Source organism: Suricata suricatta, chromosome 4 (assembly GCF_006229205.1).
Source record: "Suricata suricatta isolate VVHF042 chromosome 4, meerkat_22Aug2017_6uvM2_HiC, whole genome shotgun sequence".
Lineage (NCBI taxonomy): Eukaryota > Metazoa > Chordata > Mammalia > Carnivora > Herpestidae > Suricata > Suricata suricatta.
Genome location: NC_043703.1, coordinates 117,647,296 through 117,853,970, shown reverse-complemented (window position 1 = coordinate 117,853,970; position 206,675 = coordinate 117,647,296). Strand labels below are relative to the sequence as shown.

Sequence of the window (206,675 nt, the reverse complement as noted above, 5' to 3'; positions counted from 1 at the left end):
CTCTTTCCTGCTTTGTCAAAAATTAATTGGCCGTACATTTGTGGGCCCAGTTCTGGGTTCTCTATTCTATTCCATTGGTGTATGTGTCTGTTTTTGTGCCAATACCATACTGTCTTGATGATGATAGCTTTGTAGTAGAAACTAAAGTCTGGGATTGAGATGCCGCCCATTTTGGTTTTCTTCTTCAATATGACTTTGGCTATTTAGGGTTTTTTGTGGTTCCATACGAATTTGAGGATAGCTTGTTCTAGCTTTGAGAAGAATGCTGGTGCAATTTTGATGGGGATTGCATTGAATGTGTAGATTGCTTTGGGTAGTAATGACATTTTCACAATATTTATTCTTCTGATCCATGAGCATGGAATGCTTTTCCATTTCCTGGTGTCTTCCTCAATCTCTTTCATAAGTTTTCTATAGTTTTCATCATATAGGTCTTTTACATCCTTGGTTAGGTTTACTCCTAGGTATTTGATGGTTTTATGTGCAATTGTGAATGGGATCAGTTTCTTGATTTCTCTTTCCACTGCTTCACTATTGGTGTATAGGAATGCAACTGATTTCTGTACATTGATTTTGTATCCTACAGTTTACTGAATTCATGGATCAGTTCTAGAAGGCTTCTGGTGGAGTTGATTGGGTTTTCCATGTAGAGTATCATGTCATCTGTGAAAAGTTAGTTTGACTTCTTTGCCAATTCTGATGCCTTTTATTTCCTTTTGTTGTCTGCTTGCTGATGCTAGGACTTCCAGCACTATGTTAAATAACAGTGGTGAGAGTGGACACCCCTGTCGTGTTCTTGATCTCAGGGGGAAAATGTTTTTCTACATTAAGGATGATATTATCTATGGGTTTTTCATAAACTGCTTTTATAATGTTTAGGTAAGTTCCTTCTATTCCAACTTTCTCAAGAGTTTTTATTAAGAAAGGGTGCTGTATTTTGTCAAATAATTTTTCTGTATCTATCAACAAGATCATATGGTTTTATCCTTTCTTTTGTTAATGTGATGGATCACATTGATGGATTTGTGACTATTGAACCAGCCCTATAACCCAGGAATTAATCCCACTTGATCATGATGGATAATTTTTTTTATATGCTGTTGAATTTGATTTGCCAGTATCTTGTTGAGTATTTTTGCATCTGTATTTATTTAGGATATTGGTCTGTAGTTCTCTTTTTTTGCTGGGTCTCTGTCTGGTCTGGGTATCAAGGTGATGCTGGCTTCATAGAATGAGTTTGGAAGTTTTCCTTCTATTTCCATTTTTTTGGATTAGCTTGAGAAGAATGGATATTAGCTCTGCTTTAAATGTCTGGTAGAATTCCCCTGGGAATCCATCTGGCCTTGGGCTCTTATTCACTGGGAGATTTTTGATAACGGAGTCGATTTCTTCACTGGCTATCGGTCTGCTGGAGTCCAGCTCCTGCAGGTCCAGGGTTCCCGGGAAGGATGACAGTGTAGGCCAAAGAGAGAGTGAGAGAGCCTTGCCTTTCATTCTGATCACCAGACAGGCACCCCTGCCCATCTGGCAGGCATCTCCACCTTGTCTGGTTCTCAAGCTTTATTTATGGCAAAAGGTACAAGGACCAGAAAGAACAGTAAATATTTTCTCATAGATAAGTTTTACAATTTTAGCTACAGGCATTCATGGTGTCATAGGTATTTTCACAATATCTCAGGTCTAGCCTCAAGGAAGTGACCTTTAACCAAGAGGCAAACAGCATTGTTTAGTAAAGGTCAGTTTTGATGAGTAAGGGTCTTTAGGGTATTTATAACTCTAAGAGAAAATTCGCAGAAAAACAAGTTCTTGGGAGATATAATGCTTGCTCTCATAGTCCCAAAGATGATTGATGCATTTTATTGCAGTAGTGACTATCACAAAGGCATTCAGGCCCAGAAGGTATTCAGTTATCAGTTAATTGCTTAGGAAAAAATTATGTGTTGCTTTAGGGTGTATCTAGTTTACTTATCTTCTCCCTGACCAGGTGCAATCACGCCTCAGGGACAGGGCAGGGGGACACGCAGCTCCTGACACTAATCAGCAAAGCATTTTAAGGTTTGGTGACCAAGCAGAAATGAAAGTTTCAAGAGGGTAGGTTTTGGGAGCTATCTGGGGGCAAGAGACCGTGCAAACTTGCCATACCCTCACCAGGAATTTTCACTCTACCGGTGAGTTCAGATAGCTCCCAACATCAGTCTATTCATGCTTTCTATCTCTTCCTGTTTGAATTTTGGTAGAGCATGTGCATTTAGAAATTTGTCCAATTCTTCTAGGTTGTCCAGTTTGTTGGTATATACTTTTTCATAGTAATCTGATGATTGCTTGTATTTCTACGGGATTGGTTGTAATAGATCTTTTTTCATTCATGATTTTGTCTATCTGGGTGCTCTCTCTTTTCTTTCTGAGGAGCCTGGCTAGAGGTTTATCAATTTTGTTTATTTTTTCAAAGAACCAACTCTTGGTTTTATTAATCTGCTTGACTGTTTTTTTTTTTTTTTTGATTATATATTGTTTATTTCTGCCCTGATCTTTATTATTTCTTTTCTTCTTCTGGTGCTCTTGTTGCACCCCTTCTAGTTCCAGTAGATGCTCTGTTAGATTTTGAATTTGTGCTTTTTCTAGTTTGTTGAGATTGGCCTGGATTGCAATATACTTTCCTCTTAGGATTGCCTTTGCGCTGTCCCAGAGATTTTGGATTGTTGTATTTTCGTTTTCATTTGTTTCCATATATTTTTAAATTTTGTCTCTAATTGCCTGATTAGCCCCATCATTCTTTAGTAGGCATATTTTTGGAGGTTTTCCAGACTTTTTCCTGTGGTTCATTTCAAGTTTCATAGCATTGTGGTCTGAAAGTGTGCATGGTATGATCCCTATTTGTTTATACCTATGTACCGCTGCTTTATGCCCCAGTATGTGATCTATCTTGGAGAATGTGCCATGTGCACTCAAAAGGGAAGGTGAATTTCCTAACTTCAGGATGCAGAGTTCTAAATATATCTATCAATTCCATCGGTTCCAATGTGTCGTTCAGGTCCATTGTTTCTTTAGTGATTTTCTGTCTGGTTGATCTATCCCTTGCTGTCAGTGGAGTATTAAAGTCCCCTGCAATTAGCACATTCTTATCAATAAGATTGTTTCTGTTTGTGATTAATTGTTTTATGTATTTGGGTGCTCCCGAATTTGGCACATAGATGTTTATAATTGTTAGCTCTTCCTGATGGAGAGACCCTGTAATTATTATATAATGTCGTTCTTCATCTCTTGTTACTGCCTTGACTCTAAAGTCCAGTTTGTCTGATATAAGTATGGCTATTCCAGCTTTCTTTTGGCTTCCAGTCATATGATAGATATTTCTCCATCCCTTTACTTTCAATCTGAAGGTATCTTCAGGTCTAAAATGAGTCTCTTGTAGACAGCAAATAGATCGATTTTTGTTTTTATCATTCTGCTACCCTGTGTCATTTGGTTGGAGCATTCAGTCCATTTACATTCATTATTGAAAAAGGTGGCTTTAGATTCATTGTGTTCTCCCTAGAGCTCATGTTTATAGTGGTGTCTCTAGCACCTTGTATTCTTTGCAACATTTCCCTCATAGAGTCCCTCTTAGGATTTCTTGTAAGGCTGGTTTGGTGGTCATGAATTCTCTCAATTTTTGTCTATTTGGGAACACTTTTATCTCTCCTATTTCAAATGACAGCCTTGCTGGCTAAAGGATTCTTGGCTGCATGTTTTTTCTGTTCATCACACTGAAGATTTCCGGCCATTCTTTCCTGGCCTGCCAAGTTTCATTAGATAGGTCTGTAACCACTCTGATAGCTTTCCCTTTCTACGTTAGGGCCCTTTTATCCCTGGTTGCTTTCAGAACTCTGTCTTTATCTTTATATTTTGATAGTTTCACTATGATATGTTGTACCAAAGTTCAATTCAAATTATGTTTTAAGGGGGTTCTTTGTGCCTCTTGAATTTGAATGTCTATTTCTTTCCCCAGATTTGGGAAATCTCAGTTATAATTTGGTCTAGTATCCCTTCAGGACTTTCTCTCTTCCTTCCTCTTCAGGAATTCCTATGATACAAATGTTGTTCCATTTGATTGTATCACTCAGGTCTCAAATTCTCCTTTCTTGCTCCTGGATCAATTTCTCTCTCTTTTTTTCAGCTTCCTCTTTTGCTATATCTAATTCACCTATTTTTCCCTCTGCCTCTTCAATCCTTGAGATGGCTGCCTCCATTTTATTATTCACCTCATTTACAGCGTTTTTTAACTCATCACACCTATTTTCAAAGTTCCTAGTCATTGTCTCAGTTGCTTCTCTGATGCTTTTTCAACCCCAGCGATTAATTTTATGACAAGATTTTTAAATTCTTGTTCATTGATGTTGTTTAGGTCTGTGTTGAGCAGTTCTGTGGCTGTGACTTCTTCCTGGAGGTTCTTCAGGGGAGAGTTCCTTCGTTTTGTAATTTTTGCTAGTTTTCTGTCTCTTGTCAGTTTTAAAAAGCTTGTTGTGCACTGTGCACCTATTAATATTGCTTTGTTAAAGGAGGCTTATTGACTGTCCTGGGCCTATCATTTCAGCAAATATTCTTTTAATGGTGTCTCTCAGTTTCTCTTGTTGTGCCTTTGATTATTTTATTTCCCTATTCAGCGATATTTGGGACTCACCGTCATGCATACTTTGGCTTGTTTCTTGGGGTAGCCCTGAAAAGGAAAACAGATAGACAAACACAGAGGAAACAGAAGCACACAAATGCACAGACAAATAAAACAAACAAACAAATAAAAAGGGGGGAAAGGAAGGAAAGAAAATGGAGAAGAATGAGAAGAAAAGAAGAAGAAAAAAAATAAAGTGGGGACAGAGACAACAAAGGACAATGAATGGTCTAAAAGTGTATAACCAGTAGAGGGGAGAGATAAGGATGAGATACAGGAGAATACAGATACCTGTATGGAAAGAAAGAAAAAAAAAAAAGAGGGAGAAAGGAGAAAGGAAAATAAGAAGTAAAAATTAAAAAAAATTTTTTAAGTAAAAATGGTAATAATAATAATAAATAAGTACAAAGCAAAAAAAGAAAAAGAAAAGCAGCAGCTCCCCCTCGGGGATAGGTGTGGTTTGGTGTAGTAGGTCTCAGGGGCTGCTCTCGGAGGCCCTGCAGTGGTGGTTGCAAAGGATGAATGGCGGAGCCCTAAGCTCCGCTGGAACTAAGCACTGCAGGCCACTCTAATGAGTCCGATCTCCGTGTGCCGCAGCTGTGCCAAGCTGTATTTTCCAGGCCTGCCTCGTTTCAAAATCCTAGTCCATGCACTTTTATGCTGCCACAGATGAGATGTACTTGCTCTGGTGGCTGGCTTTTTAGCTGGGATCTCGTAGCGGGAGGGAGCAGTTTTTCTTGGTGCTGGCAGGGATTTGTGCTGCCGCTGCCAGAGGCAAGTCGTGCTGCAGGAGGCGAAGTGCATGCCCTCACCGACACCAACGCCAACTCCCCGCCCCCAGCCGGGATTGTGATTGCATAGGGGGAAGGATCAATTTCTCTTAGCACCGGCTGAGATTCGAGCTGCTGATGCCTGAGGTGCTGGGCACTGCTGGAAATGAGCTGCATGCTCCTGTAGCTGAAGCGCCTGCCCCCACCTCTGCTGCCATCAAATCCCTGCCAGGATCACGTAGGGGTGGGGGCTATTTTTTCCCTGTTGGTGCCTGGGATTCAGATTTGCGTGGCCAATGCTGGAGGCGAGATGCGCTGTGGAAATGAGGTGTGTGCTCCTGCATCCACAGCCAAGGCTGAAGGGTGCACCCCCAAGGCTGCCCCCGTGGCTGCTGACTCCCTGCCAGGATGGCGCAGGGGTGGGGGCTGCTTTTTCCCTTGTGCCACCCGGGTTCGGGATTTGGGCTGCCCAGCAGTTATATATGGAGTGAAAGTTTTTCTCTCTGTGTGTTCTTTATCTCTTCCCTAGAGACAGTACTATCAGCATGTTCAGTTTCTCTTTCTCTTCCCTTTCTCTCTCAGGGGCTCTGTGCACTTTCTCAGTGTTGGGCTGGGGCTCCCACCTCCCCTGCCCCTCTCAGGCTGCCCCATTTTCCAATCTCCCCAGTTCGCACTCACTCACTCAGGCATATTTGAGGTTGTCTTCTTTCTGGAGTCTGTATTTTCTCCTTCCACTCTTGCAGATGAGAGTAATATCCTTCTCAGTTCAATAGATGGGGCAGACGAAGTTTACAGAGCTCCCTTCCTCTCTGCCATCTTCTTTTCTTGTGATTTATTTCTAGCTTCATACTGTTGTGGTTGTAAAAGATACATGGTATGATTTAAATCTTAAATTTACTGAGGCTTGTTTTATAGCCTAATATGTGATCTATATAGAGAATGTTCCATGTGCTCTTGAAAAGAATGTTTATTCTGTTGTTTTTGGATGGCGTTCTCTTTACATATTCATTATGTCCATCTGATCCAATATGTCATTCAAAAACATTGTTTTCTCATTGATTTTCTGTTTGGATGACCTATCCATTGATGTAAGTAAGGTGTTAAAGTCCCCTACTATTTATTTATTACCACCAAGTTTCTCTATGTTTATAAATATTTTCTGTACCTATATACTCTACTGTTGGGTGCATAGATATTTACAATTGTTATATCCTCCTGTTTATCATTATTCAACTCTTTGTCTCCTATCTTTGTTTTCAGGTCAGTCTCGTCTGAGGTAAGTATTGTCACTCCATCTTTGTTTTTAGATATTTTGTTTGTTTTTGTGTTTGGGGATTTTTGGCTTTCATTTGCACAGTGAATGTTTTTCCATCCTTTCACTTTCAGTCGGTATGCGTCTTTACGTCTGAGGAGAGTCTCTTACAGGCAGCATATCGACGGGTCTCTTTTTTTTTTAATCATTCCTCCACCCTATGTCTGTTGGTTGGAACATTTAGTTTCACTACATTTAATTATTGATAGGTATGTACTTATTGTCATTTTTAATATTTGTTTTCTGGTTTATAGTTCTTTGTTCTACTTTCTTCTTCTCTTCCTCTCTTTCTTTGTGGTTACTGAGTATTTATAGTGTTTTGTTTGGCTTCCTTTCTCTTTATTTTTTGTGTATTTATCATAGGATTTGGGTTTGTGGTTACCATAAAGTTCATATATAGCATCCTAAGTAAATAGCGCAGTTCATATTGTCATTTAATTTCACATACACTCTTAAAAAAAAAACAGAAAAGGACCTTCTTATTTCCCCCTTATTTTATCTTTGTATTCCCTTCTCCATATTTTGTGTATATGTTGTTATATTTTGCATCTTTTTATTCATATTTTTCTTTTTTAATTTATTTTTTTAACATTTATTTGTTGAGAGAGAGAGAGACAGGGCATGAGTGGAGGAGGGGCAGAGAGAGTCACAGATTCTGAAGCAGGCTCCAGGCTCTGAAGTGTCAGCACAGGGCCTGAGGAGGGACTCATACTCACCAACCAGGAGCTGAGCTGAAGTCAGACACTTAACCAACTGAGCCACCCAGCTGCCCCTCATATTTTTCTTATGTCTAATTATGTCCATTTCATTTCTACTTAAAGAAGTCCCTTTAACATTTCTTGTAATGCTGGTTTAGTGGTGAGAAACTCTTTTACCCTTTGGGAAATTCTATCTCTCCTTCAAATCTTGTCAAGTAGAGTACCCTTGGTTATAGGGTTTTTTTTTTTTTTTTGTCCTTTCAGCATTTAACTGTAGCCAAATAAGCTAATCACTATTTTAAACTGTGGTGTTTTACTGAAAGAATAAAATCATCATCATCATCATCATCATCATCATCAGAATATTTAAAATTTAAAAGGGGGGAAAGGAAGAGAAAAAAAGAGAACAAAACCAAAAAAATAAATAAACAAAAGAAGACAAAATTGTAAACAGGAATAACTAAAAACAAAAAGCTCACACAACCCCGGCTTGCTTTCTGTGGCCCAGCACAGGCTTGCGGCCTTTGAGCTCACATAGGCCAAGCTTACCATGCACTACCCGCTGCTCTAGGATGCACACTCTAGAATTTTAAGGTGAAAGAGGGGAGAAAGCTCCTGCAGTGCCATGGCCCTTTTAAACTGTGGCTTTTTTTTCTCCATGCCCTAAGACAAATGGAGCTGGTGCAGGCATCAGGGCCCTGGGCTTGCTGAAGTCGCAAGCTCCCTGTGACCACGGAACCCAAGAGTTAGGGCATCAGGGCCCACTAATTATGGCATCTGAACAGGCCCCTTAAGGCATCCATACCCGCTCTGGTCTGGGCTCAAAATGGGGAGGGGAGAGAATTCCCATAGTTCCTTGGTTCTTTTAAAACGCAGCTTTTTTTTTTTTTTTTCCTGTGTCTGAGTGAGGCTGGAGGTGGCCTGTGCCCAGAGACCATGAGCCCTTTGGGGTGCCAAGCTTTCTGTGACAATCTGTCCCACCAGTTACAGTGTCAGATCACACTAGTCACGGCGTTGGAAGCTGCCCGTTATGGCAGCCAGACCCACTCGGGTCTGGACTTTTGAGGTAGGGAGGGGATGGGGAGCGCTCCCACAGTTCTTTGGCCCCTTTTAATGTGCAGCTTTTTCTCCGTGCCTTGGCATGTGGAGGGCTGGCGTGGACCTGCTGATCCTCTGCTCATTTAAGTCGCTAGCTCCCCGTCACAACGGGAACTGCCCGTTATGGTGACCCTGCTCTGGCCAGGCTGTTAAAGTAGGATTGGGAACATAAATTGTGCCATTTTCCCACCCCTCGGACCTGCACAGCTTTCTCCTCCACCGCTTGGCAGAGTTCTAGTGTTGTCTTTTTTATATGCTAACTTCTCTTGAAGACAGTCACATTTTTTCCTGTGTCCCAGGACGGAAGCTCTTCCAGGTTCTTCAGTACTATCCCTCCCCGCTGCTGCTTGTAGGGTCAGAGGTGGGGTTTCCCTTTCTTACCGTGTCTAGGTCTTGTCCTTCTCTGTCTTTGGTTGTTCAGTAACTGTTAGGTCAGCCTTCAGTTCTTTTCAGGAGGAAGTATCCTATTTATAGGTGTAGATTTGGTGTGCTCTGTGGAGAAGGTGAGTTCAAAGCCTTCCTAAGTCACCATCTTGAACTGGAATCTAAAAGGATGTGTTAATAAGCACCCAAAAAAGACTTCCTGGAAATTTCTGGAAGTAATTGGAGGAGCGTTTGCAGGGGCCAATGGTTCTTTTAATAGTGGATGGGGCCAAGAACCATTGTAATCAGGTTTGTTGTAGTTAATACAATCCCACATTTAAGTATGGCTTCTGTAAATGGAGGTTATATTTTGGAAGATTTAGTCCTAGGTTATAGATGAATTCTGAAATAATGTCCAGCAGCATAATAAGATAATCATTTTCCAGAAAATATAGTCAGGAGGGCATCTGCATCATGACTGCCTAACCACTGGCAGAGTCATGCCTCAAAACATGTGCCAATTCCCAACAGCTAGGCCAGTCCTAGCCAAGAAAGAGAACAGTTGTTGAAGTTGGTTAATTTCCTGGGGACAAACATTGTATATTGATTTAGATTGAAGACTTCATGACTATATATAGCCAACATAGAATGGGAAATTCACAAATTTGCATGAATTGCTTTAGGAAGAGAAGTATCAAATGAAGAGAAGTCCTAGAAGCTATGGGTAAGCCAGCATCAACTGAAACCAAATTTGCTACTTTTTTTCTTAAGTGGAGAGAGACTCATGATAGCAATTAAGTTTGGATTGATCCACATCCCCTGTCCAGCCTCATTTCTCTGGGCAGAATCCCTTGGGAGGAGCCTCTGTCAAAGGCAAGAGGGAAAGCAGTAAAAATTCAGGGAAGAAGCAAACGGTACACCAAATATGCATGTTTGGGGACTCTGTGATGCCTAATTTATGCAGAAAGAGATTTTATCTATAGTATGCTACTGAAATGGTGCCCTACTGGCAGGTCCCTGACACAGGAAAGAAAAGAAAAATTATAGAAAGTCTGTGTTTTCTGGACTAGAGGGCATACATAAGCTCAAAATTACTAGAGCCTTTGTTGTGACTATTTAAAAAAAAAGTCATGGACATTTAACACTGCCTCAAATGCAGGCAAAACCACCTACCAATTGGAATTATGTCAGAAGTGCTGATCACCAAAAAAGAAAGAAAAAAAAAACCCACCAGTGAATAAAGCCCTGAAATTGGAGACTGGCCAAGGTAGGCCTATTTGGAACCTGTGACAACAGAGACTAAACAGTGACTTGCTGTTGTGGACACTCAGATTGTATTAATGTCTTGAGGTCTCTTTAGACCCTGGCTGTCACTGTTTATTAGTAAAAGCAAATGAGTAGATGGAAAAGCCTAAAGACACAGAAGTTCTGCTACAGGGCTTTAGTGGTAGAAGTTAAAGTGAACCTGGCCCAGCAATTTGAGGTCATTGGGATTGTTAATCCTTTTAGGGAATAAAAGTGACAGGGCCCCATCCCTATTAGGATTAGCCACCACCCCCCCAACACCACACACCCACACCCACACCCACCCACACACCCACACCCACACCCACCCACACACCCACCCCCCCACACACACACACACACACACACACACACACACACACACACTAACATTGTTCTACTACTGGAGCAGGGAGGAAGATGAGCACATTTTATCTGCTCTGGTGGTCAGAACAAAATTGAAAAAAAAAACTGGGGAGCATTTCAGAAAAGTAACATAAGTGGATTTCTTTTAAAAACTTTTTTACATTATAGGGAAAAGTTATATAAAATGCCTTAAACATAAATGAATGATATATTTAATAATTATGAGTGAAGACTCACATAACCTCCACCCAGGACAAGATATACAACATTGTCGGCACTCAGAAGTCTCCTCTATGTTTCTTCTTATATCCCCTAAAAATAACTACTCTTTACCATTTTTTGATAATTGCTTCCTTTTTGGTTTCTTTATAGTGTTACCACTTAAGAATGCATCCTTAAAATTATAATTTACTTTTGTTTGTTTTTGAAATGTACATGGGTGGAGTTTACTATGTAAAGTTTTCTATATCTTCCTTTCTTTCCATTCAGTGTTATTTCATAAGCTTCACTCATATTTTTGTGTGTGCCTTCATTCATTCTATTCATTCCATTCATTCACTGTGTATCATTCCATTGTATGCCCACAGTACAATTTGTCTATATATTTTACTGTTGTACACTTAGGTAGTTATAGTACAGGACAAATGTAAACAATGCTACTATTAAAATTCTTGTATGTGTACAAGAGTGGTACTCAGCTGCTTGTCTTTCTCTGGTATATATATCAAGAGGTAGAATTTCTAGGTTACATGGTTAGTATATGTATTACTTAGAGCTTTCCAGAGAAATAGAACCAGTAGGATGTTTATACACATATATTAATATCTATCTATCTATCTATCTATCTATCTATCTATCTATCTATCTATCTATCTTTCTATCTACCTATCTACCTATCTACCTATTGAAAGGGGGGCACTTGTTGGGAGAAGCACTGGGTGTTATATGGAAACCAATTTGACAATAAACTACTATTAAAAAAAGAGAAAGTTTGCATATTGCAAAAAAAAAAAAAAAAAGAAAGAAAGAAAGAAAGATTTTAAAGGACCGGCTCACATGATTATGGAGATTGGAAAGTCCAAACTCTGCAGGTGTGCCAGCAGGCTAGAGACCTAGGAAACGTCTGATGTTGCAGTTCAAGTCCAAAAACCCTCAGCTGCATAATTCCCTCTTGCTTGGGGGCAATCTGTCTTTTATTCTACTCAGGCCTTCAACTGATTAGATGAGCCCTACCCACATTATGGAGGTCAATCTGCTTTACTCAGAGTCCACTGATTGAAATGTAAATTTCATTTAAAAACACCCTCACAGAAACATCTGTAATAATGTGTGACCTCATATCTGGGCACCATGGCCCAACCAAATTGACACACAAAATTAATCATCATAGTATATATTCTAACTTTTTAAAGTAGTAATAAACTATTTTTCCAAAGTGGCTATACTAACACAGGATTATTAGTGAGCCTTCAGCTTCTTTAGTTAGGAAAGAGTTGATATTGAAAAGCAGCCCATGTTTTTTTCCCCTCCAGACTCTCTCTCTCTCTCTCTCTCTCTCTCTCTCTCTCTCTCTCTCTCACACACACACACACACACACACACACACACACACAACCACAAAAGAAACAAAAGCTAGGTTGAAAGAAGGCCTTGCCTCCTCCTGATTTTCAGGTGGCTAATGTAACTTACAAGTCTTTTCAGTAGCCATCAAGCCAGGTTTCCACTATAAACTATGACAGGCTGGAGTGACGTCTGAGGGCTTCTGCCTGTGTTTCCCATCAGTGATGATGCTAGTTGCCCAGTCAGAAACTTGGGTTTTATCCCTGGCTCCTCTGCCTGTTTAGAGCTAAATAGCCATCAATTCCTGTTGACTCTACCTCCTATGACTCTCTCATACATATCTGCATCACTCTATCCTCTCTGAAACTACTCCAAGCAATCTCTTGCCTGGACTGCTGAAACAATGTCTTAACTGAATCCCTGTCTCAGGTCTTACCCACTCCAATCTATTCTGGACTCCATGGAGCCAGAATGATTTTCTAATAAGTATCTATGAAATTATCACTCCCCTGCTTACAACACTTTGACATAAGATAAAGTCCTTCCTCAATGTGGTTTACAAGGCTTTGCATGATGGCAGCCCCTACCTGGTTTTCCTTTACTTTCTTCTACTTCCTTAATCTCATATTGCCCTCACAAAGATTCAACCACAGAACACTTCTGTCACTTCCCTAAATGATTCACTTTCTTTCCAGCCTCCAGGCTTTCAGACAGGTAATCCCCTATGCCTGGAATACTCCTCACATCCCATCCCGTTCATCTGGCTTAACTCCTTCTAATCCTTCAAGTTCTCAGCTAAGCAGAGACAATACTCTGTACTCAAGTCCAATTCCATATTCCTTCTTCTGGAACATACAGAAGTACACTTCTCAGCCCTAGTGATTAATGTTAGGTGAAGCCATATTACCAGCTTTAACCAATGAAATATGATCAGAAGTGATACATGTCATGTTCATTGTGAGGCAGTTGCAAGTTTCTGCCTTGTCCTCGTGTTCTTGGCTTCACATATCCTGGAAAACTGACAGCCTCCTATTGAGAAGGCAGAGCTGTAAATTGAAGAAGTGGGATCTCTGAGTGGTCATAAGGAAGAGAGCCACCCAAGCTCACCACAGGCCTTGTGAGCAAAAAACCAGGAAGCATTTTGTTAACCCACTAGGTTTTGAGAATGTCTGTTGCCATTGCATGGTCTAGTATCCTCTGGCTAATACAGAAAATGGTATTAATAGTTGGGTGCTACACATAAAAACATAATATATGTCACATTGGTTTAGCAGATGGATGGCAGAGGTAAGAAAATCAACATTCAAGACTAGGAAGTGTTAATTCATGTTATAAAGAGGAAAATACTTGGGAAAAGTTTTTATGTGATTAATGGAGTTTTGGTTCTCATAGAAACCATTGACTTAATTTTTAAAATTTTTTAAATGTTTATTTATTTTTGAGAGAGTGAGAGAAACAAAGTAGGCAGAGAGAGTGTGAGAAACTGAATCCAGGCTCAGAGCTGTCAGCACAGAGCCCCACATGAGGCTCAAATTCACAGGTCATGACCTGAGCGAAAGTTGGATGCTTAACCAACTGAGTCACCCAAGTGCCCCCTCATGGAAAACATTGAAAGGAAGAAACATAGTAATACATGTTGAATATTATTCATGTTGAATATTTGGCAGTGTTTGACAGTGAATTACAAGAGGAAGTGAAATCAGGAAAGGATTAAGCACAAATGAAAGGGAATAAATAGCACAAAACTTCATGGCCTGGAAGAACTGGAAAAGCCGATTTCTTATATAGCCCAAACAGGAATAGATGGTGTAAGGAAAGTCTTGGAGTGGCAAAGACCCATTACAATTCAGTCTTGTCAGAGATCAGATTAACTGTGAAGCCTCTCCATACAAATTCAAAAGAGTCTCTATTAAGAGAGTTTGGAGTATAATAAAGCAAAGAAAAAGAGCAGATATATCTTATAAAGTACTGCAGGATAGGTATGGATATAAGGAACTGATCAGAATCAAATAGATATATTTTGGAAAAAGCTGAACTGTTTAAGAAACCAGTAATCAAGGGGTGCCTGAATGGTTCAGTCTTTTCAACATCTGACTCATGGTTTCAGCTCAGGTCATAATTTCACAGTATGCAGACTGTGCACTGACAGTGTGGAGCCTGTTTAGGATTCCCTCTCTCCCTCTCTCTCTACCCCTTCCTCCCCTTAACATAAATAAATAAACTTAAAAAAATCAACAATTAAAAAAAAGAAAGAAATTGTGGTTGTTCAAGACACTTGAATGCCATCTCACAGGAGGAACAACAGTGCAGTATGCAAGGAAGATGGCCACAATTCAGATGTGGCCATAAAGGAAGATGGAAAAGGGAGAAAGCTCCAAGGAGGCAGGAACTAGGAGCCACAGGCTACAGTGAACTCGGGTGTAGAACCAGGGCCCCGTCAAGGAATCCTCCTTACCTCCAGGTCAGAGTTTCTCAGCCTTGTCACTATTGACCTTTGGGCCAGGTAGGTTTCTGTTGTTGGTTATGCATTTTAGGATGTTAACAGCATCCCTGACCTCTACCCACTAAATGCCAATAGTGTCTCTTCCTCAGTTGTGACAAACAAAAATGTCTCTGAACATTGCCAAATGTCCTCTGTTGCAAAATTGCTCCTGGTTGGAACCACTGTCCTGGGTTGGAGGAACTTCATAAGATCTGTCAAGCAGGATTTTAGACTTGCCATTGACTAGTGATGACTGTGTGTTCCATATTTTCTCCTTCCCAAATGAAAATGTTATGACTGTAGTTTCACCTACCCAATTTTATAATTGCATATTGAGTGTAGGGTGAAAACACAGATATTTGTCTATTGTAAGTTCATATGTCTCCAGACCAAGGGAATCCACATTCATACCTGATTTATCCAGAGATCCTGGACTCTTGAGTTTGGTGCTCTGACTGGACGGGATACTGAATTAACACTCTTGGGGAGTATATTCTGTGTGTGGAAGGAAAAATGGAATGAATATATGATGACCAGCAGGACCAACTGTGGCAGAGACAATACTATGCATTCAAAAATTCTACTTTACATTTCTTCTTCCTGGGCACATGGTAACTACCTTAGAGCTCGGTGCAACCATGTGACTAGCTTTGACCTAGAAAATGCTCTTTGCAAAAGCAAGAAATAAAATTTTATTGGGTAAAGCCACTAGGACATGGGGGCTGTTTGTTACTGTAGCATGGCCTAGCTAGCTCAGATGTCAGTCTCCTTGTGATGCTGCCATGACTCCCCATCCATGAGGCAGGTCCCCTTTTTATATGCTCTATGCTTCTTCTAACATGGCACTTATCATGCTATATTGTCTTTGCCATTTATTTGCCCCCTTGTTGAAGACAGGCATCATTCTTACCTTATTTCCCATATGTATCATAGAGCGCGGCACTCAAATATTTGTGGAGTGAACCAAAGATGATTACTAATCATAGATGAGGTTGAAATTCATTGAACAGATTATAGAGCCAGCTACTATATATGTTCATAGTCCATGGAAATAGTAGGAGAGAAAAAGCCTTGCTTGGAATAAACACTTAATATCTTCAAAGGCTGTGGAAGATGAGATATTTCATTATGCTGTCTGTTAATCTCAGTAATCTTCATACCAGAACATGGAGACAAGCAGGAAATAAAGTAACTCTCAAATCACTTTTATCCCAAGCACTGTTCTAGAAAATTCCATGAACAGGCTTCAGACAGATTTAACTTTGATGACCTTTCCGTTTCTGAAATGTGAAGGAGAGATTAAAACAAAGTGCTTAGAGCAGTAGCAAGACAATTTTCTCCACAAGAATGTCGTATGAGGTGTGTTCAAGTCAACCTGCACACCATAAAACTAAATGACTCAAGCATTCAAGGGAAGATCTATTGACAATTAATGATCCAAGGAATCATATTAAGAACTGATGTTTAACTGGATCATTACCAAAACCCACAGACCATGGGCTTTCTCATTGTGGTTGTGAGAAAGGAAAAACAGTTGGATGTATGTAGAATACCATGCTCTTAATTATATGATTCATATCAATGATTACACAGCACCCTGTGGTACAAGATGTACTGGGTTATTTGATAAGAAGCAAGCAGTCGCTGTGTTACTATTTCAAAGTAGATATCCCAGATGCATATGGGTCTTGAAGATAAGGACAAAAATAGCCTACATTTTCCTGTAAAGCTTTTATCCATTTAAGTAGGTATCTGAAGAATTCCAGAGCCCCTCTCAATTAATTTTAATGCTTAATGAAGAAGGTGGTAGATGAAACTAACTACTTGAAGACACACAGAAAGGCATTAGACAGACAAAAGTCCCAAATCACCTGGCTGAAATTTCTTTGAAATTATACTTGACCAATGCCAGTTTTATCTAGTCTTTATGAAATATATTAAGTATAACAGTAGTCCAGGTAAGAGTGAGAACTGTCCCAGAAAAGATTTCCACTATTACCTTCTGTCTACATCCTAACTACTATTGATAGTTAAGGCCTCTGTAAAGTTCTATGAGAGAACTAAAGGGCTCTGTGGAAGTTTCACGCTAAGGAACCTTGTGAGGCAATATTTCAATATTACAAATTTCTTTTTAAGTTTGAGACAGGCATCAGGTCCAAGCAGGATCAATAGTTAGGAAATTAAGTCAGAAATGTTTTCCCTTTGTTGGAGGCTAGTAGGAAGAGGAATCTGAGACCTTTTTATGCTTTGCTTAGCTCAGGCTCCAGTGGACGTATTAGCTGATTCTTACAGGCCTCTCCTTTTTATTTTTTTTAACTACTGCCAGTAACACTATATTAGGAAGATGAATAAAATGCCCGTGGTTTTGCAGGCAGGCTTCTGTCAACATGATTTGACACCTCGTCTACAGGATAGAATTTTGACTCTAAAGTGGGGGATCAATTCTCTTCATCGATATTCACTGACAACAATACCCCTTACCTACGTGCTTACTGGTGCCAGCTTGTCACCTCAGATAGAATCCAAAAGTCATCAGGGTGGGAGCAGATCAGGACCCTAAAACTTTAAGCTTCTCTGGGTCCTCTCCCATGAGACACAGGGACTGGCAATAAATTGGAGCAGTTACTCAGCTGGTGTGCACTATTAAGGTTAATAACAATGGTGATGGGATGGAATATATAGGGACTTTCTGTATATGCGGATCATTTTTTAAGTAAAAGACCTAAAATGTCTCTAGAACATAAAGTCTATTACTTTTAAAAAGCTGAAATGCTGCCATACTTGTTAAATAGGCACTGCCCATTGCCTAGTAGCTGCCTCCCTCTCCGCCCATCACCTTGACCCCTCTCCCTCAAGGCTTTTGCCTTTCCTTAAGCAGTGAATAAGAGGCTGATGAACTGAGCAGAGGTGTTAGTAGTTTCATGGGGTTGACAAGACAAAAAATGGGGGGTTGGGCAAAATGGGTGAAGGGGAGTGGGTGATACAGGCTTTCCAATTATAAAATGTTGAAATCACATAAAGATTAGAGTCAATGATGTTGCAATAGAGATATGTGGGGACAGATGGCACCTCTACTTGTGGCAAACACAGCATAGTCTACAAAATTGTTGAATCACTGTGTTGTACACCTGAAACTAATGTAACCTTGCGTGTCAATTATACTCTAAAAATTAAAAAATAAAGGAATACCCACACAAATGGAATTCAGTGCACACAAAGAAGGAAAGACCCTTGTAAATGTCCAAGGATTCTGTGTGGACTCCCAAAAAACATTACTCTAGGAGTGCTGATGAACTGAGAATAGACCAGACCTCACAAAGACCGAACTGTCACTTTCAATCAGCTCAAGTCCTGATTGGATTAAAGTCATTCTAACCACATGCCAGGAGCAGAAGTAACTCCTCTGTGGGGGAATATAACATTATCCAATGCCTAAAATTAGCTCTATAATTTTTCAGACACCTTTTCTGTCATACAATGAAAATAATTAAGCATGCAAAAAAAACAAGAACTGACCAAAAATCAAGAGAAAAATAGGCAGTATAAACAAACCCCCAGGATATCAAAATATTATCATTATCAAACATGGACATTAAAGATATTATAATAATGTGTGTAAGATATTAAATAACAAGGCAAAATTTTCAGTGGGAACTGAAAACCATGAAAGAAATAAATGAAGACTGGGCAACTAAAATATAAAATATACTCTGCAAATACTGACCAAAATAAAGGCAAAGCAATACCAATATCAGACAATGTAGATTCAAAGGAAGGAAATGTTCATGGAGATAAAGAGGTATATTTCATAATGACAAAAGGGTGAAGTTAACATAAATATATACGTATCTATCTTAAATTTGTATGCACCTAATAATATAGCCATGTCAAAATATATGAAGCAAAATCTGACAGAATTAAAAATGTCTTTATTCCTTTCAGTTATTGTATACATAGAAATTCCAGAGGAATCTAAATTAAACCCTAAGAATTAGTGAATGAATTTATCAGAGTTATAAATATAAGATAAAAATACAAAGATCAATTGTATATCCATATACAGCAGCATTTAGAAAGTAAAATTTGAAAAATTATCAGTTACAGCATCAGAATGATCAAACATCTAGCAATATAGCCAATGAGAGATGTATAAGATCTCCCTACTGGAAATTATAAAACTTTGAGAAACATTAAGAAGATCTAAATAAGTAGAGATATACTATATTCTTGGCTTAGAATGCTCAATTTCATAAAGATGTAAATCCTTCCCAAATTAATCTAGAGATTCAAAATAATCCCAACTTAAATTGCAGCAGAGCTGTGTTTTTTGGTAAAAACTGATAAATTTCAAAGTTTGTGTACAAATGCAATGGGCTAAGAATAGCCAAGGCAACTTTGAAGAAAAGAATATTTGAGAACTTATACTGCTAGATTACAAGACAGCTTATTATAGATCTAAGTAATGCTGGAGCAAGGATATTCAAAAGGCCAATTGAACAAAATAGAGAGTCCAAAAATAGGCCTTCATATACAGAATTACTTGATTTATGGCAGAGGTGCCATTGAAGACAATGAGAAGGAACATTCTTTTAGATAAACTGTTCTAGGACAATTGAATATCAATGAAGATGAAAATGAATCTTAACCCTCTAGTTCATACCATTCATATTAATCAATTCCAAGTCGCTTATAGATCTAGACATAAAAGTTAAAGTAATCAAGTTAATGGAAGATAACATAAGAACATCTTTATGATCTTGCGGTAAGCAAAGATTTCTTAAAGCACAAAAAGCATTGACAAAAAAAGGGGGGAAGGTGATAAGTTGGGATACATTAATTTTGGGAATTTCTGGACATTAAAAGACAAGGGCAAACTACAGAACATCTGCAATACATATAACTGACAAAGGACTTATTTCACATAAGGAGCTCTTACAAATCAGTGAGAGAAGCTAATTTTTTAAAAAATTGAGCAACCAGAATGGACACTTTGCAAAAACTGTATGAAAAGGTACTCCACCACATTCTTTCTTTCATGAGTAAAACACAAACTAAAACCACAGTGGGTTACCCATCATGCATAACCCACTCGTCAGAATGGCAGAGATTAAGAAGACTGACAATATCATTTATTTGCAAGGACGTGGAGCAGCTAGAAAACTCATGTGTGTTGCTGTGGGAGTGCAGTTGTCACAAACAACTATGTGTTTGCAAACACCTACTAAAGCTGAGCATATGCAAACTTGTGACCCAGTAATTGGATTCCTAGGCATATTGCCAACAAAAATGCATGAACATGTGCTTATAAAATAGTGACGTTGTTCTTATTGTCAGAAACAAAAACTAATCAAGTGTCCATCAACAGTAAATAAATAAACTAATATTTTCAAACAATGGAATGTTATATGGCAATAAAAACGAACCCCTGTTACAAACAACATTCATGAATCTCATAGTTGTAACATGGGTGAAAGAAGCTAGACAGGCATAATTCCATTAATTTAAAATTCAAAAACATGCAAATTGAATCCACTGTTTTAGAAGCTAAGATAGTAGTTCCCCTTGGAGATGACTGAGAGAGGGTATAAAGGGGTATCTGTCATTCTGGTAATAGAATATTTTTCTCCCTAAGTTGTGTATACACAGATATGTTTACTTTCTGTGATTTATTGAGTTCTGCACTTATGATGTGTGTCCTTTTCTGAATAGATACATACTTCAATAGAATTTTATTTAAAAGATAAATAATGATACACATTTTCATTTCAAATATTAGATGGTCTTTAACTTTTCTCCTAACAGAACAGAAATGCTTAAATAGTTAGAACAACTTAACAGATCTGAAAATATTCTCCAGTAATAGAAAACAGTGATTTTCTTTTTTTCTTTAAGAAATGAGAGGCATACACAGCCCCATGAAAATTTTGTGTCTGTAAAATCATAGTAGTCTGTAAAAGATGCCAAGGCATTTTTAGCATTTATTTTAAAGTAAAAAATATACATATATGCTGAAGCTAAACGTCTAGTGTGAAGGCTACAGTCTTAAAAATGCAAAAGTCTACCTATGAACTCTTTCTGAAGAACTCACTACAGAATGAGCTTCTTTCAACCTAAAGATCAATGTAGAAATTTCAGCAAAAGGACTGATAGTGACCATTGAATGTATTTCATTATAGATCTAAAATCAAAACAAAAAGCGAAGATACCTGTGAGAGAATAATGAGTAAATGTTAAATATTTTGTCAAAGTAGAAATAACATAACTTTCCAAAATGGGAGAAGGCAAAAAATAAAAAGGGGAAAGCATTAACAGATTAAGCCATATGACATTGCTGATAATCAGCCATATTTGACCTACAAAGACAACAGGTTAGTACGGCCCCATTGAATAAGAAAGGCTCATAGATCACTACCTGGGTAATAGATGTTAGACTTATAATGTCATTTAAAGCTGATAAACCATATAATAGAAGCTTATATGAACCCAAAGAGGCTAAGAGCATTATAAAAGGTACTAGTATAAAGGTAGGTACTGGAAAAACACACACTAAAATCTTCCTAAGAACACAATCATTTTTTAAAGCAAACAGATCATAAACATATACATTTGCTTATAAATGTAAAAAATACTTGTACTCAGGAATATAACATAAAATAATATAAAGGATTAAGACCAAACACATCAGTCATATCATTAAATATGAATGGGTTTAACTCACTTAAAAGAAAATGATTTTTACACTGGCTCATGAAAAGAACTCAAAATCTATGCTATGTGCTGCAATATCTAGAGAGGCACAAATAAAACAAAGTGATCCAGAAAGCTAAAGCTAAAGGCATTGGTAAAAGGAGTGACGATATGTAAAGCACGGAGAACAGTTGCTCCTGGTCCATAGTAAACAGTGTTTAAGAACCAGCTAACTTCGGGCGCCTAACTGGCTCAGTTGGTTCAAGCTTCCGACTTCAGCTCAGGGCATGATCTCATGCTCATGAGGTTAAGCCCCATGTCTGGCTCTGTGCTGACAGCTAGCTCAGAGCCTGGAGCCTGTCTTCAGATTCCATATCTCCCTCTCTCTCTCTGGCCCTCCCCTGCTCACGCTGTCTCAAAAATAAGTAAAAAACATTAAAAAAAAAAAAAAAAGAACTAGCTACCCTCTTCTTGCTCCCCCTGCTTCCTGTTATTATTATCAATGTTTATTGTTGTTTTGTGTTGGGAAGATTCACAGTTTGATGCATCCTAATCTGTTGCTACCTCCCTGCCTCATACCACCTACCTAAATTCAACCATTGTCAAGCAATTCAATCCAACCTAATACATGTGTATCGATCATGCAGTGTATGGAAGGGACTCCTAGCACATGAATAGTTGAATAACGTGGTTCTTGCTCTCAGAGAACTAACAATCTAATTTCCAAGAGATATAATGCACACCAGTTTGTCTTCTAAAAGGATGGCTGAGGACAGGAGCCAGTGACTAATGGTAGAAACTCACGCACACTGTGGAGGAGGATGGGATGCAGCCGCATCAGTGGCTTCAGGAGACCAGAGTTGATGGGGACCTGAAAGCAGCTCTCCTCCCTTTTCCAGCTGATTCTAATGTCCTCTCCAATCAGGCACATGATTTCAACCCTTAAGGACAGCTGGACAGAAGTGAGCCTTGGGGCTCTCTGGGGGTTGAGCTAAGAGAGTAGTTCAACTGGGCAGGCTAGGCTTTGCTGGGAGATCAGCATCAGAACCTGGAGAAAGAAAAACAGAAGAGCCTGGATGCTCAAATCTGAGAATGGGGGCAGGAATAATTTTTAAAACATTCAGAGGATGGATCTAGGAGACTTAGAATGACAACAATGATAGTCTCAAAGGAGAAAAAAGGACTTATGGAGAAGCAATAACTTTTTTTAAAAAATGCTAGCTGAACATTTCCTTGAGACGAAAAAAGAACTCATCTAGTTGCATGCTGTTAAAGTAAAAGGCCAACATATTTATAAAACTTGCTTGAAGAGAAGACTGACCCACGGTACTTTGTAAAAACACAAATTGCTGAGTCCCAACCCAGAGCCACAAAATGAGAATTTTCTGGGGAACAAGATAATGTTTACTAACAAGCAACTCAAGAGATTCTTATCATTAAGAAATCTGGAAAACAATGGACCTATTTTCAGTTCCTCATACTTTAATGTGCATACAAAATAACCTAAGGTCTTACAAAAATGCAGATCCTAGTTTAGTAGTTCTGTGCTGGCCCAAGAACTTACAGACTAGTTCCTGGGTAGTTCAGGGACCAGGACTACTTATTTCTTGCAGTAGTTAGAGATGAGATGCTTCCCAATCCACTTTTTGATGCATAACGCTAATATCTAAAAGAAAAAGGAAAAAAAAATCTCTACATCAAAACTAGAAAAATAGATATAAAAATGTTAAGTAAATCATTAGCAGGTTGAATTCAGCAATATATCAAAGAAATAATATAGCCTCAGACCAAGCAGAGTTTACACCAGGAATGCTAGTGTGAGTCCATGTTTAGTCAGTGTTGGGGAATTTATTCATTTAACCCATTATGTCAACAAATTAGTGAAAAAAAATTATACCATCATAGCAAGAGATCCTGAAAAAGACATTTAAAATAAAAGAATTTACAAGATATTCCTATTTAAACTTCCAGGAAAAATAAAGAAGAAGGAAACTAAACATAAAAAACAATTTAGCAAATTTTACAACAAACTTCCAGGAAAAACAAAGTAGAAGGAAACTAAACATAAAAAACTATTTAGCAAATTTTACAACACTTATTCTAAATGGTTAAAATTCAAAGTCATCTTAAATTAAATTTAGAAACTATACAGAAATATCTGCTATCATCAATTTTAATTTAACATTGTTCTAAAAGGTAAAGAAAATTCAGTGAGACAAGAATATGCTAATGATGTGACTAAAAATGTAAGGAACTCAAATAAAAAGCACTAGAATAAATAAGAAATTTAGTAAAATGACTAGGATACCTACATACACACAAATACATATACACAGAAGTCAATGGGTTTTCTATGATCTAGGATAAAAAAGGAAAAAGTATTTAAAATAGAAACAAAATCTACAGAATATATGAAAAGAAATTTAACCAAAAGATTGGATCTATTTTAACCAAATATACTATCTTTTTGAAAGGCATAAATAGGACTTGAATAAGTGGAAGGACATACCATGTTCTTGGATTTAAAAAATTAATGTAAAAATGTCAGTTTTGTCAAAATTGGATAAATTCCAGACAATTCCAATCAGAATAGTGATGCAGTTTGTTTTGTTTAATTTTTAAATTGAACTTAAAATACTAAAACTTAAATGTGATGTTCCAAATGGATTTTAAGCATGAAATGAGCATCCAGATGAACCTGCCTTACCAGATATCAGAATATTTTATTCAGGATAAGCTAGATCATGGTGGGTAACAAATTAATCCCAAACCCTAGTGCCTTAATTCAAGAAAATGTATTTCCTACTCATGCTACATGTCCAAAATGACTGGGCAGTGAACTGGGTTATACCGTCACTTGGGAATGCAAGGTAAACAAGACTCCTCTTCTTGTGGCTGCATCATTTAAGACTTGGCAGAAGAGAATACATGGAGAATTCTCTTTCTCTGACTGACTGACTCTCTCTCTCTCTCTCTCTCTCTCTCTCTCTCTCTCTCTCTCATGCTTCAGCCTAGAAGTGACATACATCATTTCCACTCACAATCTATTGGCTAAATTAGTTTTGTCTTCTGGTTTAGGGGTGCCTGGAGGACCAGGCAGTGCAAGATGCGGTTCATATAAACACTGACATTGTAGGTTTTGACAAAACCAAAGTGAACTAGCAGATTCCTCCCCCTCGGCCTCCCACCCTCTCCCCGTGAATGGATCCGACTTTAGCCCGGCATAAATCGCTACAATAAATTTCTAAGCCTTAAAAGCGCTTCCTGCCAAATACTTTGCTTGCTCGAAGGTGAGGCGCGCAACCCGGTAGGACTACTGCGTAAACGCCGCTCCCGGGAGAGTGCAGGCTTGCGCCATCCGGAGCCTCTACGCGGAGCAAGGCTACCCATCCCCAGCCGCGTCGCACAGTTGAATGCCCCGCAGGAAAAGGGGGGGAAGGAACGAGGGGAGACGGAGGGGTAGATAACCCCCAGAAAGCCTCGGAAGATTCTATTCCCCGCGGAACCGTGTCTCCTAGGCACTCTGGCTGGACCGCGCTCCGAACCTCATGCTATCTCTGCTTCTTCAAATGATTCGCACTTACTGAAGACCGTTTCCCATCTCTTCCCAGAGCTTGACTCCAGCTCTGTCTTTTGTAATGGCCTTGGACTGACAGATGAAGCCTTGAAGCCCACCGGGGGCAGGGTGGAAGTGGGGAGAGAGGGAAGAGAGACATGCCCTCCAGTCCCTTAGCAAACCTGAGGGGGATAGGGAAAGGAGGCCCCGACGCCACCGGGTTCGGCACTGGCCGGCAGGCCGGGGAGGCGCTGAGACAGAGGCTGCTAGGTCTCTGGGCCATGAACGCGAGGCCGCAGTGGGTGCTGGCAGAGAGCCCAGAGAGGCGCATCTTGGACGACACACTGCTTATAGGTGGCTCCTGGGCTCACTAAGCTTGGCAGGGAGCCCAGCCCAGCCCTGGCTGCCTGCGCTGGGGCTCATCTGTAGAGCTCAGCTGGAGCTCTTCATGGACCGAGGGGCCAAGCCACCAGAGAGCCGAGGGAAGGTGTCCCCAAAGCTTAGAGTCCATCACTGCTTCCCCAAGGGAAGCGGTCTACCCAGAGAAAGGAACTAGGTATTTGGGGATATTTCCTAAACACCTTCTAAGAAAAGTTGTTTTCCGGACACCTGCTACTGGGCATTGTTGCCTCTTCCTTCTAGGTAGCCGACAGAGAGAGCCCGTGGAGCACTCGGGCTGGAGAGGCCCGGAGCGCAGCGCTGGCACGTCGCCATCCCACTTGCCCGACTCCCACAGCCACAGGCAGGCGCCTCTGCAGAGCTGTCGCAGCGCTCCGGGCTGCTCTCCCTGGAAGTTGTTTGTCCGTCACTACAGCTCGTTCGCAAATCCTTCTTTTCTGTAGTTCGAGCTGCAGACTCCGTTTGGCGCAATTACTCCGAGGCTACCTAGCGCCCCCTCGCGGAGCGCGTTTCCCCCACCCCGGGCTTAGGGACTCCCACAGCAGGTAACAGCAGAAGGCGTGGTGGCTGCGTTGGTGGAGTGAGACAGTTGCCAACAGCTGGTTCAGCTGCTGCGCTGCGCACCAGGACTGGCGAGTACGCCCCCCAGGTACTGCCCCTTCCCGGTGACGTCTCTGCAGAGGGTTATAAAAACCTTGCACGCAGCCTGCCGAGGTTCTGCTAACTCCCGAGCCGATCAGGACCCGAGCCAAAGAGGCGCCTGCGAAGCTGCGGACCGCGGCGGCGGCAGCGGCGGCAGCAGCAGCAGCAGCAGCGCAGCGAAAGCAAAGGAAAAATCTTCAGCCAGATACCGGGCCCCAGAATTCTGGCTATAGACTCAGAACTTTTACAGGTCGCTTTGTGACGAACGCCCCTTTTGCCCCCATTCCTGCAGAACCGGGCTTGCATTTCCACCTGCACGCAGGGGGAATAGGAGTTGCAAATAGCAGCAGGTGCAGAAAGGCGAGGGTCTCCGGCTTCCTGGAACTGTGACCCGTGGGATTTCTTTCCTTTTCCTAGTCCCACGCAGGAGAGACGCTGTCTCCGGATTCCTGAACTCAAATGCTTCCTGAAGCTTGAAAGTGGGGGAATTCAGAGCTACGAGGAGCAGACAGCGTATCGAGAAGCGTTTATCTTCTGAGCGCCAACCCTTCTGCTTGCAAGAGTTCTGCCCAGAAAGAGCTTGCAAGCCCGCCTGTCTTGGTTAAGCAGGACCCTGACCCCGGGCGTCAGCCTCAGGGCCTGCTGCAAAGGCAGAGTGTGTGCAAAGAGGAGGGCTTAACCGCCTAGCAGAGGAATGGATAACGTCCTCCAGGTTGACTCAGACCTCTTCCCAAACATCTCCACCAACACCTCGGAGCCCAACCAGTTCGTGCAGCCGGCCTGGCAAATTGTCCTTTGGGCAGCTGCCTATACGGTCATCGTGGTGACCTCCGTCGTGGGCAATGTGGTGGTGATGTGGATCATCCTGGCCCACAAGCGAATGAGGACGGTGACGAACTATTTCCTGGTGAACCTGGCTTTCGCAGAGGCATCCATGGCTGCGTTCAACACGGTGGTGAACTTCACCTATGCTGTCCACAACGAATGGTACTACGGCCTGTTCTACTGCAAGTTCCACAACTTCTTCCCCATCGCTGCTGTCTTCGCCAGCATCTACTCCATGACGGCTGTGGCCTTCGATAGGTGAGCTTGCTCTTTTTGGAAAAGTGAGAAATTGCCCATACCATGGCATTGCTGTGAGCTTCCGGGTTGCACTGCGCCTGCTTCACACTAGAGATTGGTCTCCTGGACCCTGGGGTTATTACTGACAGCTAGTTGAATCAGTTGTTGATCTGATCTGAGACGATCATTTTCTTTTCTATTTTCTCTTTCCTTTTGTCCTCCTTTTCACTCATTGCGAGTCTCCCTTTCTTCACACATCTCCTTTTTCCTTCATTTAATCCTATTTTCTTCACCCCTTCTGCACCCATCTCCTTCATAGGTTCCTTTCAACCACTGTTTTGCTTCTTTCTGTATATTCTTCCTCTAATTTACCCTGAAAGCCTGAAGGGTCTACCCTGCGTTGGCCAAGGGACTGGACCTTGGCTGGGGCTTTGTAAATCCCTGCAAGCCTACTATTCTGCTGGGCAGCCTCTTAGTGCCTTCCAGTTTTAAGTGTGCCTAGGTAAAATTTCTCATTTTTCACTTTTTCCTGGAGATTCAGGGACTTTCTGCTCCCACCTCAACTCTCCAATATTATTTCTATGGGAAAAGCATTTCATTAGAATCATAAAATACTCAGGATTCTAATAGAGCACCATCTATGCTGCTTGGAGCTCTCATACAGCCAGGAGACACAGCTAGACTGTTCATCAGGAACTCCATGAACAGTGAGCCAGGGAGCTTACCCAGGAGTTTTTCTAAACTTCTTGTCATGTAAGATCAATGTTTTTAACCTGTCTGTAATCACAGAGAAACGTGATTGGCAAAGGCATTGAAAGCTCTTTGTTTCCTGCACCCAACTAGGGTTTCAGAAGCTGATTGAAAAGGAAAATGTTGGCATTTTCAAACACTAGGGCCAGCGTTCTGGAACGAATGGTTCCTCAGGTGGCAGGATGGAAACTCGATTAATGGAGCACATCTTCCTCTGTATTGACATTTTTGTGGGTGTTATGGGTCTTTAATGTGTATATCTATGTGTGTGCAAATATTCAATGCTTACCTGGGATGGGGAAGTATGTTTAAAACACCTGCCACTATGATTTTAAAATGGGTTCTTTCGATGACCTTACTGAGATCAATGAATTATTAGAAACCCAAAGAAGAACCCAGGAGACAAATCCCCTGTCCCAAAAAATTCCCAAACCACTAAATTATTTTAGCATGAATATTGTTTAGGATTTGCAATGGATTTGAGGTCTTTTTCAACTTCTGTAGTCAATGAACACTTGAAAATCAGAGAAATGTGAGAAATCAGCCTTGGGGGTGGTGTTCAAATGCTGGTTTCCAAGTTCCATGTACATCTCCCTTGTGTAGCTCCATGTGTTTGGTACGTTGTGTGGAAGACACGTTGTGGTGAATCAATTTATATTTTAAATGTAGAAGGTAAACCAATTACTCAAAGTGGCAGTGACATGAGTTCTTTTGTAAATTTATCTTTTATGCTACTTTAGTATTCAGATATTGTTTGTTGAAAGTGAAGTATGCCCATAAATCTTTCTGCGCTGACTTGCCCCTTTACTGCCCAGCAGACCCCTCAAATTTAGAAAACCCATTGCATGACATATGAATGAATATAGGTGCAGTGAAACCTGGTGTGATTTCATTCAGCCTTGATGAACTTTAAGTTAGAGGAAAAGTTGGTATTTTAAATACATTTGGGCCTTGTGTGAGCTCCAGGGAGACCTGTAGGTCAGTGTGGTCCTGAGCCTTCAGTAGCTGATGGAGCATCAGCAGACAGCTCTCTTGCTTCGGCTTACCCAGAAATGACCTGTTCCACAGCTGTGTTCTTTCCCCCTTGAACGTAGAAGGCTAGGGGAAGAAGTCAGGGTCAAAGTCACATTGGATCGGGTAGGGAGACAGATTTTAGCTGCCTTGACCCTGGCATCTCAGGTTCCATAGCTCTTTAGAGACAAACCATAGACAGGACCCTGCCCCTGCATGCCAGGTGCTTAGTGAGGTCAGAGGAAGCCTGGTGACTGAGCTGAGGAAAATGACAGGAGCAAGAAATGCCTCCAAATCTCTAATGTTCAGATACAGCCCAGGGAGATTATCCACATCATGCTCAAGGTTAGAATTCAAGGTAGAGCCTGGGATTAGGCTGCAGGGCTCTGTCCCCAAGTCCTCCAAGTGCTCATTCTAATTTTCCTTGCTCAACCTCATGAGCACAGTGAAGGTAGGTCCCCGGCATGCATGGTCATTCATTCTCTCCCAAGAATGTTTTAGAAAGGAAAGGGGCTGTAAGCTGTCAGCATATTATCTCTTTCTCTGCCAAGGCAGTGCAAACTTTAAGGACATGTTTAATTATCTTTTTGTACGTTCCTTGAGTTTTTAACAGATAATCTGAGTCAAGTCTTAAAAAAACAAAAGCAATAGAGTTTTCCATATTATGGAATTAAACGTTTTCATTGCAAAAACTCAGGAAATATGAAGAATACAGACACAAAAATACAAATCAACCATTACATCACCATGCAAAACTAATACCTATTAACATTTTAATTTCTCTTTTATGACTATTACACTACATAATTGAGGTCAGATTCTGTATAATTTTGCAGCTTACTTTTTTCCATTGATAGTAATGGAAAACATTAATAACATTTCCCCATATTATTAAAAAATCTTCAGTAACATAATCTTAATGGCTTCATATTATTCCAACATATGAATGTGCGATTATCCATCCTCCTACTGTGGGGTATTTAGGTGATTTCTGAATATTCGCTTTATGGTTAATGCACTAATAAAGATTTCCATATGATAATTTTGTTTTACTTTCTTGATTGTTTTCTTAGAATAGATTCTCAGAAGTGGAATTACTGGGTTAAATGAAATGAGTTAAGGGTGGGGGGGGGAAGCCTTTTCTCCTAATTTTAAGGGATTATAAACTCTAAGGAAAGCAAGGAACAGGTCTGTTCCGTCTTGTTTACTTTATCTCCTCAGGACAAGGCAGAGTCCTGTGCACTGAACAGTCACTACACATTTGTTAAGTAAGCGAATGAATGAACAAAATAATATATCTTCCCAAAAGAACATTTAGAAAATACATAAAATTGTAAAGAAAATATAAAAATTATCTACCATCCCACTACTAACAATAGAACCTGTTAAAATTCTGGAATGCTAAATTATTCTGGCTTTTTCTACCTGTGTTATTTATGCCACACACAGTTACTCCCATTTTTAAGGATACATTTTGGATCATAATAAAAATAGTTTCTATAGTTGCTTTTTGCTTCATTCCTTAACATCATTTCATGTGAATTTTCCATGTCATGAAATAGTGTGCAAAATAGGATTTTTAATCTATTAAGAATTGATGCATTATCTTGAATGGCTATAATCATTAATTTTACCATTCCCTTATTTTAAGATATAAATTGTTTCCATTTTTAATGATTATAAGTATCCTAGACATATATCTTTGAGAGAATTCCTTGTTCTCCCCTTGATATGGAATTGCTGGTTCAAACTGGCTTGGTAAACACTGCCAAATTTCCTTCTAGAATGAAAATATATATACAGGGGGGGAAACCCTTTAGCTATAGATTGTAGTGTTAATTTAATTATTTTCTGATATATTTCCATAGAGTGGGGAATGAGACAGAGAGGGAGAGAGAGATGAAGGGAGGAAGGGAAGAAGGAGAGGGAGAGAGAGAGAGAGAGAGAGAGAGAAAGAAAGTTTTCTTTTGAAGAAGGAATACTTATTTATTGAAGGCAATGACTAGAATAAAAGAGTTGTAGAGACAAATATACCTAAATAAGACCAGATCTAATGCTAATTAAACTCCAAAACACATCAGGGATTTTACTTTTTGAAACTATAATTTCTCCCACTTAAAATGAAATTTAAAAATTTTTCCCTATTACTGACTTATTTCACTTAGCATAATACACTCTAGTTCTATCCACGTTGTTGCAAATGGTGCGATTTCATTCTTTTTGATCACCAACTACTATTCCATTGTATATAAATATACCACATCTTTTTTATCCATGGATATTTGGGCTCTTTCCATAATTTGACTATTGTTGACAGTTGCCTGAATTTAAATAAAAATTAAAAAAAATTCCCTATTAGAAAAATTAAAAGGAGTGTGTGATGTTTCATAAAATGAGAAGTTGGAGGACACTAAGAAGTGACACCATCGTTTTGCAGAGACCCATGATGGTTGTCGGTTCTAGTACTGCAGAGGAGTATTAAGAAGGGAGGAGGGATGCCAGTTCCTAAGCCCCACAGGAAGGACTATAGAGGCCAAAGGCAACACACAGCAACAGAAAGCTCAGCAAAGCACTGGGCTGGTAACACTGCTTCTCTACCTGGAAGGGGCAGGTGTAATTTCAGCAAGTTGAAAGGAAAAGGTTGGTCACTCTTCAGAATAGTTCTGGATGTTGTGTTTGAGTGAAAGGAAACATCTAAATTATGATGGTCTCTGGACAATATGAAATATGACCAGGACCAAAAATACAGTTGCCCAGATAGGGGTAATGATTGAAGGCAAAAGAAGGCATGAACACTCTGACAGAGTAAAAGAGGAACTAAAGGCAAAGACATGCATAAATAACAAAAACTTGTGATGGTTCTGTGGTGTCTGTCCCAGTTCTCCAGTCATGCTCATCTACATATTAAAAAAAAAAAACAAACCTGCTTCCCAGTTCTCTACCAGACCTGTAGTCTGTCCTTGAACCCTCCCTTGTTGGCTAGACTTGGATCCCATTGTATATCTCAGGTCAATTCTTCACTGCCTAGAGGTCAGACATAGATTTTAGAATCCTTTGCACTAATTTAGATAAACCTTACAATCCATTTGCCTTCAACCCATAACGAAGCACCTCTATGTTACTGAGAATTGTCATTCACTAGAAGTTTATCCATCATAACTGACCTTGTCTCTTCAAATCCAGAACCTCAAATATCTGAGTTGACATGGATCAGAGTTGAGCTTGTTAACATTTTGGATGGGTCAATTAGGCTGAAGGATCTTTCCTGGATAAATTCAATGCCCACCTACTCTCTGGACCTGCCCCGCTGCACTGTCACATTCTGTCCCTACTCCTGCAAGCTCTCAATATGCTAAATGGTCAACAACCTTGTTTGTTTTTTTTTAATGGCAGAAATATAGGTTTAACTGAAAGAAAATGAAGAGTAATTCTTAATGTAAATGCATGTAGTAGGACCACAAGACTTTATTACTAATATTGATGTTGAGTTAGCAAATGGTAAATGAGGATCCTGAGGTAGAAACACAGTTAAATTTGGACAAAGATCTTCAGTCCATTGATGGATAATGACACCAGGTAAGGTGATGTTTCCTAACTCAAGGTCTCATGTCCTCCCTCAAAGGCCTTATATTACATATTGAGGCAAACAGAACTGATTTGGAGATAGCTACAATATAAAGTGTTAGAATATGTTTTATATAATTGTACAGACAAATTCAATATGAGAGAAGAGGAAGAACATTATGTCCAGCAGTGATGATTAAGGAAGACTTCAGAAAGTGGCAATTGACTTGCACCTTGAAGATTAGATCAAATTTTTTACAGAGGATGATAAAGAAAGGTGACCTTCCAGGTAAAAAAAACTGTTTGGCAAAAGTATGGAGGCAAAAAGTTGCAAAATGTTTGTGAGAATGACTGCCTGACTCAATTGAAGTGAGTTCACAAGTAAATCAGGGAACAAATGGAGAGGTTAGTAGGAAGAAGATGAATACAATTTTTGTTGGATTTGATGTGAAAATGTAACAAGTATTTGGAAATGTCCAACAAGCAACTTGAGATATGGGATTATGAGAAGCCAGGGATGAAAATGTAGATTTAGGACTTTTCCAAACAGATGGCTTATTGGAGTTTGAAACTAGAGAACATCTCTTTTATCTATACACATTTCTAGAGAAGAGGCCAAGAGGCCAAAGATTTGTGAGAATGTCCTATCAAGTGGGGGGGGGGGGGGGTGGTGGTGGTGGTGGAAGAAGTAGAGGGGTAGTGGAGAAATCAGGCTATGTGGAGTGACAAAGGTTAAGAGAGGTGACTTATAGTTGGTTCTGTTCATCAGTGTCATTAGAATCCAAGGCTGATGAGGACACTGGACTTGGTAATTAAAGAGCATTGGTAACTATGAAAGTAGTATCAGCAGAATATGATAAGAAGGAATAAATTAAATAAAATTAGATGGCAATGAGGGGAATGGTCTCTTCCTCAACCATCCATCCATCCATCCATCCATCCAATCAACCATTACTGAGCACCTACCATATGCCAAATTCTGAGGCAGTAAAACTTGGGTTTTGCCCGTGTGCTCTCAGTCTTTGGGGATGAGAAAGTCATGAACACCATTATAACCCAATGTAATTAATACCATGCTGAGGGAGCTTGGAGACAGAGGGAAGAACTGCCTTTGGGAATATGCAAAAGACTTACTGGTAAAATAAAGAAAAGGCAGAGAACGAAGGAGTGGAAGAAGGAGCAGAGGAAGAGAAATGAACTAAGTACAGAGAAAACAATGTGGAGTTTGTATTTTTTAAATTAATTTCAAGAACACTTGACTGGGAATTATAATGACTTGTAAGTGTTTGTCACTTGGACACTAGAAAAGAGATTTTTTGTTAATAAAATTGATGATACTTCATGTTTCCATGCTCTCCAACCCATTGTCTCATCTAATCCTCAATAGCAATGGAGATTCTCTTTCTGCCTTGGAAAGACTATTAGAAACAATTTCTTTTAGTAGCGTCCTCCCACTCTACTCCCTATTGGCTTGGAGACCCATGCAATTTGCATGCCTGTGCCTTAGACGTCTGCCTACATACTCCCACTCAAGGTGGCTTTTGGATGCTATATCATCTAAAGAAAGCTGTTATTGAAGGCTGAAAAGTGATATAAAGGTACAACTGTGCCAGAGAGGATGTTAGAGACTCTTTTGATAATTTTCTACTCAAACAAAAATTCAACCCCACAACCTTCTAGACAGGGCCATTATGAGAATATCAAATTCTGCTGAAATATTTTACTCAATCTGTCTCATTTGTTAAACACATCCCACTTTGATTCATTATAAAATTATTCCTTCTGTTGAACTGAAATTTGCTTCTGATTATGGGCTACTGCTATTAAATATAATGCCTATTCTATGTGGCAGCCTTTTAGATATATCCCTCCTGAAGCTTTTCCATCCCTGGTTAACTGCCCTCTCTCCATCCTCCTTTGTCTCTACTGGCTTCTCCCATTTGTTGATGGGCCTCTTAACTGAGAGGTTAACTAATACTGAGAACTGTGCACTACTCCATTAACATTACTCTGTCTGGCTTCACTTGCTATAGGGCTGGCATCCTACCTGGTTACTTTGTCCTCTTAGACTTAGCACAAGTACCTCCTGCACTATGCCTTCAAGTCTCAATGAGGTATCCTTCCGACCTATTCCCATGTTATTTATACACTTGTCTGTAACATGTTGGTCTCTCCCATACCTCCCTCCCTGCTAGATTACAAGCATCATGAAAACAGGGACACTTTATACCTGTTCCCAGCAGCTATCCCATTGCCCGATACAGAGTAGGTATTCATCACAATGTGTGAATAGTGGTTGACTTGACTATTCTATATACATCAGCCAAAATCTGAAAACCAGACCAAATGCATCAGGAAGACCTCAAACACACCTATGATGCTATGCCTTGAAGAAAAATAAAAATTGGGCCAAATGTATGCCTACAATAAAGTTTTGCTACACTATAGAACGCTTGGTTTAGAACACCTGTTTGAAGCTATTCTAGAATAACTAAGTGTTCTAATTCACACTTGCCTCTTACACACTTCACTTGAATGGGCCCCCCTGGATACCTAACCCATACCCTGTCCCCAGTAGACATTGTACCCCAAAAGAACACTTCTAATCAGGGAAGGTGTTTATCATTTCTATCTTACCTCCAGTCTATCGAGGAATACTGGAAACTCAATTATTTTATGGACACTTCTGCGGTCCAACTGTTGTTAACCTCTTAGCTTTTTCTCCAGCACCCCTACTAGCAACAGGAAGTGTACTTTCTTCTTTACCTGCCCTTCCTGAGTCAGGACAAGCAGAAGCCTAACCTCCACTTAGCATTCCAAGTCCTATATCCACAGCAGTTGTCTGAACAGCTAGTCCATACTATATTAAATACCACAGACACAGGAAAATTCCAGTAGAGAGCCTGAGAAAGTCATAGACCTGGAGGACAGGCTGAGGAACTAGCTTATATTTCCCAAACTTCTTCTCTTGCTACCTTGAGAAACTATTATTCCAGCTCAATGGGAGGGGAGATATGAGGCTCTCCAGGAAGAAGAGATGCTCTAACAATGTCCTTAAGACATAAATCTCAGCTTGAATACTAATGAAACATATAAAGCTCTAGGAATTTTATCTAAGCAGCCCTGATCCGGATGCCTTGCTCCTCTCTTTTATAATTCTTTACTTGATCTACTTTCCAATTCAGCTTTATCACTATATTTAATATTTGGGACACTCTACGTAGTGCCTTACATGTGTTTTGTATAAGAATGTCCTTTAATAACATTACATATAACCTTCGATAATGCAGTTTAGTGTAAGAAAGAGCACAGGCTGTGGTCCCAGCAGCGCTTCTACCATTTACTAGCTATGTAATGTAGGCAAGACACTTAACTCTCTGGGCCTCAGTTTCCCATCTGATAAAAGGGATATAATAAAAGTTACCTTGTAGAGTATTGTTGCAGGGAAAGAGGGGGAAAGGGAAAGTATGGAAATGTATGGGAAGTTCCTGATTCATTGTCTGAAATGCAGGAAGAGCTCAGTTAATGGTTATATTGTGATCTATAATAAAGCCTGACACACCATTGGACCCATCTACACACCATTTCCTATCTCATCTCCTCTTGAATTCCTTCTACATCAGGGATAACAGCAACCAGGTGAAACATGTATATCCCTGACTAAATTATAGTTTAAAATCCTCCTAATTGGGACAGCAAATCTCTTGCCAAATGCTATCCATCATCCTTCCCACCTATGGAGATACACACTCTACCAGAAGCCTACCATGTGGATACTGTATATCACAGTCCAGAAAAACTAAATGATTTTCATTTATACTATCTCTAAAACCACACATTCACTTCCTACATTGTGTATGTCACAAAGTCACTACCCTCACATGGAGCATCATTTGAGAGTGTAATGACTTGAGAGAAAAATATCTGAGCATCATAGCAAAAAATGTGTAAGGGAGAAATAACTGAGGATAATAGTAAAAAAAAAAACCCTCTTACAGCTGCATGTGTTTTAGTTGATATTCAATTTGTTAAAATTGTGTTTCTTTTGCCTTTGAATACATCTTATAAATCTTGGAGGTTTTGTTATAAATCTAGTTAAAGTGTTAAACATTCATTTTCCTTTGTATTTTAACTAATATGCAGTTAGTTCTTAAACAAGAGATGGAGTACTTCCTCCTAAATATTTTAACATTTTCAAACTAAATCAAATGAAGTTACATATTTCAAATTAGTCACAAATGTTTGCAAACTTAAAAATCAAATAATCTTAAGAATGTAAACTGCACTTATAAAGTTGATTATTAAATTCTTTTAAATATTTCAAATATAATACACAAATTTAATATATCTGGTTTTCTTAAAACTTCAAATTCCTAACAAGATGACTTATAACTAGGAGAAACAAAATCTTTCTCAGGACTCACATAGTTCTGGTAAATCAAATAAATCAAAACTTCTAAATTCAGCATATTAAATTCTCTTAAAGCATTTCAACCTCTTAAGAATTGAACTTACAAGTTCAATAAATGAGGTTCTTATGAACCTCTAAATATTGACTACAAAATTAATTAGTTAAATCCTCCTAGGTATTTCAATTAAAATTACAAATCTGGTGAGTCAAATTCTCTAATATATCAGATTCTTATTTCCAGCATATTAAAAACAAATCACACACAACTAACATATGCTGATCAGTAAATTCACTACTACATGCACACTTCTTATATAGAAACACCATTTCTTCATCGTCAATTTGATTTTACAAAAATGCCTTTCCCAGTTACAAAGTTACACACCCAGCAGTGGCAGACGCCTCTTCTCCGTAAAGGGGCCTCAACAGTTGCGCTGGAGATCAGCATACAGGTGTGTCTTTCAGGAGCCCAAAGTCCTGAGCCCTTCTTATGGTGGAGCTCTGCCTTCTCAGGGTGCACAGGACCCACCCATACCTTACCACTGCAATCCAAGAGTCCATTGTGCCCTTCATTTCCTTTGCTTCCTTCAAGTGTCGCCCTTTTCCAATTTTCATATTAACATTTTATCTTCGGAATACATAGAATCATGCAGAACTTCATTCCACTCCAAATTCGCATTCAGTCACTTTACTACCTGAGTAGAATTAGCTGCATTCCCTACCCTCTTATGTTTTTACCTTCTTAATAGACCTCCATTCATTCCAGACTGGCTCATTGCCATGGATAAAGTGACCAAAAAATCACCATCTGTCCTGGGTCTTTCAGTTTTTCTTTTGAAACTCTGAGGTCATGAAAAATATGTGCCAGAATTCTTCTGGGTGTATCCTGTTTCTTCATATGAATCATCAAAAACCGTAAGGCACCTGGGTAGCTCTGTTGGTTAAGTGTCCAACTTCGGCTCAGGTCATAATCTCACAGTTCGTGAGTTCGAACCCTGTGTTGTGCTCTGTGCTGACAACTAGGAGCCTGGAGCCTGCTTCAGATTCTGTGTCTCCCTCTCTTTCTGCTCCTTCCCCACTTGCATTCTGTCTCTCTCCATCTCTCAAAGATAAATTTTAAAACAATGTTAAAAACTTAAAAAAAGAGTATACCTAGGTTAACAAAAAAAAAGGAAGAGCAGTGCCTATGAGTTTTGACGAACTCAGGCTGTCAGCATGTTTCAGATCTGTGCCCAGAGACATTGTGTTCATCCCATATAGAAGGTCAACATCCATTCCTCTTGGCAGGAAGTCTTTGGTGGTAAGGCCCTTCCTTCCTGGGGCCTGGAAGGGAATTGGCACCCTTAAATCTTCCAACTGGATCATAAGATGTTCTTTCTTCACATGGGTTTTCCCTCTAAGGACAGACTCTCATGACTTTTTTATAGCTCTGGAAGTGCTGAGTTCCTTTCCCTTCTCTTCCTTCTTAGTGTCCTAGATTGCAGATCGTAAAAAATAAGTGGTGCTCTGTTCTTATAGCTTAACTCAGTGCCCTAAGCCATATATGGACTAACAAGCATCCACCGTCATAAATCACACTCCTGCCTGGGCTTGTGCAGGAAGGGTGAACAGTCGTGCTAGCCAGCCCTCTGCTCTGTCACAGAGTATAATTGAGACACTAATTCTGAAAAGTCTCATGTGCACATTTAGTGGCATTTGGGGATATTAGGAGCATAAGCTTAAATACTCACCTTATATGATTTATTAATTAATTTTATTTTACTGTGGAGAAATGTCCTCTTGAATGATTAATATGCTCTCATAAGAGGATTTTTTTGACTCTGGAAATGTTTAAACCAAACAAAACCCCACAGATGGCTGAAATACTCTCCCAAATAGTCCCAGGGTATAGGGAGGGCTTAAAAATGCCTGAATTTATGTGGGAACTAAAAGGGAAGAAGCCCTGAGGGTAAAATGCAAATAGTTAGCTCAACAATTTAACTGAGCTCTTCTAAGGAACTTTGACAACAACCTACAAACCCTGTGTCCAAATCCTTAAGACCAGCTCCTTTCGCTTTCCAAATGGAATGATGAAGGCGTCTGGAAGTTAATATGTTAAAAACTCAACTAGAATATGAGCCATATCACAGACACTGGGGGTTTTCAGTGGCCCAATTAAGGTACTGCCAAATTAAAACTAGGCAAAATGCAAGGAAGGCAAAGATACCACCCTCTTCCCTTTCTGGCCCTCTCCTTCAATAATGCTCTAAGTCCACATGAAGACACTTCCCGATCCTGCCTCACAAATGCACGGTTCCGAATTACTGCTCTGTTCTCTTCATAGCCCAATCCAGTTTAGTAAATTGAGTTGAATCAAGGGAAGAGTAGCCAGTTAAAATCATACTAAAGTGGGAATGGCTTCTACCTTCTGAGTCCCATATGTATTTTAAAATGGGACTGTGTTCGTTCTAATTACGTACGCCTTTCCAGCTACCTCCTCATGAGCAGGAAAGAGTATAAAGAACTAAGACAAATAGTCTTGAGGACTGAGTCATATGTGCAAGGAGTGCTGGAATCTAGTACTTCAGGGTGTCCAGAGTTTGGCTTTTACAACATGGCCCCATGTGTCTACCAAGGAGACTGCTGGGAAGCACAAGGAGTTGTTGTCAAGAGCCCAGATTGCTGCTGAAGGGCCTTCTCCTGCCACAATTGGAACTGTCTCAGTCCTGCGATCCCTGTGAACTCTGCATTTGTGTTTAGGAGGTGAAACAAGGGTGAATTTGCTTCTGTTCTTCATACTTCTTTGCAAGTCACTAATTCTCTTTGATAAATATGTAGTATCTCTACAGCTTAGATATTGTCATCATAAGGGACTCTGGGTCATGGTCCCAGCCAGTCCTAAGGGTCTGATAGGTTGGGGTTAAGGGCAGCAGGGCAGTGAAGTCCTGTTTAGTTGGCCAAGATGATTCTTTACCTCTCCAGCATCTTCAGTGGATTTGTGTGATTTATAATCCTGGGGTAGCACCAGGTTTCCAAAAGCTGATCTTTCTGCTAGCATCTGTCTGGACCTACTCTTAATCTAAAGCTAGCATCCCTTTTTCTTTGTCTTTCCTCTCTCCCTTTCTCTCTACATCTAGATTTAAAAAAAATCCCTTGCTTTTATCCCCTCAACTCCTCTTCAACTGTCTGAAAACTGCATGACTTCAATAAATGTCACTGCCTGAAAATGGAGGTGGAGCAGAAAAGACAAAAGCCATTGTGCATAAAACAACCGAAGAGTAGATTTACACAGTAATATTAAAAATGCAAAGTACTGGGGTACCTGAGTGGCTCAGTCAGTTAAGTGTCCGATTTTGGCTCGGGTCATGATCTCATGGTTTGTGGGTTTGAGCCCCATGTCGGGCTCTTGGCTGACAGCTTGGAGCCTGGAGCCTGCTTCTGATTCTGTGTTTCCCTCTCTTTGCCCCTCCCCCACTCATTCTCTCTCTCTCTCTCTCTCTCTCTCTCTCTCTCTCTCTCTCTCTCTCTGTCTCTCAAAAATAAACATAAAAAATAAAAAATGCAAATTACTATGATTCTGATTAAGCAAATGAGTCCAGAAGAGTCCTGAATATATTCTTTAAAGCTATTTATTTAGGTTTAAGCTTAAGCCACTTTAAAAAAATGGAATGAATTTGACTTATAACACCGTGTAAAGTTAAGGTATACTTATGCTTTTTAAAAAATTTTTTTTCAATGTTTACTTTTGAGAGACAGATAGAGACAAAGCATGAACAAGGGAAGGGCAGAGAGAGAGGGAGACACAGAATCTGAAGCTGACTCCAGGCTCTGAGCAGTCAGCCCAGAGCCCGACAAGGGGCTCAGACTTATGAACAGTGAGATCATGACCTAAGCCAATGTCAGACACTTAACTGACGGAGCCACCCAGGCACCCCACTTATGCTACCTTTTAAAGAAAAATAACTTACTGTTGAATATTGTCTGTAAATTCCCTTTTGATAACATTTAATATATATATTTCTAACACTGTAAACTATTATGTATTCACTAAGGAGAATTAGCACCTTACAGAAAATATAGCAAAAGCAAAATCAATCCTCATCTCACTACTGTCAATTCTTAGAAATTATTTCAGTAAGGATTTTTTTCCCCTATGCATAGAATATTTTACATAATTATACTCTTATGGCATATTTTAAATTATTTTAACATAATAAAGAACATTTCATGTAATTAAATGTTCTTCTAAAAGACCATGCTTCATGGTTACAAAGTATCATAATTTAAATAATAAATAATCCTGAGGCTTTGTACTTGTTTCTAGCTTTTGCTACAATACATAATTTGTGTGATCAATATGTTCTAGCTATGCTCGTACATGTGCATGACTATGAGGATAAATTCTTAGAAGAAAAGTTTGCTCAGAGCGCTGGACATTTAAGCTTTTTAAAAAAAAATTTTTTTTTACTGTTTTTATTTATTTTAGAGAGAGAGAGAGAGACAGCATGAGCAGGGAAGTGTCAGAGAGAGAGGGAGACACAGAATCTGAAGACAGGCTCCAGGCTCTGAGCTAGCTGTCAGCACAGAGCCTGGTGCGGGGCTTGAACCCACAAACCATGAGATTATGACCAGAGCCGAAGTCAGACACTTAACCGACTGAGCCACCCAGGTGCCCCTGGACACTTAAGCTTTGACTTCATTCTGCTTACTTACTTCAGAAAGCTTTAGCAATTTAATAGCCTGAATCAGAATATACATACCATTACATAAAAGTGCTTCTTCGTGTTCCTAGCAATTTCAGAAATATCTCTTCCAATTGAAAAGATTTAAAATGTTATTTATGTTTGCATTTCTTACTAGTGAGGTTGAATATTTTTGTATTTTGTATATTTTGTTATGCTTTTTTTATGAATGACCTATTCATAAAATAGTAAAATTGGAAATTTTAAAATCTAAATCTAAATGGACCTTGGAAATTTTAAAATCTAAATCTTTATTCTTAAGTTATATATTGAATTGCACGAACTGTGTTAAGGATACAACCTTCCTTTAATTGCCTAATTTCCTAGTTTTCAGCTGTTGTAGAACTCTTAGACTAGACAGTATTCGGTTGTATGCTTTGTTCTATTAGAATACTGCTAGATTTGCTTGCTAATATTTTATTTATATGTTTTTTACCCTTTATTTGTTTGAGATAGAGGTAGCATGAGTGTGAGTGGGGAGAGAAACAGAGAAAGTGGGAGAGAGAGAGAATCCAAAGCTGACAGCACAGAGCCCTGCATGGGGCTTGATGTCACAAACTGTGAGATCATGACCTGAACCAAAATCAAGAGGCAGACACTTAATCAACTGCCTCCCAGGTGTCCCTTATTTATATTTTCGAATCTTTGCTGTAAAGTGCAACTGTCATTTCAGTTTTTTGCAAGTTTTCGTTTCAGGGATATAAGGAAATAAGCATTTTCTGAAATTTGTTATGTTTTCTGAAATAAAAGAACTTGGTGGCATAAAGTCTTCCTGGAAGATATTGTTTCTGACTCTTTCTCTGTATAGCCATCGCACAGTAGTGCAGGGCGTTCCCCGGGCCCTCCATGTGAAGCAAAGAAAAAAGAAAGAATGCAATAGGTTATTAATTCAGAAAACCAGTCTACACAGTAGTTCACAGATTTTCCCCTCTTAGGTTAGGAGTCCCGCCAGCCAATGAGATAATAGCAGGGAAAGAACGCTAGCCACGCACACACTTTCTGTCAGGAGGATCAATGCAAAGGCAGCCCCAGAAAGCAGGAAAGAGCCCAGCAGTGGAGCTCCGTAGCTATGGCAAGAGGTTGCGCCTCAATGCTCATCTTTTTTCTGACACAACACATAGGGTCCCAAGAGAGGCACATCCTTGTGGGTAGACACAGATTTTACTAAATCCAGAAAAACATACAGATAAGCCAAATGGAGCAGCACAGACTTTCTTAGGTTGGGTATGCATTTTATAAGATTTTTAACAAGGCCGTGATTAATAAAATGGCTTATTTAAGGACCTCAATAATTAGCATTTAGCATATTAGAGGGAGAAATAAAAATTGCAATTTAAAAGAATTAAGTTTTGGGGCGCCTGGGTGGCTCAGTCGGTTGAGTGTCTGACTTCAGCTCAGGTCACAATCTCACAGTTCATGGGTTCGAGCCCTGCATCCAGCTCTGTGCTGACAGCTCAGAGCCTGGAGCCTGCTTCAGATTCTGTGTCTTCCTCTCTCTCTGACCCTCCCCTGCTCGCGCTGTCTCTCTCTGTCTCTCAAAAATAAATAAAAATCATTAAAAAAAAGTTTTTAAAAAAAGAATTAAGTTTTATCTTTAAAATATCCAGTTTAATGTTTTCCAGATTCTCCATTCCTATAAACAATATGAATAAGGCAAACAAGGAGATACTATCAAAGAAGTATAAGTAAATCTTATTTTGGGGCTTAAAAATAATTATATACACAGTTTATTATTTCTAACATATTATTATTAATGTAAATTGGTTGGGGGCACATTTCATTTCATCACGTAACAAACATAACAAAACAAGCATTGTTATGTTCCATTAACACTGAACTCTCTCATGCTGTATAGATGTAGATGTAAATATTTATAGAGAGCCAGTACCACACATACTTATTTTTAAGGTTTATATTTATTTTTTTATTTTTTTAATTAATTTTTTATTTATTTCTTATACAGAGAGAGACAGAGCATGAGAGGGGGAGGGGCAGAGAGAGGAGGAGACACAGAACCGGAAGCAGGCTCCAGGCTCTGAGCTAGCTGTCAGCATAGAGCCTGATGCGGGGCTTGAACCCACGAACGTGAGATCTGACCTGAGCTGAAGTTGGAGGTTTAACCGACTGAGCCACCCAGGCGCCCCAAGGTTTTTATTTAAATTCCAGTTAGTTAACATACACGTAATACTATTTTAGGTTACAATATAGTGACTCAGCACTTCCCTACACCAGAGCTCATCACAAGTGCACTCCTTAATCCCCATCCCCTATTTCACCCATCCCCCCGCCCACCTCCCTTCCGGTAACCATCAGGTTGTTCCCTATAGTTAAGAGTCTATTTCTAGGTTTGCCTCTATCTCTCATTCTACCGCCCCCCTTTGCTTATTTGTTTTGTTTCTTAAATTCCACCTATGAGTGAAATATGTTGTCTTTCTCTGGTTGACTTATTTTGCTTAGCACAATACTCTCAAAACAAAAAGCTTCTGCACAGCTAAGGAAGCAATCACCAAAACTAAAAGGCAACCGAGGTAATGGGAAAAGATGTTTCCAAGTAACATATCTGATAAAAGGTTAGTTTCCAAAATATATAAATAACTTGTAAAACTCAATACCTAAAAAACATAATCCAATTAAAAATTGAACAGAAGACATGTCTATTCATTTTTCCAAAAAAGAAATACAGAGGACCAAAGACACATGAAAAGATGTTCAACATCACTGGTTATCAGAGAAAGGCAAATCAAAACTACAATATGAGATATCACCTCACACAGAATGGCTAAAATCAACAGCACAAGAAACAACAGGAGTTGGCGAGGATGTGGAGAAAGGGGAACCTTCTTTCATTGTTGGTCAGAATGCAATCTGATGCAGCTACTCTAGAAACAGCATAGAGCTTCCTCGGGAAGTTAAAAATTGAACTATCTTACAATCCAACGATTGCACCTCTAGTTATTCACCCAAAGAACACAAAAAGAGTAAATCAAAGGGATATATACACCCCAGTGTTTATAGCAGCATTATCTATAATAGCCAAATTACAGAAACAGCCCAAGTCTCCATCGACTGATGAATGAAGAAGATATGATCTATATCTTCATCTCTATTTATATTCACATCTATCTATATTGGAGCATTATACTCACCCATAAAAAAGCCTGCCATTTGCAATGACATGGATGGAGCTAAAGAGTATTATGCTAAGGGAAATACTACACATACTTTGGCTCCAGGGATACAGTGTCAGCAAGAATCAAACCTGATCTGTGATCTCAAACAGATCTTAATATGACATTAATCCACTGATTATTCAAATCAGCGTGCAATTACAAACTGTCCTAATAGCTATTAAAGAATATTAATGTTATGAGAGGAGGAAGAGCCAAGGTGGCAGAATAGCATGGAAGTTTTTTTGTGTCTTTCGTCCATGAAATACAGCCAGATCAACACTAAACCATCCTACACCTAGAAAACTGATTTGAGGATTAACACAACAATCCGCACACCCTGAACCACAGAAGTCAGCAGGTACATGGCGTACAGAGGTAAATGGGGGAGAGAGAAGCCACGGAGGGCAGGGAGCTGTTTCTGCTTGTGGAGAGAGGATAGAGACAGGGCAAGTGTAAGGGAAATGCACCCCCCAACAAAAGCAGTTGGAGAGAAAGTGGAAAAGTGGAAACAGCTGCAGGGACTGAACTAAAAGGGGAGAAAGGAGAAAGGAGAGGGTTTAAACTCCATTAAGACTCTATAAACAGGAGGAGGGCAGAGTCTGCAACTCTGTAGCTCCATACCTGGCAATGCTCTGGTGAGAAGGGAGGACCCTCACGAGCAGAGTGAAGTCCAGGGGTCCTTGGGCCACAGGGAGAGGCAGTTCCCCTGCTGGGAGGACTCCCCACAGGCAAGGGTCCCAGCTGATCCTGGAAAACAACCACATTCGCTGGTGCTGGAAGAAGGTTGTTAAGGGTGAAGCCTGGTGTCAGATGTGTGTTCTGATTTTCCATAATCCCTGAAACGCTGCTGCTACAGGACCACATGAACTTTTTCTGGGGCGGGCTGGCACCCAGCTGCAGTCTCTGGGCTTTGGTAGCAGCTCGGTCTCACGAACGATCCGGAGTGCAGCCAGCAGCCGGCCATTGCTCGGTGAGACCCTCCCGCAGAGGGGCAGAACGCGTCAAAGCCACACTCCCTTGGAAGTAAGGGGTCAGGAAACATAGCCACATCTGAGATAAAACTCAGGAGGTAGGTGCCACCTGGAAACCTGATGGCTTGGTCACAGAGTAAAACCAAGAAGTGGATGGAAACTGGAGACAAAGGACAGGTGTGTGATTGCTGATGGGGGAGAACAGATTTCCAATACTAGAGACTGAGGAGCTGGGTGATGCCATTTTCACCCCTCCCGCGCATGCACATACAGACCTACAAGCACCACAATAATCCAGCCCAGTAAGCTAAATCACGCCATCTACTGGAGAACCGAGCCATTACACTAAGCAGCACCCAACTGGGCCAACCTCCCTCTTCAGCAACACAAGTCTCTCCCGTTGCTTAATTTATGGACTATTAAGTGCTTCATAGGTTGACTTCTAGGGGGAAACGATGTAATTTCAATGTATTTCAGTCTGTTTGCTGGTCCATTTATTTATTCAATTTTCTTTTGTGTTGCTTTTTCTGGAATACAGAAAAAGAATTGTTTTTATTTCAATTTTTATGGAAAATATTTTAATTTTTTTGTATTATATTTTTTACTTTTTGTTAATTTTTCAAATTCTATTTTACTTCCATCATCTCATTCTATTTCACTCTGTTCATTTTTCAAAATTTCAAACATTCCTCCCCCCTTTTTTCTTAAATCTATCAAGCCCCGTTCAACACCCAAACCAAAACACACCTAGGATCTATCATCATTTATTTGATTTGTGTGTGTGTTGTTATTAATTTTTTATTTTAAATTTTTTACCTCATTAATTTCTTTTCTTCCTTTAAAATGTTGAAATAAAGGAATTCACCCCAAAAGAAAGAGCAGAAAGAAACAAAAGCCGGGGACTTAATCTAAACAGATACAAGCAAGATGTCTGAACCAGAATCTGAATCACAAAATACATATATATTAGTTGGGGGTGAAAATAGATTAGAATTCCTTTCTGTGGAGATAAAATAAGTAAAGGCTAGTCAAGATCAAATAAAAAGTGCTATAACTGAGCTGTAATCACAAATGGATGACATGGCACAATCTTAAGAAGAATAATGAAACAGAAGAAAAGAAGGTGACTAAACCAAAAGAGCATGATTTTAGAATTAGAGAAATCAGTGACTCATTAAAAAAGGAACATCAGACTCACAGGGATCTCAGAAAGTTAAGTAAGCAAATCATAGCAGAAAACTTTCCTAAGTTTCTCTTTTCCTGGGGATAGACACAGACATCAAAATCCAGGAAGCACAGAGGACTCCATTTAGATTCAACAAAAACCAACCAACAATAAGGCCTATCATAGTCAAATTCACAAAATAGGCAAGGAAAGAATCATGAAAGCAGCAAGGGGAAAAAAAAGTCCTTAACCTATAAGGGAAGACAGATCAGGCCTGCAAAAGACCTATCCACAGAAACTTGGCAGGCCAGAAAGGAGTGGCAGGATATATTCAATGTGCTAATTAGAAAAAGGAGATGCAGCCAAGAATTCTTTATCCACCAAGGCTGTCATTCAAAATAGGAGAGATTAAACATTTCCTGGACAAACAAAAATTAAAGGAGTTTGTGGCCACTAAACCAGCCTAGAAGAAATTTTAAGAGGGACTCTCTGAGGGGAAAAAAGATAAATAAATAAATAAATAAATAAATATCCAAAGCAATAAAGACTAGAAAGGACCAGAAAACACCACCAGACATTCCAACTCTACTAGAAACATAATGGCCTTAAATTTATGTCTTTCAGTACTGACTCTAAATGTCCATGAACTAAATGCTCCAATAAAAGACACAGGATAACAGAATGAATAGGAAAACAAGATCCATCTATATGCTGTTTACAAGAGACCCATTTTAGACCTAAAGACACCTTCAGGTTGAAAGTAAAGGGATAGAGAACCATCGATCATGTTAATGGTTAACAAAAGAAAGCCAGAGTAGCCATACTTATATCAGACAATCTAGGCTTTAAAATAAAGACTGTAACAAGAGACCTGCTTCAGAGTCTATCTCCCTCTCTTTCTCTCCCCCTCCCCTGTCCATGCACTATCACTCTCTTTCTCAAATATAAATAAACATTAAAAAAATTTAAAGGGGCACCTGGGTGGCTCAGTTGGTTGAGCATCCAACTTTGGCTCAGGTAATGATCTCATGGCTTGTGAGTTCAAGCCCCAAGTCAGGCTCTGTGCTGACAGCTCAGAGCCTGGAGCCTGCTTCAGATTCTGTCTCCATCTTTTTCTCTCTGCCCCTCCCCTGTTCATGCACAGTCTCTCTCTCTCTCTCTCAAATATGAATCAACATTTATAAAAAAGACTGTAACAAGAAATGAAGAAGGGCATTATATCAAAATTAAGGGCTCTATTCACCAAGAGGACCTAACAATTAAACATTAATGTTCCAAATGTAGGAGCTCACAAATACATAAATCAATTAATCACAAACATAAGAAACACATTGATAATAATATCATAATAGTAGGGGACTTCTACACCCCACTTACAGCAATGGCCAGATGATCTAAACAGAAAATCAACAAGGAAACAATGGCTTTGAATGACACACTGGACCAGATGGACTTAACAGATATATTCAGAACATTTCCTCCAAAAGCAATGGAATATACATTCTTCTCCAGTGTACATGGAACATTCTCCAGAATATATCTCATACTGGAACACAAATCAGCCCTCAACAAGTACCAAAAGATCAAGCTCATACCTTGCATATATTCAGACCACAATGCTGTGAAACTCGAAATCAACCACAAGAAAAATATTGGAAAGGTAATAAATACTTGAAGACTAAAGAACATCCTACTAAAGAATGAATGGGCTAACCAGGAAGTTACAGAGGAAATTAAAAAGTACATGGAAGCCAATGAAAATGATACCACCACAGCCAAAAACCTCAGGGATGCTGCAAAGGCGGTCATAAGAGGAAAGTATATAGCAATCCAGGCCTTCCCAAAGAAGGAAGAAAGGTCTCAGATACACAACCTAACCTTACAGCTTAAAGAATTGGAAAAAGAACAGCAAATAAACCCAGAACTGGCAGAAGGCAGGAAATAATAAAGATTAGAGAATAAATCATTGCTATTGAAATAAGCAAGCAAACAAACAAAACCAGTAAAACATATCAACGAATCCAAAAGCTGTTTCTTTGAAAGAATTAACAAAATTGAAAAACCTCTAGGCAGTTTGATGAAAAAGAAGAAGTAAAGGACCCAAATAAATAAAATCAAGACTGAAAGAAGAGAGATCACAACCAACACAGCAGAAATACAAACAATAATAAGAGAATATTACAAGCAATTATATGCCAATAAAATGGGCAATCTGGAAGAAATGGACAAATTCCTAGAAACATATAAATTACCAAAACTGAAACAGGAAAAAATAAAAAATTTGAACATGCCCATAACCATTCCAGGGGAATCCTACCAAATATTTAAGGAAGAGTTAGCACATATTCTCTTGAAGCTGTTCCAAAAACTACAAATGGGAGAAAAATTCCAAACTCTTTCTAAGAAGTCAGTATTACCTTGATTCCAAAACCAGACAAAGAACCCACTAAAAAGGGGAACTATAGACCTATATCCCTGATGAACATGGATGAAAAAAATCCTCAACAAGATATTAGCAAGCTGGATCCAACAATATATTAAAAGAATTATTCACCACGACCAAGTGGGATTTATACCTGGGATGCAGGGCTTTTTCAATATCTGCAAAACAATAAGTGTGATACATCACATCAATAAAAGAAAGGACAAGAACCACATGATCCTCTCAATAGATGCAGAGAAATGATTTGACAAAATACAGCATCCTTTCTTGATAAAAACCCTCAAGAAAGTAGGAATAGAAGGATCATACCTCGAGATTCTAAAAGCCATATATGAAAGGCCCAATGCTAATAAGCATCCTCAATACAGAAAGACGGAGAGCTTTCCTCACTAAGGTCAGGAAAAAGACAGGGATGTCCCCTTTCACCACTGTTATTTAACATAGTATTCAAAGTCTTAGCCTCATCAATCGGACAACATAAAGTAATAAAAGGCATCCAAGTCAGCCAGGAGGAGGTCAAATGTTCACCCGTCACAGATGACACGATACTCTATATGAAAAACCCAAAAGGTTCCACCAAAAAACTTCTAGAACTGATCCATGAATTCAGCAAAGTCACAGGATATAAAATCAATAAATGGAAATCGGTCGCATTCCTAGACACCAACAATGAAGCAACAGGAAGAGAAATCAAGGAATTAATCCCATTTACAATTTCATCAAAAATACCTAGGAATAAATCTAAACAAAGAGGTGAAAAATTTATACACTGAAAACTACAGCAAGCTTATGAAAGGAATTGAAGAAGACACAAAGAAATGGAAAAATATTCTATGCTCTGGGATACGAAGAACACATACTGTTAAAATGTCAATACTACACAAAGCAATCTATACAGTCATTGCAATACCTATCAAAATAACACAAGCATTCTTCACAGAGGGAGAACAAACAATCCTAAAATTTGTATGGAACCAGAAAAGACCCCAAATAGCCAAAGCAATCTTGAAAAAGAAAACCAAAGCAGGAGGCATCACAATCCCAGACTTCAAGCTGTATTACAAAGCTATAATCATCAAGACATAATGGTGCTGACTCAAAAACAGACACTCAGATCAATGGAACAGAATAGAGAACCCAGAAATGGACCCACAAATATATGGCCAACTAATCTTTGACAAAGCAGCAGGAAAGAATATCCAATGTAATAATGACAATCTCTTCAGCTCGTGGTGCTGGAAAAACTGGACTGCGACATGCAGAAAAATGAACCTGGACCACTTTCTTAGGCCATACACAAAAATAAACTCAAAATGGATGAAAGACCTAATATAAGACAGGAAGCCATCAACATTCTTGAGGAGAAAGCAGGTAAAAACTTTTTTGACCTTGGCTGCAGGAACTTCTTACTCAACACATCTCCAGAAGCAAAGGAAACAAAAATATCATCAAAAATGAACTATTGGGACCTCATCAAAATAAAAACCTCTGCACAGTGAAGAAAATAATCAGCAAAACTAAAAGGCAACTGAAGGAATGGGAAAAGATATTTGCAAATGATATATCAGATGAAGGGTTAGTATTCAAAATCTGTAAAAGAACTTATCAAACTCAACATCCAAAAAACAAATAATCCAGTGAAGAAATGGGCCAAAGATATGAATAGACATTTCTCCAAAGAAGACCTCCAGATGGCCAACAGACACATGAAAAAATGCTCAACATCACTCATCATCAGGGAAATGCAAATCAAAATCACAATGAGAGGCCCCAGTCAGAACGGCTAACATTAATAACTCAGTCAACAACAGATGTTGGCAAGGATGTGGAGAAAGAGGATCTCTTTTGCACTGCTGGTCGGAATGCAAACTGGTGCAGCCACTCTGGAAAACAGTATGGAGGTTCCTCCAAAAATTAAAAATAGAACTACCCTATGACCCAGCAATTATACTACTAGATGTTTATCTGAGAGACACAGGTTTGCTGTTTTGAAGGGACACATGCACCCCAATGTTTACAGCAGCACTATCAACAATAGCCAAAGTATGGAAAGAGCCCAAATGTTCATCAGTGGATGAACAGATAAAGAAGATGTTGCGCCTACAGCCATACCACCCTGAACACGCCTGATCTCGTCCAAAGAAGATGTGGCATATATATACAACGGAGTATTACTCGGTAATCAAAAAGAGTGAAATCTTGCCACTTGCAACTACATGGATGGAACTAGAGGGTATTATGCTAAGTGAAATTAGTCAGAGAAAGACAAATATCATAGGACTTCACTCATATGCAGACTTTAAGATACAAAACAGATGAACATAAGGGAAGGGAAGCAAAAATAATATAAAAACAAGGAGGGGGACAAAACAGAAGAAATTCTTAAATACGGAAAACAAACAGAGGGTTGTGGGAGGGGGGATGGGCTAAATGGGTAAGTGGCATTAAGGATACTACTCAAATGTTAGTTGCACATATGCTAACTAGGATGTAAATTTAAAAAATAAATAAGAAATTTTTAAAAAGAATATTAATGTTATATATGAAAGTATATAAAAGTTCACTTAGTCTGAATGTTTTGGGGCTGAGATCTAAAGGATAAATAGGAATTAGGAAGAACATAATGGCAGACACTGGGTTGGTTACACAAAAGCCATTACAGCCCCCTTCTCATTTCACATCGTCTACTAGAGATATTGTCAATGTCACAGTGTTTCTTGCAGGGAGCATTGACCATATGACAAAGTTTTTGGCCAGTGGGGTGCAAGAAAGTCTCCAGATTGAACTTCTCTGCTTGAATTAAAAGGCAATGTTTACATGGAAAAACACTTTTTTTTAAAACTCTTTGCTTTTCCCCCTTCTTCCTCTCTAGAACAGGGGCAAGAGACCAGTTAGCAGCACATTTTACCTATGAGAGCAACTCTTACACACTAAGAATTGTAGTTCAGAAAGAGATAAAGAGGGGCGCCTGGGTGGCTCAGTTGGTTAAGCATCTGACTTCAGCTCAGGTCATGATCTCATAGTTTGTGGGTTCGAGCCCCGCGTCAGGCTCTATGCTGACAGCTCAGAGCCTGGAGCCTGCTTCCGATTCTGTGTTTCCCTCTCCTGCTGCCCCTCCCCTGCTTTTGCGCACTCTCTCTTTCTCTCTTTCAAAAATAAATAAACATTAAAAATTAAAAAAATAAAAAGAAGAAAGTTATAAAGAGCCTGGAGCCCTGAGCATATCATTGACCCACATACCAGCTCTAAACTAACTTATCAGGCTTTGGCCTTCTTGTTATGAAAAACAATGAAACCTCTATTTCTTTAAGCCCATGATAACCCGAGGGAGGTTGTGTGGAGGGGAAAGTTTAGAAATGTTAACTGCATTTATGAAGACGCTGGGCAGGAGGAAGTATATATAATGTATTAGAAAAACCAATGCTTTCCATTTACACTTTCCATTTTTCATATTACAGATTTATTCATGGATAAAATTAAAAGAAAATGGAAGAAACATAAAATTGTAATTCATGAGCACTACAGTAATTTATTACCACCAAACTGTTAATGGAGTCTCAGGAATAAAAGAAGCTCACTGCAGGCTGTGGGGCAGACAAAATAGGCAGAGTTGTTGGAGATGTCACTATGAGTCTACCCTTTACTTCCTACTCAGCAGAGTAAGTGAGTGGGTGACATGAACATGGGGATAATGTTGCATCCATTTCTGTTTACTTTCCATAATCTCAATATTTGATATTATATGAGGAATTATAAAATTGACTATTCAGTCAGTTAAGAAATAATGGGCTGGAGTATGTTTGTCTTTGTTGTTATTCATAATTTTTTCCCTTTTTGAATTTGGTCAGGTTATATTTATTTCCTTTTTATTTTTAAAAATTATTTCCTAGGTATTTTTCTAAGGAATTTGGGAAAGAAGTATTTCAAAGTGATCCCTCAACCTTTTATACAATTATAAACCCATGTTTATTTTTGAGTTTGATAAAGTGAATGGCAGTATGAAGGATCTTCTAGAGTGGGACCAAAACAAAAACTATTGGTAGGGATATCAAATAGGAAGTTATTATAATATTGAGGTAAAATATTACTAGAACTATGGGACTGGAGAACTCAGATTCCAGGTATTTTAGGGTGGCATTGTAAAATGTTGCAGGCTATTCAATGTTTGGAAGGGAGTAAGAGTTGGCAATGAAGGACAGGAAGGAATTGAGCCTTCTCTTGGTTTACTACCTCGGGAGAACAGATGGATGGATCGTCAAATCAGGAACACAGAGGGGAAAGCGGATTAGGAAAGAGTGTCTACATACCAACTCTAGAACATCTATCTACATATCCACTGCAAACATTTAATAGCTATTTATTGAGTCCCTGTTGTATCAGCTATCTGTTGTCACAGTAGTAGTGTGTAACAACCAACCATGTAATCTCAGGGGTATAAAGCTATAAGCAACTGCCTAGTTAATTAGTCTGCAACATTCAGTTGGTTTGGCCTAGGCTTGTCTGAATTTTAGCTGGGTTCATTCACATGTCTGGGGCCAGTGAGCTGCCAACTGATTAAGCTGGCCTCAGCAGAGATGATGGGTGGCTCAGCTCTGCTCCATGTGTCATTCATCCTTCCTCACACTAGCCAAGATATGTCTTCATGGCAATGGTGAAAATTCAAAAGATAAACAGATGCAAGCGCTTTTTCCAGTCTATTTTTGTGTCACATCTACTAAGCCCCACCGGGCAAAACAAGCCCTCAAAATTGACCAGATTCATGTTTAGGGAACCAGATTCCATCTGTTTAGGGCAAGAATATAGCAAGAAATAAATGATTGATACCATTAGTGCAATTAATCTGCATGTGAACTGTGTGCCAGATACTGTTCTAGACTCTGGAGATACAACAGAGAACAACAACAAAAGACGTTATTCTCTAGTTAGAGATATATACAATAAACAAACTAAAAAATATGTAATTTTGAATACTATTAAGTGCTAAAATGAAAAGGGTAAGAAGATGGAGAGTGGTGATAAGTAGTATGGTATGATGAACTTGAAAGTGGACTTTCTAGGTACAAGGACAGCTAGACTAAAAAAGCCCTGAGGCAAGAATGGGCTTGTCAATAAAACCTGGATGAGATTGGATGGGAGTGAGTCAGGGAGAAAGGCCAATGAAATTAGATGAGAAGGCCATGTAGATCACACGTATTAGTCAGGGTAGGCTATGATGAGCTGCAGTAACAAGCAAACCCCCATCCCCAAATTGCAACGGCTTAATACACAGTTTATTTATCACTGACTCTAAGTTGACTATGGGATCAATGTCTTTCCTGGGAAGCTCCCTGAAAACATTACTTGGTCACAGGCTGTTTCCATCTTGTGGCTCAGCCATCACAACCTAAGCATCTCAGTTGCTACATGAAAGGGAGAAAGGTGAGAGCCACATGGGAGCTTTAACCTGCCCCAGTCCAGAGGTGACACGGGTCACTTCTCAAAATCCATTAGCAATAACTAGTCATATGGTCAGATCCAACTGCATGGGCTCAGGAAAATGTGGGAGAGCAAATGAATGTTCAGTGAGTATTAAAAGTTTCTGTCACAGCAAGATAAGTTTGTTTTTCATTCTGTGTGATGATAAGTCATTAGAATATAACAAGCAGGGAAGGATCATGATCTTATCTGTACTTTTAAAAGATCATCTGGCAGTTATTTGGAGAATAGACAGTAGAGAGGCAAATGTGGAAGAAGGGTGACTAGTTAGGACCTCTCCTATGGTGACCCCAGGAGGAGGAGGATGGTGACTTAACCTAGGGTTAATTACAGGGATGATCAGATTTGGGACATGTTTTGAAAGTAGAACAAATGATTCACTAGTGGAGTAGATGTGGGATAAAAGAGAAAAGCAATTGAGAATCACTTCTGGGCTTAAGACTAAGCAACTTGGAAAATGGTGATTCCATTTACTAAGATGGATTAAGAATGGAGAAGAAATAAGTTCAGAAGAAGAAATCAGGAGTGACTTTAGCCCTGCGAAGTTTGAAAAGGTAGTAGACAGACTATTACAGTGGAAATATTGAGTGAACTGGCAGTTGATTTTTTACTTTATTTTATTTTCTTTTTAACTATGGTATAATTGACATATTATATTAGTTTCAGGTGTATAACACAATGATTTAATATTTTTATATATTGCAAAATGATCACCATAATAAATCGTTATATCTCTTACCACTCATGGTTAAAAAACAATGTTTTTCTTGTGAGAACTTTTAAGATCTACTCTCTTAATAACTTTCAAACATGCAATACAGTGTTATTAACTATAGTCACCATCCTGTACATTACATTCCTGTGCTTTATTAATTTTATAGCTGGAAGTCTGTACCTTTTGATTCCCTTCACTCATTTTGCCTATCCCTCATACCCTACCTCTGGCAGCCACCAATCTGTTCTATGTATCTCTGAGTTTGGATATCAGTTTTGCTTTTGTTTTTGTTCCACATATAAGTGAGAATATATGGTATTGGTCTTTCTCTGTCTGACTTGTTTCACCTAGTATAATGCCCTTGAGGTCTGTTCATGTTGTCACAAATGGCAATATTTCATTCTTTTTTATTGTTGAATAATGTGTGTGTGTGTGTGTGTGTGTGTGTGTGTGTGTGTGTGTGTGTTCTATATCCATTCATTCACTGATGGACACTTAGGTTGTTTCCATATCTTGACTATTCTAGATAATCCTGCAATTAACATGGAGGTACATGTATCTTTCCAAATTAGTGTGTTCATTTTCTTTGTATAAACACCCAGAAGAAGCTGGATCATATGTAGTTCTATTTTTAATTTTTTTGAGGTACCTCTGCACTGTTTTCCATTGTGGCTTACATTTCCACCAAAAGTGCAGGGGGGTTTCTTTTTCTCCACATCCTCACCAACATTTGTTTTATATTGTCTTTTTGATAATAGCCATTCTAATAAATGCAAGGTGATATCTCATGATGCTTTTGATTTGCATTTTCCCAATGATTAGTGATGTTGAGCATCTTTTCATTTACCTGTTGGCCACCTGTATGTCTTCTTTAGACTGACAGTTGATCTTTAAATATGGACTTCAGAAAGAGAGGTAAGGGCTGGCATACAAATGTGGGAGTCATTTGCCTATCCTTAGGGGCTTTATACAAACACCTAGTGGAAAGAGTGACAGAGAAGATTGCCACTGATTGAGCCCTACTGAACTCCAAATTTAGAAGTACAAGAAAGAAGAGTAGGAAATAGCAAATGTGACCAAGAAGCAATAGCCAATGAGTTAGGAGAACTAGTAAGTAAGATATTCTGGAAGCTAAATAAGAAAGCTTTTCAGGAAGGAAAAAGTACCTCCAATGTCATAAATTGCTGAGAGGTTAAGCAAAATGAGGGTCAAGGATTTGACATGATATCAGCATTGACCTTGACAAAAGCAGCTTTAGTAAAGTGGTGGAGATTAACTAGGATAGGCTGACAGAAGACTGTGAGGGGAAAATAGAGTTATAAATTGGAGACGAGGAAAAGCTTCATAGGCAGAAGGGACGTAAGTTTAAGGAAGGATTTTTTAAGGGGAAAGAAATTACAGCAAATTTGTGACACTCATGAGTGGAGAACAAAGGAGCAAAGTTTTTGAGTGTGCAAATAGGGATGTGTCCAGGTTTGGCCTTCAAAAGAAGGTGAGACCATATACAGTGGCCAGAAGAATAATGGACCTATGGGTAGAGGAAAAACTAGGCTGGTAGATCTGATGATAAAATCACATAGCTCATTTTTATTTCTTCTATGTTCCCCAGAAAATAAAAATCAAGGTCATCGGCTGACAGTGAGAAGGAGGAAGTGTTAGGGGTAGAGAAAAGGGGAGAAGCTCTGAAATAGCATTGTTGCAGGGTTGAAGAGTGAACTGACTATAAAATACTTTATGACTGTTGAGCAATATGGAAGGACCACTTGAGATTTGTAAATTGACAGAAAGTTTGAAGATCAGTCAACATAATTTATGTTTTTCTATAATGTAGGCTTAGAGGTTATTAACATTAGGTTTTGTCATATGGATGAAATGAAAAGAGGGAGGAAAGTGAAGACAGGGAATATGCAAGGAGGGACCACAGGGGTGAACCATGGGTCCTAGCTAAAGTAATAGAGAAGCAGGGATATGAGGGGTGATAAATAATAAAAATGGTAAGATCAAGCAACTGGATATCCTAATGAGCACTAACAATTGTTGGACTTGGAGTATGAGAGGTCATGAACTGAAAAAACAGGAGGTGATTGAGAATAAGAGGTTTGAAGTAGAAATTTTGGAAATTATGTAGTCACTGGTGATGATGAAGTCCAGGTAATGATTCACCATGAGAGTGGAAGGTTGGAGGCAAGTGGAGGAAAACAACAGGAAGTGAAGAAGTCAAGGAAGTGAGTCAGGGAGTTGCATTGATCATGTTTGTGTATATCACAGTCACCAAAATGAAGACAGGGACATTGATGGGAACATGGTGCGCTAAAATCTCCTGTGAATGAAGGTGAATGAGCAGTAGATGAGTCAGGGAGTGGCTACAACAAATGTAGTCCATTATCATGTATCAAAGATGCATGGAGCTTAAAAGATGAAGGACTAATGGTCTGGAAGTGGAGTGATGACAGTGTGTACATCTGTCCCTGGTCTGGCTCTGTGGCACATGGACTCTGGAGGAAGCACAACCCACTACTACAGTAGTAGAAGTGATATCCTGAAACAGCCAAGTTGCAGGTAGCAAAAGGTGAAGGGAACCTTTGAAGAAGAGGTTAGGATTTTATTGATGACTATGTGTTTCTTGGGGATGGTAAGGTGGGAGGGTGCATTGGACTAGGAAAATGTTTTGAGCTGTATTGGAGGTAAGAGCCAGGGTGGTAGCACTCGACTAGAGAAGCTCAGACCTCTGATGGTGGTCAGACACACAGAAGTAGGCAGCGAAGGGATTGGTCATGGCATCATTATGAGGAAGGCCCATAGTGTTCCTAATTAGAGCTACCGCCTTGGTACTGGACATGAGACATCTTGTAGTGGGCTCTTGAAAGTGTAGGGGCTTCCTTTAGAGATTTTTCCTAGAAATTTCATGTTCTTGGGAGGAGAGTGTTCACCAGAACTATAGAACATGTCATGGGGGGCTTGTTTGATATCCTTAGCAAGAATAGGTCCAGTCGGGTTCTGAAGATTGAAGGGAGTAAAATCCAATGCATAGATGATAGCACTGGCCTGCAGAAAAGAGGCTTCTTCATATGAGAGGGGCAGCAAAATCTGACACGTGCACATCAGAATCAATGCTCTACTTTTTTACAAGAAATATTTTGTAATGTTCCCTTTATAATATAGAAATAAAATTTGTGATATTATAATCTATCTATACACACATTTTCAAGGAAAAAAATCAATATAATATCCTATGTATATTAAAAAAGAGAAATAAGAAAAGAGGCAGTTTATAATAAATTAATATGTATTTCAATATGGAAATGCTCAGGCAAATAATATGAGGATACAAGATGAGTATGCTAGTGTACATCTTTATTTCAAAAAAAGAAAATTGGACAGCAACAGACGCACGCAGATGCAGCAGTGGGTTTCTTTTTTTATTTTTGTTTGTTTATTTGTTTGTTTTGGCAATTCAAATACTGTGAGCCACACTTCTGTCAGTGTCACAATATTTGAAATGGGAAAGGAGGGTCAATTCTTGGTAATGAACAAAGCAAAAGACAATCTTCTCTTATTTATATGTCAGTTCCCTAGAAAATTCAGGATATTTTTTTAAGTTGAAAAATACTCTTTATGTTATAGGCACAATAAAAGTCCCCCAAAGAAATCTACACCCTAATCCCCAGAACCTGTGAATACGTCACCTTACATGGCACCAGGGATTTTGCAGGTGTGATTAAGTTAAGGATCTTGAGGTCAGGAGTTTGTCTGGGGCAATGTGGTTGTAGTTAGAAGAGTCTTACAAAGAAAATGAGGGGCAGAACAGTCAAGGTTGAGAGAGAAGCCATGGTCCTCGTTTGGAAACTGGAGGAACAGGCCATGAGGTAAGGAATGCAGGCAGCGTCCAGAGGCTGGACAAGACAAGAGAATGAAGCCTCCCGTGGCGTCCCCAGGAGAAACAGCCCTGCTGACATCTTGATTTTAGCATCGTAAAACCCACTTCAGACATCTGATCTCTGGAACTATAAAATAATCAATTTGTATCGCTTTAAGTAATAGGAAATTGATTTACTTTATATAAAACTCAAAGCTAGGTTCTGGCTTTGGGTAATTATAAGTAGGATTTTTACCTGCATGACTGTCTGGAGAGGCGGTCAATAATCATTGGCGTGTGGGACAGGACTCCTCTGTGCAGGACCATACCGCCCACTACAGGACAGCCAGCACTCCTGGAGCCCACATCTAAATGTCAGAAGCATCCTGGGGCCGTTGGGGCAACCAGAACAAACACTCAGTTTGCAAAGGAAAGCACCCATTATCCAGAACAAGGAAAGCTGGGCATTCATATCTGAGGATGTCTTTGAACTAGAAATGCAGTTTCAAAGACACTTTCATGGACTTTTAGTTACTTGGCACACAGTCACCTCAAAGTAGACACTGTTTCAGAGGAAAGGTCAATAAACTATCAGGATTCTTATCATCAATAAAGACTCCTTAATGATTTCTTAAAAGCCTGAGTCCCTCCTCCTCCCCTGCCCTTGAAATGGTCTGAGAACAAAACTTGCACTGGATAATAGAAGCCATCCCAATCCAGGACCTTCTAGTTTCCCAGGGAAGTGTCTTTAATGGAATCGCTAACCATTTATAAAGATTCACAAGTAGGGAGAATCAATTCAGTTTAAATGGAAAAAGGAGTCATTCTTCTTTCAGTCTCCATTGCTATGGATTATGGAGGACAAAAAGGAATCTTCTTTTATACATTACATCTTCTTCCCTCAGCAGCCATCTTTTATCTGCAAATGTGATGCATACTTAGCAACTGTTTTCAGAAGAAAAATGTTAGGAAACAATACATGATAGACCTCTGTGTTACGTGGATGTAATAGCATCGATGCCACTGAAGGGTCCATTGGGGGATTCTCAGCATAACTTGGGAAGAAAGGAACACAGAATTCAGAGCGGGTGATGCACATGGTGGGAGGCAAGACATGGAGGTCTCTGGGTTGGTAGTGTAGCGCGGGAGTGGGTGAGGAGTCGAGAGTGATTGCCTTGTTCCTGAGCCCCTGAGCCGTAGTGCTGTAATTAGCCCTCACCAGAGAGACTAGGCCCCAGCACATTGTTTAGCACATCAGGCATCTGTCCTGCTGCAAGGTCACATGGCTCCAAAGAATGGAGCAGGTGAAGACAGCTCATTACAGAACTGTTCTTTGCATAAGAGCAGGCAGGTCTAATTTCTGCCTTTCTCTCTACTTAAGAAAGTAGCTTGATCATTAGCAAGTCAGAGGATGTTCCTTTTGGTGAGGGAGAAGTATGATGAATATTCCTTCAAATTAAAAGAGTAGATAATTATTGTATAATTAGACAAGACTTCACTTTATGATTTGCTCTGTGCTCACCCCTATGTGAAGGTTAGAAAAATAGTTGTTTTCTGCTGGCTTTGCCTGGCTCGCTATGGAGAAGTCAGCTGCTAAATGGACCTCCAAGTCATCCCCATCCCTCCTTCATTTTTCACACTCCTTGACTTTAACCAAATCAGAAGCCAACTTCCTAAGTGAAAAGCGGCCTTTACTTATTATTCATGATTTAATAAATAACCCAAAGAGAGCAGTAAAACAACTCAGAACAATAAAGCGTAGTAGATAACAACAAAAGCAAAAATAAACAAGTGGAACTATATCATACTAACAAGCTTTTGTACCAAAAGGAAACCATCAACAAAATAAAAAGACAAGCTCCTGGATGGGAGAAAATACTTGCAAACCATATAATACGAGCTAATATCCAAAATGTATTTTTAAAACTCATGTAACTCAATAGCAAAAACAAAAACAATCTGATTTAAAAATGGACAGAAAATCTAAAGACATTCAGATGGCCAACAGGCACATGAAAAGATGCTCAACATCACTGTCAAGGAAATACAAATCAAAGCCACCGTGAGATGTCACCTCCCACCAGTCAGAAGGACTAGTATCAAAAAGATAAGAAATAACAAGTGTTGACAAGGATGTGGAAAAAAAGAAAACTTCATGCACTGTTGGTGAGAATGTAAATTGGAACAGACAGTATGCAAAACAGTATGGAGGTTCCTCAAAAATTTTTAAATGGAATTACAGGGGCACCTGGGTGGCTCAGTCGATTAAGCGTCCGGCTTCGGCTCAGGTCATGATCTCACGGTTTGTGGGCTCAAGCCCCGCGTCGGGCTCTGTGCTGACAGCTAGCTCAGAGCCTGGAGCCTGCTTCCGGTTCTGTGTCTCCCCCTCTCTGACCCTCCCCTGCTTGTGTTGTCTCTCTCTGTCTCTCAAAAATAAATAAAAAACAGGAAAAAAAAATGGAACTACATATGATCTAGCAATTCCACTTTATCTGAAGAAAATAAAAACACTAATTAGAAAAGATATGAGCACCCTTATGTTCATTGTAGCACTGCTACAATAGATAAGATATGGACCTAAGTGTCCGTCAACTGATGAATGGGTGAAGAAAATGTAGAATAAATACACAATGGAGTATTATTGAGTCCTTAAAAAAGGAATGAAATATTGCCATTTGCAACAATGTGGATGGACTTTGAGAGCATTAGGCTAAGTGAAATAAGTCAGCCAGGGAAAGGCAAATACCATATGATCTCTCTTATATGTAAAAGCTAAAAACAAAAGCTCATGGGTACAGAGAATAGATTATTGGTTGTCAGAGGCTGGGGATAGCGGATAGGAGAAATGGGTGAACTCTTTGATATTTTTTTTAGTTTAATTATTTAATTTTTTAAAATGTGCTGATTGATTAAAGGCAGATTTCATTTGCCAGATTTCTTTTTATCAAGATATTTTGAGAAAGCAAAAAATGGAAGAGGGACCTTATTGAAATGGGCTCTACATCAGACCTGAAGGTATAGAACCAGACTTTTTTTTCACCCAAGCAGAGCTATCTTTTAGATGTGGCTAGTTCATTGATTGCTAATGCTTTAAAAATAAGCTCAAATAAGACCCAAGGTCTTTATTACAGCAAGATATATGCCCTTGTGCATTTCACTGATTTGGTGATCTTAAAATATAAAATAAAATTTTATAAAATAATAAAATAAAAAGTAGAAGTATGGTGGAGGTACAATGGGACAGACTCCAGAATCACTCATTATCAACATTATCAACAGATATTTGGTGACTGCAACTTCAATAACTCCTGAGAAGGCTTCTTCAGACTCTGTGCTGACAATATAATACTCAGTTAAGTAGACAAAATTACAGAAATCTGCAATAGCATTAGATACCTAGGGTAATAGCTGAGCATATGCCAGTGTATGAGGGCAGAGTTCACTGGATTTTGAAGATGGTTCTAAAAGGATACCAGGAAGAGGAAGAGGAAGACAAGTTCAGCAGAGTATTATTTTAGTGAAGAGAAGTGAATCACATTCTGTTATGTTTCTACTGAAATGCTTAAGACTAGGATCTAGGTAGGCTGCGGAAGATGTCATTGAAGTAAAGCCATTGTAAATAGTTGACTAAATAATTAGAGAAATGTAAGTTAGAGAGTATTTTACTTCACACCTATATATATTTTTTCCTGGTTACAAAGGAGAGCTATTTTAGAAAATCTGGAAAATAGATAACCAAGGAGAAGTCTCATAATTACAGCACCCAGGAATAACCATGCTACTCCATGTACATTCATCATTGGAACTCGGCTGTAATTCTTACAATTTTAGAATCTGCTTTTTACTTTAACTAAATAAATTCTTAACCAATATGACTTTTAAATCCGATCACAAAGTAGCTCATTTGTATTAGTTTTCTTTTGTTACAGTAATAAATTACCACAACCCTAATGGCTTGAAACAATACAAAGGTATTCTCTTTTTTTTGTTTGTTTTTTATTTTTTTTATTTTTATTTATTATTATTTTTTTAATTTAAAATTTTTTTTTACTTTATAAAGTTTCATATTTTTTAACATATGCAATTATTTTCCATCATTTACAATACAGTAGTTGCAATGACACTCCAAACAAAGGTATTCTCTTACAGTTCTGAAGGTTAGAAATGGGAGATGGCCTAAAAATCGAGGCATTGGCAGGGCTCTGTTCTTTTCTGGCACTCTAGCGAAGAATGTGTTTCCTTGCCTTTTCCAGCTTCTACAAGTCAACTGTATTCCTTGGCTTATTGCCCTTCCTCCATTTTCATAGTCAGTATCACCGAGTCTCTCGGACTATCCCATTGTCTTGCCTCCTAGGGACCACAACTAAGAAAGACTTTGTTTTAAGAGCCCATACGATTAAGTTGGGCCCATCTGATAATCCAGGATAATCTTTCCCATTTTAAGGTCCTTAATTTAATCACATCTGCAAAGTCCCTTTATCATGTAAGATAATGTATTCATTCACAGGCTCTTGCATTATAACTTGGACATTTTAGGGGCAGAGAGAACATTTTTCTGCCTGCTACGCTATTTATGGTCATAATTCATTAAGCCAATTCCTTTTTGTTGGACATCGGTTTCAAGCTTTTTAACAATAATAAATAACAGCTATTCTTCCACATAAGTCTGGGCAAACTGTGTATTTCCATAGGGCAAATTTCTAAAATTGGAATTTTAAGTCAAAGGTTATTTTTCCAAATGCCAAAACTCTTGACATGCTGTTGAATTTACTTTTAAAAAGTCTAACCTCATCTCTCTCCAGTGTCATAGTGTCATAGGAAATGCCTGATTTTGCACTTTGGCATTTGGAGACTATGTAAGTAAACTTTAATATTTGACAAATTGATGAGTGATAAATGGTACCACATTATTGTAGCAACTGCATTTCTTCACTTACTAATAAACCTAGCCTTTTTTTCATATTTCTGTGGGCCATTTGTATTTCTTACATTTTGAAACTAGCCTAATTAATTCATTTGCCCATTTTTATATTGGGGCTTACTTGCTTATTTCTTAAATTGGTGTCTAAAAGTTGTCTCTATGTTAATGATATTAACCCTTTTTAATAAAAGATGCAAATATATTTCAACTTTGGTATTTACTTCTTAATATCTTTAAGAATATTTTTTGACATTCAGAAGTATTACATAATCTATTAACCATTTTTTTTGTCACTGGTTTTAAGTAGTCACTAGTTTAAAGTTTAGAAAGTTCTTTATCACTCCTAAATTAGGTATTATTCATATTTCCTTTCAGTTTTTTTTATAGTTTATTGTCAAGTTGATTTCCATAAAACACACAGTGCTCTTCCCTGCACTGCCCTCCTCCATGCCCATCACGCCCCTTCCCTTTTCCCCCTCCCCATCCTTTTGGTCTTTTTAAGGGATGAGTTAATGGAATATTTTTTTAATAGACAAATATTTTACTTTTAACATTTATTCATTTTTGAGAGAGAGAGATAGAGTGCGAGTGGGGGAGGGGCACAGAGAGAAGGAGACACAGAATCCAAAGTAAGCTCCAGGTTCTGAGCTGTCAGCACAGAGCCCAATGCGGGGCTCGAACCCACGAGCAGTGAGATCATGATCTGACCTGAAGTCAGATGTTTAACCAACTGAGCCACTCAGGCACCCCTGGAATATTTTTTTTCAAATAATTTATCAATTATGCTAGAAGGATTTATTTTTCCATAAATGTATAATGTCTTGAGTATTTTATACTAAATTCTTATATGTAGTAGAATCTGTTTCTAGGCAGTTTGTTATAGTTATTTGACCTATGTCTTAATCCTTGTGTTGACACTACTGTTTTAATTAGTAGGATTTAATTTTAATATCTGATTGGGCAGGAAGATGCCTCCCACTACCAACTACCCTATACAGGCCATGCTCCTCTCTGTTTCTGATTTGCTGCACTTTTTTTGCCAGTTTATTCTCCCAGATGAACTTTAGAATCATTATGTCATGGTCCAAGAAAAATCTCACCATAAGTTTTGTTAGAATTGTATTAAAATATAAAATGATTGACAGTTAATTCATTCCCTCAACATTATAAGCCTTCCACTTACCTGTTTTCCATTTACCTCTGTTAAGTGTTCAATGTATTCATTATACAAACGTCCTGCACATGTTAATTGGATTGTTCCTATAGTTTATCTTTTTGTTGCTTGCTACTGTGGAAAAAATATTTTTATCATGTATATTCTTATTTATTAGTGTGAATATATGAAACGATGTTATTTCATATCTATTTTGTAACTAGCTACCTTCCTGCATTACCTCAACTCAAACTACCACAAACAAAATGCACATTTTGTTATAAGAACGCTAAGGCATCTCATATAACCCCAAAGGCAGGACTGCAGCTTCATCTCAGAATGAACTAAAACTGGGCTTTCCTGTCTCTTGGCTCTGGGCCTCTTTGTATGCCTCTTCCATCTTTCATTCTGCCTCCCAGCAAATAGCATACCTCAACTGGAACCAAATAAAAGAGTATATAACCTCCAAAAGCATTCAAATGTTACATTTTGCAACTGCAACCACCCATAATCTCTAGCTCACTGGCTTGCTGTGGTCTTATTCCCTCACTTTTGCTTTGCCTCTTCCAAAATGCCTTGCAAAGAGACTATCAGTCAAATCGGTTGCAGTTTCTACTCCTGGAAGAGTCAGTGATGCCCCAGAGGCCAAAGGCCAATGACAGCATATGTTGGGGCAGGGGAAGGTGCTGGTTACTTGGCCAACAGTCAAGTAAGTGTTCATTGCGATCCTTTTGAATTTTCAAGTTATATAATAATGTAATTTGCTAAATTGCTTAAAGCACCTATAATATTAAACTATAGTTGCAATAGTGGGCATCTGAACCAAAATAAAAATACCTTTATAACTTTGTTATTCTATATTTTGCTGTATCAGTATCCAGCCTGATACTGAACTAGCACTAATCCTGCTCAGAGATTTCATGGCTCTTCCTGTTATAGTAGCTGTGTTGAATTGGAAGGGTGGATGCACTGGAACAGCAGGAACGCTGGATGAACTGCATAAGCACGGATATTCATCTTACTATCTTCCAAAGGGACTTGTCAGAAGCTAGACTAGGGTTCAGATTCCCTAGATTCCCATAAGGAGAACTATGAAGAAAATGTCTCAGCATAAATTGGCCATTAGTCCCCTTTCTTGCCCTTTATGAATAAAAGATCATGAAAGGGTAAGGGGAACAAGGATCTATCTGCTCACTACAAACCCTATAGATTCTCTATAGATAGAGAATCAAGGAATGATTCCACTCCTGAAGCCAAAAGCACACTGTATACCCTGTATGTTAGCTAACTTGACAATAAATTGTATTTTTTTAAAAAGTGAGCACCCTGAGTGTCACCCAGACATAAATAGTGCACACACAAGAATATGCTAAAATATAATCATATTGACCTTCAATTATAGGAAACTAACTCCTCAACCAAGAAAGTCATGAAATGTAATTAAATACGTCTGAGATAAAACAGAGCTCAAACAAACCTACTCCTTTGATATAGCCTTCACTTCTAGCTGAAGTTCTCCTTTCTACTGGTATGTTTTATTGTTCTCATCCCACAGCTTTCTTCCCTAAAATAAGGGAACTAAATACTGTAGACTTTCATATGATGGCACTCGCTTTCTTTTGGTATTATTTGGAAATCTAGGATCATTGGTCATTGACTTGAATTAGTTAAGGTATGTTATAGTGTGTTCTACCATATTTAAAAATTCTGTCAGTTTTTTTAAAAGACATATTTATGTGGGGTCATGAAAACATTCAATATTTTGAGATGCCTTTGACCATATCTGATTAAACTTTTTATAGCATGACAGTCTTCTGAATTTGTAGGTGTCACAAAAGAATAATATTTTATTCTAAAAGGCACTTTCAAAACATTCTTTGGCTCATGTCCTGCAAATAGATTTCCAATATGCTCCTAAGTGATATTAATGAGAAGATTTCCAACATTCCTTTTTTTTTTTTAAGGATAGTCTATACTTATTAGAGTTTTGGTTGGGCTTCTCTGCCTCAGGTTTTTTTTTAAGAAATGCTTTCTTTTTTTTAATGTCTTATTTTTTTTTAATTTTTTTAATGTTTTATTTATTTTTGATACAGAGAGAGACGGAGCATGAGAGGGGGAGAGGCAGAGAGAGAAGGAGACACAGAACCAGAAGCAGGCTCCAGGCTCTGAGCTAGCTATCAGCACGGAGCCTGACGCAGGGCCCGAACCCACGAACATGAGATCTGACCTGAGCCGAAGTCGGAGGCTTAACCGACTGAGCCACCCAGGCGCCCCTGTATTTATTTTTGAGAGAGAGAGAGAGAGAGAGAAAGAGACAACATAAGCAGGGGAGGGTCAGAGAGAGAGGGAGATACAGAAACCAAAGACAGGCTCCAGGTTCTGAGCTGTCAGCACAGAGCCCGACAAGGAGCTCAAACCCACCAAACGTGAGATCATGACCTGAGCCAAGTTGGATGCCCAACCCAGGTTGCCCCCCTCTGCTTCAGTTTTGATAAATTCATCAAATATTCACTCTGGATTAGCAATTACCTGATTCACCCACTTGCTCTTGACCCAATACTGCCAATGTTTTTCTCTACAGCTGATGAGGAGACATAACTCAATTCCATAAGCTGAATTTATACACAGAGTGTCCATTATTTTATTTGAAACTATTCCCAGTTAATAGTGTTTTAAGGAAGCCTATATAGTAGTTTATATGCTGCTGATCGTTTAGGTTCATTTTCTTTTAGTAAAAGCGTTTTATACATAAACTCTTCTTGTCCTAATGCAATGCTTCTGTTTCTCATGATTTTTTTGTTGTTGGCCCTTTATTGTTTTCTGTTTGTTTGTTTGTTTGTTTGTTTGTTTGTTTTTTACCCCCCACCTTTAGTCTATGGACTAAATTTTCTTTAACTTTGTTTTCTCTAGTGATCTGAAACTTTTGTGCGCTGTTATTTTTCTAGTGGTTAGTTTTATATTTTTTTAAAAAATTCTTGAAACTATTTTATTGATGTCAATGCCAGAACCAAAACTGTATTTAATGGCAAGATTTTAGCATGCATTTTTAATGTCCTTTTGTCTTTATCCTGCTCTCTTGGTTTTTGTTGTTGTTGCTGTTGTTATTATTATATGGAATTTTTTCTGGGTTCAAGACATGTTACTGAGGACCTCAGTAGGGGTGAGGCTCAAACGGCTGGGAGGACAGTGAGATCCAATGTCTTCAGCATGGTTGGGATCTCTCCAGCCCTGCCATAGGAGCCAAAAGCTATATGTGGAATTTTAATTCCTATTTTCATGTTGTATTGTATGCTGTGCGTTTTGTCCTCTAAGGGCTATTTTTAGCATTGTGTTAAGCCTTATTATCCTATCACAACTATTACTAAGCCTTAATGTTCTATTTAAGTTGTTGCAGTGTTAACAATAACTCTTTTAGTGAACAACTTCTGTTTTCTTATTATTCTGAGCTGTTTCTCTCCAATTGACTAATATCTCTGAATGGTGTTCAGGGGCTTGTTGTTATTAATATCTCAGAGATGGTATGGCTGGTATGCTTTCTGAACTTTTATGTTCCTGATTGTTTTTCCTTTGGCTTAACAAATAAATAACACCTTAGGTGGAAAACTCTTTGACTCTAAGATTTCTCCTCCCATAATTTTATAAATGTGGCCCCTTTATTTCCTGGCATTATAGTAGGAGACAATCATGAGGCCAGCATGATTTTTTCCCCTACAGGCAAAATATTTATCTTCTTGATGGACTGGTGGAATCCTTTCTTTACTCTTGAAATAAGAAAAATAATATCAGAATATCTCTAGGTAGAGAATATCAGAATATCTCTAGGTAGAATATAGCTCACATACATTGATTCTGCTTAGTATAAGCAGCCCCAGATCTTTACTCAATTCAGAAACACTTTTCTTCTATTACATCTTAAATCATTATTTCTGTTCAAATTCTTTAGTTCCCCTATTCAAGATTCCCAATTTCTTCATACTTTTTACCTTCTTGTCCTGTTCTGTTTCATTCTAGAACAATTTCTAAAGCTGGTTTATATATTGCTAAGTTGCTTTCCTGAAATTTATTTATTCTAATGCTGAGTTTCATTCTGTAGCTGCATTTTTAACTCCTTCAAAACTGTTTCTCCTCCAGCAAGCAGCTCTAAAGAAAAAATATATATATATATCAAGGACTAATTGGAAAGATATTCTAGATTTTTTTTAACACTGATCTGAGAACAGTTTAATCTAATTTTAAGGTTAAGATGCCATTAATCTAGTCCCTAAATTTTCCTGATAAGTTTGCTTTTATACAGGTAACCATCTATATGACCTTAATTTCATTCTTAATTACTATGATATTGGTCCAATATGTATTTTATAATTATATATTTTTGTTCATATAGAACAATATTTTTATTACTAGTGACATTATTTAAATCTAGACCTCAATTATAATATTTGCAATACTTTATTCCATCAAATCTAAGATAATATTGATTATAAGGCAAATTATTTTATATACCACTAAAGGAAAAAACACTGCTATTTAAAATATAATTCAGTTTTTTATCTTTTAGCATTTTATATCATCCTAAAAAAAGTACTATGTTGGATGTATTTAGACATGATTTTTAAATAATAATATCACTGTTATGCCTATATGGAGAGATGACTATAAGAAAAATCATATGTTTAAAGTATTTCTAAAATTTCTTTCACTATTTGATTCTTCTAAATCATGTTTTAACTCAGAAAAATGAAAAATGGTTTCTCATGTCAATCAACTCTGTTCGTTCCTGCCTCCCCCGCCCCCCAGCTATAACTTTTCTTATCTCAGCTGTAATTTCTCTGGTCTCATTCTTGATCTGTTTCATGAGTTCATGTTATCTTGAATAGCTTTTAAAGCCCAAAGCAGTTGTACTATAAAATTTGTTTCTGGGTGGCTCAGTCAAGTGAGCATCCAACTCTTGATTTCAACTCAGGTCATAATTCCAGGGTCGTGGGATCAAGCTCTGCATTGGGCTCCACGCTGAGTGTGGAGCTTGCTTAAGATTCTATCCATCTCTCCTTCTGCCTCTCTCTGCCCCCATGCGCTCTCTCGCTCTCGCTCGCTCTCTCTCTCTCGCTCTCTCTCTCTCACACACACACACACACACACACACACACATGTTTCTGTACTCAAATGTTCTACCACTGAAAAGAATTTGTTTTTGAACCGGTAGTAAGTTGTTATTTCAAACTGTATTCTTCCCCTGCCTTTTGAGTGTTATGTTCTCCCCCTCTTATAATAGGCACTTGTAAGTCATTAGTTCTAAGTTTGATTTTTTTCTATTTATTCATCCTTTTTTAAAAAAATGTTTTATTTATTTCTGAGAGAGAGAAAAAGAGCAAGGGGGAAGGGACAGAGAAAGAAGGAGAGACAGAATCCAAAGCAGGCTCCAGGCTCTGGGCTGTCAGCACAGAGCCCAATGCATGGCCTGAACTCGAGAACTATGAGATGATGACCTGAGCCGGAGTCAGACGCTTAACTGATTGAGCCACCCAGGTGCCCCTTTATTCATCCTTTAATAGAGGGAGGTCTTTTCAGATTAGGTTTTACTATAAACTCCATATGTACATTGTTGCTGCTGTTGTTGTTGTTTTTTAACATTACTTATTGTGAAAGAGAGAGGGCTTGTGTGCACAGGAATGCACGGAAGAGGGGCAGAGAGAGGGAGCAGAGTGATCGAAGCAGGCTCCAGGCTGTGAGCACAGAGCCTGAAGCAGAGCTCCAGCTTAGTGACAGTGAGGTCATGACCCGAGCCAAAGGCAGACGTTTAACCAACTGAGCCACCCAGGCGCCAGCCCTGCTGTTGTAGTTTTTTAACTTGGTTCCTCTCACTGTCCACATAATTGCTGACAGAATTCTCATTTCAGATCATAAGATCAAGTTTCATTTGATATTCATATTTTCTAGCCAATTTTTTACTGTTTTTGAGGTCTTTTATTTAGTGAGAATGTATTGCCAGGAGGAGACATCCAGTCCCACTGCCCGTTTTATCATTTCATGGGCGGCAATGATTCCTGCCTAGTCAGACATTCTTTTTCGTTTTTTTACTCACCTACCCCAGTGGATGGTATGTTTGGTTGGCATATAGTAAATGCTCAGTATATAGTTCTTCCAGCATTCAATAGAGCTCCCAGAATGCACCACAACTCTGTCAGGCTTGACTCCTAACAGTTGCCAACCTGACCTTCTTAGATATAAGCACTCCCAGTCACACAGCTTTGTGAGTAATTACAGTCCCAGAATTCATGCAAGAAAACAGTAATTAATGCCAAGGAAAATGTGCTTAAAATGGCTCCAGTTATTCTAGAAGTCAAATTGAGGTTGTTTTCCCTTTTTCTGGTAGTAAGACTCCAGGTTCTGGAGGAAAAGCTCTGTAGTAGACACAGCCTTAGAGAGTGTCCCACCACCCGTCTCCTTTCTCCTGCCTGTAAATTTCCTCAGAACCTTGGCTTTAGAAACTCTTCTGTTTCCTGGCATTGAGGAATACTCAGAGTTTCCAGTTTTATAGAAACTAGTTTCTTTCTCTTTTCTTTCCTGAATTATTTCTCAGTAAGTTGGAGGAAACAAAAATCACAATTTATTTGATTTTTTTAATAAAAAAATACTACAACATTTAACAATTACCTAAACTTCACTGGGTTCAGTACTTGCCAGCTGACCTTTTATGACATGCCTTCCCCATTTGAATTCTTTACTTTGTTCAGTGTCTCAGTTGGCAGCAGTACTTAACACTTTAAGTAAGGCAAACGGGTAAGGCATGTTTTGGGATCTGCTTTCTGAGGTCTTTGAAGATCTAGAATTAATCACCAAGCTGGACTAGAAATCAGGTCTCCTATTCCTTGGCCTTTCCAACCAAATTAGGTACTTTACTTATTCCCCTCCACCAAGAAAGTACCAATAAAAAGTTATTTATCACAGCTGGTGGCTGGAAGAATTAAGTGAGATAATACATCTAAAGCACTAAGTACAACACCATTAGAAGTTGGTGCAGTTACTATCTCGGTTTTGCAAATGAGGAAGCCCATGTCCGGAGATTGAGATAACTTGTTGGAAGCTGATCCAAGGCAGAGCCAGGCCTGGGATGTGGGACCATCTGAGTTCAAAGGAGAGCCTCAACTCTAACAACCACACAGCAAGCATCTCACTGACCCGGTTCCTCTCTTCAGTTCTGCTTCCTCTGCTATACTGGGCATGTTAATTTGAGTAATACTCAGCTTTCAAGGCCCAGCTGCCAAATTAGATTATGATGCCAACAGTCAGCTGACACTCCCTGTGCTACACCACATACCCAGCAGGCATTTTAACAAAAATTAATTGATGAAAATATATGGCAATCGCCCAAAGCTGACAAAATCAACTTCTAACCCTGCTGTTAAAAACTAACAGATTCTAAGGTTCAAATTTTGCTTGAGGCCTGAGATAGAGCCCCCTGTTAGGGCCATTTCTATTTTTGCTATTTATCTAAGTAAGTATGTATCTTATCTTGGAAAACAGTTGTCTTGTTGCTGCCTTTTATAACAATCCCTTTTATTAAATCATACCCTGGGAATACACAATATGCATGTTCTGCCTACAAAGAAGACACAGAACAAAAGGGACTTAGTAAATCTTGGAAATCTCTCCATGCTTACTTTGCTTAACAGAAACTATACTGATAAGTTACCCGGAATAATGCCTTCCCCAGGCCTTTGCCCATCTGAAGCTCTCAGAGACATTAACCTGAAATGAATTAGATCCCAAAGTGGTGAGGAGTGTTGGAAAACCAATGTGGGTCACAGGTAGACTCTCATATTCTCTCCATCCTCAACTATCTCTATGGTCTTAGATAAATTCTCAACCTAGCTAGGCTCCATTTTCTCAGATATCAAATACAATTTAGAGCGAATGTATGAGATTATGATGAGAATTGCACAAATCCATGTGTCTATATGCAAGTTCTTTGAGAAACAAGCTCCGAACTAAAGATCATTTCCATGGGGACTTGGACTCAAATGTTCTTACCTCCTTGTCTCTAGGTAGAAAGGCTGTAAATTGCTTCACTACTGTGAATTTTTTCTCAGTAATTAAAAGATTTTCATTCAGGCTTCTTCCCACAGCTTCCTAATAATGTCCAGTAGCCAAAACTGAAAGAACAGAATAAGATATTTAAATCACTTAAGACCCACTTCTTCCTGAGTAAAATAAATACGGTACATTTATAATTTATAATTTTTTTCCTTTTCCTTTTTTTTTTTTTTTTGAGGGACAAGTCCACCAAGGTGTGAGGGCAGTGGATCCACATGCCTACTCTCCACCCTGGAGCAGGGGTGGGGTTCCCATTAATGCCGTTGTTGTGGCGCTGGCCCTGGGGGCTGCCTGGGCTACTTATCTGCCCTTCTTTAGCACATTGTACATAAACAGTGGGTAACGAAGTGGACACAGTCCTTTTTTGGTTCTTTCCAGTCCATTCTCTGATCCCACTAAGTCCAGTCCTTGTCTATAAGTCCTTAACTTGCCTATGAAATGTTTATCTGTGGAACCTGAGCCTCTCTTTGGGGAGTGTGGGTCCCTCTCTGGCGGCTGAGTGGCCCTTGCTTCCACAAGTGGATGGGGAGGACTGCAGGGGGCAGGTGGTGCAAAGGAAAATCGACTTGGAGTGAAGTCTAGTCTCAGTTAACAAGTTTGTTCCAAGGAGTATTCTTTCCTACTTATCCATCCCCAAACCTCATCCTGCCACAACCACAAACTGGAGTAAAAGTGGAGAAGATAATCCTTCCCAGACTCAGTTTCCAACCATCATTGATCCAGGGCAGTGCTGGGATGCATTAGAGAGAGGAGTCCTTTGGACAGATGAAAGGAGCATGTGGTCCCCCACCCCACCACCACCGTGGGAAGGCAAGAGGTATCAGCCAGGACACACAGCCAGCTTTCACGTTTTCTTGTTCATCTTAAATTCACAGAAAAACAATGTATCCGCTAAGTCCTTTAGGAATAAAGTAAACTTGAAAGCTTAACAAGATACAATGTAGAAATACAAGTAGGAACAGAGGTTGGCAAACTTTCTGGAAAAGGTCATGTGTCAGTTTCCTAAAGCTTTTTTTAACAAGTTACTACAGACTGGGTGGCTTAAAACAAAAGAACATTATTTTCTCACAGGCCAGAAGTCAGAAGTCAGAAGCCAGAGGTCAGAAGTCTAAAATCAAAGTGTTAGCAGGGTTCTATTCCCTGCAAAGGCTCCGGAATAGAATCCGTATTTGCCCCTTCCAGTTTCTAGTGACCCCCAAGTGTTCCCTGGCTGGTAGCCATATAATGTCAATCTCTACATCCTGGGGATATGGCCTTCCCCTCTATGTCTGTGCCTTCTCTTCTTTGGTCTCTTCTATAAACATTTGAAATTGGATTTGATGCCCACCCCAGTAATCCAGAATGAATTTATTTTAAGGTCCTTAATCTCATCTGCAAAGACTCTCCTTCCAAATAAGTAACATGCACAGGATCTGGGTATCAGAGCATGGATATATGTTTTTTGGGGGGGCCACCATTCAACCTATTAAAGTCAGACAGTAAGTATTTTAGGGTTTATGGGCTATAACTGTTGTAACTACTTTATGTCTCAATGTTATCAGACTAAAGTGGGTCCATTTGCTGGTAAGTTACAGAGATAACACCAGGTGGAGTTGCCACACAAAGTTATCTATTTGTCAAGGAGATGACCGGGAATAATGTCCAAAGCCATCATTCCCTGGAAAGGGGCAAGCAGGCTCCTTTTATTAAGGCTTGGGATGAATATTCAGAGGGGGTTGGGATTTTAACATTATAATGAAACTGAGGTAACTATCAGGTACTTTCTGATTCATCTGCAACAGCATCTTCCTCAATGTTTCTTCTCCTGTTCCAGCAATTAGTTAGTTCCTAAAAGATGAAATTGAGAGCCAGGCAGATGCCTCTAGAAGTTTCCTGAGTTCAAGGGGTCAATCCTTGGTTCAGAGGTCTATGGGTCTTGCCCGTGACACCAACTACTAGGCTCTGCCATTGTAGCTAGAATGAAAGGAGCCACAGATAATACACAAATAAATGAGTGTGGCTGTTTTAGAAGAAATTTTAATTTATGGACAATGAAATTCAAATTTCATAGACGATTCACACATTATGAAATGTTACCCTTTTTATGTTTTTATCAGCCATTTAAAAATGTAAAATCTGTTTTTCACCCATAGGCCATATAAAAAACAGGCCAGATTTGGCCCATGGACTATAATTTGCCCATCTTGGGTTAGAGCAATTGTATATATTTTAAATCATCTGGATTTCTTTTCAAAGCTCTCTAATAACCTTCTAATAAGGCCAACTATCTTTTCTGTCTTTGTTATTCTGAAGATTTCTATGTCTTTTGACACAAGTTGTGACCCTCTCCTTTCCAAAACTCTCCCTCCAGTCATGTGGATATGATAAAATGTAAATGTGATTTCATGAGAAATACGATAAGGGAGAGTAATATGGTGACTTCCAATGGCAGGAAGCTGATGGTCTTGACCTTGTCTATGTGTATCTGAGCTCTGTGACCTGTCAGAACAGGATATGGTAATCTCTGTGGAAGGAATGGAACCTTCCACAGATGAGCAAGGCCAGATGAGCTGGAGATGGGGTGAAATGAATGGGGCAGTTGACAGGACCTAATGACATTAGTGAGGGAGATGGAGACAGAGAGAGGAGAGGAAGGTGGTAGAGAGGATATAAGCAAAGAGCAGGGAGACGGGAAAAGGAAGAGGGAGAAGAAAGATAAAAAGATGAAATGAGGCTGCTTATGGCAAGAGAGGAAATTAAACCTAGAGGATGTTAGATAAGCGTGAGGCTTACGAGGCCATACCAGGAAAGAGGGCAATTAGCGCTGAGTTGAACTCAGACATATTAGGAGCTGAAATCTCAAGAGGGGAAAGAGCATCCCTGAAGGATGAGGGTGAGGCAGGCTCGGGGAGGCTCGGGAAAGTTCCTGAGTATTTTTGGTTTTGTTTTTATTAGTTTTTAAAAGGAAGTCAAAGTGTAGCAACCTTCTGAAATAAATAAAGTTGTATTTACTCTGTGCCTTCCTTTGGTACAGAGAAGTGGGGTCAACGATGACCTTGCTCCATGTGAATTTGTGCGATCCAAGCAATGGGGAGGGCCCAGAGCGCTGAGGAGGAGGGAGGCTTCCCCAGGCTGCCTGCCATGAATGAGGCGGTAAGTGGACCGGATGCGGCCTCTGAAGCCAGCAGTGCCTGGTGAGCCAGAAGGAGTGATGCGTATATAACAGGAGCCAAGCAAGGCTTTGGAGAGTGTTTTAGTGACAGCAGTGGGAATGCAGGGCAGGTAGACAGGGAGAGACTGGGGCAAGAAAACCAGAGAATACAGGACAATTAGGAGCCTCTGGCCATGGTCCAGGCAGGATGCAGGAGCGCCTGTCCTACAGTGGTGATGAAAGGGAGGGGACAGATGGGAAACACTTGTCAGAGAGAGACATCATAGCCGGGTGGCTGACAGTCTGGCATTTCTCACTCAGCTATGTTGGGTTTGGTCCTGAATCCCCAGTGATTTTTGCTTGGCTGATTATCTCCCTGGGGCCAGACTTCCAATTAGAAATCTCCTGGAGCTAGCGGCTTCAGTAATGCAGTCTTCCCTTGTGACATGCTCAATCTGAAAGGTCTAACTACTCCCTTGCAGTCCCCCTCAGGGGTGTTGTTATTTGGAGGTTTTCAGGAACAAGATCTTCATGCCTCAGCAGCAATAGTGTGACCCTGATCATTGGGACCCGAGGGGAAGCCAGGAGCTTGGGAGAGAGGCAGCACTGGACTTAGGCTTCCATGGGGTCAGACACTGCTTTGGGTACTAGCCGGGGCCACCTGAAGGAGAACCTGAGGGAACACAAGTCCCCCACCCCTGCCCTTCAATCAACCCATTAGCCACCAGCCTCAGCCTTTCTTGAAATCTTATAGGGAGGCCAGCCCCTTACGAAGGCTGATGATGTCCTTATACAGCAGGGACACCCCAGTGATTTTCTTTGTATGACACCCTCAGTGAAGCTGAATAGTGCTGTCCGCAGCCAGCAACTCCAGTAAAAGGGTAAATGGGTCTGGTTATTATTATTTACATGACACTGACACCCTAGAATTAACGTGAGGAGAGAGAGAGACGATGTCTGAGAAGTCTAATTCTTGCACACAGGAGTTAAAATTGTCTCCTCCATTTTGTTTCCTGGGCTGTCCTACCTGGATCTTTGGCCCCGACAAGTTAAAAGTGTTAGCAGCCATGTGGAAGGAAATGGGGGATGTATTGGGTGGGTTTCAGGCATCTTGCTGTTGCTTCTTCCTCAATGGTCACAACAACTCTAAGAACAAAGAGATTCGTCTTACTTTTTTTTCCTGATTTGAAAAATTAATCCTAGCTTTTTAGATTTGGAAGAGACATCTGAGCACAGCCAGGCAGCATTGGTATGTGACAAATGGTGTCAGTTACCCTCAAGGGGGACAAGGGCTTGTCCTGGGTGAGTTACCCATTTCAGTGTCAGGAGGGCTATCTTCCTAGAAGCAATCTTTCATAATGTCCCACTGAGGTACGGATAACTTCAGAAGATTCCCGTTGATCTCTGCTTCCATTCTGTGCCGTGGTGTCTTTTAGGTTCAGTCAGGGTGATCATGACTGGTGCCATTCCTGGCCTGCTCTCCCGCTGAACTTTTGCCTAAAATGCTCTTACAAGGGGTTTTGGCCCCATCTTTCTTTAGGATTAATGGTCATTGGCCCACCTACTGAGGATGGCAGAGTGGGGTGTACACTCTATTCTCTGAGGGAGCACCCGTCACTATCCCCTTAGAAATCAACTATCCTAATGGGAATAGATGTGAGGCGATTAGGAGAGCTGTGATCGATAGGCATGTTTAGTGGTATTCATCAATCATTTACTGAGCATTAATTGAATACCTACTATGTACCAACTGCTAAGCTTGCTGTTTTCAGAGCTAGAAGGAGTCAGACCTCTGACACTTCAACTCTTGGACTTTTGTCTGAAATAGCAGGCTGGATGCCCTTTTCAAGCTTCCCATAGCACTTTGGTCATGCATTTATTGAAGTTTTTATTTCACTGTATTGTAATGAAGTGCTATCATGCTTCTCTTTTTCACTAAACAATGAACTCTTTAAGGGCAACTCAGTGTCATTCATCTTTGTAAGCCTTATCCTTGGTGAAGTGCCTGGTATTTTATAGATGCTTAACAAATGTACTTTGTAGGGATGGATGTAGAAAGGAATGAAAGTGGGTCTAAGCCCATTGTGATATGATCGCTTGATAGTTGTCACTGAAATGTTCCCACTGAGGGTCTAGAGAAATATCAGCACTGTGGCCATTTGAGATCCCAACAATGGTGGGAAGGACAATTGAAATGTCAGCTGGTTTGGGCCATGTGCCAAGCATCTCAGGGTTATGTCTGGTGGGAGTGCTTTCCAGCTAAGTTCTGGGAAGGAACATGGTATTTATTTAAGCATTGGCATCTACTTAGACAAACAGGAACACTTTCTGCCACCTCACCTCACTGGAACTGGAATTCTGTTCTCTTTTCGATGGCTGAAACAATGCATGGCATTGCAAAACATTTCAGATCCGTTGGCTTCCCCAGCAGCTTAGTCTGCGTCAGTGCAGAGGCACACAGCAGATCATGTTTCTGTGTTGACAAGCCTACAGAACCTGCCTTGAGATGAAAAATTGGGACTACAAAGGAAGTGATAGGGAAATTTTTCAGGGCCATTATCTCAGTGACATCACCTTTAATACATTTCATGTTAATATCTTGCCTGGAAGGTCATCAGAATTAAAAATAACACTGTTTGTATAGTGCTTTAAAGTTTATAAAATACTTTACAGTCATCATCACACTTTTTTTCTGCAACTACAACTCCACTTTATAGATGAGGGGAATGAGACTTGTCAGGGCTTGGTGACCTCCTACATTAACTGGTAGAGTCCATGGGGTTATTAGCATCACAAGAAATTCAACAATCCTCACCTCAACTTTGGCATCCCCCAATTCCACTGAAACTATTCTCCTCACTGTGACCAGTAATCTCCTAGAAGCCAAATATCACGGATTCTTTCCATTTTTATCTTGCAAGACCCCTCTGTAATGAATGACCATGTAGACTACTCCCTACTTCTTAAGGCTGTCTCCTTTGGTTTCTGTAATGGTCTTCCTTCCTGGTTTTCCTCCCAACGCCCACCATCTCAATCTCATTTACTGGCTTCTTTGTCCCCGTGCACCCTATAAATGCTGATGTTTGCCAAAATTTGGTCTTTGGTCCTTTTCTCTTTGCACTCCACACTCCTAGGGGATTCATCCAGCTTATGGCTACAGTCATCCAGTCTAGAGTGTTAGCTCCCAAATCTCTGTTGCCAACCCAGACCTCCCATCTGAATTCAAAATATATTTCCTACACGTTTTCTGTATCCCTCCACCTGGGCATGCAATAAGAACTTCAAATTCCACAAACAAGATCGTTATAATGTTGCAGGATTGGATCCATGCACTCAGCAGGAAATCCTTCTTCATTTATTCAAGTTTCCATTATTTCTTTCAGTAAAGAAATATTTAGTAGTTTTCTTTATGGGGGCCCTATATATTTCAATAAGTGTTTATTTCTAAGTGTTGTATATTTTTATGGCCCTTGTGATGTGATCTTATTTTCCATTATGGCCTATAAATTGTTAGGTGGATACACAGGAAAGCTGTTGATATTTATGCATTTGTTTTGAAACCACCTCCTGAAATCCCTAATTTACGTCTGTTTTTCTGTTGATTTTCCTTGGTTTTGTAGACAGACTGTCATCTGCAAATCATGATAGTTTTCTCTTGTTTTACATCATTTTATGCCTCTTATTCCTTTTTCTTACCTTAATTGCATTGAGTAGCATGCTTAGAACAATGTTACTGCTGTTAATAATGGTCATTTGTGTGGTTTCTGACTTTAATGAGAACAGACCACTTCTATTTTTCAACATTCAGTTAAATGTCCTTTCATCATTAAATTAAATATATACGCTTTATATTACTAATGGCATATTCTATTGGTATTTCACATTAGCAAATGATGTTAAATTTTTATTAAATATCTTTTAGTTATCCAAAGAAATGATTATAAGTTTTTTCTCCTTTTATCTAGTTATATGATAGTAATATTAATAGAGTTCTTAATATTGAATTTATCTTTGTAGTGTATTTTTTCTAGAAAGAGCCCATTTAAGAACTTAAAATTTTATTCAGCTCAGGGGACTCCATTATAAATTTATTAATTACTGCTTCTCCTTCTAGAATTCCCATTATATTATATTTTATCTCCTAATCCTACACCCTCACATCTCTTAAATTTTTGTATATTATATTCATCTCTGTATTTTCCTTCTGGGTCTTTGGAGGATTTCTCAAACTGGACTTTTAAATCATTGATAGGATTTTTTGGTACTATCTAATCTGTTATTGACAGCTACCACTTGCAAATAAAAATTTGAAACTTAAAACCTGAAGCTTTAAAAATCTAAATCTTTAAAAATGTTTAAGTGATATATCTCACTAAGAATATAAATCCATTTTGTTTTGCTTCTCATTCTATCTCACTTTTTGGAGTAAACTTCCTTCAGAGAACAGCATTTGCTCTGAGTCTTCAGATTCATTTTCTTCTTTCAAATCACTGAACCTTTCACATATCTGCTATTGTTTCTATTTGCCCAACTTTCCTGAGAATGTACTATTCAGGGTTGTGCATTATAGTGGTTTTGTTGGAGATCATGGAAATTCTTCTTTAAAATCTAAAGTCCAAGGAAAAGAGAAAAGAGAAGTCTGCAGGTTTAGTTGGCCATGAGCGGCGGGGGGGAGAGGGGGGCACGTTTGGGAGGCTGCAGCCAGTGACATCCACATCAGAGAAATGCACATGGCACTGAGGGATTCCTTCCAGTGCATCGTGAAGCCCATGGTTAGCTCAGAACCCCACAAGCTATACCCACACCTTAGTAATTATATCACCTCCCAAGACTGGGAGGGCTCCATCTAGCAGCTCCCACTGTATTTTCTTAACACTATTAGCGACCTTGCCCTTTGTCTCAGTAATGGCTCCACGGAGTCCTGGCCCTGCTGCTCAAAGTTAGGAGCATTTGTGCCAAGTTTGATTTCCCCTTGACCATGGAAACTAGGAAAGTAATTATGACTGCAGGCACTTCATTGTTGAAAAATTGGAGTGTTCCTCTTCTCTTGTTGTCATAGGTTCTGGCTTTATAATACTCCCTCTATACCCTGCTCATGGCCTCCCCTGTTTGAAGGCCCCCACGAGCTTGGAAATTCGTGGGATTGCTCTCTTTACTTCACGCACCCACCACCTGACCAGCTTCTCCGTCATATGTACAGAAGTCAAAGAAAACTAATAGCACAATATTTTTTATAATATCTTAAGCAGTACAATGCTGTGACTAAGTGCTTGCTCTCTGGAACCAGACTTCTTGGGTTCAAATACTAGCTATGCCCTGAGCTGTGGGACTGATGGAGTTGCTGTGGTTTCTTCATCTGTAATAGGAGATAATAATAGCCCATCAGTGTGGATAATGATAGCGTCTCCCTCATGGAGTTCTTTGATGCTAAGCATTCCAGACAATGCTCACACCCAGTAATGCTGGGTCAATGTTAACTAATAAAAAAGTGTTAACACTTGAAATTTGAGGAAGGCATCCTCCCTGAATTTTCTTCTTTTTATATTTGTTTCCATATTTCCATGAAAATTTTAGAAAGAGAAGAGTTAAATGTGTAGGCTCAAAATTCCATCTTGTACCGGAAATTTTTTTTTTTTTTGAGAGACAGAGAGAGACAGAGCCTGAGCAGAGAGAGAGGGAAATACAAAACCCAAAGACAGGCTCCAGGCTCTGAGCTGTCAGTGCAGATCCCAACATGGGGCCCGAATCCACGAACCATGAGGTCATGCTATGAGCCGAAGCCCGACGCTTAACCGACTGAGCCACCCAAGGCCCTGTGTACCAGAAATTCTGAAGTAACTGTTCTAAAATGAAATTGAAAAGTGATCAATTCACTCACTGATTTAAATCTTAAATGGTTGTCCATACCAAAGAGGGTAAAATTCAAGTTTGTTGATGGAATTCACAAGGCCACCTGAGATCTAGACCACATTCTGGCCTTTTCTCCAACCTAGTCCTTTCTTGCAACCCAGGCTCCAGCCCAACCAAACCTCCTGGCTTATCATGGTATTTCCCTACAGTGCCTTTGCTGTTACAGAGCTTTCCACCTGGAAGCCTTCCACCCTTCTCCTTCTCCACACCCCTGTGCGCCTTATTTCCTCTATTGCAATTCTGAAGGCTCACTGCAGATATCATCTTCTCTATGAAGCCCAGAATTGCAGCAACAGACCCCTCCTTGGTATCCACACCGTACCCAGTGCGGGTTTCTCTACAATGTGCCTGTGAGGCTTTGCTCCCAACTGCCATGATTATTGGAATCAACTTGGGAGCTTATTAAAAAATACAAATGATGGTTTCGAAGATTCTAATTCTTTAGATTACGAGTGGGGCCCAGGAATCTATATGTTTATAAAACAATGAGGACCAGCCAAGTTTGGGTTATAATAAATTCTCACTGGTTAACAGGCCTTCTCTCTGGTTAATCTACCCTCCTTTGTAATTAGCACGCCTTCCTCTCTGTAACAGGCCATGAATTCCATTACAGCAGGCACCATGTCCTTCTTATCTTGTGTCGCCAGCACCTGACACAGCTCCAGGCCTTCAGAAAAGGGTTGCATGAATGAATAACTGAATTGCCTCTTCCCTAAATGTTTGAGCCACCAGTCCCTTAGGTGTTTCCATCCTTTGTTGTTCATTGCTTTTACCCACCCCCATTTGACGTTCAAGGACTTAGGAGCTTAAAAGTGAGACAGGAGTCATTGTTTTTAGTTTGGCAACATATACCAGACTTGTTTGCCAAACTTACTGTGAACCTTCTGTCTTCTTGAGAAAGGAGGCCCAGGAGATCAGAAAGACTATATTATAACAGCCATCTCCTGAGACCTAAATATCTGGCAACTTCAGGGTTGGCATGAGGATTGGTATGAAGAATGAAGAAACTGAACAGCCACAAAGCATGAGACAGCACTTTGAATGGGCTTAACAGTGTGCTAGACAGGACATGGGAAAAAGATGGAGGATGCTGAGACTGAGCCCAACTCCCCTCCACTAGCCTCCACCTGCTGTGTTACTTTAGGCAAGTCATTAACCACTCTGAACCTCAGTGTCCTCATACATAAAAGAGGGATAAAAATGGGTTATCACAGTGTTGTTATGAGAATAAAATGAAGCTGTATATATGGATGCACCAAGTATAATACACTAAATGTTCCAGCAGAACAATGGAGAGCAGCCACAGGCCTGGGCTTGTGCTCCTGTGGTGAGACCAGACGGTGTGGCATGCAGCTGCATGAAACTGTGGAGTCCAGTCTAGCGAGCAGACCGCAGTTGCACAGGATATGAAAACCAAACCACTGAGATAGACCAAGCAGGCTACCTTCTCTGGATAGCCAAGAATACTCATGGAGAGATGGCAGAACACATAAGTTCTCTTCAAGGAAAGGCCCATACTTCATATATCTGTGTTGTCCTAATGTCTAAGAGAATGCCTGCTAGAGGACCAAGAAGTATTTGTACACTGAACAATGGGAGGGCAAAGACACAGCTTGACACCATTTCTCCCTTGTTCTTTCCTACTTCCTTGGTCCTACAGACTATGTGTGATGGGAATAAGTTATTTACTGAAGATGGTACAAGCCATTTAGTCCATGCCCTGGCCTCCATGCCTGGATTTGGTTAAGCCATCCCAGACAGAGCTCTGTCTCCTCTGATAATTTTTAAGGTTTCCAGAGTACACACATTCCCTGCCCCAAGCATTGAGACTTTGAACTTCCTACTCGCAGAAAAAATCATCAGTGTTGCAAAGCATTTCTATTAAGAAGGGATTCTTGTTAGAGAGGTAAGTCCTATTTAATGTAGCAAGGAAAGGTTATCATTTAAAGCTCTGTTTTCTAAGAAGGATGAGTTAGCTTTGTTCTGCTGACTCCCAATCCCAATAGATGTGGATTTGCAAGCTAGGGGAATGGCAGGAGGGGGAGTCCATATATTAAAGGGAGAATGACTTGAGACTTCTGGGGAAATCCAAGAGGAAATGAAAGAGAAAGAGAGGGCCACCAAGACGATGTGAGTTACCCAGAGCCCCTCTTGTGAGCTCTAAATCCCCAGTTCTTACTAGACTCACCAACCAAAAAAGAGAGAATTTTGCATCCAGGTGACTGAGGAGAAATAAAGAATTGGTCTATGCACCAAAGAGCTAGTCACAACCGGAACCATGAGAAGATCGTGAGAATCTCCACATATCATGCATGGGTCGGGCTGAGATTATAAAACTGACAGTTTGATCCAAATGGATCTGGACCACTGAAGGACAGAGCAGGCTCTTCTCAAGTGACTCCTGAGTCCTCTGAATTGCCATCCTTCTTGCCAACACCACAAGGAAGGCATAATTAACAGGCAACCTGGCCTTGTCCTCCAGGAGCTTCCCGTCTCATTGTGCAGACAAGATATAAAGCCATTGGACAACGGGCTTTCAGGCTGCATTTTACTTTCAGTAAAGAGTGATGGGGTGATTAGAGAAAGGCCTTGGAAAGGGCTTCTTGAGGGTCACTGTGAGTTCCATCTTGCAAGGGAGATGCCAGATGAGTTTGGCAGAATATGGGAACAGCCTTTTCCAGAGGTCCCTGTCAGAACCTCCTAAAACAGACCAGCCAGGAAGTACCCTGGCAGACAAAAGCAGCTCTGTCCCCTGCCCATGTAAAGCACATGCCTCACAGAATCTGCCTGTAACCTTTACAAGCAAATATGGCTTCCTTTTTCTTTATGACGACTTTTTAAAATCATTTCTCCAGATGGACATTTACCTGTCTCTGCTCTTTTCCCAAAACAAAACAAAAACAAGCATCAACAAAACAGAACATTTTATGCCACTTCTTGCATCTGACTGCCACTTTCATTTGCCCTCAGACTTTCTGAATTACTGTGAGTGGGAGGAAGGCAGGCACTCAAGACCCACACAGCCCCTGCCCCTAATCAATAGATGACTACACATAACGGGCATTACGGAGTGCACTTGCTGGGATGAGCACTGGGTGTTATAATAAGTGACGAATCACTGGGTTCTACTCCTGAAGCCAGTACTACACTCTATGTTAATCCATGTGAATTTAAGTAAATTATAATTTAAAAATAATAACAAATAAAATACAACAAAATAAAGAAAAAGAAAGAAATGCAAAGTTGTAACTTCCAACTTTCCCTTTCCACTGTGGCCTGGAAAGGTAGAAATAATTTAGAGTGTCCGAAGAATAACCCTCCATATCACAGGACTTCAATTTTTGTTTTATTGGTAACATGTTGATTTAAAAGGAACAGAAACAGATTTCTGAACTATATGTTTTCTCTCCCCATTAACAACCTGGACTTGCATCTAGAATTAATAAACTACATTTTTATTCTCATTTGTTGGGGGGGTGTTGACGAGGGATGTTGTGTTCCCTGATGTCTGAAAGTATTTAACTCTCAACCTCACTGTTTTCTCCTTCTGAATGAGATGTTAGTATCTTGGCTGTGTCTCAATAAACTTACAATTAAAGTTCTTGTTTCTCCCCCAGTGGAGCCTCTCAAATCCCTTATCTTCAGCCCAACAGGAAGGAGATTACTTTGTTACCAGAATATTGAACCCTGATGCTTTACTTGTTTACATATGGGGGGAAGGAAGCTCTGAAATATTTGGTTTCACGTACAATAGTTCCTGATTCTCTGTGGGCGGGGATGGGGGCACCCAGGGTGGCTGAAGTGCGTTGGAAGATTATGCTTTACACAACTTCCCGGAGCAGGGAGGAAAGGACACCTAAGCCCTTGGGTCAGACAGAAGTCACTGGACCCATAGCGACACCTGAGAGAACACAGCGGGGAAGCCAGCTGCAGATTCTCTTTTGTCGTTCTCATGTTAGCAGAAAAATGACAGGCAGCCCGGATCTGAGTCCTGCCAGATCCCTGCCTCTAGCCTAATAGGCCAATTCAGACACTCCCTTTGCCTCAGTAGCAATGTGACCTTGGACAAATAATTTAATTGCTTTCTGCCTCAGTTTCCTAATGAGTCAAATATGGACAATAGCACCTGGGTGACAAAGCCATCTATAGGAAATAAAAGCCATGAAGAGTCCAGCATGATGCCTGGGTAGCCTCTTTGTTGGACATCCCCTAATGAATGTTTTTAAAAATGCCCATTTAATTTCCCTTTCCTTAAGAAGGCTAAATTAATACTTTAACTGTTTAGTGCAGGGGTGGGCGAACTCTGGCTGATGGGCCAAACCCATCCAGGCATCTGCTTTTATATGTGAAGTAGCACTGAGACACAGCCCTGCACATGCATTTACATGTTGCCTGTGGCTGCTCTCATTCTGTGGGGGCAGAGCTGAGTAGTTACAATAAAGACCATGCGGCCTGCAAAGGCAAAAATAGTGATTGTTTGACCCTTTAAGAAAGCATTTGCCCCCATCCCTTACCCGGGTGGGTGGAAGGAGACTGGGTATTGGAGAAACAGTGGCTCCAGTGTTTTCCAAGTGTGAGGCACGGAATGGGAAGTAAACCTCCTGAACTGGTCTCCCATCCATCCAGGGATGATGGTATTACCAGCCTCAGAGGGCTGGGGTGCAAACTCAGCAATAGAAAATATATAAAGTGTCCCAGCATTGTGTCTCGTTCTTCCTGTTCCTCGTTCAATTGATAAATGTAGAGGAAGACAAAAATCATCACTGGGAAGCATGAAGAGGCCTCAGAAGCAATTTGCTTCAGCCGGGGAGCTCTTCGAAATGCTGATTTCTGGGCCTCCTCCCAGAAATTCTGATTTGGTAGACCTAAAGAGGGATGAGGGCATCTAACTTTTGTTTACAGTTCCTTGGGTAACTGATGAGCCGTCTGGCATGGGAAGCAGTGATCTAGTCCACCATGACACTCTGCAGGGGGAGGCTAGTCAGCATGCATGGTCCCACTGCAGCCTCCAAGGTGAGAGGGTGTCACAGTGACTTGGAGAGAATGAACAGCCTGCCCTCTGCTCATCCCTCCTGTTGGAGCAAGGAGGTTTGGGGGCTGAACTTCTCAAGGCCTGCAGAGGCTTCATTCAGGCTCTTAGCAGCTTCTATTCTTCTTGAGGCCTGAGCGACGGAACCCTGAGGACACAGGATGCAGGGGACTGTGGTTTTTTATAAATTAGCATCATTCTTCTGCCTGTCACTACTGAGAACGTGTCCTGGGAGGTTGTGAAGACTGGAGGCAGAAGGTCTAAGATGACCCCACCCAAAGCTGTCATGCACCAAGAGTGGACCCGACCCTTCAAAGTGCAAACCTGGCCACCCCATTTCTTACCTTAAGAACATACAATGGCTTCCCATTCCTATCTGGATAAAGACACCTCCCCACTGTGCTCACTGCTCTGTTCACTTGCTACCTGGAAATTCAAACTACTTAGTAACAATATGAAATTGGGTGCATCCTTAATCTCTCTGTGACTCAGTTTCCTCATATGTGAAATGTGGGTCATAAGAGTATCTACCTGTTTAGATTGTTATGAAGATTAAATTAGTTCATAGATGTAAAGCTCTTAAAAATAGTACCTGGTACAGAGTAAGCAAGCACCCAGTGGTATTCACTGTTATCATTATCTTGCACCCTTCCCTCTCACTCCCTGTGCTTCTGTATCTTAAACATATCAGTCTTTTTCCCACCACAGGACCTTTGAACATGTTATTCTCCATGCCTCTCTAGAATGACTTGACTCCCATGTCGTTCTTCACCTACCAGACCCAACTCACCTTACAGATCTCAGTTGAAATGTCACATCCTCAGAGAGTATTTCCTGACCCCCACAGCTGTCTAAATCTCCCTTGTTACATAATATTATGACCCTTCTTCTTAACACAGCTGTAACTGAACATGTATTGTAGATTTATTTGATTACCATCTTTGACCCTCATAAGACTAGAGCTCCCTAAAGTCAGAGGTTGTATTTATGATCCCTGCCTCTGCACCCCCAGCCCCTGCCACAGTGCCTGGCTCATTCCAGTTTCTGTTATTTACAAGTGCCAAACTCTGGTATCCGTTGGAATTCACATCAGCTAAGAGTAACTGAGGCCTGGTTACTATTTTTAAACACACAAAGGCTTATTCTATTACATAAAATAATCCCAAAGGGAGGCAGGCTGACATTCTAAGGATGTCAGAGGCAGGAAAATGCTAAAAAGTCAGTGGCCATAGAAGGACAGGTATTATGGCTCCGTGAACCCATCAGACCGCTGGACTCCTACTCTTTTTGCTCTCCCACTTGCGGCTTCCATGTTTATGCCCCCTCATGGTCCCAAATGACTGCTGAAGCTCCAATCATTGCGCCTGCATGCTAGGCAATAAACAGGATGAAAGAAGGGAGAAAAGGACTCTGTCCTAGAACTCTTACACAACCTGCCACTTATGTCTGTTTGGTCAGAACTTACGTGACTCAAATTAAGGTTTTGTTACTGAGGAAGAGGGAGAGAACAAACGTTTAAGTGGGCCCACCAGCTGGCTCTGCTCTAGATTGTGAATTGGTCCATATCCCAGAGGATGATGAAGTGGGTATCTGATATAAAGGGCACTGTGCTCAGAGAGACTCTGAAGGGGGCACTACATTCCCAGAGGAGGAGTGGATGGTCTCTGACCTAATGGATACCCAGAAATAAACAGCTGTAAATGCATGAGACTTGATGGCAAAGACATATTGGTACTATAGTAGAAATCATCCCAGCTGTTTTAATGGACGCCTCCATCCCCTTCCTGGACCTCATCCCGTCTCTCAGCCTCACATCCTCACCAACCCTCCCTTAAAGATGGAGGCTGAGAGAGATAAGAGTGGGGTGGGAGGAAGTTTTGAGGATGGAGAAGTAATTTTCTGGACATTATTTGATATCAGAACAACATTTCTACATGTTGCCCCCACCATGTTAAAACAACAACAACAGCAACAACACCATATTGAATCTATTGAAGCAAAGTATCCCATTTCCTTTCAGGTGGGGAACAAGGCTTGGTGACAGTGAGATTCCAGGAACCACTTGAAATATAAACCATCTGTTTCCTTTTAAGACAATAGCTCCTGGAGTGGTCCATGTCCATAACTGTCAGTTAGTCAGTCACTCAGGAGATTGCAATTATTCAGAGTGAACAGTCAAAAAAGAAAGGAGAGGAGAGGAGAGGAGAGGAGAGGAGAGGAGAGGAGAAAGGAAGGGAAGGGAAGGGAAGGGAAGGGAAGGGAAGGGAAGGGAGAACGAAAGGGAGAGAAAGAAAGGAAAAAAGAAAGCAAGAAAGAAAGGAAAAAAAAGAATGAAGAAAGAAGCAAGCAAGCAACTATTGGGAAGAGAGACCTCAAAAGCTGTCTGGGTAGTCATGAAACAAACAAAGCCATTAAAGCTGTTTAAACAAATGTCTTTAATCTGTTTGAGACACCTGTCGCCTAGGCACAGAAAAGGTCCCAGAAGGTCAGAGCCCTTCGAGCTCAGTGGGAGACAGAGAATCCTTTCACACATACACCTCCCTGGGGCCTGGCAAAGCTGGGCATAAGTCATTGTCTTTTCTGTTTGCAGTTAATATTATCAGGAAAATCCCATTTTAATGAATTTCCTCAGCCCTCCAAATTGCTTTTGGATAACAGAGGTTGATACTAATGTGTTTGTTGCTGGAAATCACTTTCCTGATCTTCTAAATCTGGGCGTGAGATGGAAGTGCAAGTGCCTCCCTACTGGTGAGCGTCCATTGCCATGGCTGGACCCCATTCCGCTCCTCACGAGTGCTTCCCCGTGACCCTGGGGGGGCGGAGGGGGCAGGGTTGCCTAGTCCAGAAGGTGGGCTCATTGTTGTGGGCATAGGAGGACCTGTCCTCTTTGCCCTTCAATGTTCAGGTGGCCACATCTAGTGGAGAAGAGCAGGGGGGCGGAGTTCTTGGGCATGAAGCCATGTTGGTGCCCAAGAGCAGTTTCAGTTCTCTCCCAGCTGCACTAGCTCCTTCCTCCTGTTTGCGGACCTGGACAGGTGACACTTCAATTTTATGTAAAATCTTGCGTTAAAGCAGCTTCAAGATAGCCCCCACCTTCCTTCAACCCAATTTCTTCCCCTTAGCCCTTCCAATACAGAAATTCCAGAGCTACCACTGAGCCTTAAACTTAACCTTCATTTTTCATGCCACCTCTCTGGGCCTCTAATCCTCCTCCCTGCCCTAAATAGCCCTATGTAGTCACTGAGGTCCCGTGTGCCATCAGCATGCAAGACACATGGACATGTCACCCGATCCATGGCCTGAGTTTCTTCTCAGAGTGAGTTATGGTTGACCTAACCATTTCTCCTAAGGGACCATAGAAACTAGCAGTTAGGACGCCCTTACCTGTTGAGGTCCCTGAGGTTACCTGTGGGAACCACAGGTTCAGCCAGGCTTTCCCCTCTGCTCTAGTCCATTCCCACTTTCCATTTCCACTTTCTAAAGCTCTGAAGGGGGCATAATACTCCTAAATGAGTTGCCTTTTTTCCTGTCTTACCGCGGCCCATTTGGGGGCCTATTTGGGGAGTCTGCCTAACTATGCCTCCATAATGATTACCAGCCATTCATTCTTTATTTTCTTATTTTCTCTTCACCATGAGCATATGAGATGGAAAAATTAAAGCCCCTGTTATGAATTTGATCCTTCCTGATGGGAGTGAGAGGACTCTGAGAGCCGCTGGCTGAGAGGTCCTATGAAGTAGGACAGGGATAAAGGGGGGAAAGCCTTCAGGAGCTGGGAGCAGCAGCCCTACTCCACATTCTGGACCAAGACTCGCAGCCAAACGTGCACTCGGACCTCACAGAACATCTACAGAAACTGCCCACTAACAAGGACACCACGACTCAGAGAGGAGGTGATTTGCCAGAAATTTATACCAGTTAGAGCAGAAAAATTTTTTAAATTAGAATTCAGTTCTTTCGGAGTCCTAGTCCAAGGAGATTTTGGTTTTTTGCTCTGTAGCATCAGTAAGTGAAATGCTGAGTCTTCTGCTTGGACTGTATGGAAAGGAGTGAGGGCCAAGCCCCTTGGAGTCAGCCCCACACATCCCAAGGGAACAACGGCCACTCAGAAGGCTGGAGAGGAAGGCTGGACAGAGGACTGGAAATGAGAGGTGGTGGGCTGTGCCCTGTCAGATGACGTGTCTGGGCCCCTCTCCACAAGCCCCTGTCCTGCCAACCCCTACCTTCTCCACACGCCTCCTCCTTGCTTGAGAAGGTGCCTTCTCCTGTGCAGTCCCCACATTCACAGCCCATGCTCTGTCCTCTGACAACACCCCGCTGGTTCCTGCTGTTACAATCACTCTCTAATGACCGTGGTCCTCTAATGACCATTCTCAGAAATGACATTTGTTAAAAAACAAACAAGGGAAAAAAAAAAAAAAAAAAAAAGAAGAGGCAGTGACACAGGATGCTGCATGGAGGGGAAAGAAGCCTGGGGGGCAGGGAGAGGGTGAATCATGCTCCTCCTCTCCACAGGGAAGCTGGGTCTTGGGGTCCCCTGCAGGGGAGACCATTCATTCCACCAAACCCTAGAGAAGGTCTGATGTGTAGTTGGCTGAAGTTTAGTGCCCCCTTGTCAGTCTGTGACATCATGCTTCAGCAATTGTCATGCTTAAATGTCTCAGTGGCATTCACACATGGGAACTGTGGGGGAATGAATAATACTGCTCCTCTTTATCTTTTTCCCATGAAATACTATTTAAGTTGTAAATTGAGCACTTCTATTCTAGACAACAGCTAGTAAGCTGACGCCAGTGCCTCATCAGCCTTTTGCTGTTTGAATGCCTCTGGGTACCTGACCGTGGATCTGGGCAGTTGCGCTGACACCAGGGCGGTATATGCAGTGTGTCTATTGCACCTGGTAGCCGGATGTAAGCTAGGCATTGAGCCTCTGAGAAGATGCCATATTCCCTCTGGGAATGTGAGTCAACAAGGATGTCCTCACTTTATAAGGAGAAAACTGACACTGAGAAATCGCTTTGAGAGAGCTTAAAGAGCTGAAAAGAAGTAAGAGTGAGCACCAAGGAAAGGAAGAGAGGTATGTTCTGTGCTGAGAACTCATTGGGAAGAAGAAAGTCCTAATTCAGGCAGCAGGGTCTCCAGCGTCTGGCAATGCAGACCGGAAGCCCAACGTCACCAGCAGGACAGGCCCTGGGGTGGTCTGTAAACACAGGCCTGAGGAGTGTTTGCTTTCTGGAAATCATGTTTCTCTCTCGGGTTCTTGCTCTGTTTGTCAGCCCTGATCTCAGCATCCTCCATGTGTTCCTCTGGGCACTTTCATCAACAGAGATGGAGGACCATGTCCTTCCTCACTCAATCCTCTATCCTTGTTTTCCCATCAACATCTGGAGGGACCAAATTCAGAGGCCAATATCTGCTTGTTTAATGGTGGGGGGGGGTGTGCATTAAGTCAATTAATGGGTGATCACTACAGGACTATGTTGTGCCCAGCCAGGGATTCGTAAGAATAGATGATGTATTACCTGCTCCTTCCTGAGAAGCATCTAATAAGATGTTAACAGTGATTATAAACAAGCCATTTCTTTTCAGGTCAGCAGACTTTTGTATATGCTGTTGCCTCCTCCTAGAAAGTATGTTGCATACAGCTCTCTGTAGATGTACACACCAACTCATCCTTCAGGGTCAAATTTAAATACCGCCTCCACTGAGAAACTTCCCTGGCCTCAGTGCCCAGGCCAAAATGGCAGCCTGTCTGTGCCATGCTTCCTACACATTGTAACTTTCCTTCAGCACACGGGCATCATGTCCTCACTACAATATTACATGCCTCTCCCACCGGACAGACTTTTTCAAAACAGGGACATACTGAACTCTTTCCTGACAGATAGAAAGAAATCCATCTGTTTACTGAATGAATTAATAAAAAAGCAATCAAGAAAAAGTATGAATATATAGGTTTATATGTGCAGAGAAAAGAAGACTTGCATCCATTATTAGCAATAGGTATGAGAGTCCTAGATTGTGCCATGATATAAAAGCAAAGCATGGGCACCTGGGTGGCTCAGTCAGTTAAGTGTCCGACTTCGACTCAGGTCATGATCTCACAGTTCATGGGTTCAAGCTCCATGTCGGGCTCTGTGCTGACAGCTCAGAGCCTGGAGCCTGCTTCAGATTCTGTGTCTTCCTCTGTCTCCCCCCACCTCATGTTCTATCTCAAAAAATAAACATTAAAAAATAATTTTAATAAAATAAAAACAAACCAAAAGGCAGGGGTGGGGGTGAGGGGGTACAAAGGCTCTGAGGCCAGACTGCCAAGTTCAAACCCAGCCCCACTACTTGGTGGATGAGTTATTTGACCTCTCTGAGCCTGTGTGCTCATTTGGAAAATGAGGGTCATAACAGTGGCCTGCCTTGAAGAATTGGTGAAAGATAAAATGAGTTAATACACAGAAAGCACATAGAATGGAGCGTGGCACTTCCCAAGTGCTCAGTATGTTAGCTAGGTGCTTCTCTTACAGAACAGAAGTGGGAGAGAGGCTTTTCCTTTATCTCCTCCTGTACTGTTTGAAATTTTACACCAAATAATTTGACAATAAAAAAATAAAATAAAAATAAAACATCAGAATTTCTGCTTTCAGCCAATGATGGACTAGGTATTCTGATTGGATGATCTTTAAATTAAAAAATTCTGGATATAATACCACATGCATGTGCATACACACACATATGCAAACTTCTTATGAAATGCATTTATTATCTTGCAAGAAGGTTAGGAATACTGAGGTCAAAATTTAAATGAGGGCAGCCGTTCTAATTATTGGACAAAAGCTAGCTTTTGTCTTGAGGGTATTTGATCTTGACTTTGACTTACAAGATAAGGTATAGGGACAAGACTCAAAGCCTAAGACCTGCCCATCATGGGTTGGCTAACAGGGTAACTTCACTTAGAGTTGAGATGTGAAGGGCTACACTTTCAGGGTAAAAAAGACCTGCAAATAAATGCCTCCTGCCAGGGACTACAAGAAAAATGGTTCATTTCTAACTGTGCAGAGTAAACAGAAAGAAATACTTTGAAAGTTTGCAGCAGAAAAGGAGTTCACATATGGTATGCAGGCCAAATTCATATCAGTTGATCGAGCTAAAGAAATCACACAGAAACCTAATTCACAGTGGTTCCAGCCTGGAAGTGGTCCCAGGTTCTTCGCAGAACCTATTGCAAATCTCTGAAGGAAACTACCTCAACCCAAGCATCACTGAATTCTCACAGATAAAGGTCCATGGAAAATAATGCAGTCAAAATGAGATAGATAATGAAACAAATTAATGGGAGTGAAAACCTTTAGAAGCAGGCCCACAGAGACTTCAGTTATTGAAGTTAATACAGAATATAAAATATGTGTATTATGTGTAAAGAAATAAAAAAAGCTTGAAAATATGAAGACCAAGGGAATAATAGAAAGAACGACCACGCATGTTGAAAATATAAGCAGGTCTTATTATTATGAAAAATAAGGAGTTGAAATGTAAATTAATGGACAGGCCTAACACTAGATTACAGATGCTGAAGAAGGAATCAGTGAACTGGAAGATTGATCGAAACTAAGTATCCAGAATGCAGCACAAAGACACAAAAAGATAGATTAAGAGACAAAACTAAGTTGTCTTAAGTTAGTAAATAAGTTGTCTCTGCTTCTTTTTAATGATTTATCAAATTTAGATACTGTGAAATTGCAGTCCATCCCAATTTCATACCAGTCCATTTTGAGACAGAGTACAAATTATTTACTAAAATAGTACCGATCTATCAAGAGAGTCTTCGCACAAGTCAAAATATTCCTAAAGGCAATTCAAGAATTCCAAAATTAAATTGTGCACACCTTAGAGCTTCCATTGCTTGCTTTATGCAGTTCATCTCTTGCCCTTATAGGGATAAATCTCAATGTCTTTTTGTTTGCCATATTTATATTCAAAAATTACAAATTTCTAAAAGTCTCAGATACTTACATTTTGGGATATTCCATTAAAAATATCTATCTGCATTACTGGCACCCCGGGTGACACAGTCAGTTGAGAAGCCAGCTCTTGATTCTGGCTCAGGTCATGACCTCATGGTTGTTCATGAGATCAAGCCCTGCCTTGGGTTCCATGCTGATAGTGCAGAGCCTGCTTGGGATACTCTCTCTCCCTGTCTCTTTGCCCCTCCCCAGCTTGTGTACATGTACCCATGTGCCCATGTGTTTTTTTCTCTCTCTACGAAAAATAAACATTTAAAAAATATATTTGCAGTTGAAGATATTCAACTAATCTTAAACAAAATGTAGTCCAAACTAAGAGGACTTGGGTGCAAAAAGTTTAGTACTGTTACAAAGGCTAATTCACAAAACAGTTTGTCAAAGGCTTAAACACTTCCAAACTCCTATTGAAGTGTATTTTTATATTCATCATCAAAATTACCACCAAAAGAAAAAAAAGAATTAGTTCAGTTACTCTGCACCTGCAACAATTTTTGTAAATTTCAACAATGTCAGCTCGATTTCATTTGATAAAGTATTGGAGCTTGTTTGGCAAATTATATGTCTCACAATCTATTCCAAGTACATTTCTGTTCCATATGTTTCTTAATTTAGTAAGGACATTATGTTTACCACATTGTATTCATATTAGTATAAAAACAATTTATCTTCACTGTTGAAATTTGAAGTGAACTTATGATAATAATCACAATGCCAGTAGTTTCTACTTCCAAAAACTTTGACTCCATGAATTAGATTACAAAAGAATTGAACCATAAATGAGATTACCTGATTTCCTATTTGAAAAATCTGATGACAGTCATATAAAATTAGAAATGTTAAACTATTTGCCAAGTTCTTCTGCTAACTGAGCCAAGATCCTAATAGCTACCACTTGAACTTTTGTACATGCACAAGAAAAATTAGAACTGAAAATGAGTGGAATTAATTTAGAACACTTATTTATTCTAAATGAAAAGTCATGCTTCACAGAGTAATGGGCAAACACACCATTTTCACTGCATATGTTAAATCAACATCTTTGGACACTTTGGCTTAAAATAACTACTAAGTTTTTGGTGGAGATGCTGCTGCTTCTTCAGCAGATTTGTGTCCTCAGATTTTCACATGATAGAAGGTAAATTTCTACAATCCCTTTGTGCAGGTTATATATTCATCATAAGTTTTAATGAAAAGCAGAAATCAAGCCTATAATTTTTCATGAAACAGTTTGTTTACAAATTATTGCTATCAAGAATTTTTTAACTAAGAAAGCACTACCAGCCAATCAGTCAATAAAATAAAGAGTTGTGGATTTGCATGTACAAAAGGCAAAATCACTGTAACAAGCATGTCCAAATTACTCTATACAGTAGAATTATTCAGCCTCTATTCTACTTATGTTAGTGCTAATTTTCCAGGCCTCATATCAGCCCTGACACCCATTGGTCTGGTGTTCAGGCCATTACAAGGCTGCAGGCAGAAGACACAGCATAACTGACTGTTTATCAGGTGGTTGATGGGACCAGCAACAATAGTCCCACCACTACCTAAGTCCAAGGACACTTCACTTCACCAGTGACTGTCCTGCCTGATGTACTTGAATGGGAGATATTATCAGGACTGGGATTAGGGTGAGGTGAGGGAGGCACTCACCTTGGGTGCAAAATGTAAGTTTGGCACAAATGATTCAGCAATCAAATGTTTTAATGCAATATTTTAAAATATAAAAAATTAACGCAAAACTGTATGCTGAGAAAAATATCAAAATTATCAATAAAAAGCCAACTCTGTATTTGTACAAGTCTGGCAATGAGTGCCTCACTCACATAATCCTGCCTTTATCTGGTGAAGAAAGGAGGCCAGTGGGACAAGAGAGGGTGCCCTAGGGGAGGAGGAGATGGGAATATGCCATTCTCTGAACTCCTCTCTCACTCCACCCTTCTGTCTCAGGTGCCCTTGCTTTAAGTTTTCATGCAGATCTGGCCAACCTTTACAGGCAGAAGCCTTTAGGATATTGTACCTGGCTTGGACCTTTACTGCTTTTTTCTGCACAGTTCACTTCAGGCGTTAGTCTATGGTAGTCCTGATTGGAGACTCTGTATCTGACCTTGGGATCACGACAAGGATCCTTTGGTCACCCATGGGGCAGGACAGCTTGGACATCAGCTAGCTACATTCCCTTCCCTTCAATTAACTCTAAATTGCTCCAGGCTCTCAATTCCACTTGTTTTTGCATCTGTTTATCACGGTTTTATGAACTGTGCCATTGCTGTCAGCTAACCACTTTTTGAAATGAATCCACTGACAGTGATGAGAATCTATGTTGGGTTTGGAGGCCACAGATCCTTGCTGCTTAGAATGGTGCATAACATAGCAGTGAGGACTCAAGGGCTTTGCCATTAACAAAAATGCTTTGGTAGTATGTGAACTTCAGGTCACCTCTGTTGGCTGCTCAAAGGCCTATTTGATTATGGTTGTGTGACACTTGAGCTTAGTTGAATGGACAAAGTTGTTGGTCAAGTGATCTGGCTAAATGAGGATTCTGATGATTAAAGATATGTCCTGGAAAAGAACCCCAACTGATGTCCCAACAGGTGCTCCCTGAGATAGAAGGGGGTAAGGAATAGGAGGGGAAAAGATGGAGCAATCTCTTCTTCAGAGCAAGAGCTGGACAGTGATGCCATGTAGAAAGACTGAATTCTCTACACAGTGGTCAATGTGGAAGTTAGTCAACAAATACTTAATTGAGAATTTACCTAAGGATTTAATGTCAAGAGATGCGAAATTCTGAAAGACGTAGGTCCAGTGAGACCTTCCTGCAAGATGATCCTGGATGTCTGTATGACAGAAAACACTGAGGAATAACTGTTGAGACTGGGAAGAATGAAGATATAGTAAGAATGTAGTTCCCCTATTGCATTTATTTTTATTCAAAAGCCATTTATGGAGCCCCTGCTATGTACCAAGAAATTTGTATATTCATTTATTCAATTAAGCTTTCACTGAGTAGTTACTATGTCCTAGGCACTGAGGGAAGCCAAGGAAACAACCCTGGGTAAGTCACAGCAGCTGCCATCTCCAAAGAATCTGTCAAGGATGAATCAAGACAAGGTAGAGAGGCAAATAAACTGAAATGTGGTCCATACAATGTTAGAGATCTTCACATCAGGAAAGGCAGGGCACTGAAACCCAGTCATAGGACATGATAAATGGGCCAACCGATGAAAATAAGTAGAGGCCATCCAGGAGGAGATTAAGGAGTAAAATCTTCATGGGTTAGTGACCACTGTACTCTGACAAGGGGCTGGATTCTGGGTTATGAATGGTAGCTGACCACTTTCCTAACTCCTTGTGGGCATTAAGAGCTATCCACCCAGCTTCCGTCTTAGAGTCCTCAGTCTTCCAAAGGTAAAGAGTGTTTCTGAAGAGTACACCATGTTTGCCTATGGTTCTATTTCCTCCTGCTCTTCACTTCCCATAAACCAGACCAAGGATCAGCAAACTATGGCCCAGGGTCAAGCTTACCACCACCAGTTTTGTAAATCATGTCTGATTGGCTACACTACAAAGGCATAGTTGAGTAGTTATGACAGAAATTATATGGGCCACAAAGCTTAGAATATTTATTATTTGACCCTTTTACAGAAAATAGTTGCCAACCTTTGAACAAGACCATAGCAGCCATGCTCAAAGCTGCCACTGTTCCTCATTATTTAAACCCAGGAAGATATAGTCCCTTGACAGAAACTTGTACCCTTCAAAAAGGGAGTGAGTAGGGGTAAGGGAAGGTAGGGACTGGACCTGGAGGAAGGGTCTTGGAGGGCCAATCTCTTGGCAGAGGAAAGACATCCTCCCCGCCAGATGATTTAGGGCTGGTATAAGAGGATGTTATGAGGATACTGGGACTTGTCAGAAGATTGGAATTATTTTTCACAATAAGATTATTTCACTCTGCCTTTAAAAAAATGTGCAGCCTTATATTTTGCCAGATTTCATGGACTCTATGGAGAGTTATTTTTATAAAGCATGATCATGCAAGAGGAAGATAATACCTCAGGTGTTTTAGCTCAGAGGCCACATACAATTCAAGTCAGAGCCGCTGGCCCTCCATGGAACTGGAGCAACCTGACATGTAAAACATAATCCACACCCCACACAGCCTCCGGACCCCTGTCTCTGGCAGCCTAAGATTAATGCGTAAACCATGAAGATGTTTCATTGACTGCCTTCCGGTCTCTTGAGCACAGTGCAGTCAATAAATATTTATTGAATGCATTTTCCTAAGGCTTAGAGTACTTGTTCAATGATAACTCATAACTGAATAAGCAAGAATTGTTCAGGCAGGTTACAAATAACTATATAAGTGTAGATTAATGGAATCCAAGCTCGGAATGGTCAGCAAGAAAGAAAACATGCATTCATCAGTGGACAAGTTACTGAGTGGTACTAGATTTGGGGTAAATAAGAAAGAAGCATGTATCTTAAGCCCTAGAAGTAAGGATTGCCAAAGAAAGAAAGAAGGAAGGGGAGAAAAAAATGGAAAAAAAAAAAAGATAGAGATTTATAAATGGCTCTATTTTGAATAAATGAAAATACATACATTTTTTAAGGCCAATCCTTTGTATTCTCTCTGGCTTTATGTGGGTAATGCTTTCATCTGTCACTGAAATGGCTCCTACACTCAAGAAACGGCAGAGTTAACTGAAATGGGCTCCCAAGTTGTAATTTTTGCAATAAAGATAAAATATGACTTTCTGCAACCCATTTGCAGGTATAGCACCAATATGCTGATGCAGTTCCCCTTAAGCCCCAGTCACATTTGATTCTGAATGGTGTATCACCAATGTTGGGTTGGGGATGGGTCGTAAGGTATGTTTAAGACTGAATGTTTATACTGAGTTAAATGCAAATTAAAATCTTGCATTTGAGATCATATTAAAAGGGGGCAATGTAATTAGCACATTGTCCCCTGTGGAGTCCCCTCAGGCTCCTGGGAGGCCTGAGAATGGCATAGCTACAATGAGTGCTGGAAAGGAAAAACATCTTCACGGCTATGTGTCCAGCTTTGTAGGGGAAAGATCTTGCCTCTGGGAAATGATCCAATGAGAAAGTCTAAGTTAATGCAGACACTCAAAAAGATTCTGGCCTTGACCATCCAGGTCCAGCCCTTCACCAAATTGGAAAGGATAATAGTGGTTGCACGGTTCACCTCTGTTGGCTCTGTTTCAGGGCTTCCTAACCACTACCACCCTATGACTGAAGAGAAAACCAACGCTTCATTGCCTTCAGGCAGCAAGAAATTCCTTCAGGAGGGAAAACAAGACTTCTTAGGGTTCTTTTCTGGAGACCACCCTGAGGAGGGAAGGTCATCAGGTGTATTATGTAGTGGACCTCACCTGGAAGCAGCTGTGGCCTCTTGGGGTCACCTAAAGAAGACAAACAACGCTTAATTCACAGTATCTTGAGAGTCATCTTTGCCCCTTTGGTGCTCTAGACAACAGCTGAATGATTAGCTTTATAGCCACCAACCCAACTGAGGAAACTTGCCCAAAGATTTATAGATTACGGTTCAACCCCATCAAAATATCTGTTCCAACTCTCTTCCTAATTCTACTCTCTCTTGACTTCTAGACTGCCTGCCCACTTTCCAAGAGGCAGAAGGAAAATATTCTGGAGGGTTCCTTCCTGAAGGTTATCACTTCTGATCATATATGTAAAAGCTGACATGAGGTCCCTAAGATCCAGCCTCCACACACTGAGCACCTTCAGGGAGCATCACTATAACAGACCAAAGAATAAAGCCTAGGTCCCTAGCATGAAAATGTGGAGAAAGGTATTTTATTTTTAAAAAATTTTTTAAATATTTATTTATTTATTTATTTATTTATTTATTTTTGAGCATGAGAGAGACAGAGCATGAACAGGGGAAGGGCAGAGAGAGAGGGAGACACAGAATCTGAAACAGGCTCCAGGCTCTGAGCTGTCAGAACAGAGCCCAACGTGGGGCCCAAATTTATGAACTGTGAGATCATGACATTTAACCAACTGAGCCACCCAGGCACTCCAGAAAAGGCTCCTTCACATGACTGTGAAGTCAGACACTTAACCAGCTGAGCCACTCAGGCTCCCCAGAAAAGTATTTTAAAGTTTAGGATTATGGGGCACCTGGGTTGCTCAGTTGGTTAAGCATCCAACTCTTGGTTTCAGCTCAGGTCATGATCTCCTGGTTTTGTGGATTCAAGCCCAGCATCACGCTCAGCGCTGGCAGTGTGGAGCCCACTTGGGATTCTCTCTCTCCCCACCTTCTCTCTCTCTGCCCCTCACTCACTCATGCATTCTCTGTCTCTCTCAAAATAAATAAATAAACTATAAAAAAGTAAAGTTTAGAATTACGATAGGACATTCAAAGAAGCCTTCACAAAAACTGAGCCACAAAGCTTCCCAGACAGGGAGTCAGGTATATAACCATAACATAAAGAAGAGAGGAAGGCTCTAAACATTTCTGGCCACTCAAGCTGGATGCTCAGCAGACTTGTCCAAAATCCAGGAAGCACATCTCTTTAAGCCCCCCCAGCAGTCCCCCCGCCACACCAACCTGATTACCTCCTCGCCCTCTATAAGGCTCTGAGGTATTTATCAGATTACCACTTGAGGCCACATATCCCACTGCCATGTTTTGTGGCTGCTTATTTATGCGCCTACTCTCCTTGGAGAAATTAGAAGTGTGGAGCCAAGAAGGAAAAGCTGTGTTCCACATGCAGCAGGTGCCCAGTGCAAATTTGTAGAGCTCATACTGAATGAAATTGCATTACTTGTAACCGTGGCCCCAGTTCTGGCCTACAGATCCTAGGAGTCCAAAGAGTGTAAGAAAAGAATTATGTGGAATTATGTGCCGACAGCTGACAGCTGTGATTCTATTTGTCTTCTCATTTCTGAAGTCTCCATTGACCATTCTGTCCCACAAAAGCTAGAAATACCTGCGTGTCAGAAAAATCACATGTGAGGCTTTGTCAGATAATATTTAAGCCCCAAAAGCAGTATGAAATATAACTTCTACTCTGACAAAAATATTTTAAGAAATGGATCCATAAATTTTGCAAGAAAAACAGGGCAAGATGCCTTTTAAAATGGAAGATGCAGAATTGATGTGATTATAATTGGTATGAAATGCTAATTGGAATATTTATGATTCCTAAGATCTCTGTTACATTTCAGAGGTGGCACGAATTCAAACATGTGGACCTGCCCATTTAACTGGCACCATTCAGTGCTCCATCCCAGGTGAGAGGAGATGGCGTGGCTCCAAGTCCTGAGTCATCACTCACTTTGCTTCCTGCAGATGACATTTCATCTACCCTGGACTGTAATATATTTATGTGTGTCTGTTTCAGCAGATGGAGACTGTCTCCCATGAAGCATGTGTTGTGAGTCACACATTGACTTGTAGATGTTCAAAGAACTTGAACTTGAAGATTTCTCCAGGGGCTCATGTTTTGCTGTTAGGCTACTGCTTTCTCACACACACATTCATTTCCTTTCAAAATGTAGACACCAATATAAGGTTGCTAGCCTTTTAAGTTGCCATATAAAGACTTTAAAAACCACTATTTCTGTCAACATTATTCCTTAATCCAAAAAGGATAAAGGTAGTCTTTATATTGAATAAATTTATAACATTGTTCTTATCCTTCTAATTCTACTGTATGCCACTGATAGATACTTGGGTATAGACCATGAGCATTCTAGTGATGAAAACTTCTCTTCTAGAATGTTGCTAGATGGACTCTAAAACACTTAAGAACCTGGCTGACTTTTCTTATGGACTTTTCTTATGTCATAAGAGTCATAAGACTTAAGTATAGAATATGCAAAAAGGGATCAGAAAATAGTTATAAAAATCATCAGAAGTCAAAGGTTTCCCTGGATTTTTTCACTGATAGGAACAATGCTAATTGCTAATGCAAATTTTGGTGACCAAATCAAAAGTTTGTCCTTTCTTCTCTGTTCCAGGTATATGGCCATCATCCATCCTCTCCAGCCCCGGTTGTCGGCCACAGCCACCAAGGTGGTCATCTGTGTCATCTGGGTCCTGGCTCTCCTACTGGCCTTCCCTCAGGGCTACTACTCAACCACGGAGACCATGCCTAACAGAGTGGTGTGCATGATTGAATGGCCAGAGCATCCCAACAAGATTTACGAGAAAGTGTGAGTAGGGGTGACTCCCCGGTATCTCCTTTGCCTTTTCTTGTTTCTTCTTTCCTTCCATGCTCTTTTGTTGGTTAGGATTTAGTGCCCATCTATAAGCATTTCTCATAACCACTCTTGATATCAAGTTGATGTGTCCATAATTATCAAGGGACTATTATATCCCAAATACTACTATGGACTTTGAATGAAAATTAGAACAATGTTAAGACCTGGATCCTGGTATAGCCTACCCTCCAAGTGTTTTTCCATATCGTCCTGCTATTTACCAGCAACTCTGCCCTGCCAGTGTCTGCATGGCTTTGCTTGGGAGCTTTTTCCTCATCTATAGAACACTACTCTACCCTCTTGCTCAACATGCCAGAAGGTGGGGGAATTTTCCCCTGTGCCCAGCAGCTCTCAACAACTTATAGGCGTTGGTATATGAACACCGCAGCTCCCTCACCCCACAGGTGGGATATCTCTGAGGTGGGTGTTCTACATGATATCCAAGGTTTTGTCTTGGGATTAAGCTCCAGTCACCGGCAGCTGGCTCAATGATACACCTTTCCCTATACCAGCACCCCATTCCCTACTAGTATCTCCTTCTCCTCCTAACCAAGTCACTTGCACTTGAATCTTTATCTCAGGATGAGCCTCTGGGGAAAACCAAGCCAAACCACCTATCTTCTAGGGTTTTCTAGGTAGAGAAATTTCCAGGTGCATTCAGATACACAGGAAGGCAAGGTCAGTGCATTGAGACCTTATGAGTTACAAATTTCCTACAAGGCAGGTGAGGAGCAATGTGACATTTATATTACCAGCAATTTTCTGGACTCAGAGCACATGGATAATGTGGATTCTTTTGAAAGTTCTCTATAATCCTCCCATCTTGCATTTATTATGTGAATCATAAAAGAACACTGGTGTTAATAATCAGATGATCTATGTTTTAGTAACAAGATTGTCATTACTAGCCATATGACTCTGGGCAAGGATCACAGTCTTCCCTCATTGTTAAAAGGGAAGATGATAAAACACTTCTTCCCATAAACGACTTTTGTGAAGAGCAAACAAGATAATGTATCTTCACCTTGTAGGCATAAAAATGCCATACAAAAGGCAAGATACTATTATCAAGCCAAGTTCATCAGATAGCAATATAATTAATCATTATAGATGGTAATCTCATTAAATGGTAACATGGGACATTACCTGTTGGCCCCCAAGATTTGAGGGTCCACAAGCCTATTGCATAGAGTTATACTGCTGTCCTGGGGAGCATGGAAATGTGGCTAGCCAGAAAGCAATACATAAAGCCCAGACTTCGCCTTCTGGACACAAGCAGTGGGATTTAATCGATCAAGCAGTGGGGGGATTAATGCTCAGCCTAGAAGGAGACATTGGAAATGATTCTTTCAAATGAAACTATAAGCCTGAGCAGGGTCTCAGTGGGAGATAGAACATAGCTTTGTGAGCCGTACAGGGCCTGTGAACATGTTCAAACCAGAAGGTTCCCTGAAAAGGGAAAAATAAAGCCCTCTGAATTAAAGCCCATTATAAACTGCTTAGAAACTACCTTCAACTGCTCAGCTCTTCGTTCTTATGATCTTTTCCAAGTCTGGTCACCTTTCTAAAGTTTTGTTTCAAAATACAGTTCATTTATCTTCCAACAAATTCAAAGTTTAAAGTGGAAATAAAGGTTTATTTTTCCACAGATCTCTGGAGTTTTGTCCATGAAACAGTAGTGTTTAAAGTTTTACTTTTGAACATTTTGCTGTTTTATGCTTATTAATGACTAGAAAACCTTTTGAGACTCAACAAAGTGTGCCAGATTGTCTTATTTTCTTGCTTTGAGAATTTAGGGCAGCTGTACTGGACACGTGGTTAGATTTGCCATCAGTGTTTACTGCATGATTTTTTAAGTTCTTTTCTATTTATTTATTTACTTTATTAAGTTTTAAATTTTAATTCCAGGATAGTTAACTTATAGTGTTATGTTAGTTTCAGGTATACACAACGTAACATAGTGATTCAACAATTCTGTGTATCACTCAGTGCTCATCATGATAAGTGCTCACCTATTTCACCCATCCGCCCAGCTACCTCTCCTCTGGTAACCCTCAGTTTGTATGCTCTAGTTAAGAGTCTGTTTCTTGGTTTGTCCCTCTCTCTCTTTTCTTCCCTTTGCTCATTTGTTTTGTTTCTTAAATTCCATATTTGAGTGAAGGTGAATGGATAAAGATGTGAGATACACACAGACACACACACACATACACACACAGGAATATTATTTGGCCATAAGAAATAATGAAATCTTGCCATTTGCCACAACACAGATGGAGCTAAAGAGTATAATCCTAAGTGAAATAAGTCAGAGAAAGACAATACCACATGTTTAATTCATAATTTTAACCTTAAAAATGAGTCTTGAGAGAAGCATGTGATTTTATCTATTCAAGATGTGTAAAATGTTTATGGAGGCAGGAGTAAGTTGAAAGAATCCATATTTGCCATCCAGGTTCAGGCTGTGAGGTGAAGTGAACATATCTCAAGTGCACAGTATGCTTTATGTAAGCCAATTTTCTTTTTGTCAATATCCTTCATAATGCATTATGATATATTTTTAGAGAATTTAAGTTTTACTAGCTCTAAACTAAATACTGCTTTATATTCTCTTCTACTAGAACTAACTGCCATTTCCAAAGCACACAATAATCCCAAATTTGAAACCAGAAAGAAATTTCATTTAAGGCAGTATAATATTTAGGATAAAAACACGGGTCCTGGAGTTAAATGACCAGCTCCCAGCCATATCACTCTGTAGTTGAGTCACCACAGTCAAGTTATTTAATCCTCTAAACCTAATGGAACATTCCACATAGAGGTATTAAGAGAAATAAATAAGGCACATGCTTAGCCCAATGCCAGGCACATGGGGAGAGTCCGGTGAGTGTTAACTACTGCCATCAGCATCATTCATTGATCTGGATGCATGGACAGATGACTGGCAGCGGACAGTGTGATGGGCGGATGCTTAGGCCCAATTTGCCCAATGAAAAACCAGCGCCAGCTAATCACATAAAAGGGTTTTGTGAAAATTTTTAGATTGCTGCATTTGCCTTCTGGCCGCATGGTAAAACCCCAGTCCTGATCATTCATCATTCAGATTCTTTATTAATGCATGAATTAAATTAAGCACTATTAAAGAAAGGCAATCCAATAAAAGAAAGGCAAAACTTTTGAACATGTACTTCACAAAAAGAAATGACCAATAATATGTGAGGATGCACATAACTTCATTCATCACCAGTGAAATACAAATTAAAACCATAGTAACATCTTACTGCACAACCATTAGACTAGCAAATGTTAAGAAGTCGGACTCAACTAAGAATTTAGAACTTTTGGTGAAATTAGGAAACAATGAGAACCTTTGTAGATTGCTAGAAGAAATATACATTGATGAAGCTATATTGGAAAACATTTTGTAGTATCTAGAAAAATAGAAGCTATCCATACACTATAACTTCACAGTTTCACTCAGGAGTATTGCCCTAGAGAAATATATGCATGTATGTACCCAAATACATCTAGCATATAGAGTATATCAGTATTGTTCTTAATTCCTGGAATTGGAGATATTCCAAATGTCCATCATTGGCAGGATGGGTAACAAAATACTACTTAATTAATACAATGAACAAAATGTAGCTCCAAGCAACATGGATGGCCCTTACAAACAAAGTTTTCAAACAAAATTAAAGTACATCTTTAAGGGCACATCAGTAAGTGTAAAACTATAAATGCAAACAAAGAAGTAGTTACCATGAAAGTGAAGACAAGTTTATCTCTCATGGGAGGAAGGGGTGTGATCAAGAAGAGACACTTAGAGGGGAAGAGCCCAGGTGGCAGAGCAGCATGGAAGTTTTTTGTGTTTCTCAAGCCCATGAAATACAGCCAGATCAACACTAAACCATCCTGCATACCTAGAAAAATGATTTAAGGATTAACACAACAATCTGCACAATCTGAACCACAGGACTCAGCGGGTGCATGGCACTGGGGGAGAGAGAAGCCATGGAGAGCAGGGAGCTGTTTCTGCTTACAGAGAGAGGATGGAGACAGAGGGCGTGACTACGGGAAAAGCACCCCTGCAAAGCAGCTGGAGAGAAAGTGGGAACAGCCACAGAGACTGAACTTAAAGGGGAGAAAGGAGAAAGGAGAGGGTTTAAATTCCATTAAGACTCTATAAACAGGGGAGCGCAAAGTCTGAAACTCTGTGGCTTGATACCTGGCAGTGCTCTGGTGAGAAGGGAGGACCCTCAGGAGCAGAGTGAAGTCCAGGGGTCCTTGGGCCACAGGGAGAGGCAGTTCCCCTGCTGGGAGGACTCCCCACAGGCAAGGGTTCCAGCGGATCCTGGGGAAAAACATTCAAGGGTGCTGGAACAAGGATGTTGAGGGTGAAGCCTAGTGCTAGATATGTGTTCTGATTTTCCATAATCCCTGAAACACTGCTGCTACATGATCAATGAACTTTTTCTGGGGTGGGCTGGCACCCAGCTGTAGTCTCTGGTCATCAGCAGTAGCACAGTCTCTTGAACTTTCCTGGGCGTGGCCTGCACCTGGCCATTGTTCAGTGAGACCCTCTTGCAATTGTTCAGTGAGACCCTCTCACAGAGGGTCATTACAGTTCAAAGAGACAGTTCCTCTGAAGTAAGGGGTTAGGAACTACAGCCACCTCTGAGATAAAACTCAGGAGGGAAGTGCCTCCTGGCAACCTGAGGCTTGGTCACAGACTATAAAAGCGAGGAGTGGATGGAAGCTGAAGACTAAGGAAAGATGAACAATTGCTGGTGGGGGAGAACAGAATTCCAATACTAAAGGCCTCGTATCTGGGTGATGCCATTTTCACACGACCCACGCATGCGCATACACACCTACAAGCGCCACGGTAATCCATTCCAGTAAGCTAAGCAGCATCATCTACTGGAGAACAGAGCCATTACACTAAGCCCCGCCCAACCAGGCCAACCTTGCTCATCAAGAACGCAAATTTCTCTGGCAGATTAGTTTACGGGCTAATAAAGTGCTTCATAGTTTGACTTCTAGGGGAAAACAAAGTCATTTCAATTGTATTTCAGTCTGTTGGCTGGTCCATCTATTCAATTTTCTATTTTTTCTTTCTTGTTTGTTTTCTTTTTCTTGAATACAGAAAGAGAAAAAAATTATTTTTATTTTCAAGTTTTATTAAAAATATTTTTATTTTTTCTACTATATTTTTTATTTTTTAATTTTAAAAATTCTGTTTCACTATCATTTCATTTTATTCTATTTTATTGTATTCATTTTTTTTCAAATTTTCAAACATTTTCCTTTTTTCCCCCTTTTACTCATTTTTTCTCTAATTTGTCAAGCTCCTTTCAACATCCTGACCAAAACACACCAGGATCTAGCATCACTTATTTGATTTGTGTGTGTGTTGTTTTTAATTTTTTAATTCTAATTTTTTTACCTCATTAATTCCTTTTCTTCTTTCAAAATGACAAAATGAAGGAATTCACCCCAAAAGAAAGAGCAGGAAGAAATGACAGCCAGGGGCTTAACCAACACAGATACAAGCAAGATGTTTGAACCAGAATTTAGAATCATAATAATAAGTATACTAGCTGGGGTCAAAAATAAATTAGAATACATTTTTGCTGAGATAAAAGAAGTAAAACCTAGGCAAGATGAAATAAAAATGCTATAACTGAGCTGCAATCTTGAATGGATGCCACGGCAGCAAGGATGGATGCGGCAGAGCTGCAAATCAGCAACATACAGGACAAACTTATGGAGAATAATGAAGCAGGAAAAAAGCAGGAGACCAAGGTAAAAGAGCACAATTTAAGAATTAGAGAAATCAGTCTCATTAAAAAGGAACAACATCAGAATCATAGGAGTCCCAGAAGATGAAGAGAGAGAAAAAGAGGTAGAAGAGTTATGTGAGCAAATCATAGAAGGAAACTTTCCTAACCTGGGGAAAGAGACAGACATCAATAGTCAGGAAGCACAGAAGACTCCCATTAGATTCAACAAAAACTGACCATCAATAAGGCATATCGTAGTCAAATTCACAAAATACCCAGGCAAGGAAAGACTCATGAAAGCAGTAATGGAAAAAAAAGTTCTTAACCTACAAGGGAAAATGGATCAGGTTTGCAGAAGACCTATCCACAGAAACTTGTGGCCAGAAATGAGTGGCAGGATATATTCAATGTGCTGAACTAGAAAAAGATGCAGCCAAGAATTCTTTATCCACCGAGGCTGTCATTCAAAATAGAAGGAGAGGTTAAATGTTTCCCAGAGAAACAAAAATTAAAGGAGTTTGTGACCTCTAAATAAGCCCTGCAAGAAATTTTAAGGGGGACTCTCTGAGGGGAGAAAAGACGAAATACATACATACATACATACCCAAAGCAATAAAGACTAGAAAGGACCAGAGAACACCACCAGACACTCTAACTCTACTAGAAACATAATGGCCATAAATTCATATCTTTCAGTACCCACTCTAAATGTCAATGGACTAAATGCTCCAATCAAAAGACAGAGGGTAACAGAATGGATAAGAAGAGACACTTAGAGGTGCTTCTGAGGGGTGGGCACTATTATGTTTCTTAAGCTAGGTAGTAGCAGCATGAGTGCTTAAAAATTACTCATAACACCAGGTAATTCTGTTCATCCACTTTTTCTGGAATGTGTGTTTCATATTTTTTAACCTAAAATTAAATACTATTCAAAGGACTTTGCTTCTACAAGCTCTCAAGAAACTCCTCTCATTGGGATAAGCCCAAGAGTTCCTTCAGAAGAAACTACCTTTTGAGGTGTGGGACTTTGCCTGGAATGATATTATTCATTACGTATTTACCTCTGAATCCAAAGTGTGGACTGACATTACTTCATTCTCATGTTTACTTGACCTTGTGAATTTTGCCTTGCTGACTTTTATGCTTCAGCCCACCTGGAATTTCCCTAATTCATTCAAGAGAATATAGGACAAATGCTGTCCTTGGTGGGAGTGACAAATTTTCACCAGAAAATAAGCCCCAGACAGTCCCTATAGCTTTCACCCCTTCCTGCTACATTCACAAGCACGTACCTCTGGGCTACAGATAGACTTGGTCAATTTCCTGGAAAATAATTTAAAACCTTATTTTGCATTTTGAAATACAAATAAATCATGGAGTATACTGAGAAGTCCTATAATTTATTTAATCACCCTTATTCCCCTCACTTATTAAAGGCCCTAACATTTTGATGAATATTGTTCCAGTCTTTTATTCCATCTTTAGGGAACTACTGTTTCTTTTGAAGTGTTTTACATACGTGCAAGTCAACACAAATAAAGATCGTTTCCCTCTATGTAACACAAAATGTAGCTTATTATGCACATTGTTCTGTACCCTATTTTTTAAATTTAATACATCTTCGAGATATTTCCCTATCAGTTCATGATGAGCTTCTATATTCTTTTTCTTGGTTACATAGTACTCCATGCTACAAATGTATAGTGTTATTTAAGCCATATGTTTTGGTGGACTTTGGATCATCTCTAGCCTTTTGCTATTACAAAGTGCTGCCATGGACAACTTTCTCGTATATCATGTAAGGCTACCCATAGCCAAAATGGAACTGCGGAGTCAAAGATATTTAATATTTTAAATTTACATTTGCCCTCCACATGGGATTGTACTAATTTACATTCTCACCAGTAGTGTATGAGAGTCCCTATTTCTCTACAGATCTTCCAACAGAGTACTCTTTTGTCAAGCTTTTAGACTTTTTCCAACTATAGTTAAATTTTGCATTTCTCTTATTACGAGTAGGGTTGAATATCTTTTCATAACCAGGGGAATTTGTATATACATCTTATTATTTGCTTATTCCACTTACCATATCATAAATTATTTCCTGTACATTTAAACATGTTTCTAGCAACTTATGTGAAAATATATACCCACATGTTTAAATGTGTGCATAAATAATAATTTTAACTAACCCACTCCAGTGGGTTCTTTTGTCCGACTTAAGATAAAGCATTAAGCTTTATTTTTTTTAAGTTTATTTATTTATTTTGAGAGAGAGAGCACAAGTAGGGGAGGACAGAGAGAGAGGGTGAGAGAGAATCCCACTGCCAGCACCGAGCCCAATGCAGAGCTAGAACTCACAAACCATGAAATCATGCCCTGAGCTGAAGTCAGATACTTAATCAACTGAGCCACCCGGGTGCCTCCAGAACTCTAAGTTTTAAAACAAACTGATTCTAGCTATATTCCTAGATGCTAGCAGGGACTACTTCAGTGTCGTCTGCCATCCTGTTTATTTTTTTTTTTTTTAGTGTTTTATTATTTTTGAGAGAAAGAAAGACAGCGTGAGCAGGGGAGGTTCAGAGAGAGAGGGAGACACAGAATTCAAAGACAGGCTTCAGGCTCTGAGCTGTCAGCACAGAGCCTGAAGTGGGGGGGGGGGTGCTCAAACCCACAAACTGTGAGATCATGACCTGAGCCAAAGTGGGATGCTCAACTGACTGAGCCACCCAGGCACCCTGATCCTGTTTATTTTTACAATGCATAGTTATAGAAAATAACCTAATGTTGTAACATTCATGAAAGTGAAGATGTGGGCTCATTATTAATGCAATAATATCATCTGTAATGGAATCCTGCCATAATTTGTAAGCTGGCTGCTTTGCTGTGGCTGCTCTGGTGAATTGTGACACTGCCCAAGAAGTCCGATGAGGGGGAGTAGATTGACTGGCTTCATGGGTGACCAAAAGTGACCCCTCTTGGTCAAAAAAATGCACATGAAAGGACAAGGAAAGTATAGAAGAGAAACAATTGGCTTTGAAAAATGCATCGACTTCTCCATTCTATTAAAACACAGAGGAACTGGGGTGCCTGGGTGGCTCAGTCAGTTAATTGTCTGACTTTGGCTCAGGTCATGATCTTGCAGTTTGTGAATTCGAGCCCCGTGTTGGGCTCCAAGCCTGGAGTCTGCTTTAGATTCTTTGTCTCATCCTTTCTCTGCCCCTCCCTCACTTGTACTCTGTCTCTGTTTCTCAAAAATAAATGTAAAAAGAAATTTTTTTAAACACAGAGGAATGTGACATAGCTTTCAAAGTCATTCAGAGCCAAACCCACACTTGAGGATGCTACACAGGCTGTCAGTTTGCAGCAGTCCCAGAAGGTTCCAGGGCAACGCCCTTGAGGACAAGAAAGATGAATGAGCCAACATTTCTTTATCAGAAGGCCCACCACCAAGGCCAAGAAAATGTCTGTAATGAGGATGAAAAATGAGAAAGACATCCAAAAGAATGAGATTGAGGCAGCCAGGGGAATTTCAGTTTTCCTGAATCATTTATTAATATTGGTTATATATCATTTTCTATTAATTAATCTTGTATGTACCTAACTTTGCAGTAGAGTGTTAGTAAGAAGTAAGACATGCCTAGCTGAACTCCAAACATTACCAATAGTACTCGGAAAGGAGGTTATACCAAAAAATAGCATCATTCGTGACTCTAATTACTTAGGAAATTTGTGGAAGTATACATGAATGTGTATATATTAGCTCCAAGATAATTCTCCATAAGTACCAGTTGTAACAAAGACAATATGTGTTGTTATTTTTTGCAGCATTTTGTCTTTTATATACAGCCCATCATCAGAAGTTGGCTGAAAATTTTACATTTATAGAGATCTTTAATTTCATTAATAATACTGAAAACTGAAAATCAACTAACTGAAAGAATAAGATGGAGGAATATCAGAAAATGTACCTGCAGCATTACTTCTTAAACTTTCCACCTCCTTGATTATGTCACAAATAAACAAAAGAAAAGAAATGTGGATCCTTTGCCAAGCTTGTCCCGGCCTTGGTCAGACGAGTGTCAGCATATTTGTGTTTCCAGGACTGATTGTTTATGCTAGCTGTTATGATTAATCTCCTCCCCTGACACCTGCTACATTTATAGATACAGCTGAGGGCCTCTGGTATTGTCTCAGCTATTGAGGAAAAGCAGTTAAACCAAAAATGAAAAGTACATTGACACTTCAGGGAAAGATAGTAGCATAAAAACAATCCCTCAACCTTGACTCCATAAAGAAATTAGAGTGAGCAAAGTAAGGAAGAAGGAGGCAGGGGGACAGCCTGCATTAATGCAGAAACTAGGAAGGTTGCCATACAGATGCCAGAAATTTCACTCATAGGTACTGTGCAGAAAGAGCCAAAGAGGAGGCAGCCACCAAGGATTGTCCTGGGCAAGATACAAAATAGCAGCCCCTAATTAGGAGAGGAAAGTGTAAGCCTGAGAAAGATGGGGAGCCCCCCCCAGTCGGAGACTCCTTTGGGCTGCCACCATCGGCTTCCAGAAGCAGCTGCTCTTAGAGGACAGAGCACACACAGGCCAGAGAGTGTAGTCCACAGTAAGATAAAAATGGATGACTTCCTACAAAACTGTAAATATCAAATTGATGCAGCTTGAGGGGAGAGAAATGAAAATACCACCCACAGATTACATTTATAAAAGGCACTGGGATCAAAATTTTTGCAGAGAAGTTCTTTCAAATACCATATAAGTTTTCAAGAGTAATATGCATTTGGCACAACATAATTGTAAAAACTGACAGAGAACTCCAAAAACAAACCTTCAGGCCAAATCCATTTACAAACATAGATGCAAACAACCTAATTAAAAGTCATCCCAAGTATTCAAAATTATATTAAAATAACAATGGTTTGTTTTTGAGCATGACTTTTCCCAGCAAATAAGGTTAGTAAGTTATCAGGAAATCTATTATATTTCATTCAATTAATTGGTCAAAGGAAAACATCACATATTTGTTTCAAATATCAAAATAGATTTGTTAAAATGCAATATCTACTAAAGAAAAAAGTAGTTTATATCAGCAATAATCCTTGAGAAAATGAATGAATAACAGATCTCCTTTACAACAGAAACAAAATAAAAACACTTTGAATATTTAAGAAATAGGAGTTATATGAAGAAAATGAAAAACATCATGCTATTTTAGACTTTACTGATTGGCATAGGAGAATATTTGAGAAATGCATTTCACTTGATTCAAACCCTGGAAAGTATCTAAGGCCGTGTAGGAAACAGTCTCCTTTCTATCTTTTTTATCCTATTTGTACACCAGTATTCATCACAGCATTTTTCACAATAGGCAAAAGGTGGAAACACCCTCCGTCTTTGTATAATTCCATAAAGTTATCAGCTCTCCACAAACTTCCTACAAGCATATTTAGGTAACTGATAAAGCAAATCATTTGAAAGAATAAATGGGTAAAAACAATTCAAGAAAAGATTGGGGGTGCCTGGGTGGCTTAGTTGGTTAAGCGTCTGACTCCTGGTTTCAGCTCAGGTCATGATCTCATGGCTTCATGGGTTCAAGCCCCACATCGGGTTCTGTGCTGGCAGTGCCAAGCCTGCTTAGGATTCCCTCTCCCCCTCTTTAGCTGCCCTTCCCCTACTCATCCTTTCTCTGTCTCTCTCAAAATAAATAAATAAACTTTAAAAATGAAAATATTGAACAAGAAGAATTAATTTTGATATCATCAAGGTAATAAAAACCAATGATAGAAATGACATGCTCTTCCAGATATGAAAATGCTCATTTCTGGGGATAGAATTAATCAATAGAAAAACAGAACAGAAATCACACGCCCATACATATACACAGAAACCCAAGACTATAAAAGGTTGTCTTTACTATACGCTACAGATGACATGTCCTATCTATAAGAACTATTCCATAAATTTGGAGGGAAACCTGATCAACCAAAACTCTGTGGAATTCTCTAACTCAAATAATCTTATAGGCAACTGCATAACCCACCACTGCCTACAACTTGGAGAGAGTCACAATCTTTATTCACATATTGAAGCCTCTGAGAGTCTTTCCATTTAAAAATGCTTTAAATTTATCTTTATAGGAAATGCATTCATGTGGTTAAAAAGAAAGTTAGTGTAAAAGGGTAATCAGGAAAAGATTTCTTCTTCTAGCCACTCTTCTTACTGTCTTGTGGCTTTGTAAAGTTTATGCTTATTTTTTAAAGTTTGTGTATTTAATCTTGTTTTCTTTCTCACACAAAATATATAATATACCCTAATCTTACTTTTTCAATTAACAATTTATCTCAGATATCCTTTTTCACCATATGGAGCAAGCATTTTCATTTTCTATGGTTGCATAATATTCCTCCACGTGGATAAAACATCACTCATTTATCTGTGATTTTTATGTATATTTGGACTGCTCCTAGTGTTTAGCTATTTCAAGTTATATCGCAATAAATCATCTCCACCCTAGTTAAGTATTGTAGTAAAGAAAACTGACAGTTTTGCTTAAACCTGATGTTTCCCAAGTTTATGTGATCATAGAATCCTTCTTTTGATTAATCCAATTAACATCCCACAGAAATATTGTCCATAAAACATATTCTGGAGAAACTCTGGGCTAATCTTAAAGCTGTATTCCTTTCTCACAACTTAAGACCAGTATAATTCCGTGTAAGTTGGGATGGAGAAGGGGGCTTTCCTAACACCAAAGGCAAATCCAAAATGAAAGAGATTGGTAGTTTGAATACAGATATAGATATATTTCTTAAATTCTATATGAAGAAACTCCATGAGGAAGTTCTGAAAATGACAAATTAAGAGAAAAATACAATGTATGAGATAAACCATGAATATAATTAACATAAAGAAGCTCTGACTAATCATTAAGAATAAGGTTTTTTTAATAAAAAAAAACTAATAGCTCTGAAGAATGAACTGAAACTAGACCACTTTCTTACACCATACATAAAAATAAACTCAAAATGGATGAAGGACCTGAATGTGAGACAGGAACCCATCAAAACCCTAGAGGAGAAAGCAGGAACCAACCTCCTTGACCTCAGCCGCAGCAATTTCTTACTCGACACATCTCCAAATGCAAGAGAATTAAGAGCAAAAATGAACTTTTGGGACCTCATCAAGGTAAAAACCTTCTGCAAGGCAAAGGAAACAATCAAGAAAACTACTAGGCAACTGACAGAATGGGAAAAGATAGTTACAAATGGCCTATCAGATAAAGGGCTAGTATCCAAAATCTACAAGGAACTCACTAAACTCCATACCCGAAACACAAATAATCCAGTGAAGAAATGGGCAGAAGACCTGAACAGACACTTCTCCAAAGAGGACATCCAGATGGCCAACAGGCACATGAAATGATACTCAATGTCACTCATCATCAGGGAAATACAAATCAAAACCACACTGAGATACCACCTCACACCGGTCAGAGTGGCTAATATGAACAAATCAAGAGACTATAGATGCTGGCGAGGGTGTGGAGAGACAGGCACCCTCCTACACTGTTGGTGGGAATGTAAACTGGTGCAGCCGCTCTGGAAAACAGTGTGGAGGTTCCTCAAAAAAATATCAGTGGAACTCCCCTATGACCCAGCAATAGCACTGCTATGGATCTACCCAAGGGATACAGAAGTGCTGATGCATAGGGGCACATGTACCCCAATGTTCATAGAGACACTTTCAACAATAGCCAAATCATGGAAAGAGCCTAAATGTCCATCACCTGATGAATGGATCAAGAAGATGTGGTGTATATATATATAATGGAATACTACATGGCAATGAGGAAGAATGGAACATGGCCATTTGTAGCAAAATGGATGGACCTGGAGGGAGTCACGCTAAGTGAAATAAGTCAGGCAGAGAAGGAAAGATACCATATGTTGTCACTCATAGGTCTAGCAAGAGAAGCCTAATAGGAGACCATAGGAAGGGAGGGGGGGAGAATTGAGGAGAGGGAGTGAGGCAAATCATGAGAGACTTTTGAATGCTGAGAAAAAACTGAGGGCTGAGGAGGGAGGGGGGAAGGAAAAGGGGGGTGATGGTCGTGGAGGGGACACTTGTGGGGAAGAGCACTGGATTTTATATGGAAACCAACCTGGTAATAAACTATTTAAATAAAAATAAATAAATAAATAAGCAAACAAACAAACAAACAAATAAATAAATGTTGGTAGAATTCATCTGTGAAGCCATCTGGTCCTAGACTTTTGTTTGTTGGGAGTTTTTTGTTTTGTTTTGTTTTTTTATTAATGCAATTTCCTTGCTGGTAATTGGTCTGTTCAAATTTTCTATTTCTTCCTGATTCAGTTTGGGGAAGTTATGTTTCTAAAAACTTATCCATTTCCTCAAGGTTATACAATTTGTTGGCATATAATTTTCATAATATTCTCTTATAATCCTTTGTATTTCTCTAGTGTTCATTGTTATTTTCCCTCCTTTATTTCTGATTTTGTTTATTTGAGTTCTCTTTCTTTTTTTCCTTGGTGAGTCTAACTAAAGGTTTATCAATTCTATTGATTTTTTCAAAGAATAAGCTCCTGGTTTCATTGATCTGGGTTTTTCTGTTTTTTATTTTGTGTTTTATTTTGTTTATTTCTACCCTAATCTTTATTATTCCTTCTTAACTAGTTTTGGATTTTGTTTGTTCTTTTTCTAACTCCTTCAGGTAAAAAGTTTATTGGATATTTTTCTTGCTTCTTAAAGTAGGTCTATATTGCTGTAAACTTCCCCCTTAGAAAAACTTTTGTGGAATCCCAAAGATGTTGGGCTAATGTGTTTTCATTTGCTCTTGTCTCCATGAATTTTTTATGTCTTCTTTGATTTTTTGGTTGACCTATTCATTGTTTAGTAGCATGTTGTTTCACCTCCATGTGTTTCTAGATTTCTATGTGTTCTTTCCAGATTTTTTCTTGTAATTGATTTCCAGTTTTATAGCATTGTGTTTGGGAAAGATGCATGTTATGCCTTCGATCTTTTTAAATTTGTTGGCACTTGTTTTGAGGCCTAATATGTGATCTATTCTGGAGGATATTCCATGTACACTTGAAAAGAATGTGTATTCTGCTGTTTTAGGATAGAATGTTCTGAATATATATGTTAGATTCAACTGATCCAATGTGTCATTCAAAGGCACTGTTTCCTTGATGCCTTTCTGCTTGGATGATCTATCCATTGATGTAAACTTGAGTGTTAAAGTTCCCTATCATTATTGTATTATTTTCTTCCTTTATGTTTGTTATTAGCTGCTTTTTGTATGTGTGTACTCTCATATTGGGTGAGTAAATATTTACAATTGTATCTTCTTGTGTAATTATTCCCTTTATGATTATACAGTGTCCTTCTTTGTCTCTTGTTATAGCCTTTGTTTTAAAGTTTATTTGGTTCAATAGAAGTGTTGCTACCTACGCTTTCTTTTCACCTCCATTTGCATGATAAATGCTTTTCCCCCTTCACTTCCAGTCTTCCTGTATCTTTAGGTGTGAAATGGGTCTCTTATAGGCAGTATATAAATGGGTCTTGCATTTTTATCTATTCCATAACTCTATGTCTTTTGATTGGCATGTTTAGTCCATTTACAATCAAAGTAATTTTTGATAGGTGTGTATTTATTGCCATTTTGTTACTTTTTTATGGTTGTTTTTGTAGTTCTTCTCTGTTCTTTTCTTCTCTTGCTCTCTTTTCTCACCACTGGCTTTCTTTAGTGATATACTTGGATTCTTTTCTCTATTTTTTGGATATTTATTATGGGTTTTTGTTTTGTGCTTACTAACTGAAAAATATAAAGGGAATCATTTCAAACTTTGGATGTAACACTCTAGTTTAAGCCCAATATAGTTAATTACTTCTCTTAGAATAGTCCCTAGAATTGTTAAAGAAATGTAAAAACCCATTTCAGCTCTGGAAATGAGAGCAGGGTGTTACCCACTGGACAGGGTCGAGGTTTTTCAGGTAGCTGAACACCTGAGACCTGACAGAGGGAAGGTACAGCCAAATGGAAGAAGAACAACCTACATGGGAAAACAAGTGTCAGGAAGCTGCCTCTGGGCAGAAGGCTGCATGGTGATGCTAAGGAAGAGCTTGAGGAAATGGATTAAGGCTAGATCTTGAACTTTTCAAATCTGGAATGTGCAGTAGGCCTCAGGGTAAGAAACTGCCAGCTCAGGGGTCAATGTCCAGCTTCCCAATGGCTTCCACAGTTGGGGTCACGAACCCTAATGACCAGAGAAGGGGGACAGGGCTCTGAGCATCTCTAATCTGCCATCTACAGTGGAGAGGGAGCAGGGAAGAAAAAAGTCATGGCAAACCATAGTTCCTTTTCCTTTCATCTGTCATGGGAAAATGCTATTAGAAACCAAGATCTGAGTTCTAGATGTGTAACTGTTATTCTTAAATGATTTTTAAAACACTCGAATTTTCTCAGTTTTTGTTTTTCATGTTGTAACTACTGAGAGGTAGAACCCATATGAACAAAAGCTCTTTGGGATCCTCAGTAATTTTTCTGAGTGTAAAAAGTCCTAAGACCAAAGAGTTTGAGAACAACTGATACAGACTTGCCTTCTTAAAAGTATTTTCTCTTCCATTTTATAACTATGGTTTATAAACCATGATTTACAGTCACCTCTATACACTTGTGTTTTATTAATCATCACCAGTATATGAGCTCAAGGGCTTCCTGATTTTGAATTCTCATTTTGACTCATCTTTCACTGTCCTAGGGAATGTCTTCTGGTAGTTTCTTTGCAGAAAAGAGTACCTTCCTGCATATTTGAAAATACCTTTTTCTTGCATATACATACAAATAGCAGCTTGATTGGGTGTATATTGGTGGAATATCCTGTGACTTTTTAAGTTTTGCAAAGGTCACTCTTTTGTTGTTTGAAGTCAAAATGGTTTCTTCTTTTGGGACTAGCCTGAAATGTATTCCAAGATACTAATCAAATTATATATTAATGCAGGAAATCCAAACAGGATTGAAACATTAGGTTTGCCAATAACAGGATGGTCACTGTAAAGTTCCTGGCCAACATATACTTTAGATATACATTTTTTAACTTTATTATAATTACAATTATAATTAGTACTCTTTTGGCTGCAAATAATAGAAACTGACTTTGCAGAGTATGTCAATTAGACCTTCTGAGTAACAAACTATTCCAAAACTTAGTGATTTAAAGTAACAATTATTCATGTAGGTCATGATTTTGTGAACTGGTTGCGTGATCTGGTTTGTGTCAGCTCAGCTGAACTCTGTAGGATCTCATATATCTTCAGTCAGCCGTGGGCCATCTGGCTGCTGGATAACCTAGGAACCCCTACTTACGTATCTGGCACTTAGAAGATTGCCAGCCAAAGTGACAGAGGTGACTGAACCATGAGTTTCTCATCATTCAGCAGGAACACTATGGTTTATTCACATGGTGGCTGGATTCCAGAAACAGCAAAAGAGGATAAGCCCAACTGCACCAGTGCTTTTCAAATCTCTGCTTGTCCTGCATTTGCTAGCATGATGTTGGCCAAATGATATGGCAAAAAATATGCTCGTGTCATTACTTTTAGTTGCTGAAGAGAGCCTGGCATTTATTTCTAAGGTAAAGGTGCAGAATTATGATGATGGTTTACTCAACATGGGTCAAGAGCTCACTCCCAAAGTAATGCACAGTAGGACCAATATTCATTCACCAGCTATGTGACTTTGGGAAAATTGCTTCATCATGCTTCTGAGCCTCACTTTTGCCATATGAAACTTGGGAATAATAATAGTACCTACATCATGAGTTATTGGAGGATTAGATGATATACTGCATGTAAAGCCCTTAGCACAGTGTCTGGTACATAGTAAGCATCCAATAAATGCAGATGACCACTACTTCTTAAGTTGCTTTATTTAATTATTATTACAAATATGAAAATCTTACAGCACCATTGCTGGAAAGACTTGTTAAAAAATATATAACATCTTCCTTTACTCCTTTATCTTTAATCTTTAACATTTTGATCTCTCTCATTCAAAAAATCTTTTTTTTTTTTTAGTAACTAGGATCTCTTGCAATCTTACTTCTATTCCTATTATATGTCATATCTTTATTTTTACCTTGTTTTCCTTTTTCTAAGTTATTCTCAGAAAATAATCAAATTTTCCTCTGCCTGACTAATTCAAATTTCTGCCTTGCCCACTGTGTTGTTTATTGTTTTGTTTTGTTTTTTTAATTCAGAAACCATGATTCTCATCATGGTTGGGTTTAAATGCTGGAACCCATTTAATGGAAGTTTCCTTTTGTTTCTTAAAGATGGCATCTTATTGAATATTTCTGAGTACAAAAATTAGCTATTTAGCTAGTGTCCTTTTTTGTTGTTGTTGTAGTTATCCGTTTCAGGGCATACTTACTAATATCACCAAGGATGTTTAGTGAATTAGGGGTTGCATCTCTGAATCACAAAATTACTTTATAGTTTCCATAAACTTTATATTTTTATTTATTCTTCTTAAAAGAAAACTATGGTTACTCAGTGTCATTTATCATTTCATTCATTCACTTAACAAATATTTATGAACAACTTAGTTTATGGCAGGAACTGTGCTGGAAATAAAACAATGGCCAAGATGCACTCCCTGCCCTCAGAGTTCTTAGAGTCTACTAGGAAATAAGAGAAGTAAAGAAGCATGTAAATACCATGCTGGGTGGTAGATGTTATAGGAAAAAGTCTACAGTGCCAGGAGAGCAAAAAGAAGGGTATCTTTAACATGGAGTCATGAAATGTTCAACAGACCAAGTAGGTAACTGGTTGAGTCCTGGGGGTTGAGCCTGAGTTAGTCAGACAATATGTGGTGGGAATGGGGTGGGGCTGAGGGTATTCAAGGTTCAGTGGAAGAAAGAATTGCAGGTTGAACCGATAATATGCTGTAAAAGAGAGATCATATGTCATGCTGAAAAAATTGAACTTTAAAAATAATAATCGCCACCATCATTAAGCACCTGTGGTGTTCCAGGCACTCTACCAATTTTACATGCCTCATCTCATTTCATCCTCATAGGAGCTCAGTAAGGTAGGTAAATTGTCCATGATTTGCCAGGTAGTGAGTGGCATAGCTAGAATTTGAACCAAGAAATTCTATCTATGGAACTCACTCATTAGCTACTATATATTATCCTGTCTCTCTGAAGAAATTCAGTGTATTTGAGTGAAGTGTGTGTGTGTGCATACGCATATGATATATAGTGGGTGGTATGGTGTGTAAGGGGGGGTGGAGGGGCAGGATGGGGAATAAATGAAGAAATACCAGACTAGAAATCGTGTAGACCCATTGAGGAATTTAGACTTGGGGAGTAACTTCTGGAACAGAAAAGCCTGAAGCAAGAGGTGGTTGTGAGACTCCTTGTGAGGTGCATACCAGTGGACATATGAGTCTAGCTCATGAGTGAAGTCTGATTGTGTTAGAGATATAAAAATGTGAACCATGAACTCACAGATGGTTCTACAACCTTTGAGATACATGAGTCACCTGGGGAGAGCTAATCAAGAAAGTTCTGAACAAAGGAGAAAGTTGGTAGAATAGGAAGACTCAGCCTAGGGGATTGTGAATCAGTGGCCAGTGGGGTAGGAAAAAAATCTGGGGTGTAGAATCATGGTATCATGGAATGAAAGGGACCTGGGAATTGAAAATCAAGTCAGTCTGGCTCTGCTAAATTCTCCTAGTGTTCAGCATCTAGAGAAGCACCAGACAAGAATATGAGTGATTCATTCATACAGGGCAGAGATGCTAGCCTATGAATATCATACAGGGTGGAAAGGGTAATGGAACTGGTGACAGCTAAAAAAGAGTGATTACATTGATGGACAAGGAGGGAAATAAAACTTGAAGAGGCTGAGGGATAGGAAGAAAGTGGCAGGCTCAATTTATTTGAGTTCCCATTAAGATGGCACTGTGACAGTGAAGGTTCTTTGGCAAGCGAGGCAGGAGGATGGACATGGTATGTATGGAGGGGATGTTTTAAATCCATATCTCAAAAGTGGTGCACACTTTTTTACAAGTGTGACCAGGAAGCCAATAACCAATAACTGAAATTGAGGAAACAGATAAGGAATCTGAAAGCTGAGATGTCTGAGTGCTGGGCAGTCTTCCTCAGGAGAAAGAAGTCACCACAATGAGCCAGAGGCAGGATGGAGGAGAAAGCTTCCAGCTAGCGCCCTGTCCTCAGTGACAAGGGAAGAGTGACCTGGAGATTGGAGGATGACAGTAATGAAGGAGAGAAGATTATGGCTGGATACACATTCCTCAAAGGGATAGTATTTGATAGGACACAGAGGAAGTAGTCTGAAAGTGGCAATGAGGAGCAGGAGAACCCTCCCCCACCTCCTGGCTCTCAGGGGAATAAATGTGAGAATGAGAAGAAAAACAGAAGTACAGAGAACACATGGGTTCTAGTGAGGCTGGAAGTGAAGGAACATTCCTGAAACTGTGAGGCTAGATGGAAGTGTACTTGCCACAAAGGAGGAGTTCAAAGGCAGAGCAGGAGAGTTTCATAGGGAAGTGAGAGAGACTAGATTCACTAATGGGATATACCCAGAAGCAGCAAGATGAGAGTCAACTCGTAGAGCGACCTTAATGGCTGGGAGCAAGGTCAACAGGGATGTGGTTTCAGGGACAATGCTTGGAAGACTTCTAGCAGATGAGAGTCCCTCAGTTCAGGCCCCGTGATCCCCCAAAGTTCGGCTAATATGGAGGCAGCTATTCCCAGAGGTTTCCCTTCATATTACTCATAGGACAGCTGCTCCCATGGCTTCCTCGGAAGTATTTTTAGAAGATTTAGGGATGTTTATTATGGTAAACAAGATTGTTTATTATCACAAATCAGAAACAACTTCAATGTCCCATGATATGTAATGGTTTGCTCATGCATTGGAATATTCAGCAGCTGCTAAAATGTTTAGGACAGGGGCACCTAACGTTAGGACTTAGTTGATCCTTGATCTCAGCTCAGGTCTCAGTTGGTGAGATCATGACCTGCATCTGGCTCCGTGCTGACAGCGAGAAGCCTGCTTGGGATTCTCTCTCTCCCTCTCTCTCTCTGCCCCACCTCACTCACCCTCTCCTTCTCAAAATAAATAAACTTTAAAAAATTATTTAAAAAAAATAAATAAAATGTTTAGGACAAATTTGTAATAACATGGCACAAAGGGAAATCAAACTGCAGGATGATGATGACAAATATGCAGAACTAAACATTGGAAGCAATCTATGCATAGTTTCCCTTTTTGAAAATTAAACATGTCAAAATATAATATTGTGGGGGGTAATAAAACTCCTAGCACTCTTTTCTCTCTGCAAACTGCCCTGCATTTCCATGATTTTCAAATTTTCTATGGTATGTTTCCTACCTAGTTAACAGAACGTGTGGCATATTCAGTAGTGTGCTTCCAGCTTCCAACTGTGCACATCTCTTCCCAGTCCCATGTCCAGTGACATCATGGTGTGGCTTGAAATTGGTCATGGCAAATGTATTTGCACCACAGTATGCTACCAATTAGAAAGTTTTTTTCACAGAGAGCTAACTGTTACCAACATACCATTAGCTGTCGTCACCAACCAGGGACACCTGATGAAAATTTGGGTAGACCCAGGAGCAGACAAAGATTTGAGAAACTGAACACTCCATGTCTTTGCCCTGGTGCAGATCCCTAGAGAGGAGAGAAACAACTTGATGTCCTAGCTGAGCAACAGGAAGAAACACAATCTGTCACTCAGATTTAGTAGGTACATAATGGCTGCCTCCAAATCAAGTGCCCCCACACAGGGCATAAACAGTAATTGGCTGCTCATCCCAAACTGGGAGTGAGAAAGGGTACTTGCGACTGGCTTGGCCTCCCATAAACTTGACTGTTGCCCCCATGTGATGATCTATCACTGCCCTTGCTTTTCCCATGTTGAGTTCCATGATTTTTGTCATTTGTTTTAAAAGATCCAAGTTAGCTCATATCCTGGGTGTGCTATTTATTAGGTAAGGGGATATTCATTTCAAGTCTCCAAATGCTCATATACTCACACACTTCAAAGAACAGAAATAGTTTCATCACCTACAATAAAAAAAATCAATGAAGCAATGGCATTGCTGAAAACTCAGAGTGCAAAGAAAAGTTACAGAGTTATTTCATCTAGTTCTCTGGCTGTGAAACCTTCTCTGTTGGTGATACCATGTAACTACTCAGAACAAAAGATTCTGAAGAACTACCTCCCTTTCCTTACTTGGCCACATTCATCACACCCATGAAAAGTTAGCCAGCCCTTTAATTGTGGTCAGAAAGTATCTACTTCCATTCTTCCTGCTCCAAGTGGGCATGGGAGTGGAAGTGGAGAATACGGGCTATTCTTTCAGAAGAATATATAGTAAAGAGAAGGAGAGAAGAAAAGACTTAGCCTTATAAGGCAGTATGGTAAGGGAATTTTTCTAGAGTACAAGACTTGAACACATTATCTGATTGACAGGACAGAAATATTGTAAGATAGAAGTTGGATGTTGATGGATAGAGCAGTTATGAAGTTGTGCTAAAATGGGGCTGTGAGCCCAAAAGGGGGGTTTGGCCCTGGAACAGAGAGGAACACTATCTTCCCCTGAAATGGGAGAGAATAATAAGGGAATGTACAAAGGTATGGAGAGAAGTTGGAAGTTCTTGATATTCTCTGTAAAGTGGAAGGCAAAGTCATCTACACAAAGAAGTGAGAAGGTTCTGGAATGTACAACATAAGCAATGTAACAGGGAGCAATGAGGCCCCCACTGAAACAGCTTTGCAGCCATGCATGCAGGATAATGAACAAACCACAGATATTTGCAGAGTCCTATACAGTTCACAAAGCATCATTCAAACACAATAGCCTGTACAGTAGGAAGTGCAGTTATTGTATCCAATTTCACATGAAGAATGCAGCCCAGAGACAGAAATTTACCCATATACATGCGTTAGTAACTAGTCGAGACAAGAGTCAAATCCAGATCTTCTAAATCCAATTCCTGTGCACTTTCGTGCTACCAAGGTATTTTCAAACTGGATTCTCAAATGCACTGGGAGTTCTGAAGAGCCTCCACTGACTAGCTGGTATTTGGAGAGAACTAAAGGGTCTTGCCTCCTAAACCCCCACTTCAACTAGAGTATCACACTTCCTTTCAAGCATCTCACTCCATGTCAACCTCACTGTTCCAAGGTGTTCAAAGAGCAGCACAGGGAAAGGGATGGTGCCTAGCGAAAAGGAGAGGCATTCAGATTTAAAATCAACTGCTCTCCCCCGGGCCCAGAAGAGTAATGTGCCATCTGATTGCACGTGAGAGGAAGTGTCATAAATAAAGAGGATGTGACCTTGTAAATATCCCTTCGCCTGTCCCAAACTCCCAACTCTGCTTGACCCCAAGCCTTAGAAACTAACAGGTAACAGCCCTAACAAATTAATGCCGGACTTAAGGCCCTTATCACAACAAAATCTTATTTCTCACACACAGCATGTGTCCTGGATCCTGCTCTTTACAATCCTAGGTCCTGGGTAATGAAGGTTCTAGCATCTTGTAGCTGCACCACCTGGAGCATTTCCAAAGGCACCACAGAAGAGGCAGAGGGGTCAGACGAGGTGACCTGAGTGGAAGTGATGTGCCACTTCTGCTCACATTCCTGTTTGCCAGAGCACACTCACTGGGCACCAGGTGACTACAAGGGAGGTCAACATGAAAGGGAACCCACAGATATTAGATGAGCACCAACTGTCTTGACTCAGAAGCCCCTGCCCTTAGAGGGAGCCCAGCTTTTTTACCTGAGCTTTCAAGGTCTCCCCTAGTGTGACCAGAGTGAGTCTATCCAACTGATCTCATGGGCCTCCACTTCTGCAAAACTGATCCACCCATTCCAATGCCTAAACCTCAGCCCCTTTTTTCTTCCCCATGAAATACCCTCCCTCTCTGCTTATCCAAACTCTATTCTCTCTCAAGACTCAGATTAAATATTACCTCTTCCATGAAGTTATCTCAGATTCTTCACCCTTCGGTAAGTTCCCTCCCCAAATAGCTTAAGTGTTACAAATCAAACAGAAAATGGCAGTCATAACTGCACAAAGATTTAGAATCACCAACTACCAAATGCAAGGCATCTGGTGCTACAGATGGGCAGACTGAATGGCTGCAAGACTCCTGTCTATTCTTCCCAGACGTTAAGGCCTTTCATCTCTAATACCTGCACCATAGCCTTTTGTCAGTGCCTTTAGCCAGCTCAGTCTTGAATTTGTTGAGAATTCCATAGGGGGATTAAGAGTAGATCAGATTCATTCTGCTCGAAGTTTAATTATGGAGAAAATCTAGCTAAGAGAGCAAAGCTTACAGCTGTCACTGACAAACCTTCTGGTGGCTTCCATGGTCTAATCTCTAACTCCTAAGATCTGTGAGCTCTATGGTGCATAGATACTGTACAAAAATAGAAAATAAAATCTTCAGCATTCAGGTAAATCCTTTTTCTGCTCTGTGCAAAGTCATACAGGAGGAAATGGGGGATTAATTTGTGAGTAAGAAGAATGTCAGAATTAAACATCCGTAGGTTGTTGTGAATTGTAAACATGAAATTGCAACACATTCACCCTTTCTTTTGTCTTCTCCTCCTGTGCACTTTTAAAGGACCCCAGGCGCACAAACACAGTCTGCTTTCTGTTGTTGCATACCATCCATTGTTGTTGTAATTTATTGCTCACTAAGGCATTAGAAACAAATTTAGCTTACTACTCAAAAAAATAACTTGGCCTGCAGATGATAAGGACTATTCGAAGACTCCTGATTAGGAATTTTCTTATTTTGATAGCTTTAATTCCATTTCTCCATTTCTCAGCAACTCCAGATAGCTTGCATGTAAAGCAATCCAGATAAATTTGATTTCCACTTAATTCTTGGAGAAAATCCTCCAGATAGAGGTAGTCACACTCACATGGTAGCTCCTGGCAGACAGTCCATGATAGGGAGTGTTGCTCTGTGAGATTCGTCTCATGAACCAGGTTATGGAGGACCCCACATGTCAGCGCAGGGAGGAGGGCTCTGATCTTCCTGGTCAGACAGTGCCAAATGGCCTTTGGAGACCACCTCACCCCACTTAAGAGCTGGGGTAGGTGTGGGATAGGTATACTCAACCAGTGTGGAGTGATAGATGAGCTTCAGTTGCTGGATGTAGTTGGTTCAGTTTTTCTGAGTTTAGGAGGCTGGGTTTCAGAGCTACTTTATCCAGCATTGGATTCTATTGATCTCTTGGTTTTCTGTAACTCTTTTGAAAATTGATTAAACTGTCCTGTTTCTGAATCATTCTTCCAACTTACCAACAAGAGTTTTTGATGATGAAGATAATGATGATAATGTATAAGGAAAGTAATCCTTTTTATTTATAAAATTACATTGCTTTACATGCAAGCTATCTGGAGTTGCTATTACTGTCCAAAGAGGGTGAATTCTGTTAACTTTTAGGGACTTTTTTTTCTGAGCACCATAATAAGTTGGAAACATGAGTTTGGAGATTAAAACTGGGGGTATTACATTCTTCATAATCAAAGGTGGGGGGGTATTTGAAGTTGGGATGTAATGGAAGAGTTGGGAACCAGTGAAGATTGGGGAAAGGTAATGCACACATGGACATTTAGTTGTTTGCTACAGTGCGTGTGATTTAAATATTCTTCTATCACCTTGTAAGATCATCAGGGAGGTCTTTGCAACTGTGTGTGTGTGTGTGTGTGTGTGTGTGTGTGTGTGTGTGTGTGTGCGCGCGCGTGCGCGCACTTTTGAGAGAACTGAAAAGTGCTTAGTTCGCATCTACATTGAGTTGGAACAAAACCAAATGCCACAGGTAGAGTTTCAGTTTACAAGATGAGAAGAATTCTGGAGATAGATGTTGATGATGGTTGCGTAAGATGATAAATATTATGTTGTATATATTTTACCACAATTAAAAAAAAATTTAAACCCACATGCTGATGCTACCCTCATCTCCTTGTTTAAATTTCTCCTAATATTACTAAGAAGTAGATGCTATTGTCCTTACTTAAGAGATGAAAATAATTTGTAAATTGGGGCATATAAAACTTATGTAACCTGTCCACAGTCACACATTAGTGAGTGAAATAATGACTTTTTCCCCATGTGTCTGCCTTCTGTCCAACTGTCAGCATCAAGGAGCTCCTAGAGGGTACAGTGCAGCCCATGCAGCAGTCAGGTGTCAGAGCCAAGCAAGAAAAGGCAAATGGATTCCTCTCCTTTGGAATACAACTCAAAATTCACCTCAGACCATTTACTGTGCCCAGTTCTTTCATTCATAACCAAAAATAATATAAAAGAAAAATAATACAAGAGACCATGTCAAAGTGGAAAACGGACATGGGCTTAGAAGTTAGACAGACTTAAGACAGACTCTTAGCCCTGTCTCACGAATAGTCACTAAGCAAGTTTGATTGTTTTTTAAGTTCTGAGTATTATTTTCCTCATTTGTAAAGTGGGTATAATAGTATTTCCTTTCATGGATCATTGAGAGGATTAGAAATGAGGTAGTTGAAGGGTCCAGCAGACAATTGTGAATGGGAGCTATTGTTGTTGTTGTTGTTCATGGACCCTGCCATCAAACTGCTTACGATCTCTTAGGATGTGAAATCTGGGGAGGATTGGAATATCATCTAATTCAGCTTCTTCTAAAATGGAGAGATTGAAGTTCAGAGTGGTTGGATAATTTCCCAAGGTCACCACTGAGTAATGGCACAGTTAGGAGTGGAAGCCCAGTGGGAAATTATTTTTCTACCTCCCAGCACAAAAGAAATGGAAGATTACAATAAGTAATTCTATCAAACACTGAAATGTGTGAAAAATCAGGAGGAGGCAGAATCGATGCAAACAGGGGCCAGGAAAGAAGGTTGGGCCTTGATTGAGACTTGAAGGGAGAGTGGAGTGCTAATAGATAGAGGGGGTGCACATGCTCAGTTTACATTCTAGCAGAGGGGAGCAAAATAAAACAAAACAAATAGGTAAATTATAAAACATGTTAGAAGGTGAAAAGCGCTATAGGAAAAACAAAGCAGAGTGGAGTGAACGCAATGAGAAAGCAGGGGAGGGGAAAGGAGGGTCCCACTTCGCAGTAGGATGGTCATATCATTGAGAAGTGAACTTTGAGCAGAACTGAAGGAGGTGGGGAGTATATTTGTTTTAGCAAATGCATGCGATGAATCCTCGCACTGTCCCTCTGGACAAAATGGTGCAATGCAGACAATTAGATGAATGGTAATGATGAAGATTTGATGGAGGTGAGGGTGGCGATGAGCTGCTGTATCTGGCCCATTCATTTTAAGCCAGACTTTGTAAGCCATTTAATGCTGTACTTTCTAAATTTTTTTTTTTTAGTATTCATAAAACCCTTAAAATGCATAATGGTAGGGCAGGAGTGTGGGACATGTAGTGGTGATGACAAATCCAAGGCCTCCAACCCCAGTCCCCCCTCAGTGCATCCAGTTCCTGCATTAAGAATTTAACTTCTTTTGGCTTGGCCTCACTTTCTTAACCTGTCAGTTAAGGCAGTGGCAGCTTCTGTTCCCAGCAGTGTGTTCGTGTGGTCATACAATTCATTTCTCTAAAACTTGCCAAAGTAAGATCTTCAACATATGGTTTCATTTGATGAAATGATTCCATTTGTTTTTTTAAAGTTTAAAACTATTGCCCTAATGTCTGTGGTCTCTTACAAATCAGATGCCTTCAAGCAGGAGCACTGATTTTCTGAGAAGGGCTCTGAACCAGCCAAAGTTTCTCCATAATCTCAACACTGTGCCTATCTGTTTTCAGAGAGGTAAGACAAGGGGAGACAAGCAAAGATTAGGGCAAAGGGTCCACACATTGATATGATCACATTTGAGAAGAGTCCTGGAGGAGAGGAGCTGAGCTGTGTGCATACTGTCGAGCTGGCATTCCAGGCAGAGGACACAGCAAATGCATAGTGCAGAGGAAGGGACATTTTTGGCATAGTCCCGGAACCAGAATGAAGTCAGTGTTTGCAGGAGTGGAATGAGCAATAGGAGAGTAGTAAGAGGCAGGTTGGAAGGAGCAATTGCATGGACTTCACCTTCATTCTGAGTGAGTAATCCACTGAAGGATCTTTTTTTCCTCCCAATTTTATTGAGATACAATTAACATGTAACATTGTTATTAGTTTAAGATGTACAACATAATGATTCAATATATGCTTATGTTGCCAAATAATCACAATAAATTTAGTTAACATCTGTCACCTCACATAGTTACAGTTCTTGTGTATGTGATGAGAACATTTAAGATCTTACTCTCTTAGCAACTTTCAAGCACACAAAACAGTATTGTTAACTATAGTTGTCATGCTGTACACGACATCCCAAGGGTTAATTTATCTTATAACAGAAAGTTTGTACCTTTTGACCACCTTCATTCATGTCTCCTACTCCAAGCTCCCCTGTCTCTGGCAACCACTGATTTATACTCTGTTTCTATGAGTTAAATTTGTTTAGATTCCTTGCGGTGGCTGGGTGGCTCAGTCAACTGAGCATTCAACTTCGGCTCAGGTCATGATCTCACAGCTCATGGGTTCAAGCCCCCACATTGGGCCCTGTGCTGAAGCTCAGAACCTGGAGCTGCTTCAGATTCTTTCTCTCTCTCTCTCTCTCTCTCTCTTCCTCCCCCCCCCCTCTCCCTCTCTCTCTCTCTCTGTGCTCCTCACCCACTCATACTCTATCTTTCTCTCAAAAATAAATAAAACATTTAAAAAATTTTTTTAATTTATAAATTTGTTTAGATTCCACACGTAAGTGAGATCATATGCTCTATGTCTTGCTCTGATTTATTTCACTTAGCCCAATGCCCTCATGGTCCATCCACACTGTTTCAAATGGCAGCATTGCCTTCTGTTAGAGGATCTTAGTAGAGAAATGGCATGGTTGAATTACATTTCAAGAAGATCATGCAGAATGCAGTGCTGAGCTAGGGACTCCAAGGCAGAAGCAAGGAGAACATGACAGTCATTCTGGAGAAAGATGGCAGTGGCCTGGGTCAAGATGCTGCCTTTAGAGGTGCTGAGCAATGATCTGATTCTTGATATATCTTTGAAGGGAGAACTAGCATATGAAAAATCTTGCATTTATGCATTAGGTGAGCCATGATGTATCTGCTGTGTAAAGTGGTGGGGGATGTGATCTCTGGAACATGAAGAGCTCTAACCAGTGGCCTCACCTGAAACTCAGTACCAGGCCCCTAGCCCTGTGTGGTAGTCCAAAGAGAGGGCCATGTGATGAGCCTCCAAGATAGCTCACCAAGCCTGTGCTGCCTTACATGAGTGTATTAAGGCTAGAAACCACTATAATCAGATGGAAAATTGCCTCCACCTGCCCTGAGAGCGCGACGCTCTAGGTGAGAAACTGCTAGACTAGCTTCAAGATGGAGGTAGCACATGGAAAGTGAGGGGAAAAGCTGAAAGCAGCTGGAGCGGAGAATTAAGGGAAAAGGAGAGAAGATTTGAAATGTAAAGAGAAGGAAATCTTAGGGAAAGAAGGAAAGTAGCTCAGACCAAGGAATTGACTGGAAGCTTGAGGGGTGCAGCTTATACCAGAAGTCCCACCTTCTCCACGTGTCTGCTGGGAACTGACCCAGCTACCCCACCACTGCCCCACACTTGGCCACTAAGGTCTACAGCCCACAGGTCTCCACCTGATGGAAGAAGGAAGGAACAAGTGTCTCTCTACTCCCGCCTCCCAACCTCATGGTCAGGATGCTGCTCCTGACAGTCAGCTGCTCCAGGCAGTCAGCAGGGGAACACATTTATACATTTATTCAACAAAGAGCTATTAACTCTCTACCATGGAGATACAGCAGTGAACAATACAAAATTATCCCCATCCTCCAGATGCTTAAAATCAAGTGGCAAAGGCATCAAATAAGCACACAACTACAGAAGCCATAGGTCATCAACTGTGATGAGCACTTTCAAAGACAAGCCCAGACATCTGTAAGAACAAATTAAAAGACTGGAGGTTTCAAGAAAGATGCCAGAAGGGCTGCTGGAAATGAGTTTGTGCCTGAAGAGGGAGGGAAGAGGACCTCATTCCAAGCTGGGAGCACTGCAGGGAAAGGCACGAAGGCTGGAGGTAGCAGGACAGCTGGAGGGGGTGCAGGGGTGGGTGGCCTGGGATGGCACTCCCTATCATTGCTGGCCACATGGAGGGTTTGGGTTTCACTTGTTCACCTGTCACCAGGGGAGCAGCTTGGAGCCTCCCACTGCAGGACCACACTCCAAGGCACAGTCAGCTAGAGAAGTAAGGACCCAGGTGAAGCAGGACTGCAGATGAGAGAAGCTCATCACAGAAGAGCTTCCCCTGGAAGGATTCCAAAAACAATCCCTGGATGCCTGTCACTGGGGGGCAAGTTCCTTATAGGTTCTCTATGTAACTCGGTAGCAAAGTGCTACATGAAAATACCACAAACAGCAACTAGAAGATTGGAATCCTAAATCTGCTAGAACTGGTGACAGATATTTACATAACATCCTCCAGGGGAATAAGACTAGTTTAAAGAACCAGGTCTCACCAGGGGAGAAGTACTAAGGAATGGCTAGGAGATGAGCAAAAGTCCAATTATTTACCGTCTAAAATGGCAAGGGGTGGAAGAGTCCATGACAACCTGGAGATAGAGCTGGGGAAGTGCTGACTAACACAAAAGAGTTTAGTCACACATCTCTGCTTGAAGTTGTTTGCGACTGATAGGGCTTCTTTAGGCAAAGGTTTTTAATTAGTTTCAATTCAAATTCACACTTCTACAGCTTTTCTCAATAGTAAACCCTATCAAATGTGTGCGGTGAAGGATGATCATTCTCTGCAACCATCTATTAACAGTGTATTCCAAATACACCAGACAGATCAGCATAGTTTTGCAGAGGGAAGTTTGCAAAGGCTTGTCCTTGGTAGTCCTTTGGGAAGAGCTACTGGGATCTTTTCCTGGATCTGTGACCAAGTTGCCTTACTTTCTCAGTCTAGACCAGCACTGCCCAATAGAAACATAATGTGAACTACAAATTCAAGACACATATATCATTTAAAATTTTCTAGTAGCCACATTTTTTAAAGTAAAAAGAAACAGGTGAGATTAATTTTAATAGTATATGTTATTGAACCTAATATATTACCATTTCCACATAAAATCAATTTAAAATTTATTCATGGACTATTTTATATTCTTTGAACGTGGATATGGGTGTGTGTTTGTGTGTGTGTGCACATGCATGTGTGTATATATTCTCTTCAAAATCCAGTGTGTGTTTTACACTTACACCACAGCTCAATTCCAATTGGTCCCGTATGGCCAATGGCTACCATAGTGGACAGGATGGGTCTAGACAGAGACAGTTTCTTCTATCAGATTGAAGATTTTCATATTTTACATGTTACAATAACAATGACTCTGCCTGTTGCATGTTGCATGTTGAATTGATAATTTCTTCTGCCTAGAAAAGAGGACCCTAGAGTATCTGAATCTGCCATGATCATCACAAACTCAGATGACAAAGTTGAATGAAACATTCCTTCCCTTTAGAAACATCCCCATTTCTGATTCTCTTCCTTCTTTTTAGCCTCCATTTTCAGTCAGTGTTTCAGTCCTGTTTATTCTTCCTATGAAGCATCCTCTAATATCTGTCCTTCCCCTATGCTTCCAGTACAGATAGAGCTGAAATACTATCACACATGGGTCCTTTCTCTCACACACAGACCATTGAAACAGTGATGTAATCCCCAGCTACTCAAACCCAGCATGCTTCCTCCTGGGACTAGAGTGAAATGGACTGGGAACATGAGACTCCCCAGTGTTGTTTTCAATTTATTCATTCAGCAAATATTTATTGAATGTCGACCATGTGCCAGGTGCTGTGCTTAGCTTGAGACTTTTTAAAACTGGCATAGTAATCTTCCAAGAGTCAGTGATAACTAATTTAAAAACTTATTTTAACAGATACAATAATGTATCATGGAGTAGAATATAAAATCTATATGAAATTTTGAGATGAAACAAGAGGCTTCACATAAATGTCTAGGCTTGACATGCATAGCTTTGGGCTATGCCCTCAGAATCCCAGGAGGATACAAGTTCCCAGTTCCTGTGCTGCAGGAAGCAACTTTGATCAAAAAGTCTAAGACCAATAATTTTCCTCCTTCTCCGTTTGCCCTCTCCTCAACCCAAACAACACAGAACTGTCAGAACAAGCTTGCCACAGTCCAGTTCTGTAATCACTCTGTGTTTAACTAAAGGGCTCTTGATCCCCAGAAGTTTGAGTTTTAGGGGGACAAAGCTAACATCTCTGAAACTATTAGTTCACAATAAAATTCTCGACTTGGTAGTGCCATGTACACAGTATGTCCTCTGAAAAAACGTTGTGAATGTTGATGGTATGGATAGAGTATTCCTAAAGGATCAGAAAAGAGAAGTGATTTTATGGGATGAAAACATCTGAGAAATCTTCACTGAGGAGGTGGCACTTCAGTAAGATATAAAGAAACAGTCAGTTCATTTTTCTGGGGTTTTTTCTTATTAGCACGTTTGAAAAAAAATGTTTCCTTTAATGTAAGTCTATTAAAGCCAATAACCAATAAACACTTTTAATTAAAAAAAAAAAAGAAAGAAAGAAAGAAACAGTCAGGAATTTAGCCACATGGGGAGTAGTGACAGTGGTAGAGGCCGGAAAGAATCCGCAATGACTGACTCCAGCCAGGTCACGTCATTAACTCCATGACTTGCCTCAATCATTCATGTGCCTTGGAATTCTTGCCCAGCCTTGATGTGATACATGAAGGCAAAATCCAAATCCCATCTCCTAGAGAAGGTCCTCCCAGATGCTTGCAGTTAATTCCAGTAAGAATTAGCTTGCTCCCAATCTTAGTGTCCTGAAGTGTAAGTAAAAGACATGTTACAACCTTTTTTGCAAGATTGCAGAGTAATGACTTCCTCCCGTGCTGTGATCTGGGGGCATCAGCTTAATTACTTCAACCTCAGATTCGGGCAATCTTCTCTGCACCTTGTGATGGAGCAGCCTGCCTGAGGTGATGCAGATGCTTCGGAAATGTTTATCTCTCCCTCTGGAACTACCATAGCACTCAGATCTTTCACTAACATTTGCAAGCCAAAAATAAGAGTGCAGCCTCTGTATCATGTCTAAATACTAACAAGTTATAAATCAAGCTAATAAAACATTAATTAAAATCTTTATCCTTTTATCTTGAAAAGTTATACCTTAATATGAGCCTGGAGGCCAAGTTTGAACCTCTTAATCTGTGGAGTTCTTTTTGGGAACATGGTCTCTCAGGACAACCCAACCTCTAGCTCTCAGCCTGGCCCACTTCCTTTCGCACTCTTGCCTCTGCCCCCTACCCACGTGATACCCCAATCTCTGCATCCAAGTTCTGTCCACCCCCAGGCCGCACGAGCAGCTGCTCCTTGGCCACCCCAGGCAACATAAGCAGCATTATCCATCCTTGGGGAGATTGTCCCAAAGCAAGAGGCCCACATAGGCCCTAGAAGTAGGCTCTAGGGAATTCCAGGATTCCAAGTACATTAGCATGATGAGGGTAAAGGGGTCATCTGTGGGCATGTCTTCTTGACCTCAAGGCATAGACTCTTCCATCTGTGCAGCTGGGCCTGGTCATACAGAGTCCTAAGTGTCCTAAAGCATAGGGCAGAAGATGGTGACCCCCCTCTTGCCTGGGCGTAAGAGTGGGACTAGCAGCACTAATGTGCTTTCCCTTTATACAATTTCACATCAATTATTATACAGTCTTATTCTGTTTCCTGAGTGTACATCATATTTCTCTACTCAATGGTAATTTCCCCCAGGGCAGGCTTGGCGCTTCTTTTGTATTCCTCCCAGCACCTGTGGTGAGATGGGTTGAGGGACTGATGCATTGATTGACATGCCATTGTTCTCTCAAGCAGTCTGCCAGTGGCCTGGAATCAGGGCACTTTCCCAGTCGGCTTTGTGAAGAGGATTCCTCCCTGACTCCTCCTGACTAATCCATCCATTCTCATGGCACATCTCCTATTTTCTTATTCAGCCCCTGCCCACAGCTTTCCTCCTCCATCCTTCCCCATTCAGGTATTACACTTTAGGAAGTGTTTCTTCTGTGTGTGCTAAACCATCAGCTAATTGGGTTAAGTAACAATTACATCAACAACAATAATACCCAGGTGCCTCATTCTTTTTTTTAACTTTCCTAAGTACTTCACATTGGTTATTTATACATATCCTCCCCAAAGCCTCAAAGGTACAGATGCTCCTATTAGCCCTGTCTGAAGTATGAAAAGAGAAACACTTAACTCAAATTCACAGGATTGGTGAGGGGAAAGCCAGAATTGAAGTTCTGGTCTTCTGCCTTCTAGAATAAACTGTTTTCTTCCCTGAACCAAGTGATTCTCTGGATACCACATCAGTTTCCGGAGCCACCTAATAATGTTCTTGTATGGTGGGTAATGCAACATATTTCCAATGTTCTGAGTTAGAAAGACTATAAAATGTAGCTATAAACTGGCCCAATGGGCCAGTGATTGTGTGAGTATTAAAAGTCCAAACAAATAGCTGTTTTTGAGCATACCGATGGTGACAGGTGCTCAAGGAAAGAGATGATGGTTGTGTGTGAGAGTGTATTTTCATGTTTCATGTATGTGCTCTATGTGTGTTAAGCCTTTTGGAGATCCAATCCAGGCACTGGTGACTGAGCACTACATTCTTCTTCCTAAGAACATTCAAAGAGACATTCAGTGTTACAGCCATTTGAAATGTGCATTATACTCTTATAAATATTTATAACAACTTAATTAGGAAGTTCTAATTGCATTTCGATTTCTAATTTCAGTAAGAATTATCTCTGTCCCAATCTTAATATCCTGAAATGTAAGTAATAGACATGTAACAATCTTTTGCAAGATTGGAGAGTAACTACTTCCTGTGCTGTGAGCTGTCAGCATCAGCTTAATTATTTCAAATCCAGCTTCTGGCAACCTTCTCTGCACCTTGTGATGGTAGCAGCCTGCCTGAGATGACACTGCTGCTTAGGAAATGAAGTGGTTTCTCCACTTTCAGTCTTCCTCCCTCCAGATAACCCCAGAGACAACCCTGGTCTCCATCTTCCAGGAGGTTGCTACAACTGGGACATCTCCCTGAAGAATAATCTCTCGGGGATGGATGGAAATGATTTACTCTATAATGAACAAAAAGGTGTTAGGTCTAGAAGCACAGTCTGCATTTCTCCTGAGATATAAATAAATCTCATTTGAACATGTTAGGTGATGCAGAGTAACATTCCTGAGAAACTGAGCGTGCAATGAGTGAAAACAAGGAAGAAGAAAATCACAAGGCATTCTTGGCCAGAAGTTGTCCACCATGACTAGAGATACTACTGGTACCACTGTTGAAAATGGCCAATGAGGGATTAGGCAGGAAAGGCAGGTCAGACAGCTGGGGACCAGCAGTGGGGGACAGGAAGTACAAGGCAGGTGGTAGCAGTGGCTGGAGGGTCAACATTTGAACTTTAACCAGGAGAAAGTAATCCAGTTTGAGGAAGAGAAATCTGAAAAGAATACGGAAGAAAGGTTGGAGGGGGAGAGTCTAGACACAAAGATACATGCTAAGGAGACTTACTACAATAGCCCCTTCAACTCTGATGGACAACCTACAGCAGTAATCCTGTGTTGAGACAGAAAGGGACATGGAGGAGAAAGGGAGTAAAAAGCTATCACATGGAGGAGGTGTGGACTCACTCTGGGTCACTGGAGAGCAAAACTAGGACCAATGAATGGAAGTGACATGAAGTCATGTCATGTGGCTTCCATGTAAAGATAATTTTAGGAATAATTACTACTGAGAAGTAATAGTACAAGGCTGCCTTGTGAAGTGATGAGTTCCTGTCATTGGTGGGGCCTCAAGCACAAACAGGATTTTGATGCTTTGATAGGTTTACCAGGGAGCTTGTGGATATATGGTTCAATATCTATGTTCACTTGATGTGAACTTTAGAATTATTTTGTCACATTTTTCCTTTATAATTCTGAGAATCTTCAGGGTTTATGATGAAATACATAAATAGATGGTGGGAAGGGAAAGGAGAATTAAGGATAAAGAGCTCTCATTTACCCAGAATCTATAAGAGGCAAGTCATTGTGCTAAGCATTGTGTACACAGCATAATTATCAGAAAAGGAACAAATGAGTTATAATTTGCTTTTCTGATGCCAAAAGAAGATCCTTAGTTCCCTCGAAGACGTCCCTAGCAGGGTGCTGGTTACACCTCTCTGCTGTCTCCATGAGGTTGGAAATGGTATGAATGATATGATTGAAACAGTCTGGGGTAGAACACGGGAAAGCAAACCAAGATGACATTGGATATTTTGCCTGGAACAAGATGATCTTAATAGAAAGGAGAAATAATAAAACAGGCAAGGGGGAACTAACAGAAATTAATTTTTTATTTTAAATAATATTAGGTTTTTATCAAGCCCTTATGTGAGCCCAGTATTATGTTAGACACTTTTTTATTTACTTAGTTTTTTTATTACTTTAATTTATTTATTTAAACTCAAGTTAGTTGACATACAGTGTAGTATTGGTTTCAGGAGTAGAACCTAGGGATTCACCTCTTACATATAACATCCAGTGCTTATCCCAACAAGTGTCCTCCTTAATGCCCATCACCCATTTAGCCCATTCCCCCACCCATCTCCTCTCCAGCAAGCCTAAGTTTGTTCTCTGTATTTAAGTCTCTTATGGTTTACCTCCCTCTCTGTTTTTATCTTATTTTTCCTTCCCATTCCCTATGTTCATCTGTTTTGTTTCTTACATTCCACATGTGAATGAAATTATATGATATTTGTCTTTCTCTGACTGACTTATTTCACTTAGCATAATATATTCTAGTTCCATCCACATCGTTGCAAGTGGCAAGATTTCATTTTTGATCTCTGAGAAATATTCCTATATATATATGTATATATACATATATATTCCTATACATATATATATACACACATACACACCACATCTTCTTTATCTATGTACAAGTCAATAGGCATTTGGACTCTTTCCATAATTTGGCTATTGTTGACAGCACCGCTATAAACAGTGGGGGTGCATATGCCCCTTTGAATCAGCATTTTTGCATCCTTTGGATAAATACCTAGTAGATAAGTGAATTCAGCAAAGTCACAGGATACAAAATCAACATACAGGAATCAGTTGCATTCCTATACACCAAGAATGAAGCAGCATAAAGAAAAATCAATGAATTGATCCCATTTACAATTTACCAAAAACCATAAGATATGTAGGAATAAATCTAACCAAAGAGGTACAATATCTGTACACTGAAAATTATAGAACGCTTATGAAAGAAAATGAAGAAGACACAAAGAAATGGAAAAATATTCCATGCTCATGGGTTGGAAGAACAAATATTGTTAAAATGTCTATAGTACCCAAAGCAATCTACACATTCAATGCAGTCCCCATCAAAATAACACTAGCATTCTTCACAGAGCTAGAACAAGCAATTCTAAAATCTGTATGGAACCCAAACAGCCAAAGTAATGTTGAAAAAGAAAACCAAAGCTGGAGGCATCACAATTCTGGACTTCAAAGCTATAATCACCATGACATGATGGTACTGGCATAAAAACAGACACTTAGATTAATGGAACAGAAATGGACCTACAAATATATGGTCAACTAATCTTTGACAAAGCAGGAAAGAGTATCCGATGGATAAAAGACAGTCACTCAGCAAATGGTGCTGGGAAAACTGAACAGCAACATGCAGAAGAATGAAATCAGACCACTTTCTTACACCACACACAAAAATAAATTCAAAATGTATTAAAGACCTAAATGCGAGTTAGGAAACCATCAAAATCCTAGAGGAGAAAATATTCCAGGCATTTAAAGGATCAGTCTCATTCACCTTTCAGAAACTCTTGTGAGGAGAATTATAACATAATCTGCACTTTATAGATACATAAACAGATTTGGCAAGTTTAGAGATCTACTCAAGGTCACATAACTTGCAAATTCATGCAAAATCCATTACTCTCAACTCAAATGAGACAATAACCAAGAATCCAAATGGAACCCGGACAGGGACACTGAATTTAACTCTGGGCTCCTAATTTAATTATTGACTTTTGTATTCATGATCATCACAACTTGACAGCTCCGAGCCACTGTGCTTCCCTCCATGATTCCTCTGAATTTCCAGTGGACTCAGGCTGCCAGGAACTTAGTAGGTGAGTAAAGAGAGCAGGGACTGAGTCTGTATTGCTCACCGTGGTACCTCAGCATTCCAGACCTGTTCCACAGTAAATGCACAGAAAATGGTAAATGGGTGAAGGAATGAATGAACACACATGCTCACCTCTTGTGAGCTACAGGGCTCTGCCTTGGGATGACCTCCTAAGATCCCTGGCCGAGATGCTTGTGTATTTGTTGTCGCCATGTCAATCATCAGATATTTGTGGATTTTTGTAGCACTGTGTCAGCCATTTACCAACAATCTCTTCTTCCTTCTTGCCCCTTCTGAAAGAGATTCATCTTATAGGAAGAAAAATTCATAGCAGAACCTTCTGACCTCTTAGGGGAGATGTTCTAGCCACTGTAGTTTGGTTGGCAGAAAAAGCACAGTCTCTGGTGTCAAAAGACCTGGAGTTGAATCCTGTCAGTATTACTTCCCAAAGTCTTCCCTCCCAGAGCCTCAGTCTATCAGTAAAATTGAAATAATAACAGGTGTGTGGTGAGAACTATGTGAAATTACTTGTATAAATCACCTGGAATCTACTAGGCACCTTGTATATTTACGCTAGTTCCCTCTATTGAGGAAAATATTCAATAAACCAAAGAGTTACCTCTCCAAGACTTAGTTTTCTATGAGAGCCGGGGAGGCTCAGAGGTGAGAACCCTGCCCGTCATTGTAGAGATAAGGAAGAGATGCAGAGACAAGCCACAGCCAGCCCAGTGTTGCACCAGGGATCATCAAGGCCAGCAAAGCCAGCCCCTATTACCACACTAGTCATGCTCGGTTAGTCCCTTGATGCTTGGAATTGCTACTGAGGGAGGCTGGACTCCCAGTTTTCACAGATGGCCTCTCCCACATTTGAAGAAGCATTTGTTTTGTATTAATGCCAGCCTTCCAGCAGAGGCAGCTTAGACAGCCTTTCTCACTCTATCACCTCCTAATTGACTTCAAGAGGCAAACCAGACATGGAGCTCCCAGAAGCTGGATCGACCAGGCTGTGCTTTTACTCCATTAGCCCTTCAGTGAACAAAGAGCTTTATAGTATGTGTGAAGCTGCCTGGGATGGGGTGTGGGAAATTTGGAAGGTGAAACTGTCACGGAAAACTGCAGGTGATAGATTCTCCCAAGACATGCTGAGTAAAGACACCAGGTGCCCCTGGGCTCACGCATCCACCATGTGACCAAGTTTTTTCCCAGACACTGCCTGGCTTGGAAGTATGAGTATTTCATGGAATCCAACCCAAATGGTCCAGTCCCTTCTTTTCAGATATGAGAAACTGAGGTCTAGCAAGAAGAAGAGACTTGCTCAAGGTCCCATAAGAAAATTAGGAGACACAGAATCGCAGAGCAGATCCAAGCACAAACCTGCATTTACCACTCACTTGCTGTGTTAAAGTCTCCTGCCCACCATGTGTGTGCATTTATCCATTTCTCCTAGTAATTATGTTGGCTTTTGCTTTATACCCATAGTATAACATAGTGGAGCTGTGTTGTACATATTCAAATAAATTATAACTTTCTGGTGATTTTATAGAGACTCAATTGCTTCCTAATATTGAGCGTTAGGATATTAGATATTCCTAATTTGTGCCTTAATGTCTGTTTGTCTAATGTTAACATAGTGCCTCTTACTGTAATATTTTCTTCTGTCCTTTTTCCTTTCAGTCTTTCTGTATTCTTAAGTTTTATGTGTATCTTTTTAAAGAGCATTTAGCTGGAATCGTTGTTGTTGTTTTTAAATTACAATCTTACCATCCCAACCTTTCAGCCAGTGAATTTAGTCTCTTTACATTTATCATGATCACTAACAAATTTCTATTGATCACTAACAAATTTTTATTGATTTCTATCTTTTTATTGTCCTAGAACATTTATTATATTTTTATTTTTATAAATTAATGTATATAGCACATATATAAGTAATGGGACATATTAATAATTTGAAACATGAGAATCTAGCACTCATCTTGTAAATTAGAACATTATTAAGCCACAGAAATCCTCCTTCTTTCCTTCCCATACGTGGTCTGTATGTACTCCTGAACAACAGATTGCTTGGTTTTGCTTGATTTTCACCTTCATAAAAATGGTGTCCTATTTCATGTAGTTTTCATGATTAGCTTAAAATTTTTGCTTCACCTTTTGTTTCTGAGAGTCATCTGTTACAGTATGTAGCTGTGGTTCATTAGATTTAACTGCTGCATACTTTCCCATGTGTAAGGACTCCATAATTTATTTATCCATTCTTTTACTTGTTGCCACTTGGGTGGTTACTCAGTTTTTGCCTCTGTGAACATTTTAATGTATGATTCCTGAGTTGCAAGTAGAAGGGTTTCTCCAGGGCATGTATCTTAAGGTGAAATCAATTGGGGTTTGTACGGGTTCAACTTCGTAAGATAACGCCCATAAGATCATTGTTTTCCAAACTGAGTGTGCCAATGCACGTTCCCCAGCAGTGAGTAAGAGCTCCTATCATTTCATGTCCTTGCTAACATTTGGTGTTGTCAGGCTTCTTCATTTTTGTTTATCTAGTAAATATGAAATGCAACCTTTTTGTGGTCTTAATTTGCATTTTCCTGAGGAAGGACATGGTTGTTTCTGGAGGAGAGGTGATCAGCTGCACAGAACACTGTTTCTAGATGTAACAATTTAACGGGTCACCCCTCTCAAAGAGGTCTGCGTTTTACTGTGGGACAGTGACTGCACTCAAAGGAATGGATCTTAAGTAGTGTATAATCAGCCCGATCACAGGCCAGTGAGAGAAGGGACAGCTAGGAAGAGGCGCAGATTCACAGTACCCCCATATCTAGGGTGACCAACCTTTCTGATTTGCTTAGAACTGACGGCTTTCCTCGGATGCAGGACTTTTTGTTTTAAAGTCAGAAAAATCCCAATCAAGCCAAGACAAGCTTGTCATGTACCCACACTACACACATAGATGTCCGCCAACCCTATTCATCCTAAAACATTTTACTCCATGCATGGAGCCTAACGGTCATGCGCGCGCACACACACACACACACACACACACACGGCCTGGCCTCCATGTGTCAGATGGCAGCATACAGGCTGCAATCTGAAGCTACCTTCTCACCTAATAACATTGCTCCAAGGGACCATCCTTGTTCTCAGTGAATAAGGTGAGTGAAAGAATTTTATTTCTCACTTCAAAAGAAAAATCTGGATCACATTGCATTTTATACCAGTGTGTTTCTTAATAGCTGTTTTTCCAAAAATCCCTGTTTCCCCTGGCTGGGGAAATGTGATGTCTCGAAAACACATCTCAAAAATGATACAGGCCCCAGGGTTAGTCTTCTGGGAGAATCAGCCACAGGCTACAGAGCCACATTATGCGGACATGTAGTCCAAATTCTGCCTCCCCTACATGTAAGGCCTGGGTACACACAGGAGCTCCTGACGGATGCCTGTGTCTCAGGCAGGCTAACGGGGCTCTTGCTAGAGGTGGGGTTTCAGGGAACAAAGACGACAGGAACCACCACTGTCAGTTTTTCTCCCTTGCAGCAAGTTTTGACAGCACAAGTCAACACTTGTGTCAACAGTTTCTCATCTTGCAAACAGGCTTGGTGCTTCTTGTGAGCCGGGCTGGTATTTAGCAGGAGCGCATGTGTACAACTGTACCTGTTGTGAAAGTACTCTGATACTTCCGTCCGTTTGGTAAATAGTGTAGCATGATAAATGGTTTTAAAAAATAGTAACTAATTAGTGATCTAAGTTCTAACATGTATGGTTTATCTCAGATACTGTACGTGCAATATAATTCCAAGAAATTGTTGTTGCTGTTGCTGTTGCTGTTGTTGTTGTTGTTGTTGCTGTTGTTGTTTGGGCAGAGCACAGAAAGGCAAGAGACCACTGTAAGTAGCCTTTATTTACTTCAGGAATTGTGAAGTTGCCTTCAGGTTCAAAGCCCTAGGGTAGGAAAGGGCTTCCCAGGTGGGCCCAGGAGAACCTATTCTGTAATTGCCTCCCCCTGCCTGGCAGACAGGGCCCTTCAGGTGGGGTGGGGAGCCTTGCTTTATTTGGTCTGTGTCTCTTAGTCCAACATGAGGCCGTAGAAAAGGAATCTGCCCAGAATCCCATTAAACGGCCAGAAGAGTGAGTGTCTCAGGAAGTGGCAGGGGGATTCCCTTCTCTGTCTTCCTACTTCCCCCTGAGTGGTCTCCAGACAGAGAAGCCTATGCCAGGCTGCCCTCCCCACGGGCTGACAGCTCCCTCCCTGCCAGACCAGTTCAGGGGGCACCGGCCTCGCTCTGGGCAAGCAAAGCCCCTGGAACACCCTCACTTGTGAGCAACCACCATGCCCTCATCCTTCAGTCCCTCTTGTTTCTTTCTCTCTTTGGCCTTCCTCCCATTTTGTGCCTGGGCTCACACCAGTTGCTGCCTCTCTGGCCAGCAGCAACATCACGTGCACCTCCATTGTCTCATGCACTCCCTCGGAGGTGGTCAGACAGAAGATGCAGGCACCAAGCCTGGTGAGCAGCCCCAGCCAGTCACCACCCATCCCAACCTTCTCCTCCCCCTCCTCCTCCTCTCAGAAATAGTCACCCTCTGGCTTTAGGTACCACTGGGCACTTCCACACACAGGATGCAGGAGCTGTCTGTGCAAGCCAGACCCAGGATGGGGGTCACCTCAGCACCCAGGCAAGGCCATCTGGGCGTGGGGCTGCCATGCAGCTAGGAGCCGGGCCGGAGTGAGGAATAAAATCAACGGATGGTAGCTCATCTGGATGGTGATTATGGGCAACAACACAGAAAAATGGTCCTTGAACAATGGCCAGATTCTCAGTGATTTCCAGACACCCAGTCTAAATGCCAGTGGCTAGTGAAGCTTTCTCTTTTAATGTAGTGAGGTGTTTTAAATTAAAGGTCTGCCTCTTCTGCAGAAATCATCTTTCCACAGTTAAAATGTAACTTCCTGAATATAGTAATGATGCCAGGAGTCAGTAGCCTAGCTTAGTTTCCTTTGGTTTAGCTTGGATTGGCTCACCTTAGGTTAGTATTTGTAATGTCCTTACTGACACAACAGGAGACTGGAGAGAAAAAAAAAACCCTATATCAGTCCCCAAGTTTTGTTTAAATTTTTTCCATGCAGTGTGGATGTCTGTGAGCCACAGATCTTGAGGACTTGGGCAAACATGTCCTGAAGTCGACCTCACCGTGCTAAGCTATCTTCAGGACACCTGTGTGGCAGGACTTACAAGCTGCTGGTGTCCAGAGGGCAGGCGCGTTCACACCCCTGAAGACCCCCACTGTGAAGGACAGTGCACATCATTTCAGCCTCTCGGAGTGTGATGCCAGGAGGCCCCACTCAGCCAACAACCCTCCCGCACCTCCATTACGTGATCTGTGGCCTGTCATTTTGGCCAGCACTAGCATCCGTTCTGCTCACCAGTCATACCTCTCCCAGAAAATGGCTTACAAATCAGATTCCTGAGAGCATGGTTAGTGTGCCCATGCCTCTGAGGCTGTGCATGCTGACAAACGAGGGTTCTGGGGCCCAAAGCCTGGGCCAGCCTCAGTGCTGGAGAGAGATCATCAAGGTGAATGCTCTTTGCGGGTCTCTTGCAGCCAACCAGCCAGCGGTCCCCAGAGACACCTTTGTGTGCCACAGACACCCATTGTCTTTCAAACTGCAGTAAAGTTCACTGCAAATCTGTCTAGGGAGGAATTTGGACACTGCTCAAAGCTAGACTTAAATTAGGACATATATTGTTTTAAGCAGATGGATTTAGGTTCCCTCTTTGAGAAAGGTTCTCTTCACACGGAAGTGGGGCCGCCTGCCTCAGAACCACTGAGGCACTTGTTAAAACTCAGGTCCCAGGCCCTCCCTCAGAATCTCTGCAGTGGGGCCCAGGAATCAGCTTTTTAAAAACATGCCCATGGTGATTTTTTGTTTTGCACAATCTATCTGAGAACAACCACCATAGAGATGGAAGGCAGCCAATGGGATTTCACACATGAGCAAAACCTCTAGGCTTTCTCCTTCTACGTCCAGGAAGCCAACTTATTTCCTATCTTTAAAAACATTTTTTGTTATTGTCCAGTTAGCACCAAAACAGATTTTGACCCAAGGACTGAACTCAGAGAGAGTCTAGAATAAGCCTGGGTTGTCTCGGTCTGAGCTGCCACAACAGAACACCATACACTGGGCAGCTATCACCGCCAACACTTATTCCTCACAGTTCTGAAGGCTGGGAAGTCCAAGCTCAAGGTGCCCACCAATTCTGTTCCTGGTGAGAACCAGGAACACGTTAGGGTTCTAACGTGTGAATTTGGGGGACAGAAACATTCAGTTCATAGCAGGGGTCTTGCTGGAGAGTCATAGTGAAAAGCAAAGAGGTTTTTAGGCTGGATCCCCCTTCCCACTCCTGATTTTGTGGGACTGGAGAGAGAGGAAGGCAATGAGTGACCTCTTCCATCCACCTGCCCTTGGTTCCCCCAGATGGACAGTGGTGACCTCAGGGTTCTGTTTTTCACTGACAAAGTCAGCAGAAGTGACACCTGTGTGACTGGGTGAGCCAGGAGGGGTTCCAGGAATTGCATCACTATGAGTAGGGACACAGGATGGGACAGCCATGAGGGTGCTAAAGAGTTTCTTAACCCTTCAAGGCCTCACTAAGTCCTTTAATCTGTAGTACCCTGGAGCTTCTTGGGACCCCCCTTCCAAGTGTGAGGGCAGAATCGTAGAGTGGAAAAAGAAAGAGATAGATTAAAATCCCAGCTCAAATTGCATGTTAGTACCATGATATCAGTCCACCTCAAATTTAAGTGGAAAACTGAGGTAATGAACCTCCACCTTAACAGAATTGGTGTTGGCATTAAACAGGGTAACGTGTGGTAACTTGCTGGCCTGCAGTTGGTGCTAAACCAAGAGGAGCTCAAAAAATGAGTTCACCAAGGCATTGCTCCCAATGCTTTCCACAGTGTCCATGGCCCATCTGCAGCCTCCTCACTCCCACCTCATATTTTTACATTTTCTCCCCTAGCACACCTGCACGTCCCAGGAATGCCAGCAAAAATCAGGAAACCTGGCTAAGGGTAGCTGTATTAGTCCACATTGCCGTCAACCTTCCAGCACCTCCCATATTGATGTCATGAGCTGCCTTCCTGTGGCTGCCCTCCTCAGGCCTCTGTTCCTTCCCTGCATCTTTGACTCAGCAGATGATTCATATCAACCCCACCAAGAGGACATAAACTAGACCCTACCTTCCTCCCTTCCCTCTCTGCCCTTACACTTGAGTCCTAGTCCTGCTCCTTCTGAACTATCCCCTGCTAACTCCCCCTTTATAGTACCATTGGCTCCTGTTCCCACTCACAAATCCATGAAGTGCTCTCCCCAGACTAAACATTGGCCTCCTGGCTGCCACACCGCTCCCCTCTCTCAGCGCAAACATCTATGCAATGTTCACTGAAGTTATATTTTTCATTGACATATTCCTTTGTTCCTGCTATCTGCTTTTGTCCACTGAAATTGCTCATGAGTAACCTCATCACTGTTGAATCCAGTGATCTGTCCTCAGTTCTTTTCCATTGTGGGAAGAACATAAGAGAAAACAAGGTGGGTGAGAGCAGGAGGGAACACTTCCTGAGCAGCCACTAGGTTCCAATCACTAATCTGGGCACCATTTAACAAGTAAGAGCGGAGATTGCAGATTATGTTAGAGAGAGCTTTAAGCATCCCTCTAAGGAGTACATGCTTACTGGTAGGCAACTACCAGTTCATGCAACAGGTAGGCAGTTGGAAGCCTGAACAGGGAGGTCATTTGTATCAATGATCAGAGCTGGGTTTGGGGCAAGCTTAATCTGTGGTTGATGATTTAGAGTGAAGAAGAAAGATACTCTCCACTCCTGCTTTCAGAGAGCTTGCAGATAACTTGAAAGATAAAGCTCATGTCCATAGAATGAAGAACTATACAAGGTGTCAAGTAACCAAAATCTAAATTGAGAGAAAGTGGTCTGGAAGATCAGAGGAATGGGAGGGATTATGAAGACCAGAGAAGCTACCCTCGAAGAAGGGTAGGACTAGGGTTGGGTGTCACAAGGGAGCACATCCCAGGAGCATAAATGAGACCAGTGACGGCACCTCATTGGCCAGCACTGTTTTCTTCTGCATGTGGCTGTGACACAACCCCTTCTCTTCGCAGTGTCGTGGAGCAGGGGCTGTGGATTTTAAGAGGCTGGTAGTCAAAACTATAGGCTTTGCAAGACCTGGGGTCTCTGCCACAGCTCTTCCCTTCGGCCACTGCAGCACAAAACTTACTGACATACTTAAAGCAATGGCCATAGCTGTGTTCCAAGACAATTTTATGGTCCCTGAAATCTAAATTTCATATAATTTTCACATGACATGAAATAATCTTTTTTGATTTTTTTAATCATTTAAAAATGTGAAAATCATTCTTAACTCACAAACTCTATGAAAACAAGTGGTGACCTGACTTGACCAGTGGGCGGTACTTTGTGTCCCATGCCATGGACGTGGAGCCCATGGCGTCAGGGGACCTGGGTCCATGCCTGACCACTCCCCTCCACCACCATGACTCACCAGAGGCACAGCTATGCAGAAGCTACCTCCTGAGTCTCAGCTTCCTTGCCTGCAGAGTAGAGAGAAAGATAGGAGCATCTAATTCCTCTGGTGGCTGTGCAGAGTAAGTGAGCAGGAAGTCTTGAACCCATGAAACTTCCCCAGAGGCACAAAGAAGCACCAGAGTGCAGAGCATAGGTATGGTTGGAAAAAAACTTGAGATTCAGAGTCATGAGATTTAGGGTCTAGTCTGAGATCTGCTGCATGGTCTTTGAAAGGCAGTTCCTTAGTTTCCTCTTATGTAGAGTTGGAATGATTTTACTCACTCTGGGGGTGATTGGTTGGGGGCAGGAAGGTAGGAGATGTGGGAGAAAATGCCAAACAAATATGGTTGCACCTGGAAAAGTTAAGGAGGCTTTATATCACCCAGTACCCAGATCTCAGTTTCTAATTTTGTTCTTTATCAAAAAGGAACCAACACACACACATACACACACAAACAATGTTGGAAGTCAGGAGACATGGAGGGGCAATCAGAAGAGCTCCCAATGGCTGAAGATAGAGCAATTGGAACAAAAAAATAAAGTAGTATCGGATTAAAATCCGAGGTATAGAATACATACACATGGGTCCATATTGATATAAAGGATTGAATAAACAAGTAAGTGAGGAAGAATAGACAAATATTCTATTGGTCCCACATTATCCCATGCAGAAAAATTCCAAATAGTTTATGTAGATATTCCACTGTCAAGGAGGGGGAACATAACTCCCTATCCTCAAGTGTGGGCTGTGCATAGTGGCTTTCTTCCAAAGAGCACAGTATGGAAAGGGACAGGGAGTAGCCTTAGGGTAGATAAACCTGAAAAACGCTGCCTCAGTCAAGTGATCCAAGTCAACATCAACAGAGATAAGCCATACTGATAGCATGTGATGAGAATGGCTCCTTACCTTTGGGGTCTTCCACCAAAAAACCCATCTCCCCCATCCCGTAATGAGAAAAACATTAAACAAATCCCAGCTAAGGGACACTGTACAAAACTGCACCCTCAAAACTGTCAAAGTCGTCAAAAACAAGCAGTCCTGAACTTTGTTTAATAACAAAGCATTGCTCTTAGTAGGATGTCTAGTTTAATAGGCAAAGGTAATAAAAATAGGAACTCTATTAAAAAGTTGCCAAAAAACGGATGTCCACAGCAATAATCATAAACAATTCCTCATCTTCTCTTACCTCCTGCTCTCATACTCATCACTGCTCCCCTCAGGCCCTCCCCAATCAGAACCTCCTTCCCACATCAAGTCCACACAGACTTTCTGTCTCTATGACACAGATCAGCTTAGCTTTTATTCCAGCAATAAAGACCCCTTTTTGTGTAAGAGGGAAAGACCACATAAAAGGTGATGTAGAAATTACTAAATTCTCCTTGGCTGGCTTGGAGAGGCATGAAGATCTGACAATACTCCCACATTAAAAATGTTTGTCCTCTCACATACAATCCACAGCAGACTTCAAAGTGATTAATGTAGTCTCCTTGAATATTTCTTGTGAGACACATAAATTGCATTGCTCAATTTGCTAATGGAAACTACAAACTGGCAGCCTGTGTGGCTCATGGTGTAAAGGTCTATTGTCTATGCTAAGAAACTCGGCTGAGGAGCAGAAAGTAGGGTGTTTGCCTTTCCCACATGTTTCAGCCAACTGGGATCCTCTTCGGGCTCAGGGTTCAAGAATAGAAAAGGCCGTGGAAATACAAGAATGAATTCAGGTATAAACCAGAATCCAAGACTTGTCCACATTCCAAGTCACCCATGTAGATGAAATTGAATGCTAGGTCTGATGTTTTTAGCTCTATTATTTTTTCAATACATCACCTGCCATTGTAAAATGCTGTGTTCATTCTTTAAAAAGCTATGGTTTCCCTGATCTGCATGACATTTATCCATTCTTCTTCTGAGATCATCTGAGCAGAAAGAGGAAAAAATGCAAAGGGTTGCAAAGAAAAAAAGAACAGATCTGTTTTCTATTCCCATTTCAACCCTGAGACTTGAACAAGGCAATTACCTTCCCTGTACCCTAATTTTTCAATTTAAAATGGGGTCAGTAATAACTGTCTCTTACCCCAAGTCCCAGAGGTAACGACACAAAGACAAATCCACTTGGCAGAAACACCTTTACAATGAAGCTACTGTACACAGACAATGTGAAATTTCTGCATCTTTTACAAGCCAGCAGCTGTTCCCACTGCACCATGCTTGATACTAGATTTTATCAGAAGATTTCACCCAAAGAAAAAGAAAATGGTCACTAACTGGCCATTTTTAGCAGGTGTTATTGCTAAGATTTGCCTTGTGAAGAAGAGATACTTTCAGACACAGCAAGAGAAGGCCATGAGATTGGGAACTTAGTCCAGACAGGGTGGACAGGCTATTATGACTAGGATTGTTTTGATTATTTTAAGTGTTTCTCAGATCCCAAGGACTAGAAGGAGTGTAAAAACAAGCCAACACCTACATGAATGGTGCATCTTACTTACATCAGGAAATGTTTATTGATACCAGTTAGCACCGACTGAAGCAGTTTTAAAACAATGCCTCACCAAAAAATAAATAAATGGATAAATAACTGTATGTAAATGCTCAATAGAATGATAAAGTACAAGCACCAGTTCTGCTGCATGCATCTGAGTCCCTCTCAACTTCGATTTCATTACAGGCTGCAGCAGCCAGGGCAAAACTGCATCCCAGATCTGTCCCTGGTTACTCAGCCAGCAAAGAGGATTCCACTGCAGTGATAGTCTGCCAACCTCAAGCAGAGCACATTAACTATCTGGAAAGGTTGAGGGTGGGTGAGTTGTATCCACAAAACATCAGTGCCCACTGATATTTGTAAAAAACATGTCACAGACAAAACGCAGTTTTGTTCTCAATAGGATTGTAATAAACCAAGGAGGCTCACAAAGCTCGTGCTGCATTGGTAAACCTGGGACCGAGGCACATTCTGGAAAATGGCATCATGACATGGTAAGGGATTGTGGGGTGAGGTGGACCCCGTGCAATGAATGCTGGCACATAAAATGCACATAAAATGCTGTATCGCCCCTGTTATGGGGAAAGGCCAGTAACCTCGATGAAATGCTGATTGATTCAGGAGCTGGTGTCAGTTTGGCGCCACCTGGTGGTGACTGTCCTCTCAGACGTCGCTATCTGGGCTGTCTAGTTTGGTTGGGGCTTCCAAAACTACTATGGGGATTCCAGGGACATACATGATTTGATGTCATCTGCAAGACTGAGAAGATTGACCAGGGAACAGAATACAGACTCAGGAGCTCCCTCTCTGTCTCCCTGACTCCTGAGACAGAGTCTCCTTCTCCACCACATTCCCTACCCCACCAAAGTAAGAACCTTCATCCACCTTGGGATCTTCCTGGTCACCACTATCTCAGACCACCCCTCTTGGTCCCGTTCCAGAAACAATTCCTCCTCTTTCATTTCCTCAAAGTCCCACTGATGTGGAGTTATTGAGGCTGTTTACAGAACACAAGAGGAATAATTATAGAAATTAGTGAATTATAGCACAAGACAGGATAGTACTTTCTTGAATTAACCCTCAGATACCACTTGTTCTTTCTCACCACCAGCAAACCCTTGTTGGCTGTGCCCTTTCACTAATCCCTGCTTCCAATAGTGAAGCTCAGGAATGCTCACTCTTGCTTTCTCTCTTTCTCTCTCTTCCCTCCCCTCCCTCTCATGCTTGATCTCTCATCTTTCTCTTTCTTTCTTGTTACTTGTACTCTTGATATTCCCCCCTCACAGAGACAGGTTTAGTACGTGTCTCCCTACCTCAATTAAACTTCTCGCCTATCTTTTCTTGTCCCCAAACACAATAAGGTCCTCAGCTAAACCTAGGGCCATCTGATACATGCTCTTCTCTCAGTATTATGAAGCCTGCAGAAGCTTTGTAATTCAGCGTTTATTTTGTTCTTTAACATACAACCCAGTGAAATTTTCAGGCAGGAGTATAGTCCTCCTGTCTCTACCCCATTCTCACGAGCAGACTGGAAGGAGGAGGGGTGTGGGTAAAGAAGCTTGGTTTCCTTCTGCGGGAGTCCATTGTTTACCCGTCTCTTCTTAGAACATTTCCAAACTCTGGAGCCATTCCTGGCAACACATCATGTTTATGACATTTCTCTTTGTCGGAGAGACCTGACCAAGAGAAACTCTGAGACCAGGACATCATGAGAACCCATGCAGGGATGGGCCAGCCGGTTTACCATATGCTCTCTTCTGGGACGCTGAAAGCCCGGCTGCAAATAACTGAAACTATCCCCTGACCCTCTTCGTAAGAAATGCGCAGGTCTAGAAATATTTTGTATTCGAGACCTGTGTAAAACAAGACGAGTTGTGCTGCCGTGGATAAATGAAATACTACAAAGCCACAAAAACGGAGATGGCCCGGAGCTGGCACCAGTAAGAAACATCAAGGAAACAGAACAAAAGCCCAAAACAGAGCCAAGGATACATGTTAGTGGTATAAGGTATAAGCACAATTTCAAATCAGCAAGGAAATGATGCAATATCTAATAGTGTTGCTGGGAAAGCTGTAGACAATTACTGAAGAAAACAATGTGGCGGCTTTTGTCATAATACTCATCAAAATAAATCCCTGATGGATTAAATAGTTGCAAAGCAAATAATCAAATAAATAAACTGGGAGAAAGCAGGGGCGAATATTTTCATGACTTCAGTACTGAAAAGGTAATTCTAAGTATAATATGATAGAAGCCATAAAGAGTTCTTGCAAAATAGTAAGGACCATATGAACACCCCCATGTAAAACTGAGCAAATTATATAAGCAGTCAATTTGGAAAAGAAGAAATGGCAATGACAAAAAGCATAGTTATAAAATTTCAACTTATAACGAATCAAGAATGTTAAAAGTAAGCTATCATGTTGTCGAAGACTAACAGACATCCCAATGCCCAGCGCCACTGTGCAGGAAAAACAGAAAGCCCAGAGGCCATGAATTAGCGATACTTTCTGAAGAGGGACAGTATACACCAAACCTTGAAGAATACTTTAATTCTGGCTAATTAATTCTAGGGAAATAAGAATGAGAATGAAGATATGTATTGAAGATGTTAACTACAGTATCAGTTAAATATAAAACATTTTATATAACTCAAATGTCCCAATTAGAAGACAGGCTGAATACCCATGTACTTCCATAATATGGGGCATCATTACACTTGTTAGAAACACTGTATAGAAACAGATTTATTGACAGAAAAAGGAGATTGTGACATTGTTATTTTTGAAATAATATAAAATATACTTACGTGTGCACAGATAAGAGTGTGCATGTGCAGATAGGTATAGGAAGATGTCGATTTTATGAGAATTTATTTCTAGGCCATGGGATCACAATGACTTTTGAAGGTCTTCTTTTAAGTCTTTATTTTCAAATCCATAATAAATATATAGTGCTTGCAAAAAGAAAACTATTGATTACAAAATTAGGGTGCCTGGGTGGCTCAATCAGTTAAGCATCTGATTCTTGATTTTGGCTCAGGTCATGTTCTCAGGGTCATGGGATCAAGCCCCAAGACAGGGCTCAAGACTCTCTCTCTCTCTCTCTCCCTCTGCCCCTATCCTGTGTACTCTCTCTCTCTCCCTCTCTCTTCACTCTCTCCCTCTCTCTCAAAAAAGAAAAGAAAAGAAAAAGAAACCAATGACGAAGCAGGAAATGCTCAGGTCTGGGGCTCTGTGCCTGCAGGACATGCATTCAAGCAGATGCTGAACACACTCCTGTAGAGGGTGCCCTCCAGGGGGCTTCTTGCTGGGTGTGGGTATGGAGCCAGTGAGAATTCTTATGTCCTTCCAATCCTGAAATGATATCTTTCTATGAAGCATTTCCTTGGGGCCAGTTCTGTCAAGGACTCCCAAGAGGAACACCACAGGGCTCTGTCTCCAAGGACCATAGCATCTAATGAAGCAGATAAAATATAAAAGGAGCCTGGAGAAGAACACATCAAAATTCTGACTTGTGTGGTTTAGACAGTGATTGCAGAAAAACATATGCTTTATTTCCTCTCTTGTTCACTGGCAGGAGCTGAGCCACTGGGGTAGGAACCTGGGGAACCGAATTTTTCTGTGAATTAAATGAATACACGTGAGCATCTGCCTTGATTAGTCAGCACATTCTGCAAGAGGCTGATTTGGGGATATTTCTGCCCCAAGCTTATGCCTGGATGCAACTGATGGAAGCATGACCCCAGCCCTTCTCTGAAGGACAGCGAGAAGGACATGTTCTCACATCATTATATCCCAGGGTAGACAGGTCACAAGCAGGAGAGGGCACATGGGGGCTTTGTTATCCCATGCAGATGTCTTCCTCTGGCCCCTGCCCGCTCCCTCCCTTCTGTGACCCAGCAGTTTAGGAATGGAGTCCCCACATAGGGACCCCACTCCTCACTCCCCATCAGCCAGTCCCCCTGCTCTAGCCATCGCTGGCCACCCCACAAAAATGGAATCTGCCAATGACCTCTTATTTCCAAAACTACAGAGCAAGTTCCTGTCCTCACCCCACCCCCTGCCTTCCCAACACTCCACCCCTAAGGAGGCTCCACCAGCCCTGGAACTCTCCCTCTCTGCCCCCTGCTCCCACCCCTTGCCCTCCTCCTTCCCTCCTGCCCTGGGCTCACCCCGATGTGGGCCTCCTCCGCCAGCCTCCACCCTCCTCTCTCCCCTCATCTTCTCAGGGATTGGTGACACTCAAGGGCTCCAAATCTAATGTCTACCCAGGCTTCTTATCCTAGCTCCAGCCAGATCAAGACATTCAACTGCCTGCCCTGAAGGTCAGCATGTCAAAACGTCAGCTTGCTGACCTCCCCTGCTCTTCCTCCCGGGTGCCCATACCTACAACAGTCAGCCTCACTTTCTCCCATTCACGCAAGCCAGAAATCCAGCTAAATTGCCCACCAGCTTTTCCTCCCAGCCACATGTGGCACCCTTGGGGCCTTCCTCTCCTCCCCATCCAGTCTGCCATGACTCTAGCTCAGGTCACTATCGCTTCCAGCCTGGATCCTCACACAGCATCCTAAAGGCTGGTGCCTCCAGCCTTGCCTGCCTCCATCCAAGCCCCACCATGGCCGGAGCACAAGTATCTGATCATGTCACTCCCTGTTTAAAACCATTTTGTGGTTTCCCATCAACTTCAGAATACATTATAAACTCTCTAGCATGTCATAAAATGCACTTCATGATTTGGCCTCTGTCTACCTTTCTGGCCAAGTCCCCTGGTACTTCCTCACACACACTTCCATTCAGTCCGAGTCACAGCACAGCTGGGCATCGTGCCAAGATCCTCCCTTGGTGACCTTGCACTTGCTGTTTTCACTACCGGTAGTGTCCACCTCCTGCACATAGATCAGGGCCTGGCCAAGCACACCTCCTCCAGGAAGCTTTCCTAATCGGATTGGCTGAGAGTCTCACATCTTCATTCCCATTACTCTCCATGCACTTAGTAACAAAATGCTCACTGTGTTTAGGGTAATTTTAAAACCTGTTTACATATGTATATAATTTTTTATATTTCATATACATTTACAAAGGCCCCTGACACCTTAGTGTCTCCAATCTACTTGAAGAGGTAACCACTGTCAGTCACTTCCTTTTTTTTGTCAGTCACTTCCCATGGCACATTCTTTGGCACTTCTCTGTCCCCTGAAGACTGTGCTCCTGGTGAAGGGAACAGAGGCTTGGACCCTTCACACAGGGCCACAGAATTTATGAATTAGTAGACTGCAGGTTCTTTCTATCTCCAGTAGGACTGCATGGCTTTTGGGATTTGGTCTAACGTCTAGAAGTGAAAGTGAATGAGGAAATATATAGATTTATTTTTCTTTTACTGCAAAGAAACCACATTTATCTGCAAAGAAGACAATTTTTTGGAAGGAAGTAAAAAGTCCAGCAGGCATCTAGCACTGTGCTCGAAGAAGAGGCAGCCTGAGGACTGCCCAAGGAAGGGCAGGAAGGGGTTGTTGCTCAACTTGTGTATATTGAGGGGTGGCCCCACAAGTCTGAGATGCAAAGAATGCTCAGGGCACAGGCATGTTCCTGGTCACCTCACGTTGGCAGGACCATCCCAGGAGGCGGGTTCAGCTTGCTGCCCGTGAGCTAGGATGTACTGGACCATAGGTTGTCAGTTTAAGGAGGAATGACATCAGTCGCAGCTGCCAGCAGCAGTAGGCTCAACGAGGATGCCTCTCAGCTCCAAACGCATGGAGAACCCCCTGGAGAGCTTCTGAAACTCAGACACCCCAGCAGCACTGCAGGCCAGTCTTAAATCAGAAGCTGAGGCTGGAACCCACACACTGGAATTTTTCAGCACTCCCCAAGTGATTCCAGTGTGCAGCCAAGACTGAGAGCTCTGTGCTTCAAACTTGAACTTGCACATGAATCACCAGGAAGTCTTGTTAAAGTACACATTTTCTGATTTGGCCCATCAGGGTCAGGTCTGAGAATCTGCGTCTCTGACGACCTCCAGGTATTGCCAATGGAGCTGGCTTTATAGCTAGTGAGCAGCAAGTCACAGGGGGTATTCAAGAAGTAAGGGGCTGATTACATGGTGTGGAAATTGTAGAGAAGGGTAGCGCATTGAATGAGGGTGAACACATGAACACATCAGTGCTTCTCCACCTTTCTGTGACAGCTGAAATCTCCCAGCACCACCACCTAACAACCTGATCCACAGAAAGTCACATATAAACCCAGAGGAGCAGAGCTGCTTGTTAAAGTGAGAGCAGGAATCCCAGAGCTCTGCCCTCTTGGCCCCCTTCCTCCCCCATCTCAGGGCACCTAGAGCCTCATGAAGTGCATTAGAAGATGCACTGGATACTATTTAATAAACCCGTCTATCTGATTTCAAATGCTGAGGATTATTTCAGAGACCGGAGCTGTTGGTGCTTGGACAACGAGTGACTCCAGATAGTGAGACATTAGTAAACCTGGATTAGTGAGCATTACAGCATTATGGGCTGGCGAATCTGTAGGATTTGGGGTGACACAGTCTGAATTCAACAAGTTTATCCTGTAAAGTATGCCACTTCTAGAGGGGTGACCGGAGGGAACAAAGATAGGAGGTTGTTGCACGCACTTGCCTTCTGAGAGAACCAGTAAGTCCACTGGCAGAATTTAATGATCAGAATCCATGGACATATCTCATCAAGTGGGAACCAAGCCACCCCTGCTGTCACAGCCTCTTGCTATCACTCCTGGTCCTTTCTCTGGCTCACTTCAGATGTGCCCCTGTCCCCTCTTCTCTTCTCCCAAGGCAGAAATTAGCTCTGAGAGCTGATAAAACCCTGCCTGGCAGGAACCTGGGGAATATCAAATTGGAGAGTCAAAACATAGCGTGGAGCCACACATAATAAGATTACATGAAGTTCCGTTGGCCGGCTCTCTAAAATAATGATTTTGGCACAAAAAAATTACAAAACAGGATTATCTCCAATTAACTACAAAGATATGGTAAAATTTCTCCAAGAAGGTGTCAAGATGGAAGGAATATATTTATTTTCACGTTTTCTAGTGACGGAATTTCATTCATTTGACCTAGAGTCATTTAGAATGTTTAAAAAAATTTTTAATGCAGAGTCATTTAGAATTGTTAATAATTTGGACATCATTTGGATTATTTGCAATTCTTTTTTTAAATTTTTTTCTTGTTTATTTTTAAGAGGGAGAGTACAAGTTGGGGAGGAGTAGAAAGAGAGGAGGACAGAGGATCCGAAGTGGGCTCTGTACTGACAGCAGAGTCAGATGTGGGGCTCAAACTCATAAACCATGAGATCATGATCTGAGCCAAAGTCAGATGCTTACCCATCTGAGTCACCCAGGCACCCCGAGTATTTGTAATTTCAATGCAAACGGAGTTTATCTGAGCAAAATTTAGGAGGATACATGTAACCTTTGATCCCATCCAAGAATCAAACCTAAAGGTTTGGTGTTTTTTTTTTTTTTATGATTTAGGAAGGGGAGATTGTTGAGGGGCTCCTGAAGGGAGCAGAAAACTACTCATCTGGAGATGTAAGACCCCAACTTCACTAGAATTTTCTCATGAATTTTTTAAATTAAACTTATTGTGATAAAATATATAGAACATAAAATTTACCATTTTACATTCACTGTATTATTGCAACCATCACCACGATCCATTTTTAGAACTTTTCTATTATCCCAGGTTCTGTACCTATTATCCCATTCCCTCCCCGCAGCCCCTGGTAATCTCTATTCCATTTTCTGTCTCTATGAATTTGCCTATTCTAGATATTTCATTTAAGTGGAATAATCCAATATTTGTCCACTTGTGCCTGGCTTAGCCACTTAACATGTTCATGAGGTTCATCCAGGTTGTCATATGTTATTAGAACTTCATTCCTTTTCATGCCTGAGTAATATCCCATTGTAAGTATATACCACATTTGGTTTATCTACTCAATTTTTGAGGGACATTTGGGTTGCTTCCACCTTGTAGCTATGGCGAATAGTGCTGCTATGCAGCTTGGTGTGTAAGTATCTATTTGAGCCCCTGCTTCCAAATCTTCTGGATATATATCTAGAAGTGAAATTGCTGGGTCATATTCCTATGTTATTTTTAATTATCCCTGTTCTAGAATGGACAAATTAATGCCTACCTGACTAAAGTACATTTTAATGGAAATTAAGTTCTTACTTTTTATGATTTACAAATAAGTAAGAAAACTATTTTTCCTTCTTTTTAAAAAAATGGAGGCTGATAATTTATGTTTACTGATTCAGCTTGGCATTTTCCTAATGGTCTGATCTGTGATTTTCCAAAGGGTACTTTGTTTTAAACTGTAGGTTTTATATTCTATTCAAGTATGGTGAGGCCAACAGATAAAGACATGATTGCCATTATTCTTAGACTGACCCCTCCCATCCTTCCTGTGCAGGTACCACATCTGCGTAACTGTGCTGATCTACTTCCTCCCCTTGCTGGTGATCGGCTATGCATACACTGTAGTGGGAATCACACTGTGGGCCAGCGAGATCCCTGGGGACTCCTCTGACCGCTACCACGAGCAGGTCTCTGCCAAGCGCAAGGTAAGCAAAAAGCAAGCAGCATTGAACCCACCCTGGATCAGGCTGGCAAGCATATGAGCCTCAGAGCCTCAGGAGGCCCAGACGCAGCAGGCACAAAACATCCCTGGGTCTGTGGAACAAGGGAGGGAAACAGAGGGGATGTGGCACAGAGGAGGGAAGAGATCTTTCTTGGTTGTATTTGTAACCTACACCTGCCTATAGAGGCAAAAGCCACTTCTTTCTTGCCTGAAGAGTAATTGCAACCTGTCAAGCCATTAACACACACACACACACACACACACACACACACACACACACACACACACACACAACTACAAAAGCCTTGAAGAGTTCTTAAGTCCTCTTTTATTATTAATGTTTGATAAAATAATACATTCCCTTGGTTCAAACATCAAGAAGTATTAAAAGGAACAAAACGTGATGGAGACCAGAAACTGTGTTACATCATCCACTATTTATAAAAACCTTTTAAATCCCGTTTAACCATCTGGTGCTCCCTAGCCGCAGCTGTCCAGATCCCTCCCTTCCCCTTCCTCCCCCAGATACTGCCCTGGCCCCTTCCCTCTGCCTGCCCCCACCCACCCTGCCGTCACTGCTTCCTCCTCCTTCCTGGGTCTCTTCCCACTGAACACCCATTCTCCTGGGTCATTGTGTGCTCTCCCTTGGCTTCTCCAGCCCCTGCCCAGAGGGATGATACAACACAGAGATTCTCAAACTGAAGAGTGTTTCAGAGTCATCCAAAAAGTTTTGTTAAACCAGAATTCTGGGTCTCTCCCCCAGGGTTTCTGATTCTCTAAGTGTGGGATGGGGCCCAAGAATTCTTATTTCTGACAAGTTCCCCAATGGTTATGAAGCTGGTCCTGGAGCCACACTCTGAGAACTACTGACATAATCAAAGTCCTTCCATATCACATATAAATGGTCCTGTCTCCTGCTCCAAAGGGGTTGTTAGAGACACTTCCCACAGCACACAGCACTGTGTGTGGTGAGGGCACGGGAGGAGAGAGAAAGTAGCTGTGAGAAAAGGTGGCTGTGGCGGTGACCACCTGCCCCACCCTCTTGCCAGGTGGTCAAGATGATGATCGTCGTGGTGTGCACCTTTGCCATCTGCTGGCTGCCGTTCCATATCTTCTTCCTCCTGCCCTACATCAACCCTGATATCTACCTGGAGAAGTTTATTCAGCAGGTCTACCTGGCCATTATGTGGCTAGCCATGAGCTCCACCATGTACAACCCCATCATCTACTGCTGCCTCAATGACAGGTGAGGACCTCATCCCCCACTCTCTCTGGGGGCAACAAGATCATCTGTCTCATAGTGGCCATGAAGCCAACCTAAATGAGCAAAACCTTTGTGAGACAAGCAGGTAGGAGGGACAGCAGCAAAAACTGACCACACTACTGATCCCTACTAATTATTGCCGTGTAGCTTTATAAGCCCAAAAGTGGACTTTGTCTTTTCCAAGAACCAGATCTCCATACTTTTCTGTAAAGTCTTCTGACTTTTGAATATTGGCAAATAAGTTAGTGGGGGTGGGTAAGGGTGCACATTAAAAAAAAAACCCTCTGTGATTGATACATAGAAACAGGCCTGCACCTGGATTTGGTTCATCACCTGGGAGTTTGTTCCCTCTACCCAAGGATCCATGCACAGGGGGCTATGTGAAGGGGGACGGGGGGCAGGTCAGAGAGAGTGACACACAGATAGAGACTGATGGCTGTAGAATACCATTCTCCACCCAGCATCTCTTCCGTTTACTGGTCTCTCACTTGCCTCTTCCCATCTCATCATATAATTTGGGTAGTTTTACCTAGTTTCTTCCAGGACTTCCAGCAGGCCAGGGGAAGCAAAGAGGAATCAGGGCCTGAAAGGCACTTACTCAGTCACATCGATCAGGAGAGCTGTTCTGGCAGAAGCAGCCAAACTTAGACAAGCAAGAGAAGGGAGAGCCCATCAGGAATTGTGGTCACTGGGGTACCTGGGTGGCTCAGTTGGTTATGCATCTGACTCTTGATTTCGGCTCAGGTCATGATCTCACAGTTCATGAGTTCAAGCCCCACCCCAGAGTCTGTACTGAGAGTGCAGAGCCTGCTTGGGATTCTTTCTTTCTCTCTTTCTCTCTCTTTCTCCCTCTGCCCCTCCCCTGCTTGTGCTCACTCTCTCAAAATAAATAAATAAATAAATAAACAAACAAATAAACAAACATTTTAAAAATATATTTTTTTTTAAAAAAGGAATGGTGGTTAGCAATAGGGAATTCAGCTCAGTGTGCAGAGTCCCTGAGAGGGGGCTGGAATGCCATAGTGGCAGCCCAGTCTACCACCCGGAGCACCACCGCAACCTCTGTGTGGGAAAGGAGGCAGGGGGAGGGAGAGAAATAAAATGCTTGGCACAGTCTTTATAGCTTTCAGTCATCAACCTAGAAAGTGCCTTCTGTGAACGACACGCTCAGGTGTTGTGAATTTAGTGTCAGCCATTCTCTTGAACATTCCACATGCTCTCTGTTAGTTTAACTCATGGATTCATACTTATTCAAAGAGTCTGATGACCTTCCCAAACACTCTTGGGTTAAATATCCCAGTTTGTCTTTAAGTAAAGGCTGATTCTCCCTGTTTAGCACACAGGGAAACTGAGACACATTGAAGGGATGTGATTGAAGTCATCCTCAGTCAGCAGTCTACTTGAGGAACAAAAGTCCTGATAGGTGCTTTTACTGCCCAGTGACTAGCATAGTACCATGCATGAAGAAGACTCTCGGTGAACGCTTTTGTTAATGTTGAATTGATCCAAAGTCAGCTGACCCTGTACCGATGGAGGCAGCATAGTTTAGTGGTCATCCTCAGTAAACACACATCTCATATGAACCTGGGGTCTAGTCCTGCATTGGACCTTGACGAGTGATCTTCAAATCTTTTGGGCCTTAATGTCTCCAGCTGTCAATATAAAAAATAATAAAGGAGCACCCAGGTGGCTCGGTCAGTTAAACATCTGACTCTTGATTTCAGATCAGGTCATGATCTCACAGTTCATGAGTTTGAGCCCCACAACTGGCTCTGCACTGACAAGCATGGAGCCTGCTTGGGATTCTCTCTTTCCCTCTCTCTCTGTCCCCCGCCCCCACCACTCTCTCTCTCAAAATAAATAAACTTTAAGTAATAATAACAACAACAACAGAGAGTCACACTTGGGCATATCCATGTGTTAAAGCACTGATACAGTGGTGAGAATGCCCTCTGGAAGCAGGCTGTCCCCAACGGTCACCTCTCCCATCTGCTCTCTCTCCAGGTTCCGCCTGGGCTTCAAGCATGCCTTCCGGTGCTGCCCTTTTATCAGTGCTGGTGACTATGAGGGGCTCGAAATGAAATCCACCCGGTACCTCCAAACCCAGGGCAGCGTGTATAAAGTCAGCCGTCTGGAGACCACTGTCTCCACGGTGGTGGGGGCCCATGAGGAGGAGCTGGAGGATGGTCCCAAGACCACACCCTCATCCCTGGACCTGACGTCCAACGGCTCCTCTCGCAGCGACTCCAAGACCATGACAGAGAGCTTCAGCTTCTACCCCAACATGCTCTCCTAGACCGCAGGGCCGCAGCAGGGCAGCCACCACCACCTTTGTCTGGCTTCACTTCATGCATGGATAATGCCTTGATTTAGAAACCATCAGAAATGCCCTACCATTGGGGTTTGTGAAAAAGGGCAGAATGTTTTAGGGAAAATATCCCATCCTGAGTTAAAAAAAAAAAAAAACTGCATTCTTCCATGACTTTGATATCCCACATGTTGTGTGACCCAAGGCAAATCACTGAACTTCTCTGGGCTTGCAAAATGGCAAGGTTGGACTTGATTTTCCCTAAATTTCTTTCATGATTATAAAATTAACTTTGGTTGTATGTGGGAGCTCATTTAGGGATGAATCCTGCATCACCTGGATTTGCCTAGAGCCCCTGTCTTACTTCAGTGAAGTTGTCCACAATCGTGCTCAGATTATTCTTCATTAGATGGTGGAGCACATCACATCAACCTTCACTCGTTAAACAAAAGAAGGAACCACATAAAATCCAATGCAAAGATTTAACTCCATCTTCTAAGTATCCATGCATGAAAAGGAAGCATGGATGCCTTCCTTTAGGGACCTCAATATTTTAGTGCAGCAACACCTCTTAAGACTGAGAGCCTCAGGTCCATCTGCATTATATTCCCAGGGACTGTCCTGAGCAACCAGTATGGCAGAATATGTCCACTGATGCCAGCTAATGTCTGCTACAGACCAAGAGTCAGGAGGCCTGTGCCATATTTAATCTATCTGAGCCTCCCCTTCCTTATTTGTAAAATATGGGGCTGAGCTAGATAACCTGAGTATTCCTTTTAACATTCAGTGGTTCAAGGATTGTATGAGTTTTTTGTTAGTTTTACCAAAAAATTGGTAGTCTCAAAAAAAAATAGTCTCAAAAGTCTAGTGACTTAATACCCAGTTCCTGGAGAGTAAATTGTGTCAATATCCGTATCAAACATTCTCCAATTTATCCTAAAACCACGAGTACTTTCCTTCTGGAACGTTTTGGTCTTTGACAGAGCAGAGGGCTTCATGTCAAAGTTTGCATCTCTCCATCAGGTGTTATCGGGCCAAGTTCCACAGGTAGAGATGTCATGAAGGAAGATAAACATATGGGCTCCCTGCTCTGGCCTTTTGGGGTATCTGAGGGCAGGGGCACTAATGCAGTCTTAGCTTTATTCTAGCATGAGGCATGAACTCAGATGTCCATGAGCAAGGAGGCTGGACCCTGCAGTTCCACTTGTGGGAAGAGGCCACCTTGTATCTTCCCTTCAGATTCTCTGAATCTCCCTTCCTGTACCCATGGCTTAACTGGCCTCCTGTCTGAAAGGAATGGCATGGGCCACAGGGCAGTCAGTCTACCAAGAGCCATGAATTCAATCCTTCATGTCTCAGTAAAGCTTTGAGGTTTCCAGTAGGTAAGCGCACAATTTCTTGATATCTCCCAGATTTGTGCTTAGTCCAGATGTGGTTGAAAGCAGAAATCTCATGCAACATCCATGAATGTCTTCCTTGTGGTTTGAAGAATGGATGCATGCGTGCTGCATTTGTGGTGTTGACGGAGACCACTGCTGCCCACAGGCTCTATAGCTTTTACCAGCCATGCAGGCTATACCCCTATTAGGGCATTAGCAGCCCTGAGAAAGTTGTATAGCAACAGAATATGCCAGAATAACCCAATAGCCATAATTCTGCAAAGCAGCATGAGAAGGATTAAATAAATTAAATAAAGCTAGCTCAGTGTAGATATATGAATGAAACACATAAATTAGGAGCAAAAAAAGAAAAAGACCAATGCTCAAAGCATTAGTCATACCTCCAATAAAAATCTGTACCATGTTATTCATTCCAGAGGGATATATAAGGAACCAGCATGATAATGAAAAACACCTAAGAAGGCAAGTGTCTAGGGGTTGGGAACATCCTCTCTATTGAAGAGGTTAGAGATGAATTCCGCTAGGATCTGTTGAGTACCTGTGCTGTGCTTAGCCCTGATCTGGGGACACAAAGCTCCTACTCTTGAGGAATCTACCAGACTGGTTTGTGGCTAGCTCACCTATCCTAGTGGGTCAAGACTACCCATCAGGCATGGAGACCCCTGAGAAGCACATTCTCCCCAGGATTTTAAAGACCCATCCTCAACATGGGTAATCAAGCTAAAAGCTGGCACCTTCAGAGAGACTTTTGCAATGAGTTCACTGAGAAAATTGCAAAGAGGGCTACCAGGGAAACTGAAGGGATGACAGCATCAGCACCACACATAATAAGAGAGAATATTGGATGGTCCTGACTGGTTCAAATATGGCAGAATATCCTCCTGAGAAAGCCCAGCAAGCCTTCCTCTAACCTACTCTCCACTGAACTTACTAAAATTTTGTCAGTGCCCATGTGTGAAAACCATGATTTGCACTGTGCATGGGTCTCATTCTTATAGAAAATGTGCCACCCTGTGTTTATCTCCTGAGTGTTTTTCTTGGTGTAATGTTCAGTAGTAATAGAATATAAGACATCATGGGGCCATCTTTGTTATGTTACTTCCAAAATGTGGGATCCAGTTGCTGTCAGTGTGTTATGTGTACTGTGCCAATCCTCCTCCTCTTCATTTCATCACAGAGAGGAGCCGAGACATATATCACAGACTCAGTCAAATCATAGTATTTGAGAGGTGGGTGGGAGACCTTTCTGGGGGGAACTGAAAGGCCAGAATCCTTGTCCTCCCCACCCCCACCAGATTTTGAAAACACACTGGAATGTCCTTTCTCTTGGAAGGACTAAGAGGACTCCCGGGAAAAGGGGACTCAGGAGCTGACCTCATTGACCTGGTTTTCAAGAAGAGTATATAAGAGGATGGGGGTCATTCTTGAGGTTTCTGTTATCCAGCCCAGGATCCTGGAAAGAATTTCCATACAGAAATAAAGTATGTGTTTGACCATCTCATGCCTCTGTCTCATCACTGGGGAACCTCAGCACCCTACAGGATGCTGAATAGGGTGGTGAACCCTACTAACTTGCAGAGCCAGAAGGATGGAACCTAACATGCAATAGACTTCTAACTCTATGAAAAAATGGGTTGGCATACTGTGGGGGCTGTTTGCAGGTAGGCATCTGGGAAGGCAAGGTGGGATTGTATGAAATGCCCAGCAATGTCACTTGTGAACAGAGCCTGTCCATTCAGGTTCTCCCAGAACAGACACCAAGACAGAGTTAGAAATATAAGAGATCTATTGGAGGAACACCTGGGAAAGATAGAAGCGAGGAGGCAAAAGCCTGCAGGGGAAGACTGAAGCATAGCACAGATCTGACACCTGTGATGAAAGGGGGTGGGAAGGATGGGCAGCCAGAGCCTCAGACCATGGTGCAGCTATGAAGTCTTAGCCGGCCCAACAACACCCAGGTTGCCCACAGAGGGGCACCTGGGTGGCTCAGTCGATTGAGCATTGGATTCTTGGTGTCAGCTCAGGTCATGAGGTCAGAGTTCATGGGATCAAGCCCCATTTCAGGCTCTGTGCTAACAGTGAAGAGCCTGCTTGCAATTCTCTCTCCTTCTCTCTCTGCCCCTCCCCCATTCATGCTTGCTCCCTCTCTCTCTCTCAAAATAAATAAATAAACACTTTTAAAAAAAAGTTGCCCATGGCATAAATGACCAGGTCTGGCTCCCTTGCCACACGTGGTCACTGGGAACTCCCCTGGGAGAGAGTGGGCTGCAACCCTATAGTGAGTCCTGAGGCACTGCAGCTGGAGGCTGCCAGGTAATTCCCCCCACCCCCAGTTCTCTGTTGAAGGGACATGAGAGCTGGGACCCCCATGATTGCCACCAGAGCTTTGGTCCAGCCCCCTGTGTTTAAAAACACTGCCAGGAAACCATTGGCAGAATTCAAAACCTTAATGGTAATATCTGTGAACCTTGGCAACCTGTCTCCTACTTCCTGGGGCCACCCTGTACCACCTCACCTCTCAGGCACCTCCCTCAAAAGAGTGGGAGGAGCTGTCAGTGGATTTGCAATGACACAAAAGTTGTATAGGCATTGAAAGAAGGACTTTTGAGGAGAATATAGACAGTTAGCCAACATATGGAGTATCAGATGCAAATAATAAAAATGTTTCCATTTAAACCAAAGCACCTTAAATAGGTACTCTTGTAGAAGCTTCTGGGGATCCACAAACAGTTGCCCTCTGTTCTCCAGAGAAGGAGAGAAATGATAGTGTTTATAGGACAGGGGATGAGCAGCCTTGAGACCGTCAGAGCACAGTGACGGGTATACACAGCCCTGGAGAACCAGAGCAGCTCCTGGGAACTGGAAACTGCTCTGGAACAAAATCATAATTCATGCCAGATGCCCAGACGAGTTAAAGCTGTAGAACATCATTAAAGATGTCCGTGGCAGTAAAAACACCAAGTTTCATGATTAAGGGGAGTACTCACCCTTCTCCATGGGAAGACTGAGTATTTGTTAGGTGAGGAAGGACTAACCTGAGTTGTGGGCAAACAGATCACTCCAGCTATGGAGTACGGATTTTCCCGTGGAAAGGCACAGACATTTCATTTAGTCCTGTGTAGGCACATGTGGCCCCCATACACACTGCAGATGCTTAGCGTTTGGAGCCACAGCTGCTGGTGCCTCAGTCCCTTTCACAAAGCGCGAATGTATGTGAGGGTACATGACTGCACAGATCTCCTCAACTCTGGAACCTTAGGGCCAATTTTAGTCAGGACCCAGGCAGAGGTGGGCGAGGTGGGGACACACCAGGCATGTCCCCCTCATTCATCTTCAAAGGTGAGGGGAGCATCTGGCTGTAGAAACTGCTTTCCTGATCCCCACAGTGTGCTAAGACACCCACATTTATCTGTATCCAGTTCAGGAAATCAGGGAGGAAGGGGAATGAGGCCGTTAAAGGGCACATCTCACAAGCACCGAATTCAACATAAAGCGGTAGTGACTTTTGGTCCTGTCCTCCCTCCCAAGCAGCACAGCTAGGAAGGAGAAGAGGCTGCTGATTAGGAGCAAGTGCCTATCAGGTATCAGCACTGACTCAAGCTTGACAGGCAGCTGCCCCTGTCCTGTCACTCTCCCATGGCATGGTAGCAGCATACGTCACACCAGCTCCAGAGATTTTCATCCAAACCCAGGTCCTCTGCACTGCATGCACCTGTGTCCTTTCTCCTCCTGCCTTTTTATTTCCAGTTTCCTTTTGTTCTGCACACTTTACTCCAACATTGTTCCTATCCCTGGAAGCCCTCTCCTGGCACTCTCCCTGAAATCTCTAGGTTTCTTTTTTAATTTTTTTAATGTGTTTTTTGAGAGGAGAGAGAAACAGAGAGACAGAGAGCATGAGTAGGGGAGGGGCAGGAAGAGAGGGAGACACAGAATCTAAAGGAGGCTCCAGGCTCTGAGCTGTCAGCACAGAGCCCAACGTGGGGCTCGAACTCTCAAACCGCAATGAAATCTCTAGGTTTTAATGCCACTACTCTGGATGCCTTCCTGGTGCACTCATCAATAAAGAGAGGATTTGGTGTGATAGTGAGAATGACTAACCCTAACAAATCCCTTTTCCCATCTCCCCACATCACCCTTGCCTTCTCCATGTACCCACCCACACTTTCCCTTCATCCCCTAACCCCAACTCCCACTTACCCACTTTCCTTAATTGAGATGCTCTCAGAACAGGACTCCTGAATTAGTCCCTATACTTAAAAGAAGCAGCTGACCTAACAGCCCCAGCCTCCAGGCTGAGAGGGAAGAGCAGCAAACTCCAGGGCTGCCAGATTCCAGTGCCATCATCTCTTCACCATGTCAATGTATGGATCTGGAGAACACTGGTGCATGAAGAGACCACCAGACACAGTGAAGAAGAAGGGCAAGAGAGTGCATGCTCGCTGCCCACAGAGTTCTTTCTGGACTTGGTTGCTCCTTGCTGATCTATGCCCATTGCCCTCTTGTTCCTTAACTACCACCTGGAGAGGTACTTGTTTTGGCAGAAGAGTCCTATGGGGCAAAAACTATTTCTTAAAGATAGCAGCCATGTGAATTGGTCCAGATGATCAAAAAGAGACGCTGTGAAGGATGATTATGATCATGGTTCTGCTTTGGCCTCAGAAATTTGAGGACAACCCAAACACTTTCTCAAAATGGGAAGCAGACCTTTTCAGTTTATTTTATACCTATCAAGATTTGGCAGCTGATAATTCAACCTCATCCATTAAACATTTGCCTGGCCTCCCTGATGTAGCAGGTGCCCTGCTGGGATTTGGGAATATAAATTTCAGTAGCACTTGGTCTCTGCCCTCAAGTCCAGAGGGATAGACAGATGTTCACCATAGCCCAGTGGGAGGAACAACAAATCAGAGATGCTAGAAAGCACACTTGATGCCACACCTCACCAAATGTCACTACAAGATCACAAAGCCTTAAGCCCAGTGTATTCCTTGGCAGCAGTGCATAGACAATCACTCACAAGAAATGTTTGCTTGTTGCAATGACTCACTTCCAAACCCCCCCCCCAAGTTTTTAAGGCCAGAAGTTCTACTCCCTTATCAGATACATCCTCCTTTCTACTGTTAATTTCAAATCCTCCCAAATCAAACGCCAGTCCCTCAGCAGTCCAACTGGAATGTGACTAGCTAGGACTACCTCTAGCCCAGCATCTGGCCAGGTTCCTCACTGGTGCCACAGGACTGCTCTCTGCTGCACAGGTTAGGAGCACCTGGGTGGCTCAGCCAGTTGAGCATCTGACATCAGCTCAGGTCATGATTTCGCCCTCTGTGAGTTCAAGCCCCACATTGGGCTCTGTGCTGACCATCTCAGAGCCTGTAACCTGCTTAGGATTCTATGTCTCCCTTTCTCTCTCTGCCTCTCCCTGACTTGCCCTCTGTCTCTCTCTGTATCTCAAAAATGAATAAATTTAAGAAGAAATTTTTAATGCACAGCTTAAAGATTCAAATGAATGAAGTACCCAACACTAAGGTTTTATGTAGGTTTATATAAGGTTTTATATATATATATATATATCCCTGACAAATGGTAGGGAACTCACTTTGAAGTACCCTAGGAATCAATGCCATGAGCATGATTTTCCTGTGTCTGGGCATCATTTTGGTTATAGATTTGAAGAAAGGAAGACACAAATTAGAATACATGGGGCCTGGAAAGAGGGACTTTTCATTATAAACATTTAGTCACATGTGCTTCTACTCCCACCAGGACAACTCCCAGTCTGATCATGGGAGCCAACAGTAGGGCTCCACAATGGACTCCTTATGCCCTTCCCCTCCCCCCACACCTCTTATCTGAAGATCCCACATTCCTAATGATGGTGTGTATTCTGCCAACTCCCAGATGCCTCATGATGGTCCTCATGTTCCAGTGGGAGCTGTCATAGTGGTAGGGTGAAGATCAGTGGATGGTTATGCCCACCACCCAGGGATATGCAGACTGCAGGGCACAGTCTCCAAGCAGCCCACCTAGAGAAGCTATACAAGGCCCTCTCTTTAAGAAACAATAACACTCTCTGCTTCTCATGTTGCTGCTGATGCCAAGTTGTGGCTGGGCAAGCTCAGGTGCCCATCTAGGGCAATACCTGTGGGACAGAAAGCATTTATTTTGCATCAGACACTTTAGGTTTATCAGGGCCACTCTTGACTTCAATCTATACTGGTGTTGGATTTGGAACTGGATGCCTTGGCTCAGAAGCACCAAGCTCCAGCAACTTCTTACTCCTACCAGATTATTGTTGTGAATCTTTTTGTAGATTTCCAACACAGAGGTTGGTCCCCATGTCTCCTAAGGAACTGGGAATAAATCCTCAAAAGGGTAGGCAGAATAGGATGACCCACACCCTATTCTGTGTGTTCTGGGAGACCTCTCTTACAGCACTGGCTTCAGGGTCCCATGGCCTGAACAAGACATGATTCTGTCAGCTAATTTTTCAAAAAGAAGAGGACATTGATCTTTTACACCAGCATAAACCTACTCCCAGTTATCCTGAAGGCAGGATGAGTGAACAGTCCTTGCCTTTTTCTATATATCCCTCTAAAGCTTGAGATCCTTTGCCATTGGGTGTTCATGTTACCTGGATTGCATGTGTTTACAAAATGGTACAGGAGAAGGGGAACAGAATATGATATCCCTGAGGTCTTTGTTTGATAGAAGAAAAGGGCACGTGAATGAAAGTAGAAATGTGTGCTCTAGAAAAGATGCAGCATTTGAAAAGCAGAACACAATTACTTCCTTCCCTCTCCCAACTCAAATGTAATAATAAAGATGATAACAGTGATAACAAGTATTACACTCTGGATTTCTTGTGCCAAGTATTTCATGTGCATTATCAGCTTTAATCTTCACATGCCATAAAATCAATATTATTATTGGCCTTAATTTAATAGGAGAACAATGGGGCATAGAAAATAACTTGCTTGAGATCCCATTGCCAGAACTAACTCTCAGAGCTGCCCAATCACAAAGCCCACAGTCTTCTTTTATAAATTTTTTTAATATTTATTTATTTTTGAGAAAGAAAGCAGCAGACTGAAAGCGGGAGGAGGGGCAGAGAGAAAGGGAGACACAGAATCGCAAGCAAGCTCCAAGCTCTGAGCTGTCAGCACAGAGCCCAACACAGGGCTCAAACCCACAAACTGTAAGATCATAACCTTAGCCAAAGTTGGTCGCTTAACCGACTGAGCCACCCAGGCATCCCCAAAGCCCAAATCTTAAGCAAGACCCTCTGCTGTCCTTCATTCATTGTAATCCTAGGTCTCTCTCCTTCTTCTAAAGGTGCCACAGCCCAAGCTGGAAGGAATACCCCAAATACACTGCCATAGTGCCAGTTCAAGAGATAGGTGTTTCTATGAGCAGACTTCCATAGCCCCATTAAATCATCAGAAAAACATTTCAAAAGGTAAAATGTCCTCATATTCTCTGTAGTCATTCTTACAATTACGTGTGGTATGTGGCCAGGTTCTAACTCTGATTTGAAGACTGCTTACCAAGGATTTCCAGCTGTAATTAATCTTGGCACATTTAGCCTTGGGTGCACAGAATTCCCTAGATATGCATTTCTCTGGAGGATAAAGGCTACTTTTAGAAAGATAAATGTCACTGGGAAGGATAATACCTTATGTTTACAACTAACAACTTAAAAATCTGTGTCCTATCAGGCCAGACTATCAACTAGGTATTGGAGGTAGAGGTGGGGACCACTGGACTGGCCATGAAAATGGTGCACAAGGAGAGGCTGTCATGGGGCCAGCCTAGGCCAGATCGTTGCCCACAGGATTGCTGAGTCATGAAAGAAAGGTGAATTCAATACCCAAGAAAAGTAAGTAGGAAGTTGGAAACCGGAGGGACCAAGTCAATTGTTTCAAACCCTAAGGGGCATAAAACATCACTTAGGAAATTTATCAAGAGCTAGATTCCTAACTTCATTTCCAGAGATCCTGACTTAGTAGATCTGCATTTTAACAAACACGTCAGTTATTGTGATGCAGGTGGAACCACTGGGCAAGACAAAACTTAAACAGAAAATAGATTGGATAGTCACTGAGAAGGGGTTTTGACAGGAAAGGATGAATTATAAGTGGGTGAATGGAGGGGGGTCCTAACACACAGTCTTGCCTCACTTAGTGAAAGTAGCCTCTCAAAGAACTGGGATAAAGAAGGCAGTTGAAAGCAAGGCTCCAGGGGCGGTGCCACAGAGGGGAGAGGGACAATGGGTAGAGATGTAAGAGGGGGTTAAACTCAATCCACTTTGCACCTTTGGCCTGTCTGGGCCCCCATTCCAGTGTTTCCTTCTAGCATTCCAAAACTGTCCATCCAACACAAAGTAGCTTACCATCTTCTACCCACCTTCTGTCCCCGTTTTGGTCTTCTTTCAGGCAAGTTTGCAAAATCAGGATTAAAGTACAGAATTCTTACTTCCCAGATTTCTAGACATGTGCCATAGCTGCCAACTTCTGGGAGGCCCCAGTGTTGAACTGTGTCCAGCTCAGGATGGAAATGTTTTCCTTGAATTCTAAAACAATTCCCAGAGCATTTTATGGGAAAGCACTTTATTTTTATACAGTCCCAACACTCATTCCAATTTTATGATTTTTTTCAATTATTTACAACTTTCCCCTTATGTTCAACCCAGATTCATATCCAAGCAAAGGAAGGAGTCTGGATGTCAGAGCAACGTCGTTTATGGGCACAGTGAGAGCAGCAGGGGGATGTGGGGAGTGTAGTTGACATATAACTAAGACAAAAGCAGCAGAAGTTGGATATACTTTCTTTTTACAAGTAAAGAGACTAGAAACCATAGCTATCTTCAATTTTATCCCTTTTTAGATAATAGACAATGTGATGTGCTCTGCATTGTGAATGCAGAGGAAGCACCTGGCATGTGGTTGAGAGCTGGGATAGAGGACAATCTGGAGGCCCTTTCTTGGCTGCACAATCAGAGCAGGGCTAATAGTGAGCTTCCCTGAAACTCACCCTTTCAACAAACATTTACTGAATTCCTAGAAATGTTCCCTCACAGATGATGAATAATTTCCAAAGAAGCCACATTGGTACTTTGATACTCAAGAAATAATCTCTGATGGTCCTTGTGACAAGCAATATGAAGCTTCCTTCAGGTCTGGCCATGCCTAGTTCTTCATTCATTCTTGGAACTCCCAAAACACACCAGGCTCTGTGGGAGGCAATGAGAATGAAAAAAGGCCTGGCTCCTACTGGCAAGCAGCTTTCAGGCTAATGGAAAGACATGCTAATTAAATAACCCCACAAAAGAAGGCATAATTAAAAATTGATATAAAACCTATTAGAGAAAGAAAGGTTTTGTTACATAGGAACTGGTCCCAGCATCTAAGAACAGGGTTCTCTGAGAAAGTGAGACCCTGAGGAGTAAGAGTAACCCAGACAAAGAGGAGAGAAAGAGTATTACAAGCATGTGAATGGCCTGGAGAAAGGTCTGTGATGGATGGGATTACAGCATATTTGAGGGACTGAAAGCACAAGACCAATGTGCCTGGCTGGAAGAAGGAGGAGACACAAAAGGCAAGGCTGGAAGAGGACCTTGGACACCCTGATAGGCCTTGATAAGCATTCTGGTTTTCTTACAGCAAAGCAAGCCAGCAAAAGCTTTAGGAGGTGATAGGATCAATCTGCTTTTGGAAGACCACTCTAGCCACGGGAAGACCAATTAGGAGGTGATTGCTATGGTTCAAATAAGAGGAGATGGGCACAAGGGGATGGATTTGAGAAGCCTGTAGCCTATATGAGAAATATTTATTTGTTGATGGGCTTCACTGGTTATAGAGAAAGAAGAGGTCTCAAGGGTGAATTTGGTGATTCTTACTCATGTGATTAGTTGAATGTTAGTGCCATTTACTGAAAGAGGTAACACTGGTATATCAGCTTAGGGAAAGAGGAGAGGCAGAAATATTGTAAGTTTGATCTTAAACATGTTTAATGTGAGGTAACTTAGAGACAGCAAAGGAGATATCCAGAAAGCAGTTGGACATGCAGATTTGAAGCTCAGGGAGCATATTGGACAAAGGACATTGATTTCCAAGTTATTTACAGATGACAGTTGATGCCATGAGCCTGAATAAGCTTGCCAAGTATGATAGTATCAGATAATCAACTGCAACATTTAATAGCTGGGGAGAAGAGGGGTCACATTGTGCTAAGAGAGAGAAAACAACAACAGGGCAATATGGTGTCTAGGAAGCCAACAATGAAAGAGAACATTTCAAGGAAAAGATTCTGTGATGCTGAATTCTCTGAACAAATGGAGGAAGAGGGGACATGGAAAACACCCAGAGGGTTTAGTTGATGAAAAGATCAGCAGTGGCCATAGCAAGAGCTATTTGAGTGGGGTCCTGAGATGAACAGATCACAGTGAGCTGAGAAAGAAATGTTTGATGAATAGAGACCCAGACCTAAAGGCTAGTTTAGAGGGAGAGGAAGAGAAGGTGGTAACTGGAGGGAATGTGGGACCAAGGAAGGTATTTTTAATTTGTATTTGTTGTTTAACAGACGAAACTTGGACATAACTCAATGCCTACAAGAATGATCTTTTTTTTTTAATGTTTGGTTTTTTTTTTTGAGAGAGAAAGACAGAGCATGAGTAGGGGAAGGGCAGAAAGAGAGGGAAACAGAATCCAAAGCAGGCTCCAGGCTCTGAGCTGTCAGCACAGATCTCACTGAGGCGCTCGAACCCACCAAACATGAGATCATGACCTGAGCCAAAGTTGGACGCTCAATCAATTGAGCCAGCCAGACACCCAAAGAATGATTTTTGAGAAGGAACACTCAATGCATAGCAGAGAGAAGAAAAAATAGGTAGCAAACAACTTCTGGGAAAGCAGGAGAGTCACATGCAGAGAGTACAGCTGGAAGCTGAGAGACGAAGGGTAAGGGTAGGTTAGGAGATTTGAAAGCAGGAAATCAGAAAAATTTCTCTAGCTGATTGCTTCAATTTTCTCTAGGAAACAGAAAGCAGGGTCATCACTGGTAATGGAGCAGGAAGTTGGGGAACACAGCTACAAGCTAATGGTTGGGGGAGCATAGAGAAGATTTTAAATGCTCATTGCAAACTGTCCAGAAACTCTGTTTCAGTCATTCTGGAGTGCTACCTCCAAATCTACAGCTGATTCTGAAACACATGTTTCAGAGACCAGCCTTTGGGAAACACCAGCCTGGGGACACGTACCCTTTTAAGTCCTTGTATGAAACTCACCATCAAGAATGGAAGTATTTCCAAGAAGATTGTACTGGTGTACATGACAATCTGTATAATTCTATGTCCTCAGATGGCTCCACTCTCCCACGAGGGCCATTTGACCAAGGCAGCTCTGAAGCTATTCTTGACCTTATGTGAAATTCAATAAATCTTAATTCAGTTCTGAGTCAACTCAACATTAATTTGAACTTGGTCTTTTATTCTTACTTTAGGCCCTAGTTCTAATAACCAGGGTTGTATTTCATCTCTAAACCATGCCCCACTCCTCTACTTAACCCTTCTGCTCCCAAAACTACTCTAAGTTACAATATTAGTCACTATCTAGTTTATGAGAATTCCAAGGTATGACCCTCATCAAAAGGTAACAATACATGAGTATGCACACAATTAATCTAAAATCTGAATATAATACCTAACTATATATTTCAAGCAAGATAGATCAGAACCAAGTTTACCGAGTTTAATTTTGGAAGAATAATGGTACAAGTTTTGAGAAATCATTATAACGATGCAAAGATCATCTTGCCACATAAATCATTTCTGTCCATGATTTGAAGCTTAATGACATAGAAGTTACCTCTACAAAGTATTTTACCTGGTTTCCAGTCATTCTCTTAATGAACTGTTGTTCATTCTTTGCTTGACCAACACCCATTGATCCTTCAAATCTCTGATTAAATGCTACTTCTTTGGAAATGTTTCTCCACACCTCCAACATTAATAGACCTCCCCCTCAAACAGATCCCCATCATTATTTTCTCTCATACCATCCTGTTCTTTTCCTTCATGGCACTATCTCTATTTGCAAGTATAAATTATTTCTATGATATTTTTAAGTTTGTATCACTGTTAGACTGTAAGTCCTGTGAGGAGCTCAAGTTCATTTTATCATACAATGTACACCCATTTCTTAGTATAGTATCAGCACAAATGGCTGATTTTAGATTACATAGGTTAGCTCAGTAAAGATCTATCAAATAAAAAAATAAATATGCATTAGGGAGTCAACTTTACCCTGTCCTTGCTGGTTTCAGAGCAACATGCAGTGATTAATAGTTCAGCTGACAGTGTGACATCCAGGCAAGAGAATCTAAGGCAGTGGCCCTCAAACCTTTGTGACTATCACTTAGTCAGAGAAAGCTACTCCAATAAACAAAGTACCATGAGGACAACACAAGCACATTTCAAGGGAATCATACAGACACTAACTTTAGCAATACTTTGATGCAAATGTAAGTCATAACATTTTGTAGGATTAACCAAACAACCCTCAGAAAAGATAAATTAATCCTTTAAAAGTCAAGAAGAGTTGCATTCAGTTGCCATCCCATAAAGTTGGGATACTGCTAATGATAAACAGATAACAAGCCATCCCCTCTCTGGTCTTCACAGCATTGTCAGGCATGGTGGAGTAACCAGACTTACTGGCAGAATGCTGAATTAGAATCCTCAGGAAAATCTAGTACAGTATTAATATGAGTTTCTTGAGTACCAAACTTTAGGAACCCTCAATAATACACCTAGTAGTTACTAGTAAACAACTTACTAAAAGGAACTAGTAAACAGTAAAAAAAAAAAAAAAGTTACTAGTAACTAGTAAACAACTTACTAAAAGTCTACGGAATTGCCTGCCATTTGTCTATAAGAACTTGGGTTTTTTGATTCATTCCCTGCTCATCTAAAGGATCCTCAAGGCTTACCAGATGACTAAGAATTATATCTGAGTACTATTCGTCGAGGAGGTGTGCAATCCAGCCATTTCTCTAATTCTCCTCTGTCTGTCCTTCGATCCAGTGGGGACATCAGACAGCCCCACACTTGGATCACATTAGCTACAGCTCCTGTTGGCCACCTTCACTGAGTCCTATTAATGTCATGCTCTTGGCTAGACTTGTTCCAAGAAACAATTAAATGAAATTCACTTCTGTATTTGCTATAAAAGTCACTGTGAACATTATCTATGTTTTTATTATGTAATTTGTATATAATTTATATATAATCATGATTAGGATGACGAGTTTACTATGTACCACTCACAATTCTAAGGGCTTAACATGTTTTGCTTCCTTTAGTCCTCACATACCCCTAAGGAGGAAGGTAGTATCATTAATCCATTTATCCACAATGTCACACCATATTCCTTAATCTCTGCTTGAGAATTTCTTTTGGAATTTACTGCCAAAAAATTTTTATCTTTATTGGGAAATTGGTATACCTCCTACTTCCTGATCATAAATAGTGTAATATTTATTGCTTGCATTTTATCCTTGGCTTCTGGAAATGTGCAGTAGAACCTGGGTCTTCTGCACAGGCTGGTATCATCTTATCATAAGTACATTATTTCCAATTATTTGTCTGTGTACTGACTTTCTACTTCCATTTCATTTGCTTTGTGGTATATGTCCTTGCTACTAATTGCCTCAGAACTTTCTGGAAACAAGAAAAGTAGAAATCAACTTAGTTAAACAAATAAAAATACATATTTTGAGTTTAAGCTGAGAGCCTTATGTCTGAGGAATTGGTGAATGCAGATTAAGAACACAATTGCACCACTAGGGATAAATTTGAAACAATTCTGGAAGCCAAATATTTTTTCCCAAACCTCCTACAATATAGTGGCCATTCATATATTTTGAGAAAAATGAATTTATTATACCATCCAGCGAGAGCTCTAAATGAAAAACCTCTTGGCCAGAACATCAGAGGCATTTAGAGAGAATGGGAACCCCTGGCCATTACAGAAACTATGCCAGGAGTAGGTATCTTTGTGAATAAGCATGCATTATGTGCCTCTTACTGTAATATGAATACATTATTAAAAGAAAATATTTTATTGATAGAATAACCTGACCTTAAACATGCATGTGTTGCGAGGGGTCAGGGTAACTCTCATACTCTGTTTTCTCTGGAAAATAAGTATAGTTGTCCATAAGAGCCAACATATGAGAAAAACCTTTAAAAAAGTAATTCAGAATATACAAGGCAAACCACAACTCTCTTTTTATCTAAGAAGTGTTTGGTGTTACAGTTTGCCTCAAGCAATGGGTCTAGAAATACCAACTGTTTATTTTAGTGGCTATAATGACAATAGAAATATGTTTTTCTCTACCTTAAGACTTAAAATTCCTGGGGAGAGATGATTTAAAAGTTTAATAATAAATGTAGTTATTATCCAGATTTCAACAGAAAAAAAAAACATAAAATAATTGAGAGAGAAGGGCATCAAAACCTGCTGCATTTTTTTTTTTGTGACTCCAGTTAGATTTTCTTAGCCAGTTCATCGTGCAGTTCAGTGTAAACCTTCTAGAATTCTGGATATCAACTCCAGGATCAATGCAATGGCTCTAACTGTTCTCAGAAACAGTGCTTGCAATCTGAATTTTGAATGCTCAGAATCTCTAGCTTTATCAGTGTTCCAAAGGAGTTCTGATTCTTTCCTCTGAAAGTTTATGCATCATATGATCAGTCTGATTTATCACAAATTTGTATCATTTTTCAAGACCCGATGTGTTCAATTTACTTCCTCTTAAACCTCTGTGCTCAGAATGCTTGACTAGGCTCTGGGAATGTGTATCTGATTTAAAGAATTTCTTATCTAATAGATACTGTTTTTTTCCTTTTCCCACAAAGCAAAAAACACATTTAGTTGAATAAAGAAATATAATAAATGTCTGCATCCAGGAAGAATTACCAAAGGGTCTCTTCATTGCACCTCTTCCCTTTAGACTAGCACTTCTCAACTGTAATGTGCATATGAATATGTACACTGTGCATATGAATACGTAATGTGCAAGAAGCATGGGCTGCTTCTTATGGTGCAACGTCTGACCCAGCAGGTTTGGAGCAGAGCTGAAATTTGTGACCCTGATGAGCTCCTAGATACTGCTGCTGGTGGTGCTGACCCACAGCCCTTGGAGTAGCCAGCACCTGCAGGGTCTAGAGCAGTATGCCACAGACATAACTCAAATATCCTAGTAGCCACATTAAAAAAAAATTAAGGTACAAGTGGACATAATCGAACAATATATTTTATTTGCCCCAACATATCCAAATATTAACAGTTCAAGACAAAAACTACTTAGATATTTTGCACTTTTTTTTATACTAAGTCTTCAAAATCATGTATTTTATATTTACAGCACATCTCAAATTACACTAGCCACATTTTAACTGTTCAGTGGCCACACATGACTAGTGGCTACTACCCTGGACAGCTTAGGTCCAGAGAATCTCACTGTCTTCTCAGGAGAAATTCTGTCCAGTAACTCTTGAGTGTTATAAAACGCTGTGGCTGCCACGCTGTGTGACCGCTCCAGATGACAGTCCTTAGCGTGATGCCACCACCTGGGCTGAGACTGGCAGTTCTAATTTGGGAATGAGTTTATTCAAAACCAGTAGGGCCTCCCCAGGTGGTAAAAGCCTCTCATGTTTAGGGCACAGATAATCCTTAGCATTGTCTCCTTTGTCTTGGCACTTCCTGGTTGCAGGTTAATAGAGGGCCACAATGAAAGACGGGGAGCATTGAGCCCATGTGTGAGCAAGCACCAGGTAGCACAAGACCCAGAATCCTCACTTAGGAGATTGAGTTTTATTCTAAGAGCATTGGGGAATGATTGCAAGATTTTAAGTAAAGAAATACAGTACAATCAGGTTTTCATCTAAGAAAAATCTTTTAGCAATAACAGAAAAATGTTCTGAAGGAAGACAAGATTGAAGGCAAGGATACTGGTCAGGAAAGTTTTCAGAAATCCAGGCTAAAGATGATAATGGTCTAAGTTAAGAAACTAGTTCTGTGCCTGGAGGAGGAAAAAGGAATAACGAGGATTTTATTGGTCTGTCTTGGTGATAGATAAGAGATTTAAAAAAAAAAAAAAAAAAAAAGAAGGAGGAGGAGGAGGAGCGATGAGACAAGAATCCAGAATCGTGCCCCAGTGTATCCAGCAAGGCTCCACTCAAATCAGGAGACGGGGTGGGGGGTTGCTCTGCGGCTGGAGCTGATGCCTCACCAGCCCTGAAGGCACACCCGTAAGGGAGTAGTTACTGGACCCAGAAGGAGAGGCTGTAGGACAGGGGCCACCAAGACAGCAGCAGTGACCTCAGGTGGAATAACACAGCCAGTCAGACCGAAAGTTATGTGTATTTTAAATTTCTGCAGAAACTATCAAATGGCTGTTTTGTCTGCTCCCAGACACTCTGTAGGTTCTCCCGCCAACAGCATAGAAGAATTTCTCTTTTCCTTACTCTTATAAACAATGTATATTATCAATCTTTTTTTTAAAAATTGCCTATCATAATTGGTTAATTTTATGTGTTTACTTGGTGAGGCCATGGTACTCAAATATTTGGTCAAGCCCCAGTCTAGTTAGACATTGCTCTAAAAGTATTTTTTAGATAAAATTGACTTTGAAATCAGTAGATCTTGAGTGAAGCAGATGACCCGCAATAATTTGAGCAGAATTTCCAGTTAGTTGAAGACCCTAGGAGAAAAAGACTGAGGTCTCCCAAGGAAGAGGGAATCTGACCCGAGACTGCCTTCAGATTGCAGCTGCAGCATTAGTTCTTGTCTGGGTCTCCACCTGCCCAGGCGCCCTGCTCGCCTCCACATATCACATGAGCCAATCCCTTAAAGTGAATCTATTACACACATGCGCGCGCACACACACGCACACACACACATACACACTTACACAGCCTACTGGTTGTCTTTTTCTAGAGAACCTTGACTAATACACCTCTTCAGCCAGAAATTACATCTCAGCTTAGATTCAATCTGCAATTTTCTGATTATTAGTGAAGTTCACATTATTTATAGCATTTTTTTTTACCAGTTTCATTCCTTTTTCTGCATTTTTTTCTGTATTTTTCTACTGAGCATTTTGATGTTTTCTTGTAGGAGCTCTCTCTCTCTATATATATGTATGTTGATTTGTATCTTTATTTTGTAAGTTGCAGTTTTTCTCACCATCTGCTCTCTGTCACTGATATGGTAATCTCTGCTGCCTCTAAGCTTAGAAGTGCTCCAGAGTCCATGAGGAAGAATGGTTCTCACTCCTCTACACATCCATGCCCAAGACTGTTCAGAGTTGTAATTTTCTCTAGGCTCATTCTCCATCATTTGATTATATCTACCTTCTACCTTTTAAAAATGTTCAAAGCCTACAATTTACAGTGCTTTTGTGGATGCATTTCTTATACTTTTTCTGACATTTCAGTAGGATTTTGGGAGGGCAGGAGCTGAGGGGAGTGAGTGGCCAGCTGACCATATTGAACCAAAAAACTTGGGGAATGACTTAATAATAAAAGCAGGATAAGAGTTTTCAAAGTCTCTAGGACTCAGCTGATATTTATTTTTAAACCCATTCAATTAAAAACCCAAAGCCATACAATTATCCTTAACTTGCCATGAAGAAGGAACAGAACAGCAGCATGCTCTTTTAAAAGTGCCAATAAGTGCCTAATAAGTGGGATGCTATACAAGAGAACTACAGGAATATGCCTTTGGAAACCCAAAAGTTTACCACAGAGAGGTAGCAATAGAACCACTAGGGGAGTTAAAATAATATGTAATTATGCGTACAATTAAGACTAATTTTTTCTTGTGGTTTTCATGAAAGAAAAAAATTGAGAAAATACTACTTTTTACATTATACATAATTTACAAACAAGAATTCAACATACATGAACTCAGAACTCCCTCTCTGAACAACACGGAACAATTGGGAAAACCATTCACAGACACTGAGAGACAAACAGCAGGTTTCCAAACCCTGCCTGGCCTGAGGAAAACAGCATTTATGGGTGACAGTGCATATAGGCATAAGATTTATCTCCTAAGTTAGAAACAGACGGCCAATTCCACTTCAATCCCCTAAAAAGAACCCAGTATATAACAGAATTCCAGCATGGCTGCTCAATATGCCTACCTCCCATCCCAACCCAGCAGCTCCCCTCTATCTTCCTTTAGGAAAACCTTGGGGGAGCTGCCAGGCATATTGCCCCAGCCCCTCTCTGACAAAAGGGTAGGTGCACAGCCCAAGCTGGCTCCAGGAATGACCACACAATTTTCAGTGCAAAATAAAAATGCCTGATAAAAGGTTAATATGCAAAACTCAATCACCTTCCTATTGTCAGCAATGAACAAGTGAAATGTCATGTTGAGAGCACAATACCATATACATTAGCATCCTCCCAAATTAAATACTTAGATATAAACCTAACAAAATATGTATAAGATCTGTATGAGGAAAACTACAAATTAATAATGACAAAAATCAATCTTTGTGGCTAGGAAGACTCAATACCGTCAAGATGTCAGTTCTTCCCAACTTGATCTACAGACTTGATGCAATCTCAATCAAAATTCCAGCAAGTTATTTTGTGGATACTAAAAAAATAATTCTAAAGTTTCTATAGAGAAGTAAAGGATCCATAATAGCCAACACAATATTAAAAAAGAACAAAGTTGAAGGACTGACACCACCCAATTTCAAGACTTACTATAAAGAAACAACAATCAAGACAGTGAATTATTGGCAAAAGAATAGATAAATGGATCAATATAAAGTCCAGATACAGACCTCCCCAAATATAATCAACTGCCCTTTGACAAAGGAGCAAAGACAATACAATGGAGCAGAGATAATCTTTTGAATAAATAATGCTGGAAAACTGGACATCACATGCAAAAAAAAAATTAATCTACACACAGACCTTACAGTCTTCACAAAAATTAACTCAAAATGGATCACAGATTTCTCTGTTTAGTATTTAACTTATACTTGTAGTTTCTAAAATGTGGATCCACAGATCACTTCCTTATTACACATGTGTACTAATGAAAACAAAAGGCAAATAGAATCACTACCATGCCTACAAAAAGAATGACTCCTTTTCTAACATTTCAAAAATGTAAATTGCAAAACCATAAAACTCCTAGAAGATAGAATAGGAGAAAACATAGATGACCTTGGGTATGGCAATGACTTTTTAGGCACAATCCATGAAAGAAATAATTGATAAGCAGGACTTCATTACAATTAAAAATGTCTGCTCTGCAAAAGGCAATGTCAAAAGAATGAAAAGACACCACAGATTGGTTGAAAATATTTGCAAGACACATCTGATAAAGGATTGTTATGCAAAATAGATGAGTAAAACTCAACAAGAACCCTATTTAAAAATGAGCCAAACACCTGTGCAGAGACCCCCCACCAAAGAAAATACACAGGTGGCACATAAGCAAATGAAACAATGCTCCACATCATATGTCATCAGGAAAATGCAAACCGAAACAAGTGAGATACTAGTACATACCTACTAGAATGGCCAATATCCAGACATTGACAGCACCAAATGCTGAGGAGGATGTGGAGCAACAGGAACTCTCATTCATTGCTGGTGGGAATGCAAAATGGGACACCCACTTTAGAAGTCATTTGGGCAATGTTTTTGTTTTTGTTCTTGTTTTTACGAAACTAAACACACTGTCATCATATAATTCAGTACTTACCAAAAGGAGTTGAAAATTTCTGTCATACACCCGGCAATAGCACTGCTAGGAATTTACCCAAGGGATACAGGAGTGCTGATGCATTGGGGCACATGTACCCCAATGTTCATAGCAGCACTTTCAACAATAGCCAAATCATGGAAAGAGCCTAAATGTCCATCAGCTGATGAATGGATAAAGATGTGGTATATATACACAATGGAGTAGTACATGGCAATGAGAAAGAATGAAATCTGGCCATTTGTAGCAACGTGGATGGACCTCGAGGGTGTCATGCTAAGCGAAATAAGTCAGGCAGAGAAGGACAGATACCATATGTTTTCACTCATAAGTGGAACAGGAGAAACTTAACAGAGGACTATGCAGGAAGGAAAGGGGGAAAATAGTTGGAGAGAGGGAGGGAAGCAAACCATGAGAGACTCGAATACTGAGAACAAACTGAGGGCTGATGGGGGAGGGAGAGAAAGGAAGGGGGATGATGGGCATGGAGGAGTGCACTTGTGGGGATGAGCACTGGGTGTTATATGGAACCAACTTGACAGTAAACTATAAAAGAAAAAAAGAAAAGAAAAGACAAAAAAAAAAACCCTTTTGTCATACAAAAACCTGTACATGGATGTTTAGAGCAACTTTATTCATAACTGCCCAAACTTGGAAGCAACCAGATGTCTTTCAGTGGGTGAAGAGATAAGAAACTGTAGTATATCCAGACAATGAAATATCATTCAGCAAAGGAAAAAAATTTGGCACTAGCCCAGCACGAGGGCACCTGGGTGGCTCAGTCACTTAAGTGTACAACTCTTCATTTTAGCTCAGGTCATGATCTCATGGTTCGTGAGACTGAGCACCATGTGGGGCTTTATGCTGACAGTGTGGAGCCTGCTTCAGATTCTCTCTCTCCCTCTCTCTCTGATCTTCCCCCACATGTGTTCTTTCTCTCTCTCTCAATAAATATTTAAAAATAAATAAATAAGTAAATAAATAGAAATAGGCTATCAAGCCATGAAAAGATAGAAAAGAGGCTAAAATGCATATTATTATACCGTGAAAAAGATGCCAATCAGAAAATACTAAATATTGCATGATTTCACAATTTCTAGAAAAGGCAAAACTGTGGAGACCATAAAATCATCAATGGTTGCCAAGGGTTGGGTAGGGGGATATGGGAACACATAGATAGGTGGAAGACAGAATTTTTAGGGAAGTGAAAATCCTCCATATGATAGCATAATGATGGATACATGATGTTATACATTTATACATGTTATACATGTTATACAGAACCAACACCACCAAGAGTGAACCCTAATGTACCCAAGGGAGTTTGGATGATTATGATGTGTGGGTATAGGTTTATCAGTTGTAACACATGCACCACTCTGGTGATGCGGATAATGGGGGAGATTATGCATGTGTGGGGCCAGGGGTATATGAGAAATTGCTGTACCTTCTTTTCAATTTTGCTGTGAACATATAACTGCTCTAAACAAATTACAGTCTTACTGAAATGAAAATGCAGCCCCTTATTCAATGATTATTAAGAATTTCAAGATGGAAACAGCAGAGCATTTAGTTAAGTCAGGGCTCTTCAAAGCATGGTTTCATGCCCATTAAGCCTGCTCTCTTTGTCCCACTGGATTCCTGAGAGTCACAGGATGAGAAGCAGAGAAGCTGAGTCACATCCTAGGCAGAGCTGCATGGGAACGCCCATTCATTCCTGCAAGTAGACCACAGGGACTGTCCTGGTTTCTACTCTTTGCTTTCCAAGGCTTTGTTGTCCTGTTCTCCAACTTTGCCTGTAATTTTGTGAACTCTCATTTCCTTCCAATAACTTCTTTGGTTTGGTTTTGCTTTATTTTTTTTGTAAGTTTCTGTGCCTTTCATTAAGAGAGCCTAATTGACCAGAAAGTTAACAAGTCATTCCCATTTATTGGGCATGGTTTTTGTTTTTTGTGGGTTTTGGGTTTTGGGGGTTTTTGTTTTGTTTGGTTTGGTTTGGTTTGGTTTTGCTTTTTACGAAGATCAATTCTAAGCACAGGAAATAAAGCAGTGAACAGTCAGTAATATTCTTGCTCTCACTGAGCCTCCTTAACACAAACAATAAATAAGTCATAAGTAAAATTATTTATTTATTTATTACTGTGTAGGTACTAAAGGAGAAAATAAATGAGACAACATGATAGAGCATATGTTAGAGGAGAATCAGCAGCCCTGTTCAGAGCCTTCACGTTCGCTACTCCCCTTGCCTGGGGGCTGTTTTCCAGACATTGCCTGTGCTCATTCTCTCACTTTATCCAGCTTCAACTGTCACCTGCTCAAGGAGGCCTCCCCTAACTCATCCGACCCAAGAGGGTGCTTCCTCCTATCCCTCCTTACCCTGTTTATAATTTTCTTCACAGCATTTATATGTCTCCTCATCCTGTTTATAATTTTTCTTCACAGCACTTGTCACCACCTTCTACATTACATATTTATATGTTGACTTATTAACTGTTCTCTTTACTCCTGTAGATACATGCTTCCATTGCTTCCGTTGCTTCGTTGTTGTATCACTGCACTGAGAACAGCGCTAGCAACCAGTGGGTGTCCAACAATATTTGTTGAATGTATTAGTGAGATAATTAATGATGCAGGGTGGTGAGAGAAGGCCTCTCTGAGGAAGCAACTTGAAGGCCGAAACCTAAATGAGAAGGAGATGGCTCTGTGTAGAATGTTCTAAACAAAGGTAGCAGCAAGTGTAAAAACACGGAGATGAAAACAAGCTTCCTGTGTTTAAAGAACAGAAAGAAGGGCAACTTGGCACCCAACTCTCCCTCATCTGAGGTGAAAAGAGGCTTAAGGATAACTATGGTAGACTAAACCTCCTGGACTTGGCAAACAGTAAAGATCTGTCCATCGTAGTCCCCTGTTCACAAGGCAGGGGGAGGCCATCCACAACTCTCCAGGGGCATTTTTCGGGGCCTCCTGGCTACCCAGGCTGAAGTGACATCTGGATATAAGGTTAGGGGTCTGGCTGTGGGCTGCCGGTGTGGCAGCTGAAGGCTGGCTGGATGCAAGGAAGATGAAATAATGAGCACCTGCTACTCAAGCAGTTGCTGCCAGAACCTGACAGCACCTCAGATGTAGAGGATGCTATCTGAGGGGCATGGCAGCAGGGTTTAGAAAGTGGTGGATCATCAAAGAAATCAAAGACAGAAAGATCGACAGAATGTCTGCCATTCATCATGGAGCTTCTGAAATCTCAAATCAGCTCTATGTTGGGGTCTGTTTTGTGAGACAGAAGTTGTCTTATACCTGACTACACCATCAGTGGGACTAGCAAGTACCAGGCACACATGCGGCCAATTCTCTCTCCCTCGATCATGACATAAGTCTCTTCTTGGCCATAACACACTGCTGTTACTGAGCCCCGAAACTGACCCCAAACTCCCCTCTGTGCAGAGCTCCAGGCAGCCACCTCTAACTTAGTGGAGTTGGCATGTGATACAGGTTTGCCAACCCTGATGTACAGCCTGATGCCCAGAAGTCACCAAGACAGGGTTTAAAATACCTGGGCAATAATTTTTAAAAGTGGAGTCTTTTAGGGTGCCTGGCTGGCTCAGTTGGTAGAACATGAGACTCTTAATCTTGGGGTATGAGTCTGAGCCACACTTTGTGTATAGAGATTACTTCAGAATAAAATCCTAGGAGACCATGGGAATGGGCAAGGTGGGGAAAGAATTGAAGAGAGTAAGTGAGGCAAATCATGAGAAACTTTTGAATGCTGAGAACAAACTGAGGGCTGAAGTGGGAGGGCTAAGCGGAAGAGGGGGTGATGGTCATGGAGAGCGGCACTTGAGGGGAAGAGCACTGGGTCTTATATGGAAATCAAATTGGTCATAAACTATTAATAAAAGAGTTAAACATAAAAAAAAAAATGGAGCCTTTCAGCCAATACATCTGAGACTCATGGGGGATTTTAAACTTTTATGGACGTATAACAAACAAAGAAAAGTTGCACAGATTGTAAGGTTACAGCTAGATGCTTTATCACTAAGTGAACATACTCATGCAACAACCACACAGATCAAGAAATAGAGCTTTGCCAGCACCTAGGACCTTCCCCACACCCCGCTCAATCACGTCACCATTCCCCTCCCAAAGGGGCCACTATCCTGAATTCAAGCATACATAAGTCCAAGTATATATAAGTCTAAGCATATGTAAGTCCAAGCATATATGTTTCCAACTTTATATAAATAAAAGTATACAGTATGTATGTTCTTGTGCTTTGCTTCTTTAAGTCCTCATTTTTGTGAGATTCATCAATGCTACTTTGGGAGGGCAGGAGGTGTTACTTATAGAACACGTGGGGTCTTAGAGGCCACCCTAAGAACTTGAGGTTTCATTCCAAGAAAAATGAAAAGCCAGGATGTTTATTTTGAGCAGAGATGGAACACTGACTTAAGTTTTTAATCACTCTGGTCGCAGTGTTAAGAATAGCCACTAGGGGCGCAATGGTGAACACGAGGAGACCAGTGGGAAGGTTTCTGCAATACCCAGAAAATGAAAGGGGCTGGGACCAGGGTGGGAGCAGCCGTGGTGTAAAGAAATGGTCTGCTTCTAGTTATATTTGGCAGGTAGAGCCAACTGAATTTGCTGGTAAATTGGAGTCGGTGTAAGAGAAAGAGAGGGGACAATAAGAACTCCAAACTTCTTGACCTGAGTAACAAGAATAGAGCTGCCATCCTGTGAGACGGGGAAGGTTGCAGAAAGGGCATATTTGGGTCAGAGAATCAAAAGTTCTGTTTGAGACATGTCAAATTTGAGATGCCTAATAGTCATCCAAGTGGAAACATCATATAGGCAGTTAGTTATATGAATATGGAGTTCAAGGGGGAAGTCAGAGCAGAGTTATCAACTTGAAAAGCATCAGCATAATAGATGGTATTTATAGCCCCAGGACTATCTGAGATCAACAGGGAAGTGACAAGAGAAGACAACTGTGAGGCATTCGTGCTGAATCCAAAAGATGACTGCAATCTCATAAGCAGAAAAGAAAGAAAAGGCATATTAATGATAAAGTTTATTTATTTATTTTGAGAGAGAGAGGGAGAGAAAACAAGTAGGGTAGAGGTGGAAATAGAGGGGGAGAGAGAATTCCAAGCAGGCTCCTGGCTGTGCCCCACCCTCAATGTGGGACTCAATCTCACAACTGTGAGATCATGATCTGAGACAAAATCAAGAGTTAGACACTCAACTGACTGAGTCACCCAGGCGCCCCTGCAGTAGCCAATGTTTTAAAAACTAAGCACTCGGGCGCCTGGGTGGCTCAGTTGGTTAAGTGTCCTGCTTCGGCTCAGGTCAGATCTCACGGTTCGTGGGTTCGAGCCCTGCGTCGGGCTCTGTGCTGACAGCTAGCTCAGAGCCTGGAGCCTGTTTCAGATTCTGTATCTCCCTCTCTCTCTGACCCTCCCCTGCTCCAGCTGTGTCTCTCTCTCTCAAATATAAATAAAAAGCATTAAAAAAAATTTTTTTTAATAAAAAAAATAAAAAAATAAAAACTAAGCACTTTACATAGATTATTTCACTGTAGTGTTCACACCATACCTTTAAACTCTGACCTCTAATGTCTCAAGTCACCTGCATGATCCAGCAGTTGAGTTGGCCCAAGCCACCCTACTAGGAGAAACCAAGGAGCTCTGGCTACTTGATGTATGTTTGAAGGAAAATGAGCAGACCCTTCTTTCAATCTACCTCTCAACTCTTGACTAGAAGTTATCATCATGTGTTCTGAGTAAGCTGAATCCCTGTCTCCTCACACCCTTGCCCCACTCCTTCTTACCTGCTCAGGAAAGTGACACTTGACTACCCAGGAAAAAAGCTATATGTGACAGCCAGTTGTGTGTGTCAACTTGACAAGGCCATAGCACCCAGTTATTCAAACACTAAGCTAGGTGTTGTTGTGAAGCTATTTTGAAGTTGTGACTAAATCTATAATCAGTCAACTTATGGAGATTATTCTTGATTATGTGGGTGGCCCTCTTCAATCAGATGAAAGGCCTTAAGAACAAAATTCGGATTTCCTTGAAGAACAGTCATCTGCTTGGAGATGCAACATTAACTCCTGCCCAAGAGTTTTCAGTCTGCTGGCCAGCCACACAGTTCAGACTTGCCAGCCCCTACAACAACATAAGCCAATTCTTTGAAATGCATCTCTTTATATATGCATGCATACACACACACACACACACACACACACACACCCTATTAGCTCTGTTTCTCTGGAGAACCCTGACTGATAATATGTGCCCTGCTATCCCCTGAGTTTGTTCAGAAGAATTAGCCTGAGCTCCTTACTCGTAACCAGGGTGAGCAGGGGCAGGAACTGCCAGCTGCCTTACCGGTTATTTCAAGTATGACCCTTCAGCAGACAGATGCTCCATTAAGGGGGTGGCTGGATGCAGGGATGCCAGACTGGGTACAACTACATCATTATGGTCTGTGAAGTTCCTCCTCAAACTGCTTGAAATCCTTTCACAGTAAGTTCTTAGCGATTCCATGGGACAGCATGGACACAGTCCCCCAGGGTTGGCCTAACTTTAAGGCTCCAGGCTGTGGCTCCATCTCCACACTATTATGTAGCTTAAGGTTAGAATTCCAAGGATGGAAATTGGTAGATTAGGGGTGCCTGGGTGGCTCAGTCAGTTAAGTGTCTGACTCTTGATTTAGGCTCAGGTCATGATCTCACTGTTTGTGGGATCAAGCCCAAGTCAGGCTATGGGATGACAGCATTAAGCCTGCTTTGGATTCTCTCTCTCCCCCTCCCCTACTCACACTCATGCTCTCTCTCACTCTCTATCAAAATAAATAACATTTACAAAACAAAGAAACATTAAAAAAAAAAAAAGAAAAAGAAATTAGATTAGGTTTGATGTTCACTTTAGGAATTTTCCAGAGGGTCGCAGAGCCCTACTGTAGCTCTGCAATTTCCCTCCTAAGAAGGCATCAGATCTCCTCTGGGTGTGTCAACACCCTGCAGTCAGAGACCACCAGGAACATGTCCATAGATGAACATGTTGGGTTGGTGTCACAGTGCAGCAAGGGACAATACACACCACAGACTATCGTGGGGCCTCTCGGTAAGAGGGTGTTAAAAATAACTTATTACAGAATTGGGGCTCTGGCTTGGTGATTCTTGGGGAGGGTTTAAAGAGGCAGAGATTCACTCAGTGTCAGAAAACTGTCAGGAACGGCAGGCAATTTTGTGATTGGGTATCTCAATATATCTCATCAACAGGGAGCACAGACTGGAGCAGGGACGCAGCTACACTGTGGAAAGAGGCAGCAATCACTCATTAGCTTGACAAGGCCACAGCACCCAGGGCAAGGAGGGGTTTGGTAATATGTAGGTGGCCCAGTGGCCTTGTTCTTGTCTGAGCTCACATAAAATTATTAAATGGCCTTGTTTTATTTCATGGCATGTCAGTCAGAGTGGCCCTGCCTGATGTCCGTGTTCTGTAGATTGTTTATGTCCAACGGACAAACACGACCCAGCCATGGATGCCTGGCTACCTCCTAAGAACACGAAGGCCAATTGGGTAAGGCCAGTTTCCAGATGTCAGGGGTGCTTTTTTTCTTCCTTAGGTAAGATGAACACCTGAAAAATACTGGAATTCTACAATTGCAGTCTCTGGCCTTCAGGAGCCTAAAATATCAAACATTTAAGCAGAAGAAAGATGCCTCTGTGCAATGTGAGGAGAACTAATGGAGAGACCTCTACTGTCTCTGTGGTAAACACACACCACATGAGCACACTGTTGGTGTGTCAGTGCCTTCCTGCCTGGGATACAGAGAATAAGATGGTTGTCCTCCAGAAATTAGTTTGTTCTTTTTTCAAATAGTGTCATTTTGGGGGTGCTGGATGGCTCAGTTGGTTAAGTATCTGACTCTTGATGCCAGCTCAGGTCATGATCTCACAGTTTGTGAGTTCAAGCCCTATATCAGGGCATCCCTGCCATCAGTGCAGAACCTTCTTAGGATTCTGTCTCTCCTTCTCTCTGCCCCTCCCCAGCTTGTGCCTGCTCTCTCTTACTCTCTCACTCTGTCTCTCAAATAAATAAACTTTTAAAAAAATGGTGCCGTTTTGTGATTGGTGCTTGGAACTGTTTACTCTGCAGAGACTAAAGTTCTGCATAATAAATATCCAGTATCACCATCCAGGGCCAAATTACCTCAAATGGAGGTGTTTGCTTCTGTGAAGATGCCCACCAAGTGTTTATCATTTTGATGAATGTATTTGTTCACCAAGAGCACGCTAAGGAAAAGGTGTGGCCATTGTGTAGTTGCAAGTGCGCAACGTGAGAGATGTCAATAAGGTAAGATGAAGAGAAACAGTGGGCGAAAAACAGAGCACCTGGTTCTGCCATAATGCTTTGCAGAAATATGATTCTAAAATTAACAATTACAGGAGCAGATGAATGGGCCAATTTCACCCAAACCTATAATCATTATTCACCAAATACTTATCAAGGGTCTATTATGAGCTAGTCATTACTCTATATGCTGGAAATAAACTAGTGAACGGGACAGAAAACATTACTCTTCTTAGGAAGCTTTCATATATGATGTACCATGTAGTAAGTGCTGTGAAGGAAAGTAAGTTAGGCCAAAGGCAGGGAGCTATGCCCTGATAGCCCCCAAGGCTATATCTTGCCAGCTACCTATTTTCGCAAATAAAGTTTTATTGGAACACAGCCATGCCAATTGATTCTCTACTGTCTGATGTGAGAAAAAAAAGTGAAAGGAAAAAAGTAAATTTCCTTACAACTCATAGCCCACTGACAAGTCCTTGAGACAGGCAGAGGGACCTTCCTCTAGGAACTCAGCTGCCTTGATAATGACACTTTGCTAAGGGCAAAAGGCAATCTTAGCTTAACATTATCCTGACCTCCAAGATCCAATGTCTATTTTTAAAATTTTTTTTAATGTTTATTTATTTTCTAAAGATAGAGAGACAGAGTGTGAGTGGGGGAGGGGAAGAGAGAGAGAGAGAGACAGAATTTGAAATTTGAAACAGACTCCAGACTCTGAGTTGTCAGCACAGAGCCTGACACAGGGCTCAAAACCACAAACTGCAAGATCATGACCTGAGCCAAAACTGAACGCTTAACTGAGTGAGCCACCTAAGTGTCCCAGTAACTCTACTTTAACATATAAAAATTACTTTGGAAACTTGCTTTATCTCTACCTCTCCCCAAGTATATGTTAGCAATTATTCTCCAAGCATAGAGCGCACTAACATATATCTGAAGGGTCTCAAGACTAAGGCTTTACTAGGTAGCAGTAAATGACCTTTTTCAAAAAATAGCTAGCCCCTCAAGGTCCTGAAAACCTTGCTTCCAAAATTCCTTAGGGACTTATTCTGTCCCTAACCCCTCTCAACTTGAAAGTATATATCAGTCACCCATCACAACCACAGTGCAGCTCTTTCTGCCCACAGATCCCGTCTCCATGCTTTAATAAAAACCTTTTTGCACTGAAGATGTCTCAAAAATTCTTTCTTGGCCTTAGGCTCCAAACCCCAACATTTACACATCATTTGCCATGACTGCTTTCACTCGACAGTGGCAGAGCTGAGACATTGCAACAGGAAAGACGTGTCCCACAAAGCCCCATGTGTGGGCAGCACACGATCTCCTAAGGAAGGGAAAGTCCAAAGTCTCCTGGGGGGCTGGGTTGACTACTATAGGCTAACTACTGTAACAAGTTAACCCCAAAATGCATGGGGCTCAGACACAACAGAAGTATATTTCTTGATCACATAATAGTAGTGAGCATGTGAATAGATTGGCAAGTCTTTCAGGGACCCAGAATTGATAAGGCTTTACTTTCTTCAACATGTGTCTTCCAAGGTCATTCTGGGGGTTGCCTCCATTCTAACCAGCCAGAAGAAACAAAACACATGGTGTATTTCTTCATGGGGCGGGGGGGGGGGGGGGGGCAGAAAATTCTGTATCACTTCCACTAACAATCCATTGGCTACAACCCAACCAATGGCTGCACTCAATTGCAAGGGTTACAAGATATGTAGTCCCTGTCCATTCTGCACTATGAAGGAAGGATTTGGAATGAGGGAGGTGACAGCAAGCTATCTCTGCCTCAGACAAAAAAAAAACAGTTACCAATTTCCAGCAAGAGTTAGCAATTCATTATTGTTTTATTGTGCACTGATGTGACACCAAAGTTGATGTGTATTTTTTGTTTCTTAGCCACTAACAATCTCTCTTCTCTGAATTTCCTGTCTTAGTTCTGTCTTTGTTCATCATTGAATTGAGGTCTTGGAATTTTTTAAATCATTTTTATGAGGACCTAAACGATTACAAATCATAATCTCCAACTGGGTGGCTCAGTCAGTTAAGCATCTGACTTCTTCTCAGGTCATGATCTCACGGTCCATGAGTTCAAGTCCCACAGTGGGCTCTATGCTGTCATGGCAGCTCAGAGCCTGGAACCTGCCTCAGATCCTGTGTCTCCCTCTCTCTCTACCCTTCCCCCACCTGAAAAAATAAATAAAAACATTAAAAAATGGTTTTAATCATAATGTCCATCTGCTGTTTTTCTTTTCATCTTTATATAGTTTTTGAAAGGTGAAAGATTTTTAAATTTTATGCAACCAAATCTGTGTTTTCCCTTTTTGTTCATTCTATCATTTTCTACATGGAAACCTCTTATCTATTCAGATATTAAACACATATTCACTGGTTTTCTTCAAGTTTTGCAAGGCTTTACATGTACTTTTTTTCAAAGTTTCCTGAGATATGATTGACATTACAGCACTGTAAAGTTAAGGTATATCCATATAGTTGTAAGTCACGTCCTGAGTGTATTACTTTTGAAAATAACAATTTTCTCAATGCCACTTATTAAATAATTCATTTTGTCCTAATTGATTTGTGATGATCTATTTACTACATTGTAAGCTATTTTATGTTCTAGACTATAGATGCCTTGAACCAATACCATAACATTTTAATTGTTTTACTTTTATAGTCTTCTTATATATTATGTTCATATCTAGTAAGATATATCCTCCCCATATAACTCCTTTTCCAAGTACTTCTGAGCTGTATTTATTCATTTATTTTTTATAGCTGGTTTTTCTCATTACAAAAATAATAAGTAAATATTTTTATTTCAAATATGAAAATAGAAAATCTTTAGGTCACTTTTATCATTACTGTGTCAAATTCCTTATAAATTCCTGTAAATACTGTAATCATGTTTATGTTATATCCGTAGTTTAATTTGAGAAATTAGTATCTTCAAACCCTGAAAATGTTCTTCATTTGTTCTTTTTCTGCTCTTCAGGAACACTTTATAGTTTGCTTCATATCAGTCTATTATATTTCTTATTAATTTTAATCCAAGGCATTTTAAATATTTAATAGTATTTAAATATGTTTTTCCTATTTTATTTTCAACTGGTTTTGCTGATATTTTATAAAACTATTAATGTTGTAACTGGTCATATCATTTTCAACTGATTTTCTTAAATCAAATTGAGAATCACATCAGCTAAAAATAATGATTTATTTTTGTAAATAAACTTCCAGCTCTTCATCTTTTATCTTCCTTTTCAGTTCTTGCCTCACTGTATCCCTAAAACAGTGTTGCCCAATCCATGGTCCCCAGGCCCTGAGCATCCCAAAGATTTGGAAAATGCTGGTATTTTATCTTCCTCTCATAGGTTCACAACTTACACTTGAGTATTGGGGGCTATGGAAAGTCATATGGTAAAGAAACCTAGTTAAACTTATTTAACCCTGGGATGCTCAGTGGCTCAGCTGATTAAGTGTCTGGCTCTTGATTTCAGCTCAGGTCAGTATCTCATGGTTTGTGGGATCAAGCCCTGCATTGGACTCTGCACGGACAGCATGGAGTCTGCTTGGGATTCTCTCCTCCTCTCTCTCTGCCCCTCCTCAAGTTATGCTTGCTTGCTTACTCTCTCTTTCTCAAAATGAATAAACATTTTTAAAATAAAAATAAATAAACTTATGTAGCTCTGCATAACTAATGTACCTAGTACCCCAGAAGATGTCCGTTAGTATACCTCTGGACAAAGGCAATCAAAGTGTCAAATATCCTCATTCTGCAACTTAACTTTTCCTACCTAGAAATTCTACAATCATCTCTGCTTGTAACCTGTGTTCACGGATTGAAGTTAGAGTAATTCTGGATAACAACTTCCAAACAATGTTGAAAAATGGCTGTGATAAAAAAGGCATTCTTTACTCTATTAATGTGATATATTGTAATAGTTATCTCTGTTTGTTTATGTTTTCTTTTTTTCTTAAAGAGATTTGCCAGAAGTTTATGTAATTGATTGTTCTTTTAAGAGAGTCTGCTCTTTGATTTATCAATTCTATGATTTGGGGGGATTTTAATTCATTAATTTCCACTTTTATCTTCACTATAGTTTTCCTCCTGCTCTTCTTGAATGTTCTTTGCCATCATTGTTTTCTAATTTGGGGAGTTAGGCCCTTGGTTCATCTGTTTTCATGTCTTCAACTATACATCAAACTGTATGGGATTTAGCTAAATGCCAAAATGCTTCCATCGCTAGAGAAAAGAAAGGGGGAAAGGATTAACTCACTAAATTTCAGGCTCCTTGCTTTTCCCGTAGAATGCAATACATTAAACTTTACATCAAAAAAGCTAATATAGATAAGAATAGAAAACAACTGGCTTTTGAAAATTAGGAGGCATGGAGAACCGCACAGCCCACATTCCTTCAGCTCTGGGCAAATCGAAGTCCCGTGAGAGACAGAGAAGAGCTCAGCTGACATAAATACGCATCAGCAAGAGCTCTTTTGGAAATAAAGGTTGGTCTTTTATTCAGCTCAGATTTGTCTTATGATTTTAGAGGCTGTCTTCATTTGGGTTCCTCAGAGGCCAATCCTGAGGCTAGTATTCCCAAGTGGTTTATTTGGGAAGCAATCCCAGGAAACATTGTAGAGAGGAGTGGGGAAGTGAGCCAAGGAAAGGAGGACGCCAATACAAGGAGGAGCATTTATCAAGCAAGTTATACCTATGGGCCACTGGAGCTTGATTCCATGGTGGAACTCTGTGAGGTGGTGTACATCACATGCCTCAGAGTTGTCCCAACCCAGTGGGGACAGAGCTGGGGTGTTTTTAGATACATCAACTCCTAGCAGTGGGTTAAGGGCTGCTAAGAGTAGGGGCTGCTTGCAGCTTGCACAGGAAAGCCCACAGATAAGGAAATACTAATGCTGGCAGTCAGAAGACAGACTCATGTGGGTTAAATGATAAGGGTAAGGGGGTGCAGGGAAAAGATGGAGGTGGAGAGTGAGGGAACAGGAGTGTCCTGACAGCTGCCATAGGGGCACTGGATCTCCTTCCCTTCAGCCTGCAATAAATGTCTTACCTGGGCTTGATAACAGTGCCGCAGTCACTGATGGGCTCCATTGCTTTCTGGGAGACATAAACCTTTAAAAGGGATTTGTTTCCGGTCTAGATGAAAGCATGACCTGCTATAGTCTCATCAGCAGAAAAGCAGCCTCTGAAATGCAATTGAGAAGAAACAAAGTTGAGCTCTGGAATGCTGTCCAGGAATGGCAAAGCTGCATGGGCCCTGAGAATGAAGAAAATCCCTCTTCAAAGTTAGGAGACATCAGAGATCTCTGGAGTTGCCAAAAGGATTCCAGCTTCATCGGACTGAAGGGACAGGGAAGCAAAAAAGGCAGAGGAGACCAATTACACCTTCATACAACCACATTGCCTTAATAATTGTTTCACTCTTCCAGGGTCTACTCCTGTTACAAGATCCTAAACCATAGTCAAGGGAAACCATCATCTCTCCTATTTCTAGATCAAGTTAGATGAACTTCAGTCAATTTCTGCACCTATAAATAAGGATGGAAATAAAAACTGCTACACCCGGGGAGTAGTTGTGACAATTGATTAAATGTAGGCAAAACCTTTTGATTAATAAACACTTGCTAATAAAAGCAAGTAATTCTCACAAGAATTTGCTCAGCGAAATTAGTGTGGCACTCGACTCTCCAAAACACAATGCAAATGCAATATAAATAAAAGGGATTTGACCCTATTTTTCATTGATGATTTCCCAAGAGTGGAGAATAATAAAATCTAGGCTCCAGCCAGCTCTGTTACACTGATTAATTTACTTTCCAAAGTGATATTTTGAAAATTAAAATGTGTTCCCATCAACATCGTGCCCTTTTAATAAATACAATTCTCTTCCATTCATTAGTTGAATTTTGAAAGCTACTTACTACAGCCACAGTAGAACAGTCACCAGTAGTACTGGCCTTTATTCTGCTGCAAAGGACTCTGAATAGAAACTATCAAAATGCTTTTCCTCTGCATGAAGTAGTTCACCTGGGTCACCAGCCCCTGTCTGGCTTTTTGATGAATGGCTTCCTCAATGAGCACCCTCACACACCAATTGGCGATTCTGTTTTCCTCCTCATTTCTGATAACAAACAACTATCTTCTCATATAATTCTTTTCCTGACTTCAGCTTAAATTAAGAGGCCACACGAACTTGTGCCAGTCTCAGTTTCTGCGCCACTCACATCTGTCCACGTGCCTTGTTCCTGGCCCCACCAACAGCTCAGGTTTTGGAGCCAGGTCCCTGCTGCTGCCACCACTGCCACAGATTGGGATGCTCGCCACACAGGGCTTCCCCAACAAACCTGCCTGCTGCTGGGAGAGGCCAGTGACACAAGTTAGAAGTATGGTGAAGTGACACCTCATGGGTGTGGGAGACAGAGTGGGAGGCAGAGCTGAGGGATCATTTATTTTCCCTTTTCCCCCCAGATGGATTATTTGCAGACTATGTGCACAGAAAATATCCTAAGAAACAAAGCAATTAGCTGTGCTTGTTATAACTGTGTGATCAGCTAAGTAACACACCTCCTTGTATTTTTTGTCTCTCTTGCTTTCAAATTGTGATTTTTTAAAAAAGCACATAACATAAAAGTTACCATTTTAGCTCATTTTAAGTGTACAGTGCAATACTATTGACTGTATGCACATTGTTATGCAAAAGAACTTATAGAATTTTTTTCATTTGCAAAACTGAAACCTTTTGAACAACAACTCCCCCTTTCCCTCCTCCCCAGCCCCAAGTCCCACAATTCTAGTTTCTAAGAATGACTACTTTAGATCCCTCATACAAGTGGAATCATGAAGTATTTGTCCTTTTGTGACAGACTTATTTCACCTAGTATCAGGTCCTCAAGGTTCATCCATATTTTTAGCACAAGACAGGATTTTCTTCTTTTTTAAGGCTGAAAAATATTCCATTGTGTGTATAGATCACAGTTTCTATATTCATTCCTATGTGGATGGACATTAGGTTGTTTCCACCTCCTAGATATCATGAATCATGCTGCTGTGAACATGGGTACGCAAATATTCCTTTGAGATGGTGTTTTCCATTCTGGGGAGTGTATATCCACACTTCCCTGTATTTGAGCTGCCCCCTTCCCTGCCTTCCTCCCCCTTTTCCCTCCCTCCTGATTCTCAAGGTTCGCCTAGTGCTATGCTGGTGAGTGTTCAACAGCTGGCTCTCCAAGTGCCGTCCCATCATAAATGTCAGCTGATATATTCATTTAAATTAATGAGTAACATGAAAGTGGAACTACAAAGCCGTATTCCTGAACTCCATTCATTTATCAATGGCAAGAGAAATTTCTTTGTTATACTGGATAGTAATTTTTGAATACTGGAAGACTATTTCAATTTCAAGCTATATTCACAGTGTAGTGGCGGCAGATATGACATGCTTTTAAGTTTAATTTGTATTACTAACTTCTTTATTCCATCTCTTAACTCTAGACTCTAGATAGTCAACAAGACAAATCAAGTCCTGATTTGTACCATTTGCCTATTTCTGTGGGGTAAATACTCCCTCCATGACTGATTTCAGGCTGCTAATGTAATGTCACTGGAAGTGCAACTAGAAAGAGATGCACAGTTAACACACCATTATTTGGTATTCTTACCACATCAATATAATAAACATAAATAACCTCAAGAATATAGATAATTGGAAAATTTAGTCAAATAATTAGGAAATGGTGAGTTCAGGGTATTTATTACTTTTGTTTCTTATATAATTTCCTTAATTGGAAATTTACATAACTTAATTTTTCATCATGGCGGTGTTGAACAACAATCCCTGAAAACTAAACAGTCAGCTCCTGTGAGACAGTCAGTACAAACTAGCCGAGCACACCACCAGTTTGCACCCCCAAACGAAGTATTAAGCCATAAGAGTTTGCTTCAGGTTCTGCCTTCTAAGAAATGTAGACCATGAGAGATATCCTCAAAACAACTGGGAAGTGTTTAACTGTTTCTTATTAGTTTTTGCTGTTTCTTATCCATTTATGTTCCTCATGAAAGGAAAAGAGCGTGAGGACAGAGAAGAAAGAAGGAAAAACAGAGGGAAGGAATTCTAACTACAAGCCACAGAAGCCCTGTGAGGAGCAGATATCCAAATGCCAGCCCCATCACAGGGTTATGTGCAGGTTCTCCCTTAAGGACATTCACCCACTTGGTACCCTGATGAGAGTCTCCACATGATCTCTTCCTTCCTGCCTCTTCTCTCACCACCAGTGCTCCACTTTGTCACCCAGTAGCACCTTGCTACTGAAACACTTGTTGTAAGTAACATCCTGGGTATAATACTAGCTAGATGATGCAAAACCAGATAACATCCAAAAGGTTGACTTGACCAATGGAAAAATCATGAATCTTTGCTTAAATTACATCCACAAATCCTGTGGTACTGTCTTGATGAGGTAGAGCCTAATTCTGCTCCCCTTGAATATGGAATGAGCTTAGTAACTTACTTCTAACTAACAGATTAAACAGAAATGGGGTATGGCTTGGAGACCAAATCATAAAAGACATTGTAGCTACCATCTTGGCTGGTCTCTTAGGTTGCTCCTTTTGGGGGAAGGTAGACACCATGTTATAAGGACACTCAAGCAGCCTGTAGAGAAGTGCAGATGGCAAGGAACTGAGTCCTCTTACCAAAAGCCAGTGAGGAACTGAAGCCTTTTACCAATAACCATGTGAGTAAGCCATCTTGAAGTTCAATCCTCCATGTCCAGTCACACCTTCACATGACTGCAGCCCCTGACAATATGTAGACTGTAACGACATAAGAGATCCTGAGCCAAAGCCGCCCAGGTGCTCTTGAACTTCTGACTGTATTAAATTCATAGATATCGTAACAAGGACTTCTGCATCTATATTCACAGAGAGCTACTAGTGCTTCTGCAAACCCCAATGCAGCCCACATGTTCTGAAGGCCTTCTGCCCCTGTCAGTGTCCAGAATCCAGCTTGTCCTTGCCACCAGTTGCTGGTTGCCTGCTCTCACACCTGCATTTGATAATTTAGCCTACTGCGCACCCTATTGCTCACTTCAGACTAGACAAACCAGCAAACTTTTATGCTACCAGGTAAGCTGAATCACACCTTCTTCAGTGAGGTCCAAACTCCTACAAAATTTAGCTTTCTTGGGTACTCTCTCTCAGTTCTAGGGTATCATGTACTTTCCTTATATCTTATAGTGACTCTTTAATTATAGTTAATAATGCTTATATTAAACTTCTCCCATTTAACCTAGTGTGTGATTTATATCACCTGAATTGACCTGGACCGCTACACTTGAGAATGTCACTAACATCTCTTCCTTGGAACTGGGGAGGGCTGGGAACTCAGGCCATCCCTGAGAGGTGGGTCAGGAGGAAAACCCAGTTATGCCTGCAGCAGGGGTCTTCAGGTACCCTTCCCAGCCTGCACCTACTGTTGACATGAAGCTTCTGCCACACTACAACCTACTAAGATGGGCACAAGTTCAAGGTGTGGTGTGAATATTACCCCAGTGCCCCACTGATTCCACATCATTTCTCTTCCATCCTCATACAAAAATCCTGCATCCCTTCTAGCTCACATCATAGGTTTTTATCTCCCTCTAGATAAGAGGCAATAGGCCATCTTCTTACATCTGTCATACACTAGTCACCCAGCTTTGCCCAGCTGCTCTGGCTGATTACTCCAATGAATCTTTCTTCCTTCACTTCTCTGTGCACATCCCTTCTTTGGCTCCTATCTTGTAACATGTCCTATATCCTAACACAGAACAGTGGTTGATGCTGTTGGCTCTATAGCCCGAGTATGTTGTTCAAGCACCACCTCTATGTCTGTCTCTGTGACTTCAGATATGCTACTTCACCTCTCTGTGCCTCAATGCCTTTTCTTGTATCTTGGGGATGAAATAGTAGTATCCATGTCATGGAACTGGTAGAGGATTAAATGAGTTATTGCATGTAAAGTGCTTAGAAGATTTCTTTGTCCACAAGTGCCTAGTAAGTTTAGCTAACATTATGATTCATTGTATAATCACCTTTATGGGAATATTTTTCATCCATAGAGATGAATCCCACACATTAGTCTTACAGTTTAACCATCTTAGCTACTTAGATCCCTCACCCCACTCTGACTTAGGCACTGTATTAGTCTGCTCACAGGCTGCCATTATAAAATATCATAGACTGGGTGGCTTAAACAACAGATATTTATTTTGTTACAGTTCTGAAGGCTGGAAGTCCATGGGGTCAAGGTTTCTAGTGAGAGCTCTCTTCCTGACTTACAGACAGCCACCATCTCACTGTGTTCTCACATGGCTTTTCTTCTGTGTGTATGTGGAGGGACAAAGAGCTCTTTGGTGTCTCTTCTTCTTATAAGGACTCCAATCCTATTAGATTTGGACCTCACCATTATTACCTCATTTTACCTTAATTACCTCTTTAAAGGCCCTATTTCCAAATATAATCACATAATGGTAGTGATTGGAGTTGAAAATATGTATTTGTGGGGACACTATTCAGTTGCTAACATGCACACATTTCCAGGGTCACAATCCGAAAATGTCATCAACCCGGTAACTTTAATACCAACCATAATTTCCTCTCCTGAAAGCTCCCTGATGCTCTCACTCTCACCACATCTGTTCTCTGACTTCCCCAGATCACCTCCTCGGCTCTCTACTACTCATGTACTTCTTTTATCCTCTTCTCTTAGACCCCATAACTGATGCTCCATAAGCCTCTGGTCCAGCATTTCAAGATATTTATCAACTCATCATTTGTAAGCCCTCTCCAAGAAATGTGTTTGACAATTCACAGGTGTACTTCACAGTCACATCCTGTCTCTCCAAGTGTTGAAGTGATGCCCAATGAAAAGCCACCCATCCTAGAAGGAGGCCCTCTAGGACACTCAGAGAAATTCAGCAATCTGGCAGTCTATTTGGAGAGAGCAAACTGTTCTTTCTCAACTCTCTGCTGGAATAGCAGTACATCATCTTATGTAGCCAGTGAATAGAATGGACTAATTCCTGATGCTCCTTAATAATCTCACCACTATGAAAATTATGATCATGCTGCTTCTCTGCCCTCCTCCCACCTTCTATTCATCCTTGATCAGCTTCTATCAGCTTCAGTTTCCTCTCATTAAAAATTTAAAGACAGATACCTCTTAGGAGACCAAAGAAAGTTATGTCAGATAATATATGTAAAATAATATTAGCCCAAGCTGAAACAGAATAGCCCCTCAATGAATGCTAGCTCTTGCCCCAGTTCTTAACCATTCCTAGAGCATTTGCCTGTTATGTATTTATTTTATATATTATAAATAATATATATGAACATTACACTAGATAAGAATATAAAAGGAAAAATCACTAATAATTCCACCACCTTAACACAGCTATGTCATATTTTATGTATTCCCTTCCACTCTTTGATTACATGATTAAGTATTTTTATGACACTGCAATCAAAAGTGTGCATAAAATTTCATATCATTATGTTTCTATGTTGATACTGTCTCCATCATTAAAATTTTCATGACTGCATAATATGTCATCAAGGGAATATAGTACAATTTAATTAACCATCCTCGTATCATTAATAGTTAAGCTGGCTCCAATGTTTTCTTATCATAAAGGAATGCAATATACATTTCTGTGCCTATTAATTATTTTCCTTATTTGAGGTTATTTCCTTCTGACTTATTTCTGGAAGTAGAATTTCTATGTGAAATAATTTAAATATTTTTAGAGCTCCTGATGCATTTTGTCAAGTTGCCTCCCAAAGCATTTCCACAGCCTCCACTGCCACCAGCAGTGCATAAGTGGGAATGGAGACACTTGTTATTCTCCCATTTAAAATGCTTAATTATCTTAAGAATTTAGACCAGGAGTGGCCAACTCCCTCAGGCTACTTGATCTGAAGGAGAAGGCAGTATATATATATATATATATAT

General features: G+C 40.8%; 1 protein-coding gene across 1 annotated transcript; it reads left to right on the top strand.

Moving 5' to 3' along the window:
* Positions 1-26,049: 26,049 nt before the first annotated feature.
* On the top strand, positions 26,050-165,291 carry TACR1 (tachykinin receptor 1). Its single transcript, XM_029937680.1, has 5 exons — positions 26,050-26,948; positions 103,442-103,636; positions 161,378-161,528; positions 162,595-162,791; positions 164,814-165,291. The coding sequence occupies exons 1-5, from the start codon at positions 26,560-26,562 to the stop codon at positions 165,103-165,105; spliced, it is 1,224 nt and encodes a 407-aa protein (XP_029793540.1). The 5' UTR covers positions 26,050-26,559; the 3' UTR covers positions 165,106-165,291.
* The last annotated feature ends 41,384 nt before the right edge of the window (positions 165,292-206,675 follow it).

Excerpts from the sequence above, each read along its gene's own strand:
- TACR1 (XM_029937680.1), top strand. The coding sequence starts at position 26,560 with ATGGATAACGTCCTCCAGGTTGACTCAGACCTCTTCCCAAACATCTCC. Across the intron at positions 26,949-103,441 it reads ACGGCTGTGGCCTTCGATAG|GTATATGGCCATCATCCATC; the intron begins GTGAGCTTGCTC and ends TCTCTGTTCCAG. Across the intron at positions 103,637-161,377 it reads AACAAGATTTACGAGAAAGT|GTACCACATCTGCGTAACTG; the intron begins GTGAGTAGGGGT and ends CTTCCTGTGCAG.